Genomic DNA, 243793 nt, shown 5'->3' with positions numbered 1-243793 from the left:
ATTTTCACCTTTCTGTGTCCTGAGGGGGGTGTCCAAAACCATGTAATATGTGCACTTGGTTGCAATGTCAGGTCCTTTCTACCTTGTTGACTTGTAAGGACTTTTCCATCCTTATCAAAATCCTGGGTGGAAAGAAACTGTTTTCTGATGGAAACAGGGGCTACACCAAGGACTAACTGGGAAAGAAAATCTAAATTGAAGGAAGGAAAGTCACATTTATAAGTCAGTATCTTGAAGAAGTCAAAAACAGTCTTGTAGCCTTGGTCCTTTGTGGTTACCGAATATTGTCCATCAGGATTTTATTCCTGTAGACACATCTGGGGTACAACCAATTGTCTTCTACTTCTGGGGGTGGGAAAGAGCAGGTAGGCAATAATAAGAGAGGAATCAATATGTCATTTTCAGGTACGCAGGTCTGTCCAGTCATAGAACTCCAAAGGAGCTGAACGAGGGACATCATTAGTGTTAGAAACAAAATCTGGTGCCCAAAGAGGCACAGCAAGTTAGACAGACTCAGCAGGAGTGTAGCAGTGAAACATTTAATATGCTTCCCACAGGAAGTGGGTGTGGAACTCGAGATGAACACACACACCCTACAGAAGCAAGAGCAAACCTTATATCCCTATTCCCAGCCACAAGTCCCTCCTAGCTAACTTTCATAGGTAGAAGTCAGCACAGGTTACAGATTTCCTGAAATGCCCATCACATGTTCCCCTTGCTAAGTTTCAAGCATGTGTACTCTAAGTAAAGCTTAATCTTTGTCCTACTTCCAGCCTCTTCAATTAAACAACCAGTTTCACCCAATGTTAGCTGGTTCTTGAAGCTCCTGACTCAGAGCTACTTTTCTCTCCATTTCCTTATATGGAAATATAATAATTACTTACTTCTCATATTAGGAAAAGCTTCTCTGTATACTACACACCATCATGGTAAATTAGATTGCTTGGACCTAGTAGGCTCAGAAGATGTGGGCAAGGGTCACAACACCTTGGACTTCATTGTTGCCATGAGTCTGCTCCATGCTGCCATGCTGGCTGTCTGGACAAGAGTGGTCTTCATTGCCTCTCTTTTCTTTTTCTTATTTGTCAGTGTCTCTGCTGCTTTAGCCACCTCCTGACTTTCACTTGAAGAATCTTCAGTTGGAGTTTGTCTTGATTTTTATCCACCGGGTCTTTTCTTCTATGCTGGGAGTGTCTGGCTCAGAAGGTGACACATGTTCTAAAAGTCTCTTGTATAAAATGTGCTTCTGGCTATTTTGACTGGCACCAGGCCTGAAGATTATTTCGGGATGAGGTAGAGGGGTGAGCACAGGAGGAACATCACCATTCTGAGAAGATTTCTGAGGGGTTGAGGTAACTGTATTGGACTTTGTCTTTGGAAAATGTGCAACAGCTTCCTCAAGACTTCCTGATTGTTCCAGGGTAGATCCTTGGCTTGTTGCTTTCATCCTGGCCTCAGTATCTGCCATCAGCTTGGCCCATGCTACCATCACAGCTGTCCCATTTTCTCTCTGCTGTACATTGACCAGCATGGTCCCATGAACCATCCTGCCTTCCTTCATTTTGTCTATATTATTGGCCATAATGTCTTGTGGTTCCACTTCCTCAGAAGAGTTCTACAAAAGGAAGTACTAGTCCTTGACCCCCCGACTTGTTACTTTTACTTCTCTGGGTATCAGTTTCTTTGTTTGTAAAATGACAGATTCAACAAGATTTCCTTTCAACTCCATAATCCTCTGAGCCTAGGACCCTGGTCATTTAGTTTCTGCACTTCTGTTTCCTTATTTGTATGATGGAATCATTTTGAATTACCAATAACTTTTCTCCTTGCAAGCTGGTCTGCCTCCTCTTTTCCCAACTTTTTTCTTCCAAATATTATTTTTTTTAAAATAAAACAACAATTGTACATTTTCTTCTCCACTAGTACCCATTTAAAATATAAGCATTAGCTGCATAGAGTTATTTCTCTAGATAATCTGTATTTTATTCATGCTCTTCACAAAATGTTTATTTGCTAGTATTTATTCCTGTTTTGTTTCTTTTTTAAGTGTTCAGGATTAATTTTCTTATTGAATACATAGTATGTCTTTGTATAATGAGTACATCTCTGTCATGGACCCTTAACACTCACTATCCTAACTGGCTTGCTCATCCTAGCCTGCCTTCATATTGCAGGTCTGGTTTCCCAGAGAAGGACTGTCACCTAAGTGCCAGAGTCAAACTCTGTCAGGTTCCTGGGGAGACTCCATTGTGATAGAATATTTAACCTATACCTCTATTTACATAAAACCAATCACTCATAATGATGATGTTATTAGTTTAGCTAATTAAGCAAAAGTAATACTAACCAACATCTCACAGATGATCAGTATAAGCTAGTGTAGGGATATCTAGGAAATGTTGTAATAGTCAGTATGTTACAGTATACCCATCAACATGGGTCACATTCTCCCATTAGTGAATTCAGTATCTGGGACAGGGTTGTGGGGGCAGTATGGCTGTGGAAACACACAGAAATCTGACAGGAAGTATGAGCAAGGAAAACCCATGCACTCATAACTCTGGACTGCAGGACTATATATCATTGATCCATTCAAGAATATCTCCACCACAACAAGCTGCTTTTCTATGAACTCCTCTCCTTTTGGTCTTCACTAATCTTTTGGACAAATTCACTCCTGTTCTACTATTGAAGAGGCAGCTAGGTGGCACAGTGGATAGAGTGCTGGACCCGGAATCAGGAAGACCTGAGTTAAAATTGGGCCTCAGATACTTACTACCTGTGAGACCCTGGGCAAGTCACTTAAGACTGTTTGCCTCAGTATTCTCATCTGTAAAAGTGAGCTGGAGAAGGAAATGGCAAACTACTCCATCATCTTTGCAAATAAAACATCAAATGCAGCCATAAAGACTTGGACATGACTGAAATGGCTGAACAACATTTACTATTGAACTGATAAAGCATTGACAAGCCTTTTAAATTCATAATCACCCTGAAAATGGCACTTAGAAAGGTTTATGCCATTGTTTTTACTAGCAGTTCCCTTTACACCAGAGAACCACAAACTTCTCAAGTTTACTCTAGGCAATGCAGATAAGCCCATCCAGCTCTTCACTTAGTGGAGGTCTGCATCATTCAATTAGCTACCAACCAGCTGATCCAACAGCAAATCAGTGGCAAAATCTGTCTTTTCTCTTTCTACTTTTACCTCTCAAAACAAAGATGTAAGCAGATAGCAACAGATACCAGGGACCTCTGAAAGGCCTCCTGACTCTCAAACTATGGATGGTGCTAGACAACAATTCATATGTCTTCTAATGAGCTAATCTTGCAATTCAACCAATCATAAATAAGCAGCTGAAGCCTTCTTGTCAGCTAACTCACCTCCTACTGGATTTTTTCATCCCATTCCATTAGCTCTGGCTTTTCTAACCCCTGCTCAATTCCTCATTCAATCCATTGCTTCATCACCAACCAGATTCTTCTTCACTTTCAATGCCTCGAATCAGAGCCTTCTTATATTCAGTGACATTTTTTCCTAATTAAGTATACACTTACAAATATCCTTTTTTTTTTACTATTACTTATAAAAATTAACAGCCCCAATTTACTCATCCTATGTTGTTCAAAGTTATTTGACCTGTCATTTTGTGAATATATCCTCTTAAACCCTGAAAACAGTTAAATTCAAATTAGCTGAAAGATTACAATACCCTAGAGCCTTAGGAATTTTTTAATCTTCAAATGGATCCACTCAATATTCTGTGTCTCTGAAAACTGTTTGTTCACATTTTAATCTTATAAGTTTTTTTTTAATAAAATAGGTAAGATTTTTTTTGTCCCTTTTAGCCATCAGATTATTCAAATAGGAATGGAGTATCACCTTACCTGCTGTACAAAGTGACTTAAACCTTGTTGACTTTCTATCTTTTTTGTTCTATAAAGATGGAATGTAGTTTTTATTAAAGGTTCTTTTTCTGGCTCTATCAGCCACCAAACTGATCACCTATGAAATAGATACTATCTTATATTCATCTCAAATTCACCTTCAGCAAGTAAACTACTCACTTTTTAAAGGATAATATTTAAAGTGTTTAAGTAGGATTATATGTATCTTTATACTATCCCTTAGAGATGGCATTATGCTTATACCCTAGGCAGGTCAACTGAAGTACACAGAGTTTAATGAATCTCATGATTTCTTCAGACAATGACACGGAAAGGAAATCCGTACACTATTTCCCAAATCAATATTGTAACCACAACAATTGTTGCATTCTTTGTCATAGGACAACCCCCAAGTTTGACAGAATTGTTTCTTTTCTCTTGCTAATGGCTATTGAAATATAGGTGTCAAGGATTTGGAACCATAGCACCTGAGTTCTAGGCTTAGCCATAACACATCTTACCTAGCAAGTCACAGAACTTCTTGGGACCTCAATTTCATCATATCATATGTAAAATAGATCAGTGGTTCTTAACATAGCAACTATGAAACTTTTAAAAATGATAATTATTTCATCATAATTGGGTTCTATTATAACCCTATGCATTTTATTTTATGCATTTAAAACATTCTGAGTATGGGGTCCATACATCTCTCCAAACTGCTAAAGTGGCCTATGAAACAAAAAGGATTAAGAGTCCTTGGTTTAAATATACAATTTCTGAGGTATCATATGATGCAACTATAAGTGGGATCTGTAGTTGTATCCATGTGGGGGACTCTTTCTCCTGAAGATTGTAACTCATCTGTGATGAAGAAGATAAGTCCTGGGGAATTGTCTGAGGAACATAGAAATCAACTGAAATGCCCAGGTTCAAATAATTAGTAAATATTAGAGTATATGAATTTATTTCTGCCTGACTTGAAGCCCAACATTCTACTATGTTATATCACATCTTTCTAAGATCCTTCTCAGCTCTTAAATTCTCTGATCCTGCAGACCCTGAAAAAAATAGTTACAGAGAGATTTGGGGGAATATGCAAATAAAGCCTGTAGTGAGAGGTAGGATTCTGAAATATATAGATGCAATACCTTTGATGTTTGTTTACTTAGGCAAATTGAGTAATATATATATATATATATATATATATATATATATATATATATATATATATTCAAACAGTACAGGATAAAATTTTTTTTAAAAAATGATCCATCTATCTTGTTTGTAACATAAGATAAAATCTACAGAGGAAATAGTAATGGCTCAAATAACTGTTTTCTTGAGCTGCTAGATCACATCTGATTTTGAAAGTTTCAAGTTTCCAAGGGTCCTTATGCCTCCATTTTTTGAGTTAAAGATGGATGCCAGATGGACACCATCTGTGTCTATCATTAATGGACTAAAGATCCTCTGCAATAGGCTAAGGATTATGGCAGAAGCCACAAGATACATCAGAAATACATATGTAGTTAAAATCTAATCAAATAATTATCAGAAGTTCCATGATGAAGAGACAGTTAGAAAATCTGAATGTGATACTAAGCCGTCAAATAATGACAAACACTTTTATCAAATATTTAAAGACCCTAGGATAGCATCCTAGCAATATAATCAATGCCATTATTAGCTATCGGATGAAATTGAAAGCTAAACTTTTCTCAAGAGACATAGGGATGTTGTAAACCAGAAGTTAATTATACATGGTTTTATTATTAGACATTTATATAAAGTTGACAGTAGTATTTAAGAGTTCCAAGGCATGGACCTCATGGTGGAACAGGACAGCAGAATCCTCACTCATGCTTATTTCCTGAAATACTTGAGAGTAGCCCAAATTATTTGTATATGATATAAATAACTTAAATTCATATTTGACAAAAGAGTGTCTAAAAAGAAACAAAATTCTGATAGCACTTTTAGTATCATTAAATATGTAAACATTTATCAAAGTCTCTATGTAAATGTAAAAACCTAAGGCAAAATATTATTTAATTTAATAATAATTATGTGGCCTTTAAAGTTTGTGAAGTTCATTATACATATTCACTTAATTGAACCCGACAATATTCTTGTGAAGTAGCTACTACAGTTTTTATTATCTTCACTTTTACAGATGAGAAAACTAAAGATCAGAGGGTTGTCACATGGTTTCATGGTCAGGAAGTGCCAGAAGTTGTATGATTTGAATTAAATCTCCTATTTCTTTACTTAATTTGCATATTATGGAAATTTGATGCAATAGATTGACACTGAGTAAAATAGGGAAGCAGAAAGATTTTTGCAATAGATGAATATATATATATATACATATATATGTATATATATATGTATATGTGTGTGTATATATATATATATATATATATATATATATAATATATATATATATTGTATATGTGTGTATATATATATATATCAGTCCTGCCTCTGACATACAGCATATTGGCTATGTGACCCAGGGCAAGTCAAAATCTCACAATTTTCTAGTCAACTCTCTTATATTATACATTTAAGAAAAAGTACCAACATGCATATAGAATTTCATCACTCAGTAGATCCCTATGTCAATGAAGTTATAGGTCCAGAGCCTATCCCTATATTTATCAGTAAGTACATGCTAGCCAATATTCACTCAATGAATATGTATTGAAGCAGAATTTCAAGGGCCTTCAGCATTCTGTTTGAACTCCTTTATATACCTTTATATATATTTGCAGTTTATAAATATCATTCCTGAACTGTGGCATTCAAAATTAAACACAATATTCCAGCTATACTCTGACCAACAAAGAATGTAGAGGGACCATAATCTCCTTATTTCTGGTAGCTATACTTTTCAATGCAGCCTAAGATCACATTGGTTTTGTTTTTATTTTTGGCTGTCACATCATATTTCTGGTTCACATTAAGTAGTCAAATAAATCTACCATATCATTTTTAGATAACTATCTAACCATATCTGTCTCATGTCATAGCTGAGTTAAAAAAAATCAGCTTCACAACTGTGAAACTTCACATTTGTCTCCACTGAATTTCATCTTTAAAAAAAAAAGCACCATTTTTATTTGCACTAATAACAATACCAATCAAATATTGGTAGAGTTTTTATGGTTCAACAATTCATATAATACACACTGAATTTCATCTTAATGGATTCAACTCTATTCTGTAGCCTATCTCAAGTCTAACCTCAAGAGATGTATGATCAACCAATTAAATATTGGGAAGATGGATTGCATTCCCCCATCCCCATGATAGCCAATCATGGGAACTGCCTCCAACACAACCACACCTACCCTTATTCCATAACACTCACTCTGCCATCACCATCCCTTATGCAAACTAACAACTTTTGGCCTTTTGAACCAGACACTGGCATCCTCACACAGTTATCACCTAACCACTACCAGGCACCTACAGCAGCAGCTGTGCAAGTTGACATTCAGAAAATTCTCCACCCTGCTTTACCCTACCTGTCCTCAATCACCGTGTGGCTACAGAGCTGACCTGCTCTGGGACAGTGACCTCAGAGTAAGAACCTTGTCTCTATCTTTTTAACTTTGGTTGGAGAGAGTAAATCCTACTGGATACTGGGTATGAATGGATTGCAAAAGTTCACAAACTTCATTACATTATCTTTTTTCAAAAACACAACCCTCTTTGAAATTTCCCTAATTACAATCCAGTACACCACCATCATTACTCTTTCTCAACCCAACTAAAAAATCAAGTTGCTAAATGTTATTGGTTCTACCTCTACATCTCTCTCATATGTCCCTTTCTCTCTGTTCATACAAACATCCCCACTCTCACAGCCCCAGTTCACGCTCTCATGATCTCTCATCTAGACTATTGCAATAGTCTCCTAATTGGATTTACCTCCTGCCTCAAGTCTCTCCTCTCTCCACACAGCTGCCAAAATGATTTTTCAATGTGCAGGTTTATCCATATCACTCTTCTCATCAATAAACTCCAGTGGCTTACTAGGGACTTTAAAATCAAATGTTATGTCCCCCTTTCCCCCCTGTTTTTAAATGTATTTTTGTTTAAATTTTGGAATGTATACAATTATTACTATAGTCATACATGCATATACTTTACAAATAAGTAAACATTTCCATATTGTGTATACAGGCTCAAAATTTTTTACTGATGGGATTGATAATAAATTTTGTTAAGCTTGAATCCTCTCAGTCATCCAGTGTGTTAGCTGTCTCTCCCAGCTTTGTGTCATCTCCAAATCTGATAAGTATGCCATGTATGTCTTTATTCAAATCACTGATAAAAATGGTGAATAGCACAGGGTGAACCACACAGATTTCTGGAGCAATCCCCCAGAAGTCTCCTGTCGAGTGAAACAGAATCAGTAGTACTAGAGTTTGAGACCTGGCCCTACGATTTGTTAACCTTGTGACCTCAGGCAAGTCAATTAATCCTAATACTCAGAAGGGGTACCACCATCATCCCAGTTATGCAGGTTCATAAACTCAATATCATTCTTCATTCCTCAGTCTCACTCATCTCTCATATCCAGTTACTTGCCAAATCATTTTACTGTAGAAATGACATATTATCGCTCCATGTTATCTCTCATAAAAGGCCCCTTCTCTCCATTTACACAGCTACCACTCTTATTCAGAGTCTCATTACCCTAACCTGGACTACTGAAATGACCTAATTGGCCTCCTTGCCTCAAGTCTCTTCTCACTCCAATCTATCCTTCACAGAGTTGCCTCCAAAATCCCCCAGCTGCTATAATGATTTTCTTAAAATGTAGGTCTTACCATGTCACATTTCCCACTCAGAAATTCCAGTGGCTTACTATCACTTCTAGAACCAAAAATAAAGTTCTCTGACCCCTCCCTACCTTTTTTGTCTTCTTACATGTGTCTCTTCTTCACTTACTTTACAATGCAGCCACGGAGGTTTTTACATTGCTGTTCCTTACCTTATTTCCTTCCCTTTGTACCTTATACCTTGGAATTCTCTTCCTTCCGACCAACATTTCTTAGGACCCTTGGCTTCCCACAAAACTCAGCTCAAATGCCACCTTTTGTAGGAATCCTCTCTTCCGTGCCCAGATGCTAGTGAAACTCTAAGATTACATTTACTCTACTCTATTTGTATCTTGTATGTGCCTATTTATATACATGTTGTCTCCACTATTTGACTTGAAAGTCCTTGAGGGAAGGGTCAATTTCTGCTTTTTTCTTTCTATCTCTATTACTCGGCACTGTGGCTAGCCTATAGTAGGCATTTAGTAATTGCTAGTGTATTGGTTGATTGAATTAACTCTTCTGAGTCTTAGTTTTGTCATATGTTAGAGCTGGATAATTAGAATTTACCCACCTTGTGCTTTTGGATTAAATGACATCATGCCTATGAAAGTGATTTGCAAATAATAAATGTCTTACAAAATGTTATATATTATGAATCGATGCCACAAGAATCCAAATTACAAGGGTTAGTTTTGTATTACTTCCTGGAAGATGAATGGAATGTCATATTTGATCTTCTGGTATGTCTCTGATTTTCCATTATTTTGTTTCCATAAATGAAAGAAGTGAGCTTTTTGCCATTATAATATGGCTAGTTTAAAGTCATCATTTCTTTTTTTTTTTTTTTTTTTTAGGAAAATCACTACCATTACCAAAACAGTGTCAAGTATGGAGGTGATGAGCCCTGCAGAGTTATGAAAACATCGTGGATTTTATTATTGTAGTATTCCCCCGATTCACGTGTGGCTCCCACTAGTTTTAAAGGGAGCTACATCTGACAAGGCAAATGCATAGTATTTACTGGAAGAATTGAGCAATTATGTGCAGCGTGAGTAAATTACTGATACTATGGGAACCTTAATTGAATCCATTGCTAAACTCTTCTGTGTCTATATGTGCAGCCTTAATGGTGTGTAGGGCATAGAAAACTATGTCAGCATAGATAGCATTCTTTTTTTCTTTTTAGAAAACAGTAACAGTGAACCATGAGGTAATCTTGCACTAGTTAGAGCCTAAATAGAGTAAGATGTTGAATCTTGGGCTCCAAATCTTGAGAAGAACATGCAGAAATTGGAGAGGGCTCAGAGGAAAACTGCAAAGATGATTAAAGGGCTAGAAAATGGAATCTGGGAGGAAAGGTTAATGGAATGTTGATTATTTAGCTTGGAAAAGAAAAGATTAAGAGTGATTCAATAACTCTTTTCACGTACAGGTATACCTTAGTGTATGACACAGACATTTCCCTGAAAAGTTAAAACTAATAAATTGAGAAAGACAGATGAAAGTGCACCGTATTTGGAATCAACATACCTGAATTTGGATCCTCCTCTGCCACTTTCTAGCTCTGTGACCCAAGATGAATCATTTAAACTCTCTGAGTCTCCATTTGCTCACCTGTAAAATGTGGATAATAATATTTTCACTACTCGCATCACAGGGCTATTATAAGAAGCAATTGAGAAAGTATATATCAAGTGCCTGGCACAGAGTAGGTGCTTAATAAATGTTTATTGATTGGTTTATGATGGACTGTATACATTTGACCTAATATTAAAAAATGAGCATGAACAATTACATTTTCAATTCCAAGACTGACCACACCCAATGCTGATAATTATATCCATAAAGGGAGGACTATAGCAAAAGGCCAAGGTTGGGAAAAAGGATTTCCCTTTTTAGTAAGATCTTTTAAATTCTCTACTCTGTTTTCCTCAAGGTTCCAATATGTGTGTTTATGAATTCTCCTTTTTTTCCTGCATTCTCTTGGCTGAGGCTGGAACACAGTTAAAAATCACCCATAATCTTTAGAATCTCTTCCTGTGCTCTCTGGAAATCAGAACTGTGGATGTGTTCAATATACCAGGGCAAGTTTGACTTGTAATAATTATTTTTCACATAATTACAGATCTCTTGGATTTCTTGCAGGGGTAAGGAGAGATGTTTCCTCCTCACAAAGCTATTGCCTGAATTCATTCCCTTTCTTCAAGGCTTTGCTCAGGTACAAACTCTTCCATGGGGCTTTCTCTGATCAATGAGGCAGTTAATAAACATGTATTAAGAACTCTCTTTGTGCTTAGCACTGGAGATGCAAAACCAAAAATCAAACAATCCTGCACAAGTTGTTCATTCAACTCTAACAAATGGAACTCTATTCAAAATAAATATAGAGCAATTGGATATAATCACCCTTCTTGAATCTCTCATCCCAGTGGGCCTGAGCTTCTGTTTACTTGCTGTGCCTTGGTGGTGCATTGGATACAGCCCTGGACTTTTGGGGTCAGGAAGATATGAGTGCAAATCCTGCCTCATTTTCTGACCAGATGTGTGACCCTGGGCAAGTCAATTAATCTGTCTGCCTCAGTTTCCTTACCTTTAGGTGGGACAACAATAGCAACTATCTTCCAGGGTTGTTGCAAAGATAATATTTGCAAAGTGCTTAACACGGTATCTGGCACATAGTAGGTGCTTGATACTTGTTACTACCACCACCACAATTTATTGATTGCATCATGCCTGTGGAGCTATGTTTACTGACACTTTCTAGTTGTTTAACCTTGAGCTAGTCATTTTACTTCTCTGGACTTCATTTTCCATGTATATGTGTATACATATGAATATTTATATGTGTGTGTATACATTTTCACATATACATACATATATATATATATACACATACATACATACATACATATACGTGTGTGTGTATAGCTCTGTGTATCTATCTATATGAAAGGCTGGTGATCTTTGAGTTTCTTTCAGCACTAACCTCTCTGGGCCTCAATTTACTTAATAATATACATATATATGTGTGTATATACCTATATAGATATACATACATATACACACATACCTATACACGTGTATGCACATACATAAATATATGCATATATAGATACACACACATATGAAAGGCTGGTAATTTTTGAGTTTCTTTTGAGGTTTCTTTTGACGCTGACCTCTCTGGGCCTCAATTTACTTAATAATAATAATAATAGAAAAATAATAAAATAAAGTGAGATGCTTGGATTTGTTGAACTCTGGGGATGCTTTGCATTTTAGGCTAAATTCTAATCTTCTTGAAGTAATGATGACACCATACTGTTTTGGATTGCCTTGGTTTTGCTTTGGTAGATGTTGTTTAATTTGATGCAACAGAGTGTAGCCTTGTAAAATGGGGAGGCAAGAGAGAACAAATAAAAAAAATCCTTTGAAGGAATGCATCCGTAAATGCACATCAAGAATAAATAAGGACACAATGAAGATCTGATTGAGCAAAAGGAGAGCTTGCTCTATTGCATTTGGAAAATTGCAAAGCACCTTTAAGGACCCCAAATGTCTCCCAGAAACAAAGGTCCATTTAAAAAATACCAATATTATACTGGTGGTGTTGTATGGATGCAAGTTCTGAAACATTCAAGTTTTTGAAAACTTAAGTATGAATGTCTTGCAAAAACCAACGAAGAGGTGCATGGTAGACAAAAGTAAGGTCCAATACACAATAGATAAGGAGCTTTGAAGAAGAACTGAAGGAAAGAATGTCATCAAAGGAATGTATGATTGACAAATTAAGGGGGTCATGTTGCAGGAGCCAGGGATAACCAATGGATAGCCTGTGTGTTTCAGTTATATCCCACTTATATCAGAAAAAAAGCAAAGGACCATCAAACATTGTCTGGAACCCCTGTTGTGTCCATTGGAGGTTAAGGATAAGATCTGCACAGGGTGGGCAGGCCTTATTGGCTTGTGATCTCCACCCTTAGAGAGAAAAACCACATGATGAAATCACACATCCAATATAAATATTGAAGGGGAAAGAGGCAACTAAGTAGCAAAGTACCACAAAGAAGAATAGGTGGAGCAACATGATTGCTACCCGATTGTCTGACAGGAAACCCATTGGAAAAATGGGCCAATGAGCTCCATCTGGAAAGTTCAAAAGGGCAAGTTCCAAAATTGACCTCAGATTATTCCAAACAGGGATGCCATTTTAATCTGGAACGCTTACGGAAACATATGGCTCCTAGTACAGAAGGGATCATGGGCCAGGATAATCCTGGTTAAATATTATGTCAGAAAGTTTAGGTATAATTCAGTTTGGAACTAGGTACATTTCTTTTATATATATTTTGAATCATCTTTTCTGTTATATAGTTCTGAATTTGTGTGTTTTCTTTTTTGTTACAAATAAATCTCAAAAAATACTTTTATTGGAATCTGTGGAGACAAAGGGTAAAACAGTAAGCAAGAAGTGGATGTTAACAAACGACACAGAGGTGTCTTGGAGACAGTAAGGGAGTAATAGGATTAGGTATAACAGATCTCCTAATTCAGGGAGCCAAGCCAACTGAGGGAAAGTTCAGGAGGCTCATGCTTCAGCTTGGGGTTCATTGATCAAGGAATTTTAAAAGCAGTGAAATGTGAAGGGCCAAAAGGCATAAGTCCCCTGGACTGGTACACCGTAGGTGTCAAGGAAAAATGACTGGAAGTCAGAACCCTAAGGCCCAGTGCTGTATCCTTCACAACACCCTAGAAGATTAAAAATTCCATAGGGGCAAGTATTCTATCTTGTTCCATTCCCACCTTTCAAAATACTTCTCTTCCAACAATGCTCTACTCAGGTGAAACCTCCTTTATAAAGCTTTCCCTGATGTTCCGAATGAAAATACTCCTCCTCTTCAACTTGTTCTATTGACAAATGAGAGATATAAACCAAGTAGTTCTATCACATTTTTTTTATACACTTCAGTAATATGAAGTTTTGTTGAATGAATGTTAGAAGGATTTATGCGCCAGGCACCATGCTGAAGACTGAGGATCAGGGCCCAAAAGAAAGGCAGACCCTGCCCTCAGGAAGCTTACATTCTTACAAGGGAAGGCAACACACATAAATGAATGTTGGCCAGATAAATATTTTAGACTGGAAAGGCCCAGGGATGGTGAATATTATACGGCAATTAGCTGACTTACTATTTAACTGAATTACTATTAACTAATTAACTGAATTACTGTTCCCCAAACTAGAGGTTGAAAGAGTTGGTTGAGGAGTAACTGTTGTGAGGAAATTCTTTGTGATATGTAAAGTGCTATGTAAATGTGAATTTGTTGTTTTTTAATTTTATTCCATATTTGATGATGTGTTTGACCTTATAACACTTATGGTGAAAGAAATGATGAAAGTTGGTGTTAGTGGATAATGGTAATCTGTTTACAACTGTCATTTGCATGATTGTACCTGAAGAGACTATACAAATTTATTCTTAGCAGAATTTCATACTTTAGGTAAAATCATATGAATGTTACATATGTGTGTATGTGTATGTATATATATAAGCATATACATACATATATGTTTTTCATCAACAAACTATCCTTCATATAGGAAGATGATATTACTGAGATGCTTTTTGCAGGACATTAGTTTTGAGTTGTCAGTGCTAATAGATTCATCTTGAGCCAGCCATACTCTTTCTCCTGGTACCATTAAGTGACCAGCATCACACATCTGCTGGACAGCTGGATGAAGTTAGGGAACAATCTGTAGGCATGGAACTCATTTTTTTCCCCCCTCTGGTCAACATTTAGATCTCAACAGTGACTTCATCGTCATTAGCACCTAAAGATCTCTACTTAACTAAAGCAACTAATGCAGATTAGTCATTAGCATGTTCTAGATAAAACATAGTTTTTGAAAAAAAATATTTTTAATTATGAAATTAAGCATAAACAAGCATTTCAAGATACTAAGAATGGGAAAAAGGATTATAATGGATTGTGTACTTTGTTATTCAAAATTAGAAAAGAAATGAGTGTAGTAAGTCTAACAAAGTTGTTCTAACAAAATTGTTCTGTTTGTGTCTCATTCTGCACTTTTTCCCCCTTGTGCATTTACATACTTTAAAAAAAAATAAGAGAGGCAATGAAATGTGAAGAGAGGCAAGAGACTTAGTCTTGGTTTTTAACAATTAACAGCTCTATCATGAGCTGTTAGGAAACTAGATTGTTTCCTCATCTGTAAAATGGACCTAATGGCACATTATTTATCTGAGAGGAGGTCTGTTGCAAAAAAAAAAAAAACCAAATATGAGGTGTGATTTTTATAGAAGACAAAATAAGAATTTATTTAGTTTTGGGTGGGAAGAGAACAGGTTTGGCAGCCCAAACAAGCTGAAAACTTTATCAAAATGACAGATCATACAGTAAGTCCCTAGTGATTCTGGTCCTTAATCTGCTTTTTTTCTTTCTTTCTGTAATATGTAATCAATAATTGGAAGATTTGTCATTAAAATCATTAAACCAGATGTTTACCATTATGAATTTGAAACACTGCCTTTTTGTTACACACTTGGTGTGGTTATGTATTCCTTACAAGCCAAGACACAAAATTTATCGAGGTAAAGATGCTATTATTTGTCAGTTCTTTTTGAAATATCATAGTTTCACTCAATGAGCAATCCCCTATGACACAATATGAAACACACAGTTCATCATCTGAAAGACATATAGAATCACTATGTTCCTAGCACATTTCTAAAAAGTGACTGTCTCCTGTAAATTAAGCCTCTTTCTATTTCTCAACAATGAATGGCTTTCCTCAGTGAGAAATCAAGTTCATTATCTGATCATTTCCCAAAGTATTCTCTAAAGACCTTGCACAACTTTTTCTTTGAGATGCTAGATGGCACTGCTAGTCAAGGCTTTGTCTAGTACAACTGGCTTTCATAAAAGTAATTCTACGTGCTATGAAAGGACATGTAAGATATGATTTAATCTCAGAAGTAAATGTATTTGGAGAGTGGGAGGGTTCACAGTGAACTCATAGTAAAATTTCTTTAAGACAGTGACTCAAATAGGGGTCCTTTAAAAGAAACAAACTTTAAAGCAACACTGGGATGCAGGCAGGGCCAAAAGAAGATTTGCAGGCCAATCATTTTGAATTGTCAATTAGTGGAATGAATATAATAAATAGATTTGAGGGTACATTCCTTTTTGTTCATTTTTTTAAAGGACAGAAGATGGGAGGAAACCCAAGAGGAACCTAAATACAGTTTGTAAGAATCAATAGCACCATATATAAGATGTAGCATTTATTTTCCTCTGAGCACAGAATTTTCCATAAAAGGTACATGGGGAATGTCTTTCCCTCTTACTTTCCCCTGAATCCTTTAGCCCTTGAGATAAAACCTCAACTTCCTCTTATTTTATTGGAATTTTGCTGAATCAAAACAGCATCCTGTTCTCAGGTAATTTATGTTGGCCGCTGCTTAGACCTGAGTAAATGGGTATGGTTTTTGTTAAAAAGCAATAGCTTTACACCCCAAGGGCGATTAAAAACCTGCACTCAAAGAAATTTAGGAACCTGCGGTCCTTCCTATGCTGCGTAAAGATTTGTGTCTTGAATAAGTTTATACAATGTTATTGTCTGTTCCTTCTCTATGTTTAGTTAGTATCAAATGCCCCTCTTTTGTTTATTGTGCAGTAAGCTCACAAAGAAACTGCAAATTCTCAGCCTTTTGTGTGGACGTTTGGATAGCCTGCCCTAAGGTTCCGATCATCCAAATGGAACCTTCAGCATTCTGACCACTGGCTGGGTCACTGGCTAGGCCTTCAAAACTCACCTGAGTAACTCGAGAATTCCCTTCAATCTCCCTCTTTGATTTGCCTTTCACAGGCCAGTACTTTTTATTTCTTCTCCTCTGTCTGCTATCATGTTAACAAGCAAAGGAGAATCTCAGCAGCTCATTGACAGCATAATAAAATGGGATTAGAATTTCACTGTCTGAAGAATGGCTTACTTTAGGGCTTTCCACTCAGACCGGGGCCTGTGTGTGCCTCAGTGATCAAAAAACCCAAACAGAGATAGCTAGCCACTAGGAATCTTCTCTCAAGTCGCCTGACCATGATGGACAAAAACCCCTCGGAGAGACTTGCAAGTCCAAACAGCCCAGCATCTTTCATGTCCCGGCCATGACACCGAGACCTGGCCCCTGCTTGGACTTTTTTTTATCCAATTAATAACTGAGGCCTCATTTGGGCTTTCAGATTTTTGTTGGAAGGGATGCAAATGATAAATGTTTTGCAGCTAAAGAATGAATTCCTGCTGTTTCCTATTAGGAGTCTATTGCAAATGTATTTGTTCACAAGAGGAATGTTCCAAAAGTCCTCTGTGCTGCTTTCCCGAGGTGAATGCTGGGCTAACTACCCCTCGGCTACTGGAGACTCTAGCACCTTCCACAGGCGTCCTTACTGGATGTAAATAAAACTTTATAAAGACTAGAAAGACAGAGATGTTTGTGTGAGAACATTCCAGCCCAGCATAATGGAATATTGTGACAAAGAACCTCAAGTTAATATCTAATCTAAAATACACGGGGAGTCTTTGATCCTTCTAACTAGGCTGACCAAAAAGGCTAAAGCAAATTGTCTTAATTGTGTTTATATTTTCAAACCACATTTTCCGTATACAATTAAGTTACTTTAAAAAAATCTGTAATTGAAGGGACTTGTCTTTAATAATAAGGTCTGGGTTTATTTGATTAAAATGTGATTTGGCTTAGACAGATGTCTAATGTTGTTTTCATTAACCCAATTACATTTCCTTTGCTGTGATATTGGCCTGTACTGGATCCTATGTGCATGAATTTCACTGTGGATCATCAAGTGGCCAGTCAACAAATGGATTAATTCCTCCTAGAATAAATATCTTGGAGTTTTGTGAGTTCTGTTTCTCAGTCCTTCCTTATTCTGCATAATTTAGACACCAGAGAAGTATGTGGCATATATGAATAATGTATATGTGTATTGGTTTGCATGTGATGGAAAGCTGAGCAAATAAAATGGCTTTAAAGTGGTCTATATATTATTAATTATTGCAACAGAATGACTCTTAAATTGCAGAGGTCACTTTATCAGAGACATGAGAACTAAAGAATTTTTGCAACACAACAGCACATCAGTTTGGTACCAGATTATGTTCTTCGGCTGGCCTCATTCCCCAGCATTCAAATCCAGGTCAGTGCTGCTTTCAAAGGCAAAAAGCATGCTAACGAGCAGCAAACAAGCCTTAAAAGAATTTTCTTCTGTCCTATGTCCATGAACTGTCATAGGGATCACATACTATATTCAGAGGATTTCAGCACTTGACGTTTTTAGTAAGACCAGTGTGGCATCCCAATATGTTATTTCATACTATAACAAATGGAGTGCATATTAAATGATCCAGAGTTGGGTTTCTGTTTTGCTTTGAGAATCAGAAAAGACCTCAGCAATCATCTAGACCAGGGGTTCTTAACCTGAGGTCCATGGATTCCCAAGGGGACTGTGAATAGTTTTCATGAACTTGAATATGAAAAAAATCACATATTTATTTTCACTAACCTCTAACTGAAATTGAGCATTTCCTTCAGCTACGAATACAGGCAGCAAACCACAGTAGTATTAGACTTCACCAGAATACCAAAGGAGTCCATGACAAGAAAAAATATATTAAGCACTCCTGATTTAAGCCAAAGCCTTCATTTTACATATGAGTCATAATTGCTACATTTGCAGAAGGGGATACTGAGAATATGGAATCTTTTTGACTTGTACAAGGTCACAAAGCTAGTTAAATAGCTGTAGAGCCACTACTAGAACTCAGATCCTCTGAGTCCCACTCTGAAAGTTTTCTGTCCCCACAGTGAACTCTAAGAAATATGTAAAACTTAAGTTAACACATGCAAAGGTGATAGATTGGCCAAGTTGGTGCTAATTGTATGTGGCTTTAGTATTATGAAAAAGCATTTCTGAGTCAAATTTGTTAATTTGTTTTAATTGTGTGAAGGTTAATTAGTATCCAAGCAAATCAGATGCTTTATCCCTCTTTAATACTTTCATCTCAAGGTGATAGTTGCCTGAGGTTGCAATGTTTTTGATTAACTCTACGTGATAATGAAAGCCATGAGAACAGCTCCTGCAGGAGCTCTCTTTCTGATGTTACATATAAAACGGCGGAAGTCTGACAATATTTAATGCTCAGCTCTGTGTGTGTGTATGTGTGTGTGTGTATGTGTATCTTTTTGAGACCAGACCTCAAACTCATTACGAAAGTGGGAGGAATTATTTTTACTTAATGTCCTTACTATTTTATAAGGTGTGTCAAGGGGAAGAGTTCAATCATTTTATTGGGGTGAAGAAAGAACCTAAGAGGACTACCAAGTCAGCCTCTGTTCTCAACTCCACCACTATGACAAAGGACTGATAGTCACAATGGCAAAAAGATATGCAGCACTGAGGAATGAAGGAAGTGACAGTAATGAGATCTGAATGATTGGCATTGTGGAACAACTTCTACCAGTTTGGCAATCCACCTATAATTTAGCAGATAAATCCAAGAGAGTTGCCTCAAGTGCATGAAGTTAAGTGTCTTGCTCAGGGTCACATGGCACATAAGAGTCAGAGGCAGGATAAGAATACAGGTCTTCCTGACTTCAAGGCCAGTATTCTATCTGCCACCCAAATTACCCCCAATCATCATGAAAATATGCTATAAATATGCAGAATTTTACAGTTTACAGAATATTCTATGTGTATGATCTTTGTCATGCTCACAAAAGTAGTACATGTAGGTAGCTGCTCCAAGTTCTACTAATGAAACAGCTCATGTGGAAGAGAAATGAGATTTGGTCTGCTTAGCCTCAGAAGTACAAGTAGGATAAATTGATAGAATTTGAGAAGAGGCAGATTTTGGCTTGATAGAAGGCAAAACTACCTAAGAATTAGAGCTATCCAGAAGTGGAAAGGGCTAAAAGTCAGGAGGCAGTGGGTTCCCACTCACTAGAAGTCTTCAAACAAAGGCTGGATAAACAACCACATGTTGAGAATTTTGGAGAAGAACTTCTTGGTCAGGTATCAGTTGCACTAGATGACCTCTAAAGTCCCTGCTAACGCTGAGATTCTGTGATCCTACACACAACTGTTCGAGTTAAGCTAAGCCCTGTTGATCACTAGGTTTGCCTTGTGTTCCTTATGTTCTGAGCTAGAGGACTTTTACTGCAGGCAAAAAATAACTAAGTGGATAGGGTTGCCAAAGACAGCTGGGGGTTAAGAAAACAATAATAATTCAGTTGTCCAGATGCGGTGTAAGGCTAACTAGTGGGAGTTCACATTTTTCATGCAGCTTCTATTAGGAGATGGTCATTTTGATTATAGATGCTTATCATGTGAAATTGTTAAGACTGTAGGCAGAGCTAAGACTTTGTTATACAGTAATTCCTATAACTAATGTAATTAAAAGGAAATGTGAAACTGTCCAGAAAAGGAAACTGTAATTTCTCTGCTGTGTTAGTGGGTGCCACCTTCAAGTTTTGTATCTGCCAAGATGTGTTTCTGAATCCAAAAGGGAAAATAAATCTACGAACTAGTCCATTAAATTAGCCTTTTATTAACTATGGAATAAAAAGATCATAGTGCTAGAGCAGGAAGGGACCTTGAAAGTCACCTAGTCCAACCCCCCCTCATTTTATAGATGAGGAAACAGAGGCCCAGTGAGGTAAAGTGACTTGCCCACATAGAGAGCATGCGGCAAAGCTAGGATTAGAACCCAGATCTTCTGACTCCAAATCTCATATTCTTTTCATTGCTTCAAAGAAAATCATTTGTGTGTGTCTCAGTTTCCTTAGGGGAAGCTAGGTGGTACAGTGGATAGAATACTGGACCTGGAGCCAGGAAGACCAGAGTTCAAATCTGGCCTCAGACAATTACTGATTGTGTGATTCTGGGCAAGTCACTTAACTCTACCTCAGTTTCCTCATATAAAATGATCAGGAGAAGGAAATGGCAAACCACTCAGTATCTTTGCCTAGAAAACCTCAAATGGGATCATAAAGAGTCAGATACAACTGAAATAACTGAACAATAATAATAGTTTCTTTACAATAAAGGGTTTTTCCCCAATAGATATAAAGGATATAAACAGCTTTTAAAATAATTGAAAATTATTAATAGCCAAATGAAACCTTGTACCAAATCATTAAAAGAAACAAAAATCAAAACAAATCTGAGGTTTCATTTCATACCCCCAAATTAGCAAAGATGATAGAAGAGGAACAAAGTTAATGTCAGAGGGGCTGTGGAAGAGAGTCATGACAACATAAGGTTGGTGAAGCTGAGGATTGGTTCAACCATTATGGAAATCAACTTAAAATTAATTTTAAAAATGATTAAATGTGCATGCCTTTTTGACCCAGAGATCTAAAGGAGGTCAAAGAAAGAAATAAAGGTCCTATGCATTGTAAAATACTCATAGCAGAACAGAACTGGAAATAACATGTATGTAAACTGATAAGAGTATTACTGCATACTATGAAGTGACAGACATAAAGAATTCAGAAAAGCATGAGAAGAGTTATATGAATTGATGCTAAATGAAGTAAACAAAACCAGGAATGTAAAAAAAAAACATTTTACAGAGAGTGCATCACAGAAAGTGGGTCCCAGAGTATAGTGGGATTTCTTTTGTTTATGGGTTGGACTAGATGAGGGCCAAAGTCCCTTCCAACTCTCAACTTACATGATTTTGTTGTATACACAAGGTGGGGAACTATGGGTGTGGAATGCTGCATATGCTGTTAGCTGTGATGGATGCATTGATAATTGGCTTTGTTGTGCATCTTTATTTTTATAATCTTTGTTATAAAGGAAGAATTACTCAGTAGAGTAGAAGAGAGAGCTATATTTGGAGGTGAATGGGACAAAAAAGAAAAAGCCAATAAAACAAACAAATAATAATAACTAGCATTCATATAGTACTTTAAAGTTTGCAAAGTATTTGAGAAATATCTCATTTGATTCTGACAAGAACTGTGAATCTGTGAAGTGCTATTATGATCTACATTTTTACAGATGAGGAAACTGAGGCTAAAAATGTTTAAGTGTCACAATGCTACTGAGGCAGGATTCCAACTCAAGCTTTCCTGAATCCAACATCATTACTCTATTCACTATACCACTACCTAGAAAGGTTTGGATTACAACACAGAATCAAAACATTGGAAGTGACTTCAGAAGTCACTTAATTGGCTTACTTAGTGTCCACGGTCTCATCCAGTTCTTAAGTTCTAGGATTGTAACAACAGGAGCTTACTTTACATCTTTGTTTCTAAGAAATTTTCTACAACATTACTTATGTGACTGTATAATCAAAGAAAATGCTACTACATGCAGTAGCTTGATCTTAATGATCAGAATCCAGAGAAAATATCCACTCTGTACTTTTTAAATTGACTGTATCACAAAGTACAGTCAATTCACAACTTTTAAGAATGTTGCTCATTTGAATGATCAGTGAAAACCCACATTATAAAAAGTGATCTCGTTTACTGATACAGTGATTTAAATTCATTAATGCACCTTTCTTTGATGTTTTCATTATCTGAGTACCATAAAGCATTCACTTATGCTTTTAACTATCTCAGAGTTTCTAATGCACTTTGACAGATGTCTATAAAGCATGAGGTTAATTTTTCTAACTTCATTAAAAAATCCATTTCACACAGGTTGCGTCACAGAAAGTGGGGCCTAGGGTATATGATGCAGATGTGTATATCTAATGCACAACTGGAGGAGCCTATCTTCCATAGAAGAAAACCAATAAGGCAATTTAAAAAAAAGGAAAAAAGTCAAGACACTTCTTCCATCAGGAACAAAATAATAAAATAATGAACTACAAAGCTGTTAAATTAGACAAACTGGTGTCATTCTAAAGAAAACCATCCTAGCTCATTAAAGGCTAACATCTGAAACCACTAAGTTATCTGTTCCTTACACTGCAATACTCACAAAGGTGCTAAATTGTAGGGATCAAATGAACTCTTCATACATTTAGACTGTTTTATCTGAAAGCTCAACATAAATGTTCAGAGTAAGATCATTTAATTTGAAAAAGTGTTTGAGAATACTGAAATAATATATATTTCTTTACTGTGGCCAGACTTTAATGGCAAACAGACAGGATCACTGACAAATCCTAGTTTGTGCCCAGCTGGCACACTCCCACAGGGAACCAGGCCACTTATCAACACAGTCACACCACTCACTGGAAAGAAAGCTCCTGATTCTTAGAAATAAATCTATTACTTTGTCAATTTTTAGCTATTGGTATTACTGCTAAGAATAATCCAATTACAAGAATCAATATTTTAAGAACATTTGATACTAATTTAGAACCAACATTTAAGAAATGTAGATGACATTAAAATACCCAAACCAATTATTTTGTAAATATTTAGCTTTCCAATAAGGTTTTAACCAAATAGCCGACCACGTGATGAAAAACAGCTGTTTCTATTTGAAATCATGCCTACTGAATATTTCAAACCACTTTTATTTAATCTCCTGTTTGTTTTGAAAACATTACATTTCACCAAGTTGGGGGGGGGACTTCTGTTTTGATATATGCTGCAACTTTAAATATAATCTCACACTTTTACTAAGTTACATTTTTACCTGAAAGAATTACTGAAAATTTTATCCAAAATACAAACTGAACCAAAATTAAACAGAATAGGAAGATAATAAATGGATTTTAATGTGAGGAATAAACTTGTAACATTAGACATGGATTGGAAAATTTCTGAAAATAGTGAATGAAAGAGCTGAAAGCACTTGTTTGTGTTTTCTATTCACTAGAAATTGTTTCCACAGGTTGATTTTAATTTTTGATTGCATATTGGACCCACTAATTGCTTTCTCTGAATATATACATCTGAATGTTCTGCCTATGTATATTACACATACTCACAAATACCTAGTTGATTTGAACTTGATTAATATAATACCACATCATTCTACTTGTTCAATCCTGCCATTTGTAAACAAAACAAAAGCAACAACAATAATATTTTTTTAAAAGCTGTATCAGTAGAGAAGGCTATTACTACCACTCAGTATCCTAAGAGAAAATGAGGTTTTTTTGGCCATCCACTGTGGTTTGCCTCAGCGGAGAAAGGCAGTAGATACTAACTAATGTTGCTTGTGAGGATTTTTTTTTCTTTATAGCCTTTGGCAGGTGCACAGTTTAACTTGTTTTTGAAAGCCTTCATGGGCAGTAGCTCAGGTGTGGACAGTGTCCATAGGAGTGAAATACAACAACATTTTTTGAATTATGCAAATGGAGACAACAGCGAGCAGAATCTGCTTCATGAAATGGAACATTGAAAGATGAGTCAATTGCAAAGTGTCATTTGAAGTACTGATCTCTTCTTAATTTTGGCGACAACTAGGCAGAAATTGGGAAGAAAAAAAATGGGACATTTCTCTTTAAGTTACAATAGCCATTATTTATTTCTGCTGCCATGATTTGTTAATAGGAGAAATGCAGTTCAATTTTCAGCATATTCTAGACAGTTACAGATAATCTGCATTTGGGCTTCCTCCATTTGCACCGTTTTCCTCTTTTTCTTCCTGGGGTGCTTATTTTGCTTAAGAGTCCTGTCAAGCTCTTTCTGAACACATTATTACTCCCTGCTCCAGCTTCTGGCTTCTGTGTTTCTAATCAGGGTATCCATTAAACAGTCACTGGGGTTATTGTTTGGTTATGTTTGCAGTTAGTAGCTCTTAGCTTTATCTGCTCAGTGGTGGTTTACAAATTCTTGCTAATGCTAAATTAGAACAGTAATTTCTGCCGGCTTCTACAGTTCTTTTTCCTCCCCCACCCCTTCCCCTTGCTGTGAGCCTGGTGTGGGGGAGGGGGAGTGCCCTGCCAGGGGATGAAAAGCTTTAACATACTCACCCTGTGGGACTGAGGTTAAGGAAGATCACAGTTGTCTCGCCTGGGGATCTGGATCTCATTAATGTCACCAAGTTGCACTGAATCCTCTGTGGCAGTAAGCTGGACTCTTCCTGCTGTTAACAGGCCTTAAAATGAACTGAAGTTCACCAAACTTTCTGCAGCTAAATAAACCCCCGCGGGTTAATGGAAGAAAAAAAAATGTCTCCACCCGCAGAAGAGTGGGACAAATGGGATTGTGTTAGGACTACAACTCCATGCAGCTGTTTGATGTCTGCAAGGAGACTCAAGGGCTAAAGAATATAATTTGGAGGGCCCTCCTCTCGCTCATAACCTGCCTTCCCAAATAGACCCTAAATAAAGCAAAGCTGAAGTGCTACTCAGATGAGCCTTCCCTACTGTCCTTTTTCTCTGGAATCATTCTTGCTATCTGAACCATATCGAGCCCTGCCTTTGCAACCTAGTCCGCGTCCATTATATTTCAAGTGAAAAGGGCACATCCAGAAAAAGAATGTAGAAGGATTGTTAATTGCTAGACCTTTAAGATACAATATTAAAATGGACTCGGAAGGATTTTCTTAGGTTGCACTTAAGGCTTTACTGAAAACAAAGGTGCCTTCCATAGTAAATGCAATGCAGCCTGCCTGATATGCTAGAGTATCTTTTTTTTTTTAACCTGACCTGTGGTTTCATAGGAAGAGGACACTCCCCTCCGTAGCTGTGATCATCTAAGATCCATCTGTGATCATCTAATAGAGTTGCCTGTGGCTTGGAGAGGATCAGTAACCTGCCCAGAGTCCCACAGCCAGGCTGTCAGAAATGGGACTTGAAACCATACCGTCCTGACAAACTACTGTCTTTCTGCTTCTTACGTAAGAAATCCAAGTAACTCTAATATTGACAAAAGAGAAGCCCAGACCCTTTTGGCATGTCTTTTTTTTTTTTTTAGAAAAACCAGGTTGTGGATCAGATGTATACCTAACAGCTTCGATGTAAATATTACTCACAAAACAAAAGAGGCTAGATTTTTTTTTACGCTGAAAAGGTTTTTTTTCCCCTCCCTAAATGAATAGCAAGGATTATTTGGTCTAAAAATTCTTGAGCTAAAAAAAGATCAACCTCACCCCCACCCTAACTACAAACATTTTAGTTAAGTCCAAAATGAAGCCAAATAAGAAATAGTCCCTTGAATGGGTGAAGTATTTGCCATAATTCATAATTATATTATTGCTGGAAATAGATTACCTCTTCAGAGCACAAAACAAATACATACATACACACATTACATATATACATGTATATATACATACATATATGTGTATGTATATGAAATTTTGCGAGGCAGAAAAAGCTAGTAACTGGGGTTCTAGAGATTCTCTGCTTCAGCTATGACATCCTTGTTCGACTGCTATTACCCAGAGTTCAGGGAAGAAAACCTTGCTTTAAAAGAAAGTCACTGTCCAGCCTATCGAGTTTTCAACTAATGAGACTCTTTAGACAAATTACTGGCTTAATGCCCATCAATCAGCAAGCTGAATACAAGGACAGCCCCTTGCACTAATTGGAAAGGAGGCTAATCTGAATTAGGGGGCACTATGAATGGGAGAATGCTTTTGGAGACACATAGTTTAATTACTTTAATGTACATATCACAACTAGAACCAGGTGAACAAAGTCTACCTTTTAAGCTGTTGTCTAGTTTAAGTACTGAATGAATGAATATTTCCTTCTGTGGTACTCCCTGCACTGTGACTTTTGTACCACGCTAGCAATCACCATTAACCAGGTAGGGCTTACGCCTACTGTAATAAGCCCTGTGGAGTCTACCAAAACAGAACATAACAGAAATGAAAGGTCTCAAAGACTGACAGGCTTCAGGGAAATAGTGGCAAAGAGCTCAAGTACCTCCAGATCTATGTATTAAACAGTGGAGCACCTGTTTAGTGAAGACTTAACATTGACCTATAATTAGCATATCAATTGTTTGTATGTCAATGTTGCTTCAAAAGGCTTGATGATGCTTGAAAACAGGCTGTTTCTTTCCCCTACATAAGGCAATAAAGCGTTCCTTCTTCCAACAACTCTTGTTTATTTTTAATCTGTGCAAGGACTTACTATGGAAAGATAAAACTCAGTCTATCCTCTTTTAGAATGATCATAAGTGAGTGGAAATAAACAAATGGTATTACACTATATTCATATTTACTCCTAAGATTAAGATTCAGGGCAGGTTATTTTGGAATAGATGTTTTTCTGACTTTGCATTTCTTGCATCCAGGGATGTCTAGATAGATTGAAAAACAACAAAACAACTCATTCATAGAATGCCTAATATTTACAAAGCATCTTACCCACAAGAGACCTGCCTGTCAGGTAGCCTGTATAAGTTTGATTATCTTCACTTTACAGATGAAGAAACTGAGGCTCAGTTAGTTGAAGTACTTATAGTCACATGGCCAGTTAATGTCAGATTTAGTACTCAAATTCTTGAACTGAGGTCCATTGTTCTTTCTATTATATCGTGTTGTTTGTCACATAATATTAAAGAAAGGTAATTATTCTAATGTTTCCAATTACTCTTAAAGTAAGGGATTTGAAAATACTAGGAAAATGTTCTTATGTCATTTCAAAATAATGGATAATTATATAGGTGGGCAACATAACACAATTAGCTAGGCAAGAGACGCAGAACCAAGGATGTAGAGTCCTATTTCTTCATGACTTAAGACATGCTAAAGCTTCTGTCTCTTCACATGTAAAATGCAGAAAGGGCCTATGGGGATAATAATGCTTTGTAAGGATATTATGATCATTCATTTATTCAACTTATATACATATATGTACAAGTATATATAAATGTGTGTAGATGTTTGCATGTATACACACATATATTATATATGTATACATATACATTGAATTCTTACTCTGCATACCCATCATTGGCTTTTAGCACCTTTATTTTTATGTGTAGGGAATTATCTTTGCATCATAGAGTCAAATTCAGGTTTGTATTCATTTCACTTAACCGAGGTGACATTTCATGAGGACAGAGAGTGTGTGTATGAGTGCAGTTAATTTAAACTTTTAAAAGTAGCTTCGTAAGGGGTAGAGAGTTAAACTTCTGATTTGTCCAAAACCCTGAGTTCAATATCCTTTTTCATATTTTGGTTCTAGGCTCAACTGAGCAATGATGGTTAGTATTTGAGTCTACATTTGTACAGTAATTAGTGTGGTTTGTGGCTAAGTGACACTTTGAAAAGTTAAGGCTATCATTTCTAACATTTAATATGTTACTGAGTTATTGTTAAGTTTTGAGCAATATTTTCTCATCTGTAAAATGAGAATGGTCAGTCTCATCATATGTTCTCAAAGGAACATTGATAGGCATTATTCAAATGCATATATAGATGATACTTTTTATTTTCTAGTAAAAATAAAACAACCATTAAAAAAACTGGTTTTCAAACTACTTAATATACATGTTTTCTAGATAAGTCTATAAAATACAATTCAAGAATTTGAGAAATGGATTAAATCTTGAAATCAGCTCATTCAGGAAGATAGAGGGCTGGTCTTGGACTCAGGAAGGCCAAATCCTTTTTCTGACACACTGTCATTATGACCTTGGACAAATCTTTTAACCTCTTGTTTCCTCAGACACCTCTTGGAAATTGATCCTCAGGTGAACTTCTATTTTGATGGCATTGGTAGAAAGGTTTTTTGTATCTAAAGTTCCCCTGTGCTAATGCATAATATTCAGATGATGTTTTTGAGTATGCTGTAATGAATTAATATCTCATGTGGCTTTCTCACCTTTGTAATATGAGCTTCCTTCAATGGTATCAGGGAGAATATAGGCATCTGATAATGAGATTTCTACAGAATTTCACCAGAAGTAGTCTTCAGGTCTCAGAAACAGCTGTAAAGATTCTGGAGAGAGAGAGAGAGAGAGAGAGAGAGAGAGAGAGAGAGAGAGAGAGAGAGAGAGAGAGGAGAAGAGAGAGAGAGAGAGAGAGAGTGGTGGGAGCAGGGGAGGGGAGAGGAAGAAAGGCAAATTTAGTACCCATATGAACAGGAATAAGTTTGAATATAGTCTTATGTAGTGGAGATCTCAAGGGTAAAAAGGGGCCCACTTGTGTTGAGGGAGACTGTCATTGTGTGGTTTGAAGGGAGGAGAATAGACATCTCTTCCTTCTTATCTCCCAATCCCTTCTCCAAGGGAGACCTTCATTTCTGCCAGGAGAGGAGCTAGAGACTGCTCTGCTCTCCTCAGAAAAAGGGGGTACTGGGCTAGAATTGTATATATTTACTCCCTTAAATATTGTTAGTCTAAAAGGTATAATTGGATTCAATCCAACTTCTGATCACTTTGTCATTTTGGGGGGGGAAGGTAGGAAGGAGGGGGGGGAGGAAGACTCCAAGTTCTGTATCTAAGGCTTGATTCTTTTTCTACTAAATACAAGTTCCATAAGAATACATATTAGAGAAGGTCTGCATAGGAGAATGTATAAGAGATAATACAGAGTGAAGGTGCTCTCTAATTGGGAGCTAGGTAACACAGCTCAACCAAAAGAGAATGTTTTAGATCTCATCCGAGGGAAACTCCTCAAGGTCTCTACTGTAGCTAACTGGGATATGGATATGATGGAAACTGCCAGATCCTCTTATGTCTTCCAAGAGTCTTTTCCTTCAGCAACCTGAACTGGAATTGGCCTCTTCCATCTTCCCGCTTCACTCTCAAAGCTGGAAGCCAGAAGCACCCAAACCAACTCAAATTTCAAAGAATTGAAGCTTAAGGAGTACCAAAAGAGACTGGCATTGGAATAGTCCTAAAGGAGACTTGCTGAGAACCGAAGCTCTTCTGTGCTCTCACTAGCTCTACTCTGCCTCTCATGCAGGGTAGGGCATTCATCTCCACAAAAAAAAAAAAAGCAGTCCCTTACCAATGGGCCTTGGGACAAGAGTTATGTTTATAAGATACAACATGCAAAAAGACTGCCATGAAAGTAATCACAACATATCTTGTAGAGGATGAAGAAACAGAAAAATTATTCCATGAAAATCTTGGTAATACCACCTAAAACAAACACAATATAGATGAAAAAACAGCTCAGTAACCTAACTTGGATAAGGTCACACAACTATTTAGTTGGAGAATCAAGACCTGACCTTGTCTCTTTCCCTCAGTTTTACTATACCACTTTATTTTTTATCTTTAATAAAAAATGGTTACTATTTATTTAAATATTTTTACCGATTGTTCTTTTTATTTACATTGTCATAATCATTGTGTTTATTGTTTTCCTTCTTGTTTAATTTGCTTTGCATCTATTCATGTAAGACTTTCCATGATTGTCCATATTTATCATATTTGACTTTTCTGAGAGTATAGTAATATTCCATTATATTCATGTACCATAATTTGTTTAATCATTCCCCAATTGATAAACATATACTTTGTTTCCAATTCTTTGCTACCACAGAAGTCCTACTATAAATATTTTTGTGTATAGGAAAGCCTTCTTTTATTCGATGACCTCCCTGAAGTATATACCTAGAAGTGGAGTCACTTGGTCAAAGATCAACAAACATATATTAAGCAGACATTATGTGCAAGACAGTGTGTTGGGCAATGGGGAAACAAAAACAAAAATGAAATATATTCTGACTTCAAGTAACTAAGAGTATACTACAAGACATAATAGATACATGTAAGTACATAGATAGTATATACAAAGTAATGTGAAGAGGGAAGTAATGCTAAAAACTTGAATCATCAGGAAAGGCTTTACGTAGGAGGCAGCACCTAGTCTGGCAATGGGAGTTGAGAAGTGAGTAAGGGATACATTCCAGAAGAGTAGGACCGGTTGTGTAAAGTCACAGAGACAGAAGGACGAAATGTCAGAGTACGGCTTAGCAGGCCAGTTTGAGTGAAATGGAGAATTAGGGTAGAGAAGTAACATTTTTTTTTAAATACTGGAAAGGTAGGGCCAATGGAGGAACTTGTTCTATTTAACTATAGATGTTTGTTAAAAGGATTTTGTTTTTCTTTTTTTTTTTTTTGATGAGACGGAGGTGGTTGGGAGAAAAGATAAATTTGCCTTAGTTGAAAAAAATAAAATAATATTTTTAAACACTAGAAAGATAGTTGGAAGCCTTGTTATGGAACACTTGAAATGCCTGCCATATTTTGTATTTTAACCTAGAGTGAGAGGATGCTACTTCAAAAATTAATGATTTTTTTGGGTAAGGGTGTGATATGCTCAAATTTGTATCTTAGGAGTCTGGCAGCTAGGAGACTCTTGCAATCATCCAGGTGATGATGAGGAAACTGAGGCAAAGCAAGATGGTTAAGTGATTTAGCCATGATCATACAGCTCCTAAGTGTCAGAGGCAGGATTGAAACCCAGGTCTCTCCTGATGTCAAAGTCAGTACTTTTAAAATTCTATTTCAAAACCAAATATATCAAACAATGAATTGTCTTACACTTCATTTTTTCTAGAAGCTCTCATAACCCTTTCTAGGGAAAATTGAATGATAGGATTGAAATGATGAATTTATGAAAACAGAAATGGCAGAAAAATGAGTACCTAATGACAGTGTGGATGACCAATTATAAATGTCATGGGAATGAGCAGTAAAAATGGAGACAAGAAGGGTGAAGTCTGGTGAAATTGTGGAAGGAGGTGAGTTCTGTGTAATATTTGGAAAGCAGAAAGGTACCTGCTCTGGCAGAGAGAGAAGTGGAGAGTATTTAGGAGATGATGGAATATGATGGAAGAATAGAATAGCCTTCCTTTTGGTCATGGTTATCCAAATTCTATCCATCTTTCAAGGCATCCAATACAAACCCAAGTTTGTATTGAATTGAATTGAAGCCCTCTTTGCCTATGCCATCCAGTAGTGATCTACCTCTTTTGTCTGTGATCTCCTGCAGTGCTTATAATTAGAGGATATCATCTCATGTAACATAGTATCATATATTTAGAGATGAGAGGACTTTAGAGATCACTTAACACAACCTTCTCATTTTGTTGAAGAGGAAACTCCTCCTGCAAAAAAAAATAACTGACTTGCTCAAGGGTCACACTTATAAAAAAGTATCAGAGGTGAGATTTGAACCCAGGTCTTCTCACTTAAAAGCAAATAAGCTTTTTATTATTGCACACTAATTGTATCATACAAGCTAGTATGTATGACCTTCTTGTAATTGTCACTTCTATGCTATTCTTGTCTCCCTTATATATCATAACTGCTTCAAAACCAGAAAAATGCTAAATCATGATGATCATGACTTACACTTATACAGCAATTGATAAATTTATTTTTGTTTTTGTGGGGTTTTTTTAGCATCTTCTTTAATTCTCACATCTGCCTTGTGCAAAAGGTCATACAAGGATCATCTCCATTTTACTTAGAAAGATAAAGCGATTTACTGCATAATGTTATATAACTTGTAAGTGGTAGAAAACTAAGATTCAGCCTCTAGTCTTTCGGGCTTATGTCTAATATTCTTTCCACTACTACAGGCTAATATTTTCAGTAGTCCTTAGAGTACTCACTCAGTCAGTGAATATTTATAGACTATTAAAGGAAAGTCGTGTCATCACACAGGTTTACTTAACTCTAAGCAATGAGTACAAATCAGTGTGATGGAGATAATTAGCTAACAGCCTCCTAAATAATGTTCATGGAAGCATGTGAGCGTTATACTGTACTATTGACTGATATGCAACCAATTCAAATACTTTCCAGTTGTGGCTGACTCTTTGTGACATCATTTTTTTTTTTTTGGCAAAGATACTGAAGTGGTTTGCCATTTCTTTCTCCAGATAATTTTACAGCTGAGGAAACTGAGTGAAACAGAGTTAAGTGACTTATCCGGGGCCACAAAGCTAGCGTCAGACCTAATTTGAACTCAGAAGGATGAAACTTCCTGACTTTAGGCCTAGCACTCTAACCATTGAGATACCTAGCTGCTCTATGAAACCAATAGGGCTCTGTTATTATTAGCAGAGCTTTGTTTGTTTGTTTGTTTGGGTTTTTTTGTCTCTTTGGCTAGGCAATGGGGTTAAGTGACTTGCACAGGGTCACATAGCTAGTAAGTGTCATGTGTCTGAGGCCAGATTTGAACTCAGGTCCTCCTGACTCCAAGGCTGGAGCTCTATCCACTGCACCACCTAGTTCCCCCCCCCTTTTGAGAGGCAGTATATTATAATGTTTAAAGGACTGACCTTAGAATCAGGAAGACTTAGGTTCAAATGTTTCACACATTATATCTGGGAGATGATGAACAAGTCAGTCACTTTCTCAGTGTCCTCAGGCATTTCTTGAAGACTATAAGTTATAGATGAGTTGGCAGTGAGCAACAGTAGAGGGATTTTCCAGACCAGGAGATTCCCAATTAATAAAACCACAATTCTATTCTGAGGCAGGAAAAAAAACCCCAAGAAACAAACAAAAATAACTAAATATATATTTCCAAAGAGAAACTCAGTGAAATATAACTAAGTTTCCTCAAAGTTTCTGCTAATAGAAGTTCTCATATTGAGAATATCATTTTTAATACTCATTATCAGTTGTTATGAGTTACAGATCTGGGGGGAAGGCTCTTTTAGAACTTGCATTCAATATTTCAAATACTTATTTACTTAGAAACTGATATTCTGTGAGCCAATGTCTTTTACTTACAATCCTTAGCTTTTAGAGCATTAAAAAATCAAAATAAAATAAACACTTTTTAAGTGTAAGAACTGTCTTTAAAATTTCCCTTCTCTAGGAGGCCTAGCCATTCCAGATCTTAAATTGTATTATAAAGAAGCAATTATCAAAACTGCTTGGTGCTGGCTAAGAAATAGAGTAGCAGATCAGTGAAATAGGTTAAGTATGCAAATCAATGAGTATAGTAATCTATTATTTGATAAACCCAAAGACCCCAGCTTCTGGGATAAGACCCTACTCTTTGAAAAACACTGCTGGGAAAACTGAAAAAGAGTATGGCAGAAACTAGGCATTGATCAAAATCTCACACCATATACCAAAATAAAGTCAAAATGGGTTCATGATTTAGATATCAAGACTGATACTCTAGGCAAACTGGAAGAGCAAGGAATAGTTTACTTATCAGATTTATGGAGAACAAAAGAATTCATGACCAAACAGGAGATAGAAAACATTACAGAAAAGCAAAATAGATAACTTTGATTACATTAAATTGAAAAGTTTTGCCCAAAGCCAATGCAACTAAGATTAGAAAGAAGGTAGAAAATTGGGAAAGAATTTTTACAACCAGTCTGTCTGATAAGGGCCTCATTTCTAAAATATATAGAGAATTAAGTCAAATTTATAAGAATACAAGTCATTCCCCAATTGATAAATGGTCAAAGGATATGAACAGGCATGTCTCAGATGAAGAAATTAAAGCCATCTATAGTCATATGAAAAAAATGCTCTAAATCACTATTGATTAGAGAAATGCAAATCAAAACAACTCTGAGGTACCACATCACACCTATCAGACTGGCCAAGAGGACAAAACAAGAAAATGATAAATGTTGGGGAAGATGTGGGAAAATTGGAACACTAATGCATTGTTGGTGGAGTTGTGAAATGATCCAACCATTCTGGAGAGCAATTTGGAACTATGCCCAAAGGGATACAAAAATGTGCATACCCTTTGACCCAGCAATAGCACTTCTAGGGCTATATCCCAAAGAGATCAAACAAATGGGAAAAGGACCTACATGTACAAAAATATACATAGCAGCTCTTTTTGTGGTGGCAAAGAATTGGAAATTGAGAGGGTGCCCATCAATTGGGGAATGGCTGAGCAAGTTGTGGTATATGAATGTAATGGAATACTATTGGGCTGTAAGAAATGATGAACAGGCTGACTTCGGAAAAACCTGGAAAATCTTTTATGGTCTGATGCTGAGTGAAGTGAGCAGAACCAAGAGAACTTTGTATACAGTATCAGCCACATTGTGTGATGACTAATATTGATAAACTTAACCCTTCTCGGCAATACAAGGATCTGAGACATCTCCAAAGGCCTCATGATGAAAAGTGCTATCCACATCCAAAGGAAGAACTATGGAGTCTGAATTCAGATCGAAGCGTACTGTTTGCTATTTTTTTCCTTCTGTTGTGTTTTGTTTCCTCTTTCTGGTGGTTCCTCCTGTTGGTTCTAATTCTTACAACATCGCTAGTATGAAAATATGTTTAATAGGAATATATATGTATAACCTACATCAGATTGTGTGCCGTCTTGGGGAGGGGAGGAAGGGGGAGAAAAATTTAAAACTCAAAAGCATATGGAAGTGATTGCTGATAAATCAAAATAAATTAATAAAAAAATTAAAAAGCTAAAAAATCTTTCCTTTCCCTTTCCTTCCTCTGGTATTCCAGACTTTGGGGTTCATTTTGCAGTCTTTGCAGTCATTACAGAACTTGGTATCATTAACAATGACACTCCTTTCATCTGAGTAATTTTTAGTAGCCGCCAATATGTTAGCCCAGGGATTCTTAATCTTGAGTCCATAAACCAACAAGGAGTCTGTGGATAGATTTCCTACTGTTTGTGAAATAGATGGGAAATATGTGCACTTGTAAGTGTATAATGTATATATTATAATATGTATTATATATGTATGTATATGTGTGTGTGTGTGTATATATGTGTATATATATATATATATATATATATATACATATATTTCAATATCATGGGCTTCCTTTGTAGGGCTATGTATTTTATTTTGTGAATTTAAAAAACAGTATTATGAGGACTCCACAGGCTTCATCAGACTGCTGAAAGAGTCTACAACACTAAAGGGTTTAAGAATTCCTGCATTAATTTGTCTAACATCCCCAGATTTAGATAGATAACATATATGATTGTAATATGCAAAGATAAAAAGTATTTTGAAGCAATCTGAGTTCATATGCATGCTTATTATTATTGAATTTTGCTCACTGCTGTACAGTATTTTCTGTATGACAATCAACAAAGTTAATTCAGTGGCTTGAGACAGAGGTGTGAAACATGCTGGCCATATGCAACCCACAATACTCCCCACTGTGGCCTGAACTAGGTTCAAATGTAAGTGCAAAATCTTTAACAAAATAAATAAAAATGCAATAAAAGATAGATAATATTAAAATTTCAAACTAAGCCAATATGTGACCCACATAGGTCCCTATGGATAAATAAGTGGCTACAATTTCTATTTGAGTTGGGTACCAGTGACTTAAGAGAGTATTCATATTATTTTATGGTTTTTCTTGCCCTGACCATTACATTAGCTGCAAGCTCCCAGAGAGAGGATGCTGGAGGTCAGTGGGAGTTTGTCCTCAGATCATTTTCCCAGAGGGAAGGAGGAAAAAAGCAAGCAGTGCATATTTAGGTGACTTTGCCTCTTTATCTGGGAAGTAGTTCTGTAAATGCAGTAAGTTAAATCTTTTTGTGCTTTTAAATTACATCTGAAAAAAAATAGTTTTGTTCTTGTTCTATTAGTTTTGACAAATTGCTGCCTTCCCAGAGACTTTTTGTGAATAGAGCTATGAAAATGTAATTTTAAAATGCTAGCTATTAAGTTCATTATTTGTTTAACTGGGTGGTGCTATAATCAAAAGGGAGGAATGTCTTCCTCATCCAAGATTGCAGGCAACATATCTTAAAACCTGATCAGTGATAGTTCATGTAACTTTTTCCTTACTAATAATATTGTTCCTATGGACATTTTTTTGGGGGGGTCAAGTGACTTGCCCAGGGCCACACAGCTAGTGTCAAATGTTTGGTCTGAGACCAGATTTGAGTTCAGGTCCTCCTGACTTCAGGGCCAGTGCTCTATCTACTGTGCCACCTAGCTGTCCCATGAACAAAATTTTCTATGATTTCTTAGAGTTTCTAAAGGGTCCAAAATATTTACCTGAGTGACATGTGGCAAGAATCCCTGTTGGTCCATTACATGTCAAAGTGAAGGGAAAGCCTTCCTTTTATTTCTGTAGAGGGTGGATCTGGAAGGCCTAGTTACCTTAGAAGTTAAAAAAAAAGTGTCCATTGTTTGAGACTGATTAAGTACAAAGAATTTTGATTTGATGTACCTCCTTGATAAGTAGGGACATCCTAATTCAAGCTACTGAGGATAGAAGGCATAATTTTGTACTGGGCCAATGAGAGAGATTAGATAGATTCAATGGAACCATTGAGAATGATCAATAAAGATGAGATTAGACTAGAGACTACTGATCCAAGAGCAGATCTTGGTACCTGAGAGTGGGGTGAATTTTGCCCTTTTGCAACCAACCATCTACAGCTCTATAGATGGCAACTTTAGAAAGGAAGTGGGAAGACCTCTTGGCACAAGAGAATGCAGACAGAATGAGAAGAATCATGTGGATAAATAGTGGTAATCACTGAGTAGAGATTCTTAACCTGGGGCTCATGAACTTTACAAAAATAGCCTGGTAGATTTATTTCAATGTGAATGATTTCCTTTCCCATTCTTTGTGTTTTAAGTACATTATTCTCAGAAGTCCATGGGATTCACCAGAATTTTAGCCAAAGGGATCCATGACATAAAAGTGTTAAGAATTCATGTTCTAAAGGACTGTCAGGAATTCCTAGACTGAAAATTAAGTATGTGGAGCTGAAACTGGAGGAGTAGCAAGAGGTTGAGCCATGATGTAGAAGGAAAAATCTGTACTTGGACCTCTGCTAGCATTATGAATTATTTAGATAGTTCATGCCTGATGGGAAGAAGGCTGACACTCTGACTAGCCCAATTTTCATGTCCTTTCTCAGAGAATTAAACATTTATATTTGCTGGGGGTGGAAAATGAAACTTGAAGGAATTTGAAGTGTGGACTTTATTGGAAACCCATATGCTTTTTCATTCTAGAAGGTTCTATCCAAACTCTTAGGATAAAACTGCAGAAAGCTCTGCAATTCGAACTCACAGGAGGGAAGGAAAATGTCTTGATTGTTCTACACTCCTGTGAATCATTTGTATTTTTCTTGTACCCTTTTTTGGAATTAAATAAAGATGATCCAGTATCTGATTTGGATGTTTTCACAGGGATAAGGATCTTTTCACCCAAATTGTTGGAAAACTAAACATGAACTAAATTCTGAAGTTCCTAGGAAAACCTGGATGGGGACAAAATGACTCAAAGAGAAGTAAACAATCACCCCCAAGATTTACTCTGGCTCATGTAAGCCAAGAGATTGTGACTCTGAACCATGGGTTATACCTCAATTAATTATCCTCTTTTTAACAACTAATATTAGTTGGATTAAATATTCCAAATGGCCTTGTTCACATTTTCGTTCTACTGGCCAGCAGAAGCCAAACCTAGTCAGAGGCTGTCTTCTTTTTGTCTTTGAACTCCCAGCACCTAGCATGACATTCCATAAATGCTTCTAAATTAAATTGAATAGTTAATGAGAGCCTCTTACTCCAGTAATTAGAATAAGGACAGGAATAATTGGAATAATAGAGGAATTTTAAAATGAGGAGCAGATTTGATTCATTTCTCCTTTTCATTTCATGCCTTAATTTGACATCAAAAGTTTCTCCAAATCAGTAGCTATGTGGTAACTCTGCATCCAGACTAGGGAGAGGAAAAGAAAACCCATGCATAAGCCATACATATCCAAAGGAGATTCATCAAAGACTATTCCTTAGAGTTGGCCAGAGATGACTATGGGATGCTGTGGACCATAAAAACTATGTTCATATTTGTGCAGTGGTATGATAACTTTCCAGATTGTAATGGTTTGGCAATTCTGAAGATGGCTTCCCAGCTTTTCCTTTTTGTAGTGGAAGCTTCATCTCTGATATGTTAAGGATATTCCCTCTTTTTGAGGGGTGGTCATAATTGGTGAAGCACAGCATTATCTGCTATTCTGCTTCCTGATGTCTGCTTTGGGATCACTGAGTTTAGTAACTGGTTGAGGGGGATTAGAATGTGGTAGTGGGATGTTTACTAAAGATTTGCTAAGAAGAGTCATTTTTAGGGTGTTATCTATGGTGTCAGGTGCTTCAGGACTGCTTCCATCTAGCTGAATACTTTGTGAAGCAATTGAAAAGAGGAGAAAAGACCCTCTCAACTGTGTTTCCATCCCTGCTTTTTTTTTTTAACTAAAGCTAAAAAGCAAGGGAAAATAAACACTTAATGGGATACAATCCAATTATCTAGCAAGTGCCAGGAGAATAACCTTGGGTTGTTTCCTGAAGTGAGGAATAAAAAGCCTCCTTACAGAGATATTATGTTATGTTTGAGATGTTGTTACATTCCCTCCTACCCTTCTTTGGATTCTATATGTGAAATGCTGATTTCATATAGTTAATATGGGAGGGGTAAAAGGCAGAAGTAAAATTCCAACACAAAAAATTTTAGCAAGAGAAAAATGGCCTTACTTATTAATATAGTTATGAATGAAGGTGTTTATGCATGTATTTCTTCTTTAGCAATTAATATTGCTTTAGTAAGCAATATTAATTCATTTGTATTCTATAGAGGGAAGCAGAATAATGCAGTTACAAAATTCTGAGAAGCAAAACCTTATCTTTATAGATATAAGAAAGAATTATAGAACTTTCATGTAGTTTAATAGTTTGCATCTTTTCTTATTGTTTGACTACTTATCTGTTGGAGAATGATTCTTAGAATTATATTTGTGCTAATTTCCTATTTATCTTTGGCTATCTGACTCTTATTAGAGATATTTAAGTTTCCCTTTGCATATTAGCTATATATCATCCTTTCCCCAAAACAGTCACATCTTCCAAACTTCCCTATTACTGTCAAGAGTAGTGCCATCCTGTCAGTCACCCTGAATCACAACCTAGTTGCCATCCTTGACCTCTCTCTCCAACCCCCCATATTCAATCAGTTGTCAAGTTCTGTTTTTTTTCTACTTTCATAACATTTCCTTCATACCCTCCCCCTACTCCTACTTCTTTCCTCTGACATTGCCACTACTCTGATGCAGGCTCGTATCACCTCATGCCTGAGTTATGCTAATAGCTTGCTGGTTGGTCTTCCTGCTTCAAGTCTATCCTGATTCCAATCTCTCCTCTACTCAAGATGTTCTTTCTAAAAAGAAGATCTGACCATATCATAAACTGTGGCTCCCTGTTACCTGGGAAATCAAATATAAAATCCCAGTTTGGCATTCAAAGCTCTCCATAACATAATCCTTTCCACCTTCCCAGGCTTCATATATATTCTCTTTTCCATGCACTCTGAAATCCAGTGACACTGGTCTCCTTTTGAATGAGGCCATAGGGTCTTGAAACTGGCTTGTGCTGGGGTTTGACTTCTAGACTGCACCAGGGTCAATGAGGCCTTGTTACTGGGATATACAGGGGGTTAATTAGGGGATTGTAGGCCCTTGAGCCTCACTGCTGTGCTGTGCTGGGGGTGGGGGCCATAGGGTCTCAGGGTTCAGGGCCTGGTTGCTGGCTTGCTGCGGTGCAATCTACTGCTGGCTTCCTACATGGTCTGAAGGCTGTGGGATTTTTATCACTCTCCTTCCTCTTTCCTGGTCACTCTGCCACTATCTTTGCAGAAAGAGAAGGTGGCCACACAGGACTGATGGCCATTTTTCCTTTTTTTTTTTTTTGCCATGGTAATACAAGAAAGAAAACATCAATGACTAAGTACCAGCCTAGTCGGGATGTCTCTCTGCACTTAACTAGGCTTACTCTTGGAAAGTGGGCACAGTGTGTTAACAATCAAGCCTGGAACAACCTTCAAGAGTTTACACTCTGATGGTACAGCCTTTGAAAACCCAGTTCTTCACAGAAACTTATTTCGGTAGCTCATTTTGTCATGGAATTCATTCTGGGTTCATATAGTAAGGCTGAAAGGGTAGATTGGAGCCAGATAGTGAAGGACTTTTTATCCAAGTTTATCATATTTTCTAATTCTTTCCTCTAAATCTTTCATTTCATTTATATAATCATTTTAAACTTAAAAGAAAAAAAACCTGCTTCATTTTGTTTAAGAATTCTAGTTGAACTTGTGTCCCAGCTGAGTTTTTCTTTGAGGCTTTGCTTGCAGAGGTTTGGGAGTCATTTTTTTTTTCTTTTACACTTCTGCCTTTGGCATTTCTGTCACCATAATAATGCTTTACAGTGGGATTCTTTTTTGTTTGTTTGTTTGATTATTTATTTATTCTTCCTGCCTTACTTCCTAAATAGGGACTTTATGTGAGAATCAGGCTGCATGAACTTCTGGAAGGAAGGTTTGGGCCCTTCTTGGTCCTGTTTTATATCCTCTTGGGTTCTGCTCCTGCTTTCCCTGGATACTGAGCACTTGTTCTTTAAAGATCTCGGGGGCTCCTCAGGGATACCCAAGAGGTCTGATCTAGGGCAAAGTCTGATTTCTGACCTCCTGAAAGAACTGATGAAGTCTGAATGAAAATTAATGCATATTAGTTTCACTTTATTTGTTTTATGATTTTTTTTCTTTTGGTCCATTTCTTCTTTCACAATGAGTCATATGGAAATATATTTTACATGATCGCACATATATAACCTATATCAAAGTGCTTATTATCTTAGGGAAGAAAGAGGAGAAGGAAAAAATTGCAACTCGATTTTAAAAAAGAATGTTAAAATTTGTTTTATGTGTAATTAGAAAATAAAAATATAATCTAAAAATGATTTTTTAAAAAGTGAAACCCCCCCCCCATTATTTTTGTATAGGCCAAGCCAATATAATAAAAATGACAACTCTACTTAGGTAAATTTTTATATTCAATGCTATATCAGTCAAAGTACCAAATAATTATTTTATAGCACTAGAAAAATGATTAACAAAATTCTTCTGGAAGAACAAAAGGTGAAGAATATTAGAAGAATTAATGCAAAAAAATGTGAAGGAAAGTGGCCTACTTGTACCAGAACTTAAACTGTATTACAAAAGTACTGCAATCATCACTGTAGTTAATGATGGATTACATTAACAACATAACATCTAGTAGCAAATGATTGTAGTAGTCTAGTTCTTGATTAACCCCAACATCCAGGCTTTTGGGGATAGAGCTCAATATTTGGCAGAAATTGATGGGAAAACTGGAAAACAATTTGGCACATGTTAGGCTTAGACCAACATATCACACTACATATCAAGATAAGGTCCAAATGCATAAGTGATTTATATGTAAAGGGTGATATCATAGGCAAATTAGGGGAGCATGGAAAAATTTACCTTCTGAATATACAGATTAAAAAAAGAATTTATGTCCAAACAAGAGATAGGGGAGATTACAGGAAGTAAAATAAATAATTTGATTATGTGAAATTAAAAAGCTTTTGCACACACAAAAAAACAATGTAGCCAAAATTGGGAGTTATTAATCTTGTATTATGTGTATGGCTCATCTGGTACCTAGCAGATACTGTCTCGTATAGCTGACTCTCTCTCTCTCTCTCTCTCTCTCTCTCTCTCTCTCTCTCTCTCCTCTCTGTCTCTCTCTCCCTCCCCTTTCCTTGTCCCATAAGTGTCTCAGTCCTCATGCTAAAATAAAATTGGTGAAATCTCTTCTTCCTTCAAATAAATAGTTTTCTCTTTCTCAATCTCAAATCATGGGTTTACAGGCTCAAAAAAAAATCATGGTTAATGGTTAAACAACATAAGCTTCAAAGGCCTCTCAAACAGATATTATTGATATAGTTATTTATGTCTTTAGGTTGGAATAGAATATTAGAGAGAGTTTAATTTTCATCTGGAGAGATTTAGCTGTCTGGTGAGAGAGACTCTGGGAAGTAAAGTGAGAAAGCAAAAAAGAAAACTTCTTTCCTGAGAGATGAATTGACTATTAAGAAGAAATAGTGAAGATATATTTTCAGAGAATTTTCTTTAATTTTTGCTTTGTGAAGCAACATTACAATAAGAAGAGAATTCCTGAGAAATTGAATTACAATACTAAAAGAATTGCATTTTGAGAGTTGAGAAGTTAGTGATAGCATTGGGAAATACATTCTATCTTAGGTCTCCTTCATGTTATTGAAGCATACAGAGGTGAATCTGGTTGTAGATTTTATTTACTGTACCATACTATAAATATTTATGTTTTATTTTGTTATTAATACCATAATAGATTATATGAGCAGTAGAACTCCTGCAGCTGAACCTTTTGAGACCAAGGATGTTGAGAGATGGAGAGAGAGAGAGAAGCAAAAGCTTATATAAAAAGATATTTCTCGTTTCTGTATAAACAGAAGTGGGGACTCAGGGCTAATTGATTAATAATGATAAACATTACACATTTCTATTAATTTCTGAGAATAGCAGAACGTATTTCTTTATTTTCTTATAACCCACATAGAAAATGAACAAGAAAATGGTCAATTAAGAGTTAGAGCAATAAGGGTTAATGTGCTTGGTTGTCTACTAGTCCACCCTTCCCTTCAATAGGAACCTCTATAGAATGTAGGCTACAGGAGAGATTGTCATTCCTCATCCCCACTAAAATGACCATTTTATTAGTAGTAGCATTAACTAAAACAGAAACACAAATAAACATTCAAATTGACTATAGGGGCTTGTAGCCAGCCCCACTATCTTCTCTTCTCCTATACCTTCCTCCCAGGTGATCTAAGAAGAGACTGATGAAGAAAGACACTACAACTGAACTCTGAGTGGAAATTTTCCTAGATCTGTGTTCTGGGATAAAAAAGAAAGGGTGGAAATAAGTTGTTCACAGGAGTTAGTTCATAGGAGGTTAGCTAATCTCTGTGGCGGACACTGAGAGCTTGCTAAGAGGAAACAGAACTGATGAAATTTCCTTACCCCATCCACCCACGCACAGAAGGATAATTTCTCCACTCCCTCATACATTTTCTCAAGGAATTTTCTATCCCATTCCTTTAGTTTGGGGATGTATAGGAGATTGCATCCATTTATATGTGGAGCAAAGAAAGTTTCTATTTCTGTCTTGTTTGCCTAAATTTCCTTCATGTCACAATTCAATCTTTTTTTTTGTCGTTATTAGATTTAAGCATAATGTAAGGAGATTTATAAAGTATGACTCACAGCTACTTCTACTGGAATAAGGTCTTGGGAGTTTGGGAGTATGGAGGATGGGGTATGGAATACATAGTCACACGCTTCCTGTTTTTGTCTAATTATGTGACATCTCTCATGGTCTTAAAGAGCAGAACTTCATACAGACAAGGCAACAACTGGCTGCTGTCATGATTGTATTGCTTCCATTGGAAAATTGCCACCTCTCCCTTCTCTACGCGTTATTCCCCTAAAGATGGCTGTTACAATCCCTGTGAAAACTTCCCTTCTGCTTGAGGAGTGGTCTTCCATAAGTTGACTATCTTCCCCAAATGGAAAGAGCTACAAATGTCAGGGTTTTGGTTTTTTTTTTTTTTGTCTGTGTGTGTGGCCTGCTAAACTGTTGCCAGAGATTGCAACATATGTATCTCTTCTATGCTTTGGTCATAGAAAGTTGTGCTGAATCACTGCAGACTGTGATTTGAATACTTCATTACCTCAAAATAGCTACACTGAATTTGGAAAAGTAACAAGGACCTCTACAGCCAAGGTTCTCAAAGTCATGTGAGACTTATTCTACAAATGTTTGAGGATAATGAACTGGACCTTGAAGGTTGGATTCAGATAAATAAAGAGGAGAAGGCACAGGTGGAACTGTGTAAGCAAAGGCATAAAAGTGTAATATCCAAGCCATAGTGAATTGATGAGTTTGGCTGAAGGAATGGGCCCTTTTATTAGCAGAGTGGGATATAAGATTGAAATTGTAGACGAGGGACAGATTTGGAATGAACTTGAGGGGAAGATTAAATAATTTGGAGTTTATTTAATTGCATCATGCAGTTATTAGCCAATATGATTTAATGGATAGAGAGCCAGTTCTAGGGTCAGCTATAGTGTCAAGTCTTGCCTTAGGCGCATATAGGCATTTAGGTGGCACAGAAGATAAGAACTTCACATCTGGCCTTAGACACTTGTTTAGCTATATAACCCCTGGGAAGTCACTTAGCTTCTGTTGCCTCAGTTTCCTCAACTGAAAAATGAGGATAATCATAGCACTTATTTCCCAGGGTTATTGTGAGAATAAAATTAAATATTTGTAAAGCATTTTGCAAACCTTATAGCACTATGTAAATTCTGGCAATTATTATTACTATTTTATATACTGGAAACATGACCCCATTTTAATTTCTTCTTGCCCCCAGGCAATTTATTTTAAGGCTTTTAGTGTTATATGTCTATAGATAGATAGATATAGATATAGATATCTACATAATATAGATAGATATAGATAATGAATTTTCCTTATCTGTAATTTCTTATACCAATGAAATCATAGGTCTGGATCAAAAAATAGTTGCCTAAATTTTGATATCTTTTCTTTTTTAAATGTGACTCATAAATTGATTTTGTTAAGGCCACTGACCACTTGCTAAAGTATAAGCGTGCACAATACCTTTATGAAATTGTGGAGTCATCTCCCATCAGATGATGTTTCCTCATTTCCTTATGTCTCCGACATACCTTACATTCAAAGTTTTATTGGTTGGACTTTCTTCTGTGTCTAAATATTTTGTGGAATTTTCACCACACTTTATCTTGGTGTACTATTCATCCCATTGTAGCTTTTGAAATCAAGGCACTTAATTATCTGCCTTGCCTTGCAAAGGAAGGTATGAACCAAAAAGACAGCAAGAGAGGAAGAAAAAGCAGCTGCTTCTTAGGTTGGTATCTGTCATCAGCCTGAGAAGGAATTCAGTACTTTTACTAAGTGTACAGTGGCGGTGAGGAAGGACAGAGAGATGTTAAACAGGGGATAGGATAAAAGAACTAAATAGCCTCCTGGCAAGTTACCATGTCTAAAGACAGCTACCTAAAGTAGGTTACAAAGTGATCATTTTGTCCAACCATTTTGGAGAGCAATTTGGAACTACGCGCAATAGGCTATAAAGATGTGCATACCCTTTCACCCAGCAATAGAACTTCTAGAGCTGTATCACAAAGAGAGCATACAAATGTGAAAAAGACCCACAAGTACAAAAATATTCATAGCAGCTTTTTTTTTTGTGGTGGTAAAGAATTGGAAATTGAGAGGATGCCCATCAATTGGGGAATGGCTGAAAACGCTGTGGTATATGAATGTAATGGAATACTATTGTGCTATAAGAAATGATGAACAGGCTGACTTCAGAAAAGCCTGGAAAGACTCGTATGGTCTGATGCTAAGTGAAGTGAGCAGAACCGAGAGAATGTTGTACCCAGTAACAGCCATGTTGTGTGATGAGCAATATTCATAGACTTAACTCTTCTCAGCAATACAAGGATCCAAGACATCTCCAAAGGCCTCATGATGGAAAATGCTATCCACATCCAAAGAAAGAACTATGGAGTTTGAATGCAGATTGAAGAATACCATTTGCTATTTTTTTTTCTTCTGATGTGTTTTGTTTCCTCTTTCTGGTGGTTCCTCCTGTTGGTTCTAATTCTTACTTACAACATCACTAATGTGAAAACATGTTTAGTAGGAATGTATATGTATAGCCTATACCAGATCTTTGGGAGGGAGATAGGGAGAGAGGAGGAGAAAAATTTAAAACTCAAAAGCTTACAGAAGTGATTGTTGATAATTCAAACTAAATTAATTAACAAATAAAAAATAAAAAAGTGATCATTCTGGAAATAACATTTAAAAAAAACACACAACATGACAACAGCTAGAGAATGCATTCCTATCACCCAATCTAGGCTCCTCATAAGCCTCCTCAGATGACCAACCTCTAACCTCAAAGTAACATCCTATATCACAAGCCTCTTCTTGCCAAGGTAATTTGATTGCTGTCTTTCCAAACACTCTTTACTTGCTTCTGACTTCTCAAATCCTATCAGCCTTCCTTATGTCCTCTTTACCACTTTGTATCACTCACTTTTTGCAAAATGAGGCTCAAAATTGGTGCCACAGTCCTCACTTTCAGACCCTTAATTATTCCCTCTAGTTTCTCTGAAAAATTTCCTTGCAGAAACCAAGGAGCAGGTAGATCCAGGAATGCCTTAATGTGCAAATTCTCCAGATTAAAAAAACCTCTTTAAAATGGAGTCTGTCATGTTCAAAGCCAAGCAAACTAAAATTTAAACCCAATCCATTTCACAGATCATGAAAGCAGCCTTTTCTGCCCAAGTGCAGATGAGAGAATTACTTGGATTCTTTTGTTTCCACTCAGGTGAAGAATGTAAATAGTACTGACCATGGGTGAATTTGTAGTCTGTCTTCTGATTCCTCTCAGCCTTCTTTCTTAGCCATGTCCTCCCTTCAGAATACTTTGGGAAGTCAAAGCCTTCCTGCTTTCCTCTTTCCATTGTCAAAACAGGGAAGTGTGTGTGTGTGTGTGTGTGTGTGTGTGTGTGTGTGTGTGTGTGTGTGTGTGTGTATGTATGTGTATATATATGTGTATGCATGTATATGTGTGTTTATATATGTATGTGTGTGTATATGTATATATAATTATATATAGGTATATATGAGTATATATCTTATCTCACATTTTAAAATGAGGTTCAGATAGAGTAAGTTTGAAACAAGCCCTGTGGCTTGTTTTTGTAGTTAATGTTATAGGGAGGATTACATAAATGGATAAAACTGTTTTTGCAACTGAAAAAAAGAATTTTCATGTAAAATCATCCCATATAAAGTCACTGAAAGCATCGTCTATGTGCAGACAAGACCATAGGGGTGTTATGGACCTCATCAAGCTGTCATGTGATTTTGATACCCTCTGTTAGATCTCTGTATCTTGAATGATATTTGTTCCATATAGCTTAGAGGTTTTGAGTATAGCTAGTGATACCTATCAAATAAATTGTTCTTAAGTTTTTATGGATCAATGTCATATCCAAGAGACAGCAGGCAACAGCTCGCTTCATGATAATGGCCTGGGTACATTGACTGAGTTCTCTAAGATTTTTTTTTTTACTCTTTCTATAGTACTGGGGACTGGTTAGCCCAGGAAAGTAAACTTCTGATTGATACATCATTCTAGTCACGAGTTCATGTCTTTCTAGGTATTTTGTAGGCACTAAATTATTACAGCCTGCTCTGATATATTGTAAGTTGTTTATTGTTATTATTCCTTGCAAGCTCAAAGGTCTCCCATACTTGCCTCCCCTTGACCCTTTGCCCTTCTGTACTTGATTGTAGTTCATAGATTTATCCTGGTTGGTATGCTGTTCTACAAAAGAGTTCTTCCTCTGTGTTGTTGTTATGCTGCTGGTGGTATTGATGTTAGTGTGTGTGTGTGTGTGTGTGTGTGTGTGTGTGTGTGTGTGTGTTCTGTCTGGTTTACATGATGAGTTTCTAGACCATATTTCACACCACTTTATACAAAGGAAATTCTCAATAAAAGCTAACTATAGAAACCTATAAACTATTTATCATGATCAGTCCAATTACATTTTGAGAGTCACTAACAAATACTGCTACTGAGGACAGTAACCTCACCTGCCAATAAAGACTGAAAAACTGCAGCTGTTGGCTAGCATTGAGCAAGAAGAAAATTTTCTACTAAAAATAGAAGGTAGGAGAAATTAGCACACTGTCTTATTTTTTAAAAAAATTAAAAAAATGTACTGCACATTAGTTATGAAATTATTTTGGTCTTTGCATGTCAGAAACTTGATGTACCAATCTAGGAACCTTGTCAAAAAAAAGAAATACAATTACTCGGTATTTGCCAGTCTTTTTTTTGGCGGGGGCGGGGCTAGGCAATGGGGTTAAGTGACTTGCCCAAGGTCACACAGCTAGTAAGTGTTATGTGTCTAAGGCTGGATATGAACTCAGGTCCTCTTGAATCCAGGGCCAGTACTCTATGTACTGCGCCACCTAGCTGCCCCCAAAAGTTTTTTTCAAGTTTTTTTTTTTTTGGCAATTGGGGTTAAGTGACTTGCCCAGAGTCACACAGCTAGTAAGTGTCAAGGTCTGAGGACGAATTTGAACTCAAGTCCTCCTGACTTCAGGGCCAGTGCTCTATCCACTGTGCCACCTAGCTGCTCCAAATGGGATTTGCCAGTTCTTGATGAAGCCACACTGGCTCTTTGTGATGAATGCTTCATTTTCCATATAATCAATGATCAGGTCTCCAAATAATATATTGTAGTATTTTGCCAGGAATCAAAGTTCAGCTGATTTGCATAGTTTTCAGATTCCATTCTCTTCCCTTGAAAACTGGGACAACCTTTGTTCTTCCCCAGACTTTTAGGGCCTTGTTTGCTCACTTTCAACTTTCTAAGGCATTTGACATTGGCTCAAAAATCATAAGATAAAAATGAAAGGCAGAAGAAAACCCATTGGTAAAATAGCAAAAGAGTTCATTAATAGTATATACCTAAATAATGATTAAATCAATTTAATTTGACAGCCATTGAGCACCTGCTGTGCTATGTGTAAGGCACCTTGCTAGATATGAGGTATTACAATAAGATATATACTTTGAAGAAACTCACAATACTGGAAAAGTGACAGGGATGGGGAAAGAAATGAGGGACGACATAAAACAATGTGGAGTGTGAAAATTCATAAGAGAGAGCCATGTCCTATTAGCTGCTGGTTAGTCTTCTCTTTCCTTCTTGTTTTTTTCGCATAGAGCAGGCTTGTACAACTTGCAGCCCATAGGCATGCCAAAGGATTCCAGGAGACTTGTGAAAAAATTTAGAGGATGTTTCCCCCTTAATAAAACAATTTGTTCTGTGAAGTTTGGATTCAGTCAAAGGGCCACACTTGAGGACGTAGAGAGCCACAAGTGGTCTTGAGGCCACAGGTTCCCCACCCCTGTCCTAGCTTATCAGGGATCTTTTCATCAACCATTAGCAGAAACTTTGCATCAGTTTTTTATTACTGGTGATATACTGTAACACACTTGCTCAAAGAGCTAGCAAGTCAATTAGAGGATCTTGGTTTGCCATAAGATCAAGTCATTATATTCTGATGACTGAAATTCTCTTTGCAACTTTACCTGATATCCTTCATGTGTTTTTTAGCTTGACTTGCACAGCCACAGTGGGCAGAGCAACTGCAATTTCAAATTCAAATTGTAATTTCATTATGGAAGCAATGCATTTCTCAAGTATGCTGTAGCTTCCAGAGGAGAAGCTACATGGAAAAGGGCAGTGACATTGAGGCTAAGCTAATGGTTCTAAACCATTTTTATGTCATAGACCCTTTTGGGAGTCTGGTGAAACTATGGAGTCCTTCTCAGAATCATGTTTTCAAATAATTGAAGGAAAGAGTAAATTTCAGTTAGAAATCAAGACATAGTCTTTTTCCCAACCGAGTTCATTGACCACATGAACTCTATTCACTTCAAGAAATCTAGGGACCTCAGGTGGAAAACCTCTAAGCTAAAGGGATTTAGTACTAAACCCAATGTGTTTGTTTCAATATTTAGCTAAATTCAATGGAATATTCATAGCATCTTACTGCTTGAGTCTTTATTTATAAATTAGTCCTATAGTGACTATAGCCACAATTTCTCCTCTGACTCATTGGTGTAGATGAATCAATTCTTCCTGACATGGCTCAAATTCTACCTCCTTCATTAAGCTTTTCCTAATACGGTGCTCTCCTTCGTCTGAACTACAGATTAGTATGGTAAAGGGAAAAACAAAAACAAAAACAAAAACATTTGCTTTAGGGTCAGAAGAACTGGCTTCAAATCTTGGCTCTTTCAAGTCTTACCTAAATGACCACAGACAAGTCACTTAACTAACCTACTGCTCCTCAATTTCTTTAACTGTAAAACAATGGGGTTGGATTAAGTAACTTCTAGTTCTAAATCTGATTACTGACCACACCTAAAGAACAGAATTACTACTGATCATGCAATGACAATTAGAAAAGAAGTGTCTCTTGGACTGCCCCAGGTTGCTGTCCTTGGTCCTGTGCGGTTTAACTTTTCTTTTCTTTTCTTTTCTTTTCTTTTCTTTTCTTTTCTTTTCTTTTCTTTTCTTTTTTTTTCTTTTCTTTTCTTTTCTTTTCTTTTTTAACAAGTGGGCATGGTTATTAAATTTTCAGTTGATACAAACAGAAGGAATAGACAACACTGCATGATACATTTTCCTCCATGGTTCAATTTTTGTCTTTCCCCCCCTTTATTCTCTAAGTTTCCTTTATAATCTTAGCCTTCCATGTAATATTAACTATTGTACATATATGGACAAATAGCACAATTATTTCTCCAGGCATTACCTTTCCTGAGCTCCATGCCTAGATTACTAGATGCTTATAGGAAATGTCCCTGGATGTAATTACCGATACTTTAAACTTTTTAAGTTCCAAAACAAGTTTATTATCTTTCTCCAAAAATTTAGTCTTTCTTTGGATTTCACAGTTTCCATTAAATGAATTACTAGTTTCCCATATTCAAAATGTTAATGTTATCTTTGGCCTTTTCTTCTCCCTCACATTAGTCAGGGAGTTAGTCAAGATAATTTGATTTCAGCAACATTTCACACATTGGTCTCTTCTCTATTTTCACTCTGACAACTGCAGTCTAAGTCCAGATTACTATTTGTTTGAATAATTGTGGTTGCCTTAAGCTTATTTTATTTTTCAGTTAACAAGCATTTATTTTCTCTGCCTGAGATAGATACAGGAAGCACTATGTGCCAGGCAAATCAAAACATCACCATCTTGATCACCATCTCCCTTCAGACTCTGAAGGACATAGCTCAGTCACCTGAGCCTGAGAACACTGGGAATAGAAATACCCACCCCATTCCCCCAAACAACAGATAGTGCTTAGTGATCATTGAAGAGAGAAATAATTTGGAGAGAGGGACCAGTTTCCTCATCACCACTAAAGTTATATCAAGCAGAACTAGGGTTATTTTTTCCATGCAATAGAAGTGTTGGGAGTTTCATTTCAAGTTGTTTATAATAATCATTCTAAAAAAACACTTTAGAATTGCATCTTGTTATATCATTGTAACCTTCAGTGTCTCCCTGTCAGATTGAAAATAATTTCCTGATGTTGACATTTATTTTTTTAAAATCTCAATTGACACTAGATATCCATAATAAATCATTGACTTAACAAATACCACAAATGAAAACTTCCATATTCAAATATATATTTTCTTTTTTAAAAAAGGCTATTGTGTGAAATAGTAAATATCTATTCACACAACTTATTTTGAAAATAAAGTTTATAATAAATTCAACATAGCTTTCCAAGCTGTACTGCTTGTGATGTTTCCTCATGAATTTCCTTTTGTTGTTGTCTGCACATTTAAAAAATGTTTTAGTGGTTCTCTCTCTCTCCTTCATAACAAATAAGCATCATCAAGCTAAACAAATCCACACATTGGCCATGTCTTAAAATTCATCTCTTTCTTCACTAGAGTTCACCAACTCTGTCAGGAGGTGGGTGACATGCTTCATAATACATCCTTTAGAGTCATGGTTAGTCACTGTTTTGATTAAAACTCTTTTCTCAGGGCAGAGGGAAGATTGTGGAGTAAAAGCAGTGACTTGCTTAAGCTCTTCCCCAAACCCATCCAAATACCTGTAAAAAATGGCTCTTAACAAATTCTAAAGCAGCAGAACCACAAAAAGACAGAGTGAAACAAATTTCCAGCCCAAGACAACCTGGATGGTTGTTTGGAAATGTCTATAGTGCTGGACTGGGAAAAGAACACAGTTTGGCGTGGGTGCTCAGGCAAAACAGGCCTCAGCAAAACTGAAGCAGCCCTCAGAGGACTGAATCACAGGTAGCTGTGGTGGTTTCCACATTTCTCAACTCACAAATGCCAAAAGAAACTTAGAATATCAGTAGGAAAAGTGTGATCATGGTGAGAGAGAAGCTTGGTCCCAGCCCCAGTCCTGGTGCAGCCCCAGGGTGGTGGCTGCTTCCTGAGCTCTGCCCACAGACAGAGGGGGGATTGACTGGCTGATCAGAGGGGCATTGCAGGGATCTCCTTGCTGGTGCTGAGGTAGTATTCTCTTGCTTTGCTCATGCTTGGATCTGGGTCACATTTCAGGGGGGCATTCTTGTGATAAGGAGGAGAACTGGAGTGGTAGAGCTTGTAGCGGCAGTACAGAGAAAATCCTCCTTACACTTCCAAGGCACAAAAGAGTGCTTGTGTTCACTCATAGACCAGAGCCCAGGCAAGGAAAGGAGTAAACCCCTCACCCCTTATCACACCACCTTGGAAGAACTGAAAATTTACAAGTCCCTAGAAGTATCTCTGAAGACAGCTGCACAGCTGAAGACAGCTGAAGCCTAGGACAGTACATTCTCCACACTGGAAGCAGACCTCTACCTTAACAAAGAGTTTATAACTCAAGTAATTGTCTGGAATCATGAGCAAACTGTGCAAAAAAGTCAGACCAGATGATCAAAACATACAGCCAGAAGAAGACAATAAAGTCAAAGCTTCTACATCCAAAGTCTCCAAGAAAAATATGAATTGGTCCCAGGCCATGGAAAGGCTCAAAAAGGATTTTGAGAGGCAAGTAATAGAAGTAGAGAAAAACTGGGAAGAAAAATGAGAGTGATGCAAGAAAATCATGAAAAACAAGTCAACAGCTTGCTAAAGGAGACCCAAAAAAATACTGAAGAAAATAACACTTTAAAAAAAAAATAGCCTAACCCAAATAGCAAAAGAGGTCCAAAAAGTCAATGAGGAGAAGAACGCCTTAAAAAGTAGAATTGGCCAAATGGAAAAGGAAGTCCAAAAACTCACTGAAGAAAATGCTTCCTTAAAATTAGAATGGAGTAAATGGAAGCTAGTGACTTTATGAGAATGAAAAAAAAATAGAAGACAATGTGAAATATCTCATAGGAAAAACAATTGGCCTGGAAAATAGATCCAGGAGAGATAATTAAAAAATTACTGAACTATGTGAAAGTCATAAGAAGAGAGCCTAGACACCATTTTTCCAAGAAATTATAAAATAAAATTGCTGTGACATTCTAGAATCAGAGGGCAAAATAGAAATGGAAAGAATCCACTGATCACTTCCTGAAAGAGACCTCCAAAGGAAAACTAGAAATATTTTAGCCAAAGTCCAGAGTCATCAGGTCAAGGAAAAAATATTACAAGCAGCCAGAAAAAAAAAAACATTCAAGTTTTGTGGAAACACAATCAGGATAACACAAGATGTAGCAGTTTCTACCTCAAGGGACTGGAGAGCTCAGAATACAATATTCAAGAGGTCAAAGGAGATAGGATTACAACCAAGAATCACCTACCCAGCAAAACTGAGTATAATCCTTCAGGGGAAAAAAAATGGATATTCAGTGAAATAGAGGACTTTCAAGCAATCTTGATGAAAAGACCAGAGCTGAATAGAAAAATTTGACTTTCAAATACAAGACTCAAGAGAAACATGAAGAGGTAAACAGGAAAGAGAAATCATAAGGGACTTACTAAGGTTGAACTGTTACATTCCTGCAAGGAAAGATGATATTTGTAGCTCATGAGATCTTTGTCAGTCTTAGGGTAGTTAAAGGGAAAAAATTATATGTATGCATGTGCATATGTATATATATATATGTAAAGATGTGTGTGTGTGTGTGTGACAGAGAGAGAGAGAGAGAAGGCATAGGGTGAGTTGAAGATGAAGGGGTGATATCTGGAGAACAAAATTATGGAGTGAGAGAGGATTATACTGGGAGGAGAAAGGGAGAGGTAGAATGGGGTAAGTTACCTCGCATAAAACAGACAAGAAAAGACTTTTACAGTGGAGGGGAAGTGGGGTAAGGTGAGAGGGAATGAGTCAATGTTATACTCATTGGATTTGCCTTAAGGAGGGAATAACATATACACTCAATTGGGTATGGAAATCTATCATACCCCACAGGAAAGTAGGGGGAAAGGGGATAAGAGAGCAGGGGGATGATAGAGGGGAGAGCAAATTGGGGGAGGGAGTAATCAGAAACAAGCACTTCTAAAGAGGGACAGGGTTGAAAGAGAATAGAATAAATGGGGGTGTGATTGGATGAAGGGAAATATGGTTTTTAAAAAATTTTTCCAATCCCTTTGAGTTTAAAATTTTTCTCCCCTTCCTCCCCACCACCTCCCCAAGATGCACAATCTGATATAGGCTATACATTTACGTTCTTATTAAACATATTTTCACATTAGTGAAGTTTTAAGTAAAAATTAAAACCAATAGGAGGAACCACCAGAAAGAGGAAACAAAACTCAACAGAAGAGAAAAAAAAAGATGGCGATTCAACTTTCACATTTATGATTACTATCTGTGTTTTTTCTCCATCCTTTTTCCCCCTGTTTATGCTTTTCTTTCTCCTCTCTCCTCCCCCCTCACCAGTACTTTGCTTTTGACCACCGCCTCTTTCAGTCTCTCCTCCCTTCTGTTATCCTTTCCCTTTTCTTCCCCTTTGCCCTTACTACTTCTTCCTTCCCTTCCATCCCCATTCCCTTTTCTTTCCCCTTTTCCCTCCTACTGCCCATAGGGCAAGTTAGATTTCCATACCTAACTGATTATGTTATTCCCTTCTTGAGCCAAATCTGATGAGAGCAAGGTTCAAACAATGCTCACCCCCTCCCTTCTTTCCCTCTGCTGTAATAGGATTTTCTGTCTTTTCCTGTAATGTAATTTACCCTTGTCTGCCTCCTCCTTTCTCAGTACATTTTCTAAGATCAGACTAATCCACTTACTTGGATCCATTTAACCCACTTGATTAGATTTTTTTTTATCATTACATCAAAGTCAACTAATATCCACCCCCTTTATGTATACTCCTTTAACATGGTGTAATAACAATACAGTTCTCAAGAGTTGCAAGTGTCATCTTCCCTTGTAGGGATGTAAACAGTCTGCCCTTATTAACAACATTTTGTATCTTTCTGTCCCATTTACCTTTTTGTCTTTCTTGAATCTTGTACTTGAAGATCAAATTTTTTGTTGAGCTCTGGTCTTTTTATGAGGAAGGTTTGGAAGTCCCCTATTTTGTTGAATATCCATCTCCTCCCTTGAAAAATCATGCTCATTTTTGCAGGGTAGTTGATCCTTGGCTGCAATCCAAGCTCCTTTGCCTTATGGAATATCATGTTCCATGCCCTGCGGTCTTTTAATGTAGAAGCTGCAAGGTCCTGTGTAATCCTGACTGTGGTTCCATGATATTTAAATTGTTTCTTTCTGGCTGCTTGCAGCACCTTCTCTTTCATCTGGTAATTTTGGAATTTTGCTATTATATTCCTTGGTGTTGTCAATTTGGGATCTCTTTCAGGTGGTGAGTGGTGTATTCTTTCTATGGTTATTTTACCATCTGGTTCTAGGAGTTTTCCTTTATGATTTCCTGAAAGATACTGTCCAGGCTCTTTTTTTCATCATAATTTTCAGTCCAATGATTTTTAAACTGTCTCTCCTGGATCGATTTTCCAGGTCGGTTGTTTTACCATGAGGTATTTTATGTTTTCATCCATTTTTTCATTTTTTTGTTTCTATTGTACTGATTCTTGCTCTCTCATAGAGTCATTAGTTTCCATTTGTCCAATTCTAGTTTTTAACAGATTGTTTTCTTCTGTTAGTTTTTGTACTTCCTTCTTCAATTGGCCAATTGTATTTTTAAGGGATTTGTTTTCTTCAGTGTACTTTTTTTCCAATTGGCCAATTGTATTTTTTAAGGACTCTTCTACCTCTCTCATTAGACTTTTAAAATCCTTCTTGAGCTCTTCTAAGAAGGCTTTTTGGGCTTCAGACCAGTTCATATTCCCTTTTGATGTTGCAGATGTGGGTTTGTTGACAATGTTGTCCTCTTCAGAATTTCTGTCTTGATCTTCACTCTTCTCATAATATGAATCTATGGTAGTTTCTTTTTACTCATGGTTTCTTTATTCCCTGGCCTTTAAAGAGATTGAGCTCTCCTGCTGGGGAACAGAGGGCACTGACCCAAGCTTCTTGTGTTGGGAGCCTAGGTCTTGGTCACTGGCTTTGTGTGCTGGGGCCTCTTATGTTGGCAATTGGAGGCTGTAGGGTTTGGCAGCTTACCTCATGTTGGGCTGGAATCAGCAAGGCTGGAACTTTCAGGCAATTCTAGGTTGCCTGCTTTTCCTTTCCTTTAGCTTTCTTCAGCTCCTTTTAGATGGGTGCTGCAGGGTGTTTATCTGCCTGGGGCCCCTTGCAATGCTGCCTCCCTCGTTTCTGCTAATGCACTGGGAGATTCCTTTGTGGTAGAGTGCGAGGCACCTGGTGGTTTTCTGAGCTGGTTTCCACGGTTCCCACCCTCACTGAGGCACTGGAGGTCCAGGTGTTGGTGTTTGCCTGCTCTAGCCCCTGGGTTTCAGGATCTCTTCCTGGTTGACAGTTGGAGTCTGTAGGGTTATGACAGCTTACCTGGTGTTGGATTGGAGTCAGCAAGGCTGGGACTTTAGGAAGACTCTAGGTTGCTTTCTTCAGCTCCTTTCAGATGAATGCTGCAGGGTGCTTATCTGCCTGGGGCCCTTTGTAGTGCTGCTTCCCTTATTTTTGCTGAGGCACTGGGAGACCCGTTTGCTGGGCTGCTGCACTGCTGTTCCCCATCTTTCTTCTAGTTCAGCTGTTCCAGGGTTTTTTTTTCTGGGTGATATTTTCTGGTTTTTCAGAGGTTGATAGCAGAGGGTGAGAGCAACTACCTTTTTACTCCACCATCTTGGATCCCGGAAGCAGAAGTCTCCCTGAAAATATAGTTTTTCACAACATGACTACTATGGAAATGTTTTACATGAGTACACATGCATAACTTGTATTGAGTTGCTTACCTTTCCAATGAGGGTGAGTGTGGAGGGAGGAAGAGAGAAAATTTGGAACCCAAAGTTTTAAAAACAAATGTTAAAAATTGTTTTCACAAGCAACGGGGAAATAAGATATACAGGCAATGGGCTATAGAAATCCATTCTGCCCTACAGGAAACTAGAAGGGGAAGGGTATAATAGAAAGGAGGTAGATAGAAGCAAGGGCAGATTAGGAGAAGGGGTATTCAGAATGCATGCTGTCTTGGGGTGGGGGGAGGGAGGGATGAGATGGGGAGAAAATTTGGAATTGCAAAAACCTGTAGTTTCTCAAAGATGATTTTCTTTAAAAATTTTTCTTTAGTATACATTATTATCCTAATTTTGCTCACTTCATTTTGTATCAATTTCTACAAGTCTTTATTGTATTCACTAAAATCATTTTTCATAATTTCTTATATTCCAATAATATTTCATGACATTCATATATTATAAAACTTGTTCAGCTACTTACCAATTGATAGGCCCTTTATTAGTATTTAGTTGTTTGCTTTTATTAAATCTAATTTTTTTCATTTAATCCCTTTTTAAGTTCAGCCTCCTAAAGTTGAAATTTGTTCTTCTTGATTTATTTGTTCTCTAGTATTATCCTTCCTCCTAACCTACCATCTAACTTCATTTGTTTCTCTTCTGAGTTTGTTGTATTTCTATACTAAAGTCTCTGTGTCTCTGTTTCTCTGTCTCTCTGTCTCTGTCTCTGTCTGTCTCTGTCTGTCTGTCTATCTCTCTCTGTTTGACCCTTTCAGGTAACAGTGAGGTTCAACTGATACTTCTCCCACTCCTTTCCTCTGTATTTGCATATTCTTCTCGCACACCTCAATATCAGAAATAGTAAGTTCCTCCATTCTTTCTCCTTCCTACACTAGTGTATTCTTTTCATCCTTTAATTTATTTCTTTCCTAAAACCAACAAAGTAGAACCAATGCAGTCCTAAGTCTTTTATGTGCATTATTCAACTTCCTCAATGCTCATTGAACACAATAAGGTTTTGAAGGGACATATCTCTTCTTTCTCCTCTCAAAATTTTAATTTATGATCATATAATTCCTTCCAATTGTTCAAATAAATTTTCCTTTCTAGGTTTATCTTGCTCCTATTTTTGCTTTTCAGAATTTCTACTAACATTTGGTTCTTTCATCAGATAGCTGATAGTTTTCTATTCCATTAGAGATCCATTTCCCTTCCTATTGGATTATAATCAGTGTTGCAGAACAAGTTATTCTTAATTTAATGCTACATCTTTTGCTTTTTTTGGTAGTATTATATTCCAGAATGTTCTATCATTTATTACAGAAACTGCCAGGTCTTGTATGATCCTGAATATACTTCTTGGCTAATTGATTTTTCTTTCCTGTCAATTTGTGGTATTTTTTTTCTTTGAAGTGTAAGCTCTGGATTTTGCTTATGATGTTCCTCAAATATTAGTACATTCTTCCTATTTTCTCTTTGTTCTATGCTTCTAATAGATTCAGGGAGTTTTAATTTGTGATTTCTGGAAATAAAGTGCCTAACTTATTCAACCATTGCTCAACAGATGATTTTGACATGGACTTATATGAACTGATGCAGAACAAAGTAAGCAGAACCAGAACAATTATACGACAATATAAATACTGTAAAAATGAACAATTTTGAGGAATGAAATCAAGAGAACCAAGAGGATTATTTATACAATAACACTATAAAATTAAACAATATTAAAAGCTGTATGAACTATGACCAATAGTTCTTGACCATTTATGATTCTAGAGGGTTTATGATTAAATAGACTATCCCTTATAGATAGTTGGTGGATTTGGGGTGCAGATTGAATACATACATAGAAATGTAGGCATGCCTATGTATGCATTTGTATCCATCACTGAAGGAATTTGTTTTGCTTGATTATGCATATTTGTTACAAGAAATTTGTTTTTACTTTTTTTTAATGAGGTAGGGGTAGGAGGGAGAGCAAATTAATATATGCTACTTATTTTTTAAAAAGAGGTGAAATCATATTACAGATGTGAAATATTGCATGTATTTTAGATGAGGTCACTATCATTATGAAGTGAGAAAACTCTATAAAAGTTTGTAGTATAAAAACAAAACTCATAAAACATAAAAAAAGGAAAATTACGTCTAGACATTTTTAATCATGGTTTTTCAGAAGGCCAATGATTGTTAAATGATATCTCTTTGATGTTTTTTCCAGGTCAGGTTTTTTTTTTATAGCAGACAACTTATATTTTCTTTCATATTTCAATCTTTTGATTTTTTTTTCTGATATTTCTTTTCTCACTGAGTCATTAATTTAGTTTTATTTTTAGAGAGTCTATTACTTGGGCAAGGTTTTCTATATAAGCTTTTATCCCCCTTCCAAGTCTTTCATTTTAAACCTTTCATTAATTTTTTAATCTTTTGCTTCATTTTCTCTAGGTGTTCACCTAGTCCTTTTGGAAAATTCATTTTTTTCTTCATGAGTCTCTTCTTTCAGTTATTGTAGAATTACTCTCTTCTTCAAGGTTGGATTTTGGGTATCTCTGGCTTTACAATAATTCTTTCTAGTGGATGGCCATGAGATAGTCTTCTTCAGTTCACATTATACTGAGATTCGAAGTGGGAAGATTAAGTAGATGAATCATATATCAGATGATCACATGATAAAGAAAATTCCCAGTATTTGTGATATGTAAATAGCAGAGTGCATTGTTTTGTCATATACTCCTGAGCTTGTTTGGGAAAATCTACAACTTCTTGTAATTATTTCTTACTTTTGGTCACTCCTAAAACCATAGCTAATTATCACAGGATTGGTGCTATTAATGATGATAATGCTAGGTATGACTAATCATAACAATTTTTAAGTATATGCCAGTAGATGTAAATTGTCATGAACATAACCACTTAAAAGAGTTTATCCTAAGCATCTATATGGGAAGTTTAGGTGGATGAAAAATGTTGATTACCCAGTTTATGAAATATACTTAGATAGACAAGCAATAGAAGAACTTGTTTATTAGTATGTACTTCTGGGACAGACAGTATAAATTGACAATGAGTTGGGTCAGAATTAAACAGAAGGACTGACGTGCCTTTAGGAAGTTACAAAGCTCCTTTAATGATTTCCCCAAGTTTCTGAGACAAAAGTATGTTTTTAATAATAAAATTTTTCCTGTAAGGTATATCATTTCAAAGCATAGGATACTACAATCTCTGAAGAGCTAAAGTTGCAGATCATCCAAAAGACAAGGAAGAAACCAACAATGGATGGAAATAAGATTCATATATTATGAGTGAAGAGCTGTGCAAGACAAGAGTTATAAAACCCACTATGAAGGACAGGGAAGTGAGCCTAATATGTAGGCAGTGAGGCTTAACTAATGCACAGCCTTTTTATCCATTGGTATCACTTCAATGTCAAGAGATGTGAGTGGTGTTTTTCAGATAGCACAATAAATAAAAAATTGGAAATATTATTTTTAAATGATAATGGAATTACTTTTTCTTTTCTTGTATAACTTGAGATTCCAGACTACTAGTAGGCAGATTTTTGCTCAATATCAAGAAGAGTTTCTTAATAATTAGGACTGTCCAAAAAACCAAAATAAAAAGACCTCGTTAGGCATATTTAAGCAAAGATGATACGTTTAAATTACTTGCTCTTTGCAAGGTACTGAAAATGCAAAATAATACAGTTCCTCTATTTTAGAAGCTTCCAATTTGGCATTACATGCATAAATAACTATAATGACATGGGAATATGATTACATAGCAAAGATCAAAGAACAGCTTCAGAAATTCATGAAAGGAGGGACCATTTCTAATAAGTAAGGAAGGCATGGAGAAGGTGAGTACTCCAGCATATACAGAGAGCAATCCTAATATTATTGATTTGGGAAATAATAGCTATAAATCTAAAGAATTCTTGTGCAGATACTGGATAGCAACTTGTCAGGAATGTTGTAGAATTCATACTTCAAGTAAATTTTCACCTAGATGATGTGAAAAGTTCTTTCCAACTCTGGAATTGCAGTTATACCCATGATGCTTTCATTGTTTAAGCTATTTCTAGAATGCCTCTTCAGTCATTGCTTACAGACACTTTAGTACATTATTTAAGTACATAGTAAGTGCTTAATAAATGCTGGTGTTGATTAGGTGATTGAGTGATAGGTCATATCCAGGAAAATCAGCCTCATAATCCTGTGTCTCTCTACATCTCTTTCTCTAGGTATATGTGTGTGTGTTCACACATATGTGTATATATCTCTATCTTTGTCTATCTATCTATCTATCTATCTATCTATCTACCTATCTTATATATAGTCATTCTCCCCCATTAAGAATAACACATCTGGGAGTTCAACAAACATATAATAAGAGCTAGAACTACAGCTATGCTGATTATCATAATATAATTCTGTTATCTGGATAGGTTAAGGAAAAAAACTTTGTGATTATTTGAAACATTTGTATAATATTAAATTAGAATGGAACCTTCAAGATCATCCTCATTGTTATGAACTTCTCTATAATGCACTCCTTGGGCCTAATCTTCAAGAGAAAGTTTTCCTCATGGAGGAACACATATTGCATTAAATCAAGCAACAAGCAAAAGGTCAGGAGACAAAAAGGAGGAAAAAATAACTCAAAGAAACCTTTATGTCCTGGTGCTTCTTGTAATAAACACATCTTGCAAGTGATAAAAACAAGTAAACCACTTAAGTTTTTTTTTTTAATTTTTTAAATTTTTTAAATTTTTATTAAACTCATCCAAGGAGAGATAATTAACATAAATATAATTCAGGACCGAAGAATAACCTGGTTTATATTTGTCAAAGCAGCAAGCATTATGTCATTTGTGAAACTGTTTTACTGAAAAGTTAAAGGGTTCTTAAGCAATTAAATACAAATCATAAAATCAAACACCTATTAAAATCAGTTGAAAAATCTGAAGCTATTTATGGAGCCATTTCAAGGTCGAGGATACAAGGATAACTAAAATGTAAAAGGAATAAAATCCATGCAGGTTTCACAATCCACAAGTGTCTCAGTTTTGCCGTGGAGTTCAGCCAACTAGAAGGGAAAATCGAAAAATTGCAGGTCTCCAAGCCACCAATTAAGTGACCTTGGGTTTGAAGTGTATCAAAATGAAGAAGCAGGATGTTCTATAAACACGAACGCCTGAAATCTGGGTAACAAATTATGGTAACATTCATAAATACTTTGCTAATGATTAGTATAACAACTAGTAGAAATTTCTATTTTTAAATTGTTTTAAGATGTATTTATTCAGTTGTACCAGTGTATCTTTTAATGCTCTTTTTTTTTTAAAAAAGCAATCTTGTAATGAACAAACTATAATTATTTTTAAAGGAATTATCATTCTTCCAGATATGATAAACAACATATCATTATCTCCATCTCAATCACTTATTTCTCTACTTGATTTTCTATTCAATGTAATGTAATGTAATGTAATGTAATGTAATGTAATGTAATGTAAAAGAATAGAAACAATTATCTCCTAGACATGTAAGGTAGTTGTACCCATTGTTAGTAGAGTCCAAAGCCTTCTTCAGATGAAAATTGTGCTCATTGTTTCTGAAAGAAAAAAAAAGGAAAAAAAGTTCTGTCACTGTTAATATTAGTGATGTTTCTGTTATTGTGAATGAAAAAGTATTTTTCGTCTAAACCTATCATTTCATTATCTTTACTGCAACTCATTTATATCATCTATAGCTTAATCTTAATCTTAAGGAATTTCTGTGGGCACCATGAGTTTAAAGGAGATATTCATAGTTGTGCAGACAATATATGGCTCAGGTAGGTGTAGAATTCATGTTGTCCTGTTCCAAGGTTGACCTTCTATTTGTTATACTTATCTATTATATTAAAATGTTAAAATGGAAAATTATAGGATTATTTTTGGAAAAGAAAAAAACTTGCCACTGCTAATACTAGTGACATTTCTGTTATTGTGAATTTAAAAAAAAATTGGGGAGGGGGTTCTACATCTTTAATTTTGTAATCTTGCCTGAAACTCATCTGTGTCATCTATAGCTTAATCTTAGTCATAGACAGCTGCTGTAGGCACAAATAGGTTAAGTGAATTGCTCATAGTATGCAGTCAAAATGTATCAGAAACAGAGATAGAGCTCAGGTTCTCCCATTCCAAGGCTAACTCTCTATTTACTATACTGCTTATCCATGAATTAAAATATTAAAATAGAAAACTATAGAACAATTTTTAAAGAAAAGAATCGCTTCCTTGAAAATAAATCACCAGTCCAGTTATCTGTCTGTGTGTATTAAATTTCATAAAAGGGCTTTGTTTTTGGCTTTGCATTATAATTAAAAGCTTTAAGCGAGCAACCGCCAGGGTTCCAGAGACTTTATATGAAGAAAAAAAAGAAAAAGGGAAGTTCAATCTTAAACAGGCATCAGAAAGCCCTCACAGGGAGTGCTGTACTGGAAACAAATTTTGTAATGAAACAGGAATCAAGGCACCAGAACCTTTGGGGTTCTGTTGCTACGAAGAGAAGGTGAAGGTTTCTGTGTCAAATTGGAACTCACTAAAATCTCGTGGGTTTGGCATTTTATACCGGACTCAAACCTTTTGGTGTTTGTTATTTGGCAAAACATGACATTCTGTTTCTAAGAAAAGAGGTTTACAAAGGCTCCAAAAACCTTGGACATCAAATAGCTCTTACAAAACATTTTGATGATTTAAGTGTAAATGAATCAGAAACATATGGATGAAATTTCTCTTAAAATACACATGGGTTTAGAAATTAAAGGGAAAAAAGTGCTTGGCAAAATGAGTTTTTTGTTTGACTGAATCCAAAAGGTTTGAAAAAGAGTTTGAGTTATTTGACAAACCCAAAGCCCAGCTGGTGTCTTCTGTCTTTCACTGGTACTACTTTGCTCAGGGAATGTGGGTTTGAGTCCCATTCATTGGCTTGACTCGGATGCATCCTTGGCACTGTTTTGTAATGGACAGCATGGGGCTATTGCATTAGTGGCTGTCACCAGCAACTGAAGGTGCTGTATATTGGGTTAGACATTCAGTTGAGGCCCTTGTATTTATCATCAAGGCTATCTGTGGATGCTTCTGAAGTTCAGTCATTAGGCAGCATGCCTGAAGATGGAGGCCAAAGGTACTTTCTGCAAGTTGAAAGTACAAGAAGTATAGGTTTCCTTTCCTTGCCAAAGAGATATAGGGGCAAGTGACCTCTAGTAGAGACTGGTCCTTGGTATGAAAGCGGCCTAGTCAGTAATTCTTTCTAGGGACTATGAGAGAAACTACTAAAAATATCATACTTGCTCAGTTTGCCAGTCTAGTGTCTATAGGACAGCATACAATTAGACCTATTGTTAGGCAAAATAATAGCAGTATAGGTATGATTTAACTAAGTGAGCTAACAACCAATGATGGACTCCTCTTGGTCTAGGTGCTGGGCATAAATGAATTTTTGACAAATATTTGAACCCTAATAGATGCAAATTAAGCTGTATTTTCATCATTGTTGACCTAAGTGGTAGAGGACCCTTTGATAGTTCCATTTATCATCTCTAATCATTCAGGCATTATTTAGCAAATTTCTGATCTAGAATAGTCTGATTGAGAATCAGAAGAAGTGAGCCAAACTTCCACTCATGCTCCTTACTTACTCTGTGACCTTGCGCAAGTCATTTAGTCTCCTGAGATTCATTCTTTTTTTATTTCTAAAATTGGGATAGTAATACTATCACACCTGCCTTAGGGTTATTGTGAAGATCAAATGAAATCACTAATGTGAAAAAAAAAAGATGTACATACTTGTGATTTTATCTTTCATGGGTATAAGGAATTCGTGATGAGGAAGTCTACTAATGTAGACTTTTAACTTTTTAGCAACTTACAGAGTTGCTCATAACACTGAAAGTTTGAATGCCTTGTGTGGTATTACCAAGCCAGCGTGTTTCACAGGTGAGACTTGAACCCATTTCTTCCTGACCCCAAGGCTGGAGTTCTACATGTTCTCTATATGCCTTACTAGTGCACATATGAAACAGTTCTACGCATTGTGAAGTTTGCAAATGTAAAGTATTATTATTATATTCTAAACTTCTTAACTTACTCCCAGATAGTATTCTATATAGTCACAATTAGGAATCATTGTGTCAAAGAATCATGGAGTTTTATAGTTGAAAGAGACATAGGTAGCCCAATACATATCTCACAAATATAAGGATTACTCCGTTTTTACCTCTATTAATCTTTACCAAATGATTTCTGCCATTTCCTTACACAGCTATATTCCTTTAATATACAATTTTAACCTCTCCCTATTCCTTTTAAATAAATCCTACCCTTCCCTAGCTAGATTCCATTTATGGTCTCCTTGATATCTATCTGACAATTTTTCCTCCTTTCATTAAGATCTTTCATTCATCTCTTTTTTTTTAGCCTAATTTTGTGAGTTTGCGTATTGTGGTCTCAGACATCTGAGGCCATGGGTTTTATTCCTGGCTGATCTCTTAGATTTAGTCTCCTATGAACTTCTGGGTGTATCCAGCACTATTCTTCCTGCATTGTGGCTTCTCTTTATGATAATTAACTTGGTGGATATACATTGTCAGTTTTCTTTCACCTCTTCCTTTCTTAGCTGAAATCCCTTTTGATTATATTTATAAGATGATGGGCAAATTTATTCTTACAAGCTCTCATTAGGTACACTCCATCCTTGGCCAGAAGTCTATCAGTCATATATTTTAAGCCAGGGTCCAGAAATCCAAATCCTATTCTCAGACATGATCTTATTTACGTACTTTTATGTATGTATGTATGTATGTGTGTATATATATATATATATATATATATATATATATATAATATTTATAATATATATAATATATGATATAATATAATATATAATAATATATATATATATAGTTATAAAATTTTAAAATGAAGTACTTCCACAGTACAGTATTGTGTTTTTTTTATCATGAGTATGAAAGAAGCTAAATACTTTTCTCTTTTAAATGTTTACCTTGAGATTTGGGATATTCAGAATTCTGATAGGCTGCTAAAACAATATATTTCAACTTCATTTCTTAGACTTTAAAGAGAAGTTACATAACACATATGGCAGACTTCACCTAAATAACATCAATCTACTTGAACTGATACTCCCACCCTGAAACTCATGAATAATTCTTCTGAGGAAATAATTGTTAAATCCAGGATACTGTATCTTTTCACCGTTACCTGGTTAATGACTATGCATCTGTCTCTGGTATCCTGGGAACAGGCAGAAAGTTTATCCATGTAATGAGATACTATAAAAGAAAAACAACTCATGAATCGCAACCAGTTAAAATATTTATGTCGAATGATCCAAAGTAATGTATTGATAGAAGAGGAAGTACTTAGGAACTTGCTATTTTTAGGAAAAAGTTACATGTTGACAGCAATAGTTTAAATGTATTTAAAAAATTAGAACCTTTAAAGACAATAAATTGTACATATAATTTTCATTGGTATCAGATTTGCCTGTAAAGAAATCTTCTAAATTACTTCTATTGAAATTGGAGCATGAGGAATAATTTTACGGAGAGGAAAAACATTACTGTATCTTTTGTAAATATTGACAACTGCAACAAAGCATCAGAATAGTCTTTAAAATACACTGTGTAATGTGTGCTTTACTTTTTATAGTGGGTGAACATTCATTAGCCTTGCTCTCAAAGTGATGGGAAGTATTGGATGAGAATCTAGAATCATCCCATTTCTTCTTAATGCAGTTCTAATCTGGGAATGGATCATGCTTTAAAATCATTAATTGACAGAACTATTGGGAGGCGGTGGAAGTGTAGAGTGTGACATTTCTGTACAGTTGAAGAAACTGCTTTGGAGGAGAAAAGTCACTTTTTTCAAGGCTTCTGGGGGAATGGGCTATGATGTGGTCAGGCCTCTTATTTTTTTTTCCTTTTTAAAAAACATTTATTTTTTTAAATCTGACAAGAGTTGTTTTTTTCACCACCACCTTAACACCCAAATTGAAAACATAAGCAAAAACCAAAAACAAAACAAGAGAAAAAATCAAACCAAACCAAACCAACAAACAAAAAAAACCCTTTATAAAGTTCAGTTAAAACAAATGATCACATTGGTCATGTCTAAAAAAATTGTCTTATTCTGTAATTATGAATACTCCTTCAGAATCCCATTTTTTTCATTTTCCCCAATTTTATTAATTTATTGATTTATCAACAATCACTTCCATATGATTTTGAGCTGAAAATTTTTCTCCCCTTTCCTCCCCCCAAATCATCCCGAGACGGCGCACAATCTGATATAGGCTTTACATTTTCATCCCTATTAAACATATTTTCACATTAGTGAAGTTGTAAGTAAAAATTAAAACCAATAGGAGGAACCATCAGAAAGATGAAACAGAACTCAACAGAAGGTAAAAATAAGTGATAATGATTCGACTTCCGTAGTACTTTCTTTGGATGTGGACAGCATTTTCCATCCTGAGTCAGGCCTCTTATTTTTAAAATCACACTGTGACATCTTAGTTTGACCTAAGAAACTCTGTTCTAATCTGCAGTCATTTATCCACTTCTCTGTTGGGTTGCCAATTGCTAACCTTTTTCTTCAGCAATAGAAAAAATGCATACTCTTTCCTCAGAGCAAACAAATTCAAGCCTTGCTAATTCAAAAGGCTAGTGGCAAAGCAGCTGCAACTGGTGTCCTTCACAAGGGTCCGAAAAGAGTAGGGAAATTGGTCCTTGTTGGTGATAACAACAACTGGACCCAAGTTATCATGACCAGCACCACCAGTCACCATACACAGGTTACTATTCTTTTACCTGATGAAATCAGTGGTCTTGCCAGTTTCTAAAGGAACACAGATGGATGCTGTCCTTGTGATGAAAGGATTTGGGGAACTATTGATATAGCATCTTGTTTCATAAAACCCCAATTGGGAGATGCTCTGTGTCCACAAACATCTTTCTCACTTTGCATCATTTGTGCTTTACCTCATCAACTGTGATGCCTTTGTATTATACACCCATTGGGAATTTTCATTGATGTTGATGACACCCAAATAGCCAGCACAGCATGTAAAGACAATGAGGACCTTTGCCTTTAGGAGGATCTTATTTTCCCCCTCAAACCCCTTACAAGTATATTAGGGTCTATTTCTGAGCCAAATGATTAGTGGGAGTTAGTCCCTCAGATTGTAGGGGAGCAAAGGGATCTATGTTATCTTAGAATAAAAAATATTTATGAATTTATATAGCACCCAGAGCTTTGATGTTCCTTCTTGCTTCAGGTGCTTGCACCAGGCCTAGGGAAAGGGACCTCATATATTTGATTAAGGAATGATTTTCTCCCCTCTGACCTATATAGTTTAGTCTAAACAAAATATTAGAAATGCATCCTAGAATTGAGATATATGAATTAAAAGGAAAAAATCCAAAGCCATATAGAGAACTCAGATACAGAATTGTGGGTGATTTACTGTTGGCTTTCAGCACTTTTTCTTTTCCACGAACTCAAATTAATTGAAAATGTTCTTGTTTTTTCTCTGGCCTTTCATGTATGGCTATCTTATTATTTTTGAGTTATAATCTCTTGATGTTCCCTTAACGGAGGCAGCTGGGTCCAAGAATGGACTAATGGAACTGGAATGAGGAAAACCTGTGTGCAAAGACGGCCTCAGAATATTACTGGCTGTGTGACCCTAGGCAAATCACTTACCTCCCCTACCCCACCTCATCTGTGAAAGGGGAAATAATACTAGCACCTATCTGCCAGAGTCATTGTGAGAATAAAGTGAGATAATATTTATAAAGCACTTCACAAACCTTTAAAGGCTATATTAATACTGCTCATATTATTAATTAGATTTTGTAGCTTTAATTAAAAATGACAGCAATGGCTGTGATCTGTGTTATTTATTTTTTACTTTACTATTTGCAAACTGGTTCATTTGTGAGGACAGAATGCACTTGCTTTGCCTCCTATCTTTCACATTTGCTTTCCCTGTTGTCATTGTCCAAGCTTTCCAAAGTACTGGTTCTTTAAGATCCTGAAGGGTGTGTGGCTACTCCACCATCACAATAGGTCACAAGGTCTCTGCTCACACAGAAGCTCTGTCAGAGGGAAGTTTGTCTCAGTCATTGTTGTTGCTCTGACTTGTCTGTCTTTCCCCTTTTAACGTCTTTTTACATGGACCTTTTGGCTTTTGGACCACATCCTTGTTCAAGTTGTTTGCCTTGGCTCCTGGTCTCTTCCCTGGTATCATGACTTCTGAAGACTTTCTGGCCTGCCTTTCTGGAATGGAGAGACTCATTTGCACCACACCCCCCTTTCCATCATTCTCTTTAGTAAAACACATCTCTGTGGACTCCTGTTCCTACTCTCTTAAACACATATTCCCCAGCTGCAGGCAGTCTTCTTCCATCAGCATCTAAACCAGCTTGATGTTGTTGTGGGTTGGCTGTGGCATTACTGCTCTCTGCTGGCCATTGGGAATGATACGGGGGTCAAAGCATCTCCACAACTGCACTTTAACCCTATATGCTTCTGCTTCAAAACACAATGTCTACTAATTATAATAGGATTTTCTTCAACGTGAATTTTTATAGACTTTGGAAATATCAATGAGTATACAACTTTCTTTTTTTAAAAAAAATAAACTACACAAACTACGTGGATTTTAAAAGGTTGACTGTGCTGTTACAGTGGGTGACTCAGACCAGGTAACTCAAACTGATGATAGAAGAATTACTGTTTCTTTCATTTTGTGGCTATGGTCATTCCACAGCAGTCATAGTCAAAACTATCAATGCCAAAAGAAAAAATTCTAATTATTTCAAGGTTGTCAAGTCACCCTGAAAAGAGCGCTTTTAGAACCAATAACATGATTCTTCACAGGTTAATCTTCTCTAATTACTACCTCATATGACATGGGCCCTATAGTCACTTCCAGTGACTCGAATTCACCATGGTCTAGTTCTATGAATGCTAGCAAAGGCTAACTCTTGGAGACAAGATAAGGTATAAATAGAAAGGAAGACTGAAAATATTTTTTGGTTTTTCTTATAAATCTATAGCTAAGTCTAGATGGAAGAGATTAAGTCAAGTCTTGAGATTCTACTCTTTTGGTTAATAAGTGTTATAAAACAATAGCGACAAAAATCACATAAACTCATATAAAACAGGGTCCACTAAACCATTTATAAGGCTCTCTGCAAGCCACATATTGACTTAAAAACCACATATTAACATTTTGTATGTTCTATTTTATTTTCCCTTATTTTGTTAAATATTTTCAATTACATTTTAATCTGGTTTTTGTCAAGACTGCATTATAGCCCTCAAGCTATATATTTTACATTTTTGCTGTACAGAATGGATTGAAGAGTAGATGAAAAGCAGAAAGGCAATTTAAGAGTGTGTCCCAACAGTCCAAATGAAAGGTAGAGATATATACTTTAGTGGTAACAGTAAGAGTGGGTAGGAGTAGATGCATATGAGAGATATAGTTGGGTTAAAAATCTACAAAATTAAACAATTGATTGCATGTATGGGGTTAGGTAAGGGAAATATTAAAGATGACTCATAGGTTTTGGACCTAGGGGCCTAAAAGTATTGTTGTGTCAATAGAAAAGTTGGAAGTTGGAAGGGGAGGCAGGTTTGGGGACAAAATGATGGTTTCAGTTTTCACAGGACATATTGAGTTTGAGATTCTAGTAAGATTTCAATATGAAGATGTTTATCAGGCAGTTGGAAATGCAGAAATGAGGTTTATTCAGTATAGTGTGGCTTCACACAGACACACATGTTCATAAACATATATACATCTGTACCTGTGTACATATACTATGTGCATATATATATATATATACATATGCTTTATATGTGTGCAGTATCTTATCTAAACTTTAGTTTTCCATTTCCAATATTATATTTTGTATGTATTTATACATATAGTATGTGCTTACATGCACATATAAAACAAATATACATGTCTGTGTATAGGTAAAACACATATGTACATGAGTGTGCATGCATTTTTTTCAGTTATCTACATGGTAGTGATGATTGAAGCCAAGAGATTTGATATGATCACCAAGGGAGAGGGTGTTCAGAAATCCTAGAGAACTAAAAATAGAACCTTAGGTAACAACCACACTTAGTGGGGACAGCAGCAAGATGAATGAGAAAAGGTGCTTGACAAAATCCACTAGACATAGAGGAAAAGAAAAAGAAGAAAACAATGATATAGAATGCAAGAGAAGGAGAATTTAAAGAAGGATGGGATGGTCAATAGCATTAAATAATGAAGAGTGAGCAAGAAAGATGAGGACTAAAAAGCCACTGTATTTGAAAGCCATTGTAAGGGGAAAGAGATGTTTCAGGAGAATTGTAGTGAAAGAAGCTAGCTAACAGAAAAATTGAGGAGGGAGTTAGTGATGTCAAGAATAGACCACATTTTCTAGTCTTCAGCTGTGAAGCCTGGGTGGGTAGAAGAGTCAAGAGAAGATATTTTCAAACATTTCAGTTTTACCCCCATCAAGTTAGATCTTCTAAGGCACTTATTCAGTTGGCAATTATTAAGTGATTAATGTGTTCTTGGCATTAATATTACCTGGTTACATATTGTATAGGTAGTAGGACTGGAAGGAAAAGAAACATTTCCTATATAGTTGCACATTTCTTTTGGTCAAAGAATATTTTTTTGTTTGCCTTTATGTTTTTTTTTAACCTGCACGTACTGTGCACATTGAAGGTGACACATAATTATTATTGAATATGTTGAGTTAAATTAAAACATACAATAATATTTTTTCTAATACAACAGAAAAATAATAATCCTGATTTTGCTAAATTACCTCCATGTTAGTGCCTACAAAGGACATGAAGACGTGCCTGAACTCTTTCAAAGAAGAAAATATGGGAAGATTTGTTGTTGTTGTTGTTTTTTCAGTAAACACAACAAAACACCAAAAAAATCAGCAGATGGCAGGCTCTTTAATATAATTTTTCTGCATTCTGTGGGAAAGTTGACATAAATGAGTTAGTATCTTAAAATAGAGATAGGAGACATTATTTTTTAAAAATTAAATGAGGAAGCTGAGCTAGGTGATTTATAAGATTCCTTTTTATAATGATATTAGATAAAGCCATATTGTTAGCACAAAATTCCATTTTACTTAACACCTTTATTTCATGGCAAAATATTTTCTTTTAGACAATCACACTCATATATGTATACATATGTATGTGAATGTGTGTGTAGTTTTAATTAAGGCTTTGAACACAAGTATTGCATGTAAATAGGTATGAGATTACCAAAAATATAATTATAAAGTATAGTATGATTTTATTTTTGACAAACACACCAGAATTTATGCATACAAGTGAGCTGTGCCTGCTTTATCTTCTGTAAGAGCCGAGGTCTGAGAACAAGTCTTTGACTTTTGAGGAAGGATCCATTGTTTAGAAATAACCAGTAATCATAGAGTTATGGGATCATAAATCTAAAGCAGGAAAGCACCTTAAGAGGTTGATTACTTCAGCCTATCCATTTATTTTATAAATAAAGAAATTGAGATCTTGGAAGGCTAAATGTTTTGCCCAAAATCACATGGATAATAAATGGAAGAGTTGAGATCTATCTCATGAATAAATGGATCAGTAATTTGGGAAATGACATATGTTGTTGAAATACTTTCACAGGAAGCACACAGATGGGACATTTTCTTTGTGAATAAGACAACTGTTTAGTTATAATTCACTCCTTTTCATTAAAGAACCTCTTAAATTATTCAAAATTTCTACAAAATAAATTTGTTTTATACTTTGCCTTTTTAGGTTGGATTCTTCATAATATTTCTGAATCAGCTATGTAGTCAGATATTTACCTTGTTAAAACAAATATCAAAATTAAGATCAAATTAAAAGAAAAATGATGTTGCTGAATTGGGATACATCCAGTCTGACCTGTTTAATCAGTCAATGTGGAAAAAAAGGAAACAGATAAAGGAACAGATATTGACACGACCTATTAATATTTTCCAAGCAAATTTAATTGATGTAAAGTAATTGCCACAATTACAACACAGAATGAGCCTAAAAGCACCCTTGGTGAGTAGTCACTTGATTGTCCTTTTTAGAAGATAAACTGACCTGCAAAATTTTACAAGAAAAGATGTTGAGAGAGTATGAGTACTATAGTAGTATCTTATACAACAGAAACAGCGGAGGAAAAAACTAAGTTCACAAACAGTTTGGGGAATGACATAACTAACACAATCTTTCTTAGGGAACAAGGCATAAAACAAGGAGGCCTATTCTTGCCAAAGGTGTCTCATTTTTCATATGTAATGTTCATCATTAAGGGTTTTTTGCAATTGAAATCTGCAAATAAGGGAAATTGAGGGAACAAATTCAAACATAATCTGGTTATTAGCAATGGCTAACAACTGGCCAATAAAATGGATCCAAGACCACCTCAGTTGGTAAAAGGACCCTGAACTGAATTTTCAAAGCATTTTTTATAGAAATAAATGTGGGACATCAGAATGGGGAACATAAACAATAAATAAGGAACATTGATTCCAAAGTGAAGAACATGATTCTCATGGATGTTGACAACTTCTGATTGGTTGGTGTGTTTTGGGACTTTCCAGTGTTGTCATAGAAAGCTCCTATGTCAAGAACAGAGAACTTCCACAGGAATGAGGAATAAGACTCAGCTCATGTCGATTTTCTAGCCCTGGGTAACCTAGAAGTCACTTTAAGCCCCAGCTTTAGTTTTAGTAGAAATGAGGAACTAACTTGTCAGAGACTTTTTCTAGAAATGGTGAACTTAGCTTATACAAAAATAGGGAAGTTAGCTAATAGCGTCTTATATACTTCTTAATCTACTGTGGTTTTATAAGCATCAAGCTATATATGTGTTAATTGTGATTAAAAAATGTGATTATAAGTAGATAATTGATTGAAAATTAATATTCCACAATGCTTCTTGACAGACATGTCTCCCATGAAACACTTTATTCAAAGACCTGACTTATCTAAAAACAATCTATATTGGCAGAAAACATGATTGCAGAAGCAGAGAGCAAGTTATTAGAATCATACAATTCAGCATATTCTCCTTCCTGGGGTGCATCATCTCTAACTGAAATATCATCTCTCACTAACATAATATATCTAGTAATCAATTTTATGCACATTTTACCACAATTAGGACAGGGATGCATAGGGAGTGAAAAATGATAACGATAGCAGGATAATAAGAGCTCACTTAATTACAGCGACAAATATGTCACTCCTTTGAAACCAGGAAAATAATGAAGAAAACCAGAAAAGGGGATCCCTCCAGGATCTACTCTCTTGCATATGAGTTTCATTGACAATTTGATGAATGTCTGACATAATTTTTTGATACTCATGGACATTGGTTTTAATATCTCCTGACTGTATAAGAACAGTATAAGAATGTATAAGAATGGCAGGTTTGGTTGATGACAGCACATGCTGGGCAATAATGAGGAAATCCAATACCATCCAGTGCTATAACACCATCTCTACAAGTGAGTCAATTTCCACTTGCAGGATGGTGATGGCTCTGGTTGAACTACAGTCTGGGTTATATTCTGTGCCAACTTCTCAGCCTCAGCAGAAAAATTCCTTATTGACTGAAATACTCTGTTCATGCTTAAATTTGGGAATATGGTCCAAAAATGTATCTCTAAATGGCTAGACTATTGTACCCAGTTCTTTACATTGGGAATTATTTTGTATATGTCTCTTCTTTTATGTTCATGCCATCAGGACCCCAAATTTCTGGTAATCTTTTTTTCCCCTATTAAACCCATGGAATGATTGAACACTGAAACTGGTGGTACCACATAGGCTATTCCACAAGTTCCATACCAGCTATGGGAAAGGGAGGCAAAGGCCTCTCCTACAGAAATAAGAAAGTGATCCAAAGTTACCAGAACTCATGACATCTCTAGAATCTCTCGGTACATTCCAGAGCTCATTCTGTTATTGTAAATAATGGTCACATAGGTATAATTATGAGATAGGCCTGTGGTGGTGTTGAAAACACTAGTCAGCACAAATGAAGGACTCTGTTCTATTTATATCAGGGATTGGGAGAACAAAATTATACTGCATAGAATTTCCTAAAAATATGTGAATATCATTATTTTTCATTTTATTAATACAAAGAAGAAAAGCTGGCAAAGGCCATGCAACTCAGAGAGGGGACATTCTGGTTCTGTAAAAAGAGGAATTAACTACAACCATGGTGAGAATCTGAAGGTCCATAAGAGGTTTAACTGTAATGTTCACTGGTTGTATAAAGTCCATTACACTAAGAGTTAGCAAAAAGAAATGGAGTAAAAGGGGATAAAAAATTTGATGGTATGTCTCTATCATTTATTCCTCCTTGTAATGGTATAGAATTATTGTACTTTACCAGAATGGCTACCTATGGGTCCAGAGTACTTTGATAAACGTGATGACAAACCCAGCAGCCATGAGGCCCAATGATCCTGGCACCTTATACACGGTATCCTTTCTACTTGTGGGTATTTATAATAGCATTATTCCTCACCCAAACATGGCTAGGCAAGTGAAGGTCTCAGATTAAGAAGGCCAGAGGTAGTAACATTATGGCTGTTGTTAGACAAAGGAGATTTGCTAATAAGTAAGAAAGTGGAGAGAAGAAACTAAAGAAAGGAACAGCCTTTTTCTATCTCCGATTCCTGTCATTGTAGAGATGGTAGAAGTGATAAATTTGTAGGAGCTGGAGACCTGGATGGGGGGGTTACTAGGAGTTATATCCTTATTCCAGGGGAATGTTGGGTTGGAGTCTAAATTATGCCACCAGAGAATGCCGCCTCTTTAGCCATTCTCAGGCAGGACGATGAGAGCAGTGATAATGGAGGCAAGAGTAGGAGGAAGTGGAATAGACCATCTGGCTTCTTCTTTACAGATTAAGCTTCCTCCTTGTGAGTGTGGGATATAGTTAAAGTTTTTCTTGCCCCTATGGTCTGTGCTGAAGTGAGAATCTAGTGTACGTACTCTGAACTGTGGTTTAGGCTGTAATCTCTGAGCTGTGGCCTATGCTGTAGTCCTCCAATGACAAAGAGTAACATAGCTAAGGTCATCAACATATGACAACGAGGGCACTTGACAGAAATCATAAGAGGAGGAAAAAAATGTAACTATTGCAACTGGTAAAGTGTACAGCAACCATTTCCCCGAGCTAAGCCTATTTTTTTTCATAATTAGAAAGCTGTGTTTTTCTCCCTTGACCTCCCAAGTTAGTAGGGCTAGAGAAAGTAATAGTATTAGAATCAATAAAGTAAGGTAAAAAAGGGCTTGCTGTGGGCCAGGGCCTGGTCCCATTCTAGTACTCCTACAAACAATGACCTTCCAGATTATGAAACCAAATATTAATGACAAGAAGAAAAGCATCCATTTGCCCATAAACGTTTGGCTTTGTATTTTCAGAGGAATTTACTTCTATTTGGGATAGTAACAAACCCAAACAACCTATGTCTATCGTACCTTATCAGCCCAAGGAATATCAGTGCAAGGAGCAGGTTTTATGTGTGAACAATGTATCCAAGAGTCATTTTCTCCAATCTTGATTGCATCCCACTGGCCATTTTAAATACTGCCTTATTATTGTTGTTGACAGTTTACTTGCTGGCTTGAAGCATTTCCTGCATCTAAGGCTACTGTCACTTTTGTTGCTAAAATACTTCTTAAAGAGACTGTTCAGGCACAGCTGGGTGGTCCAGTGGATAGAGCAAGTGGCACTATTTAAAATGGCCAGCTTTGGGCATGTTTATGAAATCAATTTGTAAATGGTCAAATGGGATATGTGCCACAGGGCATCCACTGAACACAATGTTGCAGAAGGCAACCTCACAGTTTGAGCAGATAGAACAAACTTGAATTATAATAGAAATGATACTGAGGGCAAAACCAAGGTCACCTTACTATGTCCACTACTCTGAGTGCAAAAATGACCCCTTCATGAACAAGAAGGCATGTCTAGTGATAGAAGCCCTGGAGGAGAATTGACTTACCCTCTGCAGTCACCTAAACCCCGGAGATAGACTTGGTTTTGCCTTATACCACTACTTCTACTACTCTATCTCTTCATCATTGTAGTTTGAGTCAATGTTGTCACAGAGAAGAGGAAGAGGAAAATCTTCACTCTTGGTGATTGTGAGGTGGAACATGTAGGAGGGCCATCCAAGGAGGTGTGTTTTGCAGTCTCACAGCTTGGCAATTTCCTCAGGAGATAAGATAAGGTGTTTTGCATTCGCAAAACAGTGGATGATGGCTAGGGTCATGAGTAGGCAGATGGCAGTTAATAGGTCTTTGATGAAATAAGCATTAAAAAGGGTCTTAATGGCAGAAGTTAAAAATCCACACTGTAGGCATAGCATCCTGAAAGCATGGCAAACTCCAAAGGCACAGTGTGAATTAATATAAAATGTCTGCACTTTTGTGAGCCACTAGCCAACAAGCTTTGATGAGAGCAATGAGCTCAATTGCTTAGGCTAGATTGGAGGACAGTGAATCAGAACAAATGGTGTCATAGTCAGAGGCAATGGCAGCCCTGTGTATCAAGTGCCATCTCTCATGAAAAAGGAACCATCAGTATAGAAAATCAAATTGGCATTTTAGAGGATGTAAGGTCATCATGGTCACTTGGCCGTGTCCAGTTTTATAAAGGCTCTCCTGAAATTGGTAAGTCAGGGAGCAGTGTAGCAGGGTTGAGAATAAAACACCACTTCGTAGTCACATTTTCCTTGCCCAACAAAGTCACTTCTTATCTAGGAAGCCTCTGATCAGAAAAGGCTTGGGTGCAGTCTCCATAAAGGAGGCTGAGCCCTCATTGAGGCACTGTACAACAGGTGGGACTCCTAAAACCAAATCACATGCCTGTTCTTTCAAACGGGCATTTGCAGCCATTGCTCTTAAGCAGGATGGAGCACCTGCAGCCACTTAATCTAGCTGGGCTGAAAAATATGCACAAAAAGGACCAAGGTCCTGGGTGAGTGCCCCAGAAGCTATCCCCTTATACTTGTACACACAAAAAAAGAGAAGATCTGTAAGCTGGGAGTTCAAGTGCCAGAGTTGATGGCAATGCTTTCTTGAAGGTAGAAAGATCAGCTAAATGAACTACTTCAAGGTGTAAGGGTTCTGGAATAGAGTATTTAATTGAAGCAGTTAGAAGTTCAGTGATCTCATCAAAGAATGAAATCCACTGCTGGCAGTAGCTTGTGGCATCTAAAATGGCATGAAATTGTTTCTTAGTCTTTAGATTTGATATTTGCTGGAAAAGTTGAACACACTTTGGAGAAACAATGTGTGTGCCAGCAGACAAAACAAAGCCAAAATATTCAACTTGAGAAAGACACCTTTGACTTGGAGACATTATGGCCTTTCTGATGAAGCTAAAGAAGGAAGTGGTAGCAATCCTCCTGACAGATCTCAACTCTAGATGCTGCTAATAGGAGATCATTAACATATTGAATCAGAGTGGAGGTCTCAAATATAATAGAAGGTAGGTCCTATTGTAAGATCTAGAAAAACAAGATAGGGCTTTCTATATGCCCCTGTGGCAGGCAGCTCCATGTCTACCATGTGTTCTTCCAGGTGAAGGCGAGCAGGTAATGGGGACCTGGGGGAATGGAGATACTAAAGAAAGTGGAGCAGAAATATATTACAGTAAAACAGGTTGCCTCACACAGAACAGAGGAGCCAATAGTAGTGGGACGGGACACTACTGGGTGCCTAGGTATAATATAAGCATCAGTTACATGCAAATCTTGCACAAAGTGATTCATTAGCTTCCCATCGGGGCCTGGTTTAGGTTTTTTTAACAGACAGAATAGGAGTTACAGGGAGATCTTCCAGGAACTCTGATGCACTTTTCATTGAGGGAGTTAAAGATGGGAGCAATGCCTTCAGTAGCCTCTTTTGACAAAAGGTATTGAAGAATGGATGGTGGGGCCCCTCTTTATGAGAATTGTAATCTGAATACAGATTTCAGCAGTCCAGCATCTGAGGACAGTGGCGGCCCACAGGAAATCAGGGATGTTTGTTGGTATTGATGACTAGTGTCTCCTAAACCATTATAGGGCATAATAATATGTAATCGTCATTTAGAGAGTCAGAAAAATCTAAGAGGGGGTCTTCCTCAGAAATCTCAGGAAAATCAACTAATGTAGTGAAGAATAAATGATAGTCTTCAGGAAGAAAGAGAAAGAGAGAGAGAGAGAGAGAGAGAGAGAGAGAGAGAGAGAGAGAGAGAGAGAGATCAGTTAAGTATGTAATGTTAACTTAAGTTTACATAGAAAGTCTCTTCCTAACAGGTTTATAGGATAATCAGTCATGACAAGGAAAGACCGCTCCACTGAAAGGGAACATACAGTGACCATTTGGGGAGAGAGTAGAAGAAAACTTTGAGGGTCTTCTGAAATTCCTACAATCTTCTGGGACTCTATAGGAGTACAATTATCACTTGGCACTGTAGTTAAAACTAAATTAGAAGCTCTAGTTTTTATAAGATGGTTATAAAAGAAGTCACCAACTTTAAGAAAGATGTAGAGTTCATTAGTGCAGGGGGAGGTAAAGTCAGGGATAGCAGGAGCAAGGACATTGGGATCCGGAAAAATAAAAAAGTCTGCTTCAGTTTTTTCAGTGTAGAAGAGAATATATATGATGGTGTTTTCGTAGTACTCCTATTTATGGATGACATTGTGTTGGTTGTATCAAGGCCTAAAATATTTCAGAGCTGCCTAAATAATTGATGTTCATCACACAAAAAAAGAGTTTGGTCTCATTGTCTACATAGCAATGATCTAGTGGATGAAATTTTCTAGACTTATGCAATTTATTGGATGAGTCATAGAATTGGTTATTTAGTAAATATACATTGAGTAGACACTATAGATTGCCCAATATTGAATAGGAGGAAGAAGGCAGGCTAGATTATATTTAGGCATTTTTCTTTTTTTTATTTTGAACTTGAAAAATGACCAAATTGAAATATTTCATTGTAGAAAGGATAGAAAGAGGATTGTCTCTGAAACCACTAATTTCTATTATCTATATCTATATCTATATCTATATCTATATCTATATCTATATCTATATCTATATCTATATCTATATCTATATCTATATCTATATCTATATACAGAGAGAGAGAGCTTCTTTTTTTTAAAGTGAATATTAAATTTAACTTGCTGTTACCTATAATGCCCTTCTTGTTTATGTCTCATTTGGCCTAGTGCTTTTAATAAACTTAAGCTTCTCCTGAAACATCTTTTTAAAATAAACATTCTTCCAGTGGTGTTGTATGTCTGTAAAGCATGGAATACTATAATCTCTGAAGAATTAGTTTCAAGCCACCCAAAGAGAAATGGAGAGGTGTGTAGTGAACATGAGTAAGCTGCAACACATTCTAATATATGACAATGTATTAGAATCAATATATTTTCTTGGAGAGTGCTATACTTGAAGGCAAAACAATTGCATTGAAATCCCATATTAGACAATTACTAACTGCCTAACTTCTAGAAAATCACTTAACCTTTGATGCTTACTTTCTTCAACTCTAAATTTTAATAGTACCTACCTTAATCCTCTTAAGGATTAAAAAGATTACATGAGATAGCATAGTTATAGTTCCTTGCAAAAATAAAGGCACTATATAATTATGAATGGTGGTTGTACTTATTACATAACCAATGATTAGCTGTGTAGCAGAATTGTCATCACTAGATAGATATTTGATTCAGAAAGAAGATGGATACTATAATCAATGGTGACAAATCATGTCTTCAAAATACTTATTAGGGAAGCATGCTGTACATCTATCAACAAAGAGGGAATAGATGATAAATGCAGGATGTGGTGTATATTCTTGGCCATGGCCAATGAGTTGATTTGGTTTTCTTGAATTGCCTAGTTGTTAAAGGAGGTGTTCTTTTGGGGAAATAGAGTCATTGTGAAATGTCAGTTTTGTCCAGTGGTATTTGGTCAAAAATAGAACATCAATAAAACATTTTTCAAAGAAAAGGAGGTGGGTTGGAAATGTAATGACTCATGTGTAACTGAGAGATGGATTACTTGCTTCATGATTATTCATGTAATTCCAAAAATATACATATAGCAAGGTCCCTATAATGTTAGGTAGATCCCTCATAGTAGATTTAAGGGAAGACATGAGCAACAATCACAGAGAACATTGTCCAACTGATCAGAACTGGGGTTCACTGTTTTTCTTCACTCAACATTAGGATGCTATTTTTAGAGTTTCCTCACACTGACGGTTTCTTTTATTTCCAGTTTTCATATCCCTGAAAAGCATATTGTTTATTTAAGCACTTTGTTAAATTTAACCACTTACATTTTTTATTTTTAAAAAGTTTTTGGTCTCTTGTTTTATTTTTTATCAATTTCATGTAAAATATTTTATATTTATTTTATATTTTAAAAAATTTTGAGTTTCAAATTCTTTCCCTACTTCCCTCTTAACCTCACCCCTTGAGAAGGCAAACATATTGATATTGATTTTATATGTGAAGTCATGAAAAATATATTTCTACATTAGCCATGTTGCAAAAAAAAATCACAAATAACCAAGAAAAATAAAAAAAGTAAAAAGTATGCTTCAATCATCACTTAGAATTCATAGGTTATCTCTCTAGATGTGCATAACATTTTTCATCCTGGATCCTTTGGAATTGTCTTGCATCCTTGACTTGATCAGACTAGCTAAGTCTTTAACAGTTGACCATTGTTAACAACATTGCTGTTACTGTGTACAGTTTTCTCCTGGTTTTGCCCACTTCACTCTACATAATTTCATAGAAGTCTTTTTAGGGTTTTCTGAAACCATCCTATTCATCAAGTCTTATATCACAATAGTATTCCATCATGATCATATACTACAGCTTGTTCAGTCATTCCTCAATTTATATACCTCTTGTTCCATTTGGCCAATTCTGCTTTTTAAGGAGTTTTTCTCTTCAGTGGAATTTTGTGCTTCTTTTACTATTTGGCCAAATCTGCTTTTAAGGTATTTTCTTCAAGGTTTGTGTGTGTGTGTGTGTGTGTGTGTGTGTGTGTGTGTGTATGTTACCAAGCTGTCACTTCTCTTTTCATAATTTTCTTCCATCACCTTCATTTCCCCCCAAGTTTTCCTCTCCCACTCTTATTCAATTTTTTAAAATATTTTTTGAGCTATTCTAGGAATTCTTGTTGGGCTTGTGTCCAATTCATATTTTTTTTTCCTTAGAAGCTTTGCTTGTAGCTTTTTTGACATCATTGTCTTCTGATTTTGTGTCTTGATCTTTCCTGTCACCATAGTAACTTTCTATAATGAAGGATTTCTCTTTTTGTTCATTTCCCCAGACTATTTCTTGACTTTTACCTTCATGTTTAAGTTGTGACCTGCTCTTGGGGTAGAGAAAGCATTGTTCAACACTTCAGATTGTGTGTGTATGTGTGTGTGTGCTGCTGTTTTCAGTGCAAATACTGGGGGTCCTGTAAGTTTTTGGTGCTTCAGAGGTGGTATGATCTAAAGAGAGGTGTGATCAGTGCTTTCCTGGCCTGTGCTCTGGCCTTTACCCAGGAAAGAACTTTGCTACCCTGCAGTAGCAAATGCTGGTGCTCCTCTTGGTCCTAGAATTGTGATCAGGGCCCCTGCTCCACTGTGATCTGCTTTTCTTTACCATTAAACTACAACCTGAAACCTAGTCTCACAAATTAAACAAGGCCCTGAATGAAGTGCCAGCAGAGTGTCTCTTATAATCTTTCTGACCAATTATCTGACTTCCTTACTGTCTGTGGGGTGAGAGCTCCTGAAGCTACTCCTGCCACTGTTGCAACCATTTTCAAGCCTTGCTGCTGGCACCTCAGCAAGGCCTGCATAACATTCTACCTCCTTGTGACAGACCTTTCCTGACAATCTCCTAAGTTGTCTTGGGCTGGAAAATGTTTTCACTCTGACCTTTTATTGGCTCTACCATTCCAGAATTTGATTTTAGGTGTTATTTTAAAGTTGTTTGGAGGGGAAATTGGTAATTTTCAGGTGATTTCTTGCCTTTACTCTGCCATTTGGCTCCTTAACCATTTCTTCTTACGTTAACTTTCCTACCATCCTTCTCAGAGTGAACCATTTATCTGGAAAAGATGATTCTTTGTGTTCAACATTTCCACAGGTCATGTGGGAAACTGGCTGATTGTTGCTTTATGCCTAACCATGACAGCCTATCTTTTAAAAATAATTTGCACCTGTTCAAACTTTTGCTTTTGATACAATTTAATATCTGTAAGTGCTGCCTTCTTCATGAATTCACATATCTTGGACTACTGGGGGCAGAGCCATGATGACAACATTGAAGAAGCACTCAGCCAAACCTTCTCAACATTCCCCTCAAAACAACTTTAAAATAATGTCTTGGATACAAATCTGGAGTGGGAGAGCCAAAAAAAGGTCAGTATTATACATTCTTTCAGCCCAAGACATCTTAGAAGGTTGGAAGGAGAGATCTGTGACGCAGGGATAGATACTGGCCTGGAGCCTACACGGATGCTACAGAAGTGATAGGATTAGGTAATGACAAAGGAAGCAGTAGCAGCAGCATTAGGATCTCCCAAGTCAGAGACACAAAGAAAACCTGGCAGCAAGTCAGAAGCAGATTAATTGGATTGATGTACTATCATTAGATGCAGGACTGGAAACTGTTTGGCAACTCCATTATGTATACCCACTTCTGGGTCACAGTTCAAGGGCAGAGAGGAGTTTTCAGTAAAGAAAGAATGGGGGTCCTGTTTTCAGGGACTTTGAGGAGAAGTATCACTTCCAATCTCAAGGCATCAGGGATGCTGAGGTGCAGTATTAATTGCAATCCCAAGAAATAAGTGGCCTTTCCTGGATAAGGACCAGAGCTCAGACCACTAGAACAGTGACTACATGTTTTCTTAGATCATACCACCTCAGAAGCTCCAAAACCTTACAGACCTCCAGAACTAGCTCTAAAAACAATAGTGAGAAAAAGCCTAAAGCTTTAGACAAGACCCATGCCAGGAACAGAGCTCAACTTTAACACAAATTCAAAATAGAAAAATGGGCTGGAAAAATGAGCAAACAACAAAAAGAACCTGAGATCAGAAAGCTACTATATTGGCAAGGAAAATCAAGATACATGATCAGAAGATAATGAAATCAAAACTGCTATAAGAGAAGCCTTAAAGAAAATCATGAAATTTAAAGGGCTTGCACAAGCAAAACTAATGTAGCCATAATTACAAGAAAAACAGGAAACTGAAAAAAAAACATTTTTACAACAAGTTTTTCTAACAAAGGTTTTATATCTCAAATATATAGGGAACTGAGCCAAATTTATAAAAACACAAGCCATTCCTTAATTGACAAATGATCAAAGGACATGAACAAGGCATTTTTTCAGTAGGAAAAATCAAAGCTGCCAAGTCACATGAAATACCACTTTAAATCACTATTGATTACAGAAATGCAAATTAAAATAACTCAGATACCATCTCACATCTATCAGATTGTCTAATATAATATAAAAGGAAAATGACAAATGCTGGAGGATATTTGGAAAAATTGGGGCACTAATGCACTCTTGGTGGAGTTGTGATTTGGTCCAAGAAATCTGGAGAATAATTTGGAGCTACAGTTATCCCTTCCACATCTTGGAGGTTAGGAGCATGGCACACTCTCCATCTGGAAAATCTGCATGAAATTTTTTGGCCCTCTTTTTGTACCAGAGAAGAAGTCTGAATTATTATAGCATTACAAGATAAAATATGTTGATATTATATAAAATTATACATATATTTTATGCATTTCTGAGTTTCTAAACTTTTTTTCTGTGCTGTCTGCTGGCTTGTTGTGTTGTCTTGGCATGTCATCTGTGATTTCCATAAAACTCCCCCAAAATTCTCATTTAATTTATTATGCCAACCATGTATCAACACTGTGATAGGGAAAGTCATAATGTGGAAGAGATAAAGGTCCTAAGGACTGTAAAGCCATGCATATCCTTTGACCCAGCAATATCACTACTATTTCTATATCATCCCAAAAAGATTGTGGTTGGTTGGTTATTGTCCTTTGTGCTTGAAGAGAACCAAAATGTCATCACTATGTTGGGGTCAAGGTACATTGAGTCTATGGATGATCAGACCACTATTGAGTTTGAAAGGTTCTTCTACAGGTCAGGCACAGATAGTCCATATAAACATTTGGAGGAGAGCTGTCTCTAAATTTGTCCAGCTAATTTTTCTTTTGAACTACTGCAATTTTGCTTTGCTCACAGAGCACAGTGCCTTCTTTTATGTGGGTACACCATGCTGGGCAGTCCTGTGGCAGTATTTCTCATGTTTCACAATAAATTCTGAAGTTCTTCAGAGAGACCTTGAGAGTGTCCTTGTATTCTTCTTCTGATCTCTGTGTGAATGCTTGCCTTATGTGAGTTCTCTGTAAAATAGCCTGTTAGGCAAACATATGTTTGACTGAATGTCAAACATATTTGAATAATAATGTGGTGAGCCCATCTGAATTGTGCTCTCTGTAGTAGAGTTTGAATGCTTGGTGCTTCAGCTCAAGAAGGGACCTCAGTGTCTGGTACTTTACCTGGGCAGATGATATTCTGTCTTTCTAAGACAATTCAAATGGAAGTAATTCAGTTTCCTGGCATGGCATTGATATAGTTCCCAGGTTTCAAAGGCATGTAACAATGAGGTCCACGCAATGGCTTTATAAATCTTCAGTTAGGTAGGCAGCCTAATATCTCTTCTTTCCCACACTTTCCTTCAGAGCCTCCCAAACACTGAGCTAGCTCTAGAAATGTGTGTGCCAACTTCATCATTTATGTGTATATCACTAGCGATATAGTGCTAAGGTAAGCAAACTTATTCACAGCATTCAAAATTTCTCCATTTCCTGTAACCAATAAGTTCTACATATAGATGGTACAGTGCTGTCTTGTGGAGAACCTTTGCTTTCTTGGTGTTAATTATCAGGCCAAAATTAACACAAGCAACAGAGAATTGATCCATACTTTGTTGCATGTCAGCCTCAGAGGCTGAACTGAGTGTACAATCATCTGTGAACAAAAAGTCATGCACCAACTTTCCCTGCACTTTAGTCTTAGCTTGTAGCCTTTTCAATTTAAATAATTTACCATCAGTGTGCTAGCTGACCTTGACGCCATTTTTGCCCTCATTTAAGGCATCTGACAACATTACTAGAAACGTCATGCTAAAAAGCCCAGGAGCAAGCATGCAGCCCTACTTTACTTTACTGGTGACTGGGAAAGCACAAGAGCGTTGTCTGTTATCCAGAACTTATGTAAGCATGCTGATGTGAAACTGGTGTACAATACCCATGAACTTTTCTGGGCAACCAAATTTTGCCATGATCTTGTACAAGCCCTCAAAAATGACAGTGCCAAAGGCCTTTGTCAGGTTGATGAATGCTGTGTACACACCTCTGTTATGCTCTTAGAATTTAAAGAGATCCAAGAAAAGGACCCATTTGCACAAAAATATTTATAGCAGCTCTTTTTGTGGTCACATAGAATTGCAAATTGAGTGGGGATTGGCTGAACAAGTTTTGGAATGTGATTGTGATGGAATACTGTTGTGAAATAAGAAATGAGGAGCATGATGGTTTCAGACAATCCATGGAAGTCTTCTATTCACTGATGAAATTCCATGTGAACAGAACCAGGAGAACATTGTCCATGGTAACAGCAATGTTGTAAGAATGATCAACTGTAAAACACTTAGCTACTCTTATGAAGACAAGGACCTAAGACAATTCGAAAAGACCCATGATGAAAAATGCTATTATCCACCTCCAGAGAAATAACTGATTAACTCTTAGCAATGATTGAAGTGTACTTTTCTTGTGTGTTTTTTTTTCTGTTGCAACATGGCTAATGTGAAAATATCCTTTGTATGATTTCATATGTATAATCAATATCAATATGCTTGCCATCTCAAAGGGTGGGGTTGAGTCGGAGGAACTGAGAGAATTTGGAACTCAAAATTTTAAAACATGGAGGTTAAATTTTTTACACGTAATTGGGAAATAAATAAATACTTTTTTTAAAAAAAGTTCTTGTATCTTACTAACAGTTTAGTTAAGATCTCATAAAATTTGATATTCTTTCTTGACTCTAAATAATGATCACTTAATTTGTTGCCAACCAGGAATAACACATGTTTCTAGCCACCCCAGCTGAATACATGGTAAACTGCTTAATCCTGAGGATAGTGACCAACCACCTAATTTTACAAATAAAGGAACTGAGGCCAGAAAAATGAAAATACTTGTCAAATCATACAGGTAGTGAGTAGGCAATCTAACACTTGAACCTAGGTACTAGACTCTAAACTAAGGGCTTTTCCCACCATAACAACTTGCCTCTAGTCTAACCTCCTCAAATAAGTAATCTGTAGCCATGTTGCAACAGAAAAAAAAAAACACACAGGAAAAGTACACTTCAATCATTGCTAAGAGTTAATCAGTTATTTCTCTGGAGGTGGATAATAGCATTTTTCATCATGGGTCTTTTCGAATTGTCTTAGGTCCTTGTCTTCATAAGAGTAGCTAAGTGTTTTACAGTTGATCATTCTTACAACATTGCTGTTACCAAATAAGTAAGCTGTGGCTCAGGCAAGCTAAGTTTCTTGTTCAAGGGCATTAAGACAATTAGTTAGAAATAAAAAAAAAACCCTATATTCCTATTAGGAAAAATCTATTAACATTAAAAACCTTTATTCCTTGACTTTCAGTCTGATGGACTTTCCTTTCCTCTTTGTATCCTGATTAAGTTCCACTTAACTAGGGCAGGTAGGTGGTACAGCGGGTAGAGCACTGGGCTTGAAATCAGGAAGACTCATTGTCATGAGTTCAAAGTTGACTTCAGACACTTACTAGCTATGAGGCACAGAGTAAGTCACTCAACTCTGTTTGACTCAGTGCCCTCATCTATAAAATGAAATGGAGAAAGAAATAGCAAAGCACTCCAGTATCTTTGCCAAGAAAACCTCAAATGGGGTCATGAAGAGTTGGACATGACTGAAATGATCCAACAAGAAAAAAAGTCCCCATGTCTCCATGAAGTCTTTTCTTATTAACCTCTCTCTTCTAACTCTCACCATAGGTTATACAATGAATCACTTTCAAAATGTCAATATGTATCTTTATATCTATATCTACCTATTTATGTGTATATATGTGCACGTGTGTGTATATGTATACATACTGTGTATATGTGTATTTTTATGAACCCCGTGAACAGCTAATTCTTTCAGCATTTCAAATTGCATCGAATTCCTAACTTTTCCTCTTGTCCAAATTTGTGCCATGTCTTCCCATAAATCCCCGAAAGATATTTATCTAACATTCTAGCATCTTTAGGTGTTCATCTGTGATCTCTCACTCTCACTTTATGACTAATCCACTTCTTTTTCTCTTATAATCAGTGATCAGAATTTGCCTTCATACATATTTTGAATGAGAGTCATACATTGTCGCCTCAAATCTTAGACCAAAGTTCTTGACTTTTCATCTGGCCACTGAAACTGCAAATTATCTATTAATTAATCGGCAACCATACTCTTTGACACATGTGATCTTAGGCACTGGGACAAAACTTTCTACTTTCAGTGAATTTACATTCTGTTGAGGTAAACAACAAATACATATATAAATAAAAACAAAAATATAAAAAGAAAAAACAAGTAATTTTAGCTATTGTGTACTAACAACTGTGGGTACTATATGGAATTCTATGAACCTAAAAGGGTTAGTTTCTCCTACTTGAGAAAATTTTTCTGTGAATTGCATTTCTAAGTTCATTTTCTATTTTGTTATTTATTTTAAAAAATGGCCCTTTATCTTGGTTTTCTTGGCTAGACGTAGGCAGCAATGACTTTCTTCCAATGTGAGATTAGGAGAGCCAATTTTCTTTCTGCCTAAGGCACTTTGAGAGAACAGACTGCAGGGGGTTGCTCTAGGAGTTGGTGCTAAGGATGGATAAGTCTCTGAGGGTTCAGAGACACAGTTCAAATAAATATGCAAAAGTCTAATAGCTTATCTAAAACCTTTGGTCTGGAAATTTCCCAAGAGCAGAATTTCTGTATCTTCCAGTACTACTCGGTTAGAAATATTGAAAGATTTGTTTTTCAGGCTGTATTTTGATACTTGTGGTTTCAGCAGATACCATGAAGTGAGAAGGCAAGGAGATATTTTTGTAAAGAAGTTAACTCAAATATTTGGAGCCACAAAACATGGTTTGGGCTGATGCCTTGTACAAAAATTTTTCTTGGTTCTTGTATACTCCATATCATTGTATTTTTTCCTTCATCTTAAATGAACAGCATTATTGCCTTGCTTGTTAGAATAGAAGTAATTTTTTATGATAACTGTCTTTTAAAATCTCTCATCTAAGGAATTATAGAAATCACTTAAATCTGAGATAAACATATCTTGTTCTATAAACCTATATATGACAATTTCACTCAACGTTCCTTGGGTCAAGTTTACAATCAGTTGGAACAAAGCAATATGGTTATGTGGAGATCCAAGTCACTAAGGATAATTGTTCAGAGTCTGTTCATTTCCATTGCATAGACTCAATCATCAGAATTTAAAAATAAAAGCATAATTCTGTAAGAATATTACTACTTTAATTTTTTGCTATGAATATAAATTAATACTACTTTCTGGCTCTGCATGATTTTTCTCCAAAGGAAAAGGAGAATCGATCAATTTCTCTACCCATTTTTCTTCCTATATTTAATGGCAAATATCTCCAATTAAGTAATTTTTGTGGAAAACCAGTATCCATACTAGGAAAGGAGAAGAATCCACATGCAAAATTTGTTACCAAATGAGAGTTACTGAACAATATTCTTTACAAACAATCAAATCCTCCTTGCCAAGATTAATTCCTTTACAAATAGCTGTCATCTCTTCTCCTCTAGGATTCTTTTTTTAATTAGTTATTTTATTTTGAATTATCAACCATCACTTCCATAAGCTTTTGAGTTTTAAATTTTTCTCCCCCCCTCCTGCCCTTCCCCCAAAAAATGGTGCACAATCTGTTATAGGATATACATATACATTCTTACTGAACATATTTTCATATTAGTGATGCTGTAAGTAAGAATTAGAACCAACAGGAGGGACCACCAGAAAGAGGAAACAAAACTCAACTGAAGAAAAACAAATAGCAAATAGTATGCTTCAATCTGCATTCAGACTCCATAGTTCTTTCTTTGGATGTGGATAGCATTTAACATTATGATGCTTCTGGGGATGTTTTAGATCCTTGTATTGCTGAGAAGGGTTAAGTTTATCAATATTAGTCATCGCACAACATGGCTGTTAATGTGTACAACATTTTCTTGGTTCTACTCACTTCACTCAGCATCAGACCATACAATTCTTTCCAGGTTTTTCTGAAGTCAGCCTGTTCATCACTTCTTATAGCACCATAGTATTCTATTACATTCATATACCACAATTTGCTCAGCCATTCCCCAATTGATGGGCATCCTCTCAATTTCCAATTCTTTGCCACCACAAAAAGAGCTGCTATAAATATTTTTGTACCTTTGGGTCCTTTTCCCATTTGTATGATCTCTCTGGGATATAGCCCTAGAAGTGCTATTACATATTTTAAAAATGAGGCCCTTATGGCCTCTCTGTATATTTTAAAAATGAGGCCCTTATGCCCTCAAATTTATAAGAATACAAGTCATTCCCCAATTGATAAATGGTCAAAGGATATGAACAGGCAGTTCTCAGATGAAGAAATTAAAGTCATCTATAGTCATATGAAAAGATGCTCTAAATCACTATTGATTAGAGAAATGCAAACCAAAACAACTCTGAGGTACCACATCACACCTATCAGATTGGCCAACATGACAAGACAGGAAAATGATAAATGTTGGAGAAGATGTAGGAAAATTGGAACACTAATGCACCATTGGTGGAGTTGTGAAATGATCCAGCCATTTTGGAGAATAATTTGGAACTATGCTTAAAGGACTATAAAAATGTGCATACCCTTGGCGCAGTAATAGCACTTCTAGGGCTATATACCAGAGAGATCATACAAATGGGAAAAGGACCCACATGTACAAAAATATTTATAGCTACTCTTTTTGTGGTGGCAAAGAATTGGAAATTGAGAGGATGCCCATCAATTGGGGAATGGCTGAGCAAATTGTGGTATATGAATGTAATAGAATACTATGGTGCTATAAGAAGTGATGAACAGGCTGACTTCAGAAAAACCTGGAAAGAATTGTATGGTCTGATGCTGAGTGAAGTGAGTAGAACCAAGAAAATGTTGTACACATTAACAGCCATGTTGTGCGATGACTAATATTGATAAACTTAACCCTTCTCAGCAATACAAGGATCTAAGACATCCTCAGTGGCCTTGTGATGGAAAATGCTATCCACACCCAAAGAAAGAACTATGGAAGTTGAATCGCTATCATTTTTTTGTTTTTCTTCAATTGAGTTTTGTTTCTTCTTTCTAATAATTCTTCCTATTGGTTTTAATTTTTACTTACAAATTCACTAATGTGAAAATATGTTTAATAGTTATGTAAATGTATAGCCTATATGAGATTGTGAGCTGTCTTGGGGAGGGTGTTGGGGAGGAAGGGGGAGAAAAATTTTAAACTGAAAGGCATATGGAAGTGATTGTTGATAAATCAAAATAAATTAATAAATTTTTTTTTTAAAAATGAGGCCCTTATCAGAGAGACTGGTTGTAAAAATTCTTCCCCAATTTTCTACTTTCCTCCTAATCCTGGTTGCATTGGCTTTTTTTTTGCAAAAATTTATCAATTTAATGTAATCAAAGTTATCCATTTTGCTTTTCATGATGTTCTCTATCTCCTGTTTCATCATGAATTCTTCTGTTCTCCATAAATCGGATAGGTAAATTATTCCTTGCCCTCACAGTTTGCTTATTATCAGCCTTTATATCTAAATCATGAACCCATGTTGACTTTATTTTGGTATATGGTGTGAGATTTTGATCTATGCCCAGTTTCTGCTATACTCTTCCAGTTTTCCCAGCAGTTTTTGTCAGAGTAAGTTCTTATCCTAGAAGCTGGAGTCTTTGTGTTTATCAAACAGTAGATTACTATAGTCATTGACTACTATGTCTTGCATACTTAACCTATTCCATTGATCTACCACCCTATTCCTTAGCCAGTAACAAGAAGTTTTGATAATCGCTGCTTTATAATACAATTTAAGATCTGAAATGGCTAGGCCACCTTCCCCTGCATTTATTTTAATTAGTTCCTTTGATATTCTGGACCTTTTGTTTTTCCAAATGAATCTTGTTATTATTTTTTCTAACTCTATAAAATAATTTTTTGGTAGTTTGATTGGTATGGCACTGAATAAGTAAATTAGCTTAGGTAGGATTGTCATTTTTATTATATTAGCTCGGCCTACCCATGAGCAACTGATGTTTTTCCAGTTATTTAGATCTGATTTATATTTTATATGAAAAGTGTTTTGTAATTGTGTTCATATACTTCCTGAGTTTGTTTTGAGAAGTAGACTCCTAAATATTTTTAATGTCTACAGTAAGTTTAAATGGAATTTTTCTTTCTAGATCTTGCTGTTGGACTTTGTTGGTAATATATATAGAAATGCCAGTGCTTTATGTGGGTTTATTTTATAGCCTGCAACTTTGCTAAAGTTGTTTATTATTTCAAGTAGTTTTTTTACTTGATTCTTTAAGTATATCATCATATTATCTGCAGAGAGTGATAGCTTTTTTCTCTTTGCCTATTCTAATACCTTCAATTTTTTTTCTTCTCTTATTGCTAAAGCTAATTTCCAGTACAATATTGAATAACAGTGGTGATAATGGACATCCTTGTTTCACCCCCGATCTTATTGGAAATGCTTCTAGCTGTCCCCATTACATATATGCTTGCTGAAGGTTTTAGTAGATGCTATTTATTATTTTAAGGAAGACTCCATTTATTCCTATGCTCTCCAGTGTTTTTAATAGGAGTGAGTGTTATATTTTGTCAAAAGCTTTTTCTCCATCTATTGAGATGATCATGTGGTTTCTGTTGTTTTTATTGTTGATATGATCAATTATGCTGATAATTTTACTAATATTGAACCAGCCCTGCATTCCTGGTATAAATCCTATCTGATCATAGTGCATTATTCTTGTGATAAGTTGCTGTAATCTACTTGCTAATATTTTTTTAAAATTTTTGCATCTATATTCATTAGAAATTGGTCTATAATTTTCTTTCTCTGTTTTGACTCTTCCCGGTTTAGGTATCAGCACCATATTTGTATCATAAAAAGAATTTAGTAAGACTCCTTCTTCATCTGTTTTACCAAATAGTCTAAATAGTATTGGAATTAATTGCTCTTTAAATGTTTGATAGAATTTGCTTGTAAATCCATCTGGCCCTGGAGATTTTTTCCTAGAGAGTTCATCAATGGCTTGTTCAATTTCTTTTTCTGAGATGGGTTATTTAAGTATTTTACTTCCTCTTTGTTAATCTGGGCAATTTATATTTTTGTAAATATGTATCCATTTCACTAAGATTGTCAAATTTGTTGGCATATAGTTGGGCAAAATATTCCTAATTATTGTTTTAATTTCCTCTTCCTTGGTGGTAGCTTCACCCTTTTCATTTTTGATACTAGTAATTTGGTTTTCTTCTTTCTTTTTTTAAATTAAATTAACCAAAGGTTTATCTATTTTATTGGTTTTTTTCATAAAACCAGCTCTTAGTTTTATTTATTAGTTCAATAGTTTTCTTAATTTCAATTTTATTATTTTTCCTTTGGTTTTTAGTATTTCTAATTTGGTGTTTAATTGAGGATTTTGAATTTGTTCTTTTTCTTTTTTTTAGTTGTATGCCCAATTCATTTATCTCCTCTTTTTCTATTTTATTCATGTAAGCATTTAGGGATATAAAACTTCCCCTAAGAACTGCTTTCACTGCATCCCATAAGTTTTGGTATGTTGTCTCAGTATTGTCATTCTCTTGAATGAAATTATTGATTGTTTCTATGATTTGTTGTTTGACTCAGTCATTTTTTAGGATTAGATTATTTAGTTTCCAATTATTTTAATCTATCTTTTCATGGTCCTTTATTACATATAATTTCTATTGCATCATGATCTGAAAAGGATGCATTTAATATTTCTGACTTTCTGCATTAGATTATGAGGTTTTATGCCCTAGTACATGGTCAGTTTTTGTGGATGTGCCATGTACTGCCAAGAAACAAATGTATTCCTTTCTATCCACATTCAGTTTTCTCCAGAGGTCTGTCCTATCTAACTTCTCTAATATTCTATTCACCTCCTTAACTTCTTTCTTGTTTATTTTGTGGTTAGATTTACCTAGTTTAGAAAGGGGGAGTTTGAAGTCCCCCACTAGTATAGTTTTGCTGTCTATTTCTTCTTGTAACTCCCTGAACTTCTCTAAGAATGTGGATGCTATACCATTTGGTGCGTATTTGTTTAATAATGATATTATTTCATTGTCTATGGTGCCTTTTAGCAGAATGTAGTATCAGTTTTTATCTCTTTTGATAAGATCTGTTTTTGCTTTTGCTTTGTCTGAGATCAGGATAGCTACCTCTGCTTTTTTTTTTTTACTTCAGCTGAAGGGTAATATATTCTGCTCCAGCCTTTTACCTTTACCCTGTTTTATCCCTCTATTTCTTGTAAACAACATATTGTAGGGTTATGATTCCTAATCCATTCTGCTATTTGTTTCCATTTTATGGGAGAGTTCATCCCATTCACATTCACAGTTATGATTACCTCCTCCAGGATTCTTTAGCAGATTTCATCCTCAATAACCCCATCCTCCTTGAATCTGTAATTTATTCCTGTTTACTGGTTCCTTTCCTTAAACATGCTTAAGTCTTTCCCATAAAAAAACACCACCCCTCAAATGAAAAACCTTCACTAGACCTTACCACCACTTAAAACAATTGTCTTATGTCCCTCTTCCTTTTCTCAGTCAACACTTTGAAAAAAAAACTGTCTATACTTGCTATCTCCATGTTCTCTCTTCTTGCTGTCCATAACCCTTTGCAATCTGCTTTTTTACCACATCCCTCAACTGAATCTCAGAATGATCTCTTGCTAAATATGATACTGTTTTCTCATTCATAATCCTTCTTGATTAATTTCTGCATTTGACACTGTCAACCTCTTTATCCTTCCAGATACTCTCTCTTTCCTAGGTTTTTGTTATACTACTCTCCCTGTTTTATGTACCACCTGTCTGACCACTCTTTCCTAGTCTTTTTTGTTGTCCCATCTATATCACACTCTCTACTTGTGGGTGTTACACCCAGAGACAATAAAAATAATCAATTCTTAGAATATTTGGTCTACTTGTTTTGCAGTACTCACAAGGAGTATAAGCAAATTGACCATTAGAAAGATAATTGTGCCTTCTGTACCAATATATTTTTCATAGGATGAAAAAGCAGAGAAATTCTATGAAGAACTTAACATTATACTATAAAGTATGTCAACCTATATTTTTGTTCCTGGTGATTTAATCGGAAAAATAAACACAAAGTAAATTTAAAAAAAAATTAAGAAAATAATTGGAAAGTAATTATAGGCAACATTATTTCCTCACTACCCAGTTATTTCAAATGGCCTTGTCATCTACTTTCTAACCTTACTACTGTACTGAATTTGCTCTCTATGGGATTACTGATGACCTCTCAATTGCTAAATCAGATGGTCTTTTCCCAAGCCTCAAGGTGTAGGTCATCCTCCTTGATGCTTGTGCAATATTTGATACTGTTTATCAGAATCTTTCTCTTCATATTTTCTATTTTCTTAGTTACCATGACTTAATTCTTTTATTGAATTCATTTTTACTTTTCTGATCATCTCTTCTCAGTTTCCTTTGCTGATTCATCTTCTATCTCTCACCACTAAGTACAAGGATCTCCGAAGACGATGTCCTGTGTGTTCTCATCTCTCTCTATCCTTCATGCCTTGGTGATCTTATCTGTTCCTATGAATTCAGTTATCATTTTTCTAAGGATGTCTACCACATTTATATCTGTTGTGGTCATCTCTTTCCTGAATTCCATGTTCCATTTCCATGTTGACAACTGCCTGCTGGACATCTGTACCCAAATGTTCTTCTAATGTCTCAAACTCATTATCTTTAAAACTGAACTTCATGAACTTTCATGGCCAACAGAGGTTAAGTGCTTGCCTGGGGTTACGCAGCTAGAAAGTGTCTGAAGTTAGATTTGAATTCAGGTCTTCCTGACTCCAGGCCATATGCTCTATCTATTATGCCACCTAAGTTTGTCAATTCTATGGTCACAAATCTTTCAGTCATCCACTTATCTCCCCTCAAATGAACAGTACCTTAGTATAGATTCTCATTTCTGCTCTCCTAGATGATTGTAATAGTCTCCCAGTTGACTTCTTATTTTCAATGTCCCTATCTCTTCTTTAATCAACTGTTTTTAAAGCTTTCAGAATAATATTCTGAAGAAAAAGGTCTGGCTGTGGCTTCTCTGCTTAAAAATCTTCAGTACCTCCCTATTGTCTTTAGAATAAAATATATTTATCAGTATGATATTTAAGACCTATTACAGTGGGATTTTAACTTTATTTTCCTGACTTATTTTACAATACTCTCCTCCCAATAGTTTGAATTCCTGTCAAACTTGACTATAATCATTCCCCAGACTTATCTCTCCCATACCTCATGCATTCACACAGATTGTTACCTGTGCTTAGAATGAGCTTCCTCCTTATCTCCACAACCTTGTTTCTGATTCTATATCCTCCTTCAAGGCTCAGCTGTACTGCCAGCACTGCCATTTAGCCTTCCCTAATTTCCCCTAAAACATTACTAGTGTATTTTGACATGTGATTTTTTTCATATCTTGTCCTTCCTTGTGTTATTTTTATATGTGTATGTTTTATCTTCCATTTCCAAGTAGATTCTCTAGGGGCAAAGATTTTTTAAAATTTTTCTTGTATCCTCAGTACCTAGCACAATGCCTTGTACACAAGAGGTGCTTAATAAATGCTTGTTCAATTGCATCAGTAAAATCAGTCAACAAATATTTATTAAGCACCAATTATGCACTAGCTCTTGGGGTACAAATACAAAAATAACATCAGTCCCTGCCTTTAAAGAGCTTATACAGTTCTAAATAATTCACTCCACCTTAGTTTTTGTGATATTACTCTCCTTTTCTTCTCCTCCTGTTTGAACACTCTGCAGTCTCCTTTGCTGTATCTTCATTTATGTCACACCTTCTACATGGTTGTAGCCTCAGCATCTGTCCTTAGCCCTTTCTTCCTATTCACATTTTCTCACTTGTCACCTCCCATGGGTTCAATTTTCATGTCTATGCATATGACTCCTGAATTTTGCTGAAAGGACATTTTCAACAGTATGTTCTGTAGGAATTTCAAAAGCAACATGTCCACAAATGACACATTTCTCCTCCAAATCACCTACTGATTATCCTACAGTTATCTTTCTAGTCAAACAGCATGACAACATTGGTGTCATCCTTGATTCCTGACTCTCATTCACCACAAATGGCTTCCTTTTGGGACAAAGTATGGTGTTGTGAATAGGTTCCTGAACTTCATCAGGAAGACCTGTGGACAATCCCATCTCAGTCACTTGCTAGATGTGCAACTCTGAGCAGCTTCTCTGTGCCTTAGCTTCTTTCTCTTTAAGACAAGGGGGAATGTGTTTGATGGTTTCTAAGGTGCTATTTAGCCCTAAATCTGTGATCCCATGACAAGTAGTTGTCTAATATTGTTGTTCCACAGTGTCTCAAGTTGGTCCCCTTCTTACAGTCACCAGCCTCTTCACCTCTCACATGTACTCTCTCCATTGTATCCTTTTGCCTTGGGCTTTTAATTAGTCCTCCTGCCTCTAGTACCTGCCCACATGAATCCTTCCTCCACACAGCCACCGAGTGGTGCAGTTTGATCATGTCACTCTCCTCCCTTAATAACTTCCAGGAGCTCCCTATTTCCTCTAGGATCAAATATAAATTCCTTTGTTTGTCATTTAAAGCTCTTCAAATGAACTTCATTTTACTTTTTTGGCTTTCTTAGATATCATTCCTTATTATGTTCTTCACAATCTAGCCTTACTGAGTTTCTCATATTCCATGATATCCTATCTTTTATTTTCATGCCTTTGCACTGACCGTGTCCCACACTTAGAACATTTTTTCCCCTTTTTATCTCATGGCATCTCTGGTTTCCTTTAATACACAATTTAAGTTCCATTTTCTTAAGGTCTTTTGTGGTCCCCTGGCTCCTTTCATCTTATCCTCCAAAATTATATCTGTTTTACATGTATTTTGAAGATAATTATGTATATTTATGTCATCTCTTCCATTAGAAAGCAGGTTCTGTGATGGCAGGAACTGCTTCTAAATTATCTTTGTGTACTTAGCACCTAGCACAGAGCCCAACAATTAAAAAATGCCTGTTGATTGATTGCTTGGATGGATTTATGGATGTAGAATTAAATTTCAAAAGGGCTAGGAGAACCCACCATTTAAACAAAGCAAATAGTGAGTCCTTTCATAAAGAAATGCTTTGAGAAAGTAGCAAATACTCCTTAATTAATCTCTGGTAATTTAATTTTTTAATATTTTCATTTTAATTATTAGTATCATGTTTCAGCTGGACTACAATATGTAGAGGCCTTTATGTAGAGGGGTCAAAAATTCCTTTTAATAAGGTTTAGACCAAAACTGTTTGTTCGGCTGTTTTGTTTTGACTGCATGGTCTCCTGCTTTTCTATTATCCAAATTTATATTAAAGATTAGATAAGAAGGAAAATAATCTCTTCTGGGACATTCAGAGTCCTACAAATTAGCCAAAACAAGATCTTAAAAATCCCTCAACCTCTTTCAGACTCAGTTTCCTCATTTGTAAAATGATGAGGTTAGACTCAATGGCATCCAAGTTCCCATTCAGATAAGATCAAAAAAGGAAAATAAAAGGAGGTTAGGATAACTATAGGTGCCAGTTAGAGATGGAGATGCCTTAGCAGTGACCAGTATTTACAATACCATTGAAATAATGATTCTGAATAGGGTTTACCAAGTGTTGAAAAGAAATGAACATAGTATTGTGGAAAGGATGTTGCCTATGGAGTCAGAGGGCTCAGGTTTAAATCTTGTCTGGACCATATATTACCTGTGTGACTTTGGATAAGTCACGTAACCTCATGCAGTTACTATGATACTATGAATCATGGCACAATAAAATTTTCTAAGAGGAAAGAACATGGGATTTTGAGTCAGAATCTTAAGTCAGAATTTGGGCTTGAATCTCCAACCTGACACTTATTAGCAGTGTGATCTTCTTCAACTAACTTACCTTCTTTAGCTTCAGTTTTCTCACCTGAAAAAAAATATTGACAAAATTTACACAAAGGATCAGCATGGCAGCACATAAGTAGAGGCTTGGTCTTGAAGTCAGAAAAATCTAGGTCCATGAAAGTCCTGCCTGTGACACGTGTAAGCTCTATCATTCAATCTCCCTGTACTCTATGCAACTCTTCAAAACTGAAAGTTAAGATAAGTTGCTGCATTTGCATCAGTGAAAGGAATTTCCACACTTGAATTCCCCACAGCATATGAAATCACAGGTCTGCACCAAAACACTAAACTATCTACTTCCTTATGTTTGTGAGGAAAGTAGTTTATAAACTTTAAAGTACTGTAGTAGTACAACTATTTCTTCTTATTTAATGTATAAAAAAATTTATATTTAAGTTGAAAGCAAGTAACAAATAACAATTCTGATTTGCTTACTTTGTGCCTCCATAGATAGGCTCTTGAAGGGAAAGATAATAAAAGCCCACAGGATTGGCACATTTGATTTCAAATCATAGTATGGATTTCTCTCTTTTTTAGCTTCCTCCCATGAGAAACCCATCTCTGCTTTGTGTTCCATTTTGCTTCAGATTTTGGTTTGCAATTGTATCTCCATCTCTAACTGTCACCTATAACTATCCTAAACTCCTTTTTTTTTTCTTTTTTTGACTTATCTGAATGGGGATGTGGAGGCCATTGAGTCTAACCTCATTTTACAGATGAGGGAACTGAGTCTGAGCAAGGTTAAGGGATTTTTAAGATCTTGTTTTGGCCAATTTGTAGGACTTTGAATGTCCCAGAAGAGATTGTTTTCCTTCTTATCTAATCTTTAATATAAGTTTGGATAAAACACTAGCCTTTGCAGAATATCATCTGTTAGCCCGTTTGTGTCAGGATACACAACACCTGCCACTTTGCTTTAGTTCCCTGAAAAATACTTGTAGGCATCTCCAGGACCCCGCTGTTCAAGAAATATGTACTTTGCACTTCCAGTTTGTATCCCTCCCTTTGTTTTTGATTCCAACTCTGAGGATCTGGCCAGCTTCCTCTTAAGAGGAATGGCCTTCTCCTTTCAGGCAAAACAGATTAGAAAGCCTGGCAAAAGCAATTTGATCTTGTTTTCAGTGTTCTCTGCTACCTTCTCAGTTGTGAAATCCTTGGAACAGCAGATCACTTGGCATGCATTTTTCACCTGTTTTTTCTTTCCTCATCTCTCAAATGACTTCCTTTCAAAAAAAAAACCCACCCTCTCTTTGCTATTCTTTGGTCACACAGAGGGTGTTTTATATGAGAATGTATAACCCAAAGGTTGGTCTGCTCTCTGCTGACATTAAAGTTTCCATAAGACCTTATAGTAGAGACATGGGCTGATATCAATTTGTGAACCTAGCTAAACCCCTGAGGTCATCCAAGATTGTGAGTTCCTTCCTGGCAAGCATGGCCACCTGCTAACCAACCTGAAACTTGCAGTGAGTTTGCAACCACTCGTTGAAAAGAAAATAAAAGTGTTGATGTCAGAAGCACACAATCTCAGGAAAGGGAGAATTAAGAGGGTAAAAGCTAGACCACTGCAGGAACACCTGAATCTAATAACAAACTGGCTAGCTTTCAACTGGCAGTACATTTGGCCACAGAAAAGAAACCGTTCTGTTTGTTTTTGGTCAATGAACAAATGCTACTCTAGAATGCTGCTAGTGGGAGAATGATTTTGACCCCACTTAGGACCAGGGGATTTTAGCTGGCTCAAGTCTTTCTGGGTTAGCTAAAGTTATCTCTCCTGAAAAACACAAACAAACCATGTGTAGGAAACCACTGTTCTTGCTTCTTTTTTATTCTTCTTTTTTAAAAAAAAAATAGACACTGTGGTTGCAAGTGGTGCCCTGTATTAGAAGACTGGTCAGGATTAAAGTCAGGTCTAACAGGTCTACTTCAACATGTAGTAGTTGGGGATGGAGTATATCCTAGCCTTGAGTTACTCCTTGTTCAGATGACCAACCAGACAGTCTTTAACTTCCTCTCCAATCTTATATACTAATTTGAAAATCCTGTTGGGGCCTAATCTTTAGCATGGGGGGAAAACAGGTTCATCATTGTCTGCCTCTCTTTATCTGCTCCAAAATAGGTGCTTTGTTCCAATTTCCCCCTTACTTTGTAGCTATACAACTATGAGTAACCATAGACAACATTATGAGGTCAACCAAGTTTGGCTTTGGCTTTATACTTACCCATATCATCTTTCAGATTTCTGTTAACCTCAATTTTCTTCTTCACCATGGAGTACCAAGTACCTTCATGTTATCCTCAGACTTTCTAGGCTATGACTAAGCTTCCTCATACATCCATGGTTTTTATATGACTCCTTTTCTCATCATTAGTATTTACCTTTCATGACAGGTTTGGACCTGGCTCCTAAGACAAAATTTAGCCACCTGATCCACTAAGCCATATTAATCAATAGTAATGCCTTAATGTTTTACCTTCGTAGGGTATTTGCATACTAATTTAAGCCTTTTCAGAGGCTTCCACTGCTCCATCATCTGTTCCAGCTCTTCTCTATCTGTCTCCATGGAGACCAGGAGACTTTCCACAATTGGAAAGAAGACAGTGAGAGTCACATACCTGGAAATAAACTTCAAAGAGACTCTAAAATAGCATATGCAAAATATTATTTTGAATTCTAAGGTGGGCTAATTCTAATCTTAGCATTTGACTAATTAGTTGTATGACCTCTGAGATTTCTCTCAGCTTGTTCTGTTTAATGTCTGTCTGTGCTGGCTGTCTAATCTCAGGCACTTAACTTGTTTCAGGCTCACTTTCCTCATCTATAAAATGGGGGTAAGAATAGCACCTATCTCATAGGATTGTTGTATGAATCAAATAAGATAATTTATGTAAAGTGATTTGCAATCACTATAAAATGGGAACTATATAATGGAAATAAGTTGTTGGGGTAGAACCCCAGTGGGGAAGATTCCCTCCTTAAACCTATCTTTTACCAACAAAGAAGAGTCAGCTGAGAACTAGAAAGTATAATGAAATCATGTTCATAGACTAACAAAATTTATTATACAAAGGAAAGAGAGAATCTATATAAGATTGATAAAATGAACATTAACAGTCTGAGGAGATAAAAGAAGAGATTCTATGGGAAAGAATTTTAATCATATTTATGTAAGAAACTACACTAATTCTCAGTGGAATATTAATGAAAGAAGGAGAAACTGAGTCTATCAGTACTTGAGATGGAAAAGAGCATCAGTGCTTTGTTTATTCTTTCCTTTTTTACTTCCATTCCTCATTTTTTCCCTTCTATTCCTCTCCCCTTTTTCTCTTGCCATCTTTGTTTCATTCCCCTTTCAACCTTTTGCCCCCTTTCCTATTCTCCTCTTTTACTTTTTTGGTTCCCCTTTCCTCATTTTCCCCAAAGATATGAGAAATAGGTATGTTCAGGATTAGGAAGTCATTATAATTCCTTTGTTTCCCTCTCCTATCTTCCCCTCAGTCTATTAACTGTGTAGCATTGATTAAGAGTACAATGCTAGGTGCCAAGGATATAAATATAAAAATGAGACAGTCCCTGCCCTCAAGGAGCTTGCCTACAAATGTAGAGACATACACACACACACACACACACACACACACACACACACACACACACACACATATACACACATATATATACACACATATATGTATATATATATGCATATATATACACACATATATGTGTGTATATATATGTGTGTGTGTGTGTGTATATATATATATATATATATATATATATATATATATGTTCACTTAGACAAGTGGATACAGTCAAATCAAATCAACAGCATTTATTAAGCACTTACTATGTGCTAGGCACAGTGCTAATTATCACTGGAGATACAAATACAAGCAAAAACAAAGACAATCCCTCCCTTCAAGGAGCTTACATTCTAACTAAGGAAGGTAACACATATAAGATCTAAAAAGTGGGGAGAGGAGATAAGGTGTTCTCTAGGACCTATAGGAAAACAAAGGAAGGGAGGTCTCAGACCCTGCCTCAATGACAGCATTCAGAAAGGAACTTACAAATGAGATAAGGGGGCAGTGAGACAGAGCAAGAAGGCAGCTGAAGATAGTGGCAAAGTCTGAAGAATAAAGTATGGCTGGACTAGGCCCTTCCTCAAAATGGAGCAAAACAATCTGAAGTAGCAGTATGAACTTAGGAAGAAATATAGAATGAGAGAAGAGACCTTTTGACAACTGAATAAAATTTCATTGAACTGGAAAAAGCATAAAAGCCAGGAAAGGATAAGTAAATTCTTCTTATGTACAAAATAAAAACTGATTTATATTATAAAAGTTTGGGGAAGTGACAACAGAAGTTTGGAATTAGAAATGACACAAAATATTAACTAGTACAACACTCATATTTTATAGATGGGGAGAAAATTCCCAACAACACCTGATCTTCAAAGTGACCATGTAACTTCAATCAATCAATCAATTAACAAATCAATATGCATTTATTAAGAACTCACCAGTTTGGGAATACAAAGACAAAAAAATAGTCTCTGCTCTCAAGGAGCTTCCATCTTATTATGGGAAGCAATATGTATATAAGCAAATAGAAAATATATGCAAAGTAATTTCATGGGGGCAGTGGAGGGCATGAACAATTAGAGGAATCAGGAAAGAATTGATCAGAGCCATATAATGATGTTAGACCCCATGCTACCTCCCAAATCCCAGTAAAACACTCTGTCCACTACACCCTGCTTATCTTTAAGTTTATAATCAGAAAAGCACTGCAAAGATATAAAAGAAAAAAGTTTCTTTACTACATTAGATGTAACAGAGAGCAAAGAAAAACATCATTCCTTAAAAGAAAGAGAAATTTCATTGGATGACAGTGAACTTAAGATGCTTTTAATAACTTTTTACCTCTCCCTCCCCACCAATAATTATGATTTAAATATCTGAAGAGGTAATAATTACTATAGGAAGCCAGGAGCTGTCCCAAAGTGGGGAAGGATCTAGATAAATGTGATTTACTCTGAGTGGATGTGTTCAAATTTTTATGTCTGATAACTTTCAAAATAATGAGCTTAAAGATTTGGCTGAAATTATTTTAGTCACTAGCAATTTTCTTCATGTGCTTATGAAGAACTTGAGATGTACACAAGCTGTAAGGAATCAAATTGGTACTTTAAAAAGACAGGGAAAAAACATCCTGGAAATTTTAGCCTTCTCATTTTTTAGGAAAAATGCAGACAAACATTTATTTAAAAGTGTTTTGCAAGTCCAAGTGTATGTATATATATGTGTGTGTGTGTGTGTGTGTGTGTGTGTGTGTGTGTGTATAGAGTAATGCTTCTGCATCATACAGTCTTACAGAATTTCTTGGGACACTGAGATGTTAAGAGAATTGCTGAAGTCATACAGCCAATATATATCAGAAGTAGGACTGGAACCCAGATTGTTCTGAATCTGAGATTGGCTCTGTAGACACTATACCACTCTACTTCTTTACCTAGAGGATTATTGAACCAAAATTTTCTGTGATGAGCCAAAAACATACATCATGAATGTTTCATCCCAGAAAAGAATCAGAAGGCTTTGACTGTGTCCTGAATAAAGTAACATGACAAAATATTGATTGCATTTTAGTAGCTAGGATTTGTTACTAATGTGGAAGTAATTCTTAAATCAACTTTCTATGTAGTCAGACATCTATTAGAATTACAGTAATTTTTATAGAGAGCTAGAAAATAAGAATGAAAATAAGAAAAAAACAATATAACGAACAATGAAAAAATCCAATTGACCTACTTAAAAATTATTGATGTCTAAAAATAGAAAATAAATATGAAAAAGTTATTGATATGGATTATGGAACTGATGTAAATTAACTGCATGTTGCCTTACTCATTAGATTATTAACTCCTCAAGCTCAGAGAATATATTTTGTATTCCTTATATCCTTAGGGTTTAACACAGTGCCTGGCACACAGTAGGTAGTTGATATATGTTTACACACTGACTGGCTGATAAAGAAGCCAAAAAAGACTAACAACAACCTTAGTCAGTAATTCAACAACCAAACAGGTTTAGAACGTAAATGCATTTTTAAAATCTTTAGGAAGATGGTGGAAGTTTAAGAGCACTGTTTTGTGCTGCACATCTACCTGTATGTAATCTCTACTATTGATTTCGATTGATCACTTGAACTAGGGAGTTCTGAAATATCTTAGGACTAAAGCTGATTGGTGTCCCACAACAACAACTAGCATTTATATAACACTTTAAGGTTTGCAAAGTACTTGGCAAATATTATCTTATTTCATTTTCACAACAGCTCTGGGATGTAGGTGCTATAATTATCCTTATTTTACAGATGAAAAAACTGAGGTAGTGAGAAGTAAAGTGACCTGCCCAGGGCTACATAGCTAGTAGATTCTGATACAATTCTAGATTTGAACTCAAGTCTTCCTAACTTCAAGTTCAGCCTTCTATATACACTGTAACCACCTAACTACAATGCTTGGAACCAATATGGTGAATCCCTGAGAGTGGGACTTACAGCAAGTCTTAAATATTTTTTAAAAGAAGGAAGGCTATGCACAGTATTGCTCCATTAAACTGCAATTAGCAGTGAAGGGAAAAACTAGTTCAAAGAAACTTTGGCATCAACCTCCACTGAGCTAAATCATACTGAAGGCATTTAAGGATATAGCTGGAAAAGAGCAAGATGGATAAGACCTACAAATGTTTTTTAATGAACTATTTTCACAATCAAGGATAGTGCAACTACCACATTTGGACTCTACCATCACATTTTGGGATGTGCTTGTAAAGGAAATGGAGATGGCACTGGATTGGAGAAAATCAAAGTCAGAAAGCATCTGAGCTAGACCAAATACACATAGAGAAGATCCACACTGTGAAATGACACATTTTGATGATATTGTGGGATAGATTCACAAGGTATCTGAAGAGGGTTACAACAAAGGTTAACCCCCCCAAAAATTATATCACCAAAAAAAGTGAGCTTATAACTGATAACTAATATACTCACTTCCCCATTTCTCTGTCTCTGTTTCTCTGTCTCTCTTTCTATATACATATATGTATGTGTGTGTGTATATACACACATATAGTAGATAGAAGACAGATAGATAGATAGAAGACAGATAGATATAGACAGATAAATCAATCCACACACACTTAAAGAGAATGTGTGAGCTGAGGACCAGCAGGATATGATAGATTATTTTCTGTAATAGACAACATGTTTAAGATTACACAGTTTAATGAAAGATGGGGAAATTCAAGTGCCAAAGTATTTGTTGTTTGATGCCTATAAAATAAAACTTACCTTGGTAGAGCAATATACTACCTTTAATTTAAGGGGCTACTTCAGCAAGTTATGTGTTGTTAATGAGTCAGAATTATACAAGAGAAGCCTAGAAAGAAGTGCTCACAGAGACAACTGTCCAATGACCTTCTGAAGGTTAATATCAAGCAAGGCATGAAACAAGGAAATAAATGCTGACCAAAAAGGAATTTGCTACTGTCTGGAGGAGATCCAGCTTAGAGTCCAACCTGAGGAAGAACTCTGTATAGATAATATACTTGTTTGTGTACAACATTGTACTGACTGCATGAAACCCTATAACACTGCAGAGTCTGCAATGATCTCTGTAAAATGAGATCTCCAATCACTCTAAAAAAATTTGGCTTAACTATGCTCACAGGAAAAATCAGGTGAACAAAATATTCATTATTTAGACCATGATATGCAGTTAATTAGAAAGTCTGTAGAGTTTGCCCATCAGAATATATATGAATATATATATATATACATACACACACACACATACACACAAACGTGTGTGTGTGTATTTATAAGCATGTGTATGTATACACACATACATATATACACATTATATACATACATATATTATACATATACATTATATATGAATATAGATATATTTATATATCTATATACATATATAATAGGTCCTACACATGAATATAGAATAAGGCTCATAACTGAACAAGAGAATAAGTGGGCTGGATTGCTTTTGGGAAATTGCAAAAATTCTTTTAAATGATTTCAAACTTTTCTATGAATCAAAGGTCCATGTTTTCCATACCATTATTCTTCTACCAGTGGTTTATATCTTTAAGTCATGGAACATTATGGTCTCTGAATACATGGAATTGAGGGATCTCCAAAAGAGCAAGGCAGAGGTGCATAGTGGGCATGAGTAGCCATAAATATATTATAAACAAGAAACTATGAAGTATTTAAGAATGACATAAAAGAAGTATAGCAGTAAAAGGGAAGAATGGTGGATTGTGTGAGACAATAGAAGAAAACCAGTGGACAGTCTATATATTCCATTGGCCTCCTCACAACATAAAGAAAAAGTGAGGAAGGTCTCTGCCATATTAGGTGGATCTCCTATGAGGACTTTTTGGAAAGTCACAGAGAATAGTTTAATAAAACAAGAAGGCGTGGATAAGTTGTGACCTACATTTTTAGAAAGAATATTCACATCTAGTTTATAGACCAATTGATTAATTATGCCATCTACATATATTTTAAAATTAGTAATATGTGTGAAACATTAATCTATAGTAACTATGGTTACTTATATGCAAATTTGCATATAGATTCACAGCCCCCTTTCAGAAACTCTTCAACCCCATACTCAGGTTCTATAGTCCTTGTGGTAGAAATTGCTGATTCACTTCAATGTTAATTCATTAACCACCACTCTTTGCATCCAAATACTACTAAACTGTAGAATTAACCAGCCCATATCGCCCCATATTTTTCTTCAACAACAGTGGCAAATAGTTCTCATGTACTACCCATGTAGAAGGCATTTTCTAGTCACTGGGGACAAAAAAGAAATAACCCCTGACTAAAAGGAGTTTAAATTGGAATGGAGCCAAGAAAGCAGAGTAGAGGCAGCAACCTAACTGAACTCTTCCAAAATTACCCCCTAAACAACGTTAAAGTAACACCTCAAATCAAATTCTAGAGTGCAGAGCCAACAAGATGTTGGGGTTAGACATTTTCTTTCAGCCTCAGACAACTTAGGAGTTCAGCAGGAGATGTCTGTGACACTGGGGTGGGGGCCAGCTTGAAACTCATGTCAGACAACACCAGTAATAAGTCTTGGAGGTTGCTGTGACAGCAGCAGCTTTACAATCTCAGCTCAAAGATGGTAAAGGGGTTGGAGAACTTGTCAGAAAGAGGTTACAGCTGACCTTTTACTGGGACTAGGTGTAGGGTCTGAAAATTTTTGGCAACTCTTTTTTTTTTCATGGATAGTTTTTAAAAATTTTTTGTTTAAATATTTATTTTTAGTTTCCAGCATTCACTTCCACAAAATTTTGAGTTCTGAATTTTCTCCCCAACTTGCCCCTCTCCCACCCCAAGATGGGATGCATTCTGAATACTCCTTTCCCAAATCTGCCCTCCCTTCTATCACCCCTTTCTTTTCTTGTCCCCTTCCCCTTCTGTTTGCCTGTAGGACAGGATAGATTTTTATACCCCATTGCCTGTATATCTTATTTCTCAGTTGCATATGAAAATAATTTTAAAAAACATTTGTTTTTAAAACTTTGGGCTCCAAATTTTCTCCCTTCCTCCCTCCCCCCACCCTCCTTGAGAAGGCAAGCAACTCAATACAGGTTATACATTTGTGGTCATGCAAAACACTTCCATAGCAGTCATGCTGTGAAAAACTAACTATATTTCCCTTCATCCTATCCCACTCCCAATTTATTCTATTCTCTCTTTTGAACCTCTCCCTCCTCAGAAGTGTTTCTTCTAATTACTCCTTCCTCCAGTCTGTCCTCCCCTCTATCATCCCCCTGCTCTCTTATCTCATTCCCCCCTATTTTCTTGTAGAGTAAGATAGATGTCCATACCCAACTGAATGCATCCCCTATCATCTTCTCCCACTTCTCCTCCACTGTAAAAGCTTTTCTTGTCTATTTTATGTGAGATAATTTTCCCCATTCTACCTCTCCCTTTCTCCTCCCACTACAATCCTCTCTCACCCCTTAATTTTATTTTTTTTTAGATATCAACCCTTCATCTTCAACTCACCCTGTGCCCTCTATCTATCTATCTATCTATCTATCTATCTATCTATCTATCTATCTATCTATCTATCTGTCTATCCATATATTTTCCCTCCAACTACCTTAATACTGACAAAGGTCCTATGAGTTACAAATACCATCTTTCCATGTAGGAATGTAAACAGTTCAACTTTAATAAGTCCCTTATGATTGCTCTTTCCTGTTTACCTTTTCATGCCTCTCTTGAGTCTTGTATTTGAAAGTGAGATTTTCTATTCAGCTTTGGTCTTTTCCTCAAGAATGCTTGAAAGACCCTTATTTCACTGAAAGACCATATTTTACCCTGAAGGATTATACTCAGTGTTGTTGGGTAGATGATTCTTGGTTGTAATTCTGTCTCCTTTGTCCTCTGGGATATCATACTCCATGCCCTTTTGTCTCTTAATGTAGAAGCTGCTAAATCTTGTGTTATACTAATATGCTTCCACAATACTTGAATTGTTTCTTCCTGGCTACTTTCAATATTTTCTTCTTGACCTGGGGGCTCTGGAATTTGGCTATAATACACCTAGGAGTTCTCCTTTGGGGATTTCTTTCAGGAGGTGATTGGTGGATTCTTTCCATTTCTATTTTACCCTCTGGCCCTAGAATATCAAGGCAGTTTTCCTTGATAATTCCTTGAAAGGTGATGTCTAGGCTATTTTTTGATCATGGCTTTCAGGTAGTTGAATAAATTTTAAATTATCTCTCCTAGATCTACTTTCCAGGTCAATTGTTTTTCCAATGAGATATTTCACATTGTCTTCTATGTTTTTCATTCTTTTGGTTTCATTTTACAATTTCTAGATTTCTCATAAAGTCACTAGCTTCCATTTGCTCCATTCTGATTTTTAAGGAAGTATTTTCTTTAGTGAGCTTCTGGACTTCCTTTCCCATTTGGCCAATTATGCTTTTGAAGGCATTCTTCTCTTCCTTGGCGTTTTGGACCTCTTTTGCCATTTGGGTTAGTGTATTTTTAAGGTGTTATTTTCTTCAGTATTTTTTGGGTCTCCTTTAGCAAGCTATTGACTTGTTTTTCCCTGATTCTCCTGCATCATTCTCAGTTCTCTTCCCAGTTTTTCCTCTACTTCTTGTATTTGCTTCTCAAAATCCTTTTTGTGCTCTTCCACGGCCTGGGACCAATTCATTATATATATTATATGTGTATATATGTGTATATATGTGTGTGTGTGTGTGTGTGTGTGTGTGTGTGTGTGTGTGTGTGTGTATTTGTTTTAGGCAATGGGGTTAAGTGACTTGCCCAGGGTCACACAGCTAGTAAGTGTTATGTGTTTGAAGCCAGATTTGTACTCAGGTACTCCTGAATCCACTGTGCCACTTAGCTGCACAATTCATATTTTTCTTGGAAGCTTTGGATTTAGGAGCTTTGACTTTGTTGTCTTCTCCTGGATGTATGTTTTGATCTTCTTTGTCACCAAAATAAGATTCTATGGTTGAACATTTTATTTGCACTGTTTGCTCATCTTCCTAGCCAAGTATTTGGCTTTTAAATTCTTTGTTAAGGTACAGGTCTGCTTCAAATGTGGAGAATGTACTGTACCAAGCTTTGGGGTTTTGTGCAGCTGTTTTCAGGATAGTTCAGTTATTTTAAAGTGGTATCATCAGAGGTGAGGTGTTTACTCCTTTCCTGGCCTGTTTTCTGGTCTATGAATGACCACAAGCACTCCTTTCTGCCTTGGACTGTGAGGAGGATTCCTTATACACCACCACCACTAGCTCCACCAAGCCAACGCTCCTCCTTATTCCAGGACCACACCAGAACTGTGACCCAGATACAAGCTCTGGCAAAGTAAGAGAATTCTGCCTCGGTGCCAGTAAAGACAACCCTACAATCTCCCTCTCATCAACCACTTGATCCCACCTCTGTTTGTCTCTAAAAGCAGCCACCACCTGGTGCTGTGCTAGGACTGGGGCTGGGCCAAGCTCCTGTCTTATTGTGGTTGATAGATCTTTCCTACTGACTTTCTAAGTTGTCTTTGGCATTTCTGGGTTGAGAATTCTGGAAACCACCACAGCTGCCCTTGATTTGGTCCTCTGAGACTTGCTCCAGTTTTGCTGAAGCCTTTTTGCCTGCAAGGCTCATGCTGAACTGTGCTTCTTTCCCAGCCTGGCACAAAAGACCTTTCCTGCCAACCTTCCAGGATGTTTTGGGGCAGAAATTTGTTTCACTATGTTTTTTTGCGTGTGTTCTGCTGTTCTAGAATTTCTTTAGAGCCATTTTTACCCATATTTGGAGGGGTTTGTGGAAGAGCTCAAGCAAGTCACTGCTTTTACTCCTCCATCTTGGCTCCACCCTCTGTTTGGGAACTCTTTTTGCCCACACACAATTCTGGGTCACAATGACAAGGTAGAGAAGAGCTCTTACCCACAAGGAAGCAGGGGACCTGGTCACAGTTCTGAAGTCATGGAGAGTACTAGCACTTGCTCCCCTGCAGAGGAGCAGGGGCCCTTTTTGGGTGAAGACATGAGTGGAGATTACAATAAGCAATGATCACAATTCTCTACAGATCACACCACCTTGAAAGCACTGAAAACTTGCAGATTCCCTGAAGTACTTCTGAAAACAACAATGTTGAGAAGTCAAAGGCTTGGAACAGTGCTTCTCTACCCTTAGGTGAGCAAAGCCCAACTTTAACATAAAGTTCAAAGTCAAGAAATAGGTTACATATAATAATAGGCTAGTATAATAATAAAAATGATGGTTCTCCCTAAGCTAATTTACTTATTCAGTGCCATACCAATCAAACTATCAAGATTATTTTATAGAGCTAGAAAAAATAATAACAAGATTCATTTGGAATAACAAAATATCAAGGTAACTAACGAAAAGAAATGCAAGGGAAGGTGGCCTAGGTGTTCCAGATATTAAATTGTATTATAAAGCATCAATCATCAAAACTACTTGGTACTGGCTAAGAAATAGAATGTTGAATCAGTGAAATAGGTTAGGTATGCAAGACATAGTAGTCATGACTAACCCAAAGACCCCACTTCTGGGATAAGAACTCACTCTTTGACAAAAACTGTTGGGAAAAATGAAAAAGAGTATGGCAGAAACTAGGCATAGACCAAAATCTCACACCATATACCAAAACAAAGTCAAAATGTGTTCATGATTTAGACATAAAAGCTGATACCATAAGCAAACTGGGAGAGCAAGGAACACTTTACCTGTCAGATTTATGGAGAAGAGAACAATTCATGACCAGTTGATAAAGAACATAACAAAATGCAAAATGGATAATTCTGATTACATTAAATTGAAAAGTTTTTGCACAAACAAAGCCAATGAAACCAATATTAGAAGGAAAGTAGAAAATTAAGAAAGAATTTTTACAATCAGTGTTTCTGATAAGGGTCTCATTTCTAAAATATATAGAGAATTAAGTCAAATTTATAAGAATATAAGTCATTCCCCAATTGATAAAAGGTCAAAGGGTATGAACAGGCAGTTCTCAGATGAAGAAATTAAAGCCATCTATAGTCATATGAAAAAATGCTCTAAATCACTATTGATTAGAGAAATGCAGATCAAAACAACTCTGAGGTACCACATCACACTTATCAGACTGGCCAACATGACAAAACAGGAAAATGATAAATGTTGGAGAAGATATGGGAAAATTGGGACACTAATGCATTGTTGGTGGAGTTGTGAAATGATCCAACCATTTTGGAGAGCAATTTGGAACTATGCCCAAAGGGCTATAAAAATGTGCATACCCTTTGATCCAGCAATGGTACTTCTAGGGCTGTATCTCAAAAAGATCACAAATGGGAAAAGGACCCACATTTACAAAAATATCTATAGCAGCTCTTTTTGTGGTGGTAAAGAATTGGAAATTGAGGGAATGCCCATCATTTGGGGAATGGCTGAACAAGTTGTGGTATATGAATATAATGGAATACTATCGTGCTATGAGAAATGATGAGCAGGTGGACTTCAGAAAAACCTGGAAAGACTTGTATGGATTGATAGTGAGTGAAGTGAGCAGAACCAGGAGAACATGGTACACAGTAACAGCCACATTGTGTGATAACTAACTTTGATAGACTTAGCCCTTCTCAGCAATGCTGGATCTAAGGGTCTAAGACAGCTCCAAAGGTCACATGATGTAAAATGCTGTATACATACAAAGAAAGAACTATGGAGTTTGAATGCAGATCTAAGCATACTATTTGCTCTTTTTTTTCCCTTCAGTTTTGTTTTGTTTCCACTTTCTTGTGGTTCCTTCTATTGGTGCTAATTTTTCCTTACAACATTACTAATATGAAAATATGTTTAATAGGAATGTGTATGTGTAACCTATATCAGATTGTGCACTGTCTTGGAGTGGAAGGGGAGGAGAGAGGAGGAGGAAAATTTAAAACTCAAAAGCTTATGGAAGTGATTGTTGATACATCAAAAGAAGAGATCTGGTTTTGGTAAACTTCTTTCAGTCCTACTTGTTTTCATTATCTACCCGTGTAGTTTTTCATCTTTTGTTTCTTCATTATGAATTTTATTTTTGCCTACATCTATAAAATACTCATGGTAAAAAAAAAAAGAAAGAAATAGGTTGGAAAATGAGCAAACAACAACAACAACAACAACAACAACAAAAGAATTTGGCCACACACAAAAAAAATAAAAACTACTACAGTGGTAGAGAAGATCAAGATACAAACTCAGGAAATGACAACAATGTGAAAACAACTAGAAGCTAAGCCTCAAAGAAAAATACAAATGAATACAAGCCTGACAAGAATTACTGGAAGAGTTAAAGAAAGAGATAAGAGTAGTAGAGGAAAAATTAAAGAAAAAGAAAAGAAATAAGAGTTATTTAAAAAAAAGGTATGAAAAAAGAAAGAACAGTTTGTAAAAAGAGGCACAAAAAGTACTGAAGAAAATAACACCTTAAAAAACAGAATTGGTCTAACGGTAAAATAGGCACAAAAATTCATTGAAGAAAAGAATTCCTTAAAAAGCAGAATTGGCTGAATGGAAAAGGAGCCACAAAAGCTCACTGAAGAAAATAATAAGTTAAAAATTAGAATTTGAAAAATGGAAGCTAATAACTCCATGAAATATAAAAAAAAGTCAAAAATGAAAAAAATAGAATAAAATATAAAATATTAATTAAAAATAAAATATCTAATTGGAAAAACAAGTGACCTGGAAGATAGATTAAGGAGAAAGGATGTAAGAATTATTGGAATGCTTGAAAATCATGATCAAAGACAGAGCCTAGGTATTTTATTTGAAGGCAAAGGAGCTAGAATTACAACTAAGAATAACCTACCCAACAAAATTTACTATAATCCTTTGGAGAAAAATAGATATTTAATGAAATAGAGGACTTTCAAGCATCCCTTATGAAAATATGAAAGCTAAATAGAAAATTTGACATTCAAAAACAAGACCCAGGAGAACCATAAAAGATAAAATTGAATGAGAAATCAAAAGGGAGTGAGTAATTTTAACTGGTTAAATTCCTACATAGAAAGATAATACATGGAATTTTCAAGAACTTTATCATTATTAGGGGCAGTTAGGAGTCTACACAGACAGAGGATTCAGAGTTGATAGTGACTTGATTGTATTGAATTGATCTGAGAAAAAATGAAGGAATAAGAAAAAGAGATGTTCTGAGGGAAAGAGGAATAAAGGAGAGGAAAAATAAGGAAAATTATGACATAAAAGAGGTGTTGAAGGAAGAGTTTTTTCACAGTGGAGGGGAAATTGGGGAAGTGGTGGGCAATGCTTGAACTTCTTTCTCATTGTAATAGGTTCAAAGAGAGAAGAATAGATATACACACTAAGTTGGGTATAGAAATCTAACTTACCCAACAGGAAAGTAGAAAGAGAAGAGGATGAGAGAAAAAGTGGGAGTGACAAGAGAGATGGCAGCTTAAAGAAGGTAGTGTTTAGAAGGAAAACAGACTTTTGAGAGGGGACAAGGTAAAAAGATAGAGAGAAGGATAAATAGAAGAAAATAGGATAGAGGGAAACATAGTTTAGTAATCATAACTGTGAAGGTAAATGGTATGAACTCACCGTAAAATGGAAGCAGATAGTATTAGGAATTAGAATTCAACAACATATTGTTTACAAGAGAAACACTTGAAACAAAAAGACACAGTTAAAATAAGGGGCTGGAGCAGAATCTATTTTGTTTCAGCTGAAGTAAAAAAGATAGGGGTAGTGATCATGATCTTAGAAAAAGCAAAAGCAAAAATAAGATGATTCAAAGAGATAATCAGGAAATTTATGTTTTACTAATACCATAGACAATGAAGCAATATGAGTATTTTTACCAGCAAATTTCTTTGATAAAGGAATAATTTCTCAAATATACAGGGAACTGAATAAAATTTATACCATTGAAAAATGATCACATGACATGAGCAGGAAGTTTTCAGAAGAAATCAATTATCTATTGTCATATAAAAATGCTGTGAATTACTATTGATTAGAGAAATGTAAATTAAAATAACTCTGAGGCACCACTTCATACTTATCAGAAATGACAGATACTGGAATTGATGTGGGAAAACCAGTACCTTAAGGAACTGTTGGTGGAGTTGTTTCCTAGTGCAACCATTTTGGAGAGCAATTTGAAGCTATTCTTAAATGTCTATAAAACTGTGCATACTCATAGATCCAGCAATACCACTATGAGGTTTGTATCCCAAAGGGACCAAGTAAAAGGAAAAGGGCCTGTACACACAAACATAATTATAACAGTTTTTTTGTGGCAGCAAAGAATCAAAAATTAAGGGGATGCCCATCAATTGATAAATGGCTGAAAAAGTTGTATTATGTGGTTGTGATAGAATACTACTGTTCTATAATGATGAAAAGGGGAATGGTTTTAGAAAAACTGGGAAGGCTTCTTTGGACTTATGCAAAGTGAAATGAGCAGAACAAGGAGTTCATTGTACAGAGTAACAGCAGCATTGTAAAGGAGATCAACTGTGAAAGATTTAGCTACTCTGATCAATATAACAATCCAAAATAATTCCAAAGGACTCATGATGAAAAATGTTATCCAAATCTAGACAGAGAACTGAAGGAAAAGAGTTTATATTCTACTGGAAATTTTTGTCAAATGCCTCACTGAAAAATGCACACACTGTGTATGTGATTCCCTTGCTTTATTAGTCTAACTTAGTAAATGTTAAAAGAAAAAAAAGAGAAAAAAAGGAGATGAAACTACTTTAGAATGACTTGCTCTAATCCTTGGTGTGATTTCTTTGAGATTTCTTTAGAATGGAACTGATTGCAATCACATAGGGATAATTGAGTGGCATATTAGATAGAATATGAGACCTGGAGTCAAGAATACTCATTTTTGTGAGTTCAAATCTGGCCTCAGGCACTTAGTAGTTATGTGACCCTGGGCAAGTCACTTACCCTGTTTGCCTCAGTTTTCTTATTTGTAAAATGAGCTGGAGAAGGAAATAGCAAACTACTCCACTATCTTTGTCAAGAAAACTCCACATGGGGGCATAAAAAGTCAAACACCAGTGAAACAACTGAACAACAAAAGGAATAATTAATGAAACCTTGTACGCTTTATTTTTTCTTCTTGACTTTTTTTGTTTTCATGTGAAATATATTATTCACTTTATTTGCTAATGGCAAATCAAATGTTGGAGATCTCAGGCCAAGCCAACAAGCATTTATTAAATGCTCATTATATTCCTGACATTGTACTAAACACAAGGTAGACACATACAAGCAAAAAGAAATATAGTCCCTGCCCTCTAGGAGCTTACATTCTAATAGAAGACAATACACAAAAGAGATGAAAAATAGAGAATATTGGAAATGGATGATGGTGAAGAGGTACTAACATGGGTACATGTTGGGAGAATTGAGGATGGTTGGTCTAGGCCCTGTCCCAAAATGGAGGTTCTAGGAAAAGCTCAACAATGGGAGAAGGGGCCATCTGATGTAGGGCAGGAAGAGAAATAGCTGGCTCAGAGGGAAGATAATTCTTCTTTTAAATATGCTCATTGGAGGTATGAATTTGTGAGATTTAGGGCAGGGATTTATAGAGTGTCTAAGACCTTCTTTCAAGCCATATTGAAGAAGTGTGGGACAGGGGAAAGACTTGGAGTCAAGACTTCTAGATTCACATTCATGCTCTGTCATTTAGTATACTTATGAGTTTTCTTGCCTTCTAAGTCTGTTTCCCCAACTGTAAAAATGAGATGATTGGACTGTTAACCTTTTATATCCCTTCAACTCAAAATCTATGATCTTATGAATCAGGTAGCTATTCGAGATTGAACCTAATGGATTGGGTGAGTAAAATGTTGTGGAAAATGAGAATGATCATTCTCCTAAAATAGTGGCTCAAGAGTCAGAAGACTTGGAGTCTACACCCAACTTTATAATTTACTGCTTGCGTGACTTTGGACAAATCACTTAAACTCTTGAGTCTCAATTTTGTTGTGGCAGTCAAATGCCATGTGCTTCATATATTTTATTTTGGCCTACATATTTCATTGGTTTTAGTTGTCATTTATATGTATTTTATTTATATGGAAAGTTCCTGAATGATGAAAGTCTCTGTACCACTACAGTGTGGAAATTTTGCAACTTATAATCTTATAGTCTATACCTTAGAGTTGCCTAGAGATCTGAGAAACTAAATGATTTGCCCAGGGTCACACAGCCAGGGTGGCTTAGAGGTGGAACTTGAACCCAAGTCTTCCTGGCTCCAAGGCTGGCTCTCTTTCCACTCCCCCAAGTCACCTTGCTTACATTAGAATCTAACAATACAAAGTTATGGTTCCATAGTACTTTAAAGCCTAAAAAATTGCTTTCCTCACATCAACACTGTGTAGTCATTGGTAGAAGCATAATCATCTCCATTCTGCAAATGTAGAATCTGAGGCATAGAAAGGCAATATAACTTGTCCAGGTCCCTAGTGTAAGATCCAAGATTTGAAGTCTGGTATTTTGTGATTCCAAGACCTTAACTCCTTCTATACTACATTGCCATTCCTAATGTATATTCTATAACTGTACCAGAACCTATCTAAAACATAGGTGACATAACTGATTGAAAGGTCCATCCAAACACCATTATCTTCCTCATTGTCCTTTAATAGCAATTTTTAAGGTCTTAAGTGAAGGCCTTCTTAAAGTTTCACTTTAATGGAAGAACTTTGTCATAAAGAGTAGTGATTCACTTTGGTGAAGTAGAATGTAATATTCTTGAGGACAGGGACTTTCTTCATTTTTATCCTTGTATCCCCAGTATCTAATATAATTCCTGACACATCATCAATGTGTATTTACATGCTTACTGAATTGAATTAGGTATATTCCTCTCTAAAACGATTTATTATGTCAACTGTGTGGGAGTGAGGTTAGGGCAGTAGGGCATCTAGAAAGGTTTAATGCAGAGGGCTACATTTATGTTGAGTTGTAAATAAAACTAGGTAGTCTAAGAGATAAAGGGAGGTAAAGAGGAAATTTGTTTGGATCATGGATCCACAGCAAAGTCCCTGAGATGAGTGTCATGCATGAAGAGAAGTGTGAAGGATTGATAACGTCATTGAGGGCATGAAGGGGAATAATGAGTACTAAAGCTAGAAAGGTAGGTAGATATGAGGGACTTTAAATGCCAGAAGAATTGAAAATTGTCCTTAGTGGCACTAGGGAGCCAGACACTGGAGTTTATTGGGTAGGGAGGGGAGTTAGATGGTCAAACCTATGTTAAAGAAAATTCATTTGGAAGCTGTGTAGAGGATGTAAAGAAGTAAGATAAGACAGAAGGCAGGTAGACAAATTAGGAGGCTATTACAATAGTATAGATTAGAGAAATACTCAAGTTATGAGTTAGGTTATGAGAGCCTGAATTACAGCAATAACTGGGTAGATAGAGAGAAGAATATGGATATCAAAGATGTTATAGATGTATATGCAAAAAAATTTGGCAAGTGAATTGATTGAATGTTTGGGGGAGTGAAATTGAGTTGATAATGATGACAACAGAATTAGTGGCATCCTTAATGTCAGTAAAGAATATTGATTGGGAGGCAGCTAGGTGGTGGAGTGGATAGAGCACTGGCCCTGGAGTCAGGAGGACCTGAGTTCAAGTCCAGTCTCAATCCAGACACTTGACACTTACTAGCTGTGTGACCCTGGGCAAGTCACTTAACCCCAATTGCCTCACACAAAAAAAGAAAAAAAATAAGGAATATTGGAAGTGGATTGGAATTGGAGGGAAAAGATAATGATTTATTTTTTTTCTTGACAGATTGAGTGTGAAATGTCTTAATATATCATTATTATCTTCACTAGACCATGAGTCAGGAAAACCTGAGTTTAAATCAAGCTTCAGAAATTTGCTACTGATATGAACATGTACTTATCACCTAACATCTCTGTGCTTCTGTCATCTATAAAATGAGAATAATAGCACCTATTTTCAGGATTGCTAGAATAAAATAAGATAATATTTGTGAAGAACCTCACAAATCTTAAAGCTATATGTAAATACTACTTTCTTCTTCTTCTTCTTCCTGCTCCTCTTCCTCCTCCTCCTCTTCTCCTCTTCCTTTTCCTCCTCCATAGTAGTTTCACAATAAATGTTAATTGATTCTGATTTTGGGAGGTCTTTTTGAATTCTGAAATGTCCCTGATTACCCATATTCAGGAATACCTAGAGCAAAGTTCAGGTAGCACTTCAGTGAGCACACTTTTTCTATTCAAATATAAAGTAGAAGGAGGTAAATATGGGGGTAGGGAGTGTGGTGCAGATGGAGGTATAGATTTCTCTCACTAAATCTGTGGTTTGTCTTCACTTCCATACACCTGCTTGAATGGATTGTGGGGAAACCACAGACAAGTGATTAAACTTGAGATGTTTCAGGTAATACATGCTATCCCCTCTTACTGTAAAAATAAAGAACATTTCTGACTCATTGCAGTCTTGGAATGTAATAGCAAACAAATGAGAACCAGACCACAAGCAATAAGGCCAAGTACATCATTACTGAGTGAGTAACGTGAACAACTTGCATAAACTGTGGCTGGAACTTCGTTTTTAGCAGAAGACCATAACCTTTTGATTGCATCCAGAACAGTTAAAAGCTCTTTAATCTGCATGTTGTCCTTCAGGAAAGAAAAACTCATCAATGCAATTCATAATCTCAGAGACCTGCAATTTCTCATTATGACTTAACCTATTCTTCTCTGATATCTTTTTTTCCTTTCTAATATGCAGTTAGAATGAAGATATCCATATCCATTTCTGATGCTTGCATGAATCATAATGCACCCACTGTGTCCTTGCTAATGAAAACTCTTCTCTTTATGGGCCTGGAGGATGCTCTGTTTATAAAATATAGTTCTACAAACCTCAGTTAGTATAATTAGATATTTATTTCCTTTTATTCTTTTATTGCCAATAGTCTTTTTAAAAATGGTGCATTTGTTTCAATATCATTTCTCCTTAATTTTAATGGGGACCAGTTACCCTTAATATTGTTTTCATGTGGACCACCATTTTCTTATAAAAAGAACAAATACACAAACAATAACCAGAAAAAACAACTCTTTTAGAAAACTAGGGGCTTCCAACAACCTCCAAATTGGTTTAGAAAACTTCCTCCAGGGAAGGAGATTCAAACTTTTTTTTTTAAAAAGGAATTGCTCCAGTGGAAAATCCTGGGTCACAAATCATATCTTCCTTCCATATCTTAACATATGTGATAACATCCGCATTCTTCCAGGTAACATATTTTCCAATTAGGTTATATCTTGAGTGTTTTCTTTTCTCCTGGTGACCAATCTGAGTGATGTACACATTTTAACTTTTCTTTTTTTTTTTAAAGTATACCTGATTGCCACTTTTGCAATGGACCCACACATCTAAGAAATGTTCATTTCTTATATCAGGTATTTTCTTTCTCTACACAGAAACAGCACATTGCATTGGTAAGAACAAAGGATTTGGAGTCAAATGCCTGGGGTTCAAATTCTGCCTCTGATGCTATTATAAGTGTGACTCTAGATGAATAACTTATCCTATTTGACCTCCTCAGGCTAGAGTTTTCTCATTAATAAAATGAGGAGGTTTAATGAAAGGAATCTAAGGATCCTTCTGGCTTTAAATCTAAGATCCTAATAAGTTCCTTCATTATATAGTTTCAGAATTTTCAGAGGAGATTTTTTCTTATCTGTTTTTAAAAAGTTTTTGAAACTGACTTTTGTACTTAAGTGGAACAAAGAAAAAATGGGTTAGAATTTGCTGAAATGCAAAACTTGATCAAATATCTCAAGTGAACCCTCGTGTAAATTAGCCTGAAATATTTGGAACACAGTTTGTATCATGTTTTATTGAGCCAATTTTTCCAATAATTTAATTATTGAATGCCTAACATAGTACTTTACATATAGAAGGCAATCAATATTTTGTTATTGGTGATATTTGCTTCTTCTAAACAAAATATTTGAATTCAATATGAAAAGCATTTAATCAAGTTATAATAAAGAACAGTTGAAAACAACAGTGGATTGAGTTCCCTTTTATTAATATAAACTAAGTACTCTACAATAACAATATTTTTTCTCTTAGGATAGCATTCTTTAGACAGCATGTTGGTGAATGTGGGTTTTGTGGTAGTCGGAGGTTTTGTTTTCTTTAAGGTTTTGTTTTATTCTTTCCTTAATTTTCTAAAACATAGATTGCTTGTACTGAACATAAAAAAATACTTTTGTCAACTTTTCTATTGTACCTGAAATATAGTACTCATAGTATCATAAAATAGGCCTGATTGAACTTTTTTATATCAGTTCTAATAGCCTATTTTTTCCTAGAAGGAAATGGACCCATAGAGAAGTTACATACATCTTTTCTGTCCTCTGATCACCATCTATGCCTGGATACTCTCTCTCTGTCCTTCCCTCCTTCACTTCCTTCCTTCCTTCCTTCCTTCCTTCCTTCCTTCCTTCCTTCCTTCCTTCCTTCCTTCCCTCCTTCCCTTTCTATCTCTGTCTGTCTGTTGGTCTGTCTCTGTTCCTCTCTCATCAGTTCCCATGGATTCAGTTTCTGTTTCATCTTTATGAAGATGGTCTAACCCTAATCTTTCTTTTGAGCCAAAGGCCTTTATCATCAACAGTCTATTGAGCATTTCCAGTGGGATGTTCTACAGACATTTAAAATTCAGCATGTCCAAAACTTAACTCAGCAGCTTTCCCCCATTCCTCTTTTTAAGTACATTTTTGTCCAGGGCACTGGCATCTTCCTGGTCATCCAGATTTGAAACCTTGGCACCATCTTTGATTCCTCACTTTCCCTCACCCCTCATATTCAAGTTGCAAAGTCCTCTTGGTTCTACTTTTAAAATCATGCCTGTCTCTTTCTCTCTACTAATCCCAACCAACATTTAGGACCTTCATCATATGTCACCCGGAGTGTTGCAATATCCTCCCAATTGATGTTTCTGCCTCAACTTTCTCCCCTTTCCAGTCCATCCAATGTGACAAAATAATATCCCTTTTAAAGTACATTTCTGAACATGTCCTTTACTTAATCAAAAAGCTCCAATGTCTTCCTATTGCCTCTAGGATGTCGGTCAGTCAACAATCATTTATTAAATTCTTCTTATGTCCCAAGTACTCCACTAAGAATTGGGGATACAAAGAAAGTTAAAAGCATTCCCTTGCCTCAAGGAGATGACATTGTAATAAGGAAAAACAACATATAATTTGCTAGGTGCATAAAGAACATATACAGGAGATGGAAGTTACACTGAGGGAGGAAGGCACTAGCATCTGGCAAATCAAGAAAGACCTCTTACAGAGGGGTGATGAGTTAAATCTTAAAAGAACTTAGGAATACAAGTGGCAGAAGTAAGGGAGTAGAGCAGTACTTGAGGCATGGAGGAAGCAAATGCAAAGTCAGGGAGAAAGGAGATAGAGTATCATGTTCAAACAATCTCAAGTTGGCTGGTGCAGCTGAATGTAGAAGGGGAGTTGTGTGAGAAAATTAAAAAGGAGGAAGGGGTAACATTATAAAGAGCTTGAAAAGCTAAATAGACCTACTGTTGATCCTATGGAATATGGAACCTCCAATCACTATTCCCATATCCCAACTCCCAGTTCAGAACTCTTTCTCAAACACCTGTACCATGCTGCCACAGTCTTAGAGAGGTGATACTCTTACTTTAGAATGGCTGAAGAAATGTAGTAGCCATTTTCTTTAGTACCATATTCCAGAACTTCACAATTCTTTGCTTTCCACAAGTTCTTTCACATTTCTAGCTTAAATTGTTCTTGCTACAGTCAATGTTTTTTTTTTCTTTCTTCTTTACCTATCCTTGGTGGAAAATTAGACCAGCTGTTTTGTACCTCTCATGCAACCTCTATATTTAACACAGACACAGACACACAGACACACAGAAACACACACACACACACACACACACACACACACACACTTATTTCCTAACTCTTTAATCATCTTGTTGCCCCTCTCTCTCTGGAATCTTTCCAAATAAATGAAGTCTTCTAGAGGCTAGAATAAAATTGATATTAAATGAGGATTCTTTAATTCAGGAGTCATCTGTAGTACAATATAGGAAGAACTTTTAATTCAAAACACACAGCAAGCTTTTAGGACACTTACTTAGATATACATAAAATTAAGTCAAATGAGACTTCACTGAATTAAGAAACCAGCATTTCTGATATCCCCAGGCAGAAAATCCTGTAATCCAACAATCAACCACTGTGTCAACACACTTTGAACACATCTTAATAAAAACTGCAAAGATAAAATCATCTCTCATGACTTTGGCTAAATTACAAAAAATGTAGGGGGTGGGGTATTGTTTACCAAAACTTGCATACCAACTAAATGAACTTCAGAAGGCTATTACAAATATTTCTTAAATTTCATTAGATATAGTATTTCAAAAATGTTTAGAAATATAAGAAGTTAGAAATGTTATAAGTAACTTTCATTTATGTAGCTTTTTAAGTGTTAGCTAGATGGCTCAGTGGATCGGGTACCTGGTCTAGAGTCAGGAAGACTCATCTTCCTGAGTTTAAATCTGGCCTCGGAATCTTAGTAGCTGTGTGACCCTGGGGAAGTCACTTATCCCTGTTTGGCTCAGGTACTTACATATGAAATGAGCTGGAGAAAGAAATTGCAAACTGCTTCAGTATCTTTGCCAAGAATTACAAATGTGGTTGTAAAGTGTTCAATGTAACTGAACAGCAACTGCTTTTTAATACTATTGAAACATTTTCTGTACAACAACTCTGTGAAGTACTGTTGTTGCAGGTTCCTCATATTTTAGAGATGCAGAGATTTTCAAAAATGTCTCCTCTGCTGATTAGACTGCAGAGCTCTCTAAGGCAGAGCTCTTACCCAGTAGCACTTTATTAAATGGTCCATGGCCCCCTCTAATGAAGTGGACTTCAGATCTTCCTCATGATTTGAAATGCTAATTTTCTCCTTTAGTTTTATAGTACTTGATAATATAGTAGTGGACAATACCACTGAAGCAGAGTGAAAATACAGAATCAGATTGGTTGATAGACCTTGCCCCTGACCTTCTAGGAGGATCTACACAAAATACAGAATCCAATTGCTTGACAAATGGGCTAGTGAACATACCTTAACCATCTATCTTGACATTTTAGGAGGTTCTACCAACCTAATGAGCAGGCTTATCGGGTTGGACTGATAAGCAGATGTCAGAACATTTGCATGGGCCAAAGGGTGGATAGAAGGCCAGGCTACAGTGCAGCAACCAGGTCCTCATTAGCTATATGCTCATAGTTTTCTCCCCATGCTGGTCAATAGAGGGATGACATGTGATGGAGGGGCAACAGAAATAACTAGGGGAGTTTCCATGTAATTGAGTCAATTCTGTCATGCTGGGCTTGGTCACCATAACAAGGAAAACCAAGTGTGGAAGCCCACTAGTTAGCTTCCTACGATTAAGAAAGTGACCTTACAATCCATAGTTCACAGCTCTGAGGCTTACTATCACAACATATAATCATTACCCCTAAGGAATCGTATCAAACTGATTAATACAGATTGGACTAAAATAAGGGTCCAATACATCATATATCACAGAGATGTGGAAACTGAGACTCTGAGAGCCTCTGACCTGTCGATGATTAAAATGGACACTTAGTCCAACATACCATCCACTATGCCATCTGCCTTAATTTGTGTAAATTTGTATATATATATATATATTTAACTCAAGTAGGCCAAACTATAAAGGGGACAGAATTTTAAATTGACAGTCATTTCTAAGAGCAGGAGTTTGTCAATTCTGGGTCATTTCTCCTATTTCTACCCCAAATCAAAATTAGTGTTGGCAACTTTGAAAGCCCAGTACATGACATACAATAGGTATTTAATAAATGTTTAATTTTAAGAAACAACAAAATTTGTTTAGCACTTTAATGAACATAGCTAGGCATCCGGGATTCAAAGACCAAAGCAAAACAGTCCATATTCAAGGAACTCACATTCTATTAAATTGGATTTTGAATGACTTCAGAAAGCCAAAAGGATTGAGAAATGAGAGAAAATGATTTAAAATATTTACTTTACACACCTCCAAACTCATCTTGTTTTAACTCTGTTCCCCTTGCTTATCACTCTTGCCCTGGGCATAGCCACCTTTAGCTATCCTACAGCCAAAGTTTTTTGTTTTGGTTTGGTTTTGCTCATTTGATTTTGGTTAGACTTTTGATTTCATTGGTACAAAGAAGTCCCAGTGAGGAAAATCCTTTATACAGTTCAAATAGACAATTACTCTGTACCTTATAGCCTTAGAAAGTTGCCTGAAGTAAGCTATGAAATCTAGAAGAAATTTCAAGTTTATATTTCTCCTTTAAAACATTGAGATATCCTAATCTGTATGTGAGATAGACTATGATGGTGTCCTCGTAATTCACAGAATGATTAAGTATAATTTCAATTGACTGGAATATTTGTCTAACTTGTACCCCTCTTACTCTTAGACTTAAACATATGCACACGTTTGCTTAGAATTGGAATCGTGTAATGACAAATTTGGCTTTTTGCCTTTGCAGTTCTCCAGTCCCCACAGCTGTTGGCATTTATTCCCACCTAAAAGACCAGCCCATCTATGTTTTGGATCAACTCAGCCTCTAAACAGAGCAAAGGACTCATGAATCTGTAGCCTTTCCATTGTTCCTATTTTTGCTCTGCACCTTGGTTCCAGTAAATAGGTTTGGTCCTTGTGACTAACCTTCTGGTACCCCCCTCCCAATCTTTTACTATGGTGCAGCAATTGGGTACCTATTTTATCTTCCTTTTGGATGCTTTAGTTCTTATGGAATTTGGGTCCAGTCTTCCAAAATACTGGAATTGTGTCCTTAAACTTTAGTGTCCATGATGCTGACCTTCCTTAACAATTGCTGGATTACCTTAACCTTTAATTCTTGCCTGCTGTAGATTTTCCTGTCACCTTGTGTCGTCTGGATCTCATTGACTCTGGACTTCCTTGTGTTTCTTGCTGTTGGTATGGCCTTATCTGATTGTCCACTCTGGTGGTTCTCTTTACACTTCTGGTCCCATTCCTTTCCAGTTTGGCCTATGTTGTCATGCATAATGTGTAATTCGTGGTCCTGGGGCTGTATTAGAGTATTCATTGTACCAGGGAATCTGAATTTGACTTCTCCCTAATTAAGATGAGACATCAAAAGATCAACAGCTAGGAGGTGGACTTTAAAGAAAGAAGACAGAGTGGAAAGGAATTGCTCCAAATGCATAAAATGAATTGAGAAAAATTCTGTAGCAATAGACTTGTGATTGATTACTTTCCTATTTCAAATAAAGGAACTTTTTGCTCTTTTTAAAAGATTGGGTGAGATTGCTGTTAATTTTTAAGCTCATGCCTCAGATTTTCCTTCCTCTTCATGTGCAAACTAACATTAATATTTTCATTTAAATCTTACTCCCAATTAGGCATTTTTAAGACTGGGAAAAATTGGGGGTGGAGCAAAGATAGCAGAGTGAAAACAGTGACTTGCTTGAACTCTCCCACAAACCCCTCCAAATACCTATAAAAATGGCTCTAAACAAATTCCAGAGCAGCAGAATGCACAAAAGACAGAGTGAAAAAAATTTGCAGCCCAAGACAACCTGGAAGGTTGGCAGGAGAAGTCTGTTGTGTTGGCCTGGGAGAGCAACAGAGAAGTTCAGCATGGGCCCCACAGGCAAAGACTAGGCCTTATCAAACCTGGAGCAGACCTCAGAGGACTGAATCATGGGCAGCTGTGGTGGTTTCCAGAATTCTCAACCCATAAACACCAAAGACAACTTAGGAGGTTAGTAGGAAAGGTCTATTGGACCATGATGAGAGAGGAGCTTGGTCCAGCCCCAGTCCTGGAACAGCTCTGGGGCAGTGGCTGCTTCTAAAGCTCACAGTTCTGCATGGCAGTCCTGGGGTGAGGAGGAACACTGGTGTGGAGTTGTGAAGGAGAGAGAATCCTCCTTATGGTTCCAAAGCAGAAAAGAGTATTTTTGGTCACTCATATACCAGAGCACAGGCCAGGAAAGGAGTAAACACCTCGCCCTTGATTGTACCAACTTGGAAGAGCTGAAAATTTACAGGTCTCTAGAAGTATCTCTGAAACCAGCTGCAGAAAACTCCCAAAGTTTGGGACAGTACTGGAAGCAGACACTTAGCTTAACAAAGAGATTAAAAGTCAAATAATTGGCTGGGAAGAAGAGCAAACAATGTAAAAAAAAAGCCCAACCATAGAATCTTTCTTTGGTGACAAAGAAGATCAAAACATACAACCAGACAAAGACTAAAAAGTCAAAGCTCCTATATCCAAAGCCTTCAAGAAAAATATGAATCAGTCCCAGGCCTTGGAAGAGTTCAAAAAGGATTTTGAGAAGCAAGTACAAGAATTAGAGGAAAAACTGGGAAGAGAAATGAGAATGATGCAGGAAAATCAGGAAAAGCAAGTCAACAACTTGCCAAAGGAGACCCAAAAAATATTGAAGAAAATAACACCTTAAAAATAGACAAATGGCAAAAGAGGTCCAAAAAGCCAATGAAGAGAAGAATGCCGTCAAAAGCAGAATTGGCCAAATGGGGAAAGGAAGTCCAAAAGCTCACTGAAGAAAATACTTCCTTAAAAATCAGAATGGAGCAAATGGAAGCTAGTGACTTTGTGAGAAATCAAGACATTGTAAAACAGAACCAAAAGAATGGAAAACATAGAAGACAATGTGAAATATCTCATTGGAAAAACAGCTGACCTGGAAAATAGATCCAGGAGAGAGAATTTAAAAATTGTTGGACTACCTGAAAGCCATGATCAAAAATAAAAAAGAGCCTAGACATCATCTTTCAAGAAATTATCAAGGAAAACTGCCCTAATATTTTAGAACCAGAAGGCAAAATAGAAATTGAAAGAATCCACTGATCACCCTCCTGAAAGAGATTTCCAAAGGAAAACTCCTAGGAATATTGTAGCCAAATTCTGGAGTTTCCAAATAAAGGAGAAAATAAATTGCAAGCATCCAGAAAGAAACAATTCAAGTATTGTGGAAACACAATCAGGATAGCACAAGATTTAGCAGCTTCTACATTAAGGGACCTTAGGGCTTGAGATATGATATTCCAGAAGAAGTCAAAGGAGATAGGATTGCAACCAAGAACCACCTACCCAGCAAAACTGAGTATAATCATTCAGGGGAAAAATGGATATTCAGTGAAATAGAGGTCTTCAAGCATTCTTGATGAAAAGACTAGAGCTGAATAAAAAATTCAACTTTCAAATACAAGACTCAAGTGGAGCATGAAGAGGTAAACAGGTAAGAGAAATCATAAGAGATTATTAAGGTTGAACTGTTTACATTCCTACATGGAAAGATGATACTTGTAATTCATGAAATCTTTGTCAGTATTGGGGTAGTTGGAGGGAAAATATGCGTGTGTTATACATATATAGACATAAAGATATAGATATAGATAGATAGGAGGCACAGAATGAGTTGAAGATAAAAGAGTGAGATCTAAAAATATCTAAAACAATTAAATTAAGGGTTGAGAGAGGATTAAAATGACAGAAGGAAAAAGGGGGAGGTAGTTTGGGGTAAATTATCTCAGATAAAACAGACAAGAAAAAGCCTTTACAGTGGAGGGGAAGTAGGGAAAGGTGAGAGGAAATGAGTGAATTTTATTCTCTTTGGATTTGGCTTAATGAGGAAATAACATACACACTCAATTGGGTATGGAAATCTACCTTACCCTATAGGAAAATAGGGGTGAAGGGTATAGGAGGGGGTGATGATAGAAGGGAGGGCAGATTGATGGAGAGGGTAATCAGAAGCAAACACTTCTGAGGAGGGACAGGGTCAAAACAAAGAATAGAATAAATGTGGGGCAGGATAGGATGAAGGGAAATATAGTTAGTTTTTTCACAACATGACTACTATGGAAGTGTTTTGCATGACTACATATGTATAACCTGCATTGAGTTGCTTGACTTCTCATTGAGAGTGGGTGGGAAGGGAGGAAGGGAGAACATTTAAAACTCAAAGTTTTGAAAATAAATGTTAAAAATTGTTTTCACAAGCAACTGGGAAATACAGACAATGGGGTATAGAAATCTATCCTGCCCTACAGGAAAATAGAAGCGTAAGGGGTAAGAGAAGAGGGGTGATAGAAGGGAAGGCAGATTAGGGGAAGGGTTATTCAAAATGCTTGCCGTCTTGAGTTGGGGGGAGGGGTGAGATGGGGAGAAAATTTGGAACTCAAAATCTTGTGGAAATGAATGTTAAAAACTAAAAATTAATTAAAAAAGAATGAGGAAAATCTTTGTTATTAGTAGTTCTATGATTTTTAGCACTGTGCTGTGTACTTTGTGAATGCTCAATGAATCTTTCATTATTATCTGAAAAGATAGAATCCTTTGACAATAACTGATCAAAAAAAAAAAACTGGGACATTTCACTCTGGCCTGATGAGGAAGCAATCCTAGTTTCTTTGGCTCATGATTGTTATGTACTTGCTTTGTAAACCCCAGAGACAGCAAATACAAGATAATAATGATAACAAGGATAGTTGTTTTGGGTTTGTTTTCCTGGCATTTGTCAGAGATGTTTAAAGACCTCTCTCCCATCCCTCTAGTTCTGTGATCATAGAATTAATTCTAGAACTGTTTCCAGAACACATGCTTGTTGCTTCTTACTTTGAGTACTTACAACAGTTACTCTCCTCCCTCAATAGTAAACTATGTAGGAAGATTGAGGATTGCTCACATTCTCTTTGATTTCAATTAATTTATGTTTCACAGCTGCATATCTAATTAATGTTGGCTTTCCTAGGATTTGGAAGTATGTAGAAGTGTTGCTAGACAATATTCACATTAATAAAAATACCATCTTGAATCAAATATACAAGTGTTTAACAAAATTCTGTTAGCTACAATGGTGACCAAAAGGTCAATATCCTTAGATCTTTCCAGTCTTTATATTACACTAGTAGAATTTTATTTAAGAGAAAATAGATATGGAACTTCAGGAAAAAAAAGACAGACAAAATCTCTGTGCCTTGGAATAGCTGTAGAGGAAGGTGCAAGTTATATGTTCATATGTTTTATGAGTAAACAACATCTGACCTCAAAATGTATCATATGTTTCTTAGAAAGCAAAGAGAATGCAGTGTGGTGAATGATGAGATCAGTGGCAGTGAAAGAATTATTGTCACTCTGTATTGAATTTCCTTTTCAAGGTGTGAAGTGAATGGAACAATATTCAAACGTTACCATTGAAGAGAATCCTGACTGCTTTCAAAAAGTAGCACAGTGTAGTGGATAGAGAGTATTAGCATTGGAACCATGAAGACTTTGATTTGACTCCTATCTCAGACACTTTCTAGCTTGGTAATTAAAGGCAAGTCACTTCATCTCTCTCACCTTCAATCTCCTCATCTACAAAATTAGTGAGCTGGATTTGATGACCTTTAAGCTCTCTTTCACATTTATATCTATTATCCCAGGAACTAGATATAAATAAACAGGAACAAAGGTCCTTTGGGGGATCTTCATTGGGAGAAAAAGAACCCTAAATCTCTCAAAGTATATGTGATAGAAGCACAGGTTGATTGTGTCAATATTATTAAGGAAAAAGAGGATAAGATAGGGAAAATAAAGGTTGTTGTTGGGTTTTTAACCATGGGGGAAAAAGGAAACTTTGAGAATGAGCTAAGTCAGTAATCTTTTTCATCACTGATTTTTTTATTTTAATACAGAAAGTTCTATAGTAAAGCTAAGAGATGAGGTCTCATTTGTGTAAAGCTGGTAAGCCAATGGTGACCATAATTGAGAGCCATGAGTACTGCCCAAAGAAACCTAAGTCAAGAGTATTAGACAGAAGATAACGGGAGGGGCAATTATTAAGTAGCAAGAAGGTTGTCCACACACACGTCTATAGCCCTTTCATTCCAGTTGTATAGAAATAACTCAGCATATTAAAGCTATGTCTTTTGGTTATGCTCATTTTCAATTTTTTAAAAACAATTGAAACTAAACGTTTTCAGAAATGTGGCTGAGATTATTTTCCATTGTTTTACTATTTATTTCTGTCTTGACTAGATGTTTTACTAATTCAGTGGTATTCTTTGGGCTTAACAGGTTGAATAACTGCTTATTTAGCCCTACATTGAGAAGATACTAATTTTCTCTTCATGTGTTTGGGGGGGAGGGGATAGCAAATGACATAGGTTAATTATCATTAAAAATATCTATGATGTGACCCCAAATTTATGAGGATTCAAAACAGGAGGAATTCTCAGGTTACACACACATAAATAAATACTTGTTACCTGTTAGTGCCAATACTTTTTGACTGAAGTCTTTTGTTGAGGACTTCTGCAGAGACTCCAATGCCTACTAGATGTAAAAAGTTCTAGGAAGAAACAAAATTTCTTTCCTCCTCCTGCTATGACAAGGCTATTGGAGAGAAGGAATCAGGACCTTTAATACAAGAATCATCTCTTTTTATAAATAATGCTTTGCCTATGTCTGAAAATATGAAGAAATGAATGAAAAAATATTAAATATATCCTATATGCAAAGCCCTATACTAAGTCCTGTGGACACAAACAGAACAGCAGAAAGAGTCTCTGCTCTCAAAAAGCTCACATTCTAAAACGGAAAGAGAACTCTGTATGTAGGAGATTTCAGTTACATGTCAGATGAAAGGCTCTCTGGTCCTTATGCTGCAGTAGTAAAGCAAATGGTGAAGCACCTATTTTAATGTCATTTCTACTGATGAAACAATATCACTTTCTAATTTTGAACCATTTGATAGTGTGAAGGACTTTGGCAGTGAAAGTTTTGTTGTTCTTTAGTAGCTGTGACTGCTGAGGAGGTAGGATATATAGAACCTGCAGAGACAGTTGTCAGGCTGTATATCTACAGGAGTTGCTTCCCTGGATGATGTCTAGGTGGGTAAGGGTGCACTGTACAGGATGGGTAAAGGGCTAGTGGTCTGAGGTGTACTGTTGTTCTCCGGGCACTCTTGGACTTATCTCCTTGTTGGTGGCAGTTCTTTGGGTGTTGGTGGTAGTGAGAGTTGTAGATCTTTTCTTTGTAGGGGTTGCTCCTTTTAGTGATGGCTATAGGGGAGGATCAGTTGGAAGCAAGGCTGGTGGTCTGGGGATACCATTTCAGGGCTCTTGGGTTCAGGGTCCTGGGCTGTCTCCATTGGGGTATGAGAGGAAGTCATGCTTGAGGTAGTGATATTAGCTTGACTTTTTGTTTTTCCCTCAGAATACTTTGCTACTTTAGGTAGGCTGGCTTACCTGCCTCACAGGTGGAAGTTGGTAAGAATGGTCACTACCACTCCCTTCCACAGGTGGTAGTTAAGGAGTCTCCAGAAAGGAGATACTATGTAGCAAGTATTTAACTTTTAAGAAAAAAATGTTTTTGTTTTCAATTCAACGTGTATGCTTTCTTTCAGACAATAAATTGTACATTTCATTTTTTTGTCTTAACTTCCAGGAAACAGAATGAAATTGGGCATTAAATGATAATGACTAATACATTCCTAGAACCGGCAACAACTTTTTTGAGCATCTTTTAATTGATTCTGGAAGTTTTTTTCTTATTTTAAAAAAATTCTTTGTATTCTTCCACAGAGTTTTACTGTGGCAAGGAAGTGACCCTGGGTTATGAAGGCTATGACAGTGGAGCATAAGCTCCACCTAAGAAGGTTCTATGACCCTATAAGAAGTGCCAGTATGGTCTTGAGAACAGATTACATCTGTTTTCAGAGAACCAGTCTTGCTAAATAAGAAGTAGTTGTCAAATAGATGTCAAACTTGCTGCCAGAGAGGCCAGTAAATTATCAACAAATTCCCAGTAAAGTCCCAAACCAGATTAAAATATTATTGTGAATGTTTAAGAAAACAAAAGTTCATACACAACATGGACAATGTTAATTTGTAGCTTTCTAAGACAATATGTAGCCTGCAAGGATAACATTTCTATTTGAGCTTTATATTACTGAAGCAGATCATCAGTGCCAGACTGGTCTTTTAGTGATGAATTCTTTGGTTGCCCCATCCCATGAAACAAAGAAAAATGCAAAATAGCCCAAGTTCTTCATAACCTCCTTCTACTTTTATGATGATGGTGGAAAAATGGTATAAATGAGGCAGCGGTAAAAAAAAAATAGGGTTTTTAGACCCAAACATGAACATTAACTCTTGATATTTTAAGATCCAGGAAAAGTGACCGAAGAGTGAGTATGAGGGTCCAGAATTCCCTTGCATCAGCATATTCATGCCTCCCCCCCCCAACAGTGAAGCAAGTTTAATACCAAAGAAAGAGCTGGGAACTCCGGAATGGTTATATAAGAAGTTTAATAATAATCACATGGGTTACCTTCAATAGGGACAGTCTGGGGTGGTGGCCTGATGAAAGATTGGATCCATTCAAACACCCTGTAAAAGCCCCATGGTAATTATGATAGTAAAACAAAGGGAAGAGGAGATAGAGTCACTAAATAATCATTCAGTGAATTCATATATAAAGAGAAATATTTTTGTAAAGTCAATAACTAGCTATGTTTTCTGTCAGAATATAATTAATTTCAATTTTCACATTAGGTGATCCCCATATCCATTGTCTCCTGACTCTTCTTGAATAAAATAGATGTAATATACATGTGTGAGGCTTTGTATAGCCTATAACCCTTTGGCCATCTTAATTGTTTCATCCTAAACTTTCTAGATGATTCAATTTACAAAAAAAAAGATCTTATGTTTAATATTTCAGGATCATATTTTCTTTGTCTTTGCCTATAATTTCACTGTTTAGGAAAGTCCTAATGAAGAAGAAATTCTCTCAGACAGTGCACATCTGGACCTGCACATGCTATACATTTTATAGTTTTGCAGAGCTTCCCACAGATGCTGAGATATTCCAAATGTCTGACTAGGGCATAATACCGTGGGCATATTACCTCCTAAATCACTTCAATTTCTAAATACCTATCTTGTGCAAGACACTGTGCTAGGTTCTAAAGATGTTAAAACAACAATAAAAATACACCTTATGCCCTGAAGGATCTTATATTTTCCTGAAAGTTCTCTTTGGAAATTTTGCCTCTCTCAAAGCAACTCAAGATCACATTAATTTTCTTGGATGCTTAGCATGCCTTGCCTAGACTATTGCAACAGATTTCTAATTGGAAGCTCACCACTCCAATCCATCCTACTCATTCCTGCCAAAGTAATTTTACTTAAGGGCAGATGACCACATGACTTCCCTACACAAGAAACTAAGAAATTCCAGCAGTTTTATATTACCTCTGAGATAAAATATAAAGCCTCTGTTTAGCTTTTAAAGCCCATCAAGAGCTGGCCACCACCTGTCTTTCCAGCTTCTCTGTACATTTTTCTGTTTGACATTCAAAGCCTATTATAAACTAACCCCCCTTCCAATTTTCTTACCTCATTCACTCTTTAAGCCAGTGACACTAGTCTGCAAATTGTACCTCAATCAGGACGTTCCATTTCCCAACTGCAGGCATTTTCACTGCCTGTCCTATGCATGGAGTGTTCTTCCTCCTCATCTCTACCTCTTGGCTTCCCTGGCTTCCTTTAAGTACCAGCTAAAATCCCATCTTCTACAAGAAGCCTTTCCAAGCCCTTCTTAATATCTATTGATAATTTCATATATCCTGCATATAGTTTGCTAGTGTATAGTTGTTTGCCTGGTGTCACCTTTATTATATTGTGAGATCCTTCACACTGCCTTTTTTTGCCTTTCTTTGTATCCTCAGAATTTATCAAATACCTGGCCAACTAGGTGGTGCCATAGTGCACAGAGTGCTGGGCCTGGAGTCAGGAAGACTCATCTTCCTGAGTCCAAATCTGGCTCAGACACTTCCTGGCTTTGTGACCCTGGGCAAGTTCCTTTACCCCATTTACCTCAGTGCTGGGGAAGGAAATAGCAAACCGCTCTGGTATCTTTGCTAAGAAAATCTCAAATTGGATTATGAAGAGTCAGACACAACTGAAAATAAGTGAACAACAACTGGCACATAGTTCTTAATAAATGTTTATTGACTGACAAACTGACATTACTGTCCTCTCCACACTCTGAGATATAGCCAAATTAGCATTTTCTTTATACTTTACACATGATGTCCCATCTCCCCTCCACTGTGCCTGGAATGTACTCCCTCAGTAGCTTTGCCTTACAGAGTCCCTGTCTTCCTTTAGAATTCAACTCCAACACTATCACCTCCATGAAACCTTTTCTGATCCTCCCCACCCCCAACTCAGCTGCTAGTCTCCATTCTTCTCAACTGCTTGATATTTAACTATTTTGTATTTCTATTTATTTCCTTTATGTTTATGCTCTATATATTCATCTATTATTGGCGTGAGTAAGGGTTGTTTCATTCTTTGTATCTATATCACTATAACCTTGAACCATGCCTGACACATAATAAACACTTGATAAATGCTTATTGATTGTTTGATTGATGTTACACCACACTGATGACTCAAATGGAGTTTAAAATCCTCCATCCTTTAAAATTTCTAGAATTATATCTAATTGGTTGATACTTGAATCATCTACAATGGTTAATAATGAACTTTTTCTGGTACACAGATAAACAGTTATGATACTACTAATTCAGGTTGTCATCAGAAACATATGATTTAAGTTTGGGTTATTCATTCTCAGTGTAAAGTTTTAAGGCAGCATCCTTGATGTAGTCCATTTTGCTTTAAATTATATTTGCAAGTTCTGTTTTATTTTCTGTAAGTAGTACCAAAATTTAAAGAATCAATTGGAAATGTGCAGTTTTATTTTACTTTTGTCTAATGAGAAATGGTTGGAAAAATTAGTTGAAATGTTCAGCTCAAAGAAAGAATTTTTTAGAAAATGAAAATCTAAATGTAGATAGTTACGTAATGAATTATCATATAATTCTATTAATGCACTTTATTTTCTCAAATAATTTTCAATAAACATTGAAAATATTCATATAAGCAATGAATAATCCATCCTAAAAAATCCTTATGAAATTAGTAAATGGCAGAAATGATTTACTCACTATTTCAGGCAAAAAAAAATTGTGATATAAAGAACTTTCAGTTACTTGGACTATGTATTAGGTACTTTTCAATAACTAATATGGAAAAAACTCTCTTAAGCAATACTATACTAAGAGACTTTTGACAGTATCATCCCCAAATCATAGGGATTAGAACTGAAACATACTTTAGAGATATTGTAGTCCAACTCCCTCATTTTCAGATTAGGATCATTATGTACAGGAAAATGCCCAAGGTCACATAGGCAATTTATGGCAGAACTGGGATTTAAACTGAGATTTTCTAGATTAAAATAAAGTGATCTTTACATTTTACTACCCGGTTAAGTTTCATGGGGTAGAGGTAGGGGAGAAGTAAGTTCGGGCTTCAATGAATCAGGCTTACCCCCTTCTGTATTTTTACATTAATCACTATTCTGGAAAGCCAAAGATTTCAGTTTGTATTGCTCTCTTTTTTTGTTTAGATTCCTCCTTGCTGGATCAAATATGTATTCATTTTTTTAAAAAAATCTGATCTCCATTCCTTGTTTTCTATATGAGTTCTTGGCATTTGTTTCAGGTCAAAGCAGTTTGGGATGACTAGCCTGGTGATCTTCAAACTTTGTAATTGCACATATGATCAATAAAAAACCCTCCTACATGTACATATTTATTTATTCATATACATGCATTACAATATCAATGATTATGTATATCATAAAATAAATAAGATATAAATTAAAAAAGGGACGGGATAAATTCAAATAATATTTGGAATTTATTGAGTATGGGAGTCACTTGGCCAGATCTACACTCTAGTTAAAAACACTTCGGCAGCTATGTAAAGGATGGATTTAAGTGAGAAGAGCCTTGAGGAAGGGAAATCAAGTAGGAGGCTATCATCACATTTACTATAATTTGATCAGCTATCCCCCAAATGATGGGTACCCATTTAGTCTCTATTTCTTTGCCCCGACAGATATAGTTGCTGTATATGGTTTATTTTTCTCTTAGTAGTAACATGAAAAGGTATGAACAAAAAGCTTAACTTCCAATTACTTCCAGAATGACTGGGTCAATCTGAAGCTCCCCCAACAGTGTATTAATATACTTATTTTACAATAATCCCTCCAACATTTATCCTTTCCTTCTTTGTCAAATTTGACAACTAATGGAATTGAGATTAAATGTCTGAGATGCTTTAATTAGCATTTCTCTGTTATTGACTTGGAACATTTTTTAATAAGCTGTTAATAGCTTTGATAGATTTTATATCTTCTTTGAAAATGGATTTTTCATATTTTTTGGCCATTGATCAATTGAAAAATGGTCCATATTCCTCAAGACTAAGTTAAAAAGCAGGTGCTAATCTTAAGGGTAAAAGAAATTGCTTAACAAGTGCTCCTGACATCAATGCAATCACCAATGCAGACAAAACATAAATGACATATACATATATAAATGAAGAACCAACATAGATATGAATTCTTAAAGAAATAACAATTTTAAAAAGTTATTTATGCCAAGCTTTATTCAGTTTTTATATTATAGTGATTTCAAAACTGTCAATCTGCCTGACTCATCCTAGATTCATGTTTTCTTCTTGTTTTGGTCAAGTATGGATATATAATTAATAGATTAATAATGTCTCTACCTAGGCCTCTCTATATGATGTAGAAATGGCTACACTCTGTTGAGATGAGGAACTTCATATTCCCATTTATGACAGCACAGATCCTTGAAGGATTAAAGAAGTTTGTTAATATGAATAATTTAAATGATAAAATTTTAATACATATTCCTTTACACCTGGTATCCAAAGATAAAATATTCCATGAGCTTGATAAAGAAACACAGAGCCAAGAGAGGTCATCACCATAAGGTTTTCTGATTCTATGTGTTGTTTGTTTCTGACAGATTACTCATGCGTTGTACTTCATAATTCCCATATGGTCAACCCAGAGATTTTGTGGAATTCATATATGACTGATTTAGTAATAGATATCTCTTAGGCTTTCTGAGACAATGAACTGAGGACCTAGCTAGGGCCATGTGGCAGCAACAATGATCTTTTCTTCATGGCATTCAGTTGTGGGACCCTCCCTAAAATCCTAATTTTCTTTTCTTTCTTCTCTGATTTTCTTTAAAAATTTTTTATTAACATTTAGCATTCTTTTTTTTACATTTTGAGTTCCAAATTGTTTCCCTCTTTCCTGCCACTCCCCCACCCATTGATTAGGCAAGTAATACCATATTAATTATGCATACAAGGTCATGAAAAGCATATTTCCATATGAGCCATGTTGCAAAAAATAAATCAAGAAGAATAAAGTGAAAAAATATGTTTCAATCTGTACCCATTAGTTCACTAGTTCTCTCTCTGGAGGGGGATAGTATTTTTCATGATGTGTCCCTCAGAATTGTTTTGGATCATTTTATTATTTAGATCAGCTAAATCTTTCACAGCTGATTATCCTTACAATATTGCTGTTACTATGTACAATGTTCTCCTGGTTCTGCTCATTTCACTTTGTATTAGTTCATATAAATTTTCACAGGTTTTTGTGAAACCATCATGTTCATTATTTCTTTTTCTTTCTTTTCTTTCTTTCTTTCTTTCTTTCTTTCTTTCTTTCTTTCTTTCTTTCTTTCTTTCTTTCTTTCTTTCTTTCTTTCTTTCTTTCATCAGAAGTTGGTAATTTGATAGAGCATTTAACATTTTTTTTTTGTCAAGGTCAAAATCTTAAATGTTCACTATCATTCTGAATGAATGAAAAGGCATTTTTAAAAATTTAAGTTTTTTTTATTTCTTAAAGGAACATTTTGTTATTCAATCTATATTGGTTTTGAGCATGCTTGGGTAGATTTCACTCATATACATTTTTAGCTAATTCATTTATTTTTAGTTTTCAACATTCACCTCCTTAAGCTTTTGAGTTCCTATTTTTTCTCCCCCTTCACCTCCCCCCTTCCCAAAACAGAGTGCAATCTGACATAGGCTCAACATATACATTCCTATTAAACATTTTCAAATTAGTCATGTTGTAAAGAAGAATTAGAACAGTAGGAGGATCCACAAGAAAGAAGAAACAAAACAAAACAGAAGAAAAAAAAAGAGGAAATAGTATGCTTCAATAAGTATCCAGACTCCACAGTTCCCTCTCTGGCTGTGGATAGTAATTTCCACCATGAGTCCTTTGGAGACATCTTAGATCCTTGTACTGCTGAGAAGAGCTAAGTCTATCAAAGTTAATCATTGCAAAATGTAGCTATTACTGTGTACATTGTTCTCCTGGTACTGCTCACTTCACTCAGCATCAGTCCACACAAGTGCTTCCAGGTTTTTTTGAAGTCTGCCAGCTCATCATTTCTTATAGCATAATAGTATTCCATTACATTCATATACCACAACTCATTTGTTGGACCTCCCCTCAATTTCCAATTCTTTACCACTAAAAAACCCTGCTGTAAATATTGTTGTATGTATGAGTTCTTTACCCATTTCTATGATTAGGGATACATCCCTAGAAGTGCTATTGCTAGGTCAAAGGGCATGCACTTTTTTTATAGCCATTTGAACATAGCTCCAAGTTGCTCTCGAAAATGGTTGGATAAGTTCATAACTCCACCAAAAATGCATTTGCGTTCCAATTTTCCCACATCTTCTCCAACATTTATCATTTTCCTGTTTTGTCATGTTAGGCAATCTGACAGATGTGATGTGGTAACTCAGAGTTGTTTTGATGTGCATTTATGTGATCAAAAGTGATTTAGAGCATTTTTTGTTATTATTATAGATAGCTTTAATTTCTTCATCTGAGAATTATTTGTTTATATCCTTTGATCACTTATCATTTGGGGAATGACTTGTATTCTTATAAATTTGACTTAGTTCTCAATACATTTCAGAAATGAAGCCTTTATCAGAGACACTGGTTGTAAAAATTCTCACTCAGTTTTCTGTTTCCCTCCCAATCTTGGTTGCATTGACTTTGTTTGTGCAAAAACTTTTCAATTAATGTACTCAAAATTATCAATTTTGCATTTCATAATGTTCTCTATCTCTTGTTTGGTCATACATTCTTTTGTTCTCTATAAATCTGACAGGTAAACTATTCCTTGCTCTCCCAGTTTGCTTATAGTATCAGCCTTTATATATAAATTGTGTACCCATTTTGACTTTATTTTGGTATATGGTGTGAGATTTTGATCTATGCCTACTTTCTGCCATACTTTTTTCCAGTTTTCACAGCAGGTTTTGTCAGATAGTGAGTTCTTATCCCAGAAGCTGGGGTCTTTGTGTTTATCTATAGTCATTGACTACTGTGTCTCGTGTACCTAACCTATTGCACTGATTCACCACTCTATTTCTTAGCCAGTACCAAGTAGTTTTGGTGATTATTGCTTTATAATGCAATTTAAGATCTGGAATGGCTAGGCTACCTTTCCTAGCATTTTTTTCCCCAATAGTTCCCGTGGTATTTGAAATCTTTTGTTCTTACAGATGAATCTTGGTATTATTTCTTCTAGCTGTATAAAATAATTTTTGGTAGTTTGATTTGTATGGCACCGAATAGGTAAATTAATTTAGGTAGAATTGTCATTTTTATTATATTAGCTTGGCCTACCTAGGAGCAACTGATGTTTTTCCAATTATTTAGATCTGACTTTATTTCTGTAAAAAGTATTTTGTAATTGTGCTCATATAGTTTCTGGGTTTGTTTCAGTAGGTAGACTCCTAAATAGTTTTTGATGTCTACAGTAAATTGAAATGGAATTTCTTTTCTCTCTTGCTGTTGGACTCTGACAGTAATATATAGAAATGCTGATGATTTATGTGGGTTTATTTTATAGCCTTCAACTTTGCTGAAGTTGTTTATTATTTCAATAAGTTTTTTATTTGATTCTCTAGTATTCTCACCTGTTCTGTTTCTTCTTTGCCTATTATAATACCTTCAATTTCTTTTTCTTCTTATTGCTAAAGCTAACATTTCTAGTACAATATTGAACAACAGTGGTGATAATGGACTTCCTTGTTTCACCCCTGATCTTATTGGAAATGCTTCTAGCTTATCCCCATTACATAAAATGTTTGCTGAAGGCTTTAGGTAGATGCTACTTATCATTTTAAGGAAGACTCCATTTATTCCTATGCTCTCTAGTGTTTTTAATAGGAATGGGTGTTGCATTTTGTCAAAAGCTTTTTCTGCATCTATTGAGATGATCATGTGGTTTCTGTTAGTTTTGTTGCTGATGTGACTATTTATGCTGATAGTTTTCCTAATATTGAACTAGCCCTGTATTCCTGGTATAAATCCTACCTAGTCATAGTGTATTATTCTTGTGATAAGTTGCTGTAATACTTTTACTAATATTTTATTTAAAATTTTTTCATCCATATTCATTAGGGAAATTGCTCTATAATTTTCTTTCTGTTTTGACTCTTCCTGGTTTAGAATATCAGCACTATATTTGTAACATAAAAACTATTTGATAGGACTCCTTCACCTATTTTCTCAAATACCTTATATAGTATTGGAATCAATTGTTCTTTAAATGTTTGATAGAATTCACTTGTAAATTCATCTGGCCCTGGAGATTTTTTCCTAAGGGGTTCATTGGTGGCTTGTTCAATTTCTTTTTCTGAGATGGGGTTATTTAAGTATTTTACTTCCTCTTATGCTAATCTGGGCAATTTATATTTTTGTAAATATTCATTCAGTTCACTAAGATTGTCAAATCTGTTGGCATACAGTTGGGCAAAACAATTCCCAAATATTGTTTAAATTTCCTCTTCATTGTTGTTAAATTCAGCCTTTTAATTTTTGAAACTGGTAATTTGGTTTTCTTCTTTCTTTTTTCAATTAAGTTAACCAAAAGTTTATCTATTTTCTTGTTTTATTTCCATAAAATCAGCTCTTAGTTTTATCTATTAGTTCAATAATTTTCTTAATTTCAGTTTTTTTAATGTCTCCTTTGGTTTTCAATATTTCTAATTTGGTATTTAATTGAGGATTTTTAATTTATTCTTTTTCTCGCTTTTTAAATTTCATGACCAATTCATTGATCTCCTCTTTCTCTATTTTATTAATGTAAGCATTGAGAGATATAAAACTTCCTCTAAGAATTGCTTTCACTGCATCCCATAAGTTTTGGTATGTTGTCTCATTATTGTCATTCTCTTGGATGAAGCTGTTGATTGTTTCTATGATTTGTTGTTTGACCCACTCATTTTTTTAGTATTAGATTATTTAGTTTCCAATAATTTTAGTCTATCTTTCTATGGCCCTTTATTACATATACTTTTTATTGCGTCATGATCTGAAAAGGATGCATTTAATATTTCTGCCTTTCTCCATTGGATTGTGAGTTTTTTATGCCATAATACATGGTCAATTTTTCTGTAGGTGCCATGTACCACTGAGAAAATAATATATTCCTTTCTATCCCCATTCAATTTTCTCCAGAGGTCTACCATATCTAACTTTTCTAAAATTCTATTTACCTTCTTAACTTCTTTCTGGTTTATTTTCTCAGTTAGATTTATGTTGTTCTGAGAGAAGGAGGATGAGGTCCCCACTAGTGTAGTTTTTCTCTCTATTTCTTTCTGTAACTCCCTTAACTTCTCCTCTAAAAATTTAGATGCTATACCACTTGGTGCATACATGTTTAGTAATTATATTATTTAATTGTCTATGGTGTCTTTTAGGAGGATGTAGTAATGTTCTTTATCTCTTTTAATTAGATCTATTTTTGCTTTTGCTTTGTCTGAGATCAGGATTGCTACCCCTGCTTTTTTTTTTTTTTTACTTCAGCTGAAGCATAATATAATCTACTCCAGACTTTTACCTTTACCCTGTGTGTATCCCTCTGTTTCAAATGTGTTTCTTGTAAGCAAAACATTCTAGGATTATAATTTTTAATCCATTCTGATATCTGTTTCCCTTTTATGGGAGAGTTCATATCATTCACATTCACAGTTATGGTTACTATCTGTGTCTTTCTCGTCATCCTATTTCCAGTCACACACTTAATGCTTTTATCTTTTTTTCCCTTTCCGTCCTCACTAGAGTTTTTCTTTCAACCACTGCCTCCCTCAATCTACCCTCCCTTTTACCTTCCTTCTCCCTTTCTTTCCCTTTTCCCTTGCTACTTCTTCCCTCTCTTCTAACCACCCTTTCCTTTTTCTTTCCCCTTCCCCCTCCTACTGCCTATATGGCAAGTTAGATTGCTATACCTAACTGAGTATGTCATTCCCTCCTTGAGCCAAATCTGATGAGAGTAAAGTTCAAACAATGCTTATCTCCCTCCTTTCTTTCCCTCTACTGTAACATGTCTTTGTGCCTCTTCATGTGGTGTAATTTACCCTTTTCTGCCTCCTCCTTTCCTCTTCTCCCATTAAAATTTCTTTTCACCACTTCATTAGTTTTTTTTTTTTATCATCACATCAAAGTCAACTTAAACTCACCCCCTCTGACTATGTATATCCCTTCTAAATATCATAATGAAGATACAGTTCTCAGGAGTTTTAAGTATCATCTTCCCATGTAGGAATGTAAACAGTTTACCTTTATTGAATAACATGTTGTTTTTCCCCCTTTCCTGTTTACCTTTTTATGCTTCTCTTGAGTCTTGTATTTGAAGATCAGATTTTCCACTGAGCTCTGGTTTTTTCATCAGGAAAGTCTGGAAGTCCCCTATTTCTTTGAATGTACATCTCTTCTCCTGAAAGATTATGTTCAGTTTTTCTGGGGTAGTTGATTCTTGGTTGTAATCCAAGGTTCTTTGCCTTACAGAATATCATATTCCAAGCCCTCCAATCTTGTAATGTAGAACCTGCAAGGTCCTACATAATTTTGACTGATTCCATGATATTTGAATTGTTTCTTTGTGGCTGCTTTCAGTACTTTCTCCTTGACCTGATAATTCTGGAATTTGGCCACAATGTTACTTGGCATTTTCATTTTGGGATCTCTTTCAAGAGGTGATTGGTGGATTCTTTCAATGAATATTTTATCATGTTTTTCTAGGACCTTAGGGCAGTTTTCCTTCATGATCTCCTGAAAGATGCTGTCCAAACTCTTTTCTTAATCATGGCTTTCAGGTAGACCAATAATTCTTAAGTTATCTCTCCTGGATCTATTTTCCAGGTCAGTTATTTTTCCAATGGGGTATTTTACAATTTCTTCAACTTTTTTTCCATTCTTTTGATTTTGTTTGACCAATTCTTAATGTCTCAAAGAGTCATTAGCTTTCAATCCCCCAATTCTAATTTTTAATGAATTGTTTTCTTCAATTAGCTTATGTATCTCCTTTTCCATTTGGCCCATTTTACTTTTTAGGGAGTTATTGTCTTCAATGAGTTTTTGCCCTTTTCCATTTAGCTAATTCTACTTTTTAAGGAGTTGTTTTCTTCATTGTACTTTTTTCCCATTTTGTCAACTGTATTTTTAAAGGAATTGTTCAATTTTTCTTCTACTCTCTTATTTGGCTTTCAATTTGTCTTTATTTTGAGCTCTTCCAAGAAGGCTTTTGGGCTCGAGACCAGTTCATATTCCCCTCTGAGCTTTCAGATGTGGGCATATTGACAATGTTGTCCTCTCCTGAATTTTTGTTTTGATCTTCCCTGTCACCAAGATACTTCTCTGTGGTCATTGTTGTTCTATGTTGCTTTTTGCTCATGTTGTTTGCCTTTTTTCTGGCTTTTAAAATTGATCTCTGCTTCTGGGACACAGGGGGAACTGTCCCAGGCTTCTTGTTCTGGGGGTTAGGGGCCTGGTTACTGGTTTGCTGAGGTGGGGCTTACCACTGGCTTGCCTGGGTGCCTGCATTCCTGTATTGGTCCCCTTCATCCACAGCAAGAGGGACCTTTCCCATTAATCCCCTAGCCTCATGAGCTAAAAGACTGCTGTATCTTGTCTTTCTGCTGACTCCACCATTTCAGGATTTTTCCTGGGGCAATATTCTCTGGGTTTTTCAAGGTCAATAAGGGAAGGTGAGAGTGACTTACTGCTTACTCTGCCATCTTAACTTCCAGAAGTCAAAATAAGGTGACTTTCAAACATTCAGTCTGTGATCTAATAGCTCCAGGGGCAGCAGCTTCCACCACTACTGCTGCCAATTCAGTCACTCCCAAGGCCTGCTCCTGGTTTGTTAGTGCTGTGGCTGTATTGGCACACTCTGCAGCCCTGCATTGGATTGCACTTCTCTCTTACCATTTCCAACAGATCCCCCTCCTGCTGACCTTCTAAGTTGTCTCTTGTGTCTGTGGGCTGAGAAGACTGGAAACCACCCCTGCCATCAGTGATTCAGTCCCCCAAAGCCTGATCCAGCTTTATTTGCCTCAGGACTCACTCCCTGTATACTGGATGCTCCTTTCTCGGGCTGGTGCAACAGACCTTTCCTGTCAAATTTCCAGGTTGTCTTGGGCTGGAAATCTGCCTCACTCTGTCTCTCTGTGGGTTCTACCATGCTAGAATTTGTTGGGAGTCACTTTTTAGAGATATTGAAGAGATTCAAGCTCAGGAGAGTCCCTGCTTTCACTCCACCATCTTGGCTCTGCCTCCATAATTAATTTTTATAAAAATATTTTTCAATTTTTCATTGAATATTTCTCTATTACATGAAAAAATGTTTAACAATCATTTTTAAAAATTGAGTTACAAACTCTTTCCCTCCCCCTTCTTTTAGAAGGCAAAAATTTTGGTATCAATTTTACATATGAAGTCATAGAAAATATATTTCTACATTAGCCATGTTGCAAAAGAAAACATAAACAAAAGAAAAAAATGAAGGTAGTAAAACACATTATGCTCCAATCTGTATTGAGAGTTCATCACTTCACTCTCTGGAGGTGGATAGTATTTTTCATCACTGGTCTTTTGGAATTGTCTTGAATCCTTATCTTAATCAGAGAAGGTAAGTCTTTTCTAGTTGCTCATCCTTAAAATATTGCTATTACTGTATACAGTGTTTTTCTGGTTCTGCTCACTTCACTTTATAACTTGAAAAATCTTCCAAGAATGAAGTTTGGTCCCCATGAAGAGTAAATATCTCCCGGCCAGGTCCTAGATCTTAAACAATAAGAAACAAACCCTGGGTTAGCTAGGTTGGGAGGCTGACTCCACCCCAGCCACAGGAACTTTTATTCCTGGGACAATGAAAGGAGATGCATGCCTGGCCAGGGAATGTCAAGAGAACCTCTGCAGACAAGGAATGCTAAACCCAGGTGTGCTGTGGAGACATAGTAGGGGCAAAAAGGAACCAGCAAAAAAAGAACCAGCCTGGTGAGTGCAGAAGCTGTGGGTAGTTACAGGAGGCTGGAGTTCTTGGTTTTGGTACCAGGCCAGAGGGGAGAATTGAAGAGTTTGATGCCAGAGATACCACCCCCCATATCTCAGGACTAGAGGTGATTACAAAAACTAAATTATTACAAACAAAAAAGCAGAGGCAAAGGAGAAAGAATTCTACCATAGAAAGTTACTATGGGAATAGAGAAGACTAGGGTTTATCTTTAGAGAAGTACACTGAAGCAAAGAAACCCTCTTTTGACCCAAAGAGTAATGTCAAATGGTTACTGGCCCAAAAAGAATTCATAGAAGAACTTAAAAAAGATTTTAAAAATCAAATGAGAGAGATTGAATAAAAACTAAAAAAAAATAATCCAAGAAAAACTAGAAATTATAAAAAGAAAGTCAACCAATTAGAAAAGGAGATACAGAATCTTAAGGAAGAAAGTGACTCATTGAAAATCAGAATTGGGCAATGGGGAAGGCAGTGAAGGTATACAAGATAAAAAAAAAAGAAACAAAATATAAAGAATGAAAAAATAGAAGATAATGAGAAACATCTCATAAGAAAAACAACTGATCTAGAGAACAGATCAAAAATAGAAAACATAAGAATAATCAAACTACCTGAAAACAATGATAAAAAAAGAATCTTGATACAACAACACAAGAAATAATTAAATAAAATTATTCTGAAGTATTAGAACAAAAGGGGAAAGCAGAAATAGAAAAAATCTACCAATCACCACCTGAAAGAAATCCAATGTGGAAAACCCACAGGAATATTATAGTCAAACTGTGAAACCCCCAGCTCAAGGATAAAATATTATGAGCAACAAGAAAAAAATTAATATGGCAGTGCCACAGTTAGAATCACACAGTGCCTATAAATGGTGACACTAAAAGACTTCAGGTTTTGGAGCATTATGTATAAAAGAGCAAAAGAACTGGAGTTGCAGGTGAAAATATCACACCTGGCAAAGCTAAGCATAATCTTAAATGAAAAAATAATTTAATGAATTGTCAGACTTTCAGGACTTCGTTTAAAAAAAAAACTACCTGAACTTAATAGAAGATTTAACATACAAGAGCCAAGAGAAATATAAGTTACATCCCAAAGACTGATTTCAAGGGACTCAATAAGGACAGAATGTTTACCTTGTATGTATATAAATATAAAATGTATATCCAAGATTGTTATTAGTAATTGGGTAGTTCATAAGAAAGAGTGGGGTAGACCTGAGTATGATATGACTTTAAAGAGTACAACAATTTAGGAACAGCTAACAAGAGTAATTTTCTTATACAAATGAAGCTGAAGAGGAAGAACCAACATAGAGGAATTAGATGAGGGAGGTGGCCTGTTAGTTCTGGAAACCTACTTTCATCAGGAATGGGTTCAAGGAGGAATAATACATATATATCTAGAAGAGTATAAAAGTTTTCTAAATTCGGAAAGAAATAAAATGTCAAAGGGGTAGGGAGGAGGGAAAGGAGAAGTGAGGAATTCAAAAAAAGAAAAGAAAAATCCTCTGGGGTTTTTCTGAAACCATCCTTCATATCAGATTTTTTTTTGTTTTCCCCTCTTTATTAATTTATTTTCTTTGAAGTATGACAATCAAATATTTGGCAAAAGAGCAGATAAGTCCTTAAGTTTTGTGAAAAGTGTCAAAATTTACTTCATAATGTTGAACATATACACATGAACAATGGTCCAGTCACCAAACTTTTCCCCAAGTTTCTTGATGTTGAGGATTAACAACAGCTTGCAATTGGAAAGTATGATTTCCATCAGAATCCAGGCCACCTCCTTTCTCAAGGGTATTGCATCCAGCAAGCAGCTCAGTGGCTGATTTTCCACAGCACAACAGTGAGTTAAGGATTCTGTCTTGAACTTCATACAATATCCAGCATCCCCTGTGTCTGCAGACCACCATGGAGATACCAACCATCCTTTTCTCTCCTTGTTGTATGCAGATAGTGACAAAAGCAGGAGCATTATGAATATTTTCCATAAGAAGTTGTGTACTCCATATAGCTTTCTCTTAGAGGAGAGGGCAAGGCTCTCCACCATTCTGAGGTTTCTTCTGCACATAACATCTCCACATACATGCACATGTCTGCACAGCTTCTACAGGGCCTTCTTTGTCTTCCACAATGCACTGGCAAGCTGCATATGCCCAGGAGTAGTCAAAGCAGCAGTTGCCAGTAAGCTGACATTCTTGGTCACAATAGCACATCCAATAGACCTTGTCTAGCCTCCAGCTCAAACCAAAACAGGTGAGGCCAAATCTGGGCCAGCACTACCCCACTTTGGAGAAACATCTCTAGTCCAAGACCCAAAAGAACAGGAGCTTTTATAATGGTACTTGCTCAATGGGCACGTAGAAGGATCTGCAGCATGAACCCTTCTCCTTGTCCAAAGACAGAAGCTATGGTGACAGCAGCAGAAAGTAGTGGCAACTTAACTTGGTACCCAGGGGGAGTGAGTTCACTTTTTCTCTCTGGGCTCTTTTTTTGTCAAAAGTTCTTGTTGTAGCCTCCTTTTCTCATGTTTTTCTTGCAATTTCTCTACTTCCTTCACACAATTGAATTTTCTGTGTGCATTCTGGTGTGTAGAAAGAATATTTAGGAAATTGACTAGGCCATGAACAGACAGAATCAATCACCCTATTGTCTCTTGCGGGGGGGGGGGTCATTTTAATAGGGGCCACAGTCCAGCGATTCTTCACAATTTTGTTTACTACTTTAATAACTCTTTAAGCATAATTCCAGATTGCTCTCCAAAATGGTCGAATCATTTCACATTCCACAAACAATGAATGTGTCCCAATTTTTCTACATGCTCTGCATTATTTGCACATTGTCACCAATATTATTTGGTATTGTATTGGAAATCCTAGCAGTAGCAATAAGAGAAGTAAAAGAAATTAAAGGAATCAGAACAGGCCTTTTTGCAGACAATATGATTATATTATTGAAAATCCCAAAGACTCAAGTAAAAAATTACTTGAAACAATGAATGACTTTATCAAAGTACCACAATAACCATAAATCCACATAAATCATCAGCATTCCTAAATATCACAAACAAAACTGCAAGAAGAGATAGTAAAAAAATAACCCATTTAACATAACTTTAGACAATATAAAATATTCTGGAATACATCTGCCAAAACAAACTCAGAAGTATATAAATGAAATTATAAAAAAATCTTTTTATATAAATAAAATCAGATTTAAATAATTGGAGATATATTAATTGTTCATGGGCAGGCAGGGGCAATACAATAAAAATGGCATTTTCAACCAAATTAATTTATATATCAATGCCATCCCAATTAAGTAACCAAAATTTATTTTAGTTAATTAGATGAAAAAAATAATAAAAAATTTCACTTGGAAAAACAAAAAATCAAGAATATCAATGGAAATAATGGGAAAAAAAGTGTAAAGGAAGGAGGTTTAGACAAACTGGATCTTAAACTCTATGAGGAGGTAGTAATTATCAAAACTATCTGGTACTGGCTAAGAAATAGAATGGATTCCATTCTAAAATAATGGAGCTGATAAATAAAAATATAGCTCCCAGAATATGTCACTCTAGGCTGGGTCTTTTCCTGTGCCTTTGATAACAGAAGCTCAGAACTGTCAGGGCTCGATTTATGTCAGTTCTCATGCTTAATAACCCAAGAGACTCATATTACTTAATTCATAGTTATTTTCCTAATAAACCTAAACAATATGACCACTCTAAGTAGGAGTCAGATTTATCTTCCTTATTTCTGAAAATTTGCAAATAGCTTTAACAACATGGTATAGTCCATACTCAATTTACAGATGAAGAAACTGATACTGAGACATTCTGACTTGACATAGAATGCACAGCTAGTAAGGGTTTAATGATAGATTTGAACCCAAGCCTTCTTGACATCAAGCCTCTGCTCTTTCCAGGATCAACTTCTGCTCAGGGAGGGATGGTATTTATTGTATGAAACACCTATTTCTGATGCTTTCATATAGATTTTGGCTCTGGGAGAACCCTTGGGAAGCCCATATTTTGATTTTACATAAGAAGATACTGAAGTCCAATGAGTTCAAATCTTTCCAATATTGACATAGCTTAAAGTAGTGAAGGTAGGATTCAAACTCAAATTCTCTGAGTTCATATTTAGGACTGTTCTTGCTATACTATGTTACTCTTTTTGATCTTTTACCTTCTCAAATAAATCTCTCATATTACCCAAAGATTCTTATCACAGTTTGGAAACACTAGAGGAAATTCAAAATGATTTCTTCTATGTCCTTTCCCATTTCTGTAGCCCTTGGTCTTCCAAGCAATCTATTTATTGCTTTATTTGTTCAGGTCAGATTCTGATCTTGTATACCTTTAGTCAAAGTCTTTGTAGAGGAGGCTTTTTCCGATTTTCATCCACACTGTCTTTGTCTTTCCATGGTAGAGGATATGATCTGGTACAAGCAATCTTAATCCCTCTGTGTGCACTCTCAGCAGCTGCCTGCTACCAAGCTTGATGAATATTTGACGTAGCAACATTCATAAACAAGGCACATGTCCAACATAAAAATGCTTCTTGTTTTACAAATTCCAAAAATAAATTAAATAAAAAAGACTTAAAAGAGATTAAAGTTCTGGAGAGCCACAGAGTTTATATTAGAAGCAGAACATATTATAAAACTGTATGCCAACTCTTAACAATGGGGAAACACAGAGAGAGAGACATACACTCTCTCTCTCTCACACACAAATCTCAGAGTTGTCTTACCCTTTCTTTAGTATGTAACAACTATCTCATCAGAGAGAGAAAAATGCTACTTTTTTTCCTTTCAAAAAAGTCCAAAGATGAGGGAAAAACCTCAATAGACTTCGCCATTAATGTGTTGCAATAAATAGTTGAACCATTGAAAAAGAAGCATTGATGTGATTACTTTTAAGTTGATGATGTCCTTCTGAAGATGACACTATTTACCATAAATTGTTGTTTTGCAGCCATTTTCAGTCATGTCTGACTCTTCATGATCCCATTGGGATTTTTCTTGGCAAAGATAATGGAGTGGTTTGCCATTTCCTTCTCTAGCCCTTTTTACAGATGAGGAAACTGAGTAAACAGGGTTAGGTGACTTGCCCAGTATCACACAGCTAGTAAGTGTCTGAAGTCAGATCTGAACTCAGGAAGATCCTGACTACAGGATCAGTACTCTACTACCAGGCTACCTTAGCTGCCCTTATCAAAAATAGGACACAGAAATAGACTTGAAAAGTCTTGGCTATCTTTTTGGTACCTCTTGAGAACAGGTCTCGTGCATTTTTGAAACAAGGCAAAGAAAGTTAATTGGCCTATATGGGAATTGAATATGTGGCATTGGCCTCATCATTAAAATGCTCTACTGCCAAGTAGGGCATAAAATGCCAATTAACCTAATCACATATAGACAGACACAATTGTGATTGACACTGACTATGTAGTATATTAGCCTCCTCTCTATGCATTTATCATCTCCTTTCTTATCTCATCCATTCAATCCAATGCAATTCACAATTATTTGCTGATCATCTACTATATGCCAGGCACTAGGGTTATAATGGCTAAAGTGAAAAAAATAGTCCTTCTCTTAAGGAGTTTCATTCCACCACATGGTTGAGGTAGGTGGACAGGGGCAACATACCCATAAATAAGAAAATGGAAATATATATATATATACACACACACATATATATGCATATATGTACAGACACACATACATACACATATATACATATATATGTGTATATATGTGTGTATGCATGTATATACACATATATACATATATGTTTATATATGTATATGTATGTGTATACACACACACACACACACACACACACACACACACATATATATATAATAATATATATAATACACAATAGTTTCAGGGGCACAATAACAACGTGTGGGGGTGTAGAAGAAAGACCTAACATAGGAAACAGCACCTTGAGCTTGAGTCTTAAATGGAGCTAATGATTTCAAGAAGTGAAAGTTATAAGGGAGAGCATTCTAGGTATGAGGGAGAGCCAATATAAAGGCATGGAAGTGGGATATTCTGTCCCCTAAATTCAACCTTGCATTTCCTTTTTCCATGAATTTTTATAAGCTACCACTATGGCTAAAATGTGCTTCATTTCCAATTCCACATTTCTTATTTTCCTTCAGCTCAGGTGTCCCCTCCTCCATGAAGTCTTTCCTGATCTTTCTAGCTGTAAGTGTTCTCTTTCTCCTTAATTTTTCTTGTTGAGGTCAGATTTGAACTTAGGCCTTCCTAACTCCAGGTCCAGCATTCCACTGTACCCCCTACCTGTCTTTCTATAAATGTATGTTACTCTTATAATAAATCTGATCAAAGTCCTAAGGCATTAAAATGTAGAACGAAAACTAAACTTTAAAATGGTGAGGGAGAATAAAGCCAATCAATCATATAGTTTAAAAGCACAAAAGAAAACTAAAGAATACAAGAGTCCATTCTCCCTTTCGATGTTGTAGTTCTCTAAGAACTCTAAAACTCTCAACAAGGCCTTTTTGGAACCCCAAACTGGGTAAAGAAACACAATTCCCTCTAATTTATTTATTATTCCCTTTAACTTATTCTACCAAGCCTTTATTCCTAGTGGAAGAAAAGGCTGTCTCAAAGTGGAATGGGCTACCTCAAAAGACCATGGATCCCCTATCACTGAATTTTTTTCAGTGACTCCAGATAACAAATTTTGGGGATGTTGTAGAAAGAATTTTTGCTCAAGTATGAATTGGAATAGGTGTCCTCTAATATCTCTTTCTTTTCTGAGTTTCTGTGATTCTATCATTTAACCAGATGGGTGTAAGATGGATCTTGACAACATTTCTGTGGAGCATATTATAATTTGGCATTGGTTGAATTAGAAGGAGACAGTAGAAAAAGAAGAAAGAAGCATGTGTTTTACTACTAGGTTTTTTCACATTCAGCTTTTAAGAATTTCAAATATCTTAAAACAAAGTATGCATATTATCTTGTTAACTCTAGGAACATACTTATAAACAAGTACAAGTGAAATATCTACCATAATCAATGGGACCACCGGCCTAAGTACTAGCTTCTAGTGATGCCAATGAATGAGGGGTCTTTTAGTCATAACTATATGATAGCTAAGAAAATTAACTGCTTTAAATATTGACTTTTACAAATAAAACAAAGAAAATTCTTTCAGATGACACTTGAAAAATAACAAATACCTCATAAAAGTTGTTAAAGTGCCAGTGACAGAGACCTTTGAAAATTCAACTGCATTGTAGAATGTTTCCAAGTTCAACTCATTGGGCATTAGAAAACTTAAACATATGAAAAAGTAATTAGACATGCATCTTTGAGAGGTATTGTAAAATGGACTTTTAGCTCATGAAGTTAATGAATGTTGCAAAGAAATCTAAAACATGTCAAACTGGGAAAGCTCAACAGTAATAGCAAAAAGGAACAATGGGTTGATAAAAACAAATAAAGAAAACACTGGTGTTTAACCTGTTTATTTTTAACCTATGTAGGCTGGCCTTGCAATGCATAGTCATCCAAGAATTAACCAACAATAGATGTTTTGGAATAGGGACACCTGGGGTGGAAGGAGTGGTGTAAAGATAAGTAAAGTTATTCCATGATAGTTATAGGAGATAGAGACTAGCAGAAGGCGAAAGTTTGGCATGTGAACACATCCACAGTCTAGGAAATATATGGAGAGATGCTGGTGTCTGGTTGGTGTGCTGGAACCAGCTTGAACTAGTTTGTGAAAATTGATTATTGAATTTTCATTGTGAGCATTTACATCTAAGAAATCAGGAAATACTATAAATCATGGCTTGATTTATTATTTCATTGGTTGTATAGTCTTAGAAAGTGATGAAGAAAATAATAATATAGATTATACTCAAAGGTGGTATAGTGGATAGGAGCCTTAAGTGGGCCTTCAGCCAGGAAGATAGTTAGTAATTCAGTCATGGCCAATTTTTCACAACCCCATGGACCATTGCACACCAGACCTTACTATCCTCCACCATCACCCAAAAATCTTTCCAAAATCACATTCATTGCCTCCATGATGCAATCTATCCTTATCATCCAATGCTGTCTCCTTTTCTTTTCACCTTCAATCTTTTCCAACATCTGGGTCTTTTCTAATAAGCCTCATCTTCTTATTATGTGCAAAAAGCATTCCAGCTTCAGCTTCAGTATTTGACCTTCCAGTGATCAGCTTGTACTAATTTCTTTTTCTTTTCTTTTTTAAATTTTTTATTAATTTATTTTGATTTATCAACAATCACTTCCACATGCTTTTGAGTTGAAAATTTTGCTCCCTCTTTCTCCCCCCCACCGCATACTCCCCAAGATGGTGCACAATCTCACATAGGCTTTACATTTACATTCCTATTAAACACATTTTCACATTAGTGAAGTTGTAAGTAAAAATTAAAACCATTAGAAGGAACCATCAGAAAGATGAAACAAGGTAAAAATAAGTAAGAGCAATTCAACTTCCATAGTTCTTTCTTTGGATATGGACAGCATTTTCCATCCTGAGGCCTCTGGAGATGTCTTAGATCCTTGTAATGTTGAGAAGGGTTCAGCTTAACAATATTAGTCATTGCATAAAGTGGCTGTTATTGTGTACAAAGATCTCTTGGTTCTGCTCACTTCACTCAACATTAGACCATATAAGTCTTTCCAGGTTTTTCTGAAGTCAGCCTGTTCATCATTTCTTATAGCACAATAGTATTCCATTACATTCATATACCACAACTTGCTCAGCCATTCCCCAATTGATGGGCATCCTCTCAATTTCCAATTCTTTGACACCACAAAAAGAGCTGCTATAAATATTTTTGTACATGTGGGTCCTTTTCCCATTTGTTTGATCTCTTTGGGATATAGCCCTAGAAGTGCCATTGCTAGATCAAAGGGTATGCACATTTTTGTATCCCTTTGGGCATAGTTCCAAATTGTTCTCCAAAATGGTTGGATCATTTCACAACTCCACCAACAATGTATTAGTGTTCCAATTTTCCCACATCCTCTCCAACATTTATCATTTTCCTGTTTTGTCATGTTGGCCAATCTGATAGGTGTGATGTGGTACCTCAGAGTTGTTTTGATTTGCATTTCTCTAATCAATAGCAATTTAGAGCATTTTTTCATATGACTATAGATGGCTTTAATTTCTTCATCTGAGAACTGTCTGTTCATATCCTTTGACCATTTATCAATTGGGGAATGGCTTGTGTTCTTATAAATTTGTCTTAATTCTCTATATGTTTTAGAAATGAGGCTTTTATCAGAAAGACTGGTTGTAAAAATTCTTTCCCAGTTTTCTACCTTCCTTCTAATCTTAGTTGCATTGGCTTTGTTTGTGCAAAAACTTTTCAATTTAATGTAATCAAAATTATCCATTTTGCTTTTCATAATGTTCTCTATCTCCTGTTTGGTCATGAATTCTTCTGTTCTCCATAGATCTGATAGGTAAACTATTCCTTGTTCTCCCAGTTTACTTATGGTATCAGCCTTTATATCTGTCACGAACCCATTTTGACTTTATTTTGGTATATGGTGCGAGATTTGGGTCTATGCCTGGTTTCTGCCGTACTCTTTTCCAGTTTTCCCAGCAGTTTTTTTCAAAGAGTGGGTTCTTATCCCAGAAGCTGGGATCTTTGGGTTTATCAAATAATAGATTATGTCAGTCATTGACTACTGTGTTTGCATATTTAACCTATTCCACTGATCCACCTCCCTTTCTTAGCCAGTACCAAGCAGTTTTGATGATTGCTGCTTTATAATACAATTTAAGATCTGGAATGGCTAGGCCACCTTCCCCTGCATTTCTTTTCATTAGTTCCTTTGATATTCTGGACCTTTTGTTTTTCCAAATGAATCTTGTTATTATTTTTTCTAACTCTATAAAATAAGAGGGACTTGTATGTACCTAGAATCCCACCAGGTATCCTACTAGGAGATTCTTTTCTGACTCTATTTTAAAGCATAACAATGGGCCTTCCTTCTGGTCTTTCCCATGGAAGGGAATCATGTAGAACAGCAGGAAAGGTGAGTGTCTCTGGGTAATATCTGAGATTCCTAGTACCTGATTACCTCATTTTAGAATATCAGAATGATATAGCAGAATTGGGGGGGGCAAAGAGGGGCTTTCAGTAAAAACGATGAAATGAGAGATTCTTGGCAAACTCATTTTCTGCTAAAACTACCTTATGAATAATAAACAACTCCTCCAAAAGAAGTAAAAGATTAACCAAAAAAAAAATCTAAAAAGAAACTGTCATAAAGCAATCCCTTCCTCCAAAAGGAAAAAAAAAAGAGGAAACAGCAAAGCACCACAAAATCATCCCCAGAGCATCACCCTATGAGGTAGATGATAGTATTATCCCTATCTAAGAGATGAGGGAAACAGTAGAAAAGGAGTTTAAGTGACTTGCTCATGGTCACACAGCTGGTAGGTATCTGAAACAAGAACTGAACCCAGATACATGAACATGAATAGCCTTGAAAAGGGAGCCAAAATGGGGCAGCTAAGTGGTACAGTGGATACAGCACCAGCCCTGGAGTAAGGAGGACATGAGTTCAAATCTGGCCTCAGACCAGACACTTGACACTTACTAGCTGTGTAACCCTGGGCAAGTCACTTAACCCCAATTGCCTAAAAAAAACAAAAATGGAACCAAAAGGGAAGGATCCACCAAAAGCATTCCCCACTCTGCTCTTTCTGCTCACAGATATCCAGGTGTTACAAGTCATTGATCAAGCAAGGAATACTCATTGCATATCTTTTGTAAGGGTAGTTGTAAAGGAAAATTATACTTCAAGTGAGGATTTCATTAAATTTTTATGAAGTTCTTTTTTCCTCCTTGAAATTCTTTATGCCTAATATTTAACTCGATTCTGTGGAGTGATTCCACAAATTGCCAAGACACATTCAAAAGAAATTGCTAGTGTAGTTGTAGTGATGAGGAGAGGATCCCTACATTAGCTATATCAAGCAAAGAGTCTGAAATGTTTTTAAAAAAAGAAAACCCCTAATAAATGAAGAAATACTATGAGTTAAAAGAATGATTTAAAATGACTTCAGAATAAGGAAAATAATTCTTTGATTATTAGAATTCCAGAAAAAAAAACTGTGTTAGTCACAATGACTCTGAGATGGACTTGAAGACCTCCTCAAAGAAATGAAGGAAGAGATATATCAAATTAGAGTTCTTGGTGGGAGAAATGGAATAGAAATAGCTTAGAACAAAAGCTAAAACAACCCATGAAATGTAGAATGGAAGAGACAATTTTAAAATTTAATGAAAATCAAGTGACTAGTCAATCAATTCATAAATATTTATTAAGGTCTTAATATGTGCCAGTCATAGTATGAAAGATTGAAGACACAAAAAGAAAAGTGAAACAGTTGCTACCCTTATGAAACTTGTAGTAAGGTGGGGAGGGAGGGAGGCATCCTGTACACAAATGAACATACAGATACTACATTTTTAAAAATGAAAAAAAAAAGTAGTTTTGGGAGGGGAACTCTCTTAACAAGGGACTAAGGATTATGAACGGATCCTAGAAAAAAGTAGTTCTTGGGTCTGACAAGAGGAAGAGGTGAGGAGGGAATGCATTACAGTTAGTGCTGGGGCAATGCATTGAGAGATGGAGGAGATGGAGCTTTGTGTGAACCAACAAAATAGATCAAGACTGATGTGAGAGGGAATGCAAGTGGGGAGAAGAAAGAACAGAAGACTGGAAAGGTGGAAAAGGGAACTTTACATACTAAACAGAGCACTTTATATTTGATCCTGAAGATAATAGGGAGTCACTGGAGTTTATAGAGCTGAGCATAATCAAACTGACAAAGATTTTATGAGAATTACTTTTGGCATGTGAATAGAGGATGAATTAGAGTGGGGATTACCTTGAGACTAATTAGAAAACTATTTCTTTTTTTTTTAAATTTCTGGTAGCATTTATTTTACTTCCCCCTCCCACCAATTAACATACCATTATTTTCTTTCCCACCCACCTCCCTCACAACTGGTGAAAATAAAATTCTCCAAAACAAATATGCATAGTCAAGCAAAACACATTCCTGAATTGGCCAGGCTTGCACTCCCCCCCAACCCCGATTTTTTCCCCTAGTTTTCAAGGTTCACGTTCTCTGGTTGTGTATAGCATATTCCATCATTAGTCTTTTAGAATTATCTTAGATCATTGTATTGCTAAGAAGATCCAAGTCTATCAGAGTTGGTCATCACACAGTGTCACTGTTACTGTATACAACATTTTCCTGGTTCTGCTCACTTCACTCAGCATCAGTTCATGTAAGTCTTTCCAGGTTTTTTCTGAAATCCTCTTGCTCATTATATCTTATAGTATAATAGTATTCCATTACATTCATGCATTACAACTTGTTTAGTCATTCCCCAATTGATGGGCCTCCCCTCATTTTCCAGTTCTTTGCCACCACAAAAAGAGCGGTTATAAATATTTTTGTATATGTGAGTCCTTGTCCCTTTTTTATGATCTCTTTGGGATTCAGACCTAGTAGTGGTATTGCTGGAGCAAAGGGTATGCACATTTTATAACCTTTTCAGCATCATTCCAAATTGTTCTCCAGAATGATTGGAGCAATTCACAACTCCACCAACAGTGCATTAGTGTTTTAATTTTCCCACATCTTCTCCAACATTTATCATTATTATTTTTTTGTCATATTAGCCAATCTGATAAGTGTGATGTGGTTCCTCAGAGTTGTTTTAATTTGCATTTTTCTAATCAATAGTGATTTAGAGCATTTTTTTTCATAAGACTATAGACAGCTTTAATTTTTTCAACTGAAAAATGCCTATTCATGTCCTTTGACCATTTATCAGTTGGGGGTAGAAAACTGTTTCAATACTCCAGGTGAAAGGTGATGATAGCTATAATATTGTTGTTGAAATAGATAACAAAAATAAAATAATACTGAAATGTTCCTCTTAGTAGAGGAACTTCCTCTTCTAAAAATCAGGAAGGTCTTAATGGAACACTTTTTTTCACTGACTTAACCTGTAACCAGATTGTCTAGTCCTTTATTATATATTAGAAAGAAATAAATGCACAGAGTAAACTCAGGGATTTACCTCAACTCTGCCAAATTCTCCTCTAAGCAAATTTAAAAATAATGCCTCACATTGAATTCTGGACTGGCATAAATAACAAAAGGTTGGCATAATACAATTTTCCACCCCAAGACAACTTAGAGTATTGGCAGGAAATGACTGTCTCAGTGGGGTGATAGATAAGCATGGAGCACAATGCAGTACAGGTCTCACTCCACCAAGCCAGGAGCCAAAATTGGGGGTGGCTGCATCAATGGATGAAACCCTCAAAGTCTGAGGTGATGGGGACCCTTTGCCAGAGTGATAAGGAACACTAGCAGACTAGGCATACAGCTGCAGGGGAGGAAAAGCCCATGTTACCATTCCAGGGCTGAAAAGAGAGCTTGTGGTTACTCATGGCAGAGGAGGGGTCCTGGTCTCAGGTTTAAGGCAGAAGGGAGCACTGATGTTGGCAACCACATGAGAACAGGAGACTGAGTCACAAGTCCAAGGTCATAAAGACTGAAAGCATTTGTGGAGGCAAGGGGGCAGCCATGCTGGTCACAATTTCAGGGTGGAGAAAGGTGATTATGGTCACTCACAGATTAGAACACAGGCCAGGAAAGCAGAGACCACATCTACCCGTAGATCATACCACCTTGGAACAAACAAAATCTTACAGATCCCTGGAACTAGCTCTGAAAATAGCAGTATGAAAAACCTGAAAATTAGGACAGTGCCTTCTAAACCCTAGGACAAGATCTGAACTTTAACATAAAGTTATGTCAAGAAATGGGCTGGAGGGGGCAGCTAGGTGGCTCAGTGGATAAAGCACTGGCCCTGAAGTCAGGAAGACCTGAGTTCAAATCTGGCCTCAGACCAAATACTTGACAGCTAGTAAGTGTGTGACCCTGGGCAAGTCACTTAACCCCAATTGCCAAAAAAAAAATGGGAAAAACAAGCAGACAACAAACATATTTCTAAACACATAAACAAAATAAGGAACAGACCAATGAATTGTATATGCAACTAAAAAGAACTATAAAAATATGTCTGAATTAAACACTGAATTAAAACTCTTGAAAAATAAAAGGTAAGAATAATAAAATTGATAGTAAGGAAACAGTGAAACACTTGAGCTAATAAATAAAATTAGGAGTTGGTTTTATGAAAAAAATAAACCATCAGTTAATTTGATTTTAAAAAAAGAAAGAAGAAACCCAAATTACCCATACCAAAAATGAAAACTGTGAATTTACCACCAATGAGGAAGAAATTAAAACAATTATTAGGTGCTATTTTACCCAATAATATGCCAATAAATCTAGCAATCTATGTGAAATAAATTTTTAAAAGAATATAAATTGCCCAGGTTAACAAAAGAAATAGAATGCTTAAATGATGTTATCTTAGAAAAAGAAATTGAATGCACCATAAATTAGCTCCCTAAGAAGCAAATCACCAGGACCAGAATAATTCACCAGTGAATTCTATCAAATAATACTAATTCCAGTTCTATATAAACTACTTGGAAAAATAGACCAAAAAAGGGGTCCCACCAAATTTCTTTTATGACGCAAATATTGTACTGATACATGCACCATGAAGAGCAAAAACAAAGAACACAATAGATGGATTTCCCTAATGAATATTGATGAACAAATTTTAAATAAAATACTAGTAAGGAGATTACAGCAATATATTACAAATATCACACACTATGAACAGGTAGGATTTATACCATGAATATAGGGCTGCTTCAATAGTAGAAACATTTTCAGCATAACTGATCATATCAATAACAAAAACAGCAAAAATATGATTATCTCAATAGATGCAAAAAAATACTTTTAACAAAACACAACACTCATTTCTATGAAAAAGATTAGAAAGCAAAAAATAAATAGTTTTCCTTAAAATGCAGTATCTACCTAAAAACCATCCACAAGCATTATTTATAACAGGGATAAGCTAGAAGCCTTCTTAATAAGACCAGAGTGAAGCAAGGCTGCCCATTATCATCACCATTATCCAATATTGTTCTAGAAATGCTAGCTATATCAATACAAAAAAGAAACTGAAGGAATTAGAATAGGCAATGAGGAAACAAAACTATCACTTTTTGCAAGGGATATAATGGTATGCTTACAGAATCCTAGAGAATCAACTAAAAAACTAATTGAAATACTTAACTTCAGCAAAGCTGCAGGATATAAAATAAACTCACCTAAATCATCAGCATTTCTATATATTAACAACAAAGTCTAGCAGCAAGAAATTGAAAGGGAAATATCATTTAAAATAACTGTAGACAATAAAAAATATATAAGAGTCTACCTGGCAAGAAAAACTCAGGAACTATATGGACACAATTAAAAAACACACAAATAAGTCAGATGTATATAACTGTAGAAACTGTAGAAAAATTAATTGCTAATGGGTAGGCCAAGTGAACATACTAAAAATGATAATTCTACCTAAATTAGTTTATTTATTCAGTGCCATGCTAATAAAACTGCCCAAAATTATATTATAGAACTAGAAAAAATAATAACAGAATTCATCTGGAAGAAGAAAAGGTGAAGAATATTAAGGGATTCAATGAAAAAATATACAAAGGAAGGTGGCCTAGCTGTACCAGATCTCAAACTGTATTACAAAATGGTAATCATTAAAACAATCTGGGACTAGCTAGGAAATAGAGTGGTGGATCAGTGGAATAGGTAAGGTACACAATACATGGTATTAAATGACCATAGCAATCCAGTGTTCAACAAACCCAAAGGTCCAAGCTTTTGAGAGCAGAACTCAGTATTTAACAAAACTTCTGGGAAAACTAGAAAGCAGTTTGCTAGAAACTAGGTATATTGACCAACAACTCATGCCATATAACAATAGCAGGTTAAAATGAGTAAATGATTTAGACATAAACAGTGATATCAAAAACAAATTACAGGAATATGAGATATTTTGCCTGACAGATGTATGGATAAGGGAAGAATTTATAACCAAACCAGTATTATAGGATGTAAAACAGATAACAAATCCAATACAACTAAGATCAGAGGGAAATCAGAAAATTGTGGGGGGGGGATTTTACAGCAAATTTTTCTGTTAATTTCATTTCTCAAATATATAAAGAACTGAGTCAATTTTATAAGAATATTATGTTTATAAGAAAACTGTGTTTTTCATGACTGTACATGTATAATAATATACCAAATATATGTAATATAACATACCAAATTGCTTGTCTTCTTAAGGAGGGGATGAGGAGAGAAGGAGGCAAAGACTGTGGAGTTCAAAACTTAAAAATGTTAAAATTATTATTACATATATTTGGAAAAAAATAAAATATCAACATTTTCAAACTAAAATGAAATACAAGAAGAATAATTTAGTTTCTAATGAAAATATAACTAAATAACAAAATTGATCTTAATTATTCTTAAGGGTTAAAATTTGGCATTTTATGGCTATTTTATATTATGTTTATCATGTGTCAATAGTACTATCTCCATATTATATTTCACCACATCCAGGAAGAAGAAGTAAAGTGACTAAATTGGGGCAGTGAGGTGGCTGCCAACTCAATGGAAAGAATTCTGGAGGTAGAGTCAGAAAGACTCATCTTTGTGAATTCAAATCTGGCCTCAAACACTTACTAGCTGTGTGGCCCTGAACAAGTAAGTCACTTATCCCTGTTTGTTTCAGCTTCTTCACTTGTAAATGAATTGGAGAAGAAAATGACAAGTAATTCTAGTATTTTTACCAAGAAAGCCCAAAATGGACTCATGAACTCAGACATGACTGAAACAACAATGGACTAACTTGGAGCTACACAGGGAATGTTACATAAATTATACTTCTGATTGAAAATAAATTTAAGACTGCGTAAAGAAGCTCTGAGATGATATGAAATGCTCTCACTCAGAAGGTCAGGAGACTTCCTGTTGTTTCAGATTTCTCTAGTTTTCTGTATAGTAAAAATTATCTGTTAAAAGTTTAGGAAATATACGTGTGTGTGTGTGTGTGTGTGTGTGTGTGTATTTCCCAAACTATTAACAGATAAATGAGTTTACTTATATGTATAGACATATATGTGTATATGTATTATATTAATTGGAATATCTACAATTCCATTTGGAATAGTAGACATTCTAAATAATCTACTTCAAAAGCTAAAGGCAAAGTTAAAATTTGATAGAAATAAAACAGAATCTTATTTTTTTTAAAAAAATCTGCTTCTAGTATAATGTGATTTGTAAGAGAGACTATCTACATTTTAGAATCTAGATTTAGAGCTGGAAGGGACCTGGGGTCATCTAGTCCAACTCTCTATTTTAAAATTGAAGAAACTGAGACCTAAAGTTAATTGACTTGCCAGGTCACATAGGCAATAGATGTCAAATCTGAGAATTTAACCACCTCTTCTGACTAAAAATCCAACGTTCTTTCCACTACACTGAAAATGTTGTGATTTTAGATTCATGCAGAACTAATAAAGTAGCATGTTTATTATATTCAATAGTCTTTAATGAATGATGCCCTTTTATGGATTAAAAAATAATCCTAAAGTTCCATTGTCTAATATGGCTAAAGAACAAAAATGAATGTATTTTCCTGGTGGAAGAAGTATGGAGATCAGAGACTGGGTTTGTTTGCTTGCTGAGCTCAGCCTCAAATCACAATCGTTAGACTTTGTTAAAAGCCTTTTATGTTTATATGTGTTCATGGTTGTTTATTTTTCCTATGCAATTTCCAAGGCTCTTTAGATTCCTCCTCAGTCTTATCATATTTGATTGTGTTTGAAAAGATGCTACAACTAATCCCTTTTCCAATACACTTTTGCATTTGCTAATGACTAGTTGTTAAATGTTATTAAAAGGTATACATCCTATATGAATATAATGTATAATAGGAAACAGGAAAAGGGCCAAAGGGAATTTTTGGTAGGAAATTTAGGGACTCTGGTATTTTTCTTAAATCCCAAATGTTATTTATTTGCTAAAAGATGATTATCTTGTAAAAGTTTGTGAGGGCAAGTCTTAGAGATTCCATTGGATTTCCCATTTAAATCTGTTACTCAGGCACTGAGAAATAATATATTTGAACTATGCCCTCTGTCACAGATATCTCCTGTTTATTCCACACAGCTGTGTGACCCAGGGCAAGTTATGTGTGTGCTTTAGTTACCTTGTTTGATACATAAAGGGGTTGAAGTAGATTTTTATTACTCAACCTTTTTTTTTTCACCAGAATTGTAAAAATAGCTTTATAACCGTAAGGCCTAAAAGGGAAATAGGTAATATCTATTATTAAAATCTGTGGTGAATATAATACACTTTCTGGTGATTAATCAGCATATCAGCAAGCATTTATTCAGCTCTTACCAGGTGCCAGGCACTGAGAGAGGTGCTAAAATGCTAATACAAATTTGGGACACTTGACCTCAAAGAGTTTATGATGAATATCGACTACTACTAGTTGTGGACAGCTGCAAACAAGATCAATCTACTCTCAAGTCCACCCAACCACAGTTAAATAGAATCTTTAATTTGAAGCCTGAACAGAACTTATTTTGCAAATGGCTATTGTAGGAGATAATTTATGAAGTTTGTTATTAGTTGGCTTACTTTCATATTTTTGGATTCATATTCTGAGACTTTTATTCTGTACAAAAGCAAAACAAAATGAAGGGCCTTGAACTTTTATACTCCTATCAGTATATAGCACCCAAAGTTATTCCAATGTAGCTCACTGCTCTACTTCAAATAAGAGCAAGACTTTGGGGGATTATTGAAGAGATATTATTCCCCAGTGCTATCATTTCAGACATGCACATTTCACACAGTCATCAGCCTGGTAGGGGCTTCAAGCTACATCTTATAGATCTGTGCTATCTATTTTGACCATTTCATGCCTCCTGAACATCAACATTGTCTTCATCAGGCAGCTAAATGGCACAGTTGTTAAAGTGTTTGGCCTTAATCAGAAAGACACAAGTTCAAATGTGACCTCAGACACTTACTAGTAAGTCACTTAACCTCTGTTTGCCTTAGTTATCCCATCTGTAAAATGGAGATAATAATAGCACCTACCTCCCAAGGTTGTTGTGAAGATCAAATAGCATTATCATTGTAAAGCACCCAACACATAAGAAGTACTATATAAATGTTATAAGTAGCTATTACTATTATAACATAACCTTTGGTCCTTTGATCCTTGGCTGTTATCCCAATCTATCATTGCGGTTCTGGCTTTACTTCCCTCCCTTCACAGCCTCAAACCAATAGTCAGCTATTTCAATCTAATACTCTCTGACACCCTAAAATCCTTTACCCTCTCCAGCTTCCATCTAATTCTCAGCTCCAAATTTTATTTTTATTTTTTTAATTTATGGAATAAAATAAGCATTTCCATAACAGTATAATAAAAAATGATTGCATATGAAACTGCAAATCTATTATGTACAAGTTGCTATTCCTTTTAAATATATAATAAAGTTGTTGTATTTTTCTTTATTTTTCTTCCCTCCATCACCCTGCTTTAGAGATGGCTACCATTAGACACAAATAGGTGTCTATTTATAATATAAATACAAGTATAATATATATATCACATATAACATATATAACATAAATAGAATTATATTTATAATTATACAAATAAAAAGGTATCTATTTATAATATAAATATAAATATAATTATAATATAAAATTATTCTATACATCTGTTTATCAGTTCTTTTTCTGGATGCAGATAACGTCTTTATATGTCCTTTATGGTCAATTTGAGTATTTATAATAGTGAAAATTACTTATTCACTCAACATTGTTCTTAAAACAATATTGTTATTACTGTATATAATGTTCTATTGGTTCTGTTCATTTCACTCTTCACTATTTCATACAAGTCTTTTCATGTTTTGGTAAGATCACCAAGCTCATCATTTCTTATAGTGCGGTAGTATTCCATCACAATCATATGCCACAACTTGTTCAGCCATTCCCCATTGGTGGGCATCCCTAGAATTTGTAATTCTTTGGCACCACAATGAAAGTTGCTGTAAACATTTTAGAATGTATAGGTTCTTTTCTTTTTTCTCTAATCATCTTTGGAAATAGATCTAATAGCAGTATTTGGGTTAAAGGGTATAGACAGTTTAATGAGCGTATTTTTTTTAAGCACAACTCCAGATTGCTCTCCAAAGTGCTTGGTTGAGTTCAGAATTCTACAAACAATGAATTAAGGTCTATATCACCTCTACATTTCTCATTTTACCCCTCAATCATTTTAACCTGTCTAGTAGATGTAAAATTATATCTTAAGGTTGCTTTAATTTGCATTTCTCTAATCAGTAATGAATTACAGTATTTTTATATAACTATAAATTGTTTTGATTTCTTCTTTGGAAACTATCTGTTCATATCTTTTGATGATTTATCAATTGGGGAATAATTTGTATTCTTATAGATTTTATGAAGTTATTTATATATTTGAGATATGAGACCTTTATCTGAGAAACTGTCAATAAAATTCTTTCCCCAATTTTCTGCTTTCCTTCTGATCTTGGTTACATTTTTTTTATTTGTGCAAAAACATTTTAATTGAATATAATCAAAATTATCCATTTTACATGTAACTTTGCTCTCTATTGCTCTTTTGTTCAAAAATTGTTCATGTATCCATAAGTCTGATAAGTATTATGTCTTAATAAGTAATCTGTCATCTGTCTCTTCTGCTCCCAAGATGTAAAGTGATAACAAGCTAGCATCCTATATTCCTCTTCCTTTCATTGCCAAATATCTAGAAAGAATGTTTCATACTCATTACTTCTCTTCATTGATGGCTCCACAATCCTGACAGTTAGACAGACTTTAAACATCACAGGTATCTTTCACTTTTCCCTTGCCTTCAATTCTTAATATAATTAATAGTCAAGGGCTATTGGTTTGACTTCCAGACAACTTTTTGCATTTTTCCACTGCTCTTCATTCACATTGCTACCACCTCTTACCTAGAGAATAACAATTGTATTTTGGATTACTCTCCCATTGTTGTTCATTGGACTACACATAGTAGGCAGACATTGAAAATCTGTTAAAAGCCAGTGTTCTCTCCACCTTAGGATCTTTTGGGTAATTGGCTTTGGGATTCTTGGCTGGCCTGATGATGTTGAATAAACAGGTAATTTTGTTCAAGAGAGAGATATATTTAATAGGAATAGAAAGTGCATGGAATTTTGGGGAAAATTTCTAGTTTAGCATAAACATAAAAATCCTTCAAAATGAATTATATAAATTGTGAATATCATCTTTAACAATAACTCCAAATGGGTTATTGTTACATGGATATTCTCAAAAAGAGGATAGCAATGGGTCACCTATTTATGGGTTCCACTTAGGTCTATTTTGACACAAAGCTACATGCATTTCTCAATTCCTAGAAGAACTAGAGGAGGGAGGGAAGAAGGAAGGAAGAAGGTGAGGAAGAGACAAGGGAGAGAGTAGAGAGCAAAAGGACAAAAAGAAGAGAATGAGAGAAAGGGAGAAGAGGGGAGGAAGGAAAAAACAGAGAGAGAGAGAGAGAGAGAGAGAGAGAGAGAGAGAGAGAGAGAGAGAGACAGTGTTAGTTTTACCGATTGTTTATCTGACTGGCAGATAAGGAGAGCCATGTTCCCAGTGGCTGCTAGGATACCCAGGAAAGGAAAGTGAGGAAACAAAAAGGACATTAGAAAAGTACTACCTTATTTCTCTTCCTCTACTATCAAAAAGAAAAGGAATAAAAACTGGACTGCTCAGGATTAATCTTCTCAGTAGATTTTTATCCTTAAACTCTGCTCACTACTTCTCATCACAGGCTGGAGGCAACATTGTACCTGTGCATTAAATGCTCTATGCCAGATCTCTGGGGATCTGATTTTAAATGGATTAATTAGTTTTAAATGTGGCCAGGCACTTTCTAAAACAACAGAATTCATCATGAATATCTTCATGAATCTTCAGGTGGGTTAACTTAGTTAATCATTTGTTCTTTCCATTCTATTCTATCCAATCCAATCGAGTCTTTCCAACTCATTCCAATCCAATAATTCAACAATGTGCCTTGCATGCAAGATAAATGACATACTACCTCTTTGCAATCCTCTATTCTTATTCCTCTCCAATCATACTCCAACCCAATTCATGAATATTTTACTGCATTCTACCATATGCTTTGGGACCTCCACTCAATTCTCAATACATCTCTCCCTCACCCCCACACACATATATCTTTGCCCTTTAACCAACATTCCTTCTAACTCTACTCTTTATCAGAAATCTAGTGCTCTCTTGAGGTTATTCTATCTCTAATAGCTCTATTTACTAGAAGGGAATCCTCCTACTTGACTAGTCAGTTAACATTAATATTTAATTAACTATTCTCCTAGAATCCTTTGCTCTCCTAATTTTCTTCTATTTGGCCTTGTTAATTCTCATGCTATCTTCATATTATATGCTTCTGCTCCAAGAGTTATGAGCATTGCTGGATAAAATATTTTATAGAATCTAGCTGTTTTTGCCCTTTACAAATTTAGATTCCTTAACTTGAGCTGGACCTTCACCATTTTCCAATCTTTATTCTACCCTTTCTGATTTCCTGTCTCAATTCCCATAATACCAGTTCCAAGCCATTTCTTCTCTTCTCTAACTCCTCTTTCATCCCACCTCTACACTATACACATGTTACAGATTATTCATTTTTATACTCAATTGAGAAAATTGAAGCTACTTTGTGTGAACTCTTTCAGGCCCTATTCATTCCCCAAAGCTCAGTACCATCACACTTTTTTCCTCTTTCCCTTTAATCCTGGAGGATGAGCCTTGCTACTTCTCAAGAATGCTAATATTTATATCTGTATCCTTGATTCTATTCCCTCTTGAATCCTTTAGAAGCTACAGCAGTCATCTCCATTCTCTCATTCATCTTCAGTTGCTCCATTGGTACCTAGTTCTTTGCCAACAAAAACGTTGCCTAATCCAAGGTGTTCCTTTGGGTCTTCTACTTCATTTATCTTTGTTTCACCTCTCTCTTCTATCTCTAATTACTTGCTGCTTACTCTCTTCTCAAGCCTTTGCAATAGGTTCCTGCCCCCTACTTGTCTACTGAAACTGCTCTCTCAAAGGTTAACAATTATTTCCTAATCACTAGACCCAATGGTGTTTTTCCAGTCCTCCTCATCCTTGATAGTATTATAGCTTTTGACACTATTGAACACTTCTTACTACTGTGTACTTTCTTCCCCTTTACCTTCAGAGAAATTTCACTGTCATAGTTTTCTTATTTAGCTTTCTAAATACCCTTTTTCTCCTTCACTGGTCCTTACCAAACTTTTAATGTGAATGTTCTTTAAGTGTCTTTTTTCAGTCACATGTTTCCCTTTTCACTCACTCAATTGGGAATTTTGCTTATTCTTGGGCTTCAATTAATACTTTCATAAAGACAATTCAAAAATTTGTGTCTTAATCCCTATCTGTATTCTGAACTATAGACTTGTCTGTAGTGACCTATCAGATATCTCTTGTTATTGGTAAAACAAAGTCAACATAACTACAGCTGAACTAAAAAAAAATCTTCTCCTCATGACTCAATTTTCTCTCTTTGTGCCACCAATCACCATCTCCCATGTATAAAGCCTTGTAGTTATCTTTGATTTTTCTCTCTTATTCACCTTTCATATGTATACTATCTGTTGTAATTGTTCTTCCTTTCTGTTTTCATTGTCACCACCCTGATACAAATCAAGTCCTCCTTCATATTCACTGGGGTATTGAAAAGCATCTTCCTGATTCATCTCTCTTATCTCTTCAATTTATCCTCTGTACTATTGCAAGAACAATCATTATCATTCACATATCTGTCTACTAGTCTTCTCAAAAATTAGTGGCTCCCTATTGACTATCAAGTAAAGTTTAAACTCCTTTACATGACACTCAAGGCCCTCAATAATTTGACACCAAACTACCTCTCTAGTCTAGTTACCCATTACTCCCCATCTACACACTCTCTTCTTTCAGATATTTATTCTCTATTCCACCAATATGGAATGAACTTATTTATCTCTGAGCCTTTGATTATTCTGTTCTCTAATCCTGGAAGTGTTTTGTTCCTCTCTTGACCTTACTATTCCCACCAGTCCTTTAAGGCTTATTCAGATGCCATCTCCTTCATGAAGCATTCTTTTACCTTGCCACCTACCCTCTCCATTTTTTCCTTCTGGACTCGCAATTCTCTAATATATGTATCAAGCAGAATTGTTTGCATTAGAGGTATTTATTTGTCTTTTTCCCTTAGTTCATTATAAACTCTATGAGGGCAGGGAAGGTAACTTTAGTCTTTGCATATTCTCCAGGATCAAGCACCATGTTCTTCAAATAGTAGATGTGTAAAATGTTTGTTAAAATAATTAATTGAATGAATGCAATCAAGAGATGGACTGGAAGCTAATGACTCCCCAATGTGGTTTTGTTCTATTAAAGAATATTGTGTAGCCACTTTATCATCTTATTAAAAAGGTGTTCTATGGAATTTAATTTGACAGTGGTCACTCCTTCTGAAACACAGGATAGTGACATTTGAGACTCTATTATTCTATTGCAATCAACAAAAGAAACCTATCAATTTGCAATATTAGCACTGTACTTATGTATAATTGAGAACTTCATCAGTGTTTTTGGTCAATGGGCAGATTGATACAGACAATGTGACTTGCCACTGTAGGCTTCTACTCTTCCAAAACCAAGCAGGATATTGTTCCTATAAATAATTTGTGATGATGAGTGTTGTGAGTTTTTTTTTCTTACAGCTACATTTATAACTTACATTTTTATTTCTTCATTTCATGTTAGAAAAAATATATTTAAAAAACGTGGTTGAAAGATGGCAGAGTGCTAAGACCCTAGATTCCTTGCAAACAGTTCATTAGAGATTAGAGATGCATTACTCTACTGAAAACAGAAAAAAATCAGCTCTAGACTCCATCATCCAGGCACAGAATAGATAGACTATCCCCATAGAGATCCTGGGATAGGTAAACTGGGGCATTTGGGGAGTTAAACATAGAAGATTGAGGGGCAGTCCATGGGAACTTCTAATCAGGCTTAGTATTCTCTAAGATCTTCAGTGCCTAAGCTCAGATAAGCCTGAGTCTGCTCCAGGCTAATTGCAGCAGAGAAATTACTTTGAGGACATTTTGAATAGGGCAGTGTGGTACTCCCTTCCCATGCCAGACACCAGAGAGGCTCAACTGCTAAGCACATGGCTAAGCACAGTTTATGAGAGAACAGTTTGGAAGCATTCTGGACAGTCTGCTACAGCCCCAGCCAGGCACCCATGGCTAGAAAAAAAGCCTTAGGTTAAACCTAGCCTAAACAGTCCCTGAAGCCTTTTGTAGAAGCTCAGACCCTGAGCCCAGCATCAGAAGAAAGGACACAAGGCAGAGCATATAGCAAGGAGAGGTTTCAGAGACCTGTGACAAGAAGAATCCTATAGGCAGAGTATAGCAACAGCTCCAGACTTAGTCAAAAACAGAAATTATGTGCCAAAGATAAAACAACTTCAATTGTTTCCATAATTTAGGGCAACAAGAATCCAAAAGAAGGTAAAAACAAACAAACATAAATTGATGCTTATAGACCCTGAGATGATTCAGCACCTCACATCCACCTCCTGCTCTACTGGTAGTGATAGCAAGCCTGCACTATCAGGCCCAAAGTCCCAATATACATTTACAACAAAACCTACCTCTACATCTCAGTCTACTCTCCCTGTTTCCAATGTTGTGCAGACCCCAGTTCCAGGCTGTGGAAGATTTCTCAGGCTATGACAGCCATCACTGCTGTAGCTTTTTTGAAACAAAAGCCTGCTGGGGACCACAATCCCATAGCACTGGTGCTACCAGCTGTGAATTGCCCATGCTGATGCAAACAGCATTGTAAAGATCTGAATGGTAATTTTAGGGTAGAGAACTGAGGAACAGATAGAATGGGACAAGCCCTAGAACAGGACTCCATGTGTGTATGTATGTGGGAATGCTGTGCTGTAGTCCATTAAACCTGAGCAAAAGAGAACAGCATCTAGTTAGCACTAGTTCTGACCACCAAAATATCATTTAGGATAAAGACCTAGGATATTGAATTATAAATGGCCCAGCATGAGAGAATGCTAACAAATTTTGGAATCCTTCCGTCAAGGAAATATTCATCAGAAGGGAGAGAATCAGAAAGTGAATAGAAGAAAATCAGGGTGACGGGGACTGAAATTACCAAAGATATCAGGAAGAAGAAGAACCAAAGACCCTGAACATAGGCAGATAAATCAACAGGGCAAATATTGAAAAACTTGAAATATAGCTTCCAGATCTAGTAAACAAGTTCAGATATATGTGAATTAGCACTGCAAAACAAAGGAAAATGATCTAACACTTGATGAGGCAGAAAATGCTATGGAGATCATGGTACCACAAATTGTGGTTTCTGTGTGGTTCAACAGAGAAATGAGAATTATGAGGACAGAACCAATGACCTGCACAGCTAAAATGATGAGCAGGGTGAAAAAAAAACACTATATGATGAATATGTGATGGCAACTAATAGTCATTCCTTGATTAGTTGTCAAAGGATATTAACCAAAAAAATCTCAAAAGATAAATTGTAAGGCATTCACAACAACATGAAACAATGCTCCAAGTCACTTATATTAAGAGAAACACAAATCAAAAGAACCATGTATGTTTTACCTCACACTCTTCAAATTGTCAAAAAAAGCAATAGTCAGTGTCGGAGGGGTTGCAGAATGACAAGCACACAAATTCATTTTTAGTGTAGCAATGAAATTATACAATGACTTTGGAGCATTTACATATATAACCATTATATAAGCAATTTGGAATTATGTAAATAAAGTGACTAAAATATCCATACTCTTTGAATAATATTCCCCATTACTGGGCTTATACCCCAAGGAAGAAGAAAGTCCCCAAATACTCCAAAATAGTTATAGCAGCACTTTTTGTAAGAGCTATCAAGTGGAAACAAATTGTGGTATGTGATTCTAATGGAATATGACTATGCTTGAAGAAATGATGTGTGCGATGAAGTAAGAATTAAGAAAATAATATACATAAGTAACTACAACTAAAAGAACAACTGCACACCAAAATAATCAAAAGTAAATGCAACAATATTATCAAGATCAAATTGGCTTGAATGAAGAGATAAGAGAAGATAGCTCCAACTATCTTTTTTTTGTGGAGATAGAATATCCACTTGTATTAAACATTGCAAGTGTTTTTGGACTGTGTAAATGTATTAATAAGTTGTGGTGATTTTTTTCAGCTCTAAAAGTATTATTTGGCATATAAGATAGATCTCTGAGAGGATGAAAGACACTTGGCATAATAGTGATGATGTAAGAAGCGGAAGATATCAATAAAAACTTATTTAAGAAGAAACCATTTTTGCCTAATTATTTGCTAAGAAAATTGATAGACTAGAGGAAAGATAAATAACTACAAAAATACCCAAATGGAATCTAAAAAATGAATAATGTATAAATGATTTCCCCAAGGGGGGAAAATAAACCTTAATGGATGGATTCACGAATGAATTTAATCTAACATTTTAATTCTTTTAAGAATAATTCTAGGGGCAGCTAGGTGGTGCAGTGGTTAGAGCTCTGGCCTTGAAGTCAGGAGGACCTGAGTTCAAACCTGCTCTCAGACACACAACACACAACATGTACTAGCTGTGTGACCCTGGGCAAGTCACTTAACCCCAACTGCTTAGCAAAAAGCAAAAAAAAAAAAGAATAATTCTAATACTTCATAAATAGTTTGTAACAATCACAAGAAGACACCCATTTAATTTATTTCTATGATAGCATATGATATTGATATTTAAACCAAATATTGATAAAGAAAAGGAAAAAACTATAGAACAATATCCCCTAATGAATATTTTTGAAAAAATGATAAATATTATTAAATAGGCTATAATACACATGAAAACAATTATACTTTATGACAAGGTTGGGTTTATACCAGGAATGCATGGTTGGTTCAACATAAGGAAGACTATAAATATAACAAACAATGTTAATAATATAAAAAAATAAAAGCTACATGATCATATAAATCGATACTGTCAAAGCTTTTGAGGAAAATCCAATGCTTGTTTTTCTAAATACTTTTAAAATATAAAGAACAAATGAATATTTCTTTTACATAGCAAATAAAGTTTATCTAAAGCCAAAAGCAAACATGGTATGTATTGGAGAAAAAGAGACTTCTCTGTTAAGATCATGGGTAAAGGAAGGATTGCCTTTATCACCACTACCACTTAACAAAATTATAGAATTGCTAGTTATAGCAATGAGAGAAGAAAAAGAAATTGAAAAAAATAAGCTTAGACAAGGAGAAAACAAAATGATCACACTCTGTAGATAATATGAAGATGTATTTAGAAAAACTTAGACAATCAACTAACATTAATTAAAATAATAGCTTCAGCAAATTTGCAGGATATAAAATAAATCTATATTAAACATCACCCCTCCATAAGCAACCAAGAAAACCCAGCAAGAAAATCTAGAAAGAGAAAATTTATTGGAAATAATTACAGAAGCCGTAAAATATTTGAGGCTGTATATACCATTATTCAAAGATTATATAACTATATATACACATACACACACACACATATATATAACTACATATACATACATACACACTATCATATACTATATATTATGTAACTAGATACAAAATTCTCTTACCAGAAATAAAACAGAAGTAAATGTTGGTGAAAATATTCATTGTTCATTCATAGCTTGAACCAAATAAAAATGAAAATAATACATAAATTGATTTGCCTATTTAATGCTGTGCTATTAATTAAATCCCAAAAGAATATTCTATAAAGCCAGAAAAATATAATTTATATAGTAGAATTAAACAAGAGTAATAATGAAAAAAGTAGGGAGGGTAGATCAGTATGAGATTTCAAACTAAACTACAAAGCAGTAAGCATTAGAACAATTTGAAGATAAAGCAGATACTATGGAACTGGATAAATTGCTGGAGAAACTGTAAAGACTTACTGCATATTTTAAAAGATATAGCCTAAGTGTGTACCTATTTTGTAGCACCACATGGAATTATTACAAAAAATAGCTTTTATTAGCCACAGAGATATTACAAACAAATTTTAAAAGTCAGAAATAGTGAATACATCATTTACAATCCATAACGCAATAAAAATAGTAATTTGTTCAGGAACTAAAAACTAAAAATACAGACCCAAATGCAGATATAACAATGAATTCATAAGTAATTAGTGGGTCAAAGAACAAATCATAGAAACAATAATTATTTGAAAAAAATTATAATGATATAACAATACACCAAAATTTCTGGGAGGCAATGAAAGCAGTCCTCAGGGGGAAAATAATTTCTCTGAACACATACATTAACAAAATAGAAAAAAAAATGGAGGATTAATGAATTGAATGTGCATTTTAAAAAACCCTAGGAAGCCAATCAAAAAAACAAAAACAGAAATAGTCATAAAGGAGGTATTAAAATTAGAGAGAAAATAGATAAATGAGAAACCAGAACAAATCATAAAAATACTTACTAAACCTTAAAGCTCATGAAGGGGTGATATCAGGAAAATAAAATTAAGGGATGAGAGAGGATTATACTGGGAGAAAGAGAAAGGGAGAAGTAGAATGGGGTAAATTATCTCACATGAAACAGACAAGAAAAGGTTTTTACAGTGGAGGGGAAAAGGGGGAAGGTAAGAGGGAATGAATGAATCTTATTCTCTATTCTCATAGGATTTGGCTTAAGGAGGGAATAACACACACACTGGGGTATGGAAATCTATCTTGCCCTACAGGAAAATAAGGGGGGAAGGGGACAAAAGAGCAGGGGGTTGATAGAGGGGAGGGCAGACTGGGGGAGGAGGTAATCAGAAGCAAACACTTCTGAGGAGGGACAGGGTCAAAGAAAGAATAGAACAAATGGCGGGGTAGGATGGGATGAAGGGAAATATACTTAGTTTTTCACAATGTGGCTACTATGGAAGTGTTTTGCATGACTACACACCTATAACCTGTATTGAGATGCTTGCCTTTTCAACGAGGATAGGTGGAGAGGGAGGAAGGCAGAAAATTTATAACCCAAAGTTTTAAAAACATATTAAAAATTTTTAAAAAATGAAAAAACCTGAAAGCTCGGTGCTTGAAAATATTAATAAAACTGAAAAATCTTTAGTTATTCTGATTAAAAGGAAAAGGATAGAAAATCAAATAAAAATAGCAAATGCACAAGATGAAATCACAACAAAAATAGGATGAAAAGAATAATCAGAACATATTATACATAGTTATATGTTAACAAATTTGAAAAATAAAAGAAATAGAAAACAACCTTCAACAATATAAAGCACCAAAACATCAGAAGTTCAAAGAAAGACCTTAAATAACTCAACCTCAAAAGAAGAAATGAATCTTTGGTAATTTGATTAGTATGGCACCAAATAAGAAATTAAATTTAGGGGACATCATCATTTTTATTATATTGGCTCAGCCTAACTTTGAACAATAAATATTTCTCCAGTTGTTTAGATCTGTCTTTAGTTGTATAAAACATGTTTTGAAATTCTGTTCATATAATTCCTCTATGTGTCTTGGCAAGTAAACTCTGAAATATTTGATACTGTCCACAGTTAATTTAAATGGAAATTCTCTTTCTATCTCTTCCTTCTGAGTTTGGTTGGTAATATATAGAAATTCTGATGATTTATGTGGATTTATTTTATACCTCACAACTGTGATAAATTGTTATTTGCTTCCTTTAGTTTTTCAGTTGATTTTCTAGGGTTCTCTGTGATCGACATCATCTCATTTGTGAAAAGTAAGAGTTTCCATTTCCTCATCACCTATTTTTACTCCTTCGTGGTATTTTTTTCTTATCTTATTGCTGTAGCTATCACTTATAGTACAATATTGAATAACAGTTGTGATAATTAATGGACACTCTTTATCTTATTGGGAAAGCTTCTAATTTATTCCCCTCATATTGCTTGTTCTTGGTTTAAGATAGACACTACTTATAATTTTAAGAACAGCTCCTCAGTATTGTGAGATGATCAGCTGTGAATGACTTAGCTATGCTTAGCAATACAATGATTGAAAACAACTCTGAACGACTTATGATGAAAAATGCTGTCCGTCCCCAGAGAAAGAAATGAGAGTGTCTGAATACAAATTGAAGCATACTTTTTTTGCTTTATTTTTCTTGAAATCTTTTGGTCTGTGTTTTCTTTCATAACATTACTATTATGGAAATGCCTTACATGACTACACATACATAACCTATATTAAATTGCTTGCCTTCTCAATGAGGTGGGATGAGAAGGGAGAAAGAATTTGGAACTCAGATTTTTGAAAATGAATGTTAAAAATTGTTTTTAAATGCAATTGGGGAAAAATAAGAAAAAATAATAATAACAAAAAGGAAAACTCCATTTATTCCTATGGTTTCTAGTGTTTTTTTTTAAATAGGAATGGGTGTTGTATTTTGTCAGAAGCTTTTTCTGCATTTATTGATATAATCATATAATTCTTGTTTGTTGTCTTGATGTTTTTTTTATTAATATAGTCAATTATACCTATAATTTTCTTAATACAAACCAGCTCTGCATTCCTAGTATAAATTCCACCTGGTCAGAGTGTAGAATCTTATTGATATATTGCTGTAGACCCCTTGCTAGTATTTTATTTTAAACTTTTGCATCAATATTCATTAGGGAGATTGATCTATAGGGTTTTTTCCCTCTATTTTTGGTCTACCAAGTTTAGGCATTGAAACCATACATTACCATAGAAAGAATTTTATAGGTCTCTTTTTCAAGTAGTTTATATAGTATTGGAATTAATTATTCTTTAAATGTTTGGTGGAATTTGCTATTAGATATATCTGTCCTGAGATTTTTTTTAAGGGAACTCATGCATGGTTTGTTAATTTACTTCTCTAAGATACAGTTGTTTAACATTCTATTTCCTCTTCTGTTAATCTGGGCAATTTTTAATTTTATAAATATTCATCCATTTCATTTAGAGTATCAGTTTTATTGGCATATAATTGTGGAAAGTAGCTCCTAAAAATTGTCTTAATCTTATTTTCATTGGTGGTACATTTACCCTTTCCATTTTAAAAAAAAATATTTTATTTTTAATTTATGGATTAAAGCAAGTATAATAAAAAGATGAATGCACATGAAACTGGAAATCTATTATGTAAAAAATACTATCCTCTTAAAATATAGAATAAAGTTATCATGTAAATTCCTTTTTTTCCTTCCCTCCCCCCATCCTAGAGATGGCTACCATTAGACACAAATAGATATTTAAAACTATTTATACGTCCTTCTATTTATCAGTTGTTTCTCTGGATGCAGATAGTGTCTTCATATGTCCTTTACAGTTAATTTGGATATTTATAATAATAAAAATGACTTAATCATTTAAAGTCATTCTTAAAACAATACTGCTGTTACTGTATACAGTGTTCTCTTGGTTCTGCTCACTTCACACCTCACCATTTCATATAAGCCTTTCTATCCCTATCTAAAATCATTAAGCTTATCATTTCTTTTTTTTCATGGTTTGTATCAAATTTAATGTTTTGAAACAAAATTAGTACTTTTTTCAAATGGTCAAGGAGTCTCCTTCTTTTGTGCCTCCCATAACAGTCCCCTACCCCATCTCAACCACCAAAAGTTACAGTAAATATATATTCAAATACAGAAGACAAAGAAGTCGAAGCGTTTTTTAAAACAACTTATATAACTCACAAGCCATAAATAACATTTTATCTTTTTTCTAGAATGATCTCTTTAGTAGTTAAACTTATCTTCCATTACTCAAATTCAGCCAGCAATTAATGGGCTTTTGAAAAAGCACAGTTCTTTCCTGGCATATTTAGACTAAGGTTTTATGAGATTGCTTAGGTCCGTGGCTGTGAAAAATACACAAATGGTAGCTGTGAGTAATAGATGCATTCCCTCATAGAGAAGTTTTGGAGAAAACACACTTGATATAAACAAATGGTAACGTAGGGACGTCACTAGGATTATGTATGCAGATGCAGGGATGGAACATATCACCTCATATCAGAAGCAGGCATGACTTATTGCTGAGTTCCTGCTGTTGTTTTCTGAACTCAAAACATTCGGTAAGTGGATGGCCCAAAGGATAGGTCCTATATATGTTGCAAAGGTTATGAAGAACATAACTGGTATATATATATATATATATATATATATATATATATATATATATATATATATATATATATATGTATATGTAGTAGTCTAGGGCAAAAAAGCCTGCTGAAATATCCAGTGTGGCAACGTTATTGGAATTATCCTGAAAATAAAAGATTACTTGGCCTAACCAATAATGTATTATGGTAATCTGAGCTGTCATGTTGCAAGGGCTCCCAAATGAATATTGTCATTGCAGCATGAATCAACTGACTAAACACCAAAATAAGAAGACTTTGAGGTCAGAGCAACAAGGCTAGTAGAAGAAATAATCTGCTGTATATTTCCCCTAAGACTCAAATCTTAAAAAAAAATATTTATTTACTTTTAGTTTTCACCATTCACTTTTATAAGATTTTGAATTCTAAATTTTCTCCCTTGACTTCCCCTTCCCAAGATGGCATATGATCTGATAAAGGCTATATATGTATGACCGCATTAAACATGTTTCAAAATTAGTCATGTTCTGAAAGAAGAATCAGAACAAAGGGGAAAAACTACAAGAAAGAAAAAATTAAAAAAACAACAAAAAAGAGAAAATAATATGCCTCAATCTGCATTCTGACTCCATATTCTTTCTGTGAATGTGAAAAGCATTTTCCATCATGTCTTTTGAACTTGTCTTAGATTCTTGCATTGCTGAGAAGAACTGAGTCTAACAAAGTTTGTCATCATACAATGTTGCTGTTATGATGTACTACGTCCTCCTGGTTCTGCTCACTTCACTCAGCATCAGTTCCTGCAAGTCTTTCCTGGTTTTTCTGAAGTCTTCCTGCTCACCATTTCTTAGAGCACAATAGGATTCCACTACATTCATATATTACAACTTGTTCAACCATTCCCCAATTGATTGGCATCCCTGCAATTTCCAATTCTTTGCTACCAGAAAAAGGGCTGTTATAAATATTTTTGTACATGTGGGTCCTTTACCCATTTGTATGATCTCTTTGGGATACAGAACTTTGGGATCAAAGGGTATGCACAGTTTTATAGCTCTTTGGACATAGTTTCAAATTGTTCTCCAGAATGGTTGGATCAGTTCACAACTCCAACAACAATGCACTAGTGTTCCAATTTTCCCACATCTTCTCCAACATTTATCATTTTCTTGTTTTGTCATGTGAGCCAATTAAAAAGGTGTGATATGGTACCTCAGAGTTGTTTTAATTTGCATTTCTCTAATCAATAGTAATTTAGAGCATTTTCTAATATGCATTGATGTCTTCATCTGAAAACTGCTTATTCATTTTCTTTGATAATTTATCAATTGGGGAATGGCTTGTATTCTTATAGATCTGACTCAGTTCTCTATGTATTTTAGAAATGAGGCCTTTATCAAAGACACTGGCTGTAAAAATTATTTTCCACCTTTCTGCTTCCCTTCTAATCTTGATTGCATTGGCTTTGTTTGCACAAAAACTTTTTAATTTAATGTAATCAAAACTATCCATTTTGCACTTCATAATGTTCTCTATCTCTTGTTTGCTCATAATATCTTCCCTTCTCCATAGATCTGACAGGTAAACTATTCCTTGCACTCCTACTTTGCTTACAGTTTCACCCTTTATGTCTAAATCATTTTGAACTTATCTTGGTATACAGGGTAAGATGTTGGTCAATGTCTAGTTTCTGCTACACTGTTTTCCAGTTTTCCCAGCAAGTTTTGTCAAATAGTGCATTCTTATCCCAGAATCTGGAGTCTGAGTTTATCAAACAGTAGATTGCTATAGTCATTGACTATTGTGCTTTGTATACTCAACCTATTCTAGCGATCCACCACTTTATTTCTTGGCCAGTACCAAGTAGTTTTGATTATTGCTTGTTTTATAATACAGTTTTAGATCTGGTATAGCTAGGGCAGCTTCCCTTGCATTTCTTTTCATTAATTCCCTCCATATTCTCGACCTTTTGTTCTTCCATTTTTTTTTTGTTATTTTGTTATTATTTTTGTTGTTTTGTTATTATTTTCCCTAGCTCTATAAAATAAATTTTTGGTAGTTTGATTGGTATGGCACTGAATAAATCAATTAATTTAGGTAGAATTGCCATTTTTATTGTATTAGCTCAGCCTACCCATAAGCAACTGATATTTTCCCAATTATTTAGATCTGACTTTATTTGTGTGAAAGGTGTTTTGCAATTATGTTCATACACTTCCTGAGTTTGTCTTGTCAGGGAGACTCCCAAATATTTTATATCATCTACAATTACTTTAAATGGAATTTCTTTTTCTATTTCTTGCTGATGGGCTTTGTTAGTCATATATAAAAATGCCAATGATTTATGTGGGTTTATTTTATATCCTGCAACTTTGCTAAAGTTGTTAATTATTTCAAGTAGTGTTTTAGTTGATTCTCTATGATTCTCTAAGCATACCATCATATCATCTACAAAGAGTGATAGTTCTGTTTCTTCATTGCCTATTCTAATTCCTTCAATTTCTTTTTTCTTCTCTTATAGCTGGAGCTAACATGTCTATTACTATGCTGAATAACAATGGTGATAATGGACATCCTTGCTCCTTCCCTGATCTTATTAGAAATGTTTCTAGCTTATACCCATTACATATAATGCTTGCTGATGGTTTTAGATAGATGTTACTTATCATTTTTAGGAAAATTCCATTTATTCCTATGCTCTCTAGGGTTTTCAATAGGAATGGGCATTGTATTTTGTCAAAAAACTGTTTCTGCATCTATTGAGATAATTATATGATTTCTGTTAATTTTGTTAATGATATGGTCATTTATGCTAATAGTTTTCCTAATATTGAATCAGTCCTGCATTCCTGGTATAAATCCCACCTGGTCATGGTGTATTATCCTCATGATAAGTTGCTGTAACCTCTTGGCTAATATTTATTTAAACTTTCTCATCTATAGTCATTAGGGAAATTGATCTATAATATTCTTTGTTTTGGCTTTTCCTGGTTTAGGCATCAGCACCATATTTGTATCATAAAAGGAATTTTGTAGGACTCATTCCTTGCCTATTTTTCCAAATAGCTTATATAATATAAGAATTAAGTGTTCTTTAAAGGTTTGGCAGAATTCACTTGAAAATCCATCTGGCCCTGGAGGTTTTTTCTTAGGGAGTTCATTGATGATTTGTTCAATTTCTTTTTCTGAAATGGGGTTACTTAAATATTTTATTTCCTCTTCTGTTAATCTGGGCAACTTACATATTTTATAAATATTCATCCATTTCATTAAGATTGTCAAATTATATAGTTGGGCAAAATAGCTCTTAACTATTGTTTTAATTTCCTCTTCATGACAAATTCACCATTTTCATTTTTGATATGGTAATTTGGTTTTCTTCTTTTTTAAAGCAAATTAACCAAGGGTTTATCTATTTTACTGGGATTTTTTCCGTGAAGCCATCTCTTAGTTTTATTTATTAGTTCAATTGTTTTCTTAATTTCAATTTTATTAATCTCTCATTTGATTTTCAGAATTTCTAATTTGGTATTTAATTGAGGATTTTTAATTTGCTCTTCTAAACTTTTTAGTTGCATGCCCAATTCATTGATCTCCTCTTTCTTTCTTTCTTTCTTTTTCTTTTTTTTTTTTTTTTGGTTTTTGTTTATGTAAGCATTGAGAGACATGCAACTTCCCCTAAGAACCACTTTGGCTGCATCCCATAAGTTTTGGTATGTTTTTTCATTATCGTCATTCTCTTGGATGAAGTTATTTGATTGTTTCTGTGATTTGTTGTTTAATTCATTCATTCTTTAGGATTAGATTATTTAGTTTCCAATTAAATTTTAGTCTATCTTTCCATGGCCTTTTATTACAGTTAATGTTTATTGCATTATGATATGAAAAAGGTGCATTTAATATTTCTGCCTTTCTGCATTGGATTGTGAGGTTTTTATGCCCTAGTATATGGCCAGTTTTTGTGTAGGTGCCATGTACAACTGAGAAAAAAGTATATTCTTTTCTATCCCCATTCAATATTCTCCAGACGTCTGCCATGTCCAACTTTTCTAAAATTCTATTCACCTCCTTAACTTCTTTCTTGTTTATTTTGTGGTTAGATGTATCTAGTTCTGAGAGGGGGAAGCTGAGGTCCCCCACTAGTATAGTTTTGCTGTCAATTTTCTTTCCTGTAACTCACTTAACTTCTCCTCTAAGAATTTAGATGCTGTACCATTTGATGCATATATGTTTAGTATTGATATTATTTAATTTTCTCTGGTATCTTTTAGCAAGAAGTAGTTTCCTTCTTTATCTCTTTTCATTGTATCTATTTTTGCTCTTACTTTGAGATCAGGATTGCTACCCCTGCTTTTTATTTTTTCTTTAGCTGATGCATAATATATTCTACTCCAGCTTTTTACCTTTACTATGTGTGTATCTCTCTCTTTCAAATGTTTTTCTTGTAAATAACATATGGTAGGATTCTGGTTTTTAATCCACTCTGGTATCCACTTCCATTTGATAGGAGAGTTCATCCCATTCACATTCACAGTTATGATTACTAACTGTGTCTTTCTTTCCATCCTAGTTTGCCGCCTGTTTATACTTTTCTCTGTCTTTTCACCCTTTCTCTCCTCACCAGTGTTTTGGTTCTGACCACCACCTCTCTTATCCTCTACCTTCTATCAACCCCCTTTCATTTTCTATCCCCTTTTCCTTCCTACTTCCCTATAGAGTGTGATAAATTTCTATAACCAACAGAATGTGTATGTTATTCCCACTTTAACCCAAATCTGATGAGAGTGAGGTTCTAACAATGCTCATTCCCCTCTCTTCTTTCCATCTACTGTAATAGGTCTTTGTGCCTGTGCCCATGATGTAATTTAACCTAGTTTCCCTCCCCCTTTCCTCTTTTCTCCTTTTTTCCCACCCCTTAATTAATATTATCATCACATCAAATACAACTTATTTCCACACCCTGTGTCTATGTACACCCCTTCTAAATGCCATAATAAAGACATAGTTCTCAAGAATTACAAGTATCTTCCCATAGAGGGATTTAAACAGTTTAATGTTATTGAATAACATCTTTTTTAAATCTCAAGTTGTGGGTAATGTTGCCCTCAGGTCCTCCTTACTGTTATGGTTTAAGTTCTGTCCAAAGGTATAAACTTAAGGACTCCTCTCCTCCCCTAAGTCATGGTTAGGTACCCCCGCTATGCTGTCCTGAATATGTTCTTACTCTCTGTGGTACTGCATTCACCAGCTGTTTGGTCATTCCCCCAAGCCCACAACCATAGCCAGGGTCACTTCTGGTCAGCACCACTAGACCTGGCTTCTGGAAATGTTTTTTGGGGGATCCTTTGATCTTTCTCCACTCTGCTGTAAGCTGTTCTTTGTGCGGTAAAAGTTCATGAGCTGAAAGTTCCTGAGTGTGAGGTGAGGTGAAAGCTGAGGAGAAATTCCTTGGGACCTCATCTGCTTCCCAAAGGAGCTGCCCTCAGGGCCCACTGTTTGTTGATTCAGGGGAGTCATCCTGGAGTACTTATTTGCTACCCAGGCCAAACCTTGGCCCCTAGAGGTCCTGTCTTTTCTGAGGGCCTCTTAAGTTATCTTAGGAGGACAGCTGCTTCACTCCTTTATTTTTGCTGCTTTATGTTCATTTCATCACAATTTTCTGTCTGTTGTGGAGGAAATCTGGAGACCCTAGAAATTTCTGACCTACACCACTCCACCATCTTCCCCAAATTCCCCAGTACCCTTTCCATTTTTGATGCTGGTAAGTTGGTTTTCTTCTTTCTTTCTTTTTTTAAAATAAAATTAACTATTTTTTTTCATAAAACCAGCTTTTGGCTTTCTAAATTTATTCCACTGAGGCAGAGCCAAGATGGCAGAGTAAAGGCAGGGACTCATCTGAGCTCTCCCCCAACCCCCTCCAAATATATTTAAATAATGACTCTAAAGAAACTCTAGAAGAGCAGAACCCACAAAAAAACCCAGTGAAACAATTTTCCAGCACTAGATAACTTAGAAGGTCAGCAGGAAATGTCTGTTGCACTAGGGTGAAAGAAGAACACAGTCCATCACAGGCCATGTCATCACACACCCAGCCTCAAGGTGACTGAGTCAGTGGAAGCAGGGGCTGCCTCTGAAGCTCTCAGCCCACAGATGATTAAGGTTTCAAATAACTGGTCAGAAAGATATTACAGGGGTCTCTTTGCTGGCAATGGAGGCAAGACTCTGTTGTTTTGTCCATAATTGGATCCAGGTCACAGTCCTGGGTGGCAGTTCTAGATGAGGAGAAGCACTAGCACACCAGAGCTGCAGCCACAGTGGAGTAGTGACCTTCTTAAGTTCTGCTTTGACTGTGCCCCACAAATTTTGGTGTACTGTATCATTATCCTTAATGAAATTATCAATTATTTTTATTTCTTGTTCTCTAACCCATTTTTTAAAAAAATTAGACTATTTAGTTTACTAATTTTAACCTATACTACATAGGTGTATAAATACATATCTGTGTGTATGTACATAACATATATATACACATACACATACATATGTGTGTATATGTATATGTACATATATGCATATATACATACATATACATGCATGCATATATGTATATAGTATTCAAGGAGGGCAAACACCTCAAGTGTGAGGGCTTGCCAAGCCCATTTCATGGCTGTTCATCTATTTGTGGTATGTCCACCTATCTTCCAACTCTCACCTGTGGCTCCAAAAAGCTGTAGCATGAACAGTGGCCACACCCTAGTAACGTGGTCTTGGAAGATTGGCTGAACTAGGTTGAAGGTAGCCAACAGGCCCAAAACCAATAGGTGAGTTAGGGGGATGTCTACCCCAAGCAAGTGAAGACTTCCCCTGGCAGAATGGGTGGGTAAGAACAATTTGTTCCAGCAGCCATTAAGACAGTTGAAGCAAGTATTGTGGAGCACTAAGAGCTTGGTCAGATGCCAAGGCCTTCTATTGAATCCCAGGTCATTGCCAATCATCCTGGCTTTTGTCTTGACACCTCTTTTACAGGAGATAATTTTCTCCATTCTTCTTCTCCTTCCTTCCCCTTTCTGCCAGTAAATCTCTATTTCCCAGCCTTCTTTTTGAGATCACCCCAATATGATAGATTCACAGCCATATCCGCTAAATTGATATCTTCTAACTGTCCTAATGATGATAAAGTTTTTGGGTGTTACATGTATAATCTTTCTGCTTTGGAAGATAAACAGCTTAAACTATTAATTCTTTGATGAGTTCTCTCTTATGTTTACCTTTTTATGGCTTTGTTTAAATGTAACATTTTCTATTTAGCTCTGTTGTTTTCATCAGGAATACCTGGAAGTCCTCTATATTATTAAATGGCATTTAGCCCTGTGAGATTATACTCAGTTTTTCTGAGTTGGTTATTTTTGGTGGTAATCCTAGCTCCTTTGCATTCTGGAATATAATACCCAAAGCCCTCTGTTTCTTAATGATGGTAGTTGCTAAATCTTTGATCCTGACTTCAGGATTCTATACTGTGTGGCTCCATGGCATTTTTTTTTTCTTTCTGGATGCTTGCTATATTTTCTTATTGACCTTGGGAGCTCTGGAATTTTTGCTATAATATACCTGGGAGTTTTCATTTTGGAATCTAATTCAGGAGGACATTGGTGTATTCTTTCAATTGCTATTTTGACATGTAGGCAATTTGCCTTTATAATCTTTTTTTCCCTTTTTTTTTTGGCTAGGCAATAGGGTTAAGAGACTTTCCCAGGGTCACATAGCTAGTTAATGTCAAGTGTCTGAGGCTGGATTTGAACTCAGGTCCTCCTGACACCAGGGCTGGTGCTCTATCCACTCCACTACCTACCTACCCCTCTTTTATAATTTTCAGAACTATGATGTCTAAGCTCTTCCACTTCACCAATTCTAATTTTTAAAGAGTTTTTCTCTTCAGTAAGTTGTTGAACCTCCAATTGGCAAAGAATTGTAAACAAATTGATTCCCATCAATTAGTGAATGGTTAAACACATTTTTTACTTATAAATGTAATTGAATATTACTGTGCTGCAAGTAATGATACAAATGATGAATATAGAGAAGCATAGAGAGATTCGCATTAACTGGTATAAAATGAAGTGTGTAGAGCCAAGAAAACAATATATACAATAACTATAACAATGTAAGTGGATGAAATAACCACATACCAACAAATCAAAAGTGAATATAACAAAGTTATAAAGAACAAGTATGACTTGAATGAAGATATAAAGAAATACAGCTCCACCCACCCCTTTGTGGAAGTGGGATGTTTATAGGTGTAACATATTGCACATGGACCTGTTCAATTTGTTAATCAGGTATGCTGATTTTTTTTTCCTTTTCAAAAATACTATTAGGTAAGTAGGATAGCTCTTCAGGAAGGAGAGGGAGAGGGATACTGGGGATAACTATGATAATATTAGAAACCTAATACATTAATAAAAACTTATTTTAAAAAAGGAACTAGTAAAAAAGGAGAGATTGATCAGTATAACACATTAGATACACAACATACAAAAAAAAAGACACAATAACATAATATTTGATAAACCCAAAGACCTCGGCGAATGATTTACATTTGAAAAAAACTTTTGAGTAAACTGGACCACAATCTGGCAGAAATTAGGTTTAGAGTAATACCTCACACCATATACCATGTAAGCTCCAAATGTGTATGTGACCTTGAAATCAAAGGTCATATCATAAATTAGAGGAGCGAGGAAGAAAATGCCTTTGATATCTGTGGATGTGACAAGAATTTATAAGTAAGTAAGCAAGAGACAGGATTACACACAATGATATATAATTTAAAAGCATACTTTGAACAAACAAATCTAATGTAGCAAAAATTAGAAGGGATATAGATTACTGGGTTTTAGAATTCAAGGTCTTATTTTCAAAATAAGTAAAATTTAGGAGATTAAAAGTCATTTTGAGATATATAAGAGATATATCTTATAAGATATCTTATTTCTATCATTTATCTCTCTATGTAATGTATAATATAAGGAATCAATTATATATGTACACATCTATACATACATATATATGTATATATATATATATACATATATATATGATACACACATATAATATTAACAAGCAGTTTCAAGGGAAGACATCTAAGCTATCAAAAATCATGTGAAAAAATGTTCCAAATAGTTGATACAGAAATGCAAATTAAAGCAACTTTGAGGTTCTACCTCATACTTAATCATATTAGGGAGAAAATAATAAAAGAGGAAAATGGCAAATACTGGTAGGTACATTGGAAATTAATATTATTAGTGTACTATTGGTGGAATTGTGAATTGGTCCAGCTATTCTGGAAAGCAATTTGGAACTTTGCTCAAAAAGTTTCTAAATTGTGCATGACATTTGTTTGACCCAGCTATATGCTATGTGGCTTACGCTTCAAAGAAATCAAAGAAAGAGGAAAAGAATCTACTTGTACAATAATATTTGAAGTAGCTTTTTTTGTGGTAGCCAAAAACCAGAAACTAAGGGGCTATCCTCCTATTGGGAAACTGCTGAATAAATTGTGGTATATAAAAGTAATGGAATATTATTGTGCCATAAGAAATGATGAAATGGACAATTTAATAGGAAATTGGCAAGACTTTTATGAATGCAAAGTGAAATGAATAGAACTAGAACTATTTATATGATGTTAATAACAATATGGAGAAAAACAATTTTGAACTACTTTAAAAGTCTGATCAATAGAATAATAAATCATGAGTTCAAAAGAATGAAGATGCGGGCAGTTGGGTGGCACAGTGGAGAGAGCACAGGCCCTGGATTCAGGAGGACCTGAGTTCAAATCTGGCCTCAGACACATAACACTTACTAGCTGTGTGACCCTGGGCAAGTCACTTAACCCCACTGCCTAGCCAAAAAAAAAAACAACCCCAAAACAAAATAATGAAGATGATATACTCTACACACCTCCTGCCAGACAGTTAATACATCTGTTTCCCATAAATAAATAAATGTTTGAAAATAAATTAGTGTTTGAGATGCAAAAAGTATTCATACATGGCCAATAGGAGCATTTGTTTTGCTGGACTCTGTAGCTGTATACTAAGACATTTGTTCTTCTTACCTTTTAAAAAATACTCAGTGTAAAGGGATGTAGTGGGAGAAATGGTTCAATTTTAAAATGTTTTAACTTACATTTTTTAAAAAAAATAAGCCAACAAAAATAAAATATTCCTCCCATCTTCTTCCCTTTTCCTGTATTGGTTTTTTCTGTCTGCTCTTGGTGTTACTTATTATTCAAAGACTATGAGTACTGAGGAGAAGAATGAAATGGTCTGCATCTGAAGATATGAAAGTCTCATTCAATGGAGATCTTAAAAAAACTGCTTGGTCACTTGTCAGACATGGTATGGAGTAGATTTCTATCCTACTGAAGGTTGAACTAGATGTCTTCTAAGATTTCTTCTAGAGTTGACCTCTGGTAGTTCTATGAAAATGCCAGTTATCACAGAGATATGAACTGATTCCTATTTTAAAATACTGTGATTTGGAGATTGGGTTTACCCACATAAAACTGATCAAGAAGACCTTGCTATTAGCACATAAGTCTTAAAATTAAGCACTACCTCTATAGCCATGCCTTTGCACTTAAGATCACAATCCCCTTGTAGGTGTCATCTCAGAATACACTTTTTTGCACTTTTACTTGTGTTAACATAAATGTGGTAGTATAATTTTTGCTCTCTTCTGATAACAACACATCTAAGAGTGTAAAAGAATGGTATCAAATGCCAATGCTCTGAGTCATCTTCTCTGGCAGGATATTTCTACTTTCCTATTCCATGTAGGTTGTGATTAGGGAGCCAAACCGGTGACATGGTACAACTTGGATTTTTCCGTGACTCAAGTATACTAGGATGAAGTGTTAAAAGCTGGGTTTGGGGATTATTCTGCAGAAGTACATCTAGAATCTAAGATGGGGCAGAAGATAGGTATGGATAATATTTATAGGAAAAGATTAGTTCCCAGAGCACAAAATGCTAAGTCTGGTGGAAAGTTTAGAGAAGGAGTTAAAGAAGGTTGAGACCTGGCATCTTTGAACTTGTTTACGAAATATGTATTTTGATAACCATATTTCAATATGATTGATTTCCTTTGTAAGTCAATATATTTTAAACTTTATTCTGAGAAGGATTTACCAAACTTACAAATGGATCCATGACAAAAAAGGCTAAGGACCCTTGGTTTAGAGTTTAAAAAAAATAAGTTGTTAACAAGCTAGAGAAAGTTAAGGATGCAGGCAGAATCTAAAACCTCAGGTCATAGCAAAGGTTAACAATGGCTGAATAACAAACATATCTAAGAAAAGAGTTGAAACTCAAATAAAAATCTTCCCAAAATTTGTCAAATTTGGATTGCTGAAAGATACTAAGGGATTTGAAGCAGGTGTGTGAGGGTTTAACTCCATCTCTATTGTTCTTCTTGATGAGCCACAGCCATGGGGAGAACTTCCATTCCTTTCTGATGCCTCCTAAATGAGAGACAGCTGAATTAGGATGGTGTTGGATGAATTGAAAATGTTGATATTGCAAGACCAATTCAGACTAATTGAACTGCATTATTAACTCCTCAGTATAGGAGTTGGGTGTTGAGGGACAGTTAATAGAGAAACTATGTGAGGAAGCTAAGCTATTCTTAAGCCTTTGAACAGAATTATCTGTCCATAAAGTATGCCTTTTATAGGGAAGTCACATTGTTATTGCAGAAGGCAGTGGTCGTGTTCTTTTGGCCACATTGCATGCTGTACATCTGGGAATTAATTACATGAAAGCATTGGATAGAAAGCATGTCTGGTGGCCTGGAATTAATTCTGATATTGAAAGGACTGTAAAGGAGTGTACTCTGTGCCAGGATCCTTGGCGTGATTTGCCAAGGGAAGTTACTTTTCCATATAATGAAGGGTACAAGAAGCATTTATTTTGATTTGGAAGTGCCATTCCTAGGAAAGACCTTCACTGAAGTAAAATTCTTCTCCAAATGCCTACAAATGCTCTCAATTCCATCCCAAATCTCTGCTTTAGCCATCCCTGCAATATGTTCCTCATTTGGCACACAGAGTTTGCCAGGTACTTTTTTTATGTTAGTATATCTGTATTTACCTAAGCTAATTTTAAGGTATTTATAATTTTGTGTAACTTCAAGAAAAAGGAAAGATTGAAAGGATGGTGTAAACTACTATGGATGTTATAAACCTAATAGTGGGAGGAGAAAGATGAATATTCTTTGGCAGATTTGTGATCTTTCAATAGTTACTTTATGTTCAACAGCAGGAATTAGACCTAATGAATTAATACTGAGGAGATGTCTAATAATTTGCTTTGATGAGTATCTCTATCCAGAAAAGGAAAATGACATGCAGGATGAATACAGAGAATGTTGTAATTGCTTATTTGTTTTTGTATACTCTTTAATCATTTTATAAGGGTAAAAATTACTTCCTAAAACATTTGAGAAAGCCAGACAGATAGAAATACAGAGACAAACAGAGGGAGGCATTCCTTAAGTATTGCACTGTTGATGTTTCTCTCCTGGACACTCTCTCCTCTTGGTGTTTTTGTGATTTTTTTTTCTGATTTCCCTGACTCCTCCTTTTCAGTCTCTTTGCCAGTGTATCATCAATATAATATACACTCATTGTGGGTATACCCCAAGGGTCTGTCTTAGGATCTCTTTTCTAAATTCCTTGACTTTTGTAACCTCATCAGCTCCCATGACTTCAGTTATGTTAATAAGCAGATGATTCTTAGATCTATGTCTCCAGCCTGATTTTTCCTCTTGACTTTTAGTACTACATCATTAACTTTCGATTGGACATTTCAAATGGCATATTCATAGTCATCTTAAACCCAACTCATCTAAAGCATAACTCATTATTTTCTCCCATCACTCAAACTCTTCTTCCAAACTTCCCTATTTTGTAATATTTTATAAATGACAAAAACTTGAGGGTTGAGGTTAATACTACCTTTTCAATGATCTGAGCACATGCCTTTGGTTTTATTCTTACCTTTTACTCTTACCCACTTATCTAATCATTTACCAGCATTGATTCTAGCTCCAGATCTCCTCTTTTCATCTCTTTCTTGCTATTCCCAAGTCTCTCCCCATCACCACTTCAGGCCCTCATTATATTTCTTAGAATCTTTCAATAGCCTTCTAGTTGGTCATCCTGCCTCAATTCACCTCCATGCTGCCAGTGGTTGTCCTTATGCACTGGTCTGGCCATGTCACTTCCCCATTAAATAAATTCCCTATAAACTTCTGTTTGGCATTTAAAGCTCCTCACAACCAGGCTCCAATTCACTTTTCTAACCTTATTATTCATTATTTCTCCCAGCCAAACTTGTCATCTTGCTGTACTTCATACATGCCTACCACTTCAACTCCCATTTCTGTGCTTTTGCACAGTCTATCACCCATGCCTGAAATGCACCCTTTCTCCTCATTTCCACCTATTATAATGCCTAGGCATTCTAAAGACTCAGCTCATTCACATTCACTAAGCTTTTCCCCTATGCCTTCCTCCTAGCTGCTAGCATCTTCTCTCCAGAAAATTCATCTTATTTTTATTTTGAATATGTTTTGCACATTGTAACATAGGTCCACTTCTCCCATAACAGGATACATTCCTTAAAGGCAAGCACTGTTTGATTTCTGTCTTCATAGCCTCAGTTCCTTTATAATCACCATTTAATTAATACTGTCATACTATTATCTCTAGGCTCTTCATTATAAAGGATGTCTTCTGTGTGCTCTCCAGTTTCTCAATACATTTCCTAAAATGTGGTGCTGAGAATTGAACATAATAGTCCAGATGTGGTGATGAGAGCAGAATAAAGTGGGACTGTAATTGCCCATATTTTGGATGTTAAACTTCCCTTAGTGAAGCCTAGGATTATATTTGCTTTTTTGGCCATGATGTACTAATGAGCTTGCAGTCAACTAAAAAATCCTGAAACGGTTTTCCAACTGCTTTCTAAAAGTACCTCCCCCATATTATAGTTATAGCATTGATTTTTTGATCCAAAGTTTAAGCTTTTTATGTTATCACAATTAAACATCATCACATTCATTTTGCAGTCTTGGATTTCTATGAAGCAAACTCTGGACCTAGTCAATCATCAGTTTGCTTATTAAATACTCGCACTCAGTTTTTAAATGTAAAAAAGACAAGATCAAAGAGTGATCAGGTCTATCTGCCAAGCTGCCTCTGATTCTCAGATAGATGAATGCCTCTCTTGCCTTCCTTTTGCCCCATTTATGGATGGTAATACATGCTATATCATTTGAAGAGTTTATATAGCTTTATACAATCAGATTTTTATGTATCCACCTATCTCCTACTAGGAAAAAAACTCCTTCCCCTTGTTGTGTAATTCGCCTCTAACTGTATGATATACCATAATAATGACAAAAAAAATTAAATCAAAATTAAATTAAATCAAAGGTAAAATGAAGTTGAGGCATTAACTAGATATATTTAGACTATGTTGTTGTTATTTGTTCTTCATTTTTGAAAGAAGATCAATGATGTCACAGGATGATGTCTTACGTATGAATTGTGTTTAAGTCAGAGTTAAGTAAGGCACAAAGTCATCAGCCCCGCTCTCTTCTGGAGTCATCAAAGTTCAGTGGCAAGACAAAGTAAGAATGACTGGAGATAGCCTGGGATGCAGTAAATGACCTTGGTGTCTTTGATGTCTGACCAACCTCTAAGTATTACATAGCACCTGCAGCAGCAACTTTTGTGGATGTAGGAAAAATTGTGCTTATCTGCCCATTCTACTGGGTGAAGTCTTCACATGCTCGGATTAGACACTCCCCTAAATCACCAATGAGTTTGTGGTCTGTTGGTTACGCTCAAAGTGGTTTAACCTGTCTGCAGAGATATTTACTGGATTGTGGCTGTTGCACATGCTATAGCTTTTTGGAGACACAGGTGAGAGTTGAGTGCCAGGTGGACATCAAAGGTGGATGAGCATCCCTGAAAGGGGCTTGGCAAGCCCTTATACCAAAGTTTTAGTTCTCCTTGAACACTCATGCATCTGTATGTATAGACTATATATACATAAATCAGTGATTCTTAAACTTTTTTTTGTTTGATGGACCCTTATGGCAATCTGGTAAAATCTATAGACCCACTTCTCAGAATCATATTTTTAAAGGCATAAAATAAAATACACAAGGTTTCAAAGGAAATCTAATTATAATGTGATCCATTTATGAAAATGCTTTTTAAAAAGCCACAGACCCTAGGATAAGAATTCTTCTCTTCATTATATCCTTTGACCCAGCTCTCCCCAAGGTGGCTAAAATCTCTTTTCCTCTCAATGTTCAGTTTCTCCTAATCAGAACAACACACACACACACACACACACACACACACACACACACACCAGAGTCACTAGCATTAAAAGGAATTGGGAAAGGCTTCTTGCAGAAGGTGGAATCTTATCTGGCATTTGAAAGGGACTAAGGAATCAAGAAGGTAAAAATTAGGAGGGAGAGGATTTCAGGCAAGAGGGACAGCCAGCAAAAATGAAAGGAATAGTAAAGAGGCCAGTGACACTGAATCACATGATATGTGGATAGATATAAAATACAAAAAGACTCTGAAGGTTATCAAATTTAAGATCTTATGTTTTTATTCTAAAGATAATAGGGAACTACTGTAATTTATTCAATAGAGTATGATATGGTCAGACGTGTACTTTGGCAGCTAAATGGAGGGTGAACAGAAATTGGAAAAGATCTGAGGCAGGGGGCCAACCAGAAAGGCATTTCAATAGTCCAGGGGGAGAAGATGATAACCATGGTGGTAGCACTGTCAGAAGAGAGAAAGAAAGATATGTTATAAAGGAAGAATCAACTACAGTTAACTGATTTGATAGAGAAAATGATATAGATATAGATATAGATATAGATATAGATATAGATATAGATATAGATATAGATATAGATATAGATATAGATATAGATATAGATATAGATATAGATATAGATATAGATATAGATATAGATATAGATAGATATAGATATGTATCACATATATACTGGGTAACTGGAATGATGGTGCTACATTGGACAGGAATAGGAAATTTAGAAAGGGGGAGATTTGAGAGAAAATATAGTAATTCCAAATTAGTACATGCTGAATTTAAATATCTATAGAATATCCAGTTTGAGATGTCCAATAGGCAGTTAAGGATGTGAGATTGAAGGTCAGGAGAGAAGTTTGGGCTAAGTAAGTAAATCTTAGAATCATCAGCATAGGGATGAAAGCTGATGACATAGCAAAGTAAAATAGTATAAAAGGAGAAGAAAAGCCACATTATTGTTGCAGTATTGAAAACTTGGATCCCCTTGGTAGTCACTCCTAACGTGGCTTATGCAGCAGGCTGGTGCCAAGCACTGATCACTCCCTCACCATTTGCCAGTCTACCTGTGGGGTTTTAGTCCTAGAATAAGGTCTTTTAGGCTTCTCCAAAGGGAAATAGAGTTGTTGCCCAACATCAGAGTCCCTTGAAAGAGGAAATAATTGAGGGAAGGTGAAAGAGTGACTTTTAGTCAATCACCACCTTTCTCTATTCTCCTTGAAAAGCCTGATGGCTGGACACACTTCATAAATAGGACTGTCCTCGCTAGTGTGCACACCCCTGCTGGTTATGCAGGCCAAATCCAAGCAAAGCCCAAGTTCTACCTTTGTTTTGTCTTATTCTAACTTGTCAAGATTTTTTTTGGAGATTGCCCGTGTCATCCAAAATGTTAGCTGTCCTTTCCCTCCCAGTTTTGTGTCATCTAAAAATTTGATGAGCCTATCATCTATGCTTTTATCCCTGTCATTGATAGAAATGTTTAAAGAACACAAAGCTAAGAATAGATCCCTGGCATACTCCACTAGAGAGACTCTATCCAAGTTGATATTAACCTATTATTGTCTACTTTTTGGTTAAAATTGTGCAAATAGTCTTCAATTTACCTAACTGTATTGTCTTATAGCTTATTCATGTGTAGAAGAGAGAGAAAGGAAAGGAGTGCTGAGTTTATGCTGATGCCATTGAAGTGAGGCAGAAAGATGACAGGAGATGTTAAGAATCAGAAGAGAAAAGACAATTCAGAAGAGGAAGTAACAGATAAAACTCAAGTACAAGCAGGGTAAGATGTAAGACATGAAACAGGGACAAAGGGAAAGTACCTTTTTCTCCTTTTCACCTTACCATCTTATTCACAACACTATGAACAAAGGCTTTACTCAAATATTTTATGAAAATCCACATAATTTGCTTCTAGATTATTTCTCCCAATCTACCAGTCTTATTTTTCCCTTATTATTTTCGTTATTCCCTTATTAAAAATAAAAATGAGGTTAGTCTGGCATGACATCTTGATGAAACTATTCTAGCTCCTTGTGATCATTGCTTTGTTTTCTAGTTGTTCAGTGTCCATTCTTTTAATAATGTAATTTAAGAATGTAATTTTATTAATTCAAGTTAAATTAATATTAATTAAACTCTAAATTAAATTAGACTTTAATGATTTTTCCAGGAATTGAAGCCAATCTCAGGATCAAGAAAATAAATTGAACTCATGCTATTCCAGCTAATGTTTCTGGATCCTAAAGTCTATTGCAGGACTAAAGACGGCATATTCCCAAGGGTTTGGCAGAGATAAGTAAGTGGGAACTTATTGGTGGGACTATGTGAGTATTGCTGTAAGATTTTTACAGGATCCAGGTGACCCTGGAGGAATGTCTCCGAACTATCAGAGTTTCACGACTGTTCTCTGTGTTTCCAAAACTGGTTATATTCTTTTAGAGATCTTACCAACAAATTCAGCAGAAGTAATCTTATAATTCAGATTTTGCTAATATTCTCTGCTTCTGTCTATCTCTGTCCATCTCACTTTCTTTCTTTCTCCCTACTGTCTCCTACTAGCTCCCTGTGTTTCCTCCTTCCCTTCCTCTACTATCTCCCTTTTCAATATTCACTTCACATCTTTGATTTCAGTTGTTTCTTCCATAAAATGAGTAGGAGGGGTTAGTAACTCTGGTCAATTTTCCTAGGAGTCTTAGTTGAAAGACAAAAAATCAGATCCTATGTTTTTTCATCCTTAGCAAGAGGCTCCATATCTCAATATCTCTCTGAGTTTGCTCCCATCCTCTTACCAGCCCTTTCCTACTCACTGGACTTAAGTCATGGTACTTTAGAAAGAAACAGCAATGGACTCAGTCCAAGGGGTCCTTTAATTACTAATATAATGATCTGAATTTATTTTAGATTCTGCTTAACCTTCTGCTTGAAAATGAGAAGCTTATTAAGTTTCAGAACTAGAATTTGTCAACCTCCTGAAGAAGTAGTCTGCTCTGTGAGGTACCAAGGAATAAATCATTAGGTAGCTGTATTCAGTTCTGACCTTGAGCCTTTTCAAAAATCATTTTCAACTATACCATAGGACTGTGATAACCCAAGTCAAGTAGTGACTTGAGATTGGGAACCAATGAAATTGATGACCTGTAAAGTCTTTTCTAGCTCCAAAATTCTAGGTGCTTAAAGTACAAGTTATATTCAATCTGCCTTTTAAATGTGGTCTGGTTAACTTAAAGCAGCCACCAAGTACTTGGAATCAGAATTTAGAGTGAAATTCCTTCTTTTTACTGATGAACAAACTGAGGCTCTGGAGGAGTCAAATGTCATGGCCAAGGATAAATAGAGTTATCTAGAGACAGAAATGAGACTGGAATCAGGCATTTTGATTTCTAGCCTGGTACTCATTCCATCATATTATTTCGTGTCTTATTTAGGGAACAGTGAGAGTTCAGATTAGCTTATATCTCTATAAATAGAGATGTGAGGTGATATTTTTAGTTTACATCTGACCTCTGAAACAACCTCCAAATGACTGGAAACATATAGAAAGACAAAGAGGAGAGTAGGGTACCTTCCCATTGCCTCTGCTCTATGTTTTACCTTACTCTACATTTACTTGCTTTTTGTCTCTGTTTCTGACTCCTCTGAATTGTCTCTTTTCTGATTCTTCATATTTTCTCCAATTTCCATCTCCTGACATGTTTCTTCCTCATTTTAATGGTACAACCTCAGCATTCCTTCCTCACTTTCTCCACCCCTCCCCACATGTAAGAAGGGCATTCATTCATCCTTAGACAAAGAAAGGAGGGCTTACATCACCTCCATGTGAGAATGCCCTAAAGCAATTTATGGAAGCATGTTTTCAATTGTGCCTGACACAGTCAATCAAGGCAGCTCACCAATGCATGCTGTTTTTTTGGCAAATAAATATCACCCTTGGCTCAGCTGAACTCTGGGTGAGAGGTCCATAAAATATTTAGAAGTTATGAATACTAAAATTTTCTTTATGTTTTGTATTTATTTTTATTTATGTACAAAAGCAATCTTTAGCAAAATAACAATCTAGATTGTTTTTTCTCAATTTTTCAGTTTTGTCAGATGGAGAAAGCAAGACAAGAAGTTCAGCAGCATACGTCAGTCCACAAGCTTATTGCGAATTAAACTCCAATTTTATGTACTCCCAGTGCAATTTCCAAATCACTGGATCCTTACCCTACCCCCATTCTCTCCCTATACCCAATCCCACTTCCACTGGGACTGAGCTATTATAAAACAGCTGTATAAAGATGTCTTTGAAGTTGTGTCATCACTCAGCAGAGGGATTCCTTTGCAATAAATACTGACCCAAGAGCAAGGCCAAGTGCAGAGATCCAAAAAGGGTTTCAGTGGTTGAGGAGGTAAGACCTTGCCAGGACATTTCATCCTTGCTGAGGCTTAATGCCCTGCCCCAGCTCCCCATGTTCCATCAATATATCTTGTGTGTGGGGGGGGTGTGGGTGTATACTAGTGAAAAATTTTCAGTCACTAAATAGTTTGTATGCTGCTTGTCACAGAGATCTCCCCACACCTCTAATTTCTCTAATACAGCTACCCCACTATCACACCCAAGCTTATTTTTCAGACATCCATAAAATTTTGATAACAAAACCATAGGAACCCTGGGCTCTCTTTGTAAATTTTCTTTCAATTTAGTTCTTTCAGGGGACAATACCTTAGCAATCTAGGTCCTCTTGCATTAATCCTTACCTTTGGCCATCCAGTCTTGCCCCCAAGGTGTAAGGGTCATGCTTATACTGCTTTGCTAAACCTGTACTCTTCATATATTTTTTATTTTTTATTATTTATCATTTTTATTATTTATTTGTTTGTTTTTTATTACCTCTACTTCATTGTAGTCCCATCCTACCATACCTTTTGGAACTCCCACTTTATTATCCATAAAATCCTATTTAGTCTTGAACTTTCCAACCAAAATTCTTACTACTTAACACAAATTTGAATATTCCTTGGGAAAGTATATTCATTTAGATGGTCTCCATTGCTGGTCACTCCTCCCATTCTTTGCCCCCTGTCCCCACAAACTCACAGGTTGAGAAAGAGGAGTAGGACTATTTCTTTCTCCCCACTGTAACTTCCTGTCCACCTTACTATTGCCATCCCTAATGATCTTTCCTCCTTATATCCAATTTATTTGAACCACTTTGTCCCTATTCTTGTTTTTGTCCTCTAGCTAGATCCTTGCCCACTTTTTAGAAGCAAGATATGAATGAATACCTTCCTCTCTCTTTTGCTCTCATCCTGCACCACCATTCTTGGGGTCTTCAGTCCTCATATGGTTGATTCTTCTAGCAGTCTAACCTCTTAAACCCTCAACTCCTATTATCTCTTTTCTCCAATCCACTTTAGCAACCCAACGATATGGTCACATCTTAAATTTCATTCTTTCTTTGAATTGCACTATCTGTAAGATTAGAAATTTAAAATTTCACTCTTTGACAGTATTCCCCTCTCTTGATAACTTCCACTGTTTCACTCAATAAACCTTTCCTTTGCCCTTATTGTAACCATTGACTTGTCTTTATTTTTCCTCATCTTGTTTTTGCATGCTTCCACATACAGCCTTGAGCCTTATGGTTTGCCACTTTACTGTTTCACTAGCTACTGTCTTAGAATGTTTTGCTATTCTGACCTTCTATTTTCTACCTGTGAATCTTTATCCTCAGGGGATGGAATCTACATGCAACACTAGATTTCTCCACTCCTTTTTTAGGGCTTCTGATTATTACTAGATAAAGTAAAAGTAAACTTATTTCACCTACTGTGAGTTCATGATACATAAAATCAGTTGGGTCTTCACAATCCTTCTCAACTCTTTTCAAGTTTTTATCTCATTTCTCATAGAGACTCTTTCAAACTTTTAACGGTCTCCTTTCCTCCAGCTCCATATTCTATCCCTCTCTCTATCCTTTACTGAAAAGATTGAGGCCATCTAATATAATCTCCCTCAGTCCCTATCCTCTATTCCCGCCCAATCTCACCTTTTTCCCTCTGGTCCCATTAAGACAAATCTACTGCTTAATTATTTTAAATGGCATACCTCTGACATTGATTGCATTCCTTCTCCATAACATTCCTCTAGCATTAATTCTTTATCTTTCCTACATCTTCTTTCTTTGACATTGTCTCCTTTTATCCTACAATTATGCTTAGGTCTCCTCAAATCTAAAAAAAAAAAAGACACTTTCCTGTTTTCTTCCTGGACCATCCAGTCACCAACCCATTTCTTTTTCTTCTCCTTTAATATTAATCATTTTGAAAAAAAGTTTTCTCTATCTGATATCTTCATTTCATCCCTATCTAGTACTCACAAGAAGGGACACTCTGGTACAGTGGAAAGGCTGATGGATTGGAAATCAAAGAATCTGAGCTTGGATCTTGGCTCTGTTACTTTACTGTTAGACCTTGGGCAAGTCAGTTATCCTCACTATGCTATAGTTACTCATCTGTAAAATGAAAGTTTGGATTAGATGACCTCTAATGTCCCCCTTCCATCACTAAATCTATAGTCTTTTAGTCACCATCTTTTTAACCCTTTGCGTATTGGGCTTTCACCTTTACTACTCATGAAATTTCACTCACAACTTACCAATGAATGCTCCATTGCTAAATCCAATATTCCCCTTTTATTACTTATCTTTAGTTCTGATTACCATCTCTTCATACTGGATATGCTTTCCCCCTTTGGCTTCAGTGATAGCACAATGTTTTAGTTCTATGATTGCCTCTGAAATTGAAGAGATGTGATACAAGGGAAAGAACGGTGGACTGGGAGCCAGAGGCTCTGGTTTTGAATCCTGGCTCTGCACTTATTGCATTTTTGTTTGGCTTCAGGTAAGTAATTTCATCTCTTGTGGATCAGTTTTCTCATTTGCAAAATGATGGGATTGAACTAGATCACCTCTGAGGTCTCTTTCAGTTTTGAACCTATGAACTGCTTATTTTCTTTTTCCTTTACTGTCTATTCATCATTTTTTCTTGACCTTTTAATGTAGGTGCTCACCAAGGGTCTATGGTTTTTTTTTTCTTTTTCTCCTTTCTGCATAATCTCTTCTTTGTTAATTGAATCCCACCACCACTCAACTGTCACTTTTGTTTATATGACTTCAAAATCTATGTATCTAGCCCTGACCTCTCTTTGTGACTCCAGATGTATGTCTCTTTCTTTAGGACATCTTCAGCTTAATAGCCCACTAGCAGGTCAAATTACACATGCTCCAAAATGAGCTCATTCTTTCCCAAATACCTACTTCCCTCTCTGATATCAGAAATGTCTTTAATTATTCACTTAAAATTGTCACTATTTTATTTGTATAATTCCAACTCAGTTCACAGAATGATGTTATCAATTCATAGTTCCACCAATAATGCATTTGTGTGCCTATCTTTCCAAAATCCCTCTAACATTAACTATTCCCATATATTGTCATATTTGACTATTTGCTGTAGGTAGTTTTGATTTGCGTCTCTCTTATTATTAGTAATTTGGGACATCCTTCCAATATAGCTATTAGTAGTTTACAATTTTCTTTTGAGAAATTTTGTTTGTATTTTTTTTACCATATTTCTATTAGAGATAAGCGTCTGGCCTTGTATATTTCTCTTAAGCATCAATATATCTTAGATATAAAACTCTTAACAGAGATATTTGATACAAAGACTTTTTCCAGTTAACTTTTCCCATTCTCTATTACATATCCCACTTCTGTATTTTCTTCTATATTTCTAACTCTGCCATTCTGGTCAAGGATTTGATTTTTAGCATACTTAGCCTAATTTAACGACCTCTTTACAGGCCTTTCTATCTCCTTTTTTTGCCTTCTGCAACTTGCTTTTCACATTCCTATTTTATTTCATATCCTATTTCACATAGATTTGATCACATATTCTTCTTTTTCAAAGTACCTCATGGATCTATTTACTTCTGAGTAAATTTCAAACTGCTTTATCTAGCATTCAAGGTTCTCCACTACCTAGGCCTACTCTTATTTTTCCAACCTTATATTAATACCATGCATGCATTCTATGAATCAGCCAAAGTTGACACTTCTCTGTTCAACTGAAAATCATCTCATAGCTCCATCTCATTGTTCCCTATAACTTGAATACCTTCACTCCTCATAGTCTCTCTTTGAGATTCAGTGACCATTTGAAAACTCAACTGAAGTGCTGCCCTCTTCAGGATGCTTTTCTTATTTGTATATGTCTGTTGTTTCAGAACCCACAGAGCTCTGTATCTTGAAATTCTCTAATGGGTTGATCATGTAACATTGAGAATAATAACTATCTGTGTTGGTGTCTTTTGTCCCTATTAAACTAAGCTTCCAAGAGTCATATGTTATTTAAACACTGTATCTGCTCAAACACCACAGTATCTTGTGCAAATTTTGTAGGTCAATATTTGATTTGTAGTACTTAAGTCAATTTTGGCATAAATTTGTATACACTTGCTTGGACTTTATTTTACAATTGTTCACTGATTTATGTATATTTTTGTATTTCAAATTCTGAGTACAAATTTACCTACCCCACTACATCTGTCAAATCACAGACCTGACCATGACTTACATATCATTAGGCATCCATCTAGACCATCATGCCATCTGCTCAACATAGCACACAACCAACCACAGCCTCCACTTTCCACCTCTTGCTTTAGGCATAGCTATCTAGTCAATAGTGCAATTGCCTCTGGAAAGGGCATGCTAATTGACTGCTCTACAGATCAATTCACCATTTCCATGAAGTCTCAGACAAAAACTCCCTTCCTTGGCCACCACTCCCCATATATATTTTCTCTGCCATTAGAATATAAGTTCCCTGAAGATAGAGATTATTTAATTTTTATGTGCCGTAACTTAGCAATAAGTAGACACTAAGTCCATTTATTAGTAACATTGTTAAAAATATTATTTCATTCCTTCTTTCCATGCTTTTTTCCTCTTTCATGCATTCATTCATTCATTCAATAAAGTTTTGAACTTCAATCCAAGAACTATCTTCAATTTCTTTTGTTTGTTTAGTTTAATAAAACATACTTTTATTGAATCATGTAATTAATAAAAGAGTGCATGAATAAGTGAATGAATGAGTTAAAGAATGAATGACTAAATGAATGGATGGTTTTGGACAATTCACAGCAACACCTTATTCTTCTGGCACTTTGGAGGAATAAACTATTCCAAGCAAGTGATTTCTTTAAAATAACACACAGCTTAATTCTTTTCAGCTTTAATCAGAAATTTTATTTTAGCCATTTTTCATCAAAAGCATACTAAAATGGTATGAAAGCCTCAGAATCTTTGGTGTATTGGTATATTATTTTGGTGTATTGCTGTATTCTTTGTTGTACAAGACACATTGGTGTATTGGTGTATTATTTGTTGTGCAAGACAAAAATGCCCTCCTCTGCATATATGTTGTCTCTACTATTAGAATATGATGACAGAGACTATTTCACTTCCTGTATTTGTATTCCCGTAATTTAGCACCAAATACATAGTAGTCCATTTATTAGTAATATTGTTAATAAATACTATTTCTTCATTCCCTTCCTTCCTTCCTCCCATTCCCTTCCCTCCCTTCCTTCCATGCCCTTCCCTCTCTTCCTTCCTTCTTTCCAACACTCATTCATTCAGCTAAGCTTCTGAACTTCAGTCAAAAACCATATTTCTTTTGCTTGTTTAGTTTAATGAAACACATTTTCATTGAATCAGTTAATGAACGAATGAATGAACAAGTAAATGAATGAGTTAGTGAGAGAATGACTAAACGAATGGATGGTTTTCACCATTTACATAGTAACAACTTGTTCTTCTGGTAGTTTTGATGAATAAAAGTGTTCCAAGTTAGCGATTTTTTTGAAATAACACACAACTTAAATCCCTTCAACCATCAACAATTTTTACTTTAGCCATTTTTGATGGAAAATATACTAAAATGGTGTGACAGTCTCAACACTTTAGTTCTTTTAGGGGCTTCAATTATTCTTACCTAAGTGTTTCTAACCCTTTTTTAAAAAAATATATTATCACTTAGTTTCATATCAAACTTTGCTTCCAGGCATCAGTTGCTTGGGAATCTGTAACTGGGCCATCTGGCCATTTCAAAATCTCTTTAAGATGAAAGTTATAGCCTCTTACTTCAATTACTAAACAGCAATAAATGTTTTGTTTATAAGCCAGTAACATTAAATAGAGAGGTAGTGTATGTCATTAGGGTACAGGGGAAAATCTAGATCGTCAAAATGACCTGAATTCTAGTCCTACCTCTGACACATAATGGCTGTGTGACATTGAACCTATAAGGACCTCAGGCAACTTCTCAAGGCTCTAACATAGAGAGAAGTTGCAAATCTGAAACAAAAATGTAAAGACACTTATTGATCTGTAAAAGAGACATTTTCATACCAGGAGAAAAAATTATTTTAAACATTAATTGAAGGTGGGAGACAAGACAAAATAATGGAGAAAAAAAAAACAGGGACTCTCCTGAGGTCCCCAAATTCCCTTCTAAACAACTTTAAAATAATGTCTTAAAACAAATTCTGGAGCAGCAGAATCCACAAAATGATAGGGTGAAGCGATTTTCCAGCCCAAGACAACTAATAAGGTCAAAAGTAAAGGTCTGTCACACTGTGGTGAGAGTGGAGTACAATCCAGCATAGGTAACACCTCACAGTCCAGCAGTAGGCCTTGCAGGTTGCTGAATTTGTAGCAAAGGCTTCTGGAGTTCTCAGTGCATAGATAGTAAGGTGGTTGCACAACTGCTGAAAAGGAGATTGCTTTTTTATTCTTTTTCTGACTTGTGTTTGAAAGTCAAACTTTCAGTTAAGTTTTGGTCTTTTCATCAGGAATGCTAAAAGTGCTCTAGTTCATTGAATATCCACTTTTTTTTGTACTTTTGAGAATTATACTGAGTTTTGATGGGTAAGTGATTCATAGTCATGAACCTAGCTCCTTTGCCCTCCAAAATATCATATTTTCAGCCCTTTGATCCTTTAATGTAGGGATATTCTAGCCAAATTTCCAAACTCCCAGTTCAAGGAGAAAATATTGCAAGCAGCCAGAAAGAAAGTGCAAATATCGTGGAGCCACTGTCAAGACAAGAAAAGATTTAGCAGCTTCTACATTAAAGTGAACAAGAAAGAGAAATCATAAGGAATTCAACAAGGTTACATTGTTTACATTCTATCACAAGAAGAGAATATTTGTTATTCTTAAGAACTTAATCACTATTAGGGCAGTTAAAAGAAGTATACATAGATATAGTACATGAGTATGAGTTCACTGTGATGGGATGATATCTAAAATAATTAAGAGGTAAGAAAGAGTAATGCACTGGAAGAAGGGGGAAGGGACAGATGGAATGGAGTAAATCATCTCACATAAAAAGGGCTGCAAAAGAGCTTTTACACTGGAAGGGCAGATGGGGGAACTGGAGTGGGGGGATGCTTGAACCTTACTCTCATCAGAATTGGCTCAAAGTTTGGTGTAGAAATGTATCTTATCCTATAGGAAAGTAGAAGGGAAAGGGGATAAGAGAAGAGAGGAAGCTGATAGAAGAGAAGGCAGAGTGGGGGAAGTGGTAGTCAGAGCAAAACACTTGGAGGAGGGACAGGATGAAAGTAGAAAGAGGGTAGAATAAAAAGGAGTAAATAGGATGGAGAGTAATACACAGTAAATAATCATAACTGGATTGAAAAAATATTACAGCAAATTTCTCTGATAGATGTCTCATTTCTCAAATATATAGAGAACTGAATTAAATTTGTAAGAGTACAAATTATTCTCCAATAAAAAATGATGAAATAATATGAACTAGAAGTTTTCAAATGTAGTAATCAGAGCTATCTATAGTCATACGAAAAGAAAATGTTCTAAACCATTATTCGTTAGAGAAATGCAAATTAAAACAACTCTGAGGTTCTACACCATACCTATCAGGTTGGCCAATATGATAGAAAAAGAAAATGACAAATGTTGGAGGGGGTGTAAGAAAATTGAGACACAATGCATTGTTGGTGATTCAACCATTTTGGAGAACAGTTTGGAACTATGCCAAAAAAAGCTATAAAATTGTTCATACCCTTTGATCCAGCAATACAACTAGTAGGTATATCCCAAAGAGATTAAAAAAAAAAAAGGAAAAGGACCTATAGTACAAAGATATTTATACCAACTCTTTTTTGTGTTGAGAAAGAATTAAAAACTGAGGAGTTGCCCATCAATTGGGGAATGGCTGAATAAGTTGTGGTATATGATTGTGAAGGAATACTATTGTGTTATAAGAAACAGCAAGGAGGATGCTCTCAGAAAAATCTAGAAAAACTTGCATGAACTGATGCAAAGTAAAATGAGCAGAACCAGGAGAACATTGCGCATAATAATAGCAACAGTTTATGATGATCAACTGTGAATCACTTAGCTATTCTCAGCAACATAATGATCCAAGACAATTGCAAAAGACTTATGATGAAAAATGTTATCCACTACTAGAGAAAGAGCTGATGGAGTCTAAATGCAAATTGAAACATGCTACTTTTTACTTTCTTTATCTTTATTTTTTTGCTTGATGCTTTCTTTCAAAAATTAATTGATATGGAAATGTTTCACGTCACTGCAAATATGTAACATATCAAATTGTTGATTCCTCAAGGAACAGGGAATAAAAGGAAGGAGAGAAAGAATTTGGAACTCAAAATTTAAAAAAATATAATATGAAAATGTTTTTTACATGTAATTGGGGAAAATAAAATGTTAAATGACAAAAAAGCATTAATTAGTAAATGACTTATACAGTTATTGGGGCAAATTAAACAAAATAGGATGATAATTTTTATCTACTAACTCTATATTTTTTGTATTTGTCAGTTATTTTGTTGGTGCCTTTTGTGTGACTAAGTCTTGATAGTTTGTGATTTTTTTCATTATCAGATCTGTATTAGAAATAAATGATGCAAAGATTGTTTTCCTAATGGAGATTCCCTTCTTACTCTGGTCACATTATTTTTGTTCACACAAAAACTTTTTCAATTTCATGTAATCAAATTTATCTATATTTTTTCTTTTTTGGGATAACTTTTGTCCCTTGTTTGCTTAAGAACTAAACCCCTAACCCTAGCTGATAAAGATACATAACCTGGTTCTTTTCTATATATTTTTTACGCTGGGAACCATTAGTATTCAGGCTGTTTGTTTCGAGTTTACTATAGCATATAAAGTAAGATGTTGGCTTAAACTTAATTTTTAGCAAACTTATTTCAATTTTTCCACAAGCTCTCATAAAGTAGAAAGTCCTTTCCTATATATTTTAATATCTTGGGTTTATTGAATGCAGGCTTAATGAGTTTGATTGTTTTGCTTCTTCCTTATCCAATCTTATTTTTACAGTAAAAAGAACATGGGATTTTAAGTCACAGGACCTAGGTTTAAATCCTGGCTTTATCATTTACAACCTATGTGATTTTGATTAAGTTACTCAATTTCTCTGGGCCTCCGTTACCTAATCTGGTGGATGAGGGGATTAGATGTCATGATTCATAAGGTCTCTTCTAGCTTTAAATTTATGATTTTATGATCTCTGTTGTTTTTAATTGGTACAAAAGAGTTTTGATGTTTATTGCTTTATAATATAGTTTAAGGTTTGGTAAGTACTATTCTGCTTTTGTTCTTAATTTAAATAAGTATTTTCTTTAAAATATAAAACAATTTTTTTCCTTTGAAAGAATTTTGGCTTTTTTTGTCTAGTTATTTAAATTATCCATCCCTTCATAGTTTAATAAACTACCAAATCAGTGCAACTAATATCTTAATATATGGGCAAATCACCCAAACTAGTAATGATTAGTCCTCTAGTTATGTCATTTTAGAAAACTGTTCTGTAATTATGTATGCATAATCCAGGCCTTTGTAGCCTGACTTCCAGATAGTGTATGTACTTTGAGTTATTTAAAATGAGACTTCCTTTTCTACTATTTCCTCCTCTATTTTTTTTGTTGCTTTGTAAAAATCCCATCAATTTTTATTGATTTATTTTGTATCCTACTACTTACTGAAGCTATTCTTTCAATTAGTTTCTTTACTGATTCTATACCATTTTCTAAATAATCCATTAGGTCATCAGCAAATAGATATAATTTTGTCTCTTTGCTTGTATTTGTCTTTGATTTTTTTCTTTTTTTGTCCTATATATTATTTCTTATTCTAATGGTAGAATTAGTATTGTCTAATATCAGTATTATTATTTCTGGAACTATGTTAGGAGTAAAGAGGCTTCTTTGTTTGCTTCTGTTTCCTTGCTGCAAATGAAGTTAGCCTTTGATTTTAGTTACACAATTTTATCATAATAAAATTATCTTATATGCTTATTCTTTTAAAGTATTTTTAAAAAATAAATGAGTTTTATATTGTGTCAAAAGCCATTCTGTACCTATAAATATAATCGTGAGCTTTGGAAGTTTTTTTTTAGTTTGTCTTAAATATGATTACTAATGTTAAATTATTTTTTTTCTGATTTTGAGTCATTTTTTTAAAAATCCAATTTGGTTAGAGTAAATCATTTTGATTTATATGTTGCTATTGTATTTTTGCCAAGATTGTATTCAAAATATTTCACACCAATATTTATTTAGTTCTCTTTCCTTACTTTATCCTTTCTTCATTTAGATATGAGGACTATAATTGTCAACCAATGAGACATTTATTAAGTCTGGCATGAAACAAGACAAAAGTGAAAGTCTATGCCTCAAGAAGCTTATATTCTAGTGGAAAAGACAATATTCCCATATATATGTATAGACAAAATAGATACAAACCAAGTACAAAATCACCTTAGGGTGGGGGAAAGATGTTATCAGCTAGACAGTGGGAAGCATAGGTCTCTCAAATACCATGGGTACTTGAACTGTCTTTAAGGAAAGAAGTGATGGAAAGATATAGAAGTGAGGAGGGGGAGAACATTCTAGGTATGGGGGACAGATGGGATGTGGCATTTCATGTATTAGAAACAGCAATAAGGGAAAATTGGCATGAACTAAATAAGCTAGTTATTATGATAAAAAAAGTGTAGAATGTTGCCATAAAGAGATATAAATGTCAATGAGTTTATATTTGACTTGAGAGTTAATAAGGAATCCTTCGGGTTTAGTGAGTAAGGAGGTGACATACTCAGACCTATGCTTTACAAAATAATCACTTTGGTAACTGTGAGGAGGATGGGATAGAATAGGGGGAAGACTTGAGGCTGGGATTAAATTAGTTAAGAGATGGTTGCAATTGTCCAGTTGAGAGGGTGATATGGGCTTGAATAACTTACTTGAGGGTGGTGACTGTGGGAGAGAAGCAGTGTATACAAGAGACATCATGGAGTTGAAAACGAAAATATTTGACAATTGATCAGAAACATGGGGTGATTAAGCTTAGTTTGAGAGCCTGTCATGTACTTCTGAGATTGTGATCCTCATATTATTTCTTTGCATAAAGTTTTCAAGGTTAGTTACTTTGGCTTGTATAGAACTCATGTTCTTTTATTTTTTTCTCCTTCTGCTTCTTTTCTGCTGAATTTCCTTCCTATTCAATGTCTTTGTGTTTCAAATCTGTCATTACCTTGCACATTTTCTTCTTCTTCATATCTTGTATTCAATTTTTTATTCTGTTATTCATCCTTTACAATTCTGTGTTGATAGCTCCACATTCTTTCTTAATTCCTAACTTTTAAAAAGGAGTTTTATTTCTCTTTTGAACCATTTTGGGACTTTTCTGTTTTACCACAATCTCCAGGGAGCCCATAGGATTACTCTTTGATTTGTTTTATTTTCCTTAACAGTGTAATGATTCAGAATGATATGTTTGCTTTTTGAGGTTTTACTCATACTTCCTTTTATCTTTATGATTTACTTGGTTGTTTATCTCCTTATGGGCTGGATATTAATTTAGGTAATCACTTCTAATCTCCTTTTGGTGGCTATATTTTTCTCTTTGTGAATCCTCATTTTTTGCTTTTTTTTTTCTTTTACATGCTACACAGACTTATCCTACCTCCCATCTCTCCACCCCTGCCTCAGGCTCCTGGCATTAGAGGGTACAAAGATTGTATGGGTCAAAGTCCTACCCTGAGACTGACCCAATCAGTTTTTCTATTTCTCTTGCCAACATTCAGTTATCTATTAGCTATATTAAATTAATTTGTTAAATAAAATTCATGCTAAATTTTGCACACATATATTTTATATATTCTTATTTCCTCAAAGAGAATATAAAACCAAATTTGATCTTTTCTTGGTGACTCAGTATAGTCATTATGAATAGTTATTATTGTACTGCATGATAATATAGATCTACATCAAATTCCTAGTTTTCCTTCTTTTCCTACCAGCAATCACTTCTATAAATGACAGGCTATTAATAGTCCCTTCTCATTCTATGCCTAAAGGTCCTTTCTTCAACTGTTGCTTCTGAACTTGTCTGGATTAGGAAATTGAAAACAATACACAATAGTGAGTATGTGTTCATTCAAAGTCAGTAAGTCTGAGGAGTTATAAGTAAATGTACAGCCTATTTCAGATCTTGAGTCTTTTTTTCTTACTTCTAGCTTGGAACAATGTTCCAGAAAGTAGAAGGTTGCCAGAAGACTAATTTTCATTTAGTTAAGTGGGGTGTTGCCTTCCTGCTTTTTGCCCTTACCAATAAACTCTATGGTTTCACCTAGTCAAATGGATCAGAATTCATCCCTTATATACCAGTATTTCATGTTTCTTCTCTTCTAGTAAGCAACTAGACCTTTGGCTATTTGCAAGGTGGTGCCAAGCCAAAAATGTCTAGCCTTTTCTTTAAAATCTCCAGAAAAGGAAGGTTCCACAGATTTCCTCAGCCATTTTCTTTTGCTTCGCAGAAATGGAGAACAGCTGGTCATTATCCTCTGCACTATAACCCTTCAAATACCTGAGGATAGCAATTGAACTATTTCCAAGTCTCTTTTTTCTTTCCTTAGGCTAAACACATTGAAACACTAGTGAACTATTTGTTCATTCAAGATATAATGAAGCCTAAGAGACCACCTGTATTCAAAGACCACCTGTCACATCTACCACTTTTTCCATGACATTTCAAATCTGATCCTTTAACATAGAACATACATGGAAGTCACTAGATTTCCTGGATGGTGAGATTGAGTTTCATCTAATTTGTAATATGGACACCCCACTCTGTAATTTTAAATCCCTTGAGCTATCAAATCATAGGAATTTGTTTATTTGGTGTGAAGCAATGATCTGTGTGAAACCCTGGTTACTTGTCAATGGGAAAGAGGAAGTGAAAAAGTTTGTAAACAAAGTCATGTTCATCTTTTCACTCTCCTTTTCCTCTTCACAAGTAATCAGTTAACTCTGAAGTAGGTGTCTATGTGTAGTCTTAGGAACAGCTCTTTCTCATACTATACACATATATACATATATACATATATATATATATACACACACACACACACACACACATACACACACATATACAGATACATACATATATATGTATACACATATACACATATATACATATGCTCACATATATGTGGATATATGTAAACACACATATATGCATACACACATATATAATCTTTTATTTCTTTCAAGAGTATTTAAAATTTTTAAGTGAATATATTATCACTTTTGTCCCAAGTATATTCATCTTCTCTTCCCTACCCAGAAAGCCATCTTACACAACAAAGAATGGAAAAAAGAAAAGTAGTAATACAATGAAACCAATCAAAACATTAACCAAGGCTGAATATATATGCAATGATTTTCACCCATAGTCCCCTCTCTCTAAAAAGAGAAGCAGAGTATTTTTTTCCCATTGTAATAAAATAACATTACATTTCAATATTTTGGTGTTATTCTTTCCATTTATGTTGTAAATATTATTATCCTGGTCCTGCTTATTTTCCTTTCCATTGATTCAAATAATTCTTAAAATCATTGATTAAGAACTTGAATTGAATCTAGAAATCATTGAGTTCAAACTCCTATTACCGATGAGGAAAGTCAGGCCCACAGAGAATAAACTGCCTAGAGTCATAAAACTAGTGTCTGAGGTAGTGTTTAAATCCAAGTCTTTGACTCTGATTATTGAGCTTCAGCCACTACATCATATTGCCTCTTGCAATTCTTGATTTTTATTTCATTTTTATATTAATTGTTTCTTATAATGCAGTAATATTTGAGCTATACTCAGACGCAAAATGATAGATAGACAACATCCCCCTGGCTGTTATTAGTTTGAGTAGTTCAAAAGTTCTTTATTGAATAATTTACTCATACATAATACTTAACTACGATGTAAGATGAGGGAAGGTCATTTTGGAAGAGGATGATAAAAATGCACAAAATTCAGGATAGGATAACTTGTTCCTTCTGAAATCCTAAGTTCTCTCTGTCATGTTTTTGTGAATTGTGGAGAAAGGAATTGCTAGGGGAAAAGCGCATAACTGCTTTATTGAAATGAATAAAATATGTGAGAATGAAGTGGTATGTAAAACACTGAAATTAGAGTCAGAAATTCCTGTATTAAAATCCTTTCTAAATTTCCAGTAGCTATTTGGTTCTTCCTCAGGAAAAAAAATGGAAATAATAAAATTCATACCTTCAGGGTTGTTGTGGTGATCAAGTAAGATAGTGTTCGAAGAGTGCTTCATAGAATCAAGGTTTTTTAATTAGTCGTTATTGTTGTTACCCTTATTAACCCTTTGAAGTACTCTGGTAGGCAAGAGATTACTCTTTGTGATTACATGGATTCAACCCTGGTAATAACACCACAGACTTTATAGGAAAGCATAAAATTCACCTTCTGGGTAGTAGAAGCATGGAATAAAAGTCTAAAGCCCAAGCATTATGGAAGCTAGGCAAGGAACTATTATCTTCACTAAAAAACCACTCTCATATCCCAGTAGTATAGAGGGGTGCCCTCAGGTTCCTCAAGATTGTTTCAGGGAAATATAAACTCTGGCAGGTCACCACAATCTGGAGCAGTAATAGATTGTTTATACGTCTTCTGAGTACCAGGTTAGAGAAATTCAGTGTAGTTCATCACCAGAGAGTTCACTATTAGGTGTTGATTTTCTTTTTCAGCCATAGTAACTTGTGAAGATCTCTACTGAGATAGGGTCAGAGTCTGAATCTGAAGAAGGAGTACCAGCAACAATGAAATCAAGGGTCCTCAAAGCACTAAAGTCAAGAACTGTGGATAATCTATTCCCTTAGGATGAAAATGATAAAAACCTGAAGTTGAGTTATGCACCTCAAATGCAATATGTCTCTGCCTGTCCATTGATATTACTGAAAAGGATTATGGATGGGTGAACCCAGCCATGTTTTGGGTTCGTCAAACATCTTGAACTACTTTTCCAATGTTCTGGGTTAGGCAAAACCCCAAATGTGTTTTGCCAAGCACATTTCTCTTAATTCTTAAACCCAGGAGTATTTTAAGGTAAATTTAATCCATATGCTTCTGATTCATTTACACTAAACTCATCAAAATGTTCTGTCTTAAGTGCTATTTGATGTGCAAGAAGCTCTTTGAATCTTTTTTATAAGCCTTTAAATTCCTGTTCTTTGGAGTTTTACATTTAGCTGGGCCAAAAGCAAATGAACTCGAACCCTAAAATGTTCAAATTTGGTTCCGAAGTTTGAAACATCAAGGTTTGAGAGGGTTCTAAACTTGGCTACATATGTTCTTCCATCCCTATAAGAGTACATATTAACTTTTTTTTAAGAATGTAGATTGTGTAACACAATGTGTAGTGAGCAAAATGCAAAATAGGGCATGGAAATATAAAGGAGCCAAGTGACAAATAATTCAAAGCAGATTGAATGTCCATTCTTTAGCAAGAACCATGCACGAGCTAACATAATGGAGGATGACACTGCATCTGTTTTCATTTTTCTTTCTTCTGGGAGAACTTTCTTCCTTTTGGACTCTATTTGGTCTTTTTTATGCTTACAATCCTTTCTCTCTCTCTCTCTCCTCCCTCACTCCTTCCCTTTTTCTTTTCTTCTCTCTCTCCCACTTTCTCTCTCCCTATTTTGGGAAGCTATAGGATTTGAAAAATAAGGTAGTTGAATTAAATAGGAAAAAAATATGTGAAACTATTATTTCAACCCTATAAGACACATTTTCAGAATCGAAAAGATAGAGTGAAATCATTTACTCTTATTATGCCTCATCTCAGTGGTTTAAGACTTCAGTCTATGATATAGCTGGGTTATGTTTTTTGGGATATTTTTTTCATCATCCTGGTATATTGGGTAGACAATCAACTAATCAGTCAACAAGCATTTAGTAAGGGTAAAGTGGTACCTACTTTTAAGAAAGAGAAAACAAAACAAAACAAGAAAAACAAACATTTGATCAAGTGCTTAAGAATACTCACGGAGAATAGTCTTGTTAGCTTACATATAGGATAGTCAAACTTTGAGACATTTCTCATTCTACTTCTTTCTGGTTCTCCACACTAAACCACATTTGAAATCCTGATATTTGGTCTTTATGTATAAGTATATAATAATTAGGATTATTGTTGATAAACTAGAACACAGATATGTGTTAAGACATGGACTGCATACAGAAGACAAGCAAAAGAAACTGATAGTGAAATCATTTACCTTGGGTAAAATAGTTGAAATTTTCATCTTGTCAATTACAGAATTTTCCAGAAAGCCAGAAAACAAACCAAAGAGAAATAACAATCAATAGTAATTTAAGCATAAACTTTGGCAGTTATAAACTACGAGAAAATTGTGTTTTTCCTACTGTTGTTGGCTTAAAGTAGCATCTTAATGGTCTGAAGAATATCTTGTAACAAGATACAAATGATAATAAACATCTTTATTAACTGTTTCCTCAAAACTGATCTGAAATTCTTTTTAGTCATTTTTCTAGATACATCAAGGGAAGAGAATGATTCACATACAAATGGAAAAAATGGAATAATCTGTGATTCTATGATCTTATCATGATGAAACCAGCATGTAATTACCAAATTCCATGTTCTTTTTCTTTTTCCTCAGATCTGGGCTATAGAATCAAGCCATATTCAGAGGAGACATGATGACTCAAGCAACTCTGTGAATAAATTTTGCCACGGTGCTAAACTAATGAAGTTTATCTGTCTTTAAATATTTCATCAAATATCAATTGAAAACAACCTTGGATTATATTGGCTAAATAGGCCATTGTTTCTGCCACAATTCCTTTACAGAGAAAGTCTTTCTTAGTTGTCACTTTTCTCATACCATTGATAACTGTTCAAAAAGATCTGCAGAATGGCCAAGAAACTACATATAAAAGGAAATTTCATTGTACCCCTGTAGAATATAGTACCTCTCTTAGCCCAAGACTCAAGGCAGTGTAATATCAAGCAGGAGAGAGATTATCTGTAATTGAGAGAAATATGGCCCACAACTTTAAAATAGAAGTTTCTCCCTCAATTATTTCTTTATATGACAGTTTCATTCCATACCACTGCTGTTAGCTCAAAATTAAAAGCCATCTTCTAAAATTATACATTTTCATTTTCATGATACTTTTTCCCCTAGAACTCTTAGATAAAAATGGTAGAAAACAAAGCAAATTTCCCACTAGTCTTTCAATGTCACACTTCCTTAGGTGTACCCTAATGGTGGCATATTTTTCCATTTAGAATCCCATGTTGTTATGGGATTGTTCAAAGGTTTTCCTAACCACAACTTAGTATTTTGTTTTTCTTATGGTGAAAGTAATGCAATTAGGGAAGCTAATAAGGAGGACTTTCTGGTTTTTGGATTTGAGGGAACATATAGACAAATATGAAAGCATATTTGTATCTCAACAATGTGACTGGATATTTTAATTATGTATACATTCTGGGAAAAGAATCTATGCATTTATAATAATAATAACTTTAAGGATCTGTAATTTCATTAGTGTAGGTGCTTTCCTCTTTTATGCAGACCACAGCCCCTCACTCTATGACTCTTCATAGGTCTTCTTGAGACTATAAGCTTCAACTCTAAGTGTTTCAACTTCTGGTGATAAGCCCACTCAGACTTAGATTTGTTTTTCAGGCTCAAGACTCAAGACTTACTTGACCTATCTCCAGGTCTATTCAGTTTGGTAGGACTTTCTAGAGATGGTGCTGTGTTGATATTCAAGAAGCTAGGGGTATCCCCATGCCACAGTGGGGCACTATAGTAGGATTTTTGATGAAGGAAAATAATAAGGCTTAAAGTTTTTTAAGGAGTTGAGATTTTGTGGTCACTCTTTTCTTCTACACAAAATACAGTAGCTGAACAACTTGAGTAGACTCATGAAAAAAAATGTGGTTTGCTTGTGGTCATACAAATATCTTACATTAGGGAAGGAAACTGTGGCCAACTTGGTGATGAACTTATCAGGACTTAGCTAGATTGAGTGTCATACAACAAAGATATGACTCATCACTTCACCTATATGTTTCCCCTAAGTAGGACCTGTCAGAGTTTGGTATTGCACTGGCAAAGACTTCATAAACTCAGGGTCATCATTCCAACAAAATGATATCCCAGAACAAAACTTTAGGGGAATGATAGAAATAACTCAAACTTATACAATGATTTAAAGTTTATAGAGCAGTTTCCTTGCAACCACACTTTGGGATAGGTAATAAATATAAGCAGATTCATGACTAGAAGAAGAAGACAAGAATATTTGAGCTCTAAAAAACTTACTAGCTGTGTGACCCTGGGCAAGTCACTTAACCCCAATTGCCTAAAAAAAAAAAGAAAGAAAGAAAAGGCTCTTACAGTGGAGAGGAGACAGGGGAAGGTGAGAGGAATGAGTTAATCTTATTCTCATTGGATTTGGCTTAAGGAGGGAATAACATACACACTAAATTGGGTATGGAAATATGTCTTATCCTATAGGAAAACAGGGGGAGAAGGGGACAAGAGAGCAGGGGAATGATAGAGAGGAGGGAAGATTGGGAAAGAGGGTAGTCAGAAGCAAACATTTTTGAGGAAGGACAGGGTCAAAAGAAAGAACAGAATAAATGGGGGTGGAATAGGATTAAAAGAAATAGAGTTAGTTTTTCACAACATGACCATTGTGGAAGTGTTTTGCATAACTGCAAATGTATAACCTATATTGAGTTGCTTGCCTTTTCAATAAGGGTGAGTGGGGAGGGAGGAAGGGAGAAAATTTGGAACTCAAAGTTTTAAAAACACATGTTTAAAAAATATATTTTCACATCCAACTGGGAAATAAATACAGGAAATGGGGTACAGAAATCTATCCTGCCCTACAAGAAAGTAGAAGGGGAAAGGGATAACAGCAGGGGAGGAGAGATGGAAAGGAGGGTAGACTAGGGGAATGGATATTCAGAATGCATGCCATCTTGGGGTGGGGGGGAGGGAGGAGATGGGGAGAAAATTTGGAACTCAAAATCTTGTGGAAATACATGTTGAAAACTAAAAATAAATGAATTTAAAATAAAAAAAGAATATTTGAGCTCTAAGCTAAGATTTGGCCCCAGATCCAGGATTCTATGACTCCCATTTTAGGTATAGGGACTAGATTTGTGATTTTATTGATTTGGGAACTTCCATAAAAGGTATTTCACTTAACCAATTCAGTTAAACATTGTCCCCGTGACTTTATGGTCATGAAATTAGGGAAAAGCCAGACTTCAAAGTCAGGTCTTCTGAGTCCAAGCTCATGACTCTTGCCATTATACCACACTATCATTCCTTCCCTTTTCTAATGCTTTGATATCAGGTAGCATTGTTTCAATAGCAAAACATTTTCTAAGGACTGAATTCAATTCAATAAACATTCATCAAGAACAAGACACTGTGCCAAGTTCTAGTGATACAAAGATAAAAATGGGTAGTCTTTGTCCTCAAGGAGTTTACTATCTTGTAGGCATGTTAAGTCATGTGTAAAATAAGTTTTAAATGAAAAGAAAATGTGAGGTAAAAGAACGGCCTAGGCAACAGACTAAAAGAAATTTCAGGATGGAGAGATCACCTTCATTGGGAGGGAATGGGGATGGCTTCACAAAGATGGCAAGTTATACATCTGATTTGTTTTATGTTATTTACAAACATAACCAGAAGAAAATGTATATTGGGGAGTATCCTTAAGCATAATGATTTGAGATGTTAAATGGCCCTTCTCAAGCTCTGGACATTTGATCCACCTAATATTACTGATCTAACCTTAAATATTCCTATGGTGAACATTCTCCCATTTTTCTTAGAAAATTATATGTAGTGTTTTAATTTTAAAATGTATTTGGCAAAAACTCAACATGAAATCTTAATCCATCTGGCACTAAGACTGATATTTCAATTTTCACTGGGCTATATAAGATCCCCTAATGGCCTTATGGAAGTAAAAAAAAAAGAGACTTCAGAGAAATAAAAAGATAAAAGATCCCAAAAAAATAATCATGCTTATGACAGAAGTTTTGATCATTAAAAGCTAAAGAATGTACATGGTAAAGACTGGTTAAGATTTGGGGCATTAGTTTTTGTATATCTGTTTTCATTAAAACCTAGAAAGAAAGAAAGAAAGAAAGAAAGAAAGAAAGAAAGAAAGAAAGAAAGAAAGAAAGAAAGAAAGAAAGAAACACATTGTCATTAAGCAAACTCCTACAGGAATCACAACCTTTTCAGTTATAAAGTGTTGGAATTTTTTTTTCATTTAAAATGTCATTTTCATTTTTATCTCTGTGGTTTCACTATTATACCCACTGGGAGTGGTTTGCCATTTCCTTCTCCAGATCATATTACAGATGAGGAAACTGAGACAAATAGGGTCAAGTGGATTGCCCAAGATCACATAGCTAGTACATGTATGAGACTGGATTTGAACTCAGGTCTTCCTAACCCCAGGCCCAGTGCTCTATCCACTACACTACTTAGCTGCCCAATCTATCCTTGGCTCCAAATGCAGTTGCCAACAGCAACCATTGCTATCCCATGGCCATTTCTAGGATTGAAAGGAAAAGTTCATTTGAAGTTTGTTATATTCTCTTGAAGTCAAAGGAGGAGATAGAAGAGACTAAAGCTGAGGCTGAGTCTAGAATGCTTCTTCCTCCTGACTCATGAAGTCAGTCTATCAAGAAACACTCATTAATGTGTACTATGTATATATTATGCACTGTGCTAAATATTGAGGATTAAAAAGAAGCAAAAATGGTCCCTACCCTCAAGGAGCTCACAAGCTAATGGGGGAAACAGTATGCAAATGGATATGTAAAAACAAACTATATAAAGGATAAATATGAAATAAGAAAGATAAGGAACTAGAGTTAAGAAGAATTGGGAAAGGTTTCCTATACAAGATTGGATTTTAGTTGGGACTTAAAAGTACTAAGGAAGGTTAATAGATGGAGATGGGGAAGAATATTCTAGGCATGGGAGCTAGCCACAGAAAATGCCCAAAGCTGAGAGATGGAAGGTCATGGTTTCAGAAACAGCCAGGAAGCTGGCAGGAAGTAAAGTGTAACAATACTGGAAACATGTATTTGTGTGTGTATGTGTGGCAGATGGGGGTATGCTATGAAAAATTTTGAATGGCAAACAGAACATTTTCTATTTGACTCAGGAGGTGGAAAGCCATCTCATCAGGTGAGACAGGGGTGAAGGAGGAGATAACAGCAGAAAGCATATGAATGATGTGAGATGAAGAATAAGGGAGAAGGAAGTCAAAGAAAAGGGATTCAATTTTTTTTTTTCTGCAAAGTATGAGGAAAGGTTTTCAACTAAGAGGCTGGGGACAAGGTGTACCATAGGAGAGTTAAGAAGGGATGAAAAGGTTTGAAAGATCTGCTGTGGAGAGTGGGATACTGAGCTGATAGGATAGGTATAGGATAAGTAGAATGGTTTAGCAGAAATGAGGGCCCAGGGGGACAGAGCCAAGATGGCGGAATAAAAGCAGTGACTTGCTTGAGCTCTGCCCCAAACCCCTCCAAATACCTACAAAAAATGGATCTAAACAAATTCTAAAGCAGCAGAACCCACAAAAAGACAAAGTGAAACAAATTTCCAGCCCAAGACAGCCTGGATAGTTGATCAGAAAGGTATATCACACCGCTCTGGTAGAGGAGCACAGTTCAGAGTGGGTGTGCAGGCCACAGCAAATCTGGAACAGACCTCAGAGGACTGAATCACAGGCATCTGTGGCAGTTTCCAGATTTCTCAACCCATGAAACCCAAAGACAACTTAAAAGGTCAGTGGAAAAAGTCTGTTTCTGTGGTTAGAGAGAAGCGTGGGGTCCCAGCCCAATTCCCTGAGCTTGGCCCTGGGTTGGCAGCTGCCTCCTGAGCTTCTGGCCCACAGACTGAGGGAGAATTGAGTGGCTGATCAGAGGGGGATTGCAGGGATCTCTTTGCTGGTGCAGGATTCTCTTGTTTTGCCCATGCTTGGATCTGGGTCACAGTTCTAGGTGGTGGTCCTGGGGTGAGGAGGAGGACTGGTGTGGTGGAGCTTTTAGTGGCTGTGGAGAGGAAATCTTCCTCACAGTTCCCAGACAGATAAGAGTTCTTGTAATCACTCATAGAGCAAAGCACAGGACAGGAAAGGAGTAAACATCTCACCCTTGATCATAGCACCTAGGAAGAACTGAAAATTTACAGATCCCTAGAAATATCTCTGAAAACAGCTGCACAAAACCCCTGAAGCTTGGGACAGTAAATTCTCCACACTGGAAACAGATCCCTACCTTAACAAAGAGTTTATAATTCAAGTACTTGGCTGGGATCATGAGAAGCCAGACAGTATTATCTTACTTTGGTGACAAAGAAGATCAAAACATACAACTAGAAGAAAACAATGAAGCCAAAGCTCCTACATCCAAAACCTCCAAGAAAAATATGAACTCGTCCCAGGCCATGGAAGGGCTCAAAAAGGATTTGGAAAAACAAGTAAGAGAAGTAGAGGAAAAACTGAGAGTGATGCTAAAAGAGACCCCCCAAAAAAATGCTGAAGAAAATAACACCTTAAACAATAGCCTAACCCAGATGCCAAAAGAGGTCCAAAAAGCCAATCAGGAGAAGAATGCACTAAAAAGCAAAATTGGCCAAATGGAAAAAGGAAGCCCAAAAGCTTACTGAAGTCTTCCTTAAAAATTAGAATGGAGCAATTGGAAGCTAGCAATTATATGAGAAGTCAAGGCACTGTAAACCTAATCCAAAAGAATGAAAAAATAGAAGAGAATGTGAAATATCTCATTTGAAAAACAACTGACCTGGAAAATAGATCCAGGAGAGAGAACTTAAAATTATCGGACTATTTTAAAGCCATGATCAAAAAAGAGCCTAGACATCATCGTTCAAGAAGTTATCAAGGAAAATTGCCCTGATATTTTAGAACCAGAGGGCAAAATAAAAATTGAAAGAATCCACAGATCTCCTCCTGAAAGAGATCCCCAAAGGAAAACTGAGGACTATTGTAGCCAAATTCCAGAATTCCCAGGTCAAGGAAAAAATATTGCAGGCAGCCAGAAAGAAACAATTCAAGTATTGTGGAAACACAATAAAGATAACATAAGATTTTGCAGATTCTATATAAGGGACAGGAGAGCATGGAGTGTGATATTCTGGAAGGCAAAGGAGATAGGATTACCAGCAAGAATCACCTACCCAGCAAAACTGAGTATCCTTCAGGGTAAAAAATGCATTCAATGAAATAGGGGACTTTCAAGCATTCCTGAGGAAAAGACCAGAGCTGAATAGAAAATTTGACTTTCAAATACCAGACTCAAGTGAAACACGGAAGAGGTAAACAGGAAAGAGAAATCATAAGAGATTTATTATGGTTGAACTGTTTATATTCCTGCATGATAATATTTGTAACTCATGAGACCTTTGTCAGTATTAGGGCAGTGGGAGGGAAAAAATATGCATATGATAGATAGATAGATAGATAGATAGATAGATAGATAGATGTCACAGGGTGAGTTGAAGATGAAGGAGTGATATCTGGAAAATAAAATTAAGAGGTGAGAGAGGATTATACTGGGAGAAGGAGAAAGGGAGAAGTAGAATGGGGTAAATTATCTCACATGAAACAGACAAGAAAAGGCTTTTACAGTGGAGGGAAATGGGAAGGTAGAGGGAATGAGTGAATCTTATTCTCATAGGATTTGGCTTAAGGATGGAATAACATACACTATGAGGTATGGAAATCTATCTTACCCTACAGGAAAATAAAGGGGGAAGGGGACAAGAGAGCAGAGAGTTGATGGGGGGTGGGAATAATCAGAAGCAAACACTTCTGAGGAGGGACAGGGTCAAAAGAGAGAATAGAATAAATGGGGGGTAGTATAGGATGAAGGGAAATATTCTTAGTTTCTCGCAACATGATTACCATGGAAGTGTTTTGCATGACTACACCTCTCTAACCTGTATTGAGATGCTTGCCTTTTCAATGAGGGTGGGTGGGGAGGGAGGAAGGGAGAAAATTTGTAACCCAAAGTTTTAAAAACACATGTTAAAAAATAAAAAAAGAAAAGTGAAAAAAAAAAGAAATTAGGGCCGAATTGAAGTTGTATAACATAAATTTGTAGTGGACCCAGTCAGAACGGTTGTCTGATTTCCTACACTTTCGTTCAGAAATATGTATGTAGCAGTGAAAATGGTAAATCGTTTTAGTGATCCTAGTGTCAGGCTTACCAGGGCACTATCAGTAAAGTGATAAGGGGAACTAGAGACTCAAGAGATGAGGATGGTGTAGGGTTGAATTAGTTCACCAAGAGGTCAAGATGGGGAAAAGAGAACAGAGTTGCTAGTGCAAAGGAGATGGTCTCAGAGAGAATTGAGGAGTCAAGGGATTAGAGATCATGGTGCAGATGAAGAGTAGGGTATGGTAAAGCTAGGCAGATAAAGAGGTGAAGAGTCAATAGATTATGGTCATATAAGGGGATTTTGAAATTCTTGAATATGAAAATGGTATATTTCTGGGAGATGTTAAGATCATGAGTATAAGCATCTTTGTGTGTGGCTGAGGTAAGGTAGAGAAAATGACTCATGGGAAGTGAGTAGATTAAGGAACAGTGTAGTTAGGGTGTGTGAGGGAGAGTCAACATCTATGTTGGATTCCCCTAGTATGAAGGTAAGAGTTAGAAAGGAGAGGAAAAGTGATCTGTAGGTCTGTAGATAACAACTACTAGGATTTTGATGGGGTGGTAAATATAAGTAGCATAACTCTCAAAGGAAGAGAGGTTACTGGATGATGTGGGTAGAGAGAAGCTAGAAGTAGCAACAGGAAGGAAGGAAGGAATAATTGAACTCCCTTGACTCATCCAGAGACTGAGAGCAATTAGTGAAGACTCAGTCAATACTGGAAAGGATGATCAGGGAGGCTATGTAATTGAAAGGAGCCAGTTTTCAGCAGTAACTAGTAGATAGGAGTGGGAGAGGAAAAGGTTTAGGAAAAAGGGAAGTTTATTGCCCATAGAATAGGCATCCCAGAGTGCAAAGTGGAAAGGGTGAGTGATATTTGTTTGGAACTTTGGTACAGGAGCATTGGGAGGAATGAAAATAAGAAATTCGGTAAAGGGGCAGAGAAATAGGGTTTGGTTAATAGATAATATACAGGTATTCAGAATCACTGGGCTGTGTTGGGTACGATAATTTTTATCATTGATTGGAAAGTGACCCTCCTCTTCCCAAGAAGGTTGGAAATTGAGCTGAAGGCAAGTTCAAGATAAGATGGGAGGCACATGGTCAGATGGTTCAATACTCCTCTTGCTTCAATACTCCTCTTGCCTTTGAAGGCTAAAGATTAGGCAGAAAAAGGAAAAGCAGGAAATAGAAGTTGAACTGCCCAACAGGAGAATGAATGCCTGTTCTCCTATCAGCTTTACTCTTCTTCTTTCCTCAAAGGATAGGAACAACCACAGGAGACAGAAGGCCTGAGGTCAAAGGGAAAGTTGCTCTTCTTTCCACCAAGGTTTTCCACCTCTCAGTTGAGATATCAGGCTGGCAGCAGGAGGCACTTCTGCTAGCAAAAATGGAAGTCTTTGCTTTGCAGCAGTTGTAAGGCTTCTGGCCTGGCCCCATGCTACTTTACCTCAGGGTACCTTCCCTCAGGGGACAGTGAACATCAAGGAGATGGAACAGGTAAGGAGCCTAGTTAGGGGAAGGTGTGACACCTTCTCTCCCCTGAGGCTGAAGATCAGACAGTAGCAGGATGTGATAGACTCCCTGTGTAGGGAGAATTTACTCTAGAGCACATGGAAGATGCCTGGCCTGACTCCTTGCCACCTTCCCTCCAGGCATATGCTTTCTGTAAGGAGAGAGAAGGTGCAATGCACCTGATCAGAGGAATTTGCATCTCTTTCTTACCTGAAGCTGGAGATCAGATGGCTGCAAAAAATGTAAACTCCTTGCACAGGGGGAAGTCATTCTAGGACAAATGGAAGATCCCCTGCCAGGACCTTCAAGGCCTTACCTCAGAAGACATACTGCCCAGCAAGAGACAAAGGATGTAAGGCACCCAGGGGCAGGTGATTTCTTTTCAGGGGTTTGGCTGGTAGCTTCCCCTATGTTGGCAGGTGCTTGCATTCTTGAGATCCAGTCTGGTTTGTTATTTTACAAATAACCACCACGTTTCCTCAAACAATCTGAAGATACTTTCAGTGCAATAATAGTATAGTTTATCCAATGGCTGTCAAAATTATCTAAATTGATCATGGGATTTTTTCCCCCACCTTACTTTAAAGCCTGCAATTGAATAGTTCAATGGAGAAGTGTTCTCACCTGCTTGAGGTACAGGGGTCTCCTGTTAATGATGTCAGTTACTTTAAGTGGGATGGAACAATTGATTGAAAGACATCAGAAGTATCAACAATTAATTTAATGTTTGCTGATGATCTAGTCACACATGACTTTTAAGATCTTTTCCAACTAAATCTAGGAGCCTATGAATTAGTCTAGTTATAATTGAACATCAACACAAAATATACAAAGGAAATTCATTGACAGGCTTATCAATTGTCACAATTATTTTAATAAAAAACCTAAGAGGACTGATAAAAAGGTACAACATCCTCCAAACAGCACTATCCAAATAAATACAATATTCATATTTCATAAAGGAAGAAAAGTGATTCTGGAAATCACTTCCCTTCAAGTTTACTTCAAGCATTTCCCTGTTTAGTAAACACGAACAACATCACACAAATAATGTATTTACATGCAAAAATATCAATGCAAAATGCAATAACAGAACCAATATTGAGAAACAATCTGTAAACATTTAGAAGACAATGGAATCTTGAGCCATAAGCAATATGGGTTCTTAACGAGCAAATCAGGCCAAACTAACATCAAAATTTTTTTTTATAGAATTACAAAATTGGTGGATGAAGGGGATATAACAGACGTCATTTATTTGGATTCCAGTGAAGCATTTGAAACAGTATGTCATGAACTTTTACTTGAAAAATTAGTTCTAATTGTCTTGGATACAAACAGAATCACATGGATTGGGAACAGGCTGAGAGAGAGAAAACAAAAAAAATAGATGGCAAGCAATCTACTTGGAAAAGTCTTATAGCAGGTAGCCACAAAGGTCAAGGATTGGTCCAATCTTATTTAGTAGTATTCTGGCTATGAAAAAAAGAGTCTTTGCTAATACTGAAATGGAAGTGGCTCAGAAACCAAATAGGATAGAAAATGAATATAAATCAACCTACAATAATAGTCCACTAAAATCTCATGAATTTACATGCATTAATTTGAAATAGCAATAATAAATGCTATTTGTATAGTGCATTATAGTTGGCAAATCACTTGCCCAGTTTGAGTCATACCTTGAAATAATATACACATGTTATATAGTAACAACTCTAGGAGGCAAATGTGACAGAACCCATTATCCTGATTTTATGGATCAGAAAACCAAGGCTAAGAGCCTCAGAGTCACACAACTAATGAACATCTAATCTGGAATTTGAACCCAGATCTTCCTGAGATCAAATGTAGCACAGTATCCATAACAGCACATTGCCTCTAATCAGCCTAGATGCTTACTTCCTAATAGTCATAAAAAATCAATAATAATGAGAAAAAAACAACAAATGCTAAGCAACTTCACACTGTGAATATTACAGAAGAATTTTTACCTCCTTAAGAGAATGATCTGTCGAAAATTTTTTGGTTACTATTTGTATGGTAACAGATGCTTATACATTACCTTACATATTATAATAGCCATTACTCTCTATGTATCTATTATGTAACTCATATATTAACATAGGTATATTTTAACCACTCCCTGGAAAACCTTCAAACAGTGCTAATCTGGGACTTGGAGAAAACATACATACTATATAGAGCCTTGTTGGCAGGACAGTGAACTGATCTAAACATTCTGGAAAGCAATGTAGAAATATGCCAGAAAAAGTGACTAAAATAGAGCAGAAATGTCATCATTTAGCATACTCCAAAGGCATCAAAGATGGAAACAAAGTTATGTACAATATATACCAGAATATACATAGCAGCACTTTTTTTTGTAGCAGCAAAAAACTGGATGTGAGGTTGATTTTTATAACTAGGAAATAGTAAAATACATTTTGATATGTGAATGGAAATATTACTGTACCATTGGGGAAGAAAAAGCAAATATGAAGAATCTGGAGAAATAAATCTAATGTAAAAACAGAAAGTATCAATAAAATAAGGATTTTTTAAGAAAAAAAACCAATTACCATCTTGGGAACAAAATGGGCATGCTAATTTCAGAGTGAGTTTGGTCTTACTATCAAATGAATTTTTAAGAGTTGCTGTCAGTATGTTGTATGAGAACACTATAAAAGGAAAGATTTGGGAAAGTTAAATATGAAAAGTCTGATGATGCCCTGAGATGGAAATCGTCTTGAGCTGACAGAAGAAAGGAAGTTAGTTATGGCTATGGAATTGAAGGCTAAAGCTTCACAAAGATCTTTCTTTGATGAACTGAGAGATAGCTAAGCTCCACCCAAAGTTTTAAGCAATATTTGATTCAACAAAATTCAAACACTCTAAAAGAACTCAAAATGACCCTTGAAATTTCCTATACCAGAAATTGGACTCATCCGTTTTCCCTGAATTGGCATTTCTCTTGAACTTTGGTTTTTGTGTTTAGAGAACTTGGTACTAGGCAACATCAACATATGGAAAGTAGAGCAACAGAAGTAGTGGGACTGAGAAATTTATGGCTTAGGAAACTATGGAAGAACCAAAGAAGATACATTTGCAGAATCATAATTACTATATCAAGATCAAGTCAGGAAGTATTTTAAATCTGCAGAATCAGTAAAGGTCAAAGTACTGTTAGCAGTTTTGGAAATAAAGTGAACTTAGGAGAGTTGACATAAGGGAAAGGAAAGGGAACTCTCAGATATATTTTTTGTATAAGGGAAAACATTGAGAAAAGACTCCTTGCACAACAGCCTCCCAGGGGTCAGGATAGAATTGACATCACTATGAGGATTGAAAAATCATCCTGATGAAACACTGAGATCTCCATAGAAGGGAGTGATCCCAAATGCACAAGAGATCAGATGACCTGTCATGTCTTTTATATTTCTTATTTACTTGATTTTGTTGTTCTAATAATTATTCTTTTGGAAAACAATTTTCCTGGCAACCTGAGTGTTTTAGTTATGCACTCAAGAGTTTTCTGGCTGTGTTCAGCTGTCATTTCCAAACATGGTAAAATTGATATTTCTCCAATTTACTCCAAAGAAAGGCTGTGCCTGTGGCAAGCCTCACTTTCCCAAGCTGTTTAGGTCTTTTTGGGCCTGTTGAGATGAAAATAGAGTGGGATAATTGAGCTAAGTAATAGCAAACTTTCCTCCATCAAAGTCCATTCAGATAAAAATTTCCACCAAATCCAAATTAGGGTACCTATGTTATAATGAACTCTCTCCTTTCTCCAGTAGTTCAGTCGCTGTATCATCATCTTCCTTTCTTCCCCATTTCTCATACTAGGGAATATAGATGCTCTCTCAAACTTTCTAATATCCCAATCCTTCAACTTCCTTAAATTGACCTATTCCTGCATTCTACTTTAGCCAGGCATAGTGATAAATCACACATTAGATCTCACCATTATTTACAACTGCTCCACTTCTCTAATGATAATCTCTGATAATTCTTATCTAAGTAGCTCTCTAGCATTCCACCTATTCCACCATTGCTTATACCCCATTCTTCTTCCTAAATTTACTCTTCATCCTCAGTGAGACATCCAATTCCCTTAATATTTCCTTCTTTGACTTCCCTTTCCTTCTTCAATGTCTACCCAGTTGTTAAATATTTCAAGTCTAAACTGTCTTCTTCTCTAACATCCTTTACTCCCTTGTATTATCAACTCTTCTCTTGCCAGACCTTAGCCCTGTATTACTTCCTCCATCTGCCTTCTTCAAGCCTACTATTGAGACATTGCTGGAGGAAGTCTTATAATTGTGCCCACTGGTTACATTCCAAATTCATGTTATCCAATGTACAGCAAGGCAGAATTTTTGTTCTTCCCTAATTGATTCCTTAAATCACTCACTGCAGAAGCTATTCTAGACTTTCACTTCCCTACTCAAACCTCCTGTATCTCTCCCCAAACTCTCTCTTAGTCAATAACATTTCCTCTTACTTTACCGAGAAAATTAAAGTTGTTCGATGTGAACTTCCTCTTCTTCATCTCAAAACTCCTTGAAATCATCCCGCCCCACCCTCTTGTCACCCAGGTCTGATAATGAGGTACTATTCTTCTTGCTGAGGCCAACCTCTTGGCATATGTACTTTCTCTCATCCTCTCCAGTTTTCTCTAGCAGATTTCCCCTTCCACCCTCATGTCTCTCAAATCTTCAACCTTTTCCTCAACTGTTCCTTTACTCAACCGTGCTATAGCCTGAAACTGTCACCTTATATTTCTCTATTATATTTGAAATCATCTCCAGTTGCAGGCAAAATTGAGATGCAATAAAGTTAAATGATTTGCCCATCTTTATACTTGCTTCAAATGTAAGCACCAGGATTTGAACTCGAGGATTCTGACTTCAAATATAGGATTCTCTCCACCATATAATATTGTCTCCCAAGTTTTGGAAAGCATTTACAAAGATGTGATCCTTGATATAAAATAGACAAGGTTTCTAAGAGGGTAAAGAGAGGAAAATAATGCATAGAACAGATAGAACCTTGTGGCACACCCACACTTTAAGGGTCAGGAAGAAGAATGTGAGGCAATGAATAAAGATGTCCAAAAATGAGCACTCAAAAGGGTCAGGAGAGAACAAAGAAGGAGCAGTGTCCCAGAAGTCAATGAAAGAAAAAGCATCCATAAAAACAAGGGCAGTCAATAGTGTCAAATACTGCAGGAAGGTCAAGCATAATGTCAAAGAAAAAGCCATCAGATTTCACAAGTAAGAAGTCACTGCTGACCTTTAAGAGAGGAGTTTGAGCAGAGATATAGTATAATAGCTTGAAGGCATGACAGGCTCAAGTGGTGGCTTTTATTTTGTTTGTTAGAATTTAAGAGACTGGAACAAGTTTGTAAGCAGTGGAAAAGGACGCAGCAGAGAATTATAAAATATAAGAGAGAACTTGGGAGGGAACTTAAGCTATTTCTGTTTGTGTCCTCAGGGAAAACTATACTTAAATAAATCATCTCAGATAGATGAGGATTTCTCCTATTTTAAAATATATAGAGAGGAGGAATAGAATTGTTATGTTTTACTTTGAAAACTCACACCAGGATTTAACAGTCATCATTGGAAAATAATATTTAACCTTACTACCTCATGATTCCTAAGATATCCATTGTGTGGAAGGGCATAATTTCCTAAAATAAGCCTCTTTGGCAGTATCTCATTTTGTAGGATAAAATATCTAGCTCACTACTGGTAGTCAAATCTTGACAGCTTGTTCTCAAGAAAGAGAATAAGGGAAATTAAATCCATAGACAACTTCTAAGCTCCATGTTCTCTTAGAGTGCCAATTCTTTCTCATCCCTAACTTTTTAATAAAGCTGCTGAAAAATAGTAAATTAAACTCATTTCATGTTTAGTTCCTTTCTTTCCCTCAGCTAACCCTTATATTAAAGTAGAAATTCCTAGGGAACTGCTTCTAGTGGCCCAGATCCAATCAGTCTATTATTCATAAAATCCAAGGGAAATTCCTTATTCAGGTAGTTATTCCTTATACACATCCAGTTAGAAAGTATCAGAGGCAGTATTTGCATTCAAGTCTTCCTAATGCCAAATCCATCATCTTATCCACTATGCCAGGTTTACACTATGCAAACTAATTGGCAGAAGAAAGAGAAACAAAGAAGACAAATCATGAAGAATGTGAATAAAGAAGAGATCATCCTAAGTTATTGTTGTATACACAATAGTTCAGTACTTGTGTGTTATATATAATATATGTATATGTGTGTGTGTGTGTGTGTGTGTGTGTGTGTGTATGTGTGTAGGATTTGGGGGGAGAAAAGAGGAAAAACTGGTGGGCCTGGAGCTCTTGCTACTGGGATATTCTATTTTGTTTGTTTTTTAACCAGACCTCTAATTTGATTGGCATAGAAGGGAACTTTTTCAGTGAGAAAACTCCCCATACTAGTGCCAATAAACATCTGCTTTGCCATTTAGAGTCTTAGGGCATGGAGGTGGCATTTAAAGCCAAATGTACTGAGGCTGCTTTACCCTTGGGTCACATAGCAAGTATATAATAGAGGCAAGACTTGAACCCAGGTGGTCTTGACTGGGAGGTTATTTCTCTATTTCCAATAATCAATTTGTCCATCATCAAACACTTATTAAGGGCTAGAGATGTTCCAGATACTGTGCTTAGCATTGGGAATACAAAGACAAAGGTGAAACAATCCCTGCCTTCAAACAGTTTAGTTTCTAAGGGGGTGGGGGGAGATCATGTTCACATATAACTTTGTATAACATATATACAAATGAGATACAAAGTAATTCATAGAATGGAAGATCCAGGTGACTAGAGAAACCGGGAACATCCTGCAGAAGGTGAAAGCTGACACTAATCTTGAAAGAAACCAGGGATTCTAAGAGAAGGCTGTGGGGAGAGGCACATTCCAGAGATGGAGAACTGCCAGGGGTAGATGTAAGTAGGGAGATGGACTGCCATGTTGTGAAGGGCAATAAATAGGCAAGGACGTCTGGCTCACAGAGGACATGAAGGGGAAGTAAAGTGAAAGAAGGTAAAAGATAGGAAGTGGCCAAAGGATCTTTGTCAAATAGAAGCATTTGTATTTATCCTAGGCATAATAAGGATCCATTGGCATTGACTGAGTATGACTGACATAGTAAGACCTGTGCTTTAGAAGGCTATTGCAATAGATGAGAATGGAGATGACCACACTCCCTATTGTACTGGGAAACAGTAGCTGCAAAATACTCTAGTCCTATATTCTATTTTATTTTAGAAACTGAAGCTGTTTCTGTTCTATAGACACAAGTGGCTTTGTCCATAGGTCTCCAAAAAGATTGACTCAGGGGAAAAAAAAAAAACATTGTTCATTTTTCCTTCTGGCAAAAGGTTAGCTTGATTGTTCCTCCCTTAATTGGATATTTAGGGATCCACTCTTCATTTGTTTGTCTATTTGACAAATGTTCATTGAAAATTTCCTGTGTTGAAAGCTTTATAACATTTGACTGTCTGTGTCTTTGAGGAAAAGCCTAATATCCATGTTTAGCCATTATTTTAATTTCCATGTAAATTCTGATCCTTTGGTTTTACATCCCAGCTGCTGTTTGCAGGCCACTGTACTATCCACAAGTTTATTGAAGCCTTTGCTCAAGAATCATTTCCTTTTCTTTCATGCTATTCAAAGCTGGTCTATAGATGCACAGGATGTTCAAGCTCCAAGGGACCTTAAGAGTCCACTTCTTCCAAAGGTGTGCTTGAGTCAGCTTGTATCAGCTCCTCAGTTGACGTTAAATTTTCAGTGTGAGCATTTTCTCCTTAGAAATAGTAAAAAAACCCTACAAATTAGGTCTTGAGTTGTTATTTTGTTGGTTGTCTAGACATAAGAAAATGATGGAAAAATTATATTAAAAAGTATAGATTAAATTTAAAAGTGCATTATGCATATATCCCTCCCCTACCAAACTGATTTTTAAATATGTACAAGCATGTCTTTGTCTTTATAAACCTCTTTTTTTTATTTTATGAACTGAAGAAATTAAGGCTCAGAGAAAGATATAACTTGCTCAGGATCTCACAGCTAGTAAGTGATAGAACTGGGACTGAATCTAGGTCTTTTTAAAAATAAACTTTTGTTGATTCACTCTCCTTTTCCTTTCTAGATAACTATCCCATATTATAAATAATATTTTAAAGAAAAAAAAACAAAGAGGAAGAGAGAAAATATCAGCAAAACTAATCTATACATTGAAAAAAGTCTGAAAATATAGACAATCCACCATACCTATGAACCTCCCACTTTTGAGAGATCCTGCTTGTTCCTTCCAATTTCACAGCATTCACTTTTAATTGTTTTGTGGTTGTTCTTTATTATAGTCATTGTATATCTTGTTTTCTTGGCTCTGCTTATTTCACCCTGTGTCAGATCATGTAAATCTTTTCATGCCTCTCTGTATTCATCATATTTGTTTTTCACTTCAGCTTATAATATACCATTACAGTCATATACCATGCTTGAATTAGTCATTCCCCAACTGATGGGCATTTACTTTGTTTCTCATTTTTTGATACCACAAAAAGTGTTGCTCTAAATATTTTGATGTATGTGGGTTTTTTCCCTTATCAATGACTTTCTTGGGGCTATAACCCTACTGGTGGAACATTTGGATCAAAGGGTATGGTAATTTTATTCACTTTATTTGCATAATTGCAAATTGCTTTTTAAAATAATTATACTGATTCACAATCCAACCAACAATTTGCTAATGTGCCTATCTTTCCACAGCCTCTCCTACATTGACTGTTTTCATAGTTTGTCATCTTTGCTAATTTCTTGTGTGTGAGACGAAACCTCAGAAGTATTTTGATTTCAATTTCTATTATTGTAAGTAACTTGGTGCATTCTTTCAAATATTTCTTAATCGTTTATAATACTTTTTTGAGAACTTTTTGTTCATATCTTTTGACCACTTTAACTCAAAACTTCTAACTCAACAAAATACAATGCTACTCCTAGCTTCTTTGTGTATTTTTTAAATTTTCATGTGTTTTTTTACTTCTTGATGAGCTCCAAAGGGAATGACCTCTAGTAGGTCAAGAAAAGAAAATACTTGGAAGGCAAACTGAAGTACAATTTTGCATAATGTGCCAGACCTTTGGGCTTTGGGGAAGTCTCTAAAGTTGTAAAATATTTAAGTGGGTTCTTGGGCATCCATAGAATTTTTTCCTTTTTAATAAAGTTCATCTAGGGTATTTCTGCATAGCAGGACCCGTGGGGGTGTCAGACATCTGCCACTGAGTTCAGCTCCTTTTTAGTGACCACATTGTCTACATTTCAAAAGAGTTCTGATGAGCTTTTACATATCACACTGATGGTCAAACTGCTACTGATTTCAGTTCCCTGTACTTTGTTTCACACGTTTTTACCAAGGGCTTGAACTAAAACCCAAGGTAGGGTTTTTGATGAGGAAGGGAACCTCATATGTTTTGCTTACAACAGTGAAGAAACATGTCTAAGGGTATCCAGAAGGCCCATACTAGCTAAGGTCAGTAATAGAAATGTCCATGGCTATTTCCTGCACTACCACTAGCTAGGCTGTATGAACTTGAGTTTATCATTCAACATCTTGAAGACTCAACTTCTTCATCAGTAAAAGGCAGGGTTTGGATTGGATTATTTTTAAGTTTCCTTTTAGCTCTTCCATTCATTGCTTGCCAATCAAAAGTAGTTACAATGAATGTTAATGAAATTTGGCCTACGCATGAATGTAACTAATCAGGACAACCACTTTCCTTCTGAGGACTGATGCCAGTGCCAGTGAATCGTATTATTTCCACTGTCCAACAAACAATATGACAAGTTTGGTTCATGAAACTGGAAAATATTCTTTTAAAGCAGCTTGCCTTGCTATTGAAGTGTCCAGATTTTCTGAGTAGGACTGTGGGCTATGTTCCAACATGGGGAATGATAGTAAAATGTTCATTAATTTCAAGATTCCTCATGCCCCTAGAGGTAAAATTTGCCTCAAATCTCTTCTTGGGTGCTGTAGGAGCTGATTATTTGCCCAGATCTTGTGTAACTTTCTTAGTTCACTGAAAAGGATTAGGAAAGTTCAAAAATGGGGTGAGAAACTTAAATATACTTTAATCCTTTAAGAATCTGCATTTTTTTAAATTGTGGATCCACCCATCTTCACTTTAGTACATGCTGTGGCCAAAGTAATCTACCACTTGATGTTCAACCTTGATACTTCATAAAAGTACAAACACCATTGGCTTTTTAGGATATCTCTCTACATGGAAAAGGGTAGTGAGCTTCTCCTGGAAGAAATATGATGATGTATAAAGGAAATGCTCTGGAGGGAATGGAACTTGCATGGGCATTCTGTGTCTGATTCTGAATGATGAACCCATGTGATATAGGGGAGACTGCTTGATTGGCTTAGGAGGCATTGAAAAAGTCTTTTTCAGTTTGGTAATTTTCTTTTTGCCATTTCTTATTTTTTTGTCTCTAGCTATCCTCTGATGGTGTGATGTCTGGTTAGAGCCTATGCTATAAAAAGAAGGGCTGCAGGGCCTTCACCTCAAAGATTTTATGCAGAAATGGGTCCTCCTTGGATTTTTCTGTTTATTATTTTCTGTTTTAGGTGATGGGAGTAGAATATGACTCTGAGCGATTCAAAGGCCAGGAGACTGAGTCATGAAACTTTGATGGCTGAAATCTAGCCTGCATGTTACAGGCATTGATTTGCCTTAAGGATCAAGGAATGATCTCTGGAACTGAACTTAAAGTCCAGTAAAAGGATGTGTATGGCAATAATTCTACCTTGGGATGTATGTGTATGTGTGTGATATGGTCCTACCTGTGCTTTAGGACAATCACTTTGGTGGCTGAAAGGCACACTGTCCAGGAGGCTATAAAAATAGTCCAGGGTTGAGATGATGAGGATGGTGACAGTGTCAGAGAAGATAAAAAGGCATATTTGACAGATGATGCAAAGGTGAAATTGACACACTTTGGCAACAGATTGGAAATGAAGGATAAGTATAGTGAAGAATCCAGGAAAACTCTTAGGTTGCAAGCCTGAGGGCCTGGGTGCATGGTGTTACAATGGTAATAGGTAGGCTGGGAGAGTAGGGAGTTGGGTTTGGGGAAGGTTTTACATTAAGGAGGAAAGATAATGAGTTCATTTTTGGACACATTGAATTTAAGATGACTACAGGATATCCAGCTTGAGATATTTGAAAGGCAGCTGGAGATGTGAGATTTAATGTCAACAGAGACATTGGAGCAGAATAGGTAGATCTGAGAACTGCCAGGATAAAGAGGGTAATTAAACCCATGCGAACTCATAAAATTACTAAATGAAGTAGTGTAGAGGAAGAAGGGAGAAAACAAAGGACAGAACTTGGTGGGACATCTATGCTTAGAGGAAGTACTCTGGATGAGGATTCAGAAAAAGAGATTGAGAAAGAGTGGAAGGAGAAGCAAGATAGAACTCTGTCCCAATAACAGAGAAAACCAAGAATCAAGGAAAAGAGAATGATCCATAGTGTCAAAGGAGAAGTCTGAAAGAATGAGGATTGAGGAAATGCCATGGGATTTGACAACTAAGAGATCATTGTTAACTTTGGAGACAGGGTTTGGTGGAATGACAAAATGTGAAGCTGGATTATAAAGGGGTTAGGAAGACAGTAAGAAGAGAAAAGAAAAATGAAGGCACTTATTATAGATAGCTCTTTCAAAGGGTTTAGCCATAAAGTACAGAATAGACATAAGATGATAGTGGAGAGGGAAGGATCATATGAGGGACTTTTTCAGGATTGGAGAGACACGGGCATTTATGTAGGCAGTAGGGAATGAACCAGTAGACAGGGAGAGATGAAAAATAAATGATACTATGGGGACATCAGAAGGGGCAGTCTCTTGAAGGAGATGGGATGGAATGAGATCACTTGAGCAAGTAGAAGTATTAGCCTTGGTAAGGCCAACATGTAAGGCAAGTGTAAAGGAGAAGATAGTGGCAGCAGGCATATGAGTGATATGAGATAAGGAAGAGGGAAGAAGAGGAAACTCTTCTCACTTCTGCCTGTGTCTCCAGAAAATGAGAGAAATATTTCTTTCATAATTTGTGGCTAAAGCCAATGATAGAAAACAAAAAGATGTCCTAAAACTTCATGGGGTACCAAAAATTATTGAGAAGCAATGTAGAAGGTCTGATTCTGAATAGTAGGGTCAAAGTGTACATGTTACTTAAGAATTATAGAATATATACTTCTTGAGAGCAGTGACTATTTCACTGTACCTGTATCTCCAACACTTAATACAATACATGTTACATAATAGGCACTAAATGGTAGCTCAATTGATTGACAGATGAAGAACTTCTCCAAATTAAGCTAAGCTATTTCTTGGATGATAGATATGTCATTGTTGTCAAAGTGTACATCACCTGGCTTTATATTCAAAGCCTTGAAGCTTAGTGGAACCTGATAGCACTTACATTTCAGGGTAAAAAACCCAGGGTTAGCCCCAGTAAGGCATAGAATGTTAATGGAAATTTGTACATATAAAATAAGCTGAAAAAACCTTACAGAAAATTAAAATGCTAATATCTTTTAAAGCAGCTAACAGGAAGATGACAGAGTAAGCAGTGAATTGGCATAGTTCTCCCGTATTCACCTCCAAATAACTATAAAATAGTACCCCAAAATGAAATATAAAACACCTCATTGGAAAAACAACCTGGAAAGAAGAAAGGCAGTGTCAGAATCGTTAGACTACATGAAAGCCAGAATCAGCAAAAAGATGGGGTGAAACAATCTTTTAGCCCAAGAAACTTGTAAGATCATCAGGAAAGGTCTGTCTCACTAGGGTAAGGGGGGATCACAGTCTGGGACACTAAGTATCCCAGAAAGCCAGCAGCATACCTCACCTCAGCAAACCAGCAGAAGATCTTAAGCCCCAGTGTGGTGGAGTAAGCCAGTGCCAACACCAGGACTCCCCATGTGCCTCAACATAGCCAGGGGAATGGGAAGACTCCAGCTCCAAGAATTTGCACGTGCTTCAGTGTAGCCCTGTGCAAACAGGAAATCTCCAGCAGCCAAACCTCGACGTGCTTCAATGTAGACCCAGGGAAACACCCCACTGGCTTCAGCACATGTCAGACACCAATACTAGGATCCTGGTTTAGCACCAGGTAAGCTTCTAGACCCCTATGGGCTCCAGCCACATTCCATCATACTCTCTCAGCACGGCACCAGACATAAAGGTCCCGCATGGGCATTAGGGCAACATTATTGCAGCACTAGGTAAACAATCAGTGACTGCAGTAAGTGGCACCAGAAGCCCAAGACAGGGCCCATTCAACCTTGGGAGCAGAGCTCAAATTTAAAAGAAATTAGAAAGGCTAAAAAAGATGAGCAACAAACAACAATAAAAAAGAATCTATTATGGTGACAAGGAAAATCAAGACACAAACTCAGAAGAGGACAACAATGTCAAAACACCTCCAGGCAAAACCCTAAAGAAAAATGGAAAGTGATCTCAAGCCCAAAAGAGCTCATAGAAGAGCTCAAAAAGGAGCTTAAAATCATATAAGAGAGGTAGGAGAAAAATTGGGAAAAGAAATCAGAGTTATGGAAGAGAATTATGAAAAAAGAGTCAACAGATTGAAAAAAGAAAACAACTACTTAAAAGGTAGAATGGCCAAATGGAAAAGGAGATACAAAAGCTAACTGAAGAAAACAACTCTTTAAAAGTTAGAATTGGGCAAGTGAAAGCTAATGACTCTATGAGACATCATGAATCAATCAAATAAATTCAAAAGAATGAAAAAATAGAAGAAAATGTAAAACACCTCATTGGAAAAACAACCTGGAAAGAAGAGAGGCAGTGTCAGAATGATTAGACTACATGAAAGCAAGAATCAAAAAGCAGACCTGGACAACATCTTTCAAAAAATTATGAAGGAAAACTGCTCTGATATCCTGGAATCAGAGGGTAAAACAGGCAGTGAAAGAATCCACCAATCACCTCAAGAAAGAGACCCCAAAATAAAAACTCCAAAGAACATTATAGCCAAATGACAGAACTATCAGGTCAAGAAAAAATAGTGCAAGTGACAGGAAAGAAGCAATTCAAATGTCAGGGAGCCACAATAGAGATTACCCAAGACTTAGCAGCTACGTCATAAAGAATCGGAGCTCATGGAACATGATATTCGAGAAAGCAAAGGATCTAGGACTACAACCAAGAATCATCTATCTGGTGAAAATAAGCATAACAAAGGAACAAAATGGTCATTCCATGAAATAAAAGTATTTCAAGCTTTCATAAGGAGAAGAAATTAATTTCCAATATCAAGACACAAGAGAAACCTAAAAAGGAAAAAGAGAGAGAGAGAGAGAGAGAGAGAGAGAGAGAGAGAGAGAGAGAGAGAGAGAGAGAGAGAGAGAGAGAGAGAGAAGAAAACATAAGGGATTCAATGGAGCTGGACTATTTTATATCTCTACCTTGAAAGATGATATTTGTAATTCTTAAAAATTATACCACTAAAAGTATAGCTAGAAGGAATATACCTAGATAGATGGTATATGAGATACAGAGGGGAGAAGGTGAATTTGAGGGAATGACACAAAAAATAATTAAGTGACAACAAACAGGAGTACACTGGATGCAAAAGGAAGGGAGCTGTGGAATGGGGTAAATTATTTCACATGAAGAGATGTGAAAAACTTATTAGAGTGGAGGGAAAGATAAGATTGCTTGAACTTTACTTTCATCAATATTGTCTCAAAGATGGAATAATGCACATAGTCCATTGAATATAGAAGTCTATTTTACTGAAGAGGAAAATAGGAGGGGAAGAGATTAAGTAAAGAAAGTGGAGGGAGGAGAGGGACTGACAGAAGATAAAGCAGACTGGGGGGAGGTGGCAGATAGAAGCAAAACACTGTTGAGGAGGAAAAGGGTGAAAGGAGAGAGAGGACAAACAGGAAAAAGAATAGGATAGAGGGAAATACACAGTTAGTAATTGTAACTGCTATTGTCAATGGAATGAACTCTCTCATAAAATGGAAATGGATAGTAGAGTGTATCAAAAAACAGAATTCTACAGCATGTTGTTTATAAGAAGTACATTTTAAACTTAATCTCGTCCCCTCCCATTTTCTTCTTCAGTAAGATAAATTTCTATATTTAACTGACTGTGTGTATTATTCCCTCTTTGAGACAATACTGATGAAAGTAAGGTTTAAGCAATATCCATCACCCACCGTCTTGTCTTTCCCTCCACTCTAATAACACACAGAGTAAAGGTAAGAGGGAGTTATACTTCAGTTGAAGTAAAAAAAAAAAGGTTCAGTAGCAATACTGATCTCAGGCAAAGCAAAAGCAAAAATAGACCTAATTAAGAGATAAGGAAGGAAACTGCAGCTGGCTAAAAGGTCGAATACACAATGAAGTAATATCAATACTAAACATATGCACCAAGTGGTATAGCACCCAAATTCTTAAAGAAGTTAAATGAGTTACAGGTTTACGACGAAATGAGAGATAGAGAGCATTATCAAATGTAAAATAAATCATTTTAATTATATTAAATTAAAAAGCTTTTGCAACCAAAGCAACCAACATTAGGAGGAAAGCAGAAAGCTGGGAAACAATCCTTACAGCAAGTGTATCTGATAAAGGCCTCATTTCTCAAATATGTAGAAAACTGAAGCAAATTTATAAGAATGTAAGCTATTCTTTAATTCATAGGAATAGGTAGTTTTCAGATGAAGAAATCAAAACTATCTATAGGCATATGAAGAAGTACTCTAAATCACTTTTGATTAGAGAAATGCAAATTAAAACAACTGAGGTACTACCTCACACCTATTAGATTGGCTAATATGACAAAAAGGGAAAATGATAGATGTTGGAGAGGATGTGGGAAAATTGGGACACTAATGCACTGTTGGTGGAGTTGTGAACTGATCCAATCATTCTAGAGAGCAATTTGGAACTATGCCCAAAGGGCAACAAAACTGTGCATACCCCTTGATCCAAGAACACCAGTACTAGGTCTGTTATCCCAAAGAGATCATAAAAAGGGGCAAAGGACCTACATATACAAAAATATTTATAGCAGCCCTTCTTGTGGTGGCAAAAAATATCAGAAAGAGGGAATGCCCACCAATTAGGGAATGGCTGAACAAGCTGTGATATATGAATGTAATGGAATACTATCATTCAATAAGAAATGATGAACAGGCAAATTTCAGAAAAACCTGGAAAGATTTGTATGAACTGATGCAAAGTGAAATGAGCAGAACCAGGAAAATATTGTACACAGTATTAGAAACATCGTGTGATGATCAACTGTGAGAACAGTAATGATCCAAAACAAGTGCAGAGAACTCATGAAGGAAAATGCTGTCTACATCCAGATAAAGAACTGATGGACTCTGAATGCAGATCAAAACATACTTTTTTCACTTACTTTATTCTTTTTTGTGGCTTTTTTCCCCCTTTTGATCTTTTCTTCTTTCACAACTCTAATATGCAAATGTGTTTTACATGAGAGGACATGCATAACCTATATCAAACTACCTTTTTTCAGAAGGGGGAGAGGAGGGATGCAG

At 35.8% G+C, this 243793-nt stretch overlaps 2 pseudogenes; both read right to left on the bottom strand.

Moving 5' to 3' along the window:
- Positions 1 to 274: 274 nt before the first annotated feature.
- On the bottom strand, positions 275 to 127852 carry LOC110216133 (developmental pluripotency-associated protein 4-like; annotated as a pseudogene).
- A 21863-nt stretch (positions 127853 to 149715) lies between these two features.
- On the bottom strand, positions 149716 to 156175 carry LOC110216141 (somatomedin-B and thrombospondin type-1 domain-containing protein pseudogene; annotated as a pseudogene).
- Between the last annotated feature and the right edge of the window lie 87618 nt (positions 156176 to 243793).

Source organism: Phascolarctos cinereus, unplaced genomic scaffold (assembly GCF_003287225.1).
Source record: "Phascolarctos cinereus isolate Bilbo 61053 unplaced genomic scaffold, phaCin_HiC Scaffold_4;HRSCAF=312, whole genome shotgun sequence".
NCBI lineage: Eukaryota > Metazoa > Chordata > Mammalia > Diprotodontia > Phascolarctidae > Phascolarctos > Phascolarctos cinereus.
The sequence above is the reverse complement of the archived record's forward strand: the minus strand, read 5'-3'. Positions and strand labels throughout refer to the sequence as shown.